Raw genomic sequence first — 288,358 nt, 5'->3', positions numbered from 1 at the left:
AAAAATACTACAAGGAATCCTAAAGCCAGAACATCAGAGGGACGAATAACAACGAAAGAAGGCAAGAAAAAAAAGTTATTAAAAGAATAAATAAAATCAAAAGAAAGACATACACAATGGCAAATACAGATGCTAACATATCAATATTAACCCTAAATGTAAATGGACTAAACTCTTCAATAAAAAGACATAGAGTTGCAGCCTGGATTAAAAAACAAAACCCAACCTTTTGCTGTCTCCAGGAAACACATTTAGCTACAAAACATAAAAATAGACTCAAAGTTAAAGGATGGAAAACAATCCTACAAGCAAATGGACCAAAAAAGAAAGCAGGAACAGCTATAATTTTTTCAGATAAAACAGATTTCAAACTCAAAAAAATAAAAAGAGACCCCAATGGTCACTACATTATGATCAAGGGGACAATACTTCAAGAAGAAATAACACACATTAACATATACTCACCAAACGAGGGAGCACCAAAATATATCAGACAACTGTTGTCATCTCTGAAAACAGACATCAGAGAAAACACATATGTAGTGGGAGACTTCAACAACCACTATCAACAATGGATAGATCAACAAGACAAAAAATAAGTAAAGAAACTAAAGCTCTAAATAAGAACCTAGAGCATTTGGGCTTAACAGATATCTATAGAACACTAAACCCCAAAAAAACGGAGTACACATTTTTCTCAAGCGCACTTGGACATTCTCCAGGTTCGACCACATACTGGGGCACAAGACAAACATCTACAGATACACCAAGATTGAAATCATACCAAACATCTTTTCTGACTATGAAGGTATCAAGCTAGAAATAAACCATAAAAAGGGCAAGGAACTTTGCTACCTCATGGAGACTAAAAACCACACTACTGGAAGCCACTGGACTAATGAGGAGATCAAAGAGGAAATAAAAAATTCTTTGAATTGAATGACAAGGAGGACACCAATATCCTAAATGTATGGGATGCGCAAAAGCAGTAATAAGAGGAAAATATATAGCAATAGAAGCTCACATCAAGAAACAAGAAAGAACTCAAAGAAACAACCTAATCTCGAAGCTCAAATATCTAGAAAAAGAACAACAAAAAAACCCCAAAACCAGTAGAAGAAAAGAAATAATAAAAACCAAAGCAGAAATAAATGAAATTGAAACTAAAAAAACAATCCAAAAGATTAATGAAACCAAGAGCCGGTTCTTCGAAAAAATCAACAAAATAGACAAACCGCTAGCCAGGCTCACAAAGGAAAAAAGGGAGAAAACACAAATAAACAGGATCATAAATGAAAGAGGAGAAATCACAACGGACACAGCAGAAATCAAAAGAATAATCAGTAACTACTATGAACAGTATTATTGAAACAAGTTCAACAATCTAGAGGAGATGGACAAATTCCTACAACTCTACAATCACCCAAAGCTAGATAAAGAAGAAATAGAACACCTAAACAGACCAATTACAAGCAGCGAAATTGAAATGGTAATCAAAAACCTCCCCAAAAACAAAAGCCCAGGACCTGATGGATTTACAAATGAATTCTACCAAACATTCAGAGATGAATTAGTGCCTATCCTTCACAAAATCTTCCAAAAAATTGAGAAGGAAGAGACAATACAAACATGTTCTATGAAGCCAACATTACACTAATACCAAAACCGAATAAGGACAACACAAAAAAGGAAAACTACAGGCCAATCTCCCTAATGAACACTGATGCAAAAATCCTCAACAAAATTTTAGCTATCAGAATCCAACAATGTATACATAAGATAATTCACCACGACCAAGTAGGATTCATTCCAGGGTCACAAGGATGGTTTAACATCCGAAAATCAATCAACGTTATCCAACACATCAACAAAAAGAAATATAAAAACCATATGATAATATCAATAGATGCTGAGAAAGCTTTCGACAAAGTGCAACACCCATTCATGATAAAAGCCCTTGAAATCCTTGGGATACAAGGAACATACCTCAACATCATAAAGGCCATCTATGACAAGCCAACAGCCAGTATCATTCTCAATGGTGAAAAGCTGAAAACAATTCCATTAAGATCTGGAACAAGACAAGATTGTCCACTCTCACCACTGCTTTTCAATATAATACTGGAAGTCCTAGCCAGAGCAATAAGAAAAGAGAAAGAAATACAAGGAATCCAAATAGGAAAAGAAGAAGTCAAACTATCACTATTTGCAGATGATATGATAATATACATAGAGAACCCCAAAAACTCCACAGAAAAACTAATTCAACTCATCAATCAGTTCAGTAAAGTGGCAGGATACAAAATCAACATGCAAAAGTCAGCAGCCTTCCTATACACAAACAATAAATCTGAAGAAGAAGAAATAAAAAAAAAGCATCCCTTTTATTATGGAAACAAAAAAAATCAAATATTTGGGCATAAATCTAGCAAAAGAGGTAAAGGACCTATACAAAGAAAACTATAAAACACTGTTAAAAGAAATAGAAGAAGACACAAAGAAATGGAAAGACATCCCCTGCTCATGGATTGGAAGAATAAACATTATTAAAATGGCCATCCTACCAAAAGCAATCTACAGATTCAATTCTATTCCAATCAAAATTTCAATGTCATTCTTCAAAGAAATAGAACAATTATTGATGAAATTCGTATGGAATCACAAAAAATCCTGAATAGCCAAAGCTCTCCTGAAAAAAAAAGAAGGGAATGGAGGCATCACACTCCCAGACTTCAAACTATACTACAAAGCCATAATCATCAAAACTGCATGGTATTGGAACAAGAACAGATATACAGACCAATGGAATCAAATAGAAAATCCAGAAATAAACCCACAGATTTATGGTCAACTAATCTTTGACAAAGGAGCAAAGAATATGCATCAGAGCAAAGAAAGTTTGTTCAATAAATGGTGCTGGGAAAACTGGGTCGCTACATGCAAAAGAATGAAGCTTGACCACTACCTCACACCATACACAAAAATCAACTCAAAATGGATTAAAGAACTAGACATAAGACCTGAAACCATAAAAAACATAGAAGGAAATATAGGCGAAATGCTACGTGATTTGCACATCAAAGACATCTTTACAGACACATCACCCAAAGCAGTGATAGTGAAGGCAAAGATAAACAGCTGGGACTACATCAAATTAAAGAGCTTCTGCACAGCAAAAGAGACAATAACAAAAACAAAGAGAAACCACACCAACTGGGAGAACATTTTTGTACACAACACTAATGATAAAGGACTGATCACAAAAATCTGCAAAGAGCTGATGAGATTTAACAACAACAAAGAAAATAATCCAGTCAAAAAATGGGCAGAAGAGCTAAAAAGAAATTTCTCTGAAGAGGAAATGCAAATGGCCAACAGGCATATGAAAAAATGTTCAACATCACTTGTAATCAGGGAAATGCAAATCAAAACTACCATGAGATACCATCTTACACCAGTGAGAATGGACATATTAAAAAAACTAGCAACAACAAATGTTGACGAGGTTGTGGAGAAAAAGGAACTCTTCTGCACTGTTGGTGGGAGTGCAAACTGGTCCAACTACTATGGAGAGCTGTGTGGAGATTTCTGGACCTACTAAACATAGAGCTTCCATATGATCCAGCAATTCCACTCCTAGGTATTTACCCAAAGGACACAGAAACATCCATTCCAAAGAGCACCTGCACCACCCATGTTTATAGCAGCACTATTTACAATAGCTAAGCTTTGGAAAGAGCTCAGATGCCCAAAAAAGATGACTGGATCAAGAAGATGTGGTACATATATACCATGGAATATTACTCAGCATTTAAAAAAGATAAACATATGCAATTTGCAGCAACATGGATAGCGCTGGAAGGGATCATGCTCAGCGAAATAAGCCAGAAAGAAAAAGAAAAATACCGGATGGTCTCACTCATAGCAGGAATCTAGAAAACTTAAATAAGGGACCAGGAAATTGAATAACTATAAGAAAGTGAAAATCAACAAAAATTATGAACCAGAGACACTTTTTGTGGGGTGGGGGGAGGGAAGGGAAGGATTGGGGTCAGATGGAGGGGTTGAAATTGTATGGGGAATATAAAAATAAAATTTATTATTAAAAAAAATCAATGCAGAGATAAATGAAATAGACATTTTAAAAAAAACCACTCCAAGAGATCAATGAATCCAAAAGTTTATTCTTTGAAAAAAATAAACAAAATAGACAAAACACTAGCCAGTCTCACAAAGAAAGAAATGGGAGAAAAACACATATAAATAGGATTATAAATGAAAGAAGAGAAATCACAACAGACTCAGTGGAAATCAAAAGAATAATCATAGATTACTATGAACATTTATATGCAAACAAATTCAGCTACATAGAAGAGATGGACAAATTCCTAGAATGATATAATCACCCAAAGTTGGATAAAGAAGACATAGAACACCTAAACAGACCAATTACAAGCAGCAAAATTGAGGCAGTAAGCAAAGCACTCCCCAAAAACAAAAACCCAGGCCCAGATGGCTTCACAAATGAATTCTACCAAATGTTCGGCAGTGAACTAGTGCCTATCCTATACAAACTCTTTCAAAAGATTGAAAAAGAAGGAGTACTGCCAAATACGTTCTATGAAGTCAACATTACACTAATACCAAAACCAAACGAAAACAGCACAAGAAAAAGAAAATCACAGGCCAATCTCCCTAATGAACACTGATGCAAAAATCCTCAACAAAATCCTTGCCAACAGAATCCAACAATGCATCAACGGGATAATACACCATGATCAAGTGGGATTCATCCAAGGAGCACAAGGATGGTTCAACATATGAAAATCAATCAGTATAATCCAATTCATCAGCAAAAAGAAAAATAAAAAACGTTTGATCATATCAATAGATGCTGAGAAAGCATTCTCAAAGTCTACAAAATCCATCATCTATTTATGATAAAGGCACTTGAAATTCTCAAGATAGAAGGAACATACCTTAACATGATAAAAGCTATACTGTAAAACCATAATAATTAAAACAGTTTGGTACTGGAACAAAAACAGACACACAGACCAATGGAACTGAATAGAGAGCCCAGATATAAAGCTACATTTATATGGACAACTAATCTTTGACAAAGGAGCAAAGAACATGCAATGGAACTTGGACAGTTTGTTCAATAAATGGTGCTTGGAAAACTGGACCTTCTCATGCAAAAGAAAGAAACCAGACCACTACCTCTCACCGCGTGGAAAAAATCAACTCAAAATGGATAAAAGACCTGGACATAAGACTTTAAACCATAAAATATATAGAAGAAAATATAGGTAAAACACTACAAAGCATCTCAGTAACATCTTTAAAGTCTCATCACCCAAAGCAAAGAAAGTCAAGGAAAAGATAAACACCTGGGATTACATCAAACTGAAAAGCTTCTGTACAGAAAAAGAGACATTAACCAAAACAGAGAGACACCCCACTTATTGGGAAAAAATGTTTGCACTCCATAAAACTGATAAGGGACTGGTCACAAAGATATACAAAGAACTCACATGACTCAACAAAAACAAAGTAAACAATCCAGTCAAGAAATGGGCAGAAGAACTTAAAAGAAATTTCTCCAAAGAGGAAATGCAAATGGACCAACAGGCATATGAAAAAATGTACAACATCCCTTATCATACAGGGAAATGCAAATCAAAACCACACTGAGATACCACCTTACACCAGTAAGAATGGCACATATCAAAAGAACAAGCAACAATAAATGTTGGCGAGGATATGGTGCCAAAGGAACTCTCCTGCATTGCTGGTCGGAGTGCAAACTGGCCCAACCACTATAGAAAGCTGTCTGGAGGCGCCGCAGTCTACTAAAAATGGAGCTTCCATATGATCCAGCAATTCCACTCCTAGGGATCTACCCAAAGGACACAAAAAAATTGATTTGAAACACCTGTACCCCTATGTATATTACAATAGGCAAAACCTGGAAACAACCCAAATGTCCCATAATAGATGACTAGATCAAGAAGATGTGGTACATATACACAATGGGATATTATTCAGCAATCAAAAAAGATAAACTCATGCCATTTGCAGCAATGTGAATGGAGCTAGAAGGAATTATTCTCAGTGAAATAAGACAGCAGGAAAAAGAAAAATATCATGTGATTTCACTTATAGTAGGAATATAGAGGAATCAAATAGGGCATCAGTGTAAAAAAATAGAAATGGCACAAAACATAACAAAGCAAAAACAGACAATTATAAATCAGAGACATCCTGCAGGGCAGCAGGAGGGAGAGGGATCCGAGGGAGGGAGGAGCACAGGGGACTGAGGTGATGGTGCACGGGTGCCTTGGGGAAGGAAACTCTATGGGAAGTACACCTGAGAGTGTGGGGGGAAGCAAATATTCTTTAACAATGAATGATGATGAAATATTTTTTAATTTAAAAAATATAAAAATAAATAAATAAAATGAATAACTCTGCTGACTTTCAAAAAAAAATAATAATCAACCAGCTTAGTAAACTAGCAGGATACAAAATCAGCACACAAAAATCAGTAGCCTTCCTATACACAAACAATCAATCTGAAGAAGAAGAAATCAAGATAAACATCCCTTTTATATTTGAAATAAAAAAGTCAAATACTTGGGAATAAACATAACAAAAAAGGTGAAGGACCTTTACAAAGAAAACTATGTAACATTGTTAAAAGAAATAAAAGAAGACACAAAAAAATGGAAAAGCATAACCTGCACATGGAATGGAAGAGTTAACATCAAAATGGCCATCCTCTGGCCTGTACCCTGGCTCTTGTATAAATGAAATAAATCATAAAAAAAAAAAAACAAGAAAAAAATCAAAATGGCCATCCTATCAAAAGCAATTTACAGACTCAACGCTATTCCAACAAAAATTTTAATGACATTCTTCAAAGAAATAGAAAAAATAGTGGGGAAATTCATATGGAGCCACAAAAAAAAAAAAAAAACCTGAGTAGCCAAAGCTCTTCTAAGAAGGAAAAGAACGGAGGTATCACACTCCCAGACTTTTAAACTAAACTACAAAGCCATAATAATGAGAACTGGCTGGGTTTTGAATAAATGTTTACTCTACAAATAAATAAGAATCAATAAAGCCTAATGGGGTAAATATAGGCCCTGGCAAATGTTTCATCAGTCCCTGAGAATTCCTGAAAGTTCTCATTTCCTGAGCACTTGGATGTGCACCAGGGATCATGATATGGATATCACGCACACCCACAGAGACCCCTTGACTTCAGTATAGTTGTTAACATTCCCATTCTTTAGCTGAGAAAATGGAAACTAAGAGCTGAAGAGACTCCCTCAAGACACCACTGAAGTAAAGAGGAAAACTGAGATGGAGCCAAAACACTCCAATTCTGGAGAACACTAAGCCCTGCTGTTGCCTGAGAAGAGAGGTCAGAAAACATAGACCTTGGTTTGGGAAGGAAACATGGATGTTTATAAAGACACATATTTTGGTGAATACTAATATGAGTGAGAATTTCAAACTATAGTCATATGACTCTCAAAAATGGTATACATTTTCAGAAAATGCATTGATAGGCAATTGTACAAATGCCTAAGGTATAATTATATAAACCTAGATGGTATAGCCTTCTGCACATAGGTTATATGTTGAAATAACTGTGATATTTGCAGTCCATTGTTAACCAAAAGATCATTGTAAGAAACCTGACTGTACATCCACAATCCTGAATGATGAGGAAAAACTCACTTAGAATTTTATTGACAGGTAACAGTGAGTTAGAATTCCAGCTCTGTCACTTGAGGGCTGTGTGACCCTGGGCATATCACTTAGCCTCTTTGAGCAAAAATTTGTTCTTTGAATACATGCTTCTTTGGAATTATGGAAATGAGGTATATCACTACATGTTTTGTCAAACTAAGAGAATCACAAAGTATGTGCTCAGAAATGATAAAAGTAATACTTTCATCCTTTAGGAAGCAGCTTGGGTGCAGGCCTTATGTGATGTTTTTTGGTGCTCTCTAAAACCCTTTCCTTGCAGAGATTCTCATTCCTTTCTTGGAGTCATGAAACATTTGGAAATAGCAGCAAGGCTCAGTAAGACATGGAAGAAATGACTCCTAGGTAACGACCATCTCAAAATATAAAAGGAAGAGAAAGACAATGTAGAAGAAATGTATGATGATCCTTCATTCAGCATTTATTGAGCATCTGATATGTGCTAGACATCGTCCCAAGCACTGAGGAAACAATGTTGAATACTGTATTGTCCCTGTCCTGGTGCAGTTAAATACTAGTGGAGAAAGACAAAGCAAGTCACCCATTAACATTCAGAGTAATACATGTGAAATCAGATGGGTGAGAGAATTCTGAGACAGAACTCTTCAGCTACTCCTTGGAAGACAGGCAAGTATTTGCCATGAAAAGGAAGACTAGAAGAGCCAATCTGAGTGACTTCCTCAGAGTGTAGGTGTGGAAAACCTGGCACTGTGGTTTTGCAATAAAAGACATAGAAACACGTGAAACAATGTAAACAAAAGAATAAATGTGAATTGCTTCCTAGTCAATTCCCTCTTAACATCATGATCATTCTATTTTTCCCCACATATTCATTAAGACACCATTCCACTCAAAACCCATTTTGAGATTTCAGTTACTTACAACTTAGATGTTAATGAAGGTGAGTTGTTCCTCACAGAGCAGAGGTTAGTATAGTCCAACCCATGGCTACAACTAAATGAAGAAATGTGATGATGAAAACTGTGAAGGCACTTTGTTTTGTTTGAGAGAGGGAAACACTTGGCGGAACACATTTTATTATCCCATATTATTATCAGAAGGAGAAAGTCTGCACCTTGGCTTTCTCTATAGCTTTTTCCACCACTGTTTTGTTGAGCAGCTTGCAATCAATCAGAGCGATGACACTCGAATTTTAGATGACCCATCTCTGTCTATCTCCCCTCTCTGCCCTGATGTGAAAACAAAAAAAAAAAAAAAAAAGTTTTGTATGACAGGGTCATTTATTAAGAGTAAGGTTTTAATACTCTATGTAATAAAGCAGCCATCATCAAATTTAGAACTATTCTTGGGCTCAAGATAGCCCACCTCTTCAAAGCTCAACAAAGATTTACATCAACAAAGCTATTTATCTTGAGGAGAAGAGCACTCCCAAAAGCCCCTCATATGGGTATCATCAATTTTCAATACCTGCTATTTTCTATACCTCCTTGATTTGGTATTTATCTTCCTAGTTCACAGATTTGCTCTCTCTATAACTAATACTACATGGATTCATTAGAATTTAATGATCTAAAATATATCTCTATGTTTTGCATTATCCTTTTCAAAAGCCTCTTAGTTATTATATTTCTTCATTTTTCAATGCATTTGAAATGCAAAACCCTTGAAAATCCCTCCTTTCTTGGAACTTTTTAGTAGTTTCTGATCTTGGATCCCTCTAAGTCTATGCCCAACCCATCTGTCCAATCTAGTGTATCAGTTACCTTTCACTATGTAAGTCAGTGGTAACAAGCAATTCCAGTATTAAGTGACTCAACAGATGTTACTTATCAGATTCAAGTTGGTCTTAGCTCTATCCTATGTGTCCTCTCCTTTTTTGGACCTAAAATAAATGAGAGCTATTTAGGATGTGCCATTTTGTGCAATTGGGAATGTAGCAAGAGACAGAACTATATGATGTCTCTTCACAATTCTGCTCAAGATAAATGAATTTTACTCACATTTTTTGACCAAAATAAATCACAAAGTCCAGCCTAATGCCAAGGACAAACAGTATAATCCTGTAAGGCAACAAACAATTATAAACTGTACTATAACCTACTATGCTGATAGTCACACTGAAGAATCCTTCCACTTTTCTAAGGTTATACTCCATTCTCCTTCTTGTGTGATCCTGCCCACATGTGCCCCCCCTCTTCAGAAGCACACACAGTGCTGTGTCTTTGTCTATTACCTTCCCTATGGAATTTAGGAGCGATAATCTAAAAATGCAATGAATGTTCACTACAACCTGCAAAGCTAAGTAAAAACACATATTATGGAAAGTTATTGGTTTGGAAAAGAAGGATAATATTCCTCAGAGTTTTATAGATCAAAGAAATTTGTAATGACCATGATTTAATTTTGTAAACTTATTTTTTAATCAAACCCTGAGGCCCAGAGAGATATATTTATCTGCCAAAGCTCACAAGATTAGAGAATGATAAAGACCATAAATCACTACCAAAGACATCCCCAATCTTCTACAGACAAACTTTGACAAAATCTCTGCCTTCATATCTCACAAGATGCTGTGAAGGAGACCAAATATACATAAGAAAGAACATTCAAGTAGAATTATAATTTGTTGAAAGAACACACACAAAGAGTGCTGATAAATGCATCCATACTCATCCTAAGGATATCTCCTGGAGTATACTATAGGGCTGTTCTCTAGGCCTTTTCTTAGCCACTATTTTCACTAACTACTATGTTAAAAACAATGATTTTGCTATGATAGTCACTGCATCTATTCATAAAATATCTCTAAACACATGATAGAATTGTAATTTCAGATCTACGTGAAGTATAAGGCAATAAAGCTAAATCAAGTGAGTGAACAAAACTAATGTGTGTTACTTCCAGGCTGAAGCAGTTAATTGCTCGTGTGAGACCTGTCAGAATCTTCTTCCATTTGCCATGATGACAACAACACTGGAGGTGGACACTTTTCTTAGTCTGGCTTCAAGTGTGAGGATACATGTAGTAGAGTCCCAGTAAATCCATGATGGATTGTAATGTAACCAAGAAACAAACTTTGGGATATTTTTTCTGACTGGAATTTACGGCTTATTTCCTTCAATATAACTGAACATATCATGACTGATTCTCATGTTAATAAAATCTACTAATATAAAATGAAGCTGAGCGAGATAATCACTATAACTATTGGCTAATTTAGAGTGAAAATGCATTTCAACAGTTTGTAATTAAAATTTAACTGTATCTAATAAGATAGACTTTTAGAGTACAAATGTATAAGTACAGGTGACATGATAATATATACAGAGAATCCCAATAAATCAGTTCAGGAAAGTGGTAGGTTACAAACTCAACACATAAAAATCAGTTGCCTTCTACATGCAAACATTGACAAAAAGCAAGAAATCAAGAAAAAGATGCCATTTACATTTGCATTAAAAATAAATAAACACTTAGGAATAAAAAGAATAAACTCAAAACCACAAAATGAAAGGAAATAATAAAAATTAGAGCATAAGTAAACAGAAATAAAAGAAGCAGAGGTCCTCCTTGGTAGTTAAGACTCAGAACTGTCACTGAACAGCCAACCACAAAGGCCTGAGTTCAAAACACACCCCTTCCCATTCAGCCACCCCCAGTCAGGGAGTTGACCCACATAAGGTGCAGAGACCTCTCCTGCTTCAAACGCTGCTCCCCTTAGCAGTGTATTTCATTAAATTTGTGTGTACAGCTCCTTACTCTGTCTCTGGTGAATTCTCTCACCACCCACCTCTGATCCCATTCTTCTACACAAAAATAAATGTAAAAAATCTTTTTTAAAAAAAGTACTTTAAAAAAATGAAAAAGCAGCCCCAAAGATTAATAAAACCAAAAGTTGTTTCTTTGAAAAAATACAGTCAGTCCTCACTGAGGCTCAGAGGGAAAGGGAGAAAAATCAAATAAATAGGATCAAAAATAAAAGAGGACATCTTACAACAGATCTCTAAACTCAAAGACTACAAGAGATTACCATGAACATTTGTATGCTAGTAAGTTGAATAACCTAGAAGAGATGGGTAAAATTTTGGAAAAGAATCCAATCACCTGAAACTGAATAAGGAATAAACAGAAAACCTGAACAATTGACAAGCAAGGGAATGGAAACAGTAATCAAAAGTCCCCCCCCCAAAAAAAAAAAACATATGGCTTCACATGTGAGTTCCACCAAATGAGCTAATACCTATCCTGCCCAAACTCTTCCCAAATAGGAAAGAAGGAATACTCCCAAACACATTTTTTTTTGTTTTGGGTTTTTTTTTTTTTAAAGATTCATTTTATTTATTTATGCTTAGAAGAGCTAGGGTGTAGGCCACAGGAGAGGGGAGGGGTGGTGAGAGGATTCACCAGAGACAGAGAGGGGAGCAAAACCTGCGGACTGACTAAAATACACTGCTGAGAGGAGTAGAAGTTGAGATAGGAGAGGTCTGCTACACCGTGTGGGTTAGCAACCCAGCCAGGGATTGAACTCATGCATGTTGCAGTGGATGCCAATAGCTTGACGGTGCTTAGACTTACCCCCTTGCACCAGAAGGGAGGCCTCCAAACACATTGTTGAATCCAAGATTACACTACTATAAACCAAACAAAGACAACACACACAAAAATCTACACACCAATTTCCCTAATGAACACAAATGCAAAATTCCTCAATAAAAAACTGACAAATTAAATACAACATGCATAAAAACAATTATACACAATGACTACATGTATATCTGGGACACGAGTGTGGCTTAATATCTGAAAATCAATCAACATAATTCAGCACATCAACAAAAAGGTGAAAACATATAACCATGTCCACATATGTCAAGAAAGCAGTGGATAACATTCAGCGTTCATTTATGATGACAACTTTTGAAAAACTGGGGATAAATGAAATTTACCTCAAAATAATGAAAATCACATATCATAAACCCATAGTTAACAAGATTCTCAACAGGAGAAAGAAACTGAAAAGCTTTTCCACTAAATTCTGGTACAAAACAAAGTTATCCACTCTTGCCACTAGTATTTACCATAATATTGAAAGCCCTTGCTAGAGCAATTAGGCAAGAAAAAGATATAAAATGTGTCCAAATTGGCAAAGAAGAAGTAAAACTATCATTATTTCTTGATAACTCCATTCAGAAAGTAGTTGAAATAATATATCAGTTCAGCAAAATAGCAGGTTATAAAGTGAATACACAAAAATCAATTGCCTTCATATATGCAAATAAATGAGCTAAGAGAGGAAGAAATTAAGAAACTTATCCCATTTACAATCATACCAAGGGCCTCCCCAGTGGCGCAGCGGTTGAGCGCTGGGTTGTGAAGCTGCCCGCGGCCTCTGCGGCGCCGGTTCGATTCCCGGCTGCTCCCCGGCCACCGGAGGAGGGTCCCACATGGCGCACAGACCTCTCCTGCCACCCGCTGCTCCCCTCAGCAGTGTACTTCGGTCCTTCTGCCTGCTCTGCTCCCCGCTCTGGCTCTGGTGAATTCTCTCACCCTCCCGCGCTTCTGACTGTACCCAGTGCATGTATAAACAAAACAAATAAACAAATAAATAAATAAATAACATGCCTCTATAAAAAAAAAAAATAAAAAAAATTTGAATACCTAGGAGTAAACCTAACAAAGGAGGTTAAGTACCTATATAAAGAAAAATGAGAGGCATTGTTAAAAGAAATAGAAGACATAAAGAAATGGAAAGATATTCTCTGTTCATAAATTTGAAGAATCAGCATTGTCAAAATGGTCATTCTACCCAAAGTGATATACAGATTCAATGCAATTCCTATCAAAATCCCAATGGCATTCTTCAAAGAATTAGAAGAAATATTACTTAAATGTATATAGAACCATAAAATACCCCAAATATTCAAAGCAATCCTGACAAAAAAGAGGAAGAATGGAGGTACCACACTTCCAAATATCAAACTATAATATAAAACCATAATAATTAAAACAGCATTGTACTTGAAAAAAAAAAATAGCCACACAGATAAATAGGATAGTATTGAAAGTCCAAAATCCACACCTATAGGGACAGTTAATCTAAGAAGAGAACATACTTTAAAGCAAGGAAATCCTTTTTGGTAAACATGTTGGGGAAAATGGACAGCCACATGCAAAACAATGAATCTAGATCACCTTCACACCATGCACAAAAGTTAACTCAAAATAGAGAAAAAGTATGGATGTGAGATCTGAAACCATAAAATACATAGAAGAAAATATATGCAAAACATTTTACAACATAAGCTTCAGTGATGTCTTTGTGGATTCATCTCAAGCAACCACAGAAGCAAGAGAATATGAATAATTGAGACAATATTAAACTAAAAAGATACTGCAACCAAAGAAAAGACATCCTAAAGAATGGGAGAAAAGTATTTGCACATCTTACTTCTGGCAAGGAACTGATATTAAAATGTACAAAGTGTCCATACACTCAACAGAAAGAAAACAAACAACCCAATAAAAATATGGGCAGGAGAGCTAAATATGCATTTCTTCAGGAAGACATACAATGGCCAACAGGTGCATGAAAAATATTCATCATCACTTATCATCAGGGAAATGCAAATCAAAACCAAAATGAAATAATACCTCATACCTGTGAGAATGAGTCATATTAAACAGACCAGAAACAAGTGCCGGCTAGGGTGAGGAGAAAAAGTTACACTCTGCCACTGTTGGTGGGGATGTAGACTTGTCCAGCCTCTATGGAAAACAGTATGAAGTTTTCTCAAAAGACTAAAAATTCATCTGCCATACAACCCAGCAATCCACTCCTGGGAATCTATCAAAAGGACACAAAAACACTAATTCGAAAGGAAACCTGCACTTATGTTTATTGCAGCATCATTTACTATATACAACCTATAGGAATGACCTTAGTGTCCAAAAATCAGTGAGTGGGTCAAGAAAATGTGGTATACTGGCTGTTGGCTTGTCATATATGGCCTTTATGATGTTGAGGTATGTTCCTTGTATCCCAAGAATTTCAAGGGCTTTTATCATGAAAGGGTGTTGCACTTTGTGGAAAGCTTTCTTGGCATCTATTGATATTATCATATGTTTTTTATATTTCTTTTTGTTGATGTGTTGGACAACGTTGATTGATTTTCAGATGTTGAACCATCCTTGTGTCCCTGGAACAAATCCTACTTGGTCGTGGTGAATTATCTTATGGATACATAAATGGCCAACAGGCATATGAAAAAATGTTCAGCATCACTTGTAATCAGGGAAATGCAAATCAAAACTACAATGAGGTACCATCTTGCACCAGTGAGAATGGCACATATTTAAAAAACTAGCAACAACAAATGTTGGCAAGGTTGTGGAGAAAAAGGAACTCTCCTGTTGGGAGTGCAAACTGGTCCAATCACTATGGAGAGCTGTGTGGAGATTTCTTGACCTACTAAATATAGAGCTTCCATATGACAAGCAATTCCACTCCTAGGTATTTACCCAAAGGACACAGAAACATCACTTCCAAAGAGCACCTGCACCCTTATGTTTATAGCAGCACTATTTACAATAGCTAAGCTTTGGAAACAACCCAAATGCCCAAAAATAGATGACTGGATCAAGAAGAAGATGTGGGACATACACCATGGAATATTACTCAGCATTCAAAAAAGATAAACACATGCAGTTTGCAGCAACATGGATGGAGCTGGAAGGGATCATGCTCAGCGAAATAAGCCAGAAAGAAAAAGAAAAATACCGAATGGTCTCACTCATAGCAGGAATCTAGAAAACTTAAATAAGGGACCAGAAAAAAGAATAACTATAAGAAAGAAAATATCAAAATCAACAAACAACTATGAACCAGAGACACTTTATGGCGGGTGGGGGCGGGGAAAGGAGGGCTTGGGGTCAAAATAAGGGGGTTGTAATTGTATGGGCATTACAAAAAATAAAATTTAAATTAAAAAAAGAAAAAAAAGAAAATGTGGTATACGCTTTGGTGATCTAAAGATTAACTCATGCCATTCAGGGCAACATGGATGGAACTGGAGGGGATTATGCCAACAGAATAGGCCTGGAGGAGAAAGACAAATCCTGGATTGTGTCACTTACATGTGAAATATAGCAGAAGCCAAACACAGGGTCAGATAAAATCAAACTTAAAAACTAGCCCTTGAAATCTGCAATAGATCAGCTTTCAATAGTTGCAGCCAAAGAGATAGGGACAGGGATGAGTACAAAATAGGAGAGAGCCCATGGATTATGGCCGTGGGTGAATGGGTGGCCAGGGCTTTGGTGGCAGTGTGCTCTAGTAACTACACCTGAAGGGGAAGACCCTATGCCTCCAAAATACTAAAAGTCATGTAAACCAAGGTCACTGCAATGAAATATTCAAACAAAAAAGTGCAAATGTAATTCCCTGCAATTGTTTCAGAAACTAACAGCAGTTCATAAGGTTTGTGAAGTATATGAAATATATTCTAAGGGAATATAAAACTCAATGGCAGTCATTTTTGATTAAAAATGTACTATATAGGGCCTCCCCTGGTGGTGCAGCAGTTGAGCACTGGGCTGTGAAGCTGCCCGAAGCCTCTGCAGTGCCGGTTGGATCCCCAGCCACCAGTGAGGGTCCCACATGGCACAACAGACCTCTCCTGCCACACCCACTGCTCCCCTCAGCAGTGTATTTCGTCAATCTGCCTGTTCTGCTCCCCGCTCTGTCTCTGGTGAATTCTCTCACCCTCCCTCGCTGCTGACTGTACCCAGTGCTTGTATAAATAAATAAATAAATCTTTAAAAAAAAGGTGATTGCCAGGAAAACACTGGCCTCTAAAAAAAAAAGTACTATATAGAAATCAAGGTACTTAGTCCTCTATAACCAAAAGCATCAATCTTTAATAAATTAAAATGTGACTGATGTACAAAGACTGAGGAGTTTTAAAGCCATGCCAAATAAGATGTTGTTAAAAGATCTGAGATATATATATCCCAGAGAAAAGGATACTTGGTAGGAATATCATGCCTTTATTTGAATATCCACATAACTGCAATGAATGAGAAAATTCTATTCATTTTACAGAAGGTTTACTCATAAACAGGTTTAATCTTTTCAAATGCTTTTTTTGATCTATTTAAATAATCATGTGATTTTTGCCCTTCCTTTATTGGTGTTGTGGGTAATGTTAATTGATTTGTATTTTATGAACCATCCTTGAATACCTGGAAAAAATCCAACTTGGTCATCATGTATGATTCTTTTAATGTATTGTTCTGAATTTGGTTTGCTCAGATCTTTTGTTGAGAATATTTGCCTCTATAGTCCATAATTTTATTTTTTGTGAATTTATTGTCTGGATTTGGAAAATTTCCCTCATTTTCAGTATGTTTTGGTTTCAATCTTTTTTATTTCATTTATTGTTTTTTTAATTATTTTTAATTTTTAAGCTGCTTTTTTTGACAATTCAGGTATATTCTTTATTTTTTATCTTTTTCAATAAATGCATTTATTTTTAATTATTTTATATTTTTACATCATTTTTCATTTTTGTACAATGTATGCATTTTCCTCTTGGTTATAGTCCCCATAAAATTCCCACCACCCATTCACCCGGGAACTAACACCATTTAGAAGGCTGCTGCGGGCCTCTGAAGGTGGAGGCCTCCAGCAGCCAACCTCAGAGAGGAAAAGTTCAGAGGCTTTGCAAGTAGCGGAGTGACTAAAACTGTTTCTGATTTTGCTGCTGTTACAGCCTGGCACAGAAGGTGGAGACCGGGAGCCGTGCATGTTGTTGAGATATGTGAGTGAGGCCATTTGTCTTGTCATTCAGCTACTGCAGCTGCTGTCTTGAGTGTTACTTGTATGATGATGTGCTGGGGCATCTCAGCAGCTCCAGGCACATCTCCTATTGAGTCTTCTGTTGTCTTCTTGAGATGGCCTATAGTCTGGCCGCTGCATGTTTGCAGTGACAGGAAGACACCCTCTTGGACACATGGCCTATTATTCAGGAGAGAAGCTCTGAGTCCTCAGTGATGGGAAGATGTCATTTTAACTGCTTTTGTTTAGGTCTGAAACACACTGGATACAGCTTTGAGTGAGGTAAACAGCCATTATGACCTCAGTAACTCTTTGTTTTTCCCTGGTTTGTTAAATAAATCCCTTTGTTATTGTTCTCTAGGCAGTCTTGCAATTGTGCATGCAGGTGAAGAATTCAGACAGTAACTAGTAAACCATTTGGGTACTGTGCTTGGCCAGTTTTAGTGCCCCTTGCTGTCCTGTATCAAAACCATCTGACATATCTTTCATTTATTTGACTTACTTCACTTAATAGAAACACCTCATTTCAAGGTCCATTCATTTTGCCATAAATGTCACCATTTCATCTTTTTCATAGCTGTGCAGTATTCCACTGAGTATATATTCCACAATTTCTTTATTCATTTATTTAAGGGCACTTTGTTTGTTCCATGACTAGGTGATTGTGGACAGCACTGCTGTGTACATAAGCATAGATAAATCTTTTTGTATTACAGTAAATACCTAATTGAGGCATTGCTGGATCACATAACATTTCCATTTTTATTTTCTTAAGAAAGCTCCATACCTATCTCCACAGGGCTGCAACAATTTGATGTTCCACTAATGGTGGATGTGAGTTCCTTTATCACCACAACCTCATCAACATTTGTGAATTCTATTATTTTTGTAAAGGCCATTCTCACATGGGTGATGGTATTTCATTTTAGTTTTGATTTGCATTTCCCTTATAATAAGTGATGTTGATCAATTTTTCATATGTTTGTTTACCACTGGTCATTTGCCCATTTTTTTCATTGGGTTCTTTGCTTTTTTTGTTGTTGGATCGTATAAGAACTTTGTAAATTTTGCAGATTAGTCCCTTGTCAGATATGTGATGTGCAAATATTTTTTCCCAAGCTATAGTTTTCCTTTTTGTTTTTGTAAAGGTTTCTTTTGAGGTACAAAAACTGTTTAGTTTGATATAGTCCCATTTATTTGTTTTTGCTTTGGGGGGTTGAATCCCTAAATACATCTTTGTGGCAGTTGTCCTCTAGTGTGTCCACTATGATTTCTTTCAAGTACTTTATGGTTTGTGTTGTTATATTCAGATTTGTAATCCATTTTAAGTTAATTTTTGTGTATGGAGTTAACTGTGAATTTTGGGTTTTGATTTTGTTTTGTTTTGTTTGCATGTGACTATCCATGTTTCCCATTACCATTTATTAAAGAAGCTATCTTTTCCCCATTGTATGGCCATAGCTCCTTTGTCAAAGATTGAATATTCATATTAGTGTGGGTTTATCTCTGAGCATTCTGTTCTATTTTTGGCCTGAGTTTCTGGTTTTATTCCAGTACCATACACTTTCAATTATTGTTGCTGTGTAATATAGTTTTAAGTCAGGAAATATACTACCTTCATTTTTCTTCTTTTCTCCAAGGATTGTTTTAGCTATTTGGTTTTGTGCTTTCATACAAATTGTATAATTGTTTGTTCCATTTCCTTGAAAAAAGTCATTGTCATTTTGATAAGTTGCACTGAACCTGTAAATTGCTTTAAGTAATATGACAATTTTCATTACATTAATTCTTCCAATCCCATGAGCACAGGGTATCTTTACATTTCTATGTCTCCTGTAACAGAGTATTATAATTTTCAACATATAGGTACTTCACCTACTTTGTTAAGTTTACTCCTAGGTATTTCATTCTTTGTGGTGTGATTGTAAGTGGGATTATAGTCCTTATTTACCTTTCTCCTGATACATTATTTGCATATAAAAATGCAATTGATTTTTGTGAACAGTTTTTGTATTCTGCCTCTTTCTTGTACTCATTTATTATTTCTGTTATCTTTTGATAGCATCTTTTGGTTTCTCTAAGTATATTAAAAAGTCATTTGCATATAGTGACAATTTCACTTCTTTTCCAATGGAACTCATTTTATGTTTTTTCTTGCCTACTTGCTTGAGATAGGATTTCCAATACTATGTTGAATAATAGTAGTGATAGTGGACAGCATTGATTTATTCCTGTTTTCAGCTTTTCACCGTTAAGATGATATTAGCTATGGGTTTATCATATAAGGTTTTTATAATGGTTAGAGGAATTCCATGTAACCCCATTTTATTGTTTTCATAATAAATGGATGTTGAATCTTTTCAGCATCAAGATGATCATGTGATTTTTGCCTTTGTAAATCTAGTGAATGACATTGATTTTTTGTGTATGTTGACCCAGTCTTGCCTCCCTAGGATAAAGCCTACTTGATCATGGTGAATGATGTTCTTACTACATTGCTTATATTTGGTTTTCTAGGATTTTGTTAAAGATATTTGCATCTATATTCATCAAAGAGATGATCTATAATTTTCTTCTTTTGTACTATTGTCATTTAATTTTGGGATCAGGGTAATATTGCCCTCATAGAATGTGTTGGAGAGTTATCCTCCTTCTTCAATTTTTTTTTTTTTGAAGAATTTGAGTACCATAGGTATTAGTTAGATCTTCTTTGAAGATTTAGTAGAACTCATTGGAGAAGACATCTGTCCTGGGCTTTTGTTCTTAGGATGTCTTTTTATCACTCTTGCAATTTCAGTATTTGTGATTGGACAATTTAAGTTGTCTGTTTCATATTGATTCAATCCTGGGAAGTTGTATGAGTCTAAAAATTTGTCCAGGGCCTCCCCAGTGGTGCGGCTGGTTGAGCATAGAGCCATGAAGCTGTCCGCAGCCTCTGCAGCATGGGGTCAATTCCCAGCTGGCTAGGAAGGTGCCCACATGATGCACCAGACCTCTCCTGTTACGCCCGCTGTGCTCCTCTCAGCAGTGTTTTGGGTTGTCTGCCTGTTCTGCTTCCCACTCTGTCTCTGGTGAATTCTTTCACCATCCCGTGCCTCTGGCCCCCAGTTCTTGTATAAAGAAATAAATCTTTATAAAAAAATAAAAATTTGTCCACTTTTTTCAAGTTTGTAATAAGTTCTTATGACCCTATGTATTTCTGTAGTACCTGTTTTAATTTTGCCTCTTTCATTTCTGATTCTATTAATTTGTTTTATTTTTCTTCACAAGCCTAGCTAATGGTGTATCAATTTTGTTGATTTTTTCAAAGAACCAACTATTGGTTTATCTGATCATTTTTTTGTTCTATTTTTAAAGATTTATTTATTTATGCATACAAGAACTGGGGTACAGGCCAAAGGTGTGGGAGGTGAGAGGATTCACCAGAGACAGAGTGGGGAACAGAACAGGCAGACTGACTGAAATACACTGCTGAGGAGAGCAGCGGGCGAGTCAGGAGAGGTCTGCTGCTCCATGTGTGTATCTCCCTGCCCGGGGATCAAACTTGTGCTGCAGTGGCTGCAAATAGCTTCATAGGTTGCATCTTAACCCCTTGAGAGGCCAGGGAGGCCCTATCTGACCTTTTGGATGATGTTTTTGGTTATCTATTTCACTTATTTCTGTTTGAATAATATTTCTTTCTTTCTACTGCTTTTTGGATGTTTGTGTTCTTCTTTCTCTAGTTTCTTCAGCAGCAATTAGATTATTAAATTAATATTTTCTTGTTGTTTTTTAATGTGGACCTGTATTGATATAAATTTCACACATACTACTGTTTTTAAAGCATCTGGGTCAGATAGCTTGTCTCTTCACTTTCATTAGTCTCTAGATAATTTTTGATCTTTCCTTTGATTTCCTAATTGACCCAGGAGTTGTTTAGAAGCATTTTGTTTAGTTTCCACATTTTGGTTTACTCCAGGATTCTTTTTATCCTGAAGATTCTTTTAACAGGTTAACTCTGTTTTATAGCATTATAGCCATGAAGATGCTTGATCTAATTTTGATTTTCATATAATTTCTGAAGCACGTGTTATGTCCTCGTATATCACCTGTTCTTGAAAATGTTCCATGTGCACTAGAGAAGAAAGTGTATTTATTTCTTTGGGTATGTAAAGCTCCATAAATGCACAATAAATCCATCTCTTCTAACACTTCATTTAAGGCTTTTATTCCTTCGTTGATTTTTTGGTCTGGATAATCTATCCTTTATGTTAGTGCTAAGTTAAAGTCTCTGATAATGATTGTATTTTTGTTAAGATGCTTTATATCTGTTAATCACTGCTTTATGTAACTAGATGATCTTGTATTAGGTGCATAAATATTAATAACTTATATATTCTTGGTGATTTTTTCCCTTGATCATTTTATAGTGCCCATTTTTGTCCCTAGTATATTTTTTAGCTGAAAGTCTAATTTATCTGATTTGACAATAGTAATTTCTCTTTTTCAGTTTGAATTTTTAGCATGTATGACTTTATTCAAACCTATTATTTTTAGTTTATTTTTGTCCTTTGTTTTTTTTAAGGTTTGTTTTTTAATTTTTTAAATTAAATTTAAATTAAAAAAATTTAAATTAAAAAATTTAAATTTTTTAAATACCTTTATTTTTTAATTTTATGCATTTTTTAAAAAATTCATTTATTTATGTATATGAGACCCAGGGTATAAGCCAGAGATGCAGGGAATGAGATGATTCACCAGAGGAAAAGGGGAGCACAAGAGGCAGATCCACTGAAACACACTGCTGAGGGGAGCAGCAGGGGAGAGGAAGGAGAGGTTTGCTGTGCCATGTGGGTTGCTCCCTGGCTGGCTGGGGATCGAACTAGCACCACAGTGGCTGGCGACAGCTTGAAAGCACTGTCCTTAACCCCTGTGCCACCAGGGAGGCCCAATTTAATGCTTTTGGGGTGTGTAGAAGAACTGGGGTGTAGACCAGAGGTGCAGGTGGTGAGAGGACTCAGCAGAGACAGAGTGTAGAGGAGAACAGGCGGATTTTACTGAAATACACTGCTGAGAGGAGCAGCAGGATATACAAGAGAGGTCTGCTGCACCATATGTGGGTCTGCTTCCTGGCCAAGGATTGAACTCAGGCTGGTGGGTTGTCGCCATGGCAGTACTTTGACTTAACCGCTAGACCACGAGGGAGGCCCCTTGTCCTTTGGTTTTAAATGGTGTCTTGTAAACAAAGCATCAGTGTCTAAAACATTTTCATCCAAAATGTTAGTCTATGTCTTTTTATTGGTAAATTCACACTATTCACATTTACAGCGATTGTTGATATGAACTGCTTACTATCAGTCACTTTGTTTTTTATTTGTCTTATTTTCTGTCATTTCTTTTTCCATTTGTTTCTCTCTAATCTTTCTGGATGGCTTTCCTTATTAGTTCTATCAATTTCTTTGTTTTTGTTATTGTTTTTGTTTTCGCTTTTGTCTGTGGGTCTCTGTTTTTGTTTTGTCTGTGGGTCTCTGTTCTGGATTTGTGGTTGGTAGCTTTTACTTTAATTTCTGTCTTATTCTTATGCCCTTTACTAGCTGGTTTCTGCTCTCTGACATTTAACAATACAGGTTCTTTGCATTTCTGCCACGTAGAGTTTCATTGTTGACTCATAATATTCTTGCTCATGCTTCTGGTTCTGTATTTCTATTACCATTTTGCTCAAAAATTTGTGTTTCATTTTTTTCTTCCCTCATAGAACTTGTATCAGCATTTCTTGATGGGCAGGTCTGTTGGTGGAAAATTCTGTTAGCTTATGTTTGTCTGGAATAACATATATTTCACCTTAATACTTGAATGGTAATTTTGCAGAATAGAGTATTCAAGCTATTTGCTCTTGTCTTTTAAAATTGTGAACACTTCCTGTAACAGGGTGGTCCCCAGGAAAGGGGGAGGTTCCCTGCCCCACCCAAGGGAGGGTGGAGCTGAGCAGGAAGAGAGAAGCTGCAGAAGAGACTGAGGAAGGAAGCAGGATGGAGCCAGGAGACCTGGAGGAGGCGCATGGAGCCTAGAGACACGTGAAGAAACTGCTCTTGTCTTTTGGTCGTTGGCTGGGTGACACAGATGTGGGTGAGACCCATGGGGAAGTGACAATGGCAGCTTTTATCTTAATGTTGATTTTGTTCTTTTCCTTCCGGGCTTGTCTGGTTGTTTCTGACCCTTTGCTGTGGGTCCCCACTGGAAGATGCTTTAGACTTGTGGCAGGCTTTGGGGCCTTGCTCTGGGCCGATCCCATATGGATGGACTTTTACCCACGAGGGGACGGGTAACTTTGGGTGCTTCATTTAGAAACTAGATTCTTTGCCTTACCTGTATTGTTTCCTAGTTTTATTAAAGTTCCTTCCCATTAAAGTCTCCTATGTTTTGTGTTGATGTGGCGGATGGGAGAACCCATTTAGAAGAGGCAGGTTTGCGGGGTTTGGGCTGCCCCTCTCCCTGTCCTATAACATTCCTTCTACCTTCTTCTTGCCCAGAGAGTGTATGGGCTGAAATCCTTAATTTGAGAGCCTTTGTAAGTCATTTTCTCCTTGCACCCTGAAAAATTTTACCTTTCATTTTTTTTAAAGATGCATTTATATATTTAAAAAAGAACCAGGGTACAGGCCAGATGCGTGGGAGGGTGAGAGGATTCACCAGAGACAAAGAGGGGATCAGAACAGTCAGACTGATGAAATACACTGCTGAAGGGAGCAACGGGCACGACAGGAGAGGTCTGCTGTGCCATGTGGGACCCTTGCTGGCCGACTGGGATTGAACCAGTGCTGCAGAGGCTGCGGACAGCTTCACAGAGCTGCATTCAACCACCTGCGCCACCATCAGAAGCCCACCTTTGATTTTTGATAGCATAACAATGATGTGTTTAGATGTAGGGCTTTTGCATTTATAAATAAATTTGGGTTTCTCTCTGCTTCTTGAACACGTCTTTTTAATTTATTCTTTAGGTTTGGGTAATTTTCAGTTATTATTCCTCTGAATAGTGTTTCTGCTCTCACTCTCTCTCTCTCTCGCTCTCTCTTCACCATCTGGGATTCCAATTATTCTTACATTTCCTCTTCTAATTGAGTGAAATATTTCCCATGGAATTTCCTCATTTTTCCATTGTCTTGATTTTCTCTTTTCCTAAAGATGATTAAAATGTAGTCAAAACACAAAAAACTGCATTACTAATCTAAATCCAGAAAGATAACTAAGAACTTATTCAAGAAAGGAAATTTGCTCTCAGTACTCATTTATTTCAGAAGTAAAAAACACTCCTTCTACAGTTGATCTGCTTCGCACAATTGCTGATGTTACTTAAGACCCTTGTCATTCTCCTCTTGAAAATACCTTGTAGGGGTATTGTGTGCAAAATTTTTCTCGCAATCAGAATGGTGTCTGATAAGGAACTGATCACAAAGATCTACAAAGAGCTTACATGTCTCAACAAAAACAAAGTTAACAATCCAGTCAACAAATGGGCAGAAGAGTGAAAAACACACTTCTTCAAAGAAGAAATGCAAATGGCCAACAGGCATATGACAAAAATGTTCAACATCCTTTATCATCAGGGAAATGCAAATCAAAATCACATTGAGATACCGCCTTACACGAGTGAGAATGGCACATATTAAAAAATCTAGCAACAAGAAATGTTGGCAAGGATGTGATAAAAAAAGAACTCTCCTGCATTGCTGGTGGGAGTGCAAACTGCTCCAACCACTATGGAAAGCTGTGTGGAGGTTCCTCAAACTATTAAAAAATGGAGCTACCAGATAACCCAGTTATTCCACTTCTAGGAATCTACCCAAAGGACACAAAAACATTAATCCAAAAGATACCTTTACCCCTATGTTTATAGCAGCATTGTTTACAATAGCTAAGCTTTGGAAACAACACAAATGCCCAAAAACAGATGACTGGATCAAGAAGATGTGGTGCATATACACCATGGAATATTACTCAGCATTCAAAAAAGATAAATTCATGCCATTTGAAGTAACATGGATGGAGCTGGAAGGGATCATGCTCAGTGAAATAAACCAGAAAGAAAAAGAAAAATTGGGTGGTTTCACTTATAGGAGAAATATAGAGGAACCAAATAAAAGATCAGGGGAAAAATAATAATAACAATAAATTAAAAAATTGGCAGGCAGCTACAAATCAGACATTCTGCAAGGGAGGGGAAAGCAAAGGAATCGAAACAGGGGAGGGAAGAGCACAAGGGACTATAATGATGGTTCATGGGTAAATTGGTGGTGGGGATTTTACACCAATCAGTGTGGTGTAAAATAAACCTGAGAGGAGAAAGTATACATTGTACAAAAATGAACAATGATGTAAATATATATATATATATGTGATATATATATGTATATAAATTTTAAGAAAAAGTAAGAAAAAAATACTTTACAGGCTCCTGTGTCTTTCAAGACTCTCAGTTTTACAAAGTTAAATAAACTCCCTCACTTTTCAATGATAAACTAAATACCAGAGAGTTGATATGACTTGCCCAAGTTTGTTGATCATGTCATGGATAAGTTTAAAAGAACCTGTATCCCTGTCTCCTAGTTTAACATTCCTTCCACCACCACTGGCTGAGAAGACAGAAACATACCTCCTGTGTTTACCTGAGGGTGATCTGTGTTGTGAAATCACCCACCATGTGGAATTCCCTATCAGAACATACACTCAATTCCAAGAGTTATTTGCTCTCACTCATCTAGCTGCTGCCCTTTGAAGACAGAGTAGAGGTTTGTTCCTTTGATGTCATTATGTTAAACCCAATGAAGACTTAAGGAACTAAGATAAGTTTCCACAAGATGCTTACTGACCCTGGATAGCCTTTGGTCAATCCCTGTGCATGTTATGTCAACTAGCCTCTGCATTCCAAGTGGAACAAGGCATGACATATAGGAAGTTTTAAGAAATGGGAACCAAGTTAAGGCACTGTTCTAATACCGGGTGTACAGCGGCAGCAACCTAACCCTGGCAAAAGTTGCAGTCAATGCACTAGTGAAAGTTCACAGAGTGACATGCAAATATGGAGTATGAGAACCTCTGTCTCCTTCTCCTTGTAAGACACCATATCATGACACTCTAGGTCTGATTTCATGTATTATTTACAGTAGAACAGGCTGCTGCCTGGGAGGCAGGGAGTTCACTATCATTGAATGTGTTCAAGTATAATTTGATTGATCACAGATAAAGTACTCTAAGATTTCTTCCCTTTTCCCACTTCCAAGGCTTGATAAAATCTTACTCTCCTCCACCAGGAGCATGTCCTGCCATCAGTCACATTTATCCTGATATATTCAGCAGTGTTTGTTAACCACACTCTGGACAATTACTGATTGATAGTCTGTTCACTACCATTTCCTACGAGCGTCTGGTGCATAGCTTTTTTGCTCATAAACCTCTCCCTTTCACTACAAAAAGGATTTTTTTATATCAACACCTGTCAGGTGCATTGTGGGTTTTTTCAACCTGTGTTTGATGAAAGAATGAACCCAAACTTCTAATATAAAGCCAGTATTACCCCTCTCTACTCTCCATTTGGACCCATTCAAACAATCTCCTCACATTTTCCAAAATATACCAAGATCAGTCTCACTTTCCAGTATCAGCCCATCCTATGACTCTTGCCTGGAAAGCCTCTGATTTCATTCAAATATTTTCTGGATGCCAAATGTGTACCAGCCACAATTTGCCAAGTACACCCAAAATGCATCTTCCTCTTAGATAGAGTGTATCATCTAGAGGGGAGGCAAGAAAGTTAGAAAAAACATTATAAATCACCATGCTGTGTTGTGATATAAGTAAGCAAAGGATCTGCGTATCCCAGAGGTACTTCCAGTCCCATCCCATTGAAACAGAAAACCTTTCCCATTGAAGCTGGTATTTTTCGTGAACCCGAAGGTGCAGTACAGGTTAGCCAGGGCAAGGCTGTGGAAAGAGAATTTGGGATGTATGACTTCTCATACTCTTCCCACCTTGTGATTCACCTCACCAGTCACTCTGGCCTTCATTTTCTCCATCATGCTCCTACATCTACATCATCTAAGACTGTAGTTCTGGTAAGTCTGACTGAACTGAAGAAAACAAAACAGAAAGGATTTCTTGGTCCCTCTCCACATATTCAAATTCAATAGAAATGTGTATTTTTTCAGATTCCTCAAGTGACTCTAATGTCCAGTCAAGTGTGAGATTCACGATTGTACATCATTTCTTTTACCATGTCCCACTAAGATATGTTTATTTTGTAAAGAAATTTTAGTGCTATTTTCTCACTTGCATTAGAATCTTTTTTATCTTGAAACTGACACAAATTTTCCGTCATTTCAACTGACACCCCTATTTATAGCATAACACTGTCATAAAATAGACATTCAATATATGATTATAAGCAAAGGAAGACTAGATACACAAAAGAAAAAAAGGTAGACATTTACTCTTCAAGACTTAAGTTTATAATATGTCATTGAATAATTCTGATAAATGAAATTTGTATAGGGTTTCACAATTTACAAATTGTCTTCACATTTGTTAATGCATTTGATCAAACCACCCCAAAAGATGGGTATCCTGAGCTGACATTTTTATTATTATTATTATTATTATTGGTATTATTATATCTATAATATTATATTTATATATTAATATATTATGATATTATTACAATCTATAGATTAGCAACCTGAGGCTCTGAGATGTCAACAGACTTTCCCAAATTCAAGAGAAAATCAAAAAAAAACCTTCTCACATTTCTCCCGCACTTCATCACCTTTTCAAATGATCTTTTTTTAAAAGGGAAATAAATGTGTTCTTTTGCTAGTTTAGATGGAAGCAAAAAATTATTGAAGGTGGAAATAAATCTTGTGTAAGGAATATATTTATCCATGAGATAGCCAGTGATGAATTTCTGGGTATCGGGAAATAATTCCAGTGTGGCCACAGTAAGATAAATGTCTGCATTTGTCAAGAAAAAAAGTTGATGATGGAAGATAAAGGCCCAAGAGTCTGCAAAAGATTCTGTCATTGCATTCTGTGACATGATATTTGCAGTGACTAATAGAAACTTCTTGCACAGTGGTATTAAATCTCTGAGTTTTGAAAGTTGAGTTTAGATACTCAAAGAGTGAAAACTGAAAATTATAAATATAGTATTGGTTTATAATAAAATCTCTTAGTAAAGTAAGGTTAGAGAGAACTTACCCCAAAATAATAAAGGTCACATACGATAAACCCACACTAACACCATACTTAATGGTGAGAAACTGAAAGAATTTCATCTAAGATCAGGTACATGACAAGGATGTCCACTACCACCACTACTGTTCAACATAGTATTGGAAATTCAAGCTAGAACAATTAGGCAACAGAAAGATGTCAAATGAATCCAAACTGGAAAAGAAGAAATTAAAACTATCACTATTAGCAGATGACATGATTTTATGTATTTATATATACAATGATCACATATATAGGAATATACATATCTGTACAGGAAAATAAATTATCAGTAAAATAAAGACATTCTACTGAATGGGAAAAACTATTTGCACACCATACATCTGACAAGGAGCTGATATCCAAGACTGACAAAGACAAAATGGGCAGAGGAGCTAAATAGATACATCAATATCACTTATTATCAAAATGCAAATGAAAACTACAATGAAATGCCACCTCACACCAGTGCGAATGGCACATATTCTCAAAAAGTGACCAGAAAAAAGTGCTGTTGAGAATGTGGAGAAACGGGAACCTTCCTACACTGCTGGTAGGAATATAAACAGGGCAGCCTCTATGGAAAAGAGTATGGAGGTTTCTCAAAAGGCTACAAATGGATCAGCCATCTGATCCAGCAATTTCACTATACACACACAAAGACAGTAATTTGAAAGGAAACCTAATTCCCACGTTTATAGCAGTGCTATTTACAATAGCCAAAATATAGAACCAACCAACCCAGAACAGACAAGTGGATCAAGATGTGGCATATATACACAATGGATTACTACTCATCAGTCATAAAAGATAATCTCATGCCATTTACAGTAACATTAATGGAGCTGGAAGGGATGATACTAAGTGAAATTAGCCAGAGGGGAAAGGTAAATACTGCAAGTTATCACTTATATGTGGAATATAGAAACATTAAACAAAGTGTCAAAGACAAACTTTAAAACCAACCCTTAAAAATTGACCATTGAGGGCCTCCCATGGTGGTACAGGAGCTTGAGCGCAGCGCTGTGAAGCTGCTCACAGCCTCTGTAGCACCAGTTCGATCGGACGGCCAGCGAGGGTCCCATATGGTGAAGCAGACCTCTCCTGTCTCACCTGCTGCTCCCCTCAGCAGTGTATTTCATCAGTTTGCCTGTTCTGTTCCCCGCTCCGTGTCTGGTGAATCCTCTCCCCCTCCCGCACATCTGGCCTGTACCCCGGTTCTTGTATAAATAAATAAATAAATAAATCTTTTAAAAAAATTGATCATTATTATTCAGCTTGGGGGAGGGAGGGAGAGGGGTGAAAACAAGGTGATGGGAGGGGAGATCACAATGGACTATGGTGGGGGACTATGGGTGTTTCCATGGTTAAAGGGCCATGGTGACTATACCAGTGGTAGAGGGTGTGGGGAATGGAGAGAATACTTCAATAACAATGAAAGAATGAATCAATCAAAGTTTCACAACAAAATGACCTAAGTTCACACCACTTCTCTGAATGATCATTTAAAACTCCTTTACGCCCTTACCCCATTGAAACACACCTTGGGACATCCCCCTTGGTCATGGGATTGCATCTTGCTTGGTTCTAACTCTAGAATAAACATTTGTCTGACTATATTATAGCCTAATTATTTCTTAGGTCAGCTCTCCAAAACCGACCTTCCCAGTCATTGCTGTGTTCCTTTCTCTGGTGTTCATATAGAATTCTGTTTATACTCTTATCTTGAAATATCACATTCTGCATGTGTCTTAGCTAAATATTTACATGGGCCTTTCCTTCTCCCAAGATCCTTGGGGATATGTGATATGTTTTCAACTGCTTTTCTAGCATTTAGCATTTTGTCTAATATAATAGGCAAGAAATACTTGTTAAATCAGTAATGGTGTAACTACATGAAATTTAACTGAAAAAAAATATTAACTGAACTAAATTCCCAAGACAAAAACCACAGTAATAGACACCCCTCTAGACAAAAGTGTTCCAATATGAGTAACAGTATTTCAACAACTCAGTTTGAAAATCCTGATCAACATTTGTCCAATCCATTCTTGTAACCTTTTCTAAAACTTTCCTACTACTAATTCTAATCTCTAAAACCCTATAGCAGCCTTCCTTATTCCCCTCAAGAAGGATTAATAATGAAACTCTTCTTAATCACAACCTCCACTCTCTTTTCTACTTATCCCTGATCTTCATGGTTATAGCTTCTTTTCTTTCCTTTACACTCAGACTACCTAAGTACGTAACCCTAAACACTATTGTCCACCTGGTCGGCTTTTGAACATTATATAAACACATCCTTACAGTCTGTAATCACTTTGTTTATTAACATGTGTTGAAAGCTCATCCATACTGTTGTGTAGTCATAGTTTGTTCATTCTCATTTCTGTATGGTAAGTACACCCTTTTACTCTAATGGACTTTTGGGCTGCTTCCTACCTATGTAATATTGCTATAAACATATATATTTTGGTACATGGGTCCATACCCTTCTTCCATATACATACTGTTAAAAAACAAGTCATTGAATAAATTTAGAGATCTAATTGTATTTATTGTATGATTCATGAATCAGGCTGCATCCTTTCTATCAAATACAAAGCTGCTTCAAAGAGTTGTACAAAATGGAAGTATTTTATAGTCAGAAAGAGGGTAAGACAAGAAATGAAAGACTTCAAGGAATTCACCTCCCCTTAGAGAAAGTTAAAGGACATTCTTATGCAACTCAACTCACTAGTGCTGACCAGGAGAGTCCAGATTGATTGATTCGAAATTTCACTTTGGGGAGAGGCTGAAACTACAATTAGATTAGGTATTAATTTGGGGATGGGGCTTGGCATAAATTACTCCATTTGGCACATGTTTGCTTTTTGTTTTTTTTTTTTAACAAATACTAGGGTGGACTAGCTAAATATTGGGAATAAATTGACAGATAATAAATATCCACTAATGAAGATACACGCTAATAAAAGAAGCTAACTTATGTCATGTATACCAAAACATTTTATGCAAGAGATCACAGAGGTCCAAAGGTGAGCAACAAATATTGGTCAGAATGGGACCCTCTCATCCAAAATTGTTGGTAGTATATATTGGCATACCACTTTGAAAACAGAGGTATAAATAAATTTTATATTATCTAATAGTGTTAAGAATATGTACATGTCCAGGACCCAGCAACTTACTCCACTTGGGGGTAGAACACAGCCATTTCTCAGTCTGCTTTGAAATTGGGGAGGAAACACATAACTGCATTCTGGCTTTCAGAGCACAAATAAGTAACAATCTTTTATTTCCAAAACTAGGAATGAAAACCTTACATGTATGATTCTCTATGCTATCAATATCAAGTGCTGATAAACGTAAGTGCATAAAAAAGTTAGAAAAAGGAAGATTTTAAATAATGTGTTTATATATATTCAGTGAATTTGAGAAATGCAAAGTAACAGCTTGGGTTGTTTTGAAATGACTTTTTGATTACTGGACTATGATTATCTGCTTTATTACAGTGGGATTGGACTATATGCATAATATTTTCAAAATGGTTATCAATTGGGCCTCCCCTGGTGGTGCAGCAATTGAGCGCTGGGTTGCAAAGCTGCCCACAGCCTCTGCAGCACTTGTTCAATCCCTGGCCGCTGGGGAGGGTCCCACATGGCACCTCTCCTGCCCCCTGCTGCTCGCCTCAGCAGTGTACTTTGTCAGTCTGCCTGTTCTGTTCCCCGCTCTGGCTCTGGTGAATTCTCTCAACCTCCCCTGATTTTGACTGTACCCAGTGCTTGTATAAATCAATAAATAAATCTTTAGGAAGAAAAAGATTACAAATCATTAAACAAACCATTAGTGAAAAACTATGTTAGGGACTAGGCTTGGTGCCGGGGAAACAAAACTGAATATGACAAAAGTCCTGACATAGAAATACACAAATACTAGTAAAATGGACAGAAAACTGGCGAACTAAATGCAATAGAAAGGTGTGCTCTTGTCGAAGTGGGTAAAGGGAGTGAGAGGGGAGGGTGGGGAGCAAGGCTACACCCATCTTGCAACACAGTCACCTCCACAGGGGAGGTTGGAAGGGTAAGAAGTACACAGGGGGGTCAACAAAAAGATTTAGTGAAAGTAATATTAAAGAGGCGAGAGGAATAGAGTAGAAGAAAAGACTCCCTTAAAGTAGCCATAGAAAGATAAGTACTGGACTGGAAAAAGGGGAGATGTAAAAAACAGATGAGTGGAGCCTTCTGACAAAGAGAATACATAAAAACCCATATCAAGGAAAAAGAGAATTCTGGAATATGCAAAGTGAAGCTCTTTTACAGACCTTTGCTTAACCCACTTCTGGTTTAACTGGCACACTCCATGTCCCTAGCAATATGCCCACGATGTCAATGGCACCCAGGAACCCGCCGCTAGCAGGTCACCCTGGCATGTGCCTGCTCACGCTGTGACCTCAGTTGAGCTGTGAAATACCAAGAATGAGTTTTATCCATGTCTTCATGTGTTCAATCAAGTTGTAATTGTCATTGTAATAAAATCATTTCGCTCCTAGATAAATATAAATGTCCACTGTGAAAAGAAAGACCTGTTGTTTCTATGGAAACTAAGTGAAATGCATTGGAAAAACTTAATAATAGTTTGGGAGAGACATCTAAGAAAGATACAAGAAGAAATCATAAAAATACAGAAGGATAATTACTTTAGGTTGATTGATTTTTCAAGCGTCCTTAGGCTTTCAGTCTAAAACAGTGCCAAGGAAGGGGACAGTGTTGTTTGTGAGTTCTTACCCATGTGCTCACAACGGCAAGATGCCACAAAGGTTTGGGAGCAGCAACAATGGTGTTTATTAACAAAAGGAAGATTTGGAAGAAAGAAAAACTTTCTAAGGCCACAAGTGGCTGGCTATCTCACCCCAGATAGTGTCTGCAGCGTCCAGTAGTCCAAAACAAGGTTGTTTTTTGCAAGATGGCACTGTCCCTTCAACGAAAGCCTGGCACTAGTGGCATATCATAAACAGTGGACCAGGATCCACCTCATGGTGGCAGCCAGAGTTGACATAGGTGGGACTGCTAAGGTGACACTATAGCAGCCCCCAGCAACATTCTAAAGGCCAGGCTGGACAGCACCAGGAGGCAGTACCAGATGATTGGAAGTGATGGACAGCTCTCAGAGGTGGCTGGACACAGTTCAGCAGTGCTGGTAAGGACGGTTCAGTAGCAGTAGCGCCAGTCAGCACCAGTCACCAGGAAGTGGCGCCAGAGACTCCAGCATTACAATTGCTTGTAAACTCTTGACATAAGACAACAGCAAAGAGGTATTTTTTAAGAGACACTGGGCCTCAGGCCGATGGTCTCTTTTCAAGCAGTGTCAGAGGTAGAGCCAGAGGCAGGTGCAGCTGCCAGTCCTCTGTGAAGGTCTGTAGAGGTGTTGAAATCCACAAATCTCTAAAAGGATCTGCAGAGGTCATCTGCTGAATCCTATTCTGAGGCAGTATGATGGATCCTCTTCTGAAGTTATCTACTTACTGAATTCAAGCTGGCTGCTGCCCAGCTTATATCCTCTTCAGAATCCCTACCTTACAAGCCTGATGGGAACATTTTCAGTTCTGTTTGTCTGGTGCCAGTTATGTAACAATTGGCTCATTCCATTCTTGATTCCTCAATGGATTCATAACATTAAATGGAACTGGAGAGGTCAAACTTGATTGGTCCATTGAGCTCGAACCTGACTGGTTGATTTATGATCCTGGCACCATATTCAACAAGCAAACTCCGGGAGTCTGCACAGACCCAACCTACACTGAAGTCAAGTCAGACTCATCTGCTGTTCCTCAGCATAGCCAGAGACAGAACTAGCCTCAGTGGGGCTAGAGGCTTGCTAGACCTGGCACCCTTCCACAGGGCCCTATGTAGCAATGCGGGGGACCTGCAGCCACTGGGAGCTGCCATATAGCATGCCAGAAGCCTCCCTCCTGTGGTCTCACCATGCCATGGCAAGTCTCTCTACTGCAGCCTCAGTGAGGCTGCTTGCACTGGGGCAGCAGGGCAGGGAAAACCATAGCCCCCACCACTGCCGCCATAGTACTAGGAATGACATAGAGGCTGATCACAAGCAGCACGTTGAGGTGGCAGGGTCAAGGAATCCACTGCTGCCTAATGAGGCTTTAAAATGGCAGGACCAGCCACAGGCTGCACACACTGGAGGCTGCCTTCAACCCTGGCCACTGAGGCAGACCCCAACAAAGCTGCCATTTCCTGAGGCCTGACACAACTTGGGCTTCTCACCCATAGCTATGGGTAAAATCCAATCATGGCTTTTACCTATAGCTTGTGGCTTGTGGCTTGTGGCTTGTGCTGTGGGGTCCTAGTTTCAAGGCTACTTTAAAATAATCAATACTAGAAATTATAGACAGTGTAGTATAGGTGTGGCTTATGCAAGAAAATATGTACCTACAACTAGTGGCACAATTTCAAAGAAAAGGAGACTCTGGAGCAAAGGGAGGGCAATCTCAAGAAGGCTGCCCAGCATCCCAGGAGCATCAGCATGACGCCAGCCAAGGTTCACCCCTAATAGCCTTCCTTTGCCCATATCCTCTCTGATCAAACGCTCATTCCTTGTGTCTAACATGTCCCCCACATCTTCTAGGCAAGGGCTGTCTATTTGCCTAGAACCTGGCTTTCGGGCATTGTGAGAAAGCCCTTGGGTTCCTACTCTCTCTGCCAGGTGCACTATTTTTAGTTACTTTCCATAGCGATCTTGTAAGGCAGGGCAGATAAGGAAATTAAAACTCAAATTAGATGATCTTTATACAAGTTTCCAACTGTAAATGCTCTATGTAAATGAACATTGAAGGTTCATTGCTCATTCTTAGGGAACCTTTGATGGCAACTTACTATAATGTTTGCTAAGGAATGTATTTAATAAATAATAATTATAAAAATTGTATTAAGTGCCTAAATGAATGCTAATATCTGCATAAGTTCACTTAATCTCATGATAATCCTCTGAGGAAGGTGTTATCATAACCCCTATTTTATAGATCAGAAAGTTGAATTGTCTCCATAACTAAGCTTCCAAGTTTTAAATAATAACTGCTTCTTCCTTGACTCCTCTCAAAAGCTGCAAATGGATACACTTTTAGGTCATATTGCAGCCATTGTCCATTCTTTGTTAGGGTTTTTCTCATGTTTTAATTAGGTCCTGAAACTTACCAAAAACCAAAGTGCTTTGTCATCATTCCTGTCTCACCTCCAGCATCCAGGGCTTCACCATCTGCCACCTAGCAAGGATGTCTAAAAGCACCCTCTCGCTTTAGGAGTCATTCTAAGGGGGTCTGCCTCAAAGAAACCTTGGAGAATATTCAGACCATACCATCATCCCTGACAACATCAGCTCCTCAGCATTTACCTGCCAGCACATGAGATCCTCTTGTTGACCTTGAAGCAGGCAGTGATGCAAGGTCTTCAAGATGCCAACACGCTTAAAGTGCGTCCCCTCCAATCCCAAAGGTTCATGAAGCCTATCAATTCAGTGTGAGAGTCACATCATCAAGGTCTTGGCAGAGAAGTTCCGTTAGACAGAATGATATTGCCAGGAAACTCAGAACAACAACAAAAGCATGCCCTCTGCTCTCCCTGAGACCCAAAGCTGTCACTGTCAGGATAAGATTTAAGACTAGAGAGGAAGGCATCATGAAATAAAATCAGAGGCTGTGGAAGCTTGATCATCATCAAATCCAACCCTGTTGTCTTATAGATAGGAGAGCTCTCACTTCCTATTACCCACTCAATATGAATCCTGTGTTCAGATCTCAGCTTCCTTCAAGAAACCCTCCCTGACTCTCTCCTCATTAGGATGGGTACACATGGTTCTTGCACTCTCTCTAATGCAATATTTATTTATTTACTTACTTAGTCTATGCACCCGTTCATTAGAGCAGAAGGTCATCCTGCTCTCAGCAGTAGCCCTCACACCTAGGACAGTACCAGTAAATACTTGTGTAGAGATGAGGTTGCAAATGACTCAATTCACCCAAGGAAGCAGGGACTCAGGATTCAGTAGGTGAGGTTCCACCCAAACTCAGCCCTCCTCACTCAATTCCCCACACAAAGGAAGTCCTCACAGGACCCTCTGTTTCCCTTGAGACTCCCAGGTGTCCCATCCAGGTCTCCCCTGGGGTCTTCGTCCCTCCCCGGGGTCTCTCTTCCTAGCCACTCTATCCCTGGACTGCGCCTGCCTGTATCTCATCGTGTCATCGAGAAATGAATCCTCAAAGGAGCCCAACAGCTCATAACAACAATGCTTTATTCCAGGAGCATTTCCAAGACAGAAAAGTTGTAGAGAGATAAATGATCCTTCCTCAGTCTCTAACAATGCTCCGTTTTTAGTCTACTGTCGCTTGCAAACTTAACCATTTTGAAATTCTTCTGTGGCATTTCCCTGAGGTCAGGTTCCCCGTGCCCCCTCGAGATTGCATGCAGATGTGCCTTTGCTGTAGAAGTGCTACAGACGATGTTCGTCCTTCTGAGTGGATCATCTCAGGAAACACGCAATGCTGGTGATCATGTAACTGTTTATTCACCATGGTGCACGTGTTTTCACTGGGGCACGATGATTAGCTTCATCTGATGGGCAGCTCCAATGCAGGGCTGTGGCCACCCAGGGCAAAGTCATGAGAATTTGGGCCTTGCCAGCACCAGATGGGCGAGGGCCATGACTGACCGGGACTGTCTGTCTCTGGAGCGTGGCACCAGCATCACTAACGTATTTTGAATTTATGCAGTCACAATAGGAAACTTGTGGGGTAGCTTATCCACATCCACCTTTCACACACAATACTTGAGCCAGCCACGGGCAGAGCCCTCCACTGAGTTCATGGGAGACAAGTAGAAAGCAGTGACAGATTTATTATCTTGACAAAGAGGGCAGCGTTTTGTGGGGAGATGCTTTTGAATTTCACTTCACATTCACCAAAATGTTTTTTCAAGGACTTTGTTCATCAACAAGGATAAGGGACCTGCCACATTATGTTATGAATAAGCCTTTAAGGAATAGGATTTTAGTGTACGATTTAATTAAAATGAGAAAATTTTGGGTGAGTTGCTAAGAAACAAGACCCTATCTGTGGCCATAGGAGCTCATGCCAATAACTTCTGGTTATAGATGGGTTTCCTTGGAAACAATTCCTGGGCAATCTTAAATATTAACACTGAGCAAGAACAAAATCTTTCCAACAGATGGAGATGAGGGCAGTAAAAAAGAATTACTAATTGAGCAAGTTTGCCAATGGTAAAGGTAAGATATGCCAGTAAAAAATGATACTCGAACACAATAACCTCTCAATCTGTTCTCTGTTTGGTTTAGTTCTTTTTTTTTTCCTTTGTATAAAAGTAGTATATGGTCATAGGGAAATATCTCAAATACTAAGGGAGAGGATGAAGTGAAAAGTAGAGATGTTTCCTCCCCCATCCCTTCAGTTCTTTCTCTGAATTACCACAGCCAATGGCTTATGTGTCTCAAGATATTTCATAATAATAATAATAATAATAATAGACATATATGTATATTTCCATGTATATATGTATACATATATGTATATACATACACATATAAAAACGTATTTCTCATTCATATACCTGTCAATATTTTCCCTCACAAGATATCACCACATCAGTTCTTAGAGATCTATTTTATTCTCCATGACACTTGCTCTCCAGTCTGGACAAGGTTGAAAGGAAACTTATTTCTCTAATATTTACACATAGTGTTTTCATAGTTTGACTATTACAAACAATGCCACAATGAATGCCATATCTTTATGATCTCATGTACATTTGACATTAAGGTCAATTCCTAGAAACAGAGTAAAATTTCACGGGCATATTTTTTATCATTACTGTGCAAATTATCCACCAAATGCATTGTATCCACCAACAACATAGAAAGTTTTTGATTTCTGGGCCCCCACCCCTGTCCCTAAACAATACTGTATATCAGGAATCTAAAGGTAACACTCTGTCCTGTAGGAGAAAATGATATATCGCTTTTTACATCTTGCATTTATCTTATTTTGAATGATATTATACATCTTCTCATGCTTGTTGTCTATTTACATTTCTCTCTCTATGAGTTATTTATTTGTGACCTTTTGTTCTCTTTTCTATGGAGTTATCTGTTTCTTACTGATGCCTAAGCGCCCTTGCTATGAAAACTAACCTTTTATGTTTTCAAATATTTGTTTGACTTTTTTAAAAAACAAAAATGTCATTTCTTAGCTTCATGGGGTTGTTCTAAGCCTCAGTTTAGATGGTAGCTATGAAAGTGATTTTACAAATGCAAAGTCCTAGCTAATATATATTGTTTTGGTTAATCTTGTTCTTGTTATCAAAGTAGAAGAGCCTGGGGGAAAAAAAAAGTACTCTTCATAATTTGAAATCCAGCTCATCCTGGTTCTATCAGTACTTGTTGAGATAGGCTGACTGGACTGATTAATGTCCTTAATTAGCGGCCACCTTCTCTTTGTGCGTGAGTCCTGTGACCTTCAGTCCCCTCCCACTTGGACTTTGTCTTCAGCTGTGTACCTTGCTTTTCAAGTAGCAAATATGAAACAGAGACTGATTAAATAAGTGCGCCCACCTTCCTTCTTCATCTGATACTTCTCCACCCTTGCAAAGAACATACTCAGTTATCCTAAGAAAATCCTGGGAATAGAACCGTGTCACAACCAAGTTTCCAGCCAATAGCAAAAAAGCCATTCAGAGACCTATATACATGAGCAGTAATAAGACACTGACGTGGGGAGGGAGAGATTTTGTTGTGCAGCAATGGCTGTCAATGTAATTAAACTCCCTGTAGATCAATTTTCAGTGTAGAAGTTGAAGGTAGCATCAACTTCATATCTATTGCATGAAATAGAGTCGTATTTAACCATAGTGATGATGATCCCAGATCCCAGTTCTTTTGTCTCCTGATGACAAAAGCATCCCCTGTTGAAAATCAATGCCCTAACTCACTGCTATCCCAGCTCCACCCCCAAAGGAAGATTTAATGCCCTCAGCTCTCCTGGACCTAATTCTATTCAAGCAATTATGACACTATGAGGTGTCATAGGGACTGAAACTGTGCCTTTGATTCCTACGTCATTAGTCTTTGCCCAATTTCTGTAACAGGAAAAATGTTAAATGAATATCTGTGAAATATATATGATATGGACTTATATAGAATAGCAATCTAGAAATAAAGGAGTAGGTTTCCTAAACATGATTGCATCTTGGAGGTATTGTTTTTAAATGTGCATTCCTAGGTATTAGCCCTGAATCCTGAATCACTCCCTCAGAGAGGGAGAACCCAGGAATGTTTACTGTTTAAACTCTGGGGTGATTCTGATGCAGCTGGTCTATGGGGACAGCTGATCCTGAAGACAAATAATGGTCACTAGGCTTTGCCATCTCTGCAGCCTACCTGACAATGTTTAGTTTCATGACTAGAAAAGTAAAATATTTCTCCAGAAAAATCTTACCCAAAAAGATAAATTGGATGTTTTATGAGTGAGTGCTGAAACTTCCAAAAATCTCCCAAAGAGGCTCTGAGGGATTTTTCGTACAGATGTAACCCAATTGGCAGCATTTATGAAAACACTCCCTTCAGAAGCATAGAAATTAATCTACTTTGATTTCCAGTCCCTTGGTCTCTCCATGGCCAGCAGAGCCCTGCAGTGGGCCACAGAACTCAGAGCAATGTTGGGTGGAGGATGTACAGACTCAGCTCTTCCCTGAAGAAGTCTATGAGGGCTGGGCTAAAACAATTCTGTTTTTAATAAAAGTATAAAGCAATGCTTAAAGAAATTTCAGATAAGTAGAGTTGTGTCTGGTGAAAATCTCCTTGTAAGTGGGCTGCAGAGGTCAGACCTGACAGAATAACTGATGGTCAGAAATCTACCAGGAGGCAGGACAGTGGGAGTGGAACTGGATTAGGAAGTTGACAGCCTTAAAAAGAACATGCTCATTCTCATTCCTAATGATGTGACAGGATGTTGAGTGAAAGTTATTAAGTAGGACACTGTTGACAATTGGAGCAGACACGAAGACCTCTCTAGCGTGTGTGCTGGGGAAGCCAACCAGCCCTGGAGTGTCTAATGATGTTATCACAGCCCCAAGAGTCATGGCTGTCAGAATGCTTTTTAGTCCCAGATGTCTGTATTCATTTATTAGGGTTTCTGTAGCAAAGTGCCATAGATTGGCTGGTGGAAACAACAAAAATTTATCATCTCACAGTTCTGGGCGCTGAAAATCCAAGATCAAGGTGTGGGCAGGTTGCTTCCTTGGGAGTGGGTGAGGGCCGGGTCTGCTCCATAGATTCCTCCTTGATTGGCAGATGGCCATCTTCTCCCGCTGCCTCTTCACATCGGCTTCCCTATATATGTGTTGTTTCCACATACCCCCTTTGAAAAAAATCATACTGGATTAGGGCCCAAGTTAATGACCCCATTTTAACTTGACTACCTCTGAAAAGACCCTGTCACCAAACAAAGTCACATTCTCAGTAATGCGAGTGGGACTTCAACATTTGCATTATGGGAGGGGGACATGTTCCCACCCACAACAAAACCAGACAAGTGTGTCTCCCCCCTGAGCGCGCCTGATTGCCTTTGACTTCTCCCCTGGAAGTCTAGAGATTAAAGTTGTTGGCAGTGTTGGTTACTTCGTCGGAACCCTCGACCAGTCCCTTCTTCACCCTTAACTTTTTCCATGTGGTGTGTCCTAAGAAAGCTTGGGAATCTGTGGCATCCCATCAAAAAAACTAATTGTGGTAAATGAGCAAGATAGTGTGGTCTTAGAGAAAACAGACTTAGGTTTATGTCTTTGTTCTAAGTTGTACTTGTGTGCCGAGGACAAGTTACTTACACCTCTCTCAGCCCCAGTTTTGTCATTTTATGTTAAAGAAGTACCTGGTGAATATGTACCACATCTTCTCAATCCAGTCATCTATTTTTGGGCATTTGGGTTGTTTCCAGAGCTTAGCTATTGTAAATAGTGCTGCTATAAACATAGGCATGCAGGTGCCCTTTGGAATTAATGTTTCTGTGTCATTTGGGTAAATACTTAGTAGTGGAATTGCTGGATCATATGGAAGCTCTATCTTTAGTAGATGTGGTACATATACACAATGGAATATTACTCAGCAATCAAAAAAGATAAACACATGCAGTTTGCAGCAACATGGATGGAGCTGGAAGGGATCATACTCAGCGAAATAAGCCAGAAAGAAAAAGAAAAATACCAGATGGTCTTACTCATAGCAGGAATTTAGAAAACCTAAATAAGGGACCAGGAAAAAGACTAATTAATACAAAGTAAAAATCAAAATCAACAAGCAACTATAAACCAGAGACACACTACGGGGAGAGGAGTGGTAGGATCAAAACAAGGGGCATGGGAATTTTATGAACAATATAACCAAGATGAAAATGTATACATTGTGCAAAAATGAAAAATGATGTAAGAATTATACAAAATAAAATATTAATTAAAAAAAAGAAATACCTGGTGAGACACATCTTTAAACCATTGCCAGTTATTTGTGTATCTGAAAGTGAAATCTGTTTCACGGGAGGGATCATCTTGAGCTTGCAAGTAGAAAGAGAGGAGACCTTGACTTCCCCAGGGGAGGAGAACAAGACCCTTCGTGACCTGCCCCAGTCAGGCCCTTCCCCCACATCACAGGGCACAGTCCTGTTATGTAGTTCCCCAGGGCCAGGAAAGATCCCTGCTATAAAGGGCTGGAGCCCACCTATTCCCTCCTTCCAGGTAGAAAACAGGACTCGAACTGCCATTAATATATGACTCTTTTCCGTCACAGACTCATGCTTTTTGGAAAACACACACACAACGTATTGTTAAAATAAATAAGTAATGCATAATGCGTAGTCCACTATTTCTTTAATATTAGATTCAGCAGGCATAAAAATAGCTGTACATTTGCTACACAGCAGTTCTAGATGCTTACTGTCAATTTCTATAGTCATTGTTTTGTCAGGCTAGCAACAAAATGTTCATGGTAGGTACCTATCCAAGCACCCACACTTTCACACCACTTTAAGGTGCCATGGAGAGTCTCCAGCCCCGTTACAGGCAGCCCTAGGCTTCACTCCGTATAGGTGGGGATGCCTAGGGCTATAATATTAAGAGTACAATATTAAGCTTCTAGCATTCAAAATATTTTTTTCTTATTCACAGCAAAAGAAAGTCAAGCTTTGTCAAGAATAGAGTAATGAAAGTTGGTTTTTTTACACCTTTAAAATATCAAAATGCAAGCATGGAAGTGCAGTTCTATTTTGCTTTATGCTAGAGCAAGGAGAAGGTAGTGCACCTTTCAGGAGGGTGCAAGCATAACACTGATATTTAATAACTGTTAATAGAGAGGACATTTTCCATATGCATAATGATTACATCTTTGAAGAATGTTTATGTCTCAGTGTCATATTTTTTTATGTTCATTTTACAGGCAAGAAAACTAAGATATGATTGGAAATAAGGCACTATCATTGGGCCTCCCTGGTGGTGCAAGGGGTTAATCACTGCACTGTGAAACAATCTACAGCCTCTGCAGCACAAGTTCGATCCCCGGCCCGCCAGGGAGAAACGCACATGGCACAGCAGACCTCTCCTGTTTTGTTTTTGCCCACTGCTCCCCTCAGCAGTGTATTTCAGTCAGTCTGCCTGTTCTGTTCCCCACCCTGTCTCTGGTGGATCCTCTCACCCCTCGCATCTCTGGCCTGTACCCCAGTTCTTGTATGCATACATTAAAAAAATTTTTTAAAAAGACACCATCATCTTTCCCAGAGTCCCAAAGGAAGGATACTTGTCCAGATCACACCTGAGGGTAGAGTAAAGCACTAAATGATACGAATAAAGGGAACCTCCCTCTTAGTCAAGAGTCATTGTTATCATCACCTTCGCCATAACCACTGATGTCATTATTTTGGTCCTATCAGCTGCCAGGCAGATAGAAGGAGTGGAGATAAGGCAATGTTCCGGCCTCAGAGACTTCACAACATGCCATGTGATTGGGGCAGGTCACTTAGTCTCATTTTCTCAACTGCAACCTGGAGTAATAAAATCATCAACGTAGGCTGCTGTTGTGAGGATTTAATGACAAATGCATCTAGAGTGCTTAGCACAGTGCAAGATGCCCAATAAATCTCCCCTAACTATTTGCAGAGATCTTATATGAAGTAGTCATGTATAGATGTATTTGCTAACTAGAGTGACTAAAAGGACATCCTACATTTAGTCATTTGCTACATGCTTCATTTCTCTTTAAAATACCTAAATTTTTACGGATTAAAAAAATCACTAGGGCCTCCCCTGGTGGTGCAGCAGTTGAGCGCTTGGCTGTGAAGCTGCCCGCAGCCTCTGCAGTGCCGGTTGGATCCCCGGTTGCTGGTGAGGGTCCCACATGGCACGCAGACCTCTCCTGCCACACCCGCTGCTCCCCTCAGCAGTATACTTCATCGGTCTGCCTGCTCTGTTCCCTGCTCTGGTTCTGGTGAATTCTCTCATCCTCCCGTGCTTCTGACTGTACCCAGTGCTTGTATAAATAAATAAATAAATCTTTTAAAAAATCATTAAATAAAGTAAGAATTTTATCAATTGCTAAAGTCAATAACCAAACATTAACTGAAGAGGACACTGGAGAAACAGACTCTTTCTACAGAGCATCTTGATTTTACATCTTTCCAGCAAGCACTCTCAGCAAGTTGAGAGCAATCTTTGTTTTCCATTCTGTTTGCAGGGACAAGACATTTTTATTATTATTATCATTATTATTATTATATCAACTTGTTTTATTATTGTTGTTGTTGTCATTGTTGTTGTCCTTATTAGTTTGTCAGTCATTTAGATGTCTCTTTAACTGTGGGGTTACATTTTCACCCTCCATGTGTACATTTTTACCTTTCCAAATGCTTCACTCACCCTCCACCAAACCTCCACTGCCAATGGCCTACCTCTTCCTTCCCCTACCCCTTCCTCCTCACCCCTGGTTTCCTCTGGTAGCCAGTACATTTCCCACAGAGTCTAAAAGTTGCTTTTGCTGTGCTGCATTGTCCTAGTGTATGTTTCTTGGTTATTTATAATCCACAGACAAAAAGACAGTATCTGCCTTTCACTTCCCAATGTATTTTACTTAGCATAATCACCTCGTGGTCCATACATTTTGTCCCAAAAGGCACCATTTCATCTTTTTCAATAGTTGAGTAGTGTTCCAAGGGATGTATCTCTCACAATTTCTTCATCCAGTCATCTGTCTTTGGGCACTTAGATTGTTTCTTGACGGCAACTGTGAACATAGGTGTGTGTAAATTTTTTTGTAATAGTGTTTTCAGAGTCTTCAGGTAAAAATCTAGCATATGGAATTTCCATTTTATTCTCCACAACTTAACTAGCAATTGTGGTTTCCGTTCTTTTTAATACATGCCATTCTCACCAGGGTGAGACGATATCTCACTGCGGTTTAGATTTCCATTGCCTTCATAATACTGTTCTTGAAAGCAAGAGGTAGCTGCTTCCCACTTGTCACCACCCCCACCATGGAGCCTGGGCCAGTCTGTGGGGGTCTGGGAGGCACTGGGGATAAGAGAATTTATGTCACAGTGACATTCCCATTAAAAAAAGCAAGCAGACAGAGCATCTAGGCTGAAGGGAAACCACACATATGCTGTGGAAAAGCAAACTCTGTGGGAACCCAGAGTCAAAGAGGAGAGTTACCAGGACTCTCCACAGGCAGGACTCTGGGCCAGGGAGCCAGGAGGCAACAGAAGACAACTCTACTGGCACAGCCCCGCTGGGCATCTGTGCACGGAATTGATTTTCCTGACCAGGAGGCCCTGTGTGAATTTCTCCTAACCTCCAGGCCCCTCTCGCATAATACATGATCCCCTTTATCTCACTGCTCTCACCTTCACACCTGGGCTGGGACAAGCCCCTGAAAGTGATTGAGCCGCTGAGATAATTCTTTTTTTTAAGATTTGTTTATTCATGCATACAAGAACCGGGGTACAGGCCAGATGTGCGGGAGGGTGAGAAGATTCACCAGAGAGAGAGCAGGGACAGAACAGGCAGACTGACGAAATTCACTGCTAAGGGGAGCAGCGGGCGAGACAGGAGAGGTCTGCCACGCCATGTGGGTATCTTGCTGGCTGATGGGGATCGAACCCAAGCTACAGAGGCTGCAGACAGCTTCACAGTGTTGCACTCAGCCACCTGCACTACCAGAGAAGGCCCTGAGATGATTCTAATACATCCCAAGATGATCCATCACTGCCCTTACTAAGAATCATTTGCAACATATTTTCAGTATAAACTGTCTGATCAGTCATTCAGATTCATTTGGGGCCACGGATAACAGAGTTAGCTCTGAGCAGTAGGGGAAGGTTGAAAGTTCTCATGGCATCACAGGAGGTGGCTTGATCCCCTCGACTTCCACTCTAGAGGCAGAATGGGTGGAAGTGCCCTTGGGCACACCCCCAAGCTTCCTCTCTTTTTGACCTGCCTCCTCTCCAAATATGTGTGTTATAACATAATCCCACCCTATTGAAGTAGGCTTGTCCTGCATTGAGAAAGAAGGCTGGTCAAGAAGAAAGATTTCCTTTTGAGCATCAGAAAACATGGATTCCAAATGTGAGTGTCTTTGGGCTGATCTTTTTCATTCCCTTGGATCAGAGCATTATAACCAGGGAGACTATAAGATCATCTAGTTTGACCCTGGCACAGAATAAGAGTGTGTGTGTGTGTGTGTGTGTGTGTGTAATTGTAGTGAAAACATTTAACAAATGTGTGAGTCTACCACAGGCACAACAGTTGTGTTTTTGACAGCCCATCCATGTGTGCATCCGCCTGGAAACCAGCAGTCCTGAGGAGCCGGGGGAGCACACACCCCACTGCCCGCCTCCCCCTGGTCACCACAGAATTCCTCCTGCCAGTGACTAAAAGTAAGAGATGCCCTGATGGGGACCCCTACATCTGGCTGCACTTCTACCACTAGGTGTCACTATCCCACCTTAAACGTCCCTCCTCACATTTTCAAGCAGATTAGCTGGAAATTCTCTAAAGAGCATTTTAAATTCTTGTTATTTGGCTCTAATTTGCATCTACCCTTCTACATCCTTGCTCCCTAGAGACTCAGCACAACTGTTTACACAGACTTTACCTCCTGCTTGCCTGGACTGGACCAGTGAAATGAAGTGTGTGATATTATAGCCACCTTTACTAATGGGCCCAGACCCTTTCCTTCATCCTCATTCAATCATGAATTCAGCGAGCACCTGCTATGTGCCAGGCGCCATACTGGGACGTGACAACTCACAGAAAGTGCATCCCCTGCCCTCACGAGCTCATAGCACATGGGTTACTAGAACCTGATGAGAACTCAGAAATGAAGGACCCTCCTTGCCATGAGCTACAGGACAAGCAACCCTTAGGCCTATATTGGGTAGGTGGGGAAACTTCACAAGGGTTGTCTCAGCTTTGGGGCTGAGATTGGAAAAATGCATAGTCTTTTTTTTTTTTTTAAAGATTTAGTTTTATTTATTTATACATGCACTGGGTACAGTCAGAAGCGCAGGAGGGTAAGAGAATTCACCAGAGCCAGAGCGGGTAGCAGAACAGACAGACTGCCGAAATACGCTGCTGAGGGGAGCAGCGGGTGTGGCAGGACAGGACTGCGTGCCATGTGGGACCCTTGACGGCTGGCTGGGGATCAAACTGGCACTGCAGAGGCTGCAGGCAGCTTCACAGCCCAGAGCTCAACCACTGCGCCACCAGGGAGGCCCAAAATGCATAGTCTTGTACAAACTCCTGGGACAGACAATTCCAGGCTGACCAGCATGGGCAAATAGACCAGCTATTTGGTCTTAAAGTAGACTTTGTTTATTTATGGACTAAACCATATTGAAACCAATATTTTTTTACTAATCATTAATTTGTACTAATTACCTTTCAGGGGAGAAAAGGCAGGAGCCCCATTCTCCATTTACATACAACCACAGCCTGTCTCATCCATGAGAGCAAAGATGTGACTTTTTGTTTTTTATATATGCAAAACTGACCTCTATGGAAGTGAACAGTATATTTTAATGAAAAATTCACTTTACCAGTTAAGCTAAACTAATACAAAGACCATTAGACTTTGATGAGATCATTTTCAGAGGTTTAGCCGTGTATGTCTCCTGGCTCCATGCATGTCGCAGCACTCTTTGAAGAATTTACACTAGTTCGTTCTCCTTCTCTGGCTAATTGATTCAGCAAACTGACCAAACCCAGAGAATATGCTGTATGTTGGGTTTTTTTTTTAAATATTTATTTATGCATGCAAGAGCTGCGGTACAGGCCAGAGGTGTGGGGGGTGAGAGGATTCACCAGAGACAGAGCGGGGAACAGAACAGGCAGACTGACGAAATACACTGCTGAGGGGAGCAGCAGGTGAGTCAGGAGAGGTCTGCTACACCACGTGGTTGCTCCCTGGCCGGCTGGGAGATCAAACTCATGCTGCAGTGGCTGCGGACAGCTTCATAGGTTGTGTCTTAACCTCTTGCGCCACCAGGGAGGCCCAGTTTGTTTTGTTTTGTTTTTATTTTCAGGGATTCTCCCTACTCTTCTTTTAAGAATACTATACTAGAACGAAGCAGAGGTGGGGGAAGGCAGGGTAAGGAACTTATAATATCATGAAAACTTGAAAGCAGGAGTACTCATCAAAGTTCTGAACTCATCAAAGACCAGAGATTGAGGTCGTCTATTTGCTAATATCACAGTCTAGACCTCTTGGTCGTTAGCAGACGTTGAACAGCTCAACAGTTTACTCTCTGAGGTGAGTTTTTTACTCCCCCGAAAGGATTATCAATTATTTATTTCTGCCAAAACTTATTAGGAGCTTGAAGAGTATTCACTAGAGGGAAGCTGTGGAGTGAAATGTGTAAGCGATAAGGAGAAAGAGATAAGGAGAAAGATGTGCAACAGATAAGGATGAAAAAGGGCCACAAGGATGATTCTGGCTCTTAGGGTGCTGCTCTGAACACTAGCTGTGGAAAGCTTGGCTGGAGATTTGAAAAGGAGGAAGTCAAAGTAGAGAGAAATAAATTCCAAGGACGCCTCTGCCAAAGTCCTTCCTCAGATAGTCTCATTTCCAATGGAATGAAGTCCAAACTTCTTAAGCAGCATGCATGGTCATTGTTGTCTAATTCTAACCTTTATTTTTAACCTCTGCTCACATCGCTTTCCACTTCTGGTCCACATGCCAGCCCAGTAGGCCCACTCACCCTCACCAAAGAACCCAGTTAGACCTGACTACCCTCCAGTTCAGTCCCTGGGATCTCCCCACATGTGCACTTCATCTCAAATCTCTCTTCTAGATGAAATGTTCTCTCAAACCCTATTTACTTCCCATCCTTTTTGGGCAATTTTCTATTTAACCTATTTAACTTTCCTTTTGAAAGCCTTTCATCGTCACCCCTAGTTGTACTTTAAGAAATTATCCTTGGTGCAAAAGCATGAGTTTATCTTTTTTGATTGCTGAGTAATATTCCATGGTATATATGTACCACATCTTCTTGATCCAGTCATCTATTTTTGGGCATTTGGGTTGTTTCCATAGCTTAGCTATTGTAAATAATGCTGCTATAAACATAGGGGTGAATGGACGGAGCTGGAAGGGATTATGCTCAGCAAAATAAGCCAGAAAGAAAAAGAACAATACCAGATGGTCTCACTCATAGCAGGAATCTAGTCTTTTTCCTAGTCAGAAAAAGACTAATTATAATAAAGTAAAAATCAAAATCAACAAGCAACTCTAAATCAGAGACACACCATGGGGCGGGGTGGGGGGAGGAGGGAATAGGATCAAAACGAGGGAGGTGGGAATTATACAGGGACTATAACCAAGATGAAAATGCATACATTGTGCAAAAATGAAAAATTATGTAAAAAATATTAAAATTTTTTTAAATAATTTTAAAAAACATAGATGCAAACAAACAAAAAAAGAAATTATCCTTGGTGCAGCAGACCTCTCCTGCCTTGCCCACTGTTCCCCTCAGCAGTGTACTTCAGTCAGTCTGTTCCGTTCCCCGCTCTGTCTGATGAATCCTCTCACCACCACCCCCCACACCTCTGGCCTGTACCCCAGTGCTTACATGCATGAATAAGTAAATCTTTTAAAAAAAAAAAAAAGAAATTATCTTGTATCTTGCCCACCTTAAACCTTGTACCTGCAGTTCTCATAGCTGTCATTACTCCATTGAGAAATTATTAGTTTATGTCAGTGAACTCTAAGCATGCTAATGATACAGATCATGTTTCTCACTGTCCCAGCACCAGTTCCAGCATAAATCTTTATACACAGTAGGGACTTGTATAGACACAGAAAGCTCCAGGGCAGAGACTAGAAGATGTTGTCTCTTTTAGCATCTAGATTAACCAACCCTTAAGCTGCTCTTTATCTTTGTGTCTCTAATCTCTGGACCATTGCTGTCATGGAGAAAGACTTTAATACATTTATTGAGTTAAATTGTGAAAGTGAAGGGATGGTGCAAAAATAAACATTTTTCAGTTAATTTCCAGTTTGTATTACAACCTGACTCCTTCATTCTGTAGGGTTTTCAAAAATAAAACACATGTTTTGTATCTGATCTTCACTATATCCAAGGTCCTAGCTACTTGTTGTTGAAAATACACATCATATATTTCTCAGTACAACCCCCAATTTCTGTCCAAATGTTCTATGGGAATGTTGCTTTTTTGTAGGAAGGGAGGGGTCTGTTAAGAGAAATTGATTCAACTGATGCTTACTTAGTGCCGGCTACATACCTGGCATTATGCTGCCACCTGAGGTAGGTAGTGAACAAGACAATTCCAGTCTTTGTGCTCATGGAGCACACAACCTGGAGAATATAGACTTAATCCGATACATGCAAGCATAAAAGGTATAAAAGATGAAGTAGTAGGAAATGAACAATAAAGCCTCGCCTAATTTTGAGGAATTAAGGGAGGACCTCCTAGAGAAAGAACATTTAATCCAGTACACAAAGATGAGTAAGCGTTAGCCAGGCTTAGAGAAAAAAAAAGGGACAAGGATTAAGAACTTAAAACAGACTCCTTAATTGGCTGCCCTTTCTGCCTCTGCTCCTCCAATTCCAATCCAATAATGACAGTTACTTTCTTGTGACCGAAACACATCACTTACCCCTATTAATCTATATTGAATATTTTGGGTCTAGTAGCAATTGAAAATTAGACTGAGAGCTGAAAAGAGGGTTAGACATGCACATGAAAAAAGTTATTATGGATGGGCAATGGACTCATTCCAAGACAAGCACTAAAAGCCCCAAGCCCTTGGAAATCCCTTAACCAGGGAAAACAAGCTGATTACCTTACAGAACAGCCACAACACACTGACAAGCTGGGTTAGTAGCAGCTCAGCACATAAATTCATGGTATTCACCCACTCATTCATTTACTTAGTCAACAAATATATACCCAAAGAGTTAGACACTGAAATTTAAGTAATTTATAAACATGTGGATATATTTTCTTATTTTGCTCAGTTGATTAAATAGAAGGCAGAGATAGCCAAAACATGAGTCTGTGCTTCTATGGGTCAGTCTTAGCAGAGTGAATAAAACTACCTCTCTAATAACTGGGCAGAAGATGATAAAGGATTTCATTTAAAGTTGCATTTCATTTGCTCCTGGGGCCTAGGGCCCTACTTTCAGTCCAAATAGTGATATACTGGGAAATTGATTTACCTATAAAGGAGGAACTGATAACTGTACTGATAGCTTGTGGTAGAATTTTTGGGAAAAGAAAATCAACACTTTGTAAGTTGAAAAGCACAAAGCAAATGTTAGCTCCTCAGCTTCGCCAGCCTGTGAGTTAATCACACTCATATTAACTTAGTTACAGACTCCTGATGGTAGGTCAGTTCTACTGCAGGAAATTAACATTTTTCCAAAATCCTACTACTCAAATATTTTTGAGAATTCCAGAGAATGGTATATAACTTATCTCTGTGAAAGTGGCCACTCCATGCAGCAACCATTCCTATCCCAGATCCTAATACTTCTAGAGCATTAAATCTCTGTCCTGAATGTCATTGCTGAAATGGGGAAAAGCCACTGCACTTTGAAGTCCGAAGGAAATAGCTCCTTCACTGTTTTGTGCAGATGACAAGGAGTGCTCCCACAACAAGACTCCTTAAGACCAGAGTTTTATAATCATTGGTGACCCAATGCTACATTTAAGAACTCATCCAAACCAACAGAGTGGCTGGAATAGAATAAATGCTGCCATCAGCTCCCTCTAGGCTTCCAAAACCAGTTCTCCTTTCTTGGGATCTGTTCATTATGATACTACTCTTCTCTTAGAGGACACTTGTTCTCAATGGGAGAGAATTTTGTGTCTCTTCCCCAGGGTACAATGAACCATGCTTGGAGGTATTTTGTCACAACTTGGAGTGAGGACCAGTAATAGAGTTATGTAGAGGTGCTGCAAAACATCCTATCATGCATTAAAAAGCCCTCCACATCAAGGAATTAGCCAGCCCAAAATGTCAATGGTGCCAATGTTGAAATATTCTGTCTTTTGGGTGATTTCTTCCTTAGGAATTCCTTCTTGACTTGACCTCTATGGAATCCATTTTTGTCTCTCAATCGTGTTTCTTTATATCTAGACTCCATGATGGATAGGGCTTAAGTCTTAGTTCCAGTCTATGGTCCTTATGTAAATTAGCAGACAAAAATAGTTACGCATCAAGACTCTTTCTTTTTTTTTTAAGATTTATTTATTTATTTATTTATACAAGAGCTGGGGTACAGGCCAGATACGTGGGAGGTTGAGGGGATTCACCAGAGAGAGAGAGGGGAGCAGAACAGGCAGACTGACTGAAATACACTGCTGAGGGGAGCAGTGGGCAAGACAGGAGAGGTCTGCTCACCATGTGGGTTGCTCTGAGACCAGCGGGGATAGAATCGTCACTACAGAGGCTGCGGACAGCTTCACAGCACTGCACTCAACTGCCTGCACCACCAGGGAGGCCCTCAAGACTCTTTCTTAACCTGTTTACTCATAGCAAATAAGCTCCAGTCCCTGTCCACTTACACTACTATATTGAAAATAGTTATTGCAGATTCCTTCAGTCAATACACAGTGATGATTACCTACTGTGTACCAGTCATGGTACTGGACACTAGATATACAACCATTAGCCAAAGAGACAGTGTCTTCAAGGAGCTTATAGTATGGTCAGAGGCAAAAAATGAATGAATATGTAATTTAAAAGTTTGATACAATTAATGAAGGAAAAGCAGAGTGTATGATAAGATAAAGTAATGGGAACAACAATATTTAGATAAGCATGGCTGTATCCCTAAATAAATTATGTTTGGGTCAAGGCCTAATGGGGACAAGGAGTGAAAGAAGTGAGCCCAGTGATGAGAGGGGGAGGAGAATATGTCCGAAAGGTTCTTGAGAAGTAGAATGAAAGAGGTGTTATGTGATCAGATTATACGTTTCTTTTTGAAAACATAATGTACTATATATGGGCATTGATTTATAATGCTGTACCCCTGAAACCTACATAATATTATAAAACGACATTATGTCAACTTTTTCTCTAATTTATATTTTTAAAGTTTGCTCTGGATGTCATTTGGCGACACATCGGAGGGTCGTGAGTGAGTGTGAAAACCAGTGAGGAGGAAACTGCTGTGATCTGGGAGGTAGACGTGCTGATCTGGTCAACAGTAATGAGAATGCCCATGGGTAGTGCTTACTTCTGAGGTGGGAGAATTCCAAGTCCAGGGATGGTCAGTGGCTAAAACATTTTAACAAACCAAATATCAGTCCCGGAACAATTTCTGAGAGCTGTGGTTTATCAGATAATCAGATATCAATACTCACCTTTCCAGCTCCACTTTTCTGTAGGAGGGGAACCACACACATCACAGATAGTTATATTTTCCTACACTGCACTTGAGTTTTCTTTTGTTTTTGGTTTTGGTTTTGCTGTTCATGTGCTTGAAATGCTCAGTGATTTTTATTTATTTGTGGCCATGAGGATTTAAGGGGGTGTGGGGGGAAACTAACTGTCACAAAACCCAACTCCCTATATTTTCAAGGCCCATCTTGGCTTTATACTATTTTTATCTTGAGTCAGGCTGACCAAAGACAGCATTTAGCCAGTATCTGGGAGGTGTTCTCCCTGAAAAGGCTTGCTATTGGCCTGGACAAGACTATTTGGGAATTCGGCATCCTTAACTTCAAGGCCCAATCTAAGCAATTAAGCCAAGACCCTCTTCTTCCAGTGAGATCTTGGTAAGTCCCTAGTGACAAGATGCAAACTATAACCAAAGAAATCGACTTGCCAGGAAAATCAGCTCAGCTTGGGTGGCATTCATCATCTTTTCAGACAGTCCCCATCAACATGTCAGGCCCACTGGTATCCAGGCCAGAAGGAATTAGCAATCATGGGCCTTGACTTGGGAGAGTGCAGAGAACATTGCCTACAGCAGGAATGACCTATCTGGAAATAATGAAGACCCTGAGGCAAAGTACAGAAGATGTGCCTAGAGATGATCAAAAGCACAGTTATTATTCTCAGGGACTGGCATTTAGCATAGGTGACAGGCAAGTAGATTAAAAGTACTCACATGATGAGTCTGTGATGGCAGTGAATATATAGTATTATGATAGGTGGGTGGAAAGAAAAGAAGAATCTCCCAACTCTGTCAGGGGAATCAGGAGACTTTAAGAAAGAGTTGATAATTCTATTCCTCAGACAGACCACTGGAATTACCATGGTTTAATCAATTGCACTTAGAAAAACAAATAGAAACATTAATGACACATTTTTAAGCCTATGTCTGCTACATCATTCATTTAAAAAGAATTACCTATGATATAAAAAATATTACACACTGATATTTTTTATTGAGGTAACATTGGTTAAGAATATTTTAATGTCAGTATTTAATATCATGTAAGTATGTTCTACATATGCTTTTATAATCTTTTCTTTAAAAAGTATTAAGTAATTCAATAAGTGACCCAATCATTGAACTAACAAGTTTTCATTAGTATCACTAAGTATTTAATATTTGATGTTCCTTCATGACTTTCCAAGATGAGTACAGAAAAATACTATGTTTTTCAACATTAAAAAAAGAGAGAGAATGATCTAGTGAAATTAATTTCCCTCATGGATTTTTTCCCTATAAAATTATCTCTGAGGGATGAGTTTTCAAACAAGAATGGAAATTTTTCAAAAAGTAAATCTACCTCTAGAGATAAATTATTTTAGATTTGGTATTTAAAGACAAGCTCCAAAAATGCCATGCTGTGCAGGAAAATTGACCTTGAGGTGTACTTGAAAAGATTTCAGGAACAGGATCCTTGGCATGAGGGAAACAGATAAAATATGGGATCAGCTACCCCTGGATTAATAAAGGGGAGGTTGAGATTGAGGATGGAAAGTTGTGGTAATGTCCTTTTTGCTCCTATGCCCCTTGCTGCAGCGAGAAACTCTTAAGTTCTGGTCAAACTATAAATTCTTGGATTATTTTTTCTGTAACGAAACTTCTAAAGAAAAATTCAAATGTTGCATACTTCATTCTGCTTTTTTTTTTAAATAATAAATTTTATTTTTATATTCCCCATACAATTGCAGCCCCCCCATTCTGACCCCTCCCCTCCCACCCCTCACCCCCCAAAAAGTGTCTCTGGTTCATAGTTTTTTGTTGATTTTGATTTTCACTTTCTTATAGTTATTCAATTTCCTGGTCCCTTATTTAAGTTTTCTAGATTCCTGCTATGAGTGAGACCATCCGGTATTTTTCTTTTTCTTTTTGGCTTATTTTGCTGAGCATGATCCCTTCCAGCGCCATCCATGTTGCTGCAAATTGCATGTGTTTATCTTTTTTGAATGCTGAGTAATATTCCATGGTATATATGTACCACATCTTCTTGATCCAGTCATCTATTTTTGGGCACTTGGGCTGTTTCCAAAGCTTAGCTATTGTAAATAGTGCTGCTATAAACATAGGGGTGCAGGTGTTCCTTGGAATGGATGTTTATGTGTCCTTTGGGTAAAGACCTAGGAGTGGAATTGCTGGATCATATGGAAGCTCTATGTTTAGTAGGTCCAGAAATCTCCACACAGCTCTCCATAGTGGTTGGACCAGTTTGCACTCCCACCAGCAGTACAGAAGAGTTCCTTTTTCTCCACACCCTCGCCAACATTTGTTGTTGCTAGTTTTTTTAATATGTGCCATTCTCACTGGTGTAAGATGGTATCTCATGGTAGTTTTGATTTGCATTTCCCTGATGACAAGTGATGTTGAACATTTTTTCATATGCCTGTTGGCCATTTGCATTTCCTCTTCAGAGAAATTTCTTTTTAGCTCTTCTGCCCATTTTTTGACTGGGTTATTTTCTTTGTTGTTGTTGAGTCTCATCAGCTCTTTGCAGATTTTTGTGATCAGTCCTTTATCATTAGTGTCGTGTGCAAAAATGTTCTCCCAGTTGGTGGGGTTTCTCTTTGTTTTTGTTATTGTCTCTTTTGCTGTACAGAAGCTCCTTAATTTGATGTAGTCCCAGCTGTTGATCTTTGCCTTCACTATCACTGCTTTGGGTGATGTGTCTGTAAAGATGTCTTTGATGTGCAAATCACGTAGTGTTTCGCCTATATCTCCTTCTATATATTTTATGGTTTCAGGTCTTATGTCTAGTTCTTTAATCCATTTTGAGTTGATTTTTGTGAATGGTGTGAGGTAGTGGTCAAGCTTCATTCTTTTGCATGTAGCGACCCAGTTTTCCCAGCACCATTTATTGAACAAACTTTCTTTGCTCCAATGCATAGTCTTTGCTCCTTTGTCAAAGATTAGTTGACCATAAATCTGTGGGTTTATTTCTGGATTTTCTATTCAATTCCATTGGTCTGTATGTCTGTTCTTGTTCCAATACCATGCAGTTTTGATGATTATGGCTTTGTAGTACAGTTTGAATTCTGGGTGTGTGATGCCTCCATTCCCTTCTCTTTTTTTCAGGAGAGCTTTGGCTATTCGGGGTTTTTGGTGATTCCATATGAATTTCATCAATAATTGTTCTATTTCTTTGAAGAATGACATTGAAATTTTGATTGGAATAGCATTGAATCTGTAGATTGCTTTTGGTAGGATGTCCATTTTAATAATATTTATTCTTCCAATCCATGAGCAGGGGATGTCTTTCCATTTCTTTGTGTCTTCTTCTATTTCTTTTAACAGTGTTTTATAGTTTTCTATGTATAGGTCCTTTACCTCTTTTGTTAGATTTATGCCCAAGTATTTGATTTTTTTTGTTTCAATAATAAAGGGATGGTTTTTTTGATTTCTTCTTCTTCAGATTTATTGTTTGTGTATAGGAAGGCTACTGACTTTTGCGTGTTGATTTTGTATCCTGCCACTTTACTGAACTGATTGATGAGTTGAATTAGTTTTTCTGTGGAGTTTTTGGGGTTCTCTACGTATATTATCATATCATCTGCAAATAGTGATAGTTTGACTTCTTCTTTTCCTATATGGATTCCTTGGATATCTTTCTCGTGTCTTATTGCTCTGGCTAGGACTTCCAGTATTATATTGAAGAGCAGTGGTGAGAGTGGACATCCTTGTCTTGTTCCAGATCTTAATGGAATTGCTTTTAGCTTTTCACCATTGAGAATGATACTGGCTGTTGGCTTGTCATAGATGGCCTTTATGATGTTGAGGTATGTTCCTTGTATCCCAAGAATTTCAAGGGCTTTTATCATGAATGGGTGTTGCACTTTGTCGAAAGCTTTCTCAGCATCTATTGATATTATCAAATGGTTTTTATATTTCGTTTTGTTGATGTGTTGGATAACGTTGATTGATTTTCGGATGTTGAACCATCCTTGTGTCCCTGGAGTGAATCCTACTTGGTCGTGTTGAATTATCTTATGGATACATTGTTGGATTCTGATAGCTAAAATTTATTGAGGATTTTTGCATCAGTGTTCATTAGGGAGATTGGCCTGTAGTTTTCCTTTTTTGTGTTGTCCTTGTTCGGTTTTGGTATTAGTGTAATGTTGGCTTCATAGAACGTGTTTGGTATTGTCCCTTCCTTCTCAATTTTTTGAAAGAGTTTGTGAAGGATAGGCACTAATTCATATCTGAATGTTTGGTAGAATTCATTTGGAAATCCATCAGGTCCTGGGCTTTTGTGTTTGGGGAGGTTTTTGATTACCATTTCAATTTCGCTAATTGTAATTGGTCTGTTTAGGTGTTCTATTTCTTCTTTATCTAGCTTTGGGTGATTGTAGAGTTGTAGGAATTTGTCCATCTCCTCTAGATTGTTGAACTTGTTTCCATAATACTGTTCATAGTAGTTACTGATTATTCTTTTGATTTCTACTGTGTCTGTTGTGATTTCTCCTCTTTCATTTGTGATCCTGTTTATTTGTGCTTTCTCCCTTTTTTCCTTTGTGAGCCTGGATAGGGGTTTGTCTATTTTATTTATTTTTTCAAAGAACCAGCTCTTGGTTTCATTGATCTTTTGGATTGTTTTTTTAATTTCAATTTCATTTATTTCTGCTTTGGTTTTTATTATTTCTTTTCTTCTACTGGTTTTGGGGTTTTTTTGTTGTTCTTTTTCTAGATCTTTGAGCTTCGAGATTAGGTTGTTTCTTTGAGTTCTTTCTTGTTTCTTGATGTGAGCTTCTATTGCTATATATTTTCCTCTTATTACTGCTTTTGCTGCATCCCATACATTTAGGATATTGGTGTCCTCCTGGTCATTCAATTCAAAGAATTTTTTAATTTCTTCTTTGATCTCCTCATTAGTCCAGTGGTCTTCCAGTAGTGTGGTTTTTAATCTCCATGAGGTAGGAAAGTTCCTTGCCTTCTTTTTATGGTTTATTTCTAGTTTGATGCCTTCATGGTCAGAAAAGATGGTTGATATGATTTCAATCTTGGTGTATCTGTTGAAGTTTGTCTTGTGCCCCAGTATGTGACCGATCCTGGAGAATGATCCGTGTGTGCTTGAGAAAAATGTGTACTCCGTTTTTTGGGGTTAGTGTTCTATAGATGTCTGTTAAGCCCAAATGCTCTAGGTCGTTATTTAGAGCTTTAGTTTCTTTACTTATTTTTTGTCTTGTTCATCTCTCCATTGTTGATAGTGGTGTGTTGAAGTCTCCCACTACATATGTGTTTTCTCTGATGTCTGTTTTCAGAGAGGACAACAGTTGTCTGATATATTTTGGTGCACCTTCGTTAGGTGAGTATATGTTAATGAGTGTTATTTCTTCTTGAAGTATTGTCCCCTTGATCATAATGTAGTGACCATTGGGGTTTCTTTTTATTTTTTTGAGTTTGAAGTCTGTTTTATGTGATATAAGTATAGCTGTTCCTGCTTTCTTTTTTGGTCCATTTGCTTGTAGGATTGTTTTCCATCCTTTAACTTTGAGCCTATTTTTATCTTTTGTAGTTAAATGTGTTTCCTGGAGACAGCAAAAGATTGGGTTTTGATTCTTAATCCAGGCTGCAACTCTGTGTCTTTTTATTGAAGAGTTTAGTCCATTTACATTTAGAGATAATATTGATATGTTAGCATTTGTATTTGCCATTGGGTTTGTCTTTCCTTTGATTTTATTTATTTATTCTTTTAATAACTTTTTTTTGGCCTTCTTTCGTTTTGATTCGTACCTCTGAGGTTCTTGCTTTAAGATTCCTTGTAGTATTTTTTGGAGTGGTGGTTTAGTCGTAATGAAATTCCAGAGTTTCTGTTTGTCTGGGAAGGTCCTTATTCTTTCTTCATAGAGGAAGGAGAGCTTTGCGGGATAGAGTATTCTTGGTTGGCATCTGTTTTCTTGGAGTCTGTTGACTATGTCCCTCCACTCTCTCCTTGCCCGTAGTGTTTCTTCAGAGAAGTCTGATGTCAGCCTGATTGGTTTTCCTTTGAATGTTATCTGTTTCTTCCCTCTTGCCAGCTTCATTATTTTTTCCTTGTCCTGGATTCTTGGGAGCTTTACTATTATGTGTCTTGCTGTATTTTTCCTTTCGTCGTGGAAGTTTGGTGTTCTTCTTGCTTCTTGTATATCAATTTTCAGCTCCTTCTTCGCGTTTGGAAAGTTCTCTTCAATTATCTCCTGGAATATTTTCTCTGTTCCTACATCTCTCTCTCTCTCCTTCTGGAATTCCTATAACTCTTATATTTCCTTTCCTCATGGAGTCAGATAGTTCCCGAAGTCTTTCTTTTTTTTTTTTTTATAGTTAAATCTTTTTTTTTTTTAAAGATTTATTTATTTATACAAGCACTGGGTACAGTCAGAAGTGCGGGAGGGTGAGAGAATTCACCAGAGCCAGAGCAGGGAGCAGAGCAGGCAGAAGGACCAAAGTACACTGCTGAGGGGAGCAGTGGGCGGCAGGAGAGGTCTGCGCGCCATGTGGGACCCTCCTCCGGTGGCCGGGGAGCAGCCGGGGATCGAACCGGCGTTGCAGAGGCTGCGGGCAGCTTCGCAACCCAGCGCTCAACCGCTGCGCCACCGGGGAGGCCCACCCCCGAAGTCTTTCTTCGTTCTTTTTCCTTCGTACTTCTCTTTCCTTTTCTGTTTTGGTTCTTTTTATTTCTGTGTCTTCAAGAGTACTTACTCGTTCTTCCATTTCATCTATTCTGCTTTCATTGCTTTTCCCAGAGTTCTTTAGTTCCTCCATTTATTCTTTGATCTCCTGCGTTTCTTTTGCTTCCCTCTTTAGGGACTCAATTTCCTTCTTCTGATCATTGTTTTCCTTTATGATTTCTGTCATTTTTTTAATAACGGCAATTTTAATTCTCTTTCTGGAAGGCTCAGAAGTTCTTCCAAGATACTGTCGTTGCAATCTGGGGGGTGGTTTTCTTTTTGTGGTGTGCTTTTTTCCTGAGGAGTTGTTAGGTTGCGTGTGGTTCTTCTACTCCCTACTGTCTGTTTTCTAATTTGTCGTATGCATTGGGACACTGTGTTGCTCGGACTGGCCGTCATCTTGGGTGAACTTCTCCGCTCCCCTCTGGCTCCTCCAGGAGCCATCTCTGGCTTCTGAGGGAGCTTTCTGCTGGTTTCAGGAAGTCTTTACTGAAGAAATGTCCCTGTTCTAAAATGGCAATGCGGGACTCAGTCTCTGAGCATCCGGTCTCAGGCACACTCTTCTGCGTGCCCGGTCTGCCCCGGACGTGGGTGCCTGTTCCCTCTGTGGGCTCAGACTGCTGGTCGGAAGGGGCCTGGCGTGGGCTAACTTCCCAGCTGGCCGCTGTCTCCTCCAGGAGCCTTCTGCCCTTTTCCAGCAGTCTTAAGAAATTTCCCTGTTCTATGGGGTGTTAGTGACTTTTTTTTCTGGTCGCTAGTTGGCGCCAGAGAGCTCTCCTATTGTCCTTGGGGGGCTGTTTTTCGCCCCCTCCCACCCCATGGGACAGGGAACAGAGCGGGAATGGTAGGGTAAACCTCAACGGCTTTGGGGTGCTGTGTCTGCCTTGTGCCCCACCGTCGTGGAGAACCCACGCCCCGAACTTCGTGCCCCAGGTCTCAGTTCCAAAGCCCTCAGGTCCAGGACGCGGGCTGTAGCCCAGTTAAGTGGGGCGGGAATGGTGCCTTTTGCACCCGCTCCCATGCCTGGGCACCTGGTTCCTGCTTCCTCAGTGAGGGACTTTCACCTCAGTGAGGGCCTCCGCGCGTCTCCCTGCAAGCCTAGGTCGCAGGCGCGGGGACCTGGGCAGCCGAGATCCCGATCCACATTTGCTTTTCAAGCGCGCCAAGCTCGCCGCTTTTCCACGCAAGCTTACCGGCCGGCCCGGGGCTGTGTGCAGGTCTCCTCCAGAGTCTCTTTGTTCTCTAATGACGCCCAGAGCTGTTTGCTCTCTGGCGCGGCGAATCCTGCAGGGTTCTCCACAGCTCCTGTTCACGGGGTGTGGTGGCTGAAATAGTTCCTTTCCACTCACAGTCCCGCTTGCTGCGTAGTTTGTTCTTGTTGGTCGTTTTAGTTTGTTGTTTTCCTCCTCTCTGCTGGTCGGAGAGTGCCGACTCTGTGGGTGGGGGAGGGGAGCAGGGTTCTGCGCTTTCCTCCCTTTTAGTCCTCTTTTATGGCAACTTTCTTCTTCGGGTAGTTTGCTGGAGTCGTCCGTTTATCTTCCCTGTCCCAGTTCTCACTGGGACCTGCCGCTTTTCCTCCCTATTAACTTTTTTTTAATGGGAGATCTTACTCACAGCGTCTCCTCGCCGCCATGTTGCTCCGCCCCCCATTCTGCTTTTTTATAGAAAAAAAATTCAAATTGATGATAACCCAAAAAAAAAAAAAAAAAAAGAGAGAGAGAGCTCAATACTCCATATCTGTTCTATTCCCCTCCCCCTACTTTTCAGAAAGGAAACCAATAAGTCAACTCAAAGAACTGTACCGGTAGAGATACCAGGCTCTGCAGAGCCGGGGGAGGAAAGGCTGGCAGAAGTAGGAAGTGGCATCAGACATTATATTAATTTATAACAACATAATATTTTGCCTTTTCCAATGCCTCCTCACTAACAACACTCCAGGCAATCTCTCCAAAAACTCCCTGAGGTAGGAAGCTCAAACAGATCACAGACTTATTAAAGAACTGAGAAAAGATTCAAATAAATTCATGAAACAAGTGAGCTATGAAATCAAGAAAAATTATGATGCCAAGATGCAATGGTAACAAAAAATAAAATTCAGATAACAAACAAACTTTCTAAGTGGCAAAACATTACATTCTTCTAACAAACAAATATAGCTAGTACTTAAAAGGAAAAGATAAATTCCCAAATAGAAATTTTAAATAAGCTCCTAGACTATTTGAATAGTTAGTTAATGAAGAAGAGGAATTTATGCAAATAAATTAGAGCATTTTTTGCTGATTAATAGACAATGACAACACAGGAAACTGAAGACAAAGTGGTTAAAGAATGTTGTGAATTCTGAATGTTTCATATAAGCACTATATAAAAATACTTGAAGTCTTATATGTGTGTGTATATACACATATACAGTTGATATATGTGTATATAGACTTATTCAGTATGTATTGTACAAACATATATGCTTGATAGAGGGTTTTCCAAAATTGGCATTCTAAAAGTTTACCCATTAACAAAGCTAAAAAATCCTCTAAATACATCTAGTAATAAGATAGAAATATTGTTCAGCATATAAGAGAAATGAATATAGTATCTTTCTATTCTCTATAGACAGATATTCCAAAATTATGTCCTATTAAGATGTAATCAAAGAGTAAAGAAAAAATATTATAGACATTGATCAGAAAGTTTAATAATAAAAAGGTATTAGTTTTCTAATTATATGTTTGTAGTTTTTTTTAATTTTATTTATTACTTTATTTTTTTATTGAGGTAAAATTGATTTACAGTTTTGATTGTGTTTTAGAAGTATAGCTCTCCCCCTTCAGTTATTGTTACAAAACCACACCTACCACCAAAGTACCCACAGTCCACCAGATTTCACTGTGCTCCTCCTCACTTTGCTCCTCTTCTACTCCTTTCCTTCCTCCTCTCATAACCTGATAACATCCCAGATTCCTAGGCTTTGTTATTGCTTTGGCTTTGTCTAACCCTCAGTTTGGTTTCTCTATATTCCTCATGTATGTGACATCACCTGGTATTTTCCTTTCTCCTTCTGACATGTTGCTTAGCATAATTCCCTCCAGTTCCATCCATTTTGTCACCAATGGCAAGAATTTATGATTTTTACTTAAAAACTTCTGTACAGCAAAAGAGATAAGTACCAAAATGAAGAGATACCCTACAGATTGGGGGGAAAATATTTGCACTGATAAGGTTCTTACATCAAAGATGTATAAAAAACATACACAACTCAACAAAAACAAAATAAACAATCTGGCCAAAAAAGTGGCAAGAAAAGCTGAAAAGACACTTCCACAAAGAGGAAATGCAGATGGTCAATTGATAGATGAAAAATATTCAATGTCACTTATAATCAGGAAATTCAAATCAAATCCTCAATAAGATACCACCTCACACCAGTAAGAATGACCCACATTAAAAAAAAAAAAACTGATAACAACAAATGCTGGCAAGGATGTAGAGAAAGGACCCTTTCACATTGCTGGTGGGAATGCAAACTGGTCCAATCATTATGGAAATCTACTGTATGACCCCAGCAATTCCACTCCTAGGACTCTACCAAAGGACAAGAAAAGATTAATGCACTCCTGTGTTTATTGGAGCACTATTTACAATAGCTAAGATATGAAACAACCTAAGTGCCCAAAAACAGATGTCTGCATCAAGAAGATGTGGTTATATATTTTATACACGATGGAATACTACTCAGCGAACTCATGCCATTCACAGCAACATGGATGGAGCTGGAAGGGATTACATTCAGTGAAATAAGTCAAAAAGAAAAAGAAAAACATCAGATCATTTCACTTATAGGTGGAATATAGGGAAACTGAACAAGGGGTCAGGAAAAAAAGAGAAAACTAGCAGGCACACTACAGAACTGAGATATACCACAGGGGAGAAGGGACAAAAGACGGGAAGGGAGAGCAAAAGAAACTATGATGATGGTTCACAGATGATGTGGTGATGGACTTTTTTTTCTAAAGATTTGTTTATGCATACAAGAACTGGGGTACAGGCCAGAGGTGCAGGGGGTGAAAGGATTCACCAGAGACAGAGTGGGGGCAGAACAGGCAGGTCTACTGAAATCCTCTGCTGAGGGGAGCAGCGGGCAATTCAGGAGAGGTCTGCCACACCATGTTGGTTGCTCCCTGGCCAGCCATCAATCTCATGCTGCAGAGGCTGCAGATAGCTTCATAGGTTGCATCTTAACCCCTTGCGCCACCAGGGAGGCCCAGGTGATGGGAATTTTTATGGGGATTACATCTGAGGGGAGAAATCAAACATTATACAAAAATGAAAAATGATATAAAAGATTAAATAAATATAATTACATTTTTAAAAAAGAATTTATGGTTTTTAATAGCTGAGTAGTATTCCATTGTGTATAGTAACCACATCATCCTAATCCATGCATCTCTTTGGGGGAATTTAGGTTGTCTCTATAGTTTGGCTATTGTAAACAGAACTTCAACAAGCATAGGAATACAGATTTCCCTTTCATTTAGTGTTTTTTGTATTCTTTGGGTAGATACTTAAGAGTGGAATTGCTGGGTAATATGGAAAATCCATTTTTGATATTGTGAGAAACACCCATACTATTTTCCATAGGGGCTGTGGGTTTATTACAGGTGTGGGTTTATTCCTAGGATCTCAATTCTATTCTACTGATCTGTATTTCTGTTTTTGTTCCAATGTTATCCTGTTTTTTATTATAGTTTTGTAGTGTAATTTGAAGTTTGGGAATGTGATACTGCCATTTATCCTTTTTTGTCAAACTTGCTTTGGCTATTTGGGGCTTTTTAATTTCATATGAGTTTCATTAATGTTTGTTCTAATTATTTGAAGAATGCCATGGAAATTCTGATTGGGATTGCATTGAATCTGTATATTGCTTTGGGTAAGATGGCCATTTTGACAACTAGTTCTTCTAATCCATGAGAAGAGAATATCTTTCCATTTATTTGTGTTGTCTTGTAGTTCTTTAACAATGTCTTATACTTTTCATTTTATAGGTCCTTCACCTCCTTGGTTTAATTTGCTCATCGGTATTTAATTATTTCTGATGCTATTGCAAATGGATCATTTTATTGATATCCTACCCTTCTAGGTTGTTGTTTACATATAGAAATGCAACTGATTTTTGTATATTGATTGTATAACTGGCACTTTGCCAGCTGATTTACTGTTTCACTTAAGTTTTTCAGTGGAGTCTTTAGGTTTTTCATGTTGTCTGCAAATGATAGTTTTACTTCTTCTTTCCCAGTTTGGATTACTTTAATATCCTCCTCTTGCCAATTACTCTAAGTGGAACTTCCAATACTACTTTCAATAGTAGTGGTGAAAGTGAACAGCCTTGTTTTGTACCAGATCTAAGTGGAAAAACTTTACATTTTTCATCACTGAGAATGATGTTCGCCATGGATTTGTCAAGTATAGCTTTTATTATATTGACGTTATGGTCCTTCTAGCTCCAATTTTTGGGATATTGCCATCATAAATAGATGTTGAATCTTTTCAATGCATTCTCAATATCTATCTTTCCTTTTATGAGTGGCAAATTGCATCAATTGATTTTAGGATGTTGAACCATCATAATGTCCCTACACTATATCCCACTTGATCATGTGTATGTTCCTATTAATGTGTTGATGCATTGTTGAATTTAGTTTGTTAAGATATTGTTGAGGATTTTTGTATTATATTAATCAGGGAAATTAGACTATAGGTTTTTGTTGTTTTTTGTATATGGTATCTTTGCCTGATTTTGGTGATGTTGGCCTCATATAATGTGTTTAAAAGTATTCCCTCTTGGGCCCCCCTGGCAGCACAAGGGGTTAAGCACCGCACTATGAAGCAATCTGCAGCCTCTGCAACATGAGTTCAATCCCCGGCTGGCCAGGGAGAAACCCACATGGCAAAGCAGACCTCTCCTATCTCGCCCGCTGCTCCCCTCAGCAGTGTGTTTCAGTCAGTCTGCCTGTTCTGTTCCCCACTCTGTCTCTGGGGAATCCTCTCACCCCCACACCTCTGGCCTGTACCCCAGCTCTTGTATGCATAAATAAATAAATCTTTAAAAAAAAAAAAGTATTCCCTCTTTCTTAAAATTTTGGAAGACTTTGATGAGTGTAGTTGTTAGCTCACATTTGAAGGTTTGGTGAAACTCACGACCATCTACTACTGGACTTTTGTTTTTTGGGAGACCTTGTGATCACTGTTTCAATTCTCTTGCTTGTAATGGTCCATACAGGTTTTCTATTTCTTCCATATTCAGTTTCTGATGGCTGTATATTTATAAGAATTTGTCTACCTCTTCTAGCTTATTCAACTTACAGGTATATAAGGGTTCGTAGTAATCTCTTATGATTCTCTGTATTTCTGAGATATCTTTTGTATCTTCTCCTCTTACATTTCTGATTAAATTTATTTGAGTTTTGGCCCTTTTTGTCTTAGTGAGTTTTACTACAGATTTGTCTATTTTGTTTGGTTTTTCAAAGAACTAGCTTTTGGTTTCATTAACTTTTGGACTATCTTTTGTATTTCTATTTTATTGATTTATGCTCTAATTTTATTACTTTCTTCCTTCTACTGGCTTTGGTTTTGATTTTTCGTAGTATGCTAGCTATTTACTTATTTTTTTTTTCTTGTTTCTTGATGTTGCCCAGTATTGCTATACACTTTCCTCTTTGTACTGCATTTGTTGTGTCCCATAAATTCTGGAAGGTTGTGTCCTCATTATCATTTGTCTCAAATATTTTTTGATTTGTTCTTTGGTCTCATCATTAACTTACTATTCATTCAATAGTGTATTATTCCATCTTCACATGTTAGAATTTTTTCCTAACTTGTTTGATTACTAGTTGATACCATCGTGATCATACAAGATACTTGGTATGATTTCAATCTTCATTAAGTTAATGATATTGCTTTGTGACCCAATATGTGGACAATACTGGAGATTGTCTCATGTGTATTTGAGAAAAATGTTTATTCACCTATGAAGAGTGCACTCCTCTATAAACGTCTATTAAGTCCATGTATCAATAGTTTAATTCTTTGTTTAAGGCTATAAATGCTTATTTATTTTCACCATCATTGGTGAAAGTGGGATGCTGAAATCCCAGTCACAAATGTGTTTTTCCCAATGTCTGTTCTCAGATTTGATAGTAATTTCATCGCTCCCTTACTTGGTGAATATATTGATTAGTATTATGTCTTCATGGAGTTTTGTGCCCTTAATCATAATATAGTGTACTCTGTGTCTCTTATTATCTTATCATTTTTAGCTGGAAATCTACTTTATCTGATGTAAGTATGGTTGTCCCTGCCTTCCTTAGCGTTCCATTTGCTTGTAGTGCGATTTTTCAATATTTTCATCTGAGCTTATATTAATCTTTAGAGCTCAGGTCCATTTCATGGAGAAATCAGAATGTTGGATTCTTTTTTCTATTCCAACCAATCACTATGTTCCTTGATATTGGTTATTTTAGTTCATTTACATTTAGACTGATTATTGATGTATGAAAGTATGCTGCTGCTACAGTTTTATCATTAAATATTTTATCATGTCATCCCATTATCTCCTCATCTGTAGTGTTTCTGCACAGAAGTCTGAAGTGTGCCTGACTGGATTTCCTGATAGGTTATCTGCTTACTCCCCCTAACCAGCTTCAATATTCTTTATCTTGAATTCTTTGTAGATGCACTACTATTTGTCTTTGTGTAGGTTTTAATACATTTAGGTAAGAATCAGTCATTTTAACTTCACGGATTTGTATGTTTACTTCATTCTCCAGGTTTAGGAAGTTTTCCTCTACCATTTCTTTAAATAATTTCTCTGTTGCCTTCCATTCTTTCTTTCCCTCTGGTATACCCATATTCATGCACTGCTTTTCCTTGTGCAGCCAGATAGTTCTTGAAGTTTTTCTTCATTTTTCCCCTTCATATTCCTTTTTATTTAGACTTGAGTTTTTATACATTATCATCTTCAAGGACACTAAATTGATATTCCATTTGTTTTATTTTACTTCCATAGCTTCTCCAGAATTTTTTATTTCCTTTATTCATCTTTTTACACCCTACATCTCTACTATTTTCTTATTTGAAGCATCTATTTCCATCTTCTGTTCATTGATTTTATTTCTTTGGACATTCACTTGTTTTTCTGAGTTTTCTTGTATGTCTTTTATCAGCTTTCTGTATTTTCTTCTATTTCTTTCAATTTCTTTTTTTAAAGATTTTTTTTTTTAATTTATACAAGCGCTGGGGTACAGGCCAGATGTGCGGGAGGGTAAGAGGATACACCAGAGACAGATCGGGGAACAAAACAGGCAGACTGACGAAATACACTGCTGAGGGGAGCATCGGGTGAGAGAGGAGAGGTCTGCTGCACCATGTGGGCATCTCCCTGGCCAGCTGGGAATCGAACCCGTGCTACATAGGCTGAGGACAGCTTCACAGCGCTGCACTCAAAACGCTGCGCCACCAGGGGAGGCCCTCTTTCAATTTCTTTTTACGACAATGTTGAATTATATATCTGATAGAAATAAATGATCTTCCATGTCTTTGTGATTGTGTTCTGGGGATTTGCTCTTTCTCTGTGGTGTAGTATTCCCCGACAACTCAAGTTGCCTTTTGTTGTGTTTTTCTGTCCATTTTGGCTGAGTATTGATGGTGAAGATCTAACATTTTTCCAGTAGGTGGCACTGGACATCATTTAGAACTTATCTGAGCAGACTTCCAGGGTGAGAGATTAGAGAGGGAGGGCTCACTGGTGAACATTGTGTGCATGGATGCTGCTAAGTCTAAGGTTCTACTGTTAATGTTATTTTCTGGATTTCAGACCCATAGCTCTGTAGTCTGTGGTCTGGGATTTCTTCAGTTTCCTTTCCTGACAGTTTTACTCCATTTTACTCTATCCATTCAATCCTTATATCTGCCTGATCCTGAGGAAAGAGGGTAAAGGTATCCCCATAGTTTGTCTTCCTAACTGGGAGTACATCAGTATTCTCACACACATCTTCCCATTGTTAGATCCACATCCTCCCTGAACATGGGTATGAACCATGGTTTCCACCCTGGCTGATAACTGCATACTCATCCTTTGGTGTCCAGAATTGAATTTTCTCAGGATCTCTTTTGTTGTGTGTTCTCAGCCTTCGTTCCCAATGTTCAAGAGGTGATTTGGCTTTTCCCCAAGACACAGGATCCTTTGAGTTCAGTGCCTGCCTGGGCAATACTAGTTTATTCTCCCAGGAGTGAAGCAAGTATGCTATCTTCCTTGGCAGCCTCTGACTTATTTTATTTATTTATTTGTTTATTTATTTATTTATTTATTTGCAGAGGAGGTGATAGTATTTATATTTTATCATATGGTATTTGTCTTTCCTTGACTGATTTATCTCGCTAAGCACAGCACCTTCTATCTCCATTCATGGTTTTGCAAATGTCAGGATTTCATGGTTTTTGTAGCGCTGAATAGTATTTCATTGTGTATATAAATTACATCATCTTTATTCATTCATGTGCTTTTGGGCACTGAGGTTATTTTCAACTCATGGTAATTGTAAGTGATGCTTCAATGAACATGGACATACATATAAATCATTTAATTACTGTTTTCATATTCATCAGATGGTAACAGAGAAGTGGGATTACTGGATCATCTGGTGGTTCTAGTCTTAATATTTTAATAATCTTCATACTGATTTCCATAGTGGTTACACTAATTTATATTCACAGCAGTAATGTATGAGTCCTTTTCTTCATATCCTTGTCAAAACTTGTTGCTTCTTGTGTTTTTGATAATAACCATCTTCATGGGCATAAGAGGAAATATCATTTTCATTTGGTTTGCATTTGCTTAATAATAAGAGAAGCTGAAGATCTTTTCAAGGGTCTGGTGGCCATATATATGTCTTCCTGGAAGTGCATATTCAAATCCTTTCTCCATTTAATTAGGTTGTTTTGTTTTGTGTTGTTGAATTTAATGAGTTTATTGTATTTTTTTTATATTAACCACTTGTCTGATAGATTATTTGCAAATATCTCCTCTGATTGTTTGTTCAGTGGTTTCTTCTTCACTATGCAGAAACTTGTTAGCAGATATAGTCCCACTTGTTCACTTCTGCTTTGCTTCCATTGGCTTTAGAGATGTATCTGCAAAGAGATTCATTAAGACCTATGGGGGTGGGGGGCGGGGAAAGGAGGGCTTGGGGTCAAAATAAGGGGGTTGTAATTGTATGGGGAATAGAAAAATAAAATTTAAATAAAATTTTAAAAAAAGAATATATAGATCTACACTGTTTACTGTTATGGAGAGGGTTGTGATTAAAACAACTACCAATTCACAGTACAGGTATAAAATGGTGTAGATGGGGGAAAATAGTTCAAAACAAAGAAGTAGCAAAGTGCACTCAATCCCCTGACATTATTCCACAGCACATTCCTGGTATTAATATTCTGTATCCGCCATCAATGGGTCCCTAGCAGAAAGGGACTTGGCTTTAAAAAAAAAAAAAAAAAAGACCAATGTTGAGGAGCTTGTCACCTGCTTTATTTTATGTATTTTATGGTTTGGGGCCTTATATTCAAATTTTTTAATCTGTTTTGAACTAATTTTGTGTGTGATTTTTAAATAATGGTTTGGTTTCCTTTTTTGCATATGACTGTCCAGTTTTCTAAAACTATCTATGGAAGTGGCCTGCCTTGTTCCGATGTATATGCTTGGTTCTTTCATCATAAATTAGTTTTCCATATTTGTGTGGTTTTTTTTCTGGGCTCGCAATTCTTTTTCTTTGACCCGTGTGTCTGTTTTTTGTTTTTTGTTTTTAAATTTCAATATCATGCTGTTTTGATTACTGCAGATTTATAGTATAATTTGAAGTCAGGGAATGTTGTATCTTTATTTTTTTCTCAGTATTATTTTGTGTATATAGGGTCTTCTGTATTTCCAAATATATTTTATAATTTTTATTCTACATATTCTAATTATATAAATAATTTTATTGGGATTTGGATAGGGACTGCTTTTATATGTATATTGCTTTAGGTAAAATGGACATTTTAACAATGTTAATTCTTCTAACACATGAGCTTAGAAGAACTTTCCATATTTTTTTGTATCATATTCAAATCCAGGTCTTCTAAGTCCCAGAGTCCATCTCCAGTTCTCCAGGAGTGTTTTTTCTACTAGAACAGGCAGATTATGGTGACAACACCAAGCATTCTTGCTTCTTGGCCCCTTGCAGTAAGATGGCTATGCTCTGCTGCCCGTCAAGGTGAGCAGGTGAAACAAATGCTCTTAATTTATATCTGGCACTGACTTTCCCATGAAATGTAGCAAGATTCCTCACAACCTTAATCAAGATTTGATCCATCTGCATAAGAGAGGAGGCACCAAATCACAGGGGGGAATCCCAGTATCCTCGAAGTCCCATTTTCCACAAATGGAATTTCTTTGTTCTTGCTACCACCTAGTACAAGACTGGGAGTCCAGACTTTCTTTAAAAGACTGGAGGCCACCAGTCTCCCACTATTTTTGAAATTCCCCAGGAATTCCAAAAGATAAGCCTAGCTTATCTTTTCTGCCTCTGGTCTTCTGTGCTGCTGAGGCCATATCTGTAAATGACTTGTGCCAGTGCCAAAATCCATACCCAGAGTCACCAGTACTTTCTCCTGAGAAAGTTTCCTCAGAAGTAGGAGTTGGTTCCTCCTACTCAACCTGGATATTCCTCCTGACACTGTTAGATTCCTTTCATTCCCTTTGCCCCATGATCTGATACACAGCAGGAATCAAATTACAGTGGCTATACTGATGACTCCCAGAATCATACCAATAGTCCAGGTTTCTAACCTTAATGGTTCATAGACATGTCAAATTCATTGTCCCACAGGCCTCTCAAGCTCAGTGTATCTAAAACTAAATTCATGTCTTCCCCATCATTCTGCTCCTCTTTTGGTATTACCTAGTCAACAAATGGCCCTCCATGTAGTTGCACCTTCCATGGATACGTGGATGGGATCTTTGACTCTTGTTACACCTCACCCCTACATTTAATTCACTGGCAAGTTCTACCACATCTACCTCCTCATTGTTTTTTAATTCACCCAATTGTCTTCACCCCCCATTTTGGTCTCTCCTTCCCCAGCCATTATCTCTGCTCTGTGCTCTGGAGCCCCTGTACTTCTCCAAGAAAAGCACTTAATCATATGATGTAATAAGTAATACCATGTTATCTTTGTTTTGGTTCATTATCCTGCAGAAACAGGATGGTTTATCTCTCATTCAGTATTGTGTCATAACTTCCTGAGACTGTGCCTGGCACAGCATAAGTTTTCAATTAGTATGATGAATGCGTGAAACCCACCTCCCTCCAGTTCCATTAGCACTTGACTTGGGCAAATGCCATCTCTCACCTTGAGTATTTCTCAAAATACCTAGTGGAAGGCTATTCATATCTTCACCCATTCTTTAGGGGATGATAAATTTCTCAGCCCAGAGATATGAGAATGTTGGCCAGCCTCTGTGCCAGTCACTGGGGTTATGTCAAATCTGTTCCTTTGCTGATTGAGTCATACATCAGTAATGATTTCCTATTGCAGTGATTCACTACTTTAAAATGCTTTTGATGGTATTTATTTCTTATTCCCTTTATAACCAATTGAAATAAAGATTCTGACCTCATTTTTAATTGATTGCTTGTTCCTTTTAGGTCTCACTCATGCTTTTCTTTGGTTACACATCTGGGTGAGCTGATAAGGAAGTCTTTGACCTTACCTCCTCCTTTGGCTCCAGTAGGAAATTTAAATCTTCCCCATGCAGGAAATTTTCCCCTGCCCTACTCTTTATATATCATGAAGTACAAAATCCACCCTTTCTGCTTTACTAGAGCTGATCTGGTCCAACTCATACCTGCATAGCCCTCTTGGAAGTTCCTTATATCAATAAAATACTTTCTCTCACCTCCTCTTGTTGTATAGACTATCATCAGCCTCAACATCCAAACCAAATGTTGGGTGGTATCCCTCCTACATCTACAGGAGGATTAAATAGCATCAATGATCAACATTAAACACACATAACCGTACACATATCTACTGAAATGTACCAGATGTCACATGGCCCACTGTCAAGTTGACTCAGGTCTCTTAATATTCTCATTTGTTGCATTAATATAACCAAGAATAGACTCCCATTAATTCCATATCTGCTAAAATGAAAATTGTGACAACAATAAATCTAGGGATGTCTAGAAGCTATTCCAAAGAGTAGGACAGTCACTGAAATCTGTCTATGATACTCTCCCATCTCACCTTTTAAGCACATTCTCTGAATAAGACAATAAACTTCAATAAACTTCAATAACTACTAAAATATAATGGATAAAATGAGCATATACTAAATGACAGGCATAGTGCTCAGCATTTTTAACATATTATTTCTTCTGTGCTCAATATTTTGCATAATTGAAACTTTATGCCCCCCAACTAGGTCCTGATAAATTAGCTTCTCCGGATCATCCCCTCCAGCCCCTGGCCACCAGTATTTGTTTTCTGATTTTCTGAATTTGACTATTTCAGATTCTACATGTAAGTGAGATCATGCAGTATTTGTCCTTATGTTGCTGGCTGATTTCACTTAGCATAAGTGATATTAAGTCAATCTATTGCTCAGAATCCTGTAGTTGCTCCTATTTCACTCCAGGGTAAGATCTTCAATACACTGCAGTGGCCCACTCTCTGTCATCTGTGCTCTCTGTGATATCATCTGCTACTTCTCTGGCCTATGCTCTCACCATCCCAGCATATTGGCATCTGTGTTATTCTACCACCCTGCTGGTGCTGCCCTCAATCAAAGCCATATTAGCTGGTCCTTTTGCCTGGAAACATCTTCTTCCAGATAAGTGCATACCTATTTCACATCCTCTAAAGATTTGCTTAGAAGTCCCATTTGTATGGAGTCCCAGCTTAATTATAAAGGTAACTGGTGGTCCCACCTCCACTTCCACATTCCTGATCTCCATTTAGGCATGTTTTTCCCCTTCTTAAATTACTTCCCATTGCACTTATCACCTCCTAATGTGAATGTCCATGAAGATGAGTTTTTTGTTTTGGGTTTTTTTTTTTTTTTTTGGTCTATATTATTTCCTGGTATACTTCAAGATCCCAGAAGAGTATCTATCACACAGTAGGTGCCAAATAAATAGTGAGTGAATAAAGGACAGTGTCTCAGATAAGAATTTGGCTTTGGAGTCAGCAAGACCTGGGTTCAGACCCCAGTTCTACTGCTTATAAACTGCCCGATCTTGAATAGAGGTCTTGAATTCTCTGAACTTCCATTTCCTCAAATGAAGGAAGATCTTACTTCATCCTGAGCATGAATCCATCACGTTTTCACTGACAGGAATGATTCTCAGAGAAGTACTGTAACCTGCACAGGGCTGGAAATGCACCATCTGGATTTGCCCCATGTTTCTAAAACAAGATACTGTTGTTCTCTCTTCCACAAGATAATGGAGTTATAAGCATGTAAAGACTCAATACCATGTAGACTTGTCAAGAATACGAATGAATAATAATTCACATTTGTGTGGAATTTTGTAGCTAGAGGCAGAAGTTCTCTCTGGGCAGAAGTTTGAGGTAGGTTTGGGTACATCAGAATTATCTGGGAAAATATTTTCCAAAACACTTATACCTATTTGTATCTCCACACTGCTAGGGAAACTGCCCATGATGGACATGTTCCAAAACTTCTTCAGTGATTCTTAAGCATTTCCCATATAAAAACCACTTTTTTCCATAACTAAGTTGGTCCTCAAAGCCAACTTATATCTTATAAGATATATAATAATTTTAGCCAAGTTCTAAGGGTCTGGTCAATAAGACTCAAAAACTGGGGGGGGGGGGGGACTTATATACAACCACACAGCTGGCAAGGAGAATGGTTAGAAAACCAACTCCACTCCTTTGTCTTGTTATTATGTTTCCTAGAAAGCACATGATCTGAAGTCAGTAGTTGTGAGTCCATGTCTTGCTTCTTCCCCTGAAAAATTAAGTGAGTATAGAACCTCATTTAACTTCTCATCATTCATTTGAAAGGAAGATGTATTTGATCTTTGAAGTAAACTGAGTGAGCAACAAATGGGATAATAATTATAAAATAATAGGCACACTTTATCAAATGCCAATCAAAGAAAATTCCCTGTATTATTACATTCAGTCTTCATAACTGTCTTGCAAAGTACTCTTATTACCATTTTGTCAAACAGAAAGGTAAACACAAGAAGCATGTGGTGAAAAGAGATTCAAATACATATCTTTCTCATTCCAAAACTCATGTGCTTTCCAAAAGGCCAATCAGGAGACCATAACTAATGGCAAAGGCATCTGACTTTGGACCAAAATGCCAACCAAATGCAAAGCCAGGAACTTAATGAGTGAGATAAACATTTAAAAAGTGTTGGCATATCTATATGTATATATCTATATTATACATATTCCTATAGATCTATATTTGCATTATATATAAGTAATCCAGCTTACATTGATAGGATCACTTGAACGATGATTTCTCTCTGTAAGTCATATCTTCATGAACACAAATGGTTGAGTGCTGGGCTGCAAATCTGCCCACAGCCTCTGCAGTGCCGGTTCCATCCCCAGCCGCCAGTGAGGGTCCCACATGGTGCACAGACCTCTCCTGCCGCCCGCTGCTCCCCTCAGCAGTGTATTTCGTCAGTCTGCCTGTTCTGTTCCCCACTCTGACTCTGGTGAATTCTCACACCCTCCTGCACTTCTGACTGTACCCAGTGCTTGTATAAATAAATAAATAAATCTTAAAAAAAAAAAAAAAGAAGAAGAACCTTTTACATACTGGGGTGGTCATAAGACTGCACAACACTTAAATCTTGCTTCAATTGACTGAGAGCATTTTCTCAAAATTACATGTATAGCACAAGTTCCCAATTCAGATTTATAATGTGCAACAGCATCTTTTTGTAGTTCTTTCTTTAGGGACAGTAAATGCAGGTTTGCTGATGTTAAGTATCTCCCTCCAGGGTACAGAGGCTAAGAGTAGAAGATAGTCTAATCCAAGGCTACCAAGTCTCATGTTTCAACAGATCCGCTAACCCTATTTTCTCTGACGCTATAGGATTCAGAAAAATGCTGACTTTGTTTCACATGAAGGATAAACCATAAAATCATTAGTGGAAGAACCATTAGTGGTGTAAGTAGCAAACATTTTTTTCTATTCTTTCTGATTTGTATTCAAAGTCTAAGCCAAACCCAATAGCAGGAATAGCATTCAAGGGGTTCCAGGAGCCAGATGTGTGTGAGAGGCCTTTATTAGGAGCTATCTCAGCCCACAACCAAGTGTCATAATCTGAGTTGTAGCAAGGCAAGCATCAGTATTTATGAGTATTGAGGATTAATTTCAAACAGAACAAAAAATATGAGTTTAGATCAGGAGCAGATTGGAGTGGGGTGTGGATGAAATGTTTCAGAAAGAAGCCTGTGAAAAAGTCAGAAGTCAACAGATTTCTGTTGATTTTTTGATGACCCACATGTTAAATACCATGTTTTAATGGGTAATAGGATGGAGAAATAAATAATACTGGCACACATGTGTCCCTTGGGTCAATAAAGTGGGACATCAGCAAGAGTGCTATAAATTGGCTTTTTGCTGACTCTAGTCACACACAGAGAAGATCACTTCAGGACAAAACAGTTGGAATATCTTATCTCAGAGAATTTTAAGACCAGAATCATGGAATGTTTTGCTCAGTTCATAAAAATTGACTATAACTTGATGGTCACTTTTCTTTGTTTTACCTAGTTCTTACTTGTTTGCTGGTCTTATTAATAATAAAAATCCCACTGGACACCATGACCTCACAACCATGGACTGGATTGAACTTCATGCAATAGTTTGGAGAGTTAGGGTTAGAGGTGTAGGAGACAACTGACTCAGACCTCCAAGTGTTTTCATTGACATTCAGCCCCTGAAACTCAGATAAGCAATGCCTACAGGGAGGCTCTGCTCCATAGGGGAACTGGAGAAAGGTCTGGGAGTCTTTCCAAGCCTGGAGGAACTTGGATTGGTTTAGAGGAGGATGAAAGGTCATTTCTTTCCAGGCCCAGTCCCAGCCCCATGGCAGCCTGGGAGCCAAGTTCAGGAAAGAAACAGATTGTCCCCTGACAGAAGCAAGCGGAGCCTAAGAAACTTTGGTTTACATAGTTTGTTTACAATCCAGGGTGACCATGAGCAGTCTTGTAGGACAAAAGGCCTGAACCTTGTTCTGATATCCCCAAACCACTTCTGGAGGAAAAAAAAATACCAAATTTATGGGAGGTATCTGAGGTGGACAAGAGAGAGCACTGCCTACGTGCTGGTGAGTCCGAATGCTGGTCACGTACAGTACTTTATGCCTCACTCACTCAGACTTTGTACCCGTGTCATTAGTGTATTCTGCTTTGCTCCAGGAAGGTAATATCAGTTCTTTTTCCAATTAAAAGCAGGCACTATTGCCACGGACCAGCACAGCAGTAGACGATGAGGCCGTCTCAGGGTTGAGAGAAACGTGCAGGGTGGTCAGGGCGTCGGTGAAAGAAATGACAAACAGACACACTTCAAGAGAGAGTGTAAATCTGAGTGTAATTTTCTTTGAGTTTGTGACCAGTATATATATGTTTTCCAAAAGCACAGGAACAATGAATATCAACGAAATCAGCTTGCTCATGGGCTCAGCCTATCACTGACAGGGCAGTGATCTACATCTGGACCCAGCCTCATTCCTAAGTAGATAGACCATTAGTTTTGTTTTTAAACTATATAATCACATTTTTACTAACTACTTTTTTACCTAAACTATATTTTAATTATTACAGGGTTTAGTAATGTTTCATTTGAGTCAGCCTTGTTTTAAGGATTTCATATGATTTTTTAATTAACAAGCAATGACCTTTATAGAAGAAAGAAGGAAGTTTAGAAAGACAATAAGGGATTAAAGTTTGTAGTTCTAGAAATACTGGATAAGGTTTTTTAGCATTCTTGTAGTGGTTCCTGGTGGTTGTTATCTTTTGATAAGCTTCTGTCTTTTCAGGGAACTTTGCTGTACTTCCCCTACTTCAGGGTGTTTTGCTGTTCTCCCCCTGCGTGCTGGTTCCTTGCCCAGCTGGACCTAGGGAGGGTGGCGAAAGCCATTAGCCCTAAAGGTCACTGCAGGGGGAGGTGCAGCACACCACTGATTAAAAAAAAAATTATCACCCAAATTCAGCAATGAAACTGATGACAATACCACAAGGTAGTATTTGTTATGGGTAAAAAATAACTGAAGAATGGTGCATCATTGGATATATTATAATATGTAAAAAGAAAACTTGAGGTGGAAAATCTCTTTAGAAGAAAATAATTTACACCAACAACAAAAATAAAATTGTCAAACACTAAAATTTCACTCAATGAAACTAGCAAAAGTATCAAATCTTGCAAAATTTACATCTAGAAATTTGTTTCTGGGTAAATTGAATATAATATTATAAAGATTAATTAAAGAAGAAACTATAATCAGTAAAATTTTTTGGTAACAAAACAAATGGTGATAACAAATGCTAATGACTACATCAAAGTTTCTTATATAACACATAGACCAAGAAGTAATCCAAGTCAACATCAGTAAAATTAATCAAGAACTAGTTTAAATAACACATTATAAAAATGTGATCAAGGAAGTAAGTTGAATGAGTGCAGAATTTCCAAAGGAAAAATGTTTTTTTCAGTAGATATTCATCACTGAGATATAATCCTGACCTAGATTTTTTTTTTTAATGGGGGTAAAATATGCTCAAGGTCAAAACAGCAAGAACAGAACAGCCGAACAGTCATGGAATCTGAAAAAGTCAGTGCAACAGGATCAAAATGTCTGGTATTCAACTCTAAAGATGGAATCTTGACTCTAAAACACATGGCTTTGATTCTAGTAAGCCATATGGCATGACATTGGGCAAGTTATTTAATGTATCTCAACCTCCAATTTCTCATCTGTAAAATAAACACACCAGTTCTTTTATAACTTTCTTCTGGGTGTTTATTCTAAATATCTAAGCAAAACCAGGAGAAACCTTGCACGTACTTTTCTTCTGAGAACTCCCATATCTCTAGGTTTCCATGCTTTGTGTCATAAAACTTTATGCTCTAATCAGAACTCTTGACCCAAAGATCTCTACATTGTGAATCAGAAGCCTGGTTCAAAAGCATTGCCCAACAAAGACACTTTAGACTCGGTGTAACTTACTACCTAATCCAATCCATTAGGTACCTCTTAGATAATTTTAATATCAGGTGTGGGGGTGGAAAAAAGTGAGCAGAGAGTACATTTGAAATAAGCAAAGAGAGATAAAAAGAAGAGGCAAAAGCCTTGTGGTAGGATGACTCATGAGTAAGTAAAAGCGATTGGTTAACTAAAAGTGTGAAGTTTGGAAAGAGAAGCAATTATTGGCAAGGATATGGAGGAAAAGCATTTCATAGATTGTTGGTGGGAATGTAAATCATTCAGCCCCTATGGAAAACAGTATGGAGGTTTCTCAAGAAATTCAAAGAAAGATACACCATATGATTCAGTAATTCCAGTCCTAAGGATCTACCCAAAGAATGGCCAAAAGAGTATAGGTAGATATGACTAGTTTTATAGAAGCTTTGAGTTATTTCAAATATTCACAGGTAGTCAACAAAGCAGTGAAAATCAGTTATGACCCATTATGCACCCTGTAGTTCTGAAATCTGGACTGAAAAATTACCTCTTCAGTGTTTTGTTTTCTCATGCAAATTTTCTTCTAGCATGTGATATTGAGTGAACCAAAACTATTTTCACTTTTTCTCAGTTAATATTTTGGTAGTCTACTTCAGAGTGGTGTTATCTGAGTTAAAGTAGTGCTGAATACATTCACTGTGGCTCTTCTACACCATTTCACCAAGAGCATATTGGGGGGAATGTGTTTTGGGGAAAACTCAATGTACTAGATCTCTAACTCAAAAAGGAACATTTCACAAATTTATTCATTCTACTTTATTTTCATTAAAAATTTTGTAGGTTAAATTTAAGCTTAGTTTTGAAAATTGAGAGATGATACTAATGCTGTAGAAACTGGTGATCTCGTCAAACCTTTGTACTGTAGTTTCCTGTTGGGTGTATTTTGCTAAGTGAAACTTGTTAAACTTTTTGCAAAGTTATTTTTTCTAAAATCAAAAAATTTTCATAATGAGAAAAAGAAATTATCAACCAAATACAAAGCATGTACCTTCTTTAAACGATGCTTTAAAAAACTGTGTGGATGGCGGGAGAATAAAGGGAGAGAGAAGAGACATCTGCAGGGGGTGAGAAGGGAGTAGGATCAAAACAGATGTGGGAAGAGCACAAAGGACTATGGTGATGCTACATGGGTGAATTGGTGGTAGGAATTTCACAGGGACTATAACTGAGATGAGAAAGGATACATTGTACAAAAAATGAAGAATGATGTAAAAAATATATAAATAAAAAAAGATTTATTTAAGACCAAAATACTAATGAATACTTGACTCCCAGACTCAGCCCTGAATCATTCCCTCAACAGCCCTTAGCATCACCATGTTTAGTGTTCCTTTTCCTACACAATAAATACCAGCTCATTGTCTCCCTCAAGTCTGACAAACTAGTCACTCTCCAATGTTACCCTCCTCTTCTCAAGAAAAATTGCTTTTCTTCAGCCAGATCGGGCTCTTCAGGACAGCCCTGGTCTGAGTCCTATGCCACGGATACCCCTGCAACCAGCTTCACCATGATATTCCACAGCGAAGTTGAGATGGTTTCAAAATGCCTCTTTCCTGTCTGTGCTTCCATCCTGGCCATGCCACCACCAAGCCTCGCTGGTATCAGGACTTTCAGGCCATCCCTTGGTGTCTCACTCCTTCTCTGCTGACAATTTGCTTCCATTTTGAAACATGCTTTGTCCAGATTTTACAAGAACCAGTGAATTTAGGATAACTAGTGCAATATTCTTGTAGCTTCCCTAAGGTTGATTCCACATTGCCATTGACCTAGTTATTGCATGTCACTGTTACAAGAAATCAACTGATTAGGCAATTTTGAAATGATTTTGCATCTATTTATTTTATTTTCACTAAGTACTGAGACCTCATAAGACTCAATAATTCCCAAAAGTAGGTTTAATAGCTGGCAAACTTAACACTTACATAATTTCCAAGAATGCTGGATTCCATATTCTCCTTGAAGTCAGTTATGCAAACCTTTAATTTTCCACCAATGCTTATTCCAGTTTGGCCAAAAAGGTAGGGTAATTTAGTGCACAAAAAAGGATGGAGTACTTATTTATTTATTTATTTATTTATTTAAAGAGATATTATATTCAGCACACACACACATATAGAGAAAGACTAGAATAGAAATGGAAAGAATAGAAAGACTAGCATTAAATCTTTAATTAAATCACATTGTCTAGACCTCAATTTCATCATCAGTAAAACGAGAATTTTTTCTTTTAACTTTTATCTGTTCCCTAAAATTCTGAGTCCTTTAAAGTCAAGAACCATATTGCATTTTCTCGGTCTCCAATGCCAAACACAGGTGTGTTAAATACAAGGCGTTAGAGTAATCCTGGGTAAATGCCCAAGGTTCTGTGAAATTGTGACTTCCTCATAACTATTCCAACCCCTGACATCGTCAACAGATCTGTATGTCAAAAACCATTGCAGGGCCTCCCCTGTGGCGCAGTGGTTGAGCGCTGGGCTGTGAAGCTGCCCGCAGCCTCTGCAGTGCCAGTTCAATCCCCGGCTGCCGGGCTAGGGTCCCACAGGGTGCAACAGACCTCTCCTGCCGTGCCCGCTGCTCCCCTCAGCAGTGTGCTTCGGTCCTTCTGCCTGTTCTGCTCCCCACTCTGGCTCTAGTGAATTCCTCACCTGCCCGCGCTTCTGACTGTATCCAGTGCTTGTATAAATAAATAAATCTTAAAAAAAAAAAATAGTTGTAGATTTATGATGAAAAGAGTTCTGGGCATAATAAAAGAATTGTCGAATTTGTGAGGTTCGGCTTTAGATAATGATCCTAGAGAAGTAATAGAGTGCAACAGAAAATAAGCCAGATTCTGCTTCAGCTCAAGGTAACACTTGAATCACGCTCTCCTGGGTAAACAGCCATATGAGGAAACCACACATTTTTGGATCAGAGGGGTCTGAACATGATTGAATTCCATCAGTCTCCCCCTTAAGAGATTTTGGTCATAAGGAACACCATTTTCTCGAACAATTTTAAGCAAAAGATGGAGGTTTTTTGGATAAAGAGACACATCAACTTGCACTCAGGCAGTGAGGACAGACAGGCTCCTGGAAACCCTGATGCCGGGAACCAAACATACGCCCTCTACACTAGCCACGGAACTACCACACTGAGTCCTTCTCTCTCCGCGGCCACGTGATCTCTCAAAGCCGCTTTCTTCTGCATAGCTCTGTGCAGAGCAGTTTTTCTTGTTTCACTTGTACATGGACTAACATGATTGCCAGATATTAATTTTCCTCAGTGCTCAGTTCAGGTACCCACAGACACTAACTAATTTATGGCTCTAAGGTTCATTTCTCATTTCCTCAGAGGAGTATGATTGCCTGCTCTCCCTGCACCAATGATCTCTGTGTACCTCTCAGCCGGGGATGTGGGAGTCTACTCTGTAAAGAGTGGTGATTTTAACAAGTGATATGAGATACTGAGTTTCCTATCTCATGGACTTCACCCTGGGAGAGTTACGAAGGTTCTCTAACGCCAAGATGTCAGTCCAGGGGGGTATTACATTAACTCTGAAAATAAATGGTGACAGCTTAAGCAAAATCAGAAAGTCAGGGAGATAGGAAGAAATGAATGTGATAAGAATGAAAACATTAGAATCACAAAATTAGATGTGAGGCTGAAAAGGGAAAAGGCTTCTGTTCTTGAGAGATAAGGATGTCGGAACTAGGAATTGGCCAATAGAACCAAGAAGGTTGTCAAGTGTGTCTGGGGCTGAGGGAAAGGAAAAGAATGGTAAAGGTATTATATTTTTTATAAGGAATGAGTGTAAAGATTAGGGAGAAATACCAAAGTAGGACAGGGAAATGAAGGCTTGCAGTGATCCATCACAAATATTTCTAGTCACATTATTGCCCTCACTAACAGCCCTCAGTGAAAGCCTTTCATTATATAGCTTCTGGCAACTTCTTTGTCCCAAATTTCAGCCTCAACAAGCAATAAAATCAGCTGAACTTCCATGAGTGTGATTCCTTCACAGGCCCCTGTGAATTTAGACATCCTACCATCTCTTCCTAGAAAGGCCTTTCTCCTTCATCTGCCTGATGGGTTTTGATTTGTCGTTCAAGAAACCTTTCCCATTTTAAGCTACCTCACACACTCTTTTCACTAGCTGTTCTCTTCACTCTTCCCTCCTGGCCCCTAGCAAACTGCTAAACTGCAATCTCTGATAATTGTGTTCATCTCCCACACTGTGAATCCATGAATTCGGGAAATGTGGCTTGTATTTCCGTTTCCCCAATGCCTGGCACATGCAACAATAAAATGTTTGTGAAATAGCTGGAGTGATGGGGACACCTCAACACAGATAGGCACACATAGTCCTTCTGGTCTTTGCCCCTGACAGTCCAAATCATCTCTCACTTGTATTTTTCTGTGGTGTTCCTGTTAAGGCACACGGGAAATTCTTCTAAATCAAGATAAAGGGAACGGATTTCTGCTTTGGCCTTTGTATCAAGTGGGTATCCCCAAATTCTTGGAATTAGAGTCATCAACCTACATAATTGTTCAAGGATAAAAAGTCAGATTAAAGTAAATTAAAATACATTTGAGGAGAAATTGAGCCTATGTGAGTTGCAAATAAATAAGATAAAATGATATTCTTTAAAATTCACCGCAGACTGAACAAAAAAACTCACAGATTCAAGGTTTAAGTTTGAAATGTGAATGGTAAACTGAAAATATTTCTTTTCTTTAATGCCAGATTATAATGATGAAAAGAATGGGAGGCAAAGAAGTAAAGAAAGTCCACTAAACAGGTACCAAGGATTAGGTACCAAGTCCACTAAACAGGTACCAAGGATTATGAGGTGCAAGTTTAGAGCAGACGAGGGTGAAGCTGGTGTGTGTGTGTGTGTGTGTGTGTGCGCGCGCGCTGAGGAAAGATAAGATTTGAGAATGTCTGTGGACTGAAAGAGAAGATAAAAAGGAAAGGAGAACTCAAAAGGCACATTGTTGGAGCAAGATGCTGGAGAAGGCTAATGGGGGTGAGGTCAGGAGCACAGGGGAGGGAAGACACTTCCTCCTGCAACATGATGGAGCCCCTACCAGTTTTTCCAGCTCCTCTCTCAATGTTGCCCCAGCACATCCTCTTTTGCCAACCCCTCTCCTTCTCTCCATCTACCACATTTTCGCAGCTTTGCAAATATGGTTCTCTACCTGTCACCCACTTGTCTCAGAATGAACTCTGATATTCCCTTTCAGATACAACTTACAGATCATTTCTCTGGGAAATTGTCCTGATTCTTCCATTTGAACAATGTAAATGCTCCTTCTGTGATATTGAAAAACTCATAAATTACACATTTGTTGGTATATTTATTCCTTCTGACTCCCCACCAGAGTGCGAGTTTCCTGTATCTATTTCAAACAGATTAAACAGTCAAGAATGCTCAACAAATGGATGAATGAATGAAGAAGGTAAAATTCATGTGGTGCTTTAGATGCTTTCAGATTGAGAAGAGAGGTATGCTGGATAGAGAAAGCTGGATAGGTTGGAACATGAAGCAAATACATAACAGAGAAATCTCTGTTAGGAATTCAGTGGAAAGTCAAATATGATGGATCTGGAGGCACAGTGAGATCCAGTGAAAGTTTGCATGGCAATGGCATAAACTAATAAACAGAATTCCACAAAATTGGAGTTCATGGCCTTCCTGTGTATTAAAAAGCAACTCTCCCACAGTCGATAGCTTTATCTGGGAAATAAATTAAGAATGATGAAATAAAATTTGTGAGACCTCAGAGGCAGTGTCTCAGTCAGCTAAGCTTTCCAAATGGCATAAAAACACCAACATTATGTCCAAATCCATGGTCAAGATTTTACCAGACTTATGAAGAGAAAACCCTCTTAATAGAATTCTAAAAATCTTTGATTCCTAATGTGTTATTGTGTAAAAATCTGAGTTTTGTTCACCAAATAAAGTATCGATTAGAATGTTTTTAAAACTTGTATTATAAGCACAAATTAGCATTACTAACTGATTTGTGCTGCTGATGATAAATCACCTGATATAAACACAATATAAACTTAAGAGGACTTGCTTCACCCCACTCCCCTTCCTGAAACTCTGCAATCCCAGAACATCCCAGAATGTTAGAGCTATTAAGAACCCTGAGGAACACTCAGGTCATTGGCTTTGTTTTATGAAAAGCCAGAGTGGAAAATGTGAATTTCTCAGGCTGAGAACTCCCAACTCATTAGTGGTGAAACTATGCTGGAAGTACTACTTTTTTCATCTTTCTATCAAATGATATTACCTTCATACCATGTCATGAAAATAAAGTTAAACTGTGTTCAGTGTTTTCTTTTCAATTATTCAGTGGATTAATCAGTATGGTTCAAGATTTTCCAGTCCAAAAGAATTAGGTTAAAGAATGTTTTCATGCCAAAAATAGAGAGCCCTCAGATGACCAGAAAATACTATTTTCTGGTACCCTTCAATTCCTCAGAGCCTCAGAAAGTTGTGGTTTTACTGTACAAACACTAGGTATTCTAAGTGTTCTGAAAAGAAAAGATTTAGGATTGATGTAGGAGATGGTAGATAGATGATAAAAGAAAAAATCATGAATAGAAATCCTGGAAAAATAGATTTGCTCCATGGGATCAGGAAAATAAATGTCATTCCTGACCAAGATAAAGAAAACTGTTTCATTGAAAGAGTCCAGAAAAACTGATTGTCAAATCTCCTTTGGAATTAATTTGTTTAGGAAACTGTTTCTCAGAACATATTTCATAGAACACTAGTTTTATCATTTGCACTATTAAAAAATAAAGAGGTTCAACTATGTGCTCAAACAAGACTGGAAATGCCATAAACCCTCTCCAACAGCTCCAGTGCTCATTAGCCTACCAAAGGTGCTAAGTCTTACTGCCATCAAGTTTCTTTATTGTTTGTACAAAAAGGTCACAAAAACCTTTCATGCTTTTTACATAATAATTATTAAACATCTGGGCCTCCCCTGGTGGCACAGGCGGTTGAGCACAGCGCTGTGAAGCTGTCCCCAGCCTCTGCAGTGATGGTTCAAACCCCGCGGGCTTTGGAGCAACCCTAGTGGTGAGCAGACCTCTCCAGTCTCTCCCACTGCTCCCCTCAGCAGTGTATTTTGCCAGTCTGCTTGTTCTATTCCCCATTCAGTCTCTGGTGAATCCCCTCACCCTCCCATGCATCTGGTCTTTGCCCGGGTTCTTGTATAAATAAATAAATAAATAAATAAATAAATAAATAAATAAATAAATAAATAAATAAATAAATCTTTTTTAAAAATCATAATTATTAAACATCTTATTAGTGCTTCTGGGTCTCCTGATTGTCTTCTAAAATGGAGATAATTTTGGGAAATACAGATCAGAAAAAGAGCTCTCAAACATTGATAATAATTGTTGACTGAAGACCTGGTGAAATGCAGATTCCTAAGTATGAAATCTGCAATTTCATCTGCCACTATAGGAGATTTTGATAAAGGTGGTCCAAAAATCACAATTTAAGGGAAAGCTAACAGTAATGGTAGAACAAGGTTAATGATGACCTTTGGGCTGAAGGTCAAGAGGTAGCCACATAGGAGAGAGAAGAAAGGGAACTAGAGCTCAGTTATTTTAGAGAAAAATTTCAAATCCTATTTAGGAGAAAATTACCATTTCCCTTAAATAATTAAATGGAAGAAGACTTCCATAAGAGGAGGGGTAGTCATAACCTCTATTACTCCCAAAGTCCCTATGCCCTTGGGGATGTGTCATGAACCAGCTCTGCTACCACCACCTGAAGACTAGTGGAGAATGGAGGGGGAGGGGCATCCCCTCTCAATAGCAGGCTTTATTCTCCAGAGTGGTAGCCTCCACCCCATATTAGCATCTATCCTGTTTCTATGGTGTGTGTGGCTTCTCTCCAGATGTGAGCTGGAGCCAGCTCAACTGTTCCTATCTCTTCCTAGCTCCCTGCTCTGTGTTGGTAGCTTGAAATTGGTCATTGTGGGGTTATTTAGATCACAGAAATTGGCAAAAATCAGAACATTTATTGATTTATATTTGAGAGATAGTTACTAAATATTTACCAACACCTCACTGTTTCAACCCCGCTACCCAGAATATGGATTAAAGAGCAGGCTGTATGTTAAAACAAACCTTGTTCTGAATCTCAACACCATTCCTTACTATAGTTATGACACTCTTAATTTCAGTCTCATCTATCCTTCTGTAAGATGGAGATAACTCCTTTCATTTTATTGTTTGGGATATCTAAAAAAGTAATATATAGTTTAGCCATACACCAACACATGGTAAGAATTGACAGATGAATCTAGACAGCTGAAGACCCTAAAGATAGAACTAAGCAAATCCCTGAGAGGTACCAGAGGTCTCTGTCTCTCCTGGCTAATGTTTTCCAAGGTTCCCTTCCCTGTGTGAGAACACTGCCTCTTCCCCAGGTGTTGGACTGTGAGAATATCTTCAGAGAGCTCTCTGTCTACATCTAAGACAATGCCAAAACAACCCGAAAGCACAGTGTCAAAGTTTGGGGGACAGGTCATTATCTATGGGTTCTCATCCATGTGTTAACAATTGCAAGACCACTCAGGGTCAGGGAACAATAACAATTGGGTTTCTTTAACAAAGAGGATATTGTGGAAAAAAGGAGTTTCGAAGGCTACAAGTGGCCACCTATCTCACCCCAGACAGTGTCCATCAGTCCCAAAAAATGTCCTTATGTATAAGACAATGCTGTCCTGTCAATAAGGATCTGGAGCTGGTGGCACACAGGATAGCAGTGCACCGGGATCTAACTCACTGTGGCAGCTGGAGGTGCTCACAGTTGGGGCCACTGAGAAGACATCACAGAAGCCCACAGCAACAGTCTAAAGGTTGAGCTGGACAGCACTGGGCATTTTGACTGGACAGAAGTGGAGGCAACAGCACTGGTAGGTGGTATTAATGGTCATTAGTGGACATCTCTCAAGGATCACCTTTGAGTGACAGTCACCTGTCAACAGTGTTGGTTAACACTTGTCAGCTGTGCTGGTCACCACCGGTCACCAGGAGGTAGTGTCAAATATACCGTGTTACAGCTCTCTGTAAGTTGTTGGTCTATACCACCAACAAACAGATTTTTGTGGGCTATTGGCATAAGCCCATGACTAGCATCTCCTTTTGAGATACTGGGCCAGGCCAGTGGTGCTGTTCCAGGCAGCATCAGAGGCAAGAAAGCAGGTGCAGCAGCCAGGTCTCGTCAAAAATCTATGGGGCTCTGTAGGTCTGCTGAGTCTCATGGAGGTAGTCTACTTTATGCCTCTTCTTTGGAAGCAGTCTGCTGAATCCTTCTCTTCAGGGGCCGGAAGCAGAATGAATCAAGCTGGCTCCCGCTCTGCTTTATGTCCTCTTCAGTGTCCTCCACCCCACAAGTCTGATTGGAACATTTTCATTCTTAAGTGTCTGATCGGTGCTGGCTATTACCAATCAGCTTGCTTCCATTTTTTCAATCTGAATAACTCACTACCATGAATGAAATTGAGATCAAACTTGATTTGGCCAATGAACTTGATCCCCCAACTGGTACATTTATGGTCTGGGCACCAAATACAAAAGGACAAAGTCAGGCACCTGCACAGACTCGACCTACCCTGAGGTCAGGGTAAGTTCATGGGTCCGTGGGCTCCAAGGAGCCAGCACTGGAGCCAGAGCTGGCCTCAGTAGACCTGAGTGCACACTAGACCCATTGCCTCTTCAGTGGTTCCAGGGAGCTGCACTGCTGGGGTTGCCCCAGTAGTTCCTCCAAGTAGTTCCAGTTCTTAAGCCTGGGGGCTGTGGTGTGCCTCCACTGCTGGAGCTCTTCCACAGGTACCTTGCTGCTGCAGGCCAATGGGGAGGCATGCCCTGGGGCAAAGTGGTGGGGGAATCATCAATATCTAGTGTAGCCTGGCCATTGCTGACCACCTGAGGTCCAGCAACTCTGCACACATTAGGGGTGGTGGGCAGTGCAGGGGTTTATTTTCATATAGCACTTCCAAACCCATAATTTCACCTTGTCTAGAACACTTTCCACACTCCTCATCAGGTACAGACTCACAGACAGACACTGGATCTGGGTACATTTTGTATAAACTGAATACCGATTTCTTGAATGACCAATATAGCAATCAGAGGGAAAGAATGTAAAATTTTTATGAGTCTTGACATAGATTTTACTTTCCTGTCTTATTCTGAATGCAATTAAGCCATTCCCAGGTGTCTGCGAATGTCTCTGGGTCCTTGTTAGCAACATTAGTGCTTCCCACCTACACTGCAGCCAGAGAAGAAAACTGTACTGAAATGGTTTTCTGGGGCATTAACCATGGAACAGCCCAGAGACCCTGATTGTTTAGACTAAATCCCTGAAATCCAATTTTTTTTTTTTTTTTTTTTGCTATTTTCTTCTCCTAAGGGCTAAGAAGATTCCCAGTGGATTATGAAGTGCATTTCTACAGTCCTTGCTGATTAAGGTCTCAAAACCTAGATCTTACTCATCTGCCTCTCCTTCAGACATGACTGGAAGAAAACAGAGTTACAAGACCAGCAGGCTCCCTCCCTATGTCCCTTCCAAGCTCCCAGTAAGTGCCTGTTGTCCTCCATGATTCTGTGAGTATTTCTCTAATAGGGGGGAGTTTTTTCCACAAGAATATAATTTATTTAGACCACACTTTAGTATGCAACATACTGTTCCAGACATGTGAACACTGAGACAGACCAACTTGTCACTTTTATTTCACTATCTCTAATTCAATTATAAGCAGAACTTCTCTCCAGTTGTGTGTGTTTCCTTCAGTATTTGATGTTCAAGTGTAAAAATATCTTCATTTGAATAGGGAAAAAATTTCACGAAGAACTTCTGGAAAATCAGATTTAAGAAATACAAGTGTTTGGAAGAAATAGCTTCCAACATATGTATAAATGAATCCTTAACTTCCAAACTTAATCAACAAATATATTCCTATGTGTAGGGTAAATGAAGATTGCTCAGGCTTTTGCACCATTGGCCTCTGTGGCTATCACCTATGGCCTTGAATGCAGGAGGTACTTGGGAGCATGGGCTTGGGGTATGAATGTCTGATGGTGGACACCTGGAGTATGGTGCCCACCATGGGTAACTGGGCAAACCTGAGCCTAGAGGCTGAGCATATGTAGTGCCAGGAAGGCCACAGAGCAGGTTTTCTATGATTGGAACAGACAGGTAAAGGAGAGTGTACAGCAACCAACCCATTCCGAGCAGGTTTATGAACGGTTCTAGCAGCCACATGCTCTTCGCAGTGGTTTGTAGTCGCCACACACCTCTGTACACTCCACTCTTTCACCCTCGACACCGCACTACCACCACACCGCACTCTGCTGCACCACCCTTATAAATCCGTCTCTTAGCTCAGGTGGACTCACTTCAGGTGCCCGCCATCAGGCATGCACCCAGGATCACAGGGCTCCCTCATCTATCCTGATGGCGGGAGGGCAGAAAAGCCTGATACCTTTTACCTTACCCTACAGAGAGTCCTGGAGTTCTCAGTTTTTCAGGGTTTTATTGGGATTTCACCAGGTACATAGCAGGCAGGGGTGCCAGAGAGGCCAGGAGACTGGCAGGCCTCCCAGCACCCAGCAAGTCTTCATTCTTTCCCCTTTCTGGGCTCTCCCGTGCTCTCTCTGGTCTTTCTTTCACTCTGTTAGCATTCCATGATGCTGCCCTTATAAGCCCAGTCTCTCAGTCCAGGTGTATCCATCTACACATGCCCGCACACTACTCCAGTTGCCCGCCATCAGGCATGCATTTAATCTAATGGCAGAGGGAGAAAGCTGATACTTTTTACTTACCCTACAACATACAAGGGCAGTGTCATAGGGGATGGTATGGCAGAGGGCTGCAGAGAGACGGCTGAATGGCAACAAGAGGCAGGACCGCAAGGCAACACCAGAGAGAGCCCAGGAGTAAGGATCCTCCCAGGCGCTGGGAGAACTGCCAGCCTCCTGTCCCCCGACCTGCCTGTCCTGCACCTGGTTGCCTCACTACAAATGGCTAGAAAGGTCATTAAAACCCTGAAAAAGCCACTGAGGCCTCCAGGATTCTCCTTTACCCGTCTGCCCAAATCCATAGAGAACCTGCCCTACTGCCTGTCTGCACCGCACTATGCTTCCCACAAGTCTGGGATGGTACTGGACGCTGGGGATGCAAGGCAAGGAGACCCCGCCCCATGAGAGCAGCACATGCCAATGAGGGACTGTAAAGCAGGAACGGGCACAGTGCAGGTTTTCTGATCCCATGCAGACCGAGTAAAGGGGTAGTCAGAGTACTTAGTGGTTTTTTGCAGTCTTTTATTGGGGTTTACCAGGCATATGGCAGGCAGGGGTGCTGGCTGGGGGGCTGGGAGGCTGGCAGGCCTCCCAGCCCCCAGCAAGTCTTTACTGTATCTGGGCTCTCTGCTTCTGTTGCTACTCTTTGGCTTCTTTCTCAGCTTCTGCTTCGGCTTCTACTGCTGCTGCTGGCGTCCCCGTGACGCCGCCCTTAAAAGCACAGTCTTAGCTCAGCTGAATCCCATCTACCTATGCCCACACCCTCTTCCAGGTGCCCGCCATCAGGCATGCATTCAGGACAAGGATCCATCATCTATCCTGATGGCGGAAGGGCAGAAAAGCCTGACATTTTCTTTACCCTACAGGGACCATCGCTGAGATGCGGCTGACACTCAGATGTGATCATAAATGGCAGCACCATGAAGGAGAAGAACAAGAGCTACCAGAGGAGGTAGTGTGATTCTCTCTGCAGAAGTTAGAGCTGGTTCTCTGAGGAAGGGACATTTAAGTCAGGATTCAAATGATGAGACACTAGCACGGCACCTCCAGGGAACACGTAGTGACAGGTTTTTTCTCACCTTCCCACCACTAGCCTCTATGGCGGACACCTGGGGCCTTATTTCCACCCAGGTCTCATTGACCACGTGTGATATGTTATTGCAAAATTCTCTTGGGAGCGTGAGCATGGGGCATGCATAACTATAATTACAGACACCTGGGCCGAGAAGCCAGGTGCATGGGGTGCACACACCTACAAGTGCGGGTGCTGGGGAGAGATCTTTACAAGAAGGGGAAGAGAGGATCCAGAGAGAAGTTGGAAAGAGAGCACGGATATCACAGGGGCTGGGAGGCTTGGTTGCTGCCTGCCCCCTGTGCTCCTGTCCCCCAACCCCTACCCCCCCCCCAGCCCACTGGTCTGTCTATATACCTAGTCCCCCGCTTTAGCATTAAAGGCCTGTCAAATCCATCAGGGCCTGTAGGGGCAGGAACAGGGCACAGAGCAGGTGTTCTGATCCAGCAGCCGGGGTAAAGGAGGAGTCAGGGTCCTCAGTGGCTTTTCAGGTCTTTTATTGAGATTTACCAGGTACACAGCAGGCAGGGCTGCTGGGGGGCTGGCAGGCCTCCCGGGCCCCCAGCATGTCCTCACTCTATCTGGGCTCTCTCTGGTGTTCTCTCTGCTTCTCTTCTTCTCTCGGCTTCTGTTCGTTTTTGGCTCCTGCTGGCGACCCCGCGACACCACCCTTAAAAGCCAAGTCTCAGCCCAGGTGAATCCCATCTACCTATGCCCACACCCTATTCCAGGTGCCCGCCATCAGGCATGCATTCAGGACAAGGATCCATCATCTATCCTGATAGCGGGAGGGCAGAAAAGCCTGATATTTTTCCTCACCCTACAAGGCCCCCAACGTTTTTAATCCATTTGCCCAAATCGGGCAGGAAACTGCCGAGTCTGGGAAGCTTGCCCCTACAGCATCACACAGAAAATATTTCAGAACAAGGGACCACTGTGGCGGCAGGAAGGGCAGGAGCAGATCTCTATGAGACTGTGCAGGTGGCTAAAGGAGGGCCCTGGAGCCCTCGGTGGCTTTTTTAGGCTTTTACTGGGATCTTACCAGGTACACAGCAGGCGGGGCGCTGGCCCCCAGCAAATCCTCACTCTTCCTGGGATCCCCGGTGTTCTCTCATGGTCTCCTCTCTCTTCTGCTTCTCTGTCATTCTGGTTCTGTTCCCCGTGATGCCACCCTTACAAGCCCAGTCTCAGCCCAGGTGGACCCACCTACGCACACCCGCACCCCACTCCAGGTGCTGCCATCAGGCCTGCATGCAGGACCGCAGGTGGCGAGAGGGCAGAAAAACCTGGCAGTCACGTACCCTGCAACTGCCATGAGCAAAAGATCCTAGGTAGAGTAGAACAAACCAAGAAACCAAAAGGTCAATATGGCTGCGGCACAGAGCGGGGCGGGCCGATGCGGTGGGCAAGTGTAAGGGCAGGACTGGCCACAGTGCAGGTTCTCTGATCCCATGCAGATCAGGTAAAGGAGGAGTCAGAGTCCTTAGTGGGTTTTTGCAGGTCTTTTATTGGGGTTCACCAGGTATATGGCAGGCAGGGGTGCTGGGGGGCCAGGAAGCTGGCAGGCCTCCCAGCCCCCAGCAGGTCTTCACTCTGGGCTCTCCGGCCTTCTCTTGGCTTCTGCTTCTCTTGCTTCTCTCTCGGCTTCTGCTCGGCTTCTGCTGCTGCTTTCTCGGCTTCTTATGTCCCTGTAACGCCACCCTTAAAAGCACAGTCTTAGCGCAGGTGTACCCACTTCAGGTGCCCGCCATCAGGCATGCATTCAGGATCACAGGGTTCCTTCATCTATCCTGATGGCGGGAGGGCAGAAAAGCCTGATACCTTTTACCTTACCCTACAGCAAGCAAAGGGTCTGTCACAGTCCCGAGACCAGGGCTCTCACGGTGTGACTTCTGTCTCCTGTAAAGGATCACTCTGTCTGCTGTGCTGTGAATGGGCTGCCAAGAGGCATGGCTGTAATCAAGGAGAGTCAGTAACTGTTCCCAAGCATCAGGATGCAGCTTACGCAGGGGGATTCTATTTCCCTAAACTAGTTTCTAGAGCTCCTCAGGAAACAGGGGAGCCCTCCGTCAGGCCAGACACAAGAGTCTCATTGACAGAGGTCTTTGGAGAGTGGGGCTCAGTGTCCATAGAGACCCTGGAGGAGCCTGAATGATGTGACAGACTGCTGACTGTCTGTGGGGTAAATGATGGTCAGGCTTTTCTGCCCTCCCGCCATCAGCATTAATGATGGATCCCTGCGGTCCTGAATGCATGCCTGATGGCGGAGACCTGAGTGAGGTGTGGGCATGCGTAGGTGGGTTCACCTGAGCTGAAACGGGGCTTATAAGGCCAGCGTCATGGAATGGAAGAGAGAAAGAGAAGCATAAGAGAGAGAACAAGACCACGCGAGAACACCAGAGAGCCCAGAGAGAGTAAAGACTCGCCAGGGGCTGGGGGCCTGCCAGTCTTCTTCTGGCCCCTGGCACCCCTGCCTGCTGCGTACCTGCTAAACTCAATAAAAGCCTGAAAAAAGGCACCGAGGGCTCCAGGACTCTCCTTTACCAGTCTGCTCAGATCATAGAGAGGCTGCTCTGTGCCTTCCTGCCACTGCACTGTCCCACATTTTTCCAGTGTTCCGCTAGGCCTCACCAAGGTACGTCACTTTGGAATGTGGATTATTTCGAGCTGAGATCAACCAAGTGACTGTAGTTCCAGGAGAAACTTTTTATTGCTCCCTTAACACCAAGAAGAATGACATCTGGGGATACTACCTAGGTTGGGGTTATCTCCGTAAATGACCTTCCCGTCAGAGAAACCTATCCACACGGCAAGAGAAACGTCTAGTTACAGAACATCTGGCTTTTATCAGGTGAGTCCCCTCTCCTCGGCATTGGGTCCCCTCCTCTCTGCCTGAAGTCCCAGGCCTCTAGCCCATTCCCCCACTCAGGATTAAATGCTCTGCTTATTTTTTAATCCCATGTACTCTAGAATTCACATCCAGGTAGACTTTCCATACATATACATTGCCTCTATCTTTTTCTCCCTCTAACCTACCTAATATTAAGCTTGTTGCTCAACCAGTGGAGGAAGAATCCAAAATTATAGGAATTTCGCTCTCCAACCCTCCACCTGAATGCAGCAGTTATATCTTCCTATCTGGGTGGTCCCATGAATATTAGGGAATTTCAACCTAGAGTCCTATTTGGACCCCACCGCTACCATTTAGCCTGTGTGACTTTTTTGGCAAATGAATCCAGTTCTCTGGGTCTCATTTCCTCATCTGTTAAAAATGTAAGTGATAGGGCCTCCCCGGTGGCGCAGCAGTTGAGCACTGGGTTGTGAAGCTGCCCGCAGCCTCTGCAGCGCCAGTTCGATCCCTGGCTGCCAGGCGAGGGTCCCACATGGCGCAACAGACCTCTCCTGCTGCCCGCTGCTCCCCTCAGCGGTGTGCTTCGTCCGTCTGCCTGTTCTGTTCCCCGCTCTGGCTCTAGTGAATTCTCTCACCCTCCCGTGCTTCTGACTGTACCCAGTGCTTGTATAAATAAATGAATAAGTTTTTTTTAAAAAAAATGTAAGTGATAAACCCTATCTCAAAAAGTGGTCATGAGATTAAATGAGATAATGCTCCTCAGCTTTATTTTCATCTCTGCTTCCTCATAGGAAGGAGCACCAGCCTTTTCTCAATGCAAGAGGACCAGCTGCAGAGGCAGAGGGTGAAGGGAATTGAATGAGACAAGATGAAGTGCAGATCAGAGGATGTCAGAGTCATCCGGGTAACACCTCAGCCATGCCTGCGTCTCTGCACAGGTGATGACAATTACTCAGAGCAAGACTGCCAGATACCTTTCCCTGTGGAGAGACTAATTTGCATTTAAAGGGGAGCTAGGAACGGATATCCTGATGAGGTAAAACCCTTCAGCTTGTAACTATGGGCACTTAAAAAAAAAGTGCATCCTGCTCCCTAGGAAACAAAGGGACCCACCCCAAATTGATTTCCTAATTTTCAGTTGAGGGATGATAGCCTATGTGTGTTCTGCCAGCTCCAGAATTGTCCAAGTAAAGCAAGCTTGCTCCAGGTGGTGTATATTTATTGCCTTATTCAACAAAGTCTCACATCCCTGATTGGTTCCAGGCACCTGCTGTGTCTGAGGGACATGTGATATGTCCTCCAGGAATTCAGCCCATGGGGTAAGGGCAGCAGCATGTCATGGTGTAGTCAAAACTACCCTGGGGCCAGCACACTGGGCCGCAGCAGCCCGGACACAGTTAGAGGAGACTTCTCCAGGAGGGGAATAGCTGAGCAATAGTGTGTACCATGAGTAGGAGAAGGGAAAGCAGAATGGACTGAGCTCCGTGCTGCACAGACATCTTGAGCTGGAAGGAAATCTAGTGCAAGTAAAGGAAAGACACAGCAAAGGCAGGGAAGTGGGGACTGATCTCAAGCCCTGAGCGAGCCACAAAGCATCCGCAAGAAAAGCCAGCCTGGCCAATCAGAGTGGGAGGAGTAGAATGACAGTTCTTCATACAAAGGAAGGTTAGAAATCTGATCAATTCGAAGAGCAGCAGAGCTAGAGAGGTCCATAAAAGTCCATAAACTCTCTCAAGTGAGGAAAAACTGGGAGTTACGTGAAGCAACACTTTTATTGCTTCATTCTCTGAGGGTTTGCTTTTTTCACCTAATGCAGCAAATCTGAGATACATGTCAGCCAAACGGGTAGGTCCAAAATGTGTCTACAACTCAAGATATAAGCCAAGAGACGTCAATTAGCAAGTGGCGCCAGGGTACTGAATCATCCGTACTGAACGTCACTGTCGGTGCGGGGCACACAGGTGAAAAAGCAGGGGATTCATATCCAAACGCAGGGGAGACTGTTGAGGGAAACCCAGTCAATATGACTCAGAAGCAGTCATTAAAGTGTAGAAATTAGGAAAGTTTATACCAGATGAGGGAGGAAGCATGAAGAAGAGGAATTGCTCAACAGGGCCAAATGTCACAAGTGAGGAGTCACCTCACAGGAAAGCTGGACATACATGTGGTTGCAAACTGGAGTGAAGGAATTGCCGTAAAAGTAGGGGTTGGAGGGGAGCTCAAAGTATAAATGAAGGTCAAAGGCCAGATTCCAGAGCATTTCTATTTTCACGTAACTTGACTTGAACACTGTCACCAGGTTGCTGAGCCCTCCTTGAATCTTCTTTCTCCTGGCTTCAGGGCTGCTGCTCGCTCCTCCTCTCCCAGGCTCCTCATCCCTAACTTCTCCGCATCCTTCCGTGAATTCTCTTTGTGGAATCAACACTTAACCTCTCAGTGTGTCTTGAGGATCTGAGACCCTCTTCTCTTCTTACTACATTCTCCTTGGACCATGTCGTTCACCTACTGGCCCTGCAGCAGCCCATGTCTGCTAACCCCTGAAGTGATACAACAGTCTTCCAACCCACGCCCACAGTTCTAAGGTTGTTTGGTCCTGGAAGCACATCCACGCTGCACATATTTCAGACACGTCCAGGAGACTTATGAAGAGAGAATTACCCTGGGAAAGCTCGGCCAGGGGCTGCCAGCACCACTTCCTACAGATGTGCATTCTGAACACTGCACAAAACATCCCGGTGAAACCCGGCTGAGGAGCTGAAACGTGGAAACATACAAGTGTTCTTTGCTCCATAAGGCTATATGGACGCAACACACCAGCTCTTTAATGTTAAGCACAGTTATTTATGACACTCTTTCTTTTCATCTTTGATTCTTAGTAACTAAATCTAATTCCTACAAACTCACTATAAATACACAGGAAATCCCCAAATTTATTTATCTAGAGATCTTTCCTATTATCTCCAAAAGTGCCCACTAGCTAGATGAGTCAGCTGTCCAAAATTCACCATTTTCAAAATAAAAATTATCACTGTGTCAAACCTCACCTTCCCCACCCTCCATTGAGTCTATTGCTCAGCTGAGGTCTGGGGAAATGAGCTGAAGAGCTGATGGGCAATGAGCACAGGCCCGCAGGGAGACGGATACGTACCAGGACTGGTTATCCAAGAATTAAGCGGAAAGGCTCCTAGCCACACCTTGAGAGCCCTTCCTGGAGTAATATCTCATGGGAACTGATCATGGGCTTGGCTTGTTTCAGACCAGGAGTCTAAGGGTATAGAAACATCCACCATGAACTGGGGAGTCAAGAATGAAAGCCCATTCTCAGGAGATCAAGGTGGTTTTCATAACAGTAGAAAAAGTATGGCCAAATTACTGCTGGAAATGTCTAGTAATCTTTTATCCTTAAACTACCCTGGAGGAAATATTGGAAAACCTACCCATCATCTAATGTAGGTGACAGATAGCAAATGGCCACACTTGTAGGTTGTTGGTAGTAAGTGAGAGTGATGGGTAGTGTGTGTAAATGTATGTCATGACATGTGTGCCATGGCCCTGGATGCACGTGTGTTAGGGCTGTGTGTGTGGACACAGTGTGAACATGTACATAGGTGTATATAGCCAGGTCTCTGCCGTGTGCAATTTGCAGAGTGCTGAGCAGAACAGTGGAGCCGGCTGGTGCCGCCTATCCTTGGGGAGTGTCTAATTTTGTGAGAGTTTACAATTTACCTCACACCTTGTCTGCCCATTTGGGCTCTACAAAAGCTTATGAGGTAAAGATTAATATTGCTCCTATTTTTCAAGTGAGATGACTGGGTTACAAAGAGGTAGGATCCCCTAGAAAGAATTTCCTGGAGTGAGTTGTCACAAAGTCAAGCTTTCCTCATGAGAACTGCGTAATGTAGCTTCCCTCACAGAGACAGGTGGCAGCACACACCTCATAAGAGTTTAGCTTCCATTAATCAGTCAGAGGCTCTTGTCTACAGTCACACACTTGCCCCTTTTATTCTCTCTGCACTTGCTCAGTCGCAAGCATGAGTCCCTGCCCTCCTGGGTGCCAAGATGCTGTCCCTGGCTATGTGTGGAAGAGACCAGGTGAGACACCTGGTGCCCACGGCCCTAATGTGCTAAAAGTGGCACAGGTGGGAAGTGAGCAAAGGAAGCAGGATTGAGGAGAGTGGGAAGAATTTAATTGTGAATACAGTCCAAGAATTATTTTCTTTCCATCTAGGTGAAATCTACCCGATAGAATATCAGAATCCTACAGTTTATGTCCAAAAGGACTTTTAAAATGAGCATGCACAGTCTTTGGTTTCCGCACAACTTTGGCTATTTATCTCTGCGCTGCATCCACCCGGTTCTGCACTGCCTGCGATGCCGAGGAGGGAGCCTGGTTCTAATCTCAGCTCGATCAGGAGAGAGCTGGGTGGCTCTGGAAAAAGGAGTCACCTTTCTGACCTCCATTCATTCCAAGTGGAATTAGCAGGACCCTGGGGGTGCTTTCTCAGGGATGCGGAGGCAGGGAAGCAGAAGCACCTCGTGATGTGTCACACACGCACATGATGGTACCGTTGTTGGCAAGGCCCTTGAGTGTTGGACCCTATACCCACGGTTCCTTGACTTTCGACATTCCAGATGCTTTCACTTCTGTTTCATTAGATCCCTATATCTTCCTCTGAAGACAATTCCTCTTCCGGTCTAAGAAAAATAGAATTCCAGAGAGGATTATAGACATGCCAGAAGTTTCAGGGTCGGTCAGTGGAGAAGCTAGAAGTCATATCAAAGACCCTTCAACATGCTCCTTCTTTCCGCATTTATTGCATATTTTCAGGAAACTGGGCACAGGGTTGCTGCCTGCGGCCAGGGAGGTGCACAGGAGAGGCAAGTGAGTTGTGACGACACAGCATTGTGACTGGGTTCTAGCCAGCGGCAGGAATGCAGAAGAGGGCCCCTTCACCTCATCCTGCCAAGGGAGACTGGGGTCCCTGCATGCTTGCCCCGTATGCATCCTAGGGGGGAAGAGCAGAACAGTAATCAGCCGGCCCCAGGAGGGTCCAAGCCAGGGGTCTCACCCCTGCCTCCTGATTCAAGTTCTCACTTTGTCCGTCATGTCCCCAGATATCCACGTGAGTCCTGACTCGAAGAGCCTGTGCTGGTGGGGCTAAGAATTCAGAAGGCGGACCTCCCTGGTGGGGCAGGCGGTTGAGCGCACACTGTGAAGCTGACCGCAGCCTCTGCAGCACCGGATCCATCCCGGCTGGCCGGCAAGGGTCCCACATGGCGCAGCAGACCCTCCTGTCTCGCCCGCTGCTCCCCTCAGCAGTGTATTTCAGTCAATCTGTGCCTGGTTTTTTTTTTTTTTAAGATTTATTTATTTATTTATTTATACAAGCACTGGGTACAGTCAGAAGTGCGGGAGGGTGAGAGGATTCACCAGAGCCAGAGCGGGGAGCAGAGCAGGCAGATGGACCGAAATACACTGCTGAGGGGAGCAGTGGGCAGCAGGAGAGGTCTGCGCACCATGTGGGACCCTCCCCCGGCGGCCAGGGATGGAACCAGCACTGCAGAGGCTGCGGGCAGCTTCACAGCCCAGCGCTCAACCGCTCCGCCACGGGGGAGGCCCCCAGTCTGCCTGTTCTGTTCCCTGCTCTGTCTCTGCTGAATCCTCTCACCCTCCCGCACATTTGGCCTGTACCCCAGTTCTTGTATAAATAAATAAATAAATCTTAAAAAAAAAAAAAGAATTCAGAAGGCTTCTCACCACTAGGTCCCGGGGGGTTGCGAGGTTGCACTGAGAAGGTGCAGGCTTGCTTTCCTCTTACTGTTAGCTTCTAGTAGAGTTGCTGGGATTCCAAGAGAATTTTATCTTCTCTCTGTCCTTTCTACTAATTTATTTTTCAGCAAAACACATAGATTATTTTTTCCAGCTCAAATCTCTTCCCAACATCAAAATCGTTAAAAACCTTTTTGGACTAGGTTATGGTAAAAGGCAGAAGGTGAAATGTTGTCATCTCAACAACTGGCCCCAGAGTTCCTCTGGGGCTTTTGTTTGGGGAAATAATCTGAGAAGCATCTAGGGGAGAAGGTGGGACAGGAACTCAGTTACTGAGCAACTGGCAAAGTGAATTCATGAGAGGAAGGGAGGTGTGCTTTGTCCTGGAGATGGAGCTATAAGGCAACTTATAAGCCAAAGAGAAAATTCACTTGACGCTAGATCTATCCAGTGAGATTCACCCAGAGCAGAGTGGGTCAAACTTGATCTTGATAAGCGCTGGGAAGGGGGAGGAAATCAGGTGAGTCTCTAAGCTGGCGTAGTAGGAATCTGCACACACATATTGCTTATGGCCTGTCTGCTCTGAGTTAATTTTCCAGCCCAAGGACACGTCTGGAGGCGCGCAGGGAGGCAGTGCCATCTGCAGACCAGCCGCCGCACGGTGGGATGAGCCTGGGGAGGGTAATAAGGAGCTCGGGGACTGGACATCACAGTCTCCTGGCAGCAGCGAGGGCCTGATCACTGTTGAGCTGTCTTGTTCAACTCACTATAAAAAAGGCAGCTGGAACTGAAATGTTAAGGTGGTTTCTTTAGGGTGTCGACCCCCCGACTTCCAGATTGCCAGCTCTGATTAAAGCACATTTTAAAGATTCAGTTCCTGTCTCTACTTCATTGGCGCTCGGTGGTGACGGGGGGCCGAACTCTGGTCTTCCGGTTACAATCTCAAACTTGGTAAAGAGCCAGGAAACGGTAAGAAGAGGAATACTCGATGTTCAATTTGCAAGTGTCTCACCGCTTTGGTATAAACCCATCTGTATTCCCCCCAGAACGCCAGCAAACTCCACCAGAGTCAGACAGACTGTGATTAGTGAGATTTTTGTCCTCCAATAACTTAATGAAGGAGCTGAGTTTCTTCTCTTGATCAATGTCATGGATTCAGAACCCTTATTGCTTGCAAAAATCTCTGGTCCAACTTTGGGTTTCTGCAAAAGAAGAGTAGCTTGGGCCTCCCCTGGTGGCACAGCAGTTGAGCGCTGGGCTGCGAAGCTGCCCACAGCCTCTGCAGCGCCGGTTTGTTCCCCGGCCACAGGCGAGGGTCCCACCAAAAAAAAAAAAAAAAAAAAAAAAGAGTAGCTTGAGGAGTCCAGTTGACATGGGAATTCAAATAAAAGCCAAGCAATTAACTAAACAAAGCGACTGAGGGTGCTGGGACCAGGATCTGATTGGATACAACCTGGAGGAGCAATATCAGCGCTCCCCACGCTCAGCAGTGTTTTCTTCTCAAGCCTTGCACCTGACCTCGCACTTCCCTCAGGAGGTGCCTCAGGAGGAGAGGCCAGTGCCAGCTAAGGCCGCTTTACAGACCTTTCCAGCCTGAAATATCCGTGGAGACAGCCCTCTCCCTGGTGGCTCACCAGGGTGGGAACCAGGCTGCTTGCTGGGCTGTGGACAGTGCCAAACCTGGTATAGGGGCATCATGAGAGGGGACAGTCATGTATGGGGTGGATAAATTGTCAAAAGTGCTTTCTTCTGCTTGGAGTTTGAAAAGAAACAACGTGTGCGGTGTTTCTGTTGTTTCCCAGGTGGCATTTTGGTGTGGAGTTCCCCTGGCTCAAAGGGTGATGGGTGAGCTCTGCTGTCAGCCCCCTGCCCCTCCCTCCTCACTGTGGCCTCGAAGCCCCGGCAGCTCCCATTTTCCCTCAGGCTCAGCTGAGGGCCAGCAGCCTGTCCTAGGACCTGTGGGGAGCTTTTCCAGGAGGTGTGCTCTCTGGCGAGGCCTCCAGGTTCAAGGCCGGGACTCTGAGCACTGACGCAACTCTACTTCTCTCCCGCTCTAAGCCTCAAGGCGCCTCTCAGATTTATTCTCATCCTGTGAGTTTTCTTTAGCAAGGGAGAAAGTATTTTAAGATTTTTGCGGGGAGAGGAGTATTTCCTGGCTGTGATCTAGGCACTAAATGGTTCTCTTTACCCTCCCGTCTCTCCAGTTGCTCCCTCCCTGCTTCCACACACCAGACCCAAGAGCAGAGCCTTCCTGGCTGGGGGAGGGCCCGGGGACAAAGCTCCATGCTCTGCCCTACAGACCACCTAACGCCTGCAAAGCACACTCCCAGGCACACGCACAGGGATGGGGTTGGTGACACAAAAACATGGACCCGCCCCTATGCCCCTGAGCACAGACGGCCCATGTCAGCACCTCTGCTTCTGTGAGCTCATGTTCTCAAAAGTAAAGGTCCGGTGCCAAGTGACAGCTGACAGCTAACAAGCCCTACAGCCTCCCGCCGGGAAGCAACAGCCCAGAGAGCTGGTGCTCACAGCGTGGCACCTGCCGCCAGGTGAAGGACAGGCTCTAGGTGCCCACGGGGCCCAGACCCAGGAGGAGAGAGACCTCCGCTGGGAGAACTGAGACACAGCTCTGGGGAGATGCCACCGGCCAGGCCTGGTGCCTCAAGGGCACGACCCCTGGGCCCCGCACCCCAGGCCTGCGAACAGCCTCCCAGCCTCTTCTGAGGAGGCTGCCCTGAATTTCCACCCAGCCTGCTGTGACGCCCGTTTCTTGCAAGTCCAGTCTGCTACCCAGAGAAGCCAGGCGGTGACACGACAAATAACAGAGCCGGGCAGATGCAGGCATTTCTGGGGGGCAGGGGGTGCATGCAGAGAGCCCGACGCACGTCTGGTTCCGGGCGCAAGGCAGGCTCCCGACCGCAGCTGGGGCCCCTCGCCCGCCCCCTGCCCCCAGCCCTCCCCGCATCCTGTCCTCCCTGCGCTGAGCCCGACCTCCCCGGCCCCTCCTGCCGGCCTTCCCGGGGCGCGCGGCCGGGGACGGGCAGCGGGGCTGGGGCTGGGGGCGCAGACCCCGCGGGGGAGGCCGCGCGCAGGAGCCGCGGAGCGCGTGGGACGTGCGAGCCTCGGCGCCCGGGTGGGCGGCGGGGGGCCCCGCGGGCAGGTGGGACGGTAGCCGGCGCGGCCCTGGCCTACCCGGTGGAACCCGAGTGACCCCTGGCGGCCGGACCCGCACCGCCGCCCGCGCGGCGGAGGGGGGCCAGCACGCGCGCCCCAGCAGCGGCCGCGAGAGGCGGCGTCTCCCCAGCCCACGCGCTCCTCCGGCCGGCCCTGCGGGTCCGCACAGGGGCACGCTCCCGGCGCAGGGCGAGCCCAAGCCAGAAGAAGGTTCTCCGCCCGCGGGTGTCTGGCCACTTGCTGCAGCCACGCGTGGTCCGGGCACAGGGGAGGAAACATCGCCCCAGCATGAGCCCCTCCCTGTGACAGGTGTTTACAGTCAAACAAAACGTAAGACACAGAGGATCAAAAGATACTCGATAAGCATTGAGGGGCGAGGGGAGAACAGAGGTGGGCGCTGACAGGAGGCCTCCTGGAGCTGTGAGGACCGGGAAGGTTGCTCAGGTGACAGGGGAGGACGTGCAGGCAGAGGCCCTGGCCAGGCAAAGGTAAAACCAGCAAAAACACGCAGGAAGTGCAGGACACAGCAGTGCGGCTGCAGGATTTTGTGAGATGGAGCGATGCAGGAAGAGGGGAAATTTGAAGGGGAAAAGTATCCACTCAAAATGTGCTTTCTACCCCAGACCCTGGTTGGAACATTTCTCCTAAGGGCTAAGGTGAGTTGCTTAAAGGATTGAAGCAAAGGAATAATTTTTAAAGATTCGTTTAAGAAGTAAGCATGCAGGGAGACTGGTTAGGGGACGTGGTGGCAGCATTCCAGGAACCGTTCATTCTGCGTTCAGGAGACATGACATGCCTGTGACGCGCAAGGCGCTACTCAGGCGAAGAGCCCGTCCCTCTTGAAACGCCCATTCTGGAGCACAATGAGGCAGTGGGCAAGAGGATGGAGACAAAGAAATGGATGCAAGATAACGCAGAATTTGAATCTCCAGGAATCAGTGGCCTGAGGAGGAGGAGGGAGAAGTAGGAAGGAAGTAGCCAGGGTGGCAGGGTGACGAGAGGCCACTCCGGGCTACACACAGTAAAAGGAACAAATGCCTCTAAAGGAAAGGCCTGAGCCCACAAAATCATTACTTTATAACAAAAATAAAATAAACAAAAATTCTGATTGGGGCCTCCCCTGGTGGCGCAAGCGGCTGAGCGCAGGTCTGTGAAGTTGTCCACAGCCTCTGCAGCGCGGGTTCGATCCCGGCCGGCCAGCGAAGGTCCAATATGGTGCCGCAGACCTCTCCTGTCTCGCCGGTTCCTCCCCTCAGCAGTGTATTTCGTCAGTCTGCTTGTTCTGTTTCCCGCTTGTTCTCTGCCTCTGTTTTCCTGCTTGTTCTCTGCCTCTGGTGAATCCTCTCACCCTCCCACGAATCTGGCCTGTACCCTGGTTCTTGTATAAATGAAAAATAAATCTTAAAAAAAATCTGATTGGATTTCCTAGAGACTCTCCTGGCATTAGAAGTCAAATGTATATCGAGTCAACTTAGATAAAAGGAGTGCCCTCAGGTAAAAATTGTCCAAGTTCCAAAGAGGAATGATGACTGTCTAGAGGACAGATTAGAGGGTCCTTGAAAAAACTCTCTAGTTCCTCCCTATATAGACACAGAAGCCCTTCCTCAGCTGCCATTCACACCTCTTTCTTTGTCTGGATGACTCCTGCTTTTAAAAAATCTAGATGTTCGTGAACTCACAAAAAATAGAGACACTTAGATGGTGTTTCTGTGCTCAGGTGCATAGGGGCATGCCCACAGCTTGTATATCACACTAACCCCACCTCCGGGGGCGTCTGTTAGTGATTTGGAGGCGTTATGTGGTCTGTATGACAGAGCACGCAGGTGCACAGTCCCCTGACCCCTTTCCTAGCCATGTCACACAAGAGCAGCCAGGCCAGGAAGGCTCTGCTCTGGAGTCGTGTGTAGAAGCAGGGAGGGAGCAACCGGAGAGAAGGGAGGGTAAAGGGAACCATTTAGTGCTTAGACCACAGCCAGGAAATACTCCTCTCCCGGCAAAATCTTAAAATACCTTTTCCCTTGCTGGACCTCCAAGAATCCTTGTCTGAACACACCTTCCTTCCACCCCACTCTCTATGTAACCTGGCTGTAGAGCTTCGCTCTGATCCCAGAAGTGGCCCATACTGGCCTTTGCATAGATCCTGTAACACTGGACTGTAGCGCTTGCCCATGTAGCAGCCAATATATTCCTTATTCTTTTAAAATGTCCTTAAGTTCATTTATACCCCATTAAGAGAAGGAATCTATCTCCTCTCCCTTGAATCTAGGCAGGTGTGTGGCCGCTTCAATGACCAGGATATAGTAGAAGCGACTGAGACTTTGGAGGCTAGAACCACCCAACAGCATCAATCTTGATCTTGGAATATTGGCTGTCCAGAGCACCCTCTTGGGACCGCCCCTCTCTGAACCTAGCGTCAGTCATAAAATCCCACGTTGCAGAGAAAGGCCATGTGTGGATTTCTTGTTGAGCCTTGTTGAATTAAGAGTCTTGGTCATGCAGCCTAGGCACTAGCCCTGTAAGTAGAAAAGCCATCTTAGAAGGAATCCTTCAGTCCCTCCTGTTTGGTTCTGTGACTATCTTGCCAGCTATGACCTAATGGAGCATAAAAGATCAACTTATGCTATGGACTTTCTGAATTTACATTTCAAAAAACCCCATGATCCTGATCAAATGACTCTGCACTAAATTTGGGGGTAATTTGATGCAGAGCATTGGTCATCAGGAGGATCTACCTCACCTACTAGACTTATTCTGATTGAGGAACAACTTTCATCTGGTGTCTCCCTGTAAATCCTACAAAGTGCTAAGACATGCTTCCATGCTGAAGGAGGAAGTGAGGGAATGTAAATTGGTGTATTTGATGGCCTGTAGTGTCCCTTTTCTAGTTCTTCTCATCTGTAATTTGTGTTCTGCCAGCACTGTGCAGTCCATAAAATGTCACTCCAATTCCTTTGAACTCAGAGCAGTATTATCTCACAGGATTTTTGTGAATATTTAACAAGCTAATCAATGGGAAATCATTTGCACAGTGCTTAAAAATCTCAACATGTTTGTTAAATGTCTGCTGAACCATCATATGGGAAGTGAGCATTGCTAACATTTACTGAGTACTTAGTGTGATTGAAGCATTGTTCTCCATGCTTTCTCCAATTGCCTGATCAAGTCTCAAAATTACTTTGGGCGTTCTGCATTAGGCTCAGGTCACACAATTAGCAAGGGACAGGACCAGCCAGTAACTGCATGGTCACAAGCACCCCAAGAGGAAGTTCTGGATCTTCTACCCTCTCCTAAGGAAGAGCTGCTGGCAATGGACACCTCTCGGCCTGGTGTCATATCTAGTCATACTTCTTATTAGAAGAGGCTTCAGGCCCCTTTCTATCTGCTACTGGTTTAGGAAGGTACATGATCAGAAAGTTGGGAGAAGCAGACCTAAAAGAAAGAAAAAGGTAGTGGGCCTTCCCTGGTGGCGCAGGCAGTTGAGCGCAGTGCTGTGAAACTATCCAGTCTCTGCAGCACTGGTCCGATCCTGGCCAGCCAGCAAGGGTCCCACATGGCGAGCAGACCTCTCCTGTCTTGCCCGCTGCTCCCGTCAGCAGTGTATTTCATCAGTCTGCCTGTTCTGTTCCCCACTCTCTGGTTAATCCTCTCACCCTCCCGCATCAGGCCTGTGCCCGGTTCTTGTATAAATAAATAAATAAATCTTTTAAAAAAAAAAGGTAGAAAGAAAATGGTAGCACTCTTGGTCACATTCCAGGGAAAAGGAGATACAGTTGTTCTTCCTCTTGAGGAACATGAAAAAAGATAATGTGATTTCGGTGGTAATGTGAAGCTTAAGATCGGACAGCAGGAGTAACTAGTTACTTCTAGAGGGTCAGACTTTCAAGTATGCAGGGTGCCACACTGCACCACCACACCCATGCGCAGCTCATTTAAGGAGAAGGCAGCCCTTTGAGTAAAGGAGCCCATCCAAGGAAGGTTCGGGGCCCTTCTGGGCCTCTTTCGTCCTATCTCAGACGTGAGAAACTTTAATTTCTTTTCCAAATAGGTTGCTCCGTTTTACTTTCTCATTAGTGATACATGAGCAATCTGCTCCATATCATTGCCAACACTTAGTAGAGTTGTTCTCTTTTTTAAGTCAGTCTTTCTAATTATAGTTATTTTATTGAATGTGTAGTGGTGTCTCATTTTGGTTTTAATTTGTAAGAATGTTGAACATTTTTTCAACTGTTTGCCATACATGTGTCTTGTTTTGCACGGTGTGTCTTGCTCATTTATAAAATTGAATTTTTTGTGCTTCCCTTTTAAGTATTACATCATTTTCCCTTTACCCCGTAATTCTTTCCAGATTTTTAATCAATTTATATTTTTACGTGTTTATTAATTTTTGAATAGTTTCTGATTTCTCCCCTCAGGTGTACTCCCTGCAGTTGTCCCCCACCACCACCATAGCACCCTTGATCCAACTCCTCCGTCCCAAATGCTATTCCCTATGCTGCTTAGACCCTTCACCTTACCCCTCCCCTGCTTTGTGCTTCAGATCTATTGTCAACTTATAAGTTTTGTCTTTTTCCTAACCTTTTACACCCTTTTTCTACATTCCACATATAAGTGAAACAATCTGATATTTATCTTTATCCTCCTGACTTCCTTCACTGACCATGGTCCCTTCCAGCGCCATCCATGTTGCTACAAATGGCATGAGTTTATCTTTTTTGATCACTGAGTAGTATTCCATTTGTGTGTGTGTGTTGTGTGTGTATATACCATATTTTCTTTATGTATTCACCTGGATTGGGGCATTTAGGTTGTTTACATCTCTCAGATATTGTAAATAGTGCTGCAACAAACATAGGAGTGCAGGGTTCCTTTGAATTAGTGTTTTTGTGTCCTTTGGGTAGATTCCTAGGAGTGGAATCGCTGAATCATATGGTAAGTCATTTTCAGTGTTTTGAGGAACCTTCACACAGCATAGTGCTGGCCCAGTTTGCACTCCCACCAGCCGTGTAGGAGGGTTTGTTTTTCACCACATCTTCCCCACATTTATTGTTACTAGTTTGCTGGATTTATTTTTTTTAATATGGACCATCCTCACTGGTGTGAGGTGGTATCTCATTGTGGTTTTGATTTGCATTTCCCTGATAATAAGTGATGTTGAACATTTTTTTCATATACCTGTTGGCCATTGGCATTTCTGGGAGAAGTGTCTTTTAAGCTCTTGTGCCCATTTTTTTGACTGGGTTGTTTGCTTTGTTTTTGTTGTGTTACACAACAAGCTTGCCTATAAGGACAATCAGCCCCTTCTCATGAGACGTGCAAATATTCTCTCCTTCTCAGTGGGTATCTCTTCCTTTCAGGTACTGTCTAGTCTAGTGTACAGAAGCTTTTTAGTTTGATGGAGTCTCAGTGTTTATCTTTGTTTTCCTTGCTTCTGGAGATGAGGTGAGTCCTTACAGACGTTTCTGAACTTTATGTCATGGAGTGTTTTGCCTGTGTTTTCTCCTGTATATATATATTTTTGGTTTTAGGTCTTACATTCAAGTCCTTAATCCATTTTGAGTTGACTTTTGTGTATGGTGTGAGATAGTAAACTAGTTTCATTGAAGAGGTTTTTCTTGCTCCAATGTATATTCTTTGTTCCTTTGTCAGACTTTAGTTTACCATATATGCATGGTTTTATTTCTGGGCTTTTAATCCTGTTCCATGAGTCTGTATGTCTGTTTTTATTCCAGTACCATGCTGTTTCTATTATTATGGCTTTGTAGTAGTTTGAAGTCTGGGAGTGCAATTCATACTCTCTGTTCAATCCCCTTTTAGTCAGGAGAGCTTTGGCAATTTGGGGGGTTTGAGATCCCATATGAATTTCAGCAACATTTGTTTCATTTCTTTGAAGAACGCCTTTGAAATTTTTATTAGAATTGCATTGAATCTGTAAGCATTGGTAGGATGCAATTTTGATAATGTTAATTCTTCCAATCAATGAGCAGGGAATCTTTCCATTTCTTTGTTTTCTATTTCTTTTAACAGTGCTTTGTAATTTTCCTTGTGTAGGCTTTTTCCCTCCTTTGTTAGTTTTATTACCAAGTATTCAATTTTTTGTACTATTGTAAATTGGATGGTTTTCTTAATTTCTTCCTCTTCAGACTGATTGTTTGTATATAGGGAGGCTATTGATTTTTGTGTATTGATTTTGTAACCTGCTACTGCACTCAATTGGCTTATTGTTTTAGTTTTTCCATGGAATTTTAGGATTCTCTATATTTATTATCATCTATAGTGATAGTTTACTTCTATCCCATTTTGGATGCTTTTTATGTTTTTCTCTTACTTTATATCTTTCTCTCATTGCTCTAGCTTGTACTTCTAGTAATTATATTGAAAAGGGAACAAGATCATTTTCTTATTCCAGATCTTAATGGGAAGGCTTTCAGTTTTTCACTGTTGAAAATGATGTAGTGTTGGGCCACCTTGGTGGCATAAGGGGTTAAGTCTCAGCACGATGAAGCTGTCAGTAGCCACTGCACCACAAGTTCAAACATGGCACAGCAGACTCTCCTGTCTCACCCGCTGCTCCCCTCAGCAGTGTATTTCAATATATCCACCTGTTCTGCTTCCCACTCTGTCTCTGGTGAATCCTCTCACCCCCTGCAGCTCTGGCCTATACCCCAGCTCTTATATGCATAAATAAAATAAATCTTAAATAAAAGAAGAAAATGATGTTGTAAATTTATAGCTATTATTATGTTAATACATGTTCACTTTATTCCAAGTTTTTTGAAGGTCTTCATCATAAATTGATGTTGAAATTAATCAAATATTTTCTCAGCATCTATTGTTATAATTATGCTTTTTAGTTTTCTTTTTGTTGATGTGAAGTATTGTCTCAATTGATTTTCAGATGTTGAAACATCCAGTGTCACTGGAATAAATCTCACCTACTCATGGTGTATAATCATTTTGATACATTGTTGGATTCTTTTGCTAAGATTTTATTGAGGATTTTAGTATCCATGTTCATTAGGTAGATTGCCCTGTGGCTGTGTGTATGCGTGTGTGTATGTGATCTTTGTTTGGGTTTGTGTAATGTTGGTTTCATAAAATGTATTTTGTAGTATTATTTCTTTCTCAATTTTTTGAAAGAATTCTTGCAGGGCAGCCAATAGTTCATCTTTTAATGTTTGGTAGAAATCATTTGTGAAACAATCCTGTCTTGGGCTTTTGTCTTTTGGGAGAGTTTTCATTACTATTTCCATTTCACTGCTTGTAATTGACTTAAATTTTCTATTTCCTCCTTTTTCAGGTTTGGGTGATTGTACAATTCTAAGAATTTTTCCATCTCATCTAGATTATTAACTTGTTTGTATGTGTATGTGGTCATAATAATCTCTATTTTCTGGATTTTGGCTGTATCAGTTGTAATTTCTCCTCTTTGATTTAAGATTCTATTTCTTTGCATTTTCTCCCCCCCTCCTTTTTTTGTTTTTTTGTGAGCCTAACTAAAGGTTTGTCTATTTTGTTTATTTTTTTGGAAGAACTAGATTTTGGTTTCATTGGTCTTTGGAGTTTTTTTTTTTTAATTTATGTTTCAGTTATTTCTGCTTTAACCTTTTATTACTTCCTTTCTTCTAACTTTGTGGGGTTTTTGTTGTTGTTGTTGTTCTGTTTCTAGTTTCTTGGGATGGAAGATTAGGTTGTATCTTTGGGTCTTTCTTGCTTCTTGACGTGGGCCTGTGATGCTCTGGACTTTTCCTTTTAATGCTGCTTTGTTGTCTCCACCTGTTCTGGAAAGTTGTGTCCTCATGGTCATTGTCATTTCTCTCATGGCATTTTGTGAATTTCTCTTTTGCTTTCCTGATTAACCCTGTGGTCTTTCAGGAGTGTGCTATTCAGAGCCCAGATACTGTGGGGTCTCCTTGCTTTCTCTTCAAAATTGTGTTCTAATTGGTTGCTTTTATTGTCAGAGAAGATACTTGGCATGATTTTGAACTTCATGTATTTGTTGTTTGTCTTGTGGCCCACACGTGGCCAATCCTGGAGAATGATCTGCATACACTTGAGAAAAATGTGCATTCAGGTTTCTTGGGGTGCAGTGCCCTGTAGATATTTGTTAGGCCCATGTTGTCTAGACCTAATTTACTTAGGGCTATTGTGTCCTTTTTTATTTCTGTCTCATTGATCTGTCCATTGGTGAAAGAGGGGTAGTGAAGTCTCCTACCTTGTACGTATTTTCTCCAATGTCTGTTTTCACAGGTGCTCTTGTACATGGCCAATAATAAGCTAAGCTGGGGACCACAGCCGGTGTAACAAAGAATGGTAATACTGCATGCACACAACAGCAAGCATGCCGAATGGGTTTACTTAAAGACACTGGTAAGCTCCTGAGAGCAAAGCCACAAAGGTTAAAGTAACAGGCTAATTCCTGCCTGGAGAAAGCAGCTCAGAGATTTATGCAAGGACAGATTAGCAGCAAAATAGTTCCCACGCTGGGGTCCTGAGAGGGTTGCTGCTGGTGAAGGAGGGGAGAGGCTATAGTTATGCTCATGTTTTGTTTTTTATCCTCATGTTTGGGGTCTAGGGGATGAGCCACAGTGACCTGCAGCATCAACCTTGGCTGATGTCCTAACATAGATTCACTGGTGATGGTTTCTTGTTAATGACTTTCCCTCCTGTTACATCTCCCAGGGCCCCAGCCCCTAATTTTTTGTCAATGTCTAACTCCTCAATAGTAACTATCTGACATATTTCGGGGATCCCTCATTTGGTGAGTATGTGTTTGATGAGCTGTTATATCTTCCTAAAGTATTAGCCCTTTGATCATTGTACATTCTCCATCCATGTCTTTTGTCACCTTTTTTAGCTGGAAGTCTTTTTTATCTGCTATAAGTATGGCTTTCCCTGCCTTCTTTGGGGGTCATTTGCTTAAGAATTGTTTTCCAACTTTTACTTTCTATTTTAATTTTTTGGGACTTGGGTGTGTTTCTTAGAAGTACCAGGATGGATTCTGTTTTCTAATTCAACATTCTGCTCCATGTCTTTTTTATTGGTGTTTAGTTAATTAACATTTATTGTAATTATTGATATATGGAAATCTATTATTCCCATTTTTTTTCATCATGTTGTGGTTCTATTCAACACCTTGTCCAGTTCTTCATGTCCATTCCTCTGTTGGTTTAGATGCTAAGGCTTCTTGTACTATTTGAGCTGGGGTTTAATAGAAGTGAATTTCTGGAGGTTTTGTTTGTCTCAGAAGTTCCTTATTCTTCCCATACAGAGGAAGGTGAGCTCAGCAGGATAAAGTATTCTTGTCTGACATTTTTTTTTTTTTGAGTTCTTGAATATTTCACTCCATTCTCTTCTTGTCCATAGTGTTTCTTCAGCGAGGTAATTGATGTTAGCCTCACCGGCTTGCCTTTATAGGTTATGTTTCTTCCTGCTCATCAACTTCATTATTTTTTCATTTGTCATGACCTCTTGGAAGCTTTACTACTATGTGTCTTGCTGAAGCTTTCCTTTCTTTAGGATAGTTTGGCCGCATTCTAGCTCCTTACATGACTATTTTCATTTCCTTCTTCAAATTTGGGATGTTTTCTCCAATTATTTCCTTGAATAGTTTTTTTTTTTAATAGATTTATTTATTTATTTATTTATTTATTTATTTATTTATTTATTTATTTATTTATACAGGCACTGGGTACAGTCAGAAGCGCGGGAGGGTGAGAGGATTCACCAGAGATAGAGCGGGGAACAGAACAGGCAGACAGATGAAGTACACTGCTGAGGGAAGCAGAGGGCGACAGGAGAGGTCTGTTGTGCCATGTGGGACCCTTGCTGGTGGCTGGGGATCGAACCGGCGCTGCAGAGGCTGCGGGCAGCTTTGCAGCCCAGCGCTCAACTGCTATGCCACCAGGGGAGGCCCTCCTTGAATAGTTTGTCAGCTCTCTTGTCCCTCTCTTTTCCTTCTGGGATTCCTATGCTACTTATATTTCCTTTCCTCATAGTGACAGTTAATTCTTAAAGTATTTCTTCATTCTTTTTTCTTTGTCTCTCTTTCCTTTTCTTTCTTGGTACTTTTATATCTGTGTCTTTGAAAATACTGCTCTGTTCTTCCATATTGTGTATTCTATTTTCATAGCCTTTTATTTATTTTATATATTTTTACAACATTTTTCATCTTTGTACAACGTATGCATTTTCATCTTATAGTCCCTGTAAAAAATCCCACCACCCACCAGTGAATTATCACCATGGTCCTTTGTACACTTCCCACCCATGTTTTGATCCTACTGCCTTCTCCCCCTTGTAGTATGGACAACTGCACCCCAATGATTATGGCAGAACTATTTACAACAGGTAAGCTATGGAAACAACCCAAATGCCTAAAAATATATGACTGGATCAAGAAGATGTGGTACCTACACACAATGGAATATTACTCAGCAATCAAAAAAGATAAACTCATGCCATTTGCAGCAACATGGATGGAGCTGAAGGGATCATGCTCAGCAAAATAAGCCAGAAAGAAAAAGAAAAATAGGAATGTAGAGACTCCAAATAAGGGATCAGGGGAAAAAAACTAATTTAATAAAATAAAAATCAACAGGCAACTATGTTTATAGCCTTTTTCCAGAATATTTTTACCTCCTCCAATGATCTTTGTACATCCTGCAGTTTATTTTCTTAAAGTTTCAATCTTGATCTTCTGCTTGTTAATTATGTTTTTCAGCATTGTTTTCTGTATTTTCTTGTATATTTCTGATCTGTTTTTCTCAATTTTCTTTGTGTAGTTTGAGTTCTTTGATTTTCTTAATTATGGCAAGTTTGATTCCTTTGACAGGAATAAGAAATCTTCCGTGTCAATGTTGTTTGGTTCTGGAGTTGGATTTTCTCTCTGTGGTGTATTGTTCTCATGGCTTCCTTAGCTATTTTTATTTTCCCTTCTCCCCATTGTTTTGGGTTTGCTCTATTGTAGTTGGGGCTTTTTATTGTTTGATTCCCTCTCCCCCACTGTTCTAGGTGTTTACTTGATGGTGGCTATAGTTACTTGAGTCTTGTAGGACCTGGGGTGGTGTTAGAACGTCCCCAAAGAACTCGCAGGCTTTGTTCTGGTGGTTGGGAGGTCAGGGGTGACGCTGAGTCAGAAGGCTGAGTTGTTGGGAACCTGCCTCACCCAGAAGCATTGGCTCAGGGCCTACTTCTGGTGGTCAGGAGTGCAGAGGGTTGCTGAATATGCCTGATATCAGAGACCCTATGCGTCTGAGTGGACCAATGTACCACTTGGGGCAGGCTGTGGATCAACGTACCACTTGGGGCAGGCTGTGAACAGTTAGGTTCTGCAAGGCTGTGACTCAGGCCTTTGTCAACTCTTGAGAAGAGGCTTGCCCTGGATTCAGGGGTGCCAACTGAGCTGTTGCTAAGGGTCTCTGATGCAGAGCAAAGCCCTGTGAAGCCAGGACGGGGCCCTAGTATGCTGGGAAGTGCCAGCAGGCTTAGTAGGGTGCACTTTACCATTGTGACTGGGGGTCCATGAAGGGTTAGTGGGTGCTGCTGCAAGGTTGCGATTCTAGCCTCTTAATTATTGTTTTTTAAAGATTTAACTTATGCATAACAGAACAGGGGAACAGGCCAGAGGTGTGGGGGGTGAGAGGATTCACCAGAGACAGAGTAGGGAACAGAACAGGCAGACTGACTGAAATCCACTGCTGAGGGGAGCAGCGGGCGAGACAGGAGAGGTCTGCTGCACCATGTGGATAAATCCCTGGCTGGGGATCAAACTCGTCCTGCAGTGGCTATGGACAGCTTCATAGTGGTGAGGCTTTACTCCCTGTGCCAACAGGGAGGACCCACAGCTCATATTCTTAGTATTCCTTTGTCTTTATATTTTTTTCAAATCTGGCTAGAAGTTTATCAGTTGTATTAAGTTTGTTCAAAATTTGTATTACTTTTGGGCCTCCCCAGTGGCGCAGCGGTTGAGCACTGGGTTGCAAAGCTGCCCGCAGCCTCTGCAGTGCTGGTTCCATCCCCTGCTGCTGGGCGAGGGTCCCACATGGTGCACAGACCTCTCCTGCCACCCGCTGCTCCCCTCAGCAACATACTTCATCAGTCTGCCTGCTCTGCTCTCCGCTCTGGCTCTGGTGAATTCTCTCACCCTCCCACGTTTCTGACTGTACCCAGTGCTTGTATAAATAAATAAATAAATCTTAAAAAAAATTGTATTACTTTTCCTTTTTTTGTTTCACTGATTTCTGGCTGCATCCTTGTAATTCCTTTTTCTGCTTATTTTCAGTTTACTTGTTTTTCCAGCTTCTTAAAATGGACATTGAGATTATTGATCTGGGAATTTTATTCCAACATAGGTCTTTTTAACAAACTTTCATTAGAATCACATTGTATAGTTTCCAAAATTTTAAGGTTTTTTCACATAGCCACTATTTTTTAATTTTTCTTTTAACACTTGCCAGAGAATATAGTTTGTATGATTCAAACCTTTATTATGATTCCTTTTGTGGACCAGAATATATTCCCTATCAAAAGTGAATATTGAAAAGAATGTGTATTGTGCTGTTGTTTGCTGAAATGCTTTCTAAAAGTCAAGATAGTTGATGATGTTTTATGAATTAGTGAAGGTGTTGAAATATCCAACTTATTTCTTTGTAGTTCTATCAGCCATTTTCTCCTGTATTTAGAAGTTCTATTATTAATACTTAGGATTATAATTTCCTCTCGCTGAACTGAGCTCTTTATCATCAATGACCATTTGATTTTTAATAATGGTAATAATCTCAAGTTCTGAAATCCAATTTACTTTTACAGCACAGCTGCTTTTTTAAAATACATATTGCATATTCTTTATATATAAATATATATTGCATTTCCTTACACTTTTACTTTAAATCTAGTTTTGTCTTCAGACTTAACTGAATCATGTCTAAGTAACACATACTGTATATCACCCTCTTTTAGTCAGTGTGACAATCTGTGTCTTTTTTTATTAAACACTGGGCCATCTAGACCAGTGAATGTGCTTACTGACATGGTTACACTTAATATTTATCATCCTGCTGTTTTCCTTTCCTCTTTGTTCTTTCCCCCTCCTTTTTGATTAACCAAATACCTATTTGTGATTCTACTGTATTTCTTCTGTTGGCTTAATAAAGTATAAATCTTGGCAGGGAGGGGTACTTTAGATTTTATGTTATATATCTTTAATAACTCGCTGTTTTCCTTCAAGTATAGAATGTTATAATAGTATACTTCCATTTACTCCTTCCTAAATTTAATTGCTATTTTATAAATTCCACAAGTTATTAATTTTGCTTTCAGTAGTCAATTATCTTTCAATGAGATTTAAAACAAAAGGGCTTTTGCATTTATGCACCTATTTACCATTTTTTTCTTTACTTGATAGATATGTTTCAAAGATTTTTTTGCATTATTATTTTATTTTATATACTTTTTACATCATTTTTCAAGTTCCCACAATGCATGCATTTTCATCTTGGTTATATTCCCCATACAATTCCCACCCACCTTATTTAGACTCTAATCCTGCCACTCCTCCCTCCCCCACAGTGTGTCTCTGGTTTATAGTTGCTTGTTGATTTTGATTATAATTAGTCTTTTTCCTGGTCCCTTATTTAGGTTTTCTAGATTCCTGCTATGAGTGAGACCATCCGGTATTTTTCTTTTTCTTTCTGACTTATTTCACTGAGCATGATCCCTCCCAGCTCCATCCATGTTGCTGCAAATTGCATGAGTTTATCTTTTCTGATTGCTGAGTAATATTCCATCGTGTTTATGTATGCTTCAAAGATTTAAAAAAATATATATTCTAATGCATGTCTTCCATGTTTTAATGTTAAAAATCATTTTGCCTGTTCATAGTTTCACCACATATAGAATTATATGAAAAATTGACCTTTTTCATTCTCTTACCTCTCACTTATTAAAGATGCCATTCCACTGTCTTCTGGTTTTCATTGTTCTCAGTAAGTGTCCTGTCTTGAGCGCGTCTATATGCAATATGTATCACACACACTCCCTGATCCCCCATGCTAGCAAGACTTTTTATCATTGGTTTAAAGCAACCTGATTAAGATGTGCCTTAGTGTGATTCTCTTCATGTTTCTTGGAGTTCAATGAGTTTCTTGGATATGTGGGTTTATAATTCAAATATGAAAAAGCGTTGGCCAGTCTTCAAACATACTGTACACCTCTCCTCACACTTGCCTCATATCCTTTGAGGACTGCCATTATATAAATATATGGCTTCCTGAAGGGGACTTAGCAGTCACATTCTACTTCAAATAGTTTGGGAAAATTACTATTGCTGTATCTTTGCAATCTACAATTGTCACCTTGTGGGGCAGCAACGTTGGGAGTGGTGCAGGGTGGAGGAAAGACAATTCAAAGTCCAAGTAGAGAGAGACCTTGAGGGGCTCAAGGGAGTGCAGTGCGTATTTCTAGGGCAGTCACATTTATTAGGTGTCAGGTTTAGGATGGTGGACAAGTACATGGAGGAATGTGTGGAGGAATGTGCAAGGTGGGTATGTGGGTTGAGTAAGCACGATAGTCTGTGTGTGGTGGGGATGTGGTTTGGGGATGCATAAATGTCCGGCACAAGCTAGGGGGAAGAGAATAGGGGCTGTTGCCTGGAGAGGCAGGGGTGGGGTAGAGGGGTGAAGGTGGTAGTGTTCCATTGTCTCTGCCGATCAAAACATCCTATGTCTAGTTCCTATTGACACTTAACTTTCTGACAAGGTAGTCTAATAGGTCATGGGAATCTGGCCATAATGTCTGCCTGCTGTTTTAAGCAGATACTGGTTTTCCTGTATGTTCTTCATATCAAGACTTTTGTCCTGCTGAGAGGGCCCCTGCCTGACTCCACATTTTAGCTTGACCAGCAGGAACTCAGGGTACCAAGATAGTATCCTGAGAACAAGGGGGGCTGGGGAATCCACATATAATGTTTTCTTTTGCTGTTTAATCCCTCCCAGTGTTACTTTTTTAACCTGAGATGTTTTATTTTTCATCACTTCTAAGATATGTTCTAGTCCTTTTTATATCTTCTATGTCTCTAACTAATATGCTCCATCTTGCATCTATTTCTTGTGGGCTACATTCTTGACAATATGACATATTTTATATAATTCTTACATTTTTCATTTTTGCATAAGGTATGCATTTTCATTTTGGTTATATTCCCCATACAATTCCCACCCCCTTTCTCTGACCCTAATCCCTCTTCTCCTCCCCCTCACCCTGCACTGTAGTGTGTCTCTGGTCTATAGTTGCTTTTTGATTTTGATTTTTACTTTACTGCAATTAGTCTTTTTCCTGGTCCCTTATTTAGGTTTTCTAAATTCCTGCTATGAGTGAGACCATCCGGTATTTTTCTTCTTTCTGGCTTATTTCACTGAGCATGATCCCTTCCAACTCCATATAGCAGCACTATTTACAGTAGCTAAGCTACTGGATCAAGAAGATGTGTACATATACACCATGGAGTATTACTAAGCAATCAAAAAAGATAAACTCATGCAATTTATGACATATACTTTTAATGCCCCTTTGTACAAATTCTATTATGCATCACTTATGGATTGTATTTGTTGGCTTTCTGCATGACTCTTTTTTTAATTGGATTCCCAACATTTTGCATTTTACCTTACTGCATACTCAATATATTTGTATCCCTATATTCCTGTATTTTGTTTTAGAAGCCAGTTACTAAGAAATTGTTTTGATGCTTTGGAGCAGCTTGCAGTCCAGGGTTAGTTTTGGTCTCCAACTGACGCATATTTTTCTGACTCTAATCCAGAGTTCCTTCAATTATAACTTTCTGCTTTGGTTCACAGGAATACAAACTATTCATCGCTTTGTGTGTAATCAATGATTGCTCCCTCTGAAGTTCTCTGCCCAGTCTTGGCAGTTCCCTCCCATGCACATACTCAGCCCTCAGCTTAAGTCTCAGTGGGAACCATCTTTAGATTTCTGTGCTTTCCTTCCATGAAGCTCCCTTGTCTCTTGCACTGTGCCCTGTGAACTTTATCCACCTTGGTTTCTGTGGACATCCAGGTTTATTTCTTCACCTCAGGAGACCTCTGGGCTCTGCTGTGGTTCTTACTCCCTGAGACACAATATGAAAAATCTAAAACCCCTCTTTAGGTAACAGCTGGGGCCATCATAGGACTCATTGGCTGTTCTCTCAGAGATCACTGTTTTAAACCATTTGATGTCCAGTGTCTTAAAAACTGTTATTTTACATATATTATAGGTTTTTCAGTTGTTTCAGGTGAGAAGGTAATTCCAGTTCCTATCCTTTTATTTGAGCTGAAAGTAAACATCAAAACCATTTTTAGAGGCAAGATTTTTATTATAACATTATAATATTACATTTAAGAGAGAAGAATAAGATGCTACTTCTTCTGCAGTACTATTATGTTCTCAGGAAAAAAAGGAAAACTTTTAACTCTTGACGATCTATGATCAAAATTTAGTATTAATTACCATGTGGATCAAATCACTAGACTCTGACACCTAGTTCTCTCCTTGGAAAAGAAGAACTAATAATATCTATGTCAAAAAAAATAATATCTATGTCATAGGTTGTGAGGATTGAATGTGATATAAACAATCTACCACATATCAAAGGCACATCATATATTTCATTTTCTTCTTTCCCCCCTAAAAATTGACTATCAGAAGGAGCTACTCGAGAGGGGCCTGCCTGTGCTGATAAGAGTGTTTCCAAGCCTTCCTCCATCTAGTATTTAAAATCACCTTTGTGACAGGGAAGAAAAAGTAATCGTAATACAGTATTAAGAAGTCGGAAACAAAGTGTAATTCTGGGAAAACTGCCTATGAATTTTTACCCTGTGAAACTGAGTGGGAAGGAAGGTCTTGTGTCCTGCCCTGTCTACTTCTCATTTGGGCTTGTTTTTAAAGTTTTTTTTTTAGGTGGGAAACAATCCAGAATTCTAGCTCTGTCAGGAAAAAGCAAACAAATGAAACAGATGACAAATCACTTTTCTAAGACCTACAGCCAAACTGGCTCCAATAGCTGCTGGAATAGTAGGAGAAGCCAATTTCCTAGAATGTTTACAAAATCATTTGTAAGGATAATATTTTCCAGACTCTTATAGGGAGGCCTAAGGGTAGATTTTTTTTTTTTTTGTCTGTAGACTCCACAAAGTTCGTGTGCACTCAAGAGCAGCTGCTCAGACCACTATCCTCCTCACCCTCATAAAAGCTGATTAAGCTACTGAGACAGGGCAGGAAGGGGTGAAGGGTCGACTATGGATTTTGCCCTTCAAAACATACCACAATGTAGGAGCAACGGGTTAGTACAAAACTAAGCAGAACCAAATGGAATATACTTTATGGGTACTAGCAAAGTACTAAAGGAAGATAGATATAAAAGATCAAGAAAACCTTTAGAGAGAGATGACTGAACATTTCCTGATACAGGCAGAAGTGGGGAGGGAAGGATAAGAAACAATTCTAAATCAAGGAAGGGAAGGACAGAGTGTAAAATGAATCAGAGTCCTGATGTATAACAGGACTGGAATGTGTCAATTAGAAATGTTTTTAGCTGAAGGTAACAGAATCCTTGACTAACAAACCTTAAGAGATTGTCTAAGAAACACTCAGAGGTATATGGTTACTATTATGTATATATTCAGTGGCTCAAGAATGTCATCCGGAAGACACGTTCTTCCCATTTTTCTGCTCTGACTTTTTTTTTTCTTTATACTTTTTACCTTATCTATGGAACACCATTTCACAGATCTAGATACTAATAACTAGAGTTCTCAAGAACGCAAGGGAAAAAATAAAAAGGAGGGCTCTGATAAGAATTTTCCTTTAATCAAGGAGAAAAAAATTCCCTGAGTGTCCCAGATTTTCTATTCTATCTTATTGGCTCAAACTGGGTCACATGAACACCTTCAGTAGAAAGGCTGGAAAATATCAGAAAAAGAAGAAAGGAATAACATGAAAAGACTAGAAAAATTACAATTATTTCCCTGGAACTAGTCATACTGTTTGCTTAAACATCATCAGTGTTCTGTCAGCAAGGAAGAGGACCCAACAGTGATTAGGTGAGTAACTCACAATGACTACAATCGCATTTTGTTAACTTTAATCCAAGTAACAAGAAGAGTTCTAGTGTGAAAAAAAAGACTTCTCAAATGACTCAATGGAACTTCTAGATTATTGCAGACTTATTTACCTTCCCCTTTTAGGCCTTAAGTGAATCTACTGCTATTCCTGAGAATGGCAAACTTGCAAAAACTATACTCTGCTTCTTCCTATGGCTTTGCAGATTTTGCCTTATATTACAAATTAAATTTCAAAAGGAAGGTAAAAATTTCATTTGCATAAAACACTCTTAATATTACTACATTGGACAGATTTGAAACTTAAGTGAGGAAATCACTGCCATCCTTTCTTAGCCCTCACAAGGCCAATCATTCATTCCACAAATAACAAATACTTTGACAAAGTGAGTACCATCATCCAATACCTGCTTTGACCAGTGGCTGCTACTCTACCAGTGGTTTATATTTATAAAGATGCTTGTAGACATGGTTCCTACTTTAATAATTCTGAGGAAAATTGCTGCTGCTCCCCACCCCCATAGAGGGTTTCTTTTCACTGGGCTAAGTTTGGTTAAGTGTATACCTGTCACACATGTCACTGGGACAAATGTAAACAGTTCCACTCTGAATCTCTGGCTGACTTCTGAGAGGAGAAAGAAAAAAAGAAAAATTCTTTTTTTTTTTTTTTTTTTTTTTAACAAACCCAACAGAGCATCCCTTCAGGCTCTTACCTGACCACTTTCAACTTGCCCTGAATGAACAGGGGGAAAAAATTCCTTTAAGAACTAAAGCTAAAGAAATAAATAAAAAAAAAATAGAATAAAAGGCACAGGCTTGGGAGGTTTAAAAAAAAAAAAAAAGAGAGGTAGGAGGAAAGAGAGAAACTTGCAATGAGCTCACAGTCTCCTCTTGCCATCTCTTTTGGCACCCGCATTGTGCATAATGAGCAGCACTGCTTCATGCTTTAAATCTTTTTAGCCTTCGACACCAAATCTTCTCACAATTCCTTGCTAATAAGATCCTCCTGTGTGACTGAGAATAATCTGAAAGGGAAGTTCATTTAAGAGGTTGATTAATGACAGAAAAGTTTAATAGATTTGGGAAATCGGTCTCAGAAATTACTTGGTCTGAATCAAGGGATGGAGGAAAATAATATTCCTGAGTGGCTTCAGCCAATCGTGGAAGCCTGCACTTCCCTGGCCACAGAAGGATGCTGAGGCTCAGCAAGGCAGGTTAAAGCACATTTTGTGCCAAGTCAGGGCACATCTTACCATCTGAAGTTGAGGGCTTTCTAACACCATTAGAATGTTTTGCTTGAGCAGTGGAAGGGGCACAAAACTGACAGAAAAGTTGCAGTGTTGTGTGCCAGAGAAAAGGTACAAAGCACGCATGTCCTGACAGCTCCGGCATGGACTAGATCTGTATAACTACTGAAATTTTCAGGTCTGTAGGCACAAAGGATAAAACCCAACATTTTATTTCACAGATGACACATTTGAAGGAGAGGTGGGAAGAAAATGGAGAAAGCAATAAGCAGTGAAAGATGAGTTCCCACCCTCCAGGTAGCCACAGCAGTCAGATGATGTCACGGGACTACTCAGGAGAGACTGACTTTCCTGAATTAAAGAGGCCAGGTTCAAAGAAACACCTCTCTTCACATCTGCACAACTATCCTCCAAACTTTTCTGCCTAAGACAAGCAAAAGTGTCCCTTGAGATGTTTATTGAATTCTTAAGACCCTCTGAGAGCACCTCCTGGCCAGCTCCAGCAACAGGCAACACGGGCTCGCAGTCAAGGGGCACAGTTAGAAGGAAACACCAGCCAACATGTGAAAAGCAGCAGGCACAGGTATGCAGAGCAGGGAGGGGCAACAAGACTGGACTAGACATAAGGACCCCAAAGCTAGGAAGGAGGAGAGAGCCGAGGACCGAGACAAGTGATGACAAGAAAGCCACATTTCAATGTCTAAGACAGCGGACACCAGGCATCGAATTCTTTCCTCCAGTCCTTCAGTGTGACACAAGCACACATTCTCACTCAACACATCTGTAAGCACTGGGGTGCAGACTGCCTTACTGTACTACCAGGACAGCTGCTACCTCTTGGCCAAGTTCTGCCCCTCTACTGCTTCCAGAAACTACACACTGATACTAGTCTCATTTCTTTTCATAATTATAAAGCTATTACAAAGCCTGATGCTACAGCAGGAAATTCTACAGGCTGAACCCCAAGATCTCCACATCTCAGCTTGAAGAAAGTACCACCAGAATCCGAGCCCATGGCCATGATCTCACAATCAGCTCAGGCCTTACCACTAGCTAAGTAACCGAGAGGTAAGTGTTATACAGAGAGAGGTACAAACTTGAGACAAATTAAGAACAGATTCCTGGGCAGCCACAATTCAGCTAACCTTAAATTAGGGGATTTTTCATCATAGTCTCAGACCAGCTTTATAGAAAATATTTACCTTTTATGTTTTTTTTCCTTGGACATTCAATTACACTTACCTAAATTATCTGGTTATCTAAGAATGGATGGATAGGTTACCTTTACCTAAGACTGGATAGCAAGCATCAAGAGGCCAAGGTGTCAGGAGAGATAAAGTTCATCAGCTATCTTAGCAAGGTCACAATTCAGAAATAAAGACTTTTGCCTTTATGAACCAAAAAAACACATCCATTGAAAAATGACTTTATTGCTCTGTCAAACTACTTTCTACTTATACAAAAATAAATAATAAATAAATTCCAGGGAGAATTCGAGAAGTCTTGGGCTTGGAAGTTTATTTGGTAAGAGCACCGGAGACACTGCTCTCAGCGGGCATGTCCAGCCCCTATGGCCTGGCTGAGAAGCTTCCTCACCACTACCACAGAGGAGGGAGTGACAGGAACAAGCAGATGAGAATAAAAACACATTGCATCTCACTAACAGTGGTTTGGATTTAGAAACTAAGGGATGTGATAAAGTATGAACATTAACCATTCTGTTGGCACTGATAATTAAGTCAGATGTTAGCTTAGCTACAACCACAAGGAAATGAATAATAAAATACTGTGTGAGAGTTGATCGATTTGGGTTTCATCATAAAGATACATTCAATCTAGAAAAAAGTAAATTATAAATTTTGAGAGCAAAGAACAAAAGATAAAATTCTAAATTAAATAACTGACTGACTAAAAAAAAAAGGCAAAAAAAAACTAGATGTCAATTCAGTGACAATGTTTATAGGTAAATGAAAAAGTTACAGAAGGAACCACAGAACTGATGAAAAAAGATGAACAACAAAACAGACTAAAACCATTTGGCAAAAAAAGAAGTAAGAGGCTGATAGATTTGAAATAGTGTATTATCTTGTCACCTAAGTCTTTACTTGATCGGTACTAGCTCCTGAATTTCATTAATACAGGAAATAGTGATAAAACACCATAACACTAATGCTCCAACCCACTGTCTCTCAGGCTGCATAAAGATGTAGGAAATACTAAGGAGGCATATCAATGTCACTGCTTTCAGTTTGGGTGGAAACTTACCCTATTTCTTCAGCATATAAATAGACCAAAAACCATGTTTTGGAATGGAGACATTGATTTGATTTTACTCAAGATGCCAAGTTGTGATCAATACTTGGTTAGTTAGAGGTAGAGAGATAATTCATTTTGATTGCCTTCTGGCCCACAAACACAATTTCTCTGTGTTTGTTCAAACAACTATACTTTGAGGCCTGTTTGGATAAAATCAAATTAGACATCTCTATTCACCACTGCAAATGAGCTAACTAGCCATTCAAGCTATATATTCATTTTGTATTCTGCTTCATCATGGTTATTTCATTTTACATTTTTAATGAAATAAAAGATGACAGTAGTTTGTTTTAAAAAGTAAATCATAGAAATGCAGTTTGATCAGTAAAATTTTACTAAAAAAATCTCATCAAATATTAGTAGAGTTTGTCTTTCAATACCATAGTCTTTTAATGCCAATGAAAATAATAATTTATGGATTAAAATGTTTTTCTTCTAACCCTACAGGAAAATATTATCAATATAAATTTCTGTAGAGAAATTATGAGCTGCAGGTAGCAGCGCTTTCTTCAGCCTTAACACTTCCTTTAAAAAGTAAACACAGCACCAATCATCATGTTAATTCCAGTGAATAAAACCTTAAAACTTAATTTATTAATTTTGAAATATGAGACCAAAACCATCCTTTAACAGTATTGCCTAGTAGACAAGTCAATTCTAAAAAGTTAGTCACAATGCAAAATTTTAACCAAATTAAAGTGGCTCTGAATTTTGACCAAATTAAAATGGTTACCATGGTACCAGAGTCTGTCTATTTTGCTGGGTGTCAATTTGCCATAACAACCAAGGACAGAATTACATATAAATAGAAGTACACAAGGCTTGAAATTGAATATGAAGGACTAAGTATTTTAAAAGTCTACGTTATAATTCTTGTTGCAACACAAGTTCTAGTGCATAATTCACAACAGCTTAAAACTTTTCAGCAACAAAATTATATTAAAAAAATATACCATAATTCCCTATATGCTACATTAACTATATCACAATCACTTCAGCCTTTTATTAAACTTAGAAAAGTATAACTTTTCCCTGAAAAACTCCTCAGAGTGATCATATTTCAATCACAGCTGTACTGAACTATCTTTCACAATTGGCAGTGACTACGTTTTTGTCAGTTCTTCATTTTAAGAGTAAATATGGTGACAACTTTTTGAAAAGACTGGGGAACCTGAATTTAACTATTGATGAAATGAAATTTTTAACCACCACTGATTTTTTGGTTGTCGTTGTTTGCAGTTGTGAAACATCTGTTTTTATATGTAAAACAGTCGAAGGGGAATAAACACTCAGATTTGCCAAAAATTTTTGTTCCATAGGATATTGATCCCCTCTGAATCAACAATGGCATACAAATCAGCTATGAACTCAAACCTCATAAATGAAAACAAATAAATAAACCTTCAGGAGGTTTAAAGGTAGCTTCATTTGTTTTCAAATATTCAAGTTAATGCTTCTTTAAAATTTAAAGCATACATTTGAACTTTATGTCAATTTCTACTCGCTCCTCACTTGACATTAGTACATATTATAATCCAACAGATCTTGGAGAGAGATGAAGTTATCAGTGGAAGGAGAACATGGATACCACGGCATTGACCCAAACAGTATGAGACCTGTTTTGTATCCCTGAAGTCAGAATGGCCACTTTGCACAATTCAATTGCTCTATACTAAAGCAGCACTGTCTGTGAAGAGTTACTTCATATCCATAACATTTCACTACTATAGTTACCAATTCAATAGTTAAAAAAAATACAGATCAAATTCATGTACCCGTGATCCTTTGTATTCTACAATGAAGAAATACTCTTAGTTTTAAGCAAGAATTATATTGGAATGAACTAAAAACATCTTTTAAAGTAATTTTAAGTATATTCTTAGTTGTCACTACATTTCTATATAGATTCTTTAATATTGTTGTGGACATAATTTAATCAATAATATATCATAATGTCAATCACTACAGTGATCCCGAATCAGATTCTGGCTACCGGGGAGCTTAATTATTAAGCAACATCTTCCTAAAAAGCTTCTGCATTTCTGATTGGTAAGAAAAACGAACGAAGAAAAAAAAAAAAGAGCATCTCTTACTGAAATAACACTGAAGTTCAAGCTCAGGCCCCCTTTCCTGTGTTCCACCTAATTAACTTTTCAGGATAAAAGAATGAACCATTAAGTCACATTAATAAATCACAATTCTCCTCAAGAAAGTTCCACGGGCAGCTCTGGTGTTACAGTCGTGTATCTTGGATCCAACCTGGGGACGAAATCCTGAAAGTGTTTAGATGCACTAGTACCGAAAACATCAAGAACTTTGCGGTTCATGACAGCAAATCTGTAAAACAGAGGACACAGTGAATAGCATTTAATAAAGTTTACCAAAAAAATGACTCGTCTATTGGATTTTTCTTTCATGGGGTGGGGAACAGGAAAGACTGATGTGACCAATGCCCCAAGCGCTACTCTTTTTCAACATTCACTGTCGCATGTTTTATTCAAAGAGAGAATCCCCACACCTGAAACCCCAGGGATTACAGCATCATTTCAAACCTACCAGAGTCCTTTCCACGAGAGTGTGTCAAATGGAAAGACAGACTCTTGATAATTTTTCTGGTGAAATCACAGAAAACCAACTAAAAAAATGAATTAGCTAATATTTACCAATGAGACAAAGACATTAAATGCTCATAACTGACATCTTAATGTCTTACAATCAACAAGGAAAACACCTCCAAATGGGCAAATGTTTAATGATTAGAAGGCAAATTAATTCACATGAGGAAAAGTAAATGACAAAGAAACACATGACTAAATGACAGTGATATAATGGATACATAGTGCCATGGTTAGGAGGAAGAATTCTGAAACCAGATCATGCCAGCTCCATCACTTACTAGTTGTGTCACTCTGACAAGCTCTCTAACCTCTCTGTGAGTATCAGTTTCCTCACGTGTAAAACTGGGGTAAGAACAGTACCTATCTCAGAGAGCTAGTTTAAGGATCAAACACATATCATGCATGCATATGTTGGTACATATATGATATCTTAAAACCATAACTAGAACATGGTAAACACTGTTAATACTTGCTATTACTATTTTTAAAAAGATTTATTTATTTATACAAGAACAGGGTACAGACCAGATGCAAGGGAGGGTGAGAGGATTCACCAGAGACAGAGCAGGGAACAGAACAGGCAGACTGACTGAAAAACACTGCTGAGGGGAGTAGCGGGAGAGACAGGAGAGGTGTGTGTGCCATGTGTGTTTCTCCCTGGATGGCCAGGGATCGAACTTGTGCTGCAGAGGCTGTGGACAGCTTCACAGCGCTGTGCTTAACCCCTTGCAACAGCAGGGAGGCCCTATTATTACTATTAATGATGGTAAAATTAATAGCAGCTACAATTCATTAAGTGCCTATGAAATGCTTACTGTTACCATGAACATCTCATTCCCCCCCACTCGCCCCAACTATACAGAGTATGAATTACTGTTTCATTGCAAGAGATAAAGAAATTGAGTCTCATGTGGGCAAAGAACTCAGCACAGCAACAAAGCTAAAGGAACCTGAGCTGGAAGCAAAAGGAAGGCTGTCTGACTGCAAAGCCTATGCTCTTTCTAGAAGGTTAAGCTGCCTCCCGAAGAACTGGATTAAGATCAGGAAATGGTAAAACAAAAGAATATGCTAGTAAAAGCAAAAGAACATATGCATTATAAGATCAGACAACAGATACAATTATTTTTCCAAAATGGCAATGAGTCAATTACTGAGGCAGAATCTCTAAGTAATTTAATATTTTTACTCAAAAAAGTTAAAGATTTTAAAAGTAAGACTTAAGTATGTTATGTAGCAACTCATTAACAGTTAAAATCAACATTTTAGTAGCATGAACACTTAAAATATCTAAAATATTACAGAGAATATTCAAAATAAAAGAATTCCTCATGCTATTTTTAATGCATTTTTCAGACTTATTTATTTCTGGATACCTACTTTATCAATAAAAGATATTCCCTCGTGACAAAAAGATTCAAAATCATTTTTGCAGAAATTGCTGTTTTCTACAATCAGATAAAATAATCACAGACACTTACTTGCCCTTGGTGAGCCTTAAAAGAAACTTCCAGTAAGATGGTCGCAAAGTCTGAACTTCCATGACAGCCTAAGATTATTCAATTTGAGACATCTTTCAATAAATAGCAAATATTATAGCAAGAAAGCAGTTTATCCCTTCATTGCTGACTGCATTTTTAAAATGACAGAGATATGACAATAACAAAAATATGTATTTATGTTTAAGTTGATAGCTATTAAGCATCTTTGTAAATGTGCCTTCCAATATTGCTTATGAAATAATAATTGATTTGTCATTATTTAGTAAGAATCTACCAAATACCATTAGTTAGCTGGTACTTTACTAGTTACACTAAGTTTATCAACTAGGCAGCATTACTGTGATAAATAACAAATAAAAGCAGTCTCCAAAACTTTGTAACAATCCTAAAACTATCAACAGCAATATGATGATTACAGAATTTAAATAAATTGGATACTGCTTCTATTAAACTACATTCTTTCCCCATCCTCATTGACTAATAATATTGGGGTGATATAATTTATGACTGTGGTATCTTTTTCTAGATGGAGGACAATTAAATTGGGGCACTCTAGCCAAAGTACTAGAGTAATAATTTGCCTGTTAAAATAATGCACTCTATTTAAACCTAAAAATCAGCATATGCATTAAACGTGATCCGGCCCATTAAGTTAACATGTGCAAGCTAGATTGCTTTAAAATATATATATACATATATATACAATGTAATAAATAGAAATGTTCTAGGCCTTTATTTCTCCCCCATTTGTTTAATGTACATTAGAAACATAATTAATTCTATTTTTCATTTCAAAAAGCTATACTTACTGCCTGGAAGCAAATTGCTGTAGAGATGGAATAGATGATGGTATCTGCATGGGGAAAATAGGGAACCTTTCCTGTTTCAATGCCTTTGAAATACATTGTCTGCAAAATAAGTATAACAAAAGATTGAGTTAAGCAATATGTTCTCTATCTACAATTATTTTCTCTACTTTTCAAAATTCTAATAAGCTTTCTGGAGCTCAAATTATAGCCCCCGCTTCCAGGACAATGCTAAGCGCTAGCCTGTACCCTTCCCTCATTCTCTCACCCCCAGCCCCAGATGCCAAATCCAACAGCACTTCATTGCCCTCTCTTCTGTGCCCTTTATTCTTTAATGCCTTTTGGACAATGCTCAGGTCTTCCTTTCCCTGTTAGATTTATTCATTCAGGAAATATTTAATGGCATTAACTATATGCTGCATCCTGTGCCAGGAGTTAGGGATTTAAAAATGAATAAAATATGATCAATTCATAGCCGAGATATCTAGTGTATTCTAATGAGTTTATAAGACAGACAGATGGCAGAGGTATATAGATACAGATATATAGTCAGAGACACAGTATTGTTTAGGGGTCCCCCAAAGGGGGGAGCTACTCTTCCTAGGACAAAGGACCAAAGAGAATCAAAAATTTCAGAAATTACTACAGTCAAGTAGTGTTTCTCAAACCATCTGTAATAAAGAACTACCTTAAAAAAATCCAATTTCATGATTTAATATTCTCATAATGCAATAAAAATGAACTAGCAGAAAATAAATTTAAAAGCCAGAACACTGAAGCAAATTTTTACAAGCACATTCAAAAGACAAATTACTGTCAAACTGTAATAAAAGTTCCAAATGCTCACTCTCAATTTCTAAAGATTGATTGATTGATTGATTGATACAAGCACTGGGCACAGTCAGAAGCACAGGAGGGTGAGAGAATTCACCAGAGCCAGAGTGGGGAACAGAACAGGCAGACTGACGAAATACACTGCTGAGGGAAGCAGCGGGTGCAGCAGGAGAGGTCCGTGCGCCATGTGGGATCCTCGCCCAGTGGCAGGGGATCGAACCTGTGCTGCAGAGGCTGCGGGCAGCTTCGCAACCCAATGCTCAACCGCTGTGCTCACTCTCAATTTCTATACTTATCCTGTCATTGACTGGTGAGAGACAGGTCGTGAACTAGCATCAGTATGTTGCTCACATTTTCCACAGTTTTGTATAAGAAGCATAGGATCAACAACAAGGTAAGAGGACAAGAAGCAGTGAGTAGAATGCAAGTGGATGATATATATGGGGTTCTGTAGGCAAATTTATAGTAGAACACTGGGTAATTCAGGGAACTAAGTTTTCACAGGACAGGTAAAGTAAAAAAAGCAAGAAAAGTGCAAAGTAGACCAAGTGAGTTACAACAGGGTAGAGGGAAATGCAAGGAGTATGAGAACTAAGATGAAGTCACTGACAGATGGCAACAACCTTCTTGTCTGATGGTCCACACCTATCTTAGACTGTGTGGTACTTAAATATTTGCTGAGTAAATATACTGAGTTTTCACAAAAGTCATGTTGCTTGAAAAACAGAGAAAAAATACATTATGACTTTCCAACAACCCAATAGTTTTAGTAATATCTCAACTGATTTGCCATGAAAAAAATCCTGAGTGCTCAATACAAGCTTCCCTGATTACAGGGAGAGCAACAAAAGGAGACAGTGAGGGGACTTACATATGAATGGAGCAAAGAGTATGTAATGTGAAACAAATATATGTTAAATGATTAGGGGTTGGCTATATAAACACTGCAAGATAGACAGTTACAATCTACTTGGGAAACAAGGTAAGTGATCACATGGACCATTATTTTGCAAACAACATTGTATTACAAGATACAGATACATTGTAGTGTATTCATCTTGAAAAACAATTAAATTCAGATGTGCTAGAATAAGCGCAATAGAAATGTGATATATGGAATAATTGTGTTCCCCATTTTTCCCATTTGTTTTTATTAAAATAACATAATAAAATTTTTCTACTGAATCAGATTCTGAGTTAGGCACCAGCAGGGACCATATCCTCTACTTTTATGTTTACCAGCAGCTAGCACAGTAATATATACACAGTATATATACACACAGCTAGCACAGTTAATATATACTCAGTAATTATATTTTAGAAATGACTTTTCTGAGGAAAAGAATTGCCAATGCAACTTATTTTTACTTCATATTATCAGACAATAAAATACATTATCAGACAATAAAAAAATTTAAATGATTATCCATTAAACCAAAATCATCACTTCAACAAAAGACACTAAAAGTTTATATTTCTAATTCCCTATATTAAAAAAAAAAGTTCTCGCCAGCACAGTTTATATGCCAGTTTATTTTGCCAAGGTCAGATACGGTTATATGGCATGAGAAACAGAGGCGTATGGTTGGCTGGCTTAAGAAACTCTGGCTATATAGGGAAGCAGCTGCAAAATATTTCTCTCACAAACTAGACCTCAAAATTACATTTCTCCTGTGTTAAAGAATATGTTTTTGCTAGCTAGAGGTTATTTTCTTCTGCTCACTCCCCTTTTCTTCTCCATTAGCAAGTCTTGTTCATTCTCTTATAAATACGTACCAAATCTGTACACTCAGCTCCATTTCTGCTTTACTGTATCACTTTGTCCTGCCTGGGACTAACTGCTCTCCCAGCTGCCTGTCATGCCTCTCCGTAATCCATCCTCCATAGCATAGCAAGAATGCGCTTCTGTTTTTATTATTCTTTTTTATTAAGGCAATATTAGTTCACAATATTGTGTATGATTTAGAGGTATAAGAGCTCCCCTTTCAGGTGCTATTGCCATACCACACAGCCAACGTGAATTAAGTCATTTCTACCACGCTTAAAACCCTCCAATGGCTGGTAAATAAAGGGAAGTGATCATTTTGTCATGGCCACGTGAACAATATAGTCCCAAGTGACCAAACAGTTAAAAGGGAAACGTTTTATTTAGAATTGCCTCTAATAAGGGCAGAAAAAAAAATACTAGCTCATTACCATTTTAGAGCCCTCAGGGAAATAACAGCATCTTAGTAATGATCATTAATGACTGCGAAAACTGCTGGGTGAAAGGCTAACAGGGAACCTTACTTTGGCTGTAACAATACTGAGCCCATTGACCAAACTTAGCATCATAAAAAGAAGACAACCAAGCATTTTTGGGCCTCTTAATGTGATACAGTAGGAATTCACATACACAATAAATCTAAGTTATTTCTGCCACACATATAAACCAAAAATAGAACCCAGAATGTGAGAAATTCCAAATAAGTAATCACCTAGATCTCCAACAGATAATAGAGAGGAAAAGGAAATAAAAAGGTGAGAGGGGGAATTATTATAAACAAAAAGTATTTTGGATCCCAATTTAAACCCAGGGATTGCATCAAGACATCTGTGGGACAATCAGTAAAAATGCAAGCTCTAATTAGATATCTGATAATACAGGTTTTTTTTAAAGTATGATAATTGTATTATGGTTACTCTTCAATAGTAATACTAATTTGTTTGCTTTTAATGAGTTTTTATCCTGAATTGTTTAAGAATGAAGTGGTATGATGTCTGGGATCTGCTCTGAAATAAATCAGCAGGTGGAGGACAGGACAGTACAGGTGAAGCTAAACTGGCCAAATGCTGAAACCATTGAACTGTATGACAGATATATCAGGGTTAAGTGCACTATTCCTTTCACAATTGTGTATATTCACACACACAAAAAAGGGAAAAATAGGAAAACTAGCTTTGTGAGACATTTTATAGGGTTAGAATTTGCTTTGGTAATTGGGTATATGTTTGCAGCTTAAGCAACTAAGGCAGCTCTAACATAGCTTTTGCTAACTGCACATGCATAAAAATGTTTGCTTACCTCTACCAACTTGGAAGCTAAATACATGGAAATTGTTGTGCTTTTATAAAACATCATTGATACACCTGCCAAAAATCCTGAAACAACAAAAACTTATCAGATCTCAAAGTATTTCATTGTTATTAATGTCATTAGAAAATGCTCATTCACTTAAACGGGAAGAATTTATTTGTAGCAATAAAATTTGTTACAATAAAATCAAGGACAATAATACATTTGATGACATTAAATGGAGTGACTTCTTAGCATATTAATTTTAAATTGATTTTCATAATGAATTTCACAAGCTTATATTGTCATTTCTCATCTTAAGAGGAAATATTTATTCATGTATTTTTCTATTGCCTTCATTCTGCAAGTGGTAAACCAAGCTGGGAGAGGGAGGTCTGACATTCTATAACAGAAACATTACTAATAAATATCTGAAAAATTGCATGCTTAAGTACTACATATATTGTACATATAGAAAAGTCTTTAGTTTTTATTTTTATTAATTGGTTAAGCTTCTAAGAATAAAAAGTTATTATTAAAATACATTGCTTGTCAGTGATAAAATAGATTGTTTTAAGATATTTGTGATTCTATTAACTATTTATTGGTAAATATTTTAAGTCTTTACATTTTTTTACGACACATTCCCTAGGATTCTGCCTATAGCAGGGCAGATACCCAAGTCATTACATTGGCAATAGCAAACTCAAAACACTAGATGGCAAGAGTGCCTTGATGTTAAATTTTGCAAATATAAAATGTCTGGACTAGTGCCTTAGTAGTTATTCTGTCACAGAGAATGGAAGATATATAGAAATCAGATTAATTTGGAAACTATTTCTGGCTCATTTCTACCATTGATACAATAATAATTCATTATATATCAGTGTTTTACCAGCTATAATTGCATGCAGCTCATCATCCAGGTTTCTGACCCAGCGCAGGAAGCAACTAGTACCCTGTATTAAGGAGAAAATACAATGATTTCAGTTGTTTCACTTCTAGAAAAAAGAATGCATGTAACATCTGTAACATATGAGTCACAGGCTAAGTTGGAAACAAATTGGTGATCTTATTTAAATTAAGTTGAATACATGATTGAGAAAATCATGAACAATAATCCACTATGAAGCTATTGCTTTGGACAGGCGATTAAGAAATTATGCATACTATTTTTATGGTAATGATTTTTCAAATTGAATCCATAAATTCTACTTTTGCCTACTTGTAGAAACTGGGAAGTGTACTCTCACTCTAACAAGGAGAAAAAAGGTGGATAAGCTGTACAAATATTTCAAGTGAGAATTCTATACCCAAAGAAAATATTATTCAATACTGACAGTGAAATATTTTCTCAGATAGATAGAAACTGAGAAAAATCCATCACCTGCAGACCTGCAGTAACAAAAATGTGAAACGTAGCTCTCTGCAAGCAGAAAGAATATATCAGATAAAAATGTAGACCTACAGAAAGAATTAAGAGTTGTGGAAATGGTAAAATAAAGTCAAATTTAGAAGATTTTTTTTTTAAAGATTTTTTTTTTTAAAGATCTATTCATTCATGCACACGAGACCTGGGGTACAGGCCGGAGATGCAGGGGGTGAGAGGATTCACCAGAGACAGAGTGGGGAACAGAACAGGCAGACTGACTGAAATATACTGCTGAGGGGAGCAGCGGCGAGACAGGAGAGGTCTGCTGCACCACGTGGGGAGCCCTGGCCGGCCGGGGATCGAACTCATGCTGTAGAGGCTGGGGATTGTTTCAGAGTAAGGTGCTTAACTCCTTGCACTACCAGGGAGGTCCAAGATATGCTTTTTTAATTGCTCTAAAAATGAATGAAGCATCTAAAGCAGTGATCAAAAAACTACGAAACAAAAACCACATCTGGCCTGTGACTTGCTTTTGGCTCATGAGCTAAGAATGTTTTTTACAGTTCTAAAGGGATGAAAATCAATAAAAACAAGAATATCTTGTGACATGTGAAAAGTATATGAATTCTAATTACAGTGTGATAAGTTTTATCAGAACATAGTCATGCACAAATAGGTCAACCTTTCTTTAACATATTCTACATGTATATTTTGCACACATTTAACACACATTTAGCTATCTATATTCAGATTTAGCATTACTTAGATATTGATTTAGATATTTCATAAAATATACCAGTGAAATGATTTATATAATATTGGTATCCATTAAATAGATAGCCATAACTTGATATTGCAGAATACTGTGTCATCAATGATTACCACATATGATATGAACTTAATGTATGGGTGGGCACATTTTAGGAATATGCAGAAAGGAATGGAAAATGTTAACTCTGGTTATTTAAGAGAGTGTAGTAAGAATAGTGAGTGGGTAGCAGAGGGGAAAAAAGTAATTGTTTATATAAATTACAACAGAGAATTCTTTTGTTTGATATCAGCTAAAAGGGTCAGAAATATGTTTAAATTAATAATCTAGCAGTAACATGATTACAGAAAACAAAGATACCAGGTATGTTATTATCACCACTGATATTAAAATATCAGAAAATTCAGGGCCTCCCCGGTGGCACAGTGGATTAAGCGCAGCGCTTTGAAGCCATCTGCGGCCTCTGCAGCGTGGGTTCGATCCTGGCTGGCCAGGGAGCTACCTACATGACGCAGCAGACCTCTCTTGTCTCGCCCACTGCTCCCCTCAGCAGTGGATTTCATCAGTCTGCCTGTTCTGTTCCCCACTCTTGTCTCTGGTGAATCCTCTCACCCTCCTGCGTCTCTGACCTGTACCCTGGTTCTTGTATAAATAAAAAATTAAACTTTAAAATAAAACAAAATAAAATATCAGAAGTCATATTTTCTCAGGTTCTACAGAGTGAAAAAAGGATTAAAAATCTTTACTATTACACATAAATGCAAATATGTCTACCTACTCAAGGATATTAAATAACATTTTTAAACAAAAATTTCAACTTCAGTTCCTAATATTGATATATTGTGTATACTTGGTGATGTTAATTATGAACACAATGGGAAAAAAACTTACAAAAGTCACAGATGAGTTAAGGCCATATCTCATTCTATGAGCAGCCACATTATTTATTCTCCATTTTTCTTTCCTCTTCTGGAAACCTTACCTTGTATATACTAACAAAAGAACCTAGAAAAGCGCCAAGCTGGAAGTTTTCTTTATTGTAAAACAGAGAGAGCAGCCGGGATGGCTGTGTAAACAGATGCCTAAATGCAGAGGGGATTCGGAGACAGCACTGGATCAAGTATCCCACGCTAAACATTCTGACGAAACCCTAGAGAAAAGTGGGAGGAAATTCCAATTTACAATTTTTTTCAAGTCTGATAAATATGAATTTTATTGTCTCTATTAAAACAGGTCTTAAAAAACTTAATACAAGTTTATGACACACCATTTTCAAAATTCTTAACAAAAACAAATCCTAGAACTAGGCTCCGAGAGTGGCATGGCGGGGGTTGGGTGGGGGAGGGCCGAGCGTGGAGGACTGTGAGTGCATGATGGTGGGTGTGCTGTGGTAACACACATCTGAGGAAGTGTAAACCTGTAACTCTGAATCATAATACAGTGTTGTAAAGCAATGTTACCTCAAAAAAAAAAAAATTAAAGTATAAAATTATGGCACGCAGACCTCTCCTTGCGCCTGCTGCTCCCCTCAGCAGTGTACTTGTCAGTCTGCCTGTTCTGCTCCCTGCTCTGGCTCTGGTGAATTCTCTCACCCTCCCGCGTTTCTGACTGTACCCAGTGCTTGTATAAAATAAATAAATCTTAAAAAAAAAGCATAAAATTAAATATAAAACCCTCAAACAATACTTTTTTTTTTTTTTAAAGATTGATTTATTTATTTTACAAGCACTGGGTACAGTCAGAAGCGCAGTAGGGTGAGGGAATTCACCAGAGCCAGAGCAGGGAGCAGAGCAGGCAGAAGGACCGAAGTACACTGCTGAGGGGAGGAGCGGGTGGCAGGAGAGGTCTGCACACCATGTGGGACCCTCCTCTGGTGGCCGGGGAGCAGCCGGAGATAGAACTGGCGCTGCAGAGGCTGCAGGCAGCTTCGCAACCCAGCGGTCACCCTCTGTGCCACCAGGGAGGCCCTCAAACAATACTTTTTAAATAATTACTTAAAAGTAAGGTGAAATATTTTAAATTTATATTTTATTGAGGTAACACTGGCTTCCAACAATGGTGTGATTTAGAGGTTTATGTTAACAGCTGATAACACACCCACCACCAAGGCATCTATAGTCTCCACCATGGCCCACTGCACCCCCTCCGCACCCCCACTTTGTTATCCCCCCTCTCTCCCTAACCTTCTGGTAGTCTCAGTTCTATAGTCAGATCTTGCAGTAAATATATTTCTTTGATTCCTAAGAACTTGAAAAGTCTCATAAGCACTGGCTAAGCTTATCAATGCCCCCAAATTCCATCTCTTGACATTTTGTTGACAATAGCCAGAATTTATAATTCCTAAACCACGCTTAGGAACAAAAGCACTGAAATATTAAAGGAAGAAAAAAGTAGTTAACAAAATCAAATGCTTTTGGTATTTTTAACAGAAAACTGCACTTAATCACCAGGATAGAATAATCACTATCTAGCTGAAACTTTAGAAAAAGTTGCATTACTATGGAGAAACATTCACTTAGCTTAACCCAAACTACCTAATACTTGGCTAAAACATGGAAATTAAATTGTTCATTTAGTATGAATTACCATGCATTTGTTTAACTGAAACTGCCTAGGATTTGCTGAAGGCAAGAGATGTACACTTTTCTAAGGTTAATTTCAGGATCAAGGATCACACACGTTCGATCTTTTCACGATGATTTTCCCCCGCCATCTAGGCAGGAGGTGTTCCCTGAATGCCTCTTATAGCCCCGAGTGGGGAGAGTGGTCAAGGGCACAAAGCTGTTTTAACAGATCTCCAAACTCATCAGAGGAATAGAAAATCAGTAAACAAATAAATATAAAATAATTACAGATTACAGTTAAGTGTTGTGACAGAAATAATCAGGACATTATGAGGAAAATTAGATGGAGTGGTAAAGGGAGGCCATGGAAAAGGTGACTTTTAAATATGCACAAAAGAGAAGTTAGTTAGCAGGAGAAAAACATTTCAAAAAGCTAGGGCAGAGGGCACAAAGTCAGAAAAAAAAAGAGCTGCGCATGTACAAGAAACCAAGGAAAAGTCCGTGTGCCTGGAACACTGCGAGCAGAGGGGAGTGAGACTGATGTGAACATTTATTCAGGGATTTCATCCTAGGGCTTTGTCCATGGGACAGTGAGGTGCTGGTTCACTATACTGGTGGTATAAATTCCTCACCCACAGATCTCCAAGTAATTTCATATTCATAGACGTAACATTTCAATTTATACATAAATTGCCAAGTTTATAGTACTGATAAACATTTGAAAGAATAACTAGACTTTTTTTACTGTTCAGTATCACCATCTTTCTCATACAATTTTTTTTTCCTTATCACCTCTCCCCAGAATTTCTCATATGCCTCCAATTTAGTCAGAGTACTTGTTTTAGTTTCCAGAGACTCCCAGAATTTCTTCTTGGACTAGAATTCTGTCCACTGAAGGAAGTGATAACTCTTTAGGAGCCCACCTATTCTGACAGTCAGCAACTGTACTGCACTTGCTTTTGTTTGCCACTTTAAAAATGGGGCAGGACTCAGCGAAATAAGCCAGAAAGAAAAAGAAAAATACCAGATGGTCTCACTTATAGCAGGAATCTAGAAAACCTAAATAAGGGACCAGAAAAAAGAATAACTATAAGAAAGAAAAAAATCAAAATCAACAAACAACTATGAACCAGAGACACACTTGGGGGTAGGGGGGTTGCGAGGAAAGGAGGGACAGGGGTCAAAATCAGGGGGTTGCAATTGTATAGGGAATATAAAAATAAAAAAAAAATTAAAAAATTAAAAAAAGATAATAAAATAAAAATGGGGCAAGAAATCAAAATGTGGAAGGAGAGTATCAGAAAATCACCGCATGACTGAAAAAAAATACTCTCCTGCTTTTAACTCTGTTTATACTCATGGGGGTTCTGAGGGTAAATGTTGGCTTGGGCAAACCACCATCAGCACTGGCCATGGTCACTCAAACTCATAAGCACTACAGTGACACAATCCTTCTCTTCCCAGTGGCTGTCAGGAAGCTGTCTCTGGAGGGTATACAACTCCGCTCTTCTCATCAACTGAGCAGGGATCAGACGTTCCAAGAAAGAATTCAGACTTTAATGCATTAGAATTGCTAGAGGACCATCCAAAACTCAAGAACTTGTGGCAGGTGGTGCCACCTGTGCCGGACTAAATGTAAAGAAAATCACCTCCTTCTCAGAGGTGGTGGCTCCAGAGAATGGGCAGAGGATAAGCGGGTGGCGGGTGAGCAGGAGAGATCTACTAGTATACTATTGTATCAGGAAGTGAGGCATTTATGCTGGTAGGCATAGCTAATTCTCTTAATGTAGAACAATCATGGGTATGTTCAGAACACTCATGGGTCTGTTCCAGTTACCTCAATGCCTTAAAAAATGTAACAGCTTTACAAACCCAAACGCCACTGTACAAAGTGTGCACAGGGTATGTGCAGGGCCAGCTAGCTTATACAGCACAGTCTAGGGGCCTTGTTCTAGGATGTAGCCAAATGAGGATATAGTACAATGTACACATTTTAATGACAATTTTTCTGGGGTTTTTTTTGTTGTTAATATTACTTTATCTTCCCTTGTACCCCGTAAGTTTTATACTAATTGTTAGAAAAGTTAATTTTAAAGTTGTCTAAGAACCTGGTCAGAGAATATTAAAAGTTAAATTTTTCTTTTTCTTTCTGGTTTATTTCGCTGAGTATAGAAAACCTAAATAAGGGACTAGGAAAAAGACTAATTATAATAAAGAAAAAATCAAAATCAACAAGCAACTATAAACCAGACACACATTACGGTGGGGGGAGGAGGAGAAAAGGGATTAGAGTCAAAATAAGGGGGGATTGGAATTGTATGGGGAATATAACCAAAATGAAAATGCATACATTGTGCAAAAATGAAAAATGATGTAAGAATTATATAAAATAAAAAATATTTTTAAAAAGTTGAATTTTTAACCTGTGTCTCACAAATTTCTTAAAGTCAAAATGCAAAGAATGATAACCTATATTGTCAACTTTTTCATTTACTTTAAAATTATTTTTAATAAGTTATTTCTATATATATTCCCCATAGTTAATAAAATATACTATTGCATACTTACTTTAATGCAGTAAGAGATACAATTATCTTCATAGTGTTTGCAACATCTATGCCTTGGTCCATGTTTACATCTGAAATCAAACCAAAAACTCTAAAATAATTGTGAATGGATGGATGTGTGTGTGGGTAAATTTGTTGAAAACTCTGTAACCAAAAAAGGAAATCACAGTGCACAAAACATGTTTCTAAATGTGTGCACCTTCTGATTTCTTAGGACACAGGAAGCAAAGATAACATGTACTTGCTTTTCCTTTGCTGTTCACTGTTTGACAAACCATATTAATAAATATTTGTGACTAAATATGAAAACAATGCATATACATTCTCTACATTCTGCCAATCTTTTGGAACCTTTCAATTACTTATTGTAGAGTAGAGAGCTCATAAATCATCCATGAATTCAGTGCCTGAGCGAAATTCATAATGAGAATGTGCTCAGATTACAGGAATTTATACTTAATTATATTTGAGAGAAAACATCTGGAAAAGAAACATGATATAGTATTAGAATGCATAATTCAGTTTTTTAAATAAATATAGAAATAGATCTTGTGGGAACTCAAAAGTAGGTTGTGATTTTAACTGTAAACCACTTAGTCCTCTAGTGTTTAATAAACATTTCTTCTAGGAGAACTACTATTCAAGACACTTTTTTTAATCATCTGGTATACCACCTTCAGAACTATTTATTCACTCTAGGCATAAAAAAAGTAAGTACTATATACTAACATGGGTTTAGCTCTTTCCCATTCTCTTTTGAAAGGTTCGTGTGCAAAATGAGTAGTCTTTATAACCCTTTCAGACTACAGTTAATTAATTATCTTCAGAGTTGGAGCACAAGAACACCATGTTTATCATGGTAACTTGTAGAATGATATTTTGGTCCCACATTCACAAATCTTATTCCATTCACAAATCAATTACAACGCCTTTTTCCGAAATCCAATTCTTCACTGCAGCTAGAGTACACAAGCAGCCCTTCCCAAGCAGAGCTGGCAGCAACAGTTTACACTGATCACAGCCCTTACGTCATTAGAATGATATGACATATCTGGTCATGTGAAGCTGTTGAGTGATTACAGCTGGGGCCTGAAGAGGCAAGTCCCAGGACTGCCTTATGCTTATTACTTTTTGCAACTCTACGTATCCTTGTGTAAGTATTTCTCAGTCATTGCTACCAGAACTATACAGAAATTGTTAAAATCTCTTTGCAATGGCAGTTAAATTCTGGTATCAACTATGCCATCACTGAACATCTCCTTTATCTTTCATTAAAATAGCTTCTGAATCCTGGACTGGCTACTTTGTTACCTGCTGTGCTCTGTATCATCCTGCATCTGCTCTCACACCAGAGGACTAAATCAGACTACTTTGACAAACTCTGCCACGACCAGATGAGTTCCGATATTGGAGGCATCATTCACATTCATGATACATTCTCTGTAACCCCCTGATGCTTGCTGACATTATTGCCATTAACGGGGACTTTCTCTCCCTCTTCCCAACCAAGGCAACCATAACTATTTTGAACTTGCTTTACTTATTATCACAATGACTCCTGTCATCCAGTATTTCTTTCCTCTCTCTTACCTTTTATATGGGGTATATGCTAAGAGGAACACAAAGTCCTTAAATTCAGTAAAAGTACTGATTACTTACTCTTCACTCAAGTATGGGAGGCAACTCATGTTATATCATTTAACAAACAAAATACTTCTTAATAGAGAATGTTAAACTCAGTTCACTAATGAGGGCTTTGTTATGCAGCATAACATCACTTGCCCAAAGTCACAAAGTTGGCAGGAGCAACATGTGATTCAAAGGTCTTATAGTTTCTTTAAGGGCTGTTTCCCATAACTGATCCCTGAACTTTCTATAATCCCTACTCACTCCACACTCTAAAATATCACAACTAAGATTATTTTATATTATTTTATTAATTTGAAACCATGAAGTTTATTTTCTTAAGTAGATACATCTGAAATGTAAATGAAGATTTATTTGTATGAAATAGAGACTTCTTTGCATAATGTACAAATAAATATTTCTTACTTTATTTCCAAAGCCCTAAAAATTTCCACTCTTGCAAGACACCCTTTCCTTAATGTTTGCTCCTTATTATTCTGGTATCTTCTTAAATATCTCTCAGAACTTGCCTCTCTCCTCTTCAGCTGGCACATTCAAATAGCACATAGTAATGTTTACTGAAATTCCCTATTTTTGCCTCTACAATTCTGCCTACTTTAACATTAAAAGTATTTCAATTTAATTAAAATCTTCCTTTAAAGATATATGATGGCAAAAACTGTGCCAGAAATAATAATTCACTTGCTATTATGTGCCTTTTTATAAAACTGTAAGCATAGTTCACAATTTTGAAAAAATTACCATTACCTGAAAAGAAAATAAAGACAGCTTGGCACAGTGCAAATATATAAAACAGCAATAAAGTGTGCTAAAATATCAAGAGAAAGAACTCACATTGAATCCACAAGTTTCCTGATTAGAGCAATTAGATTCATTCTTCTTGGTTTTTCATCATGTTTCTCTGTCTTTTGTTCCACTTTTGCATATGCTGCCTCTGGTGAATAAGAATGTGTGGGAATTTCTTCCTTCCCGACAATAAACCTAAATAAAAGATAATGTGAGGCATTTTTCACCATAAATAATTCAGGGAGAGGAAAAAAAAAATCAGAATTTGTTTATATACAAATACATTCTGGAGAGTACCTTATCATTTGAAATATTTTTCACAATCTATATAAAAACTAATCATTCTTTTAAAAACTAAGTTTTTTAAATATGAATACTCAGAAAATGGTAATGGTCATTTGTCTGATAATGCAGGTATTTTAATATCAAATCAGTCAAGTGAAATACAGCATAGCACTTTTTTGAAGCATCCTTTTTAAAATCTTAGGCTACCACTTTTTGGAGGTACTGTATAAAATTTTTCAAACAAAGAAGCAGATAAACTATTAACTTGGATCTACCAGTTTGACAAAAATTCCTTTTTTTCTCTAAAATCTAATAGCTACAATTGAATGTACCTCATTTTTTACTCTAAATTCATTTCTAATGTGACTCTGAGTCATAAAACAGCTGCAGTGCATTAGAAGGTCATCTATACACACAAAGGGAAATGAAGAATGAGAATCCAAAAAGGGTCACAATTCCACGTCTCCTCGTATTCCAATCTACATATTTCTCTTGGGAAAAATTTAATATCCAGGTGAAGACATTATTTCTATCTCATGAAAACTGTATAATCAGTTTCCTTTATCAGAGTTCTCATTTTTGCTATTTTCTCCTTCAATGTAGGAATCTGCTCTCATAAACTTGTAACTAAGCTTTCTTACAACTAAGCTTTCCTATGGGAACTCCCAACTACTGAATGTTCAGAAAATACCATAAAATACAGAAAAAACAAGGGTTCAATAACACTACTAAAATTCTAGAATAGGGCACCTATGAAAAACAATAAGAAAATTTAACCACTTATAAAAGAAAGAAAATGCTGTTAATTACCTATGACTACAACCTATTCAGACAAACTCAGTAAATCATCTAGTAGTTTGTCAAATCCTAAGCGGTGTACAATGAGACTGTCACCAGATGGGCAGCTGTGCATCCTTGGTAACAGCTAGTCTAAAAGCATTGGGTTCTTAAACGTGGTGCACAAAGAGAGTTTAAGATCGGACTATTGCTCTTTATACATAGTAAGTTAGAGCAGATATAATAACATCTCTCACATTTTTATAATACTGCTACTATTTTGGCCAAGACTAACCATCTCAAATTAGAGGTCACTTCCCTGGAGAAAGTGCTGCTGCTTCTGCCACAAACTGGAGTGTAGTTGGCAATCCTTCCAGGAGAACTCCCCCTTCCCCACTACCAAGTACTGGAAGTACATTTTGAATAGTTTATATCCTCTACTAAATTGCGCGATCTGTGAGACTATGTATATTTCCTTTGCTATTATATCCCAGTGCCTAACTTAGTAACTGGTACATAATAATTATTTAACTGAGACACAATGAATGAGTGAATAGAGAAATAACATGCACTTGTTGAATGTTTTCTACACGACAAGTACAGTACCAAGCTTTTTACAAATAGTAAACCATTTCATCCTTACTGCAACACTACTGAAGTAGGTACATAATTCCCATACGAGCATGAAAAAGCATCTAGTCTATAGTCAATAGTCTCAGTAATTATTTGAATTCAAGCCTGGGTTCTTAAGCACCAAGCTATGCATGCTTCTAAGTTTTAAACTAAGATGAATCAGACTTTGTAAACCTTCAGACTCCTGCACTGACTCTTTTCCCAAAGCTCTGTCCTTGACTCTCTCTTTTCCCATAACCTAAACTATTATCTCTATAGATTACAAAGCTTAATAACCATTTTCCCAGAGTATTTTCTTATAATACAGAGAAAATTTTAAGTGCAAATAGTCCAAACTAGCCTTTTATTGTAAGTGGATCTGAAGAAAAGCCACAAGGAATCTCACACATTTTGAGTCTTTGCAAGGATTCTGGAGTCTATGGAGAGATATATAGGATAAAAGGCAGAGTTTTCTCTTTAGGAAAACTGACTTCTGGTTTTGTTGCCAACTTTCAGTTTAACAGAATCCCTTATAGCCAACGCCAAAAGGAACAAAAACTTACTTTCTAATACATGATCTTTCAATGAAAAGTATAGTATGAAGAAATTAAAGTCTTTTATGCCAAAAAAAAGATAGTAACTGAAGGGAGCACCTGCCTTTCAGTTTTTTAAAAAATTACAGTTGTGTTAGAGTCAGATACATGTAATTTTAAAATACTGATATACACCGATTCATCAAGTATTTACTGAGTACCAGTTCTTTCCCAAAGACTAGAGAATTTGGGGAAATAGACAAACTACAGTAAATGCCATTAAGAGAGAATATGATATAGAAACACATAATTTTTTAGGGCAAAATATTAAGTATCTAATTGCTTAATCAGATTGGCATGAAATCCCCCTTCTTTGTATACTTTTATCGGTATCTGTTCTTTATATTTGTTGCAGGTATTTTTCTTTTTATAATTTTTAATTTTATGTATTTTTAAATCATTTTTCATTTTTGCACAATGTATTCATTTTCATCTTGGTTATAGTCCCCATACAATTCCCACAGTGTATAAAAACACTAAGCCTTCAACTTTTAACAAACTATAAAAAGAACAAAAGAAAAATCTATACATGTGGATGGAATAAAGATAAAAGGTAAAATGAAAAATAAATATAATATGAAGAAATTACTGTTCTGTATCATGACTTAGTTATTGTTATCCTAGAGTTTTCACAACCAAAGATATTCTTAATCAATCTGCTCTTTGCAAACCTTTTGATTTTCTCTTAACAGCATCCTTTTTCAGGCACTTGGGATTTTACGTACTACTTAGCTAGGATTGAAGAATAGATTAGAAAAGAACGAACAAAACTATCACTCATTACGTTTTCATTTTCTTCCATTGCAACTTTCAATTTTGCCTCATCCTCTTTAATCCTTAACTATCACCCAAGCCCAGTCCTTATTTCATCTTTGTCTTTCTGATTCTGTTTTTTTCAATGTCTTAAATGTGTAGCAGGACTAGTCTTTCTGAAACACTGTCAATGACCCTGATCAAAAAACCTTAAAGTGGCTCCCTCCCTACTGCCCATGTTACCAAATTCAAATTTTTCACAATTTTTTCCATAGGTCTTCATATTTTATATCCTACTTATCATTGAAAAAAAATCATTAAATTTCCTAAATATGAACTTTCCATAACAATTAAGTGGGTTTTTTGACTCTTAAAATATACTTCATGTGTATGATTGTCAAGCTTTTGCTAACATTATTGATCTCCATTCAGAAAGTTCTCCTGTTCCCTTAACAGTTATCTGAAAGTATTCTTCACATAATAACGTGGCATAGTCAGCATTTCCTGAACACACTGTGTTTTGTTACACATAATTCCAAGCAAGTTTCATGCATTAATTCATTTGATTCTCAAAATTGTATAAATCAAATAAAAGCTGTCCTTAGTGTCAAAACCAAAAAAAATTTTTCCTGCCTGTACTTGCAGTAAACGTGACACTTCTACTCTTCACTACACATCTACCAACCAAATGCATGTACTCTAGAGAATAAAACTGGCAACATTTATGACATAAAATGGAAGAATGTTGGAATAGTCACTGTGTGATGTTAATCAAACATTCCAAATCTTGGTTTTTCATCAAGTTATATGGGCATTAAAAAAACTATCTCACAGAACTGCTGTGAATTTTAACTTTGTAAAAATACTTGAATTCTTAAAAAAAAAAAAAAGGTAACGCTGCCCATGTAGATTTCTACAGTATCTACCATATACCAATCATTGTGGTAAGAAATGGATTCTGAGGTTAAAAGACTATGTGTTTTTTCATTTTCAAAGAATTATTTATTTACTTATTTATTTATTTATGCAAGCACTGGGTACAGTCAGAAGCACAGGGAGGGTGAAAGAATTCACCAGAGCCAGAGCGGAGAGCAGAACAGGCAGAGAGATCTAAGTATACTGCTGGGGGGAGCAGCAGGTGGCAGGAGAGGTCCTGCGCCCCATGTAGGACACTCCCTGGTGGCCGGGGATCGAACCAGCGCTGCAGAGGCTACAGGCAGCTTTGCAACCCAGTGCTCAACTGCTGCGCCACCGGGGAGGCCCAAAAGACTGTGTGTTTGACAATGTTCTGCCCATTAGTCCATAAAGCCCACAATCTGGTACCACATATTTGAGTACTTAAATTTTGAGTGATTGTTCATGTGGAGGTTTTGGTTGTTTTTTCAAGCTTCTTGGAGAGTTGTTATGATTTTTTTGTGAACACCCATAGTATAAGCACACAAAAGGCTCCCAAAATGGTTGTTGACTGACTGACATTTTGGGGAGTTGGGTGAAATCAAATAAATCACCCTTTTAATGAAGTATCCATAGTCACTTTTGTGACTTCCAAAATTACTTTCAGTTTAAAAACTGAGTCACTATTTATTGTAATTACATATAATACTACCTTTTAAGAACTTAACTTGTAAATTCTCTCAAATAAAAGTAAATAAAATACGTAACTTACCTAAGCGCAGAAAATGCAAATCCTTTCAAACCATCTTTGCACCTTAAAACAATAAAAATCTTTCATTATAACATGTTTTGAGATATAAGGTAGCGTATTACACCGTTTTTTTTTTTCTGAAAATGAGTTTTTTTAAAAGGTGAAAAACTTCTACAACAATGACCCCAGTATTACAAATGATCAAATAAGAAAGTAATTTTACACAAAATGATTAAAATGACATTGCTAAGCATATTAACATAATTTAAGGCTCAACTCTCAGATTTGCAGTTTGAAGAGAGATTTAAGGAAATCTTCTAAAGGTTCCATGTGAACTGAAAACGAAGGTTGGGAGTGGCGTATTCTTCATTCTATCCAACCCTGGGGAAGCAATTTGTTGTGATGAAAAAAGCCACACACACCTGCTGGGTATTGTGTATAGATCAATTCAAGGTCCTGACTTCTCCCTACTTATCAAGGCAATGAATGCAGAGCAATGTAGAGTTTGCAGACCACAAAAAAAAAGGTGTGGGGGGGGCGCTTCCAATTTGGCTCAAAGGTTTTAACTTCTGTAAACCCAATCAGATGGGATAATATAGCAAGGGGAACTCAGTGGAGCTGGCAGCCTGGAGAGAGGGAGAGCACACAGACAGGACTCCAAATAAGATTTATTGTGTGCTTAGTATTGCTGAGCATTGTCGGGGTCCATTTACATGTGTCGTCTCATTTAATTGTATCACAATTCTACCAGTAAGTATTTTCTCCATTCCACATGGGTGCAGAGAACCAAAAAATGCAGCACTTCCTAGAAATCACAAAATAAGGGGCGGGGTGGATAGTTTTCTTATACCTCTCTTCTAAAACTATGTAGCCTTTCAATTGGTGAAGACTCAAAACAATGGCTGGAAAAAAAACAGATACTCAGACCTATGATAAAACATTTAAAGATTTTTAAATAGGGTCATTACTATATTGGTCTTACTGGCTTACTTTGTAGGTATGATCACCTTGCTAAAAAAATCCTCGGGTATCTGGTATCAAAATCCCTTGGAGGAAACAATAAAGATTTGTGATACAACTATGCTTTCATGTGTGTTAATTTTAAACACTATTAAATATACTTGGATAAAAAGTAAAATCTCAAATTTAATTGGGTAATTCTTCCTGTATGGCTTATAAGGTCACAAGAGAAATGCACAAAAATATAAGAAAACTATTAATTTTAAACATATAGATCTTCACTGGAGGACATATAGAACCTCAGGAAAGAATTTAATACATGTTCACAGTAATGTTTTAAAATATTTAAGAATTCATTTCAATTAAGCAATATGGTCTACTTTGTGGTCATGTTAATAGTGAGAAGTGTAACCACAGAATTTAGCTTACAAACTACATAATTATTTACTTCACACAGAATGAGGATAAAAGCAAAATAATTCATGTTAAGCTAAAACGTGGATGAGAAAATTACAGCATTAAAATTCTTAAACTTATCTTTTTCCATCTAAAGAAAGTATTTCTCAGTAATTTAAAACCCATAATTGGATAATTTCTAGATAGGTGGGGTTGTGAGTAGGTAGACTAGGAGTCTATTAACTGGAAAACATGAAACAGTAGATAAATCAAAAGATTATACACATCTGGGGACGAATTTGACCTTGGTATGTTATTGTTTAAAGATCACAATTTATGTTTAATGCTGAATAAAGGATTCTGACAACTTGGTTTAGTCCAGATTGTGCATTTGAGACTTTGAACAATTAATTTAATTGCAGACAAAACATCAAGAAGCAGATTTCAAATATAAAAGGGCATATACACATGAATTTACAATTTCATTATGATGGGGGGTTTTGTTCTGTCAGAAAAACTCTGTGGGAAGCACTTCATATTGATAAAGTCTTCCCATGGATTCTAAAGGGGTCATTCTTTCCATTCATGTGTTTAAAGTCTGTTAACATAATTGAGGGTCAGATGTCTCTGTCAAAAGAACAAAAAGTAATTATTCCCATAAAAGGAATGTTCAAAACAGTAATACTGTCCTGAACTTTGACATCAAGAGTATTGTCTATGCTCAAATCTAACCATGAAACACTATTTTAATCTGTGTTAAATGTAGAAAAGTGATAAAACATAAAGATTTCCACAAAGCAAAACCCCTCCTGCCTTAGAAGGTGCCTCATTATTAATTAAATTTGGTTATTATACTGTAAACAAATCATATTTTACATTCACACACTAAGGCTCATTGACTTTTTCAACAAACATTGACTGAGTGCCAACTATGTATAAGTACTGGGTTAGGCACTAAGGATGTGGCCACGGGTAATACAGAATCCTGCTTTCATACAGCTGACTTTTTAGGTCAAGAAAACATTCAATAAAAAAAAAAACAAAACACTAAATATCGCATATGGTGATAACTGTCATGATAAAAATCAAAACAGGATAAGGGGGAAACAGTGATGGAGCTGGGTCTTATTTAACATAGTGTGGTCAAGCTCTGAGAAAGTGACATATCTAATTATATTTCTTTTTTTCAAAGATTTATTTATTTATGCATACAAGAACTGGAGTACAGGCCAGAGGTGCGGGGGTGAGAGGATTCACCAGAGACAGAGTGGGGAGCAGAACAGGCAGATCTACTGAAATACCCTGCTGAGGGGAGCAGCAGGGAGACAGGAGAGGTTTGATATGCCACATATCCCTGGCCAGCGATTGAACTTGCGCTGCAGCAGCTGCAGACAGCTTCTTAGGTTGAGTCTTAACCCATTGTGCCCCCAGGGAGGCCCTCTAATTAAATTTCAAAATCAGCATTGGCAAATTTCCTAGATAGTTTGAGTGCAGGGTACAAGAATAAATTGTTAAAAAATATTTGGTTCTGGGCCTCCCTAGTGGCGCAAGGGGTTAAGTCGCAACCTATGAAGCTGTCCGCAGCCACAGAAGCAGTTCTATCCCTGCCCAGGGAGATACCCACATAGCGCAGCAGACCTCTCCTGTCTCGCCTGCTGCTCCCCTCAGCAGTGGATTTCAGTCAGTCTGCCTGTTCTGTTCCCCGCTCTGTCTCTGGTGAATCCTCTCACCTCCCACGCCTATGGCCTGTACCCCAGTTCTTTTATACATAAATAAATAAATCTTTTTAAAAAAATGGTAGAATATAACATTCATTTTCTAAAATAAGGAAGACTACAGGAAGAACAAGTTTGTGGAAAAACAAAATAAGTCTTGTTTTGGACACGCTAAATTTGAGAGGCACATCAGCTCATGAAATGGAAATGTTACGGAAGCAAGCAGCCAGCTGCACAGGTCTGGATTCAAAGAAGTGTGATGTATGTAGTGTAGTGCTTAAATCTGTCAACCTAGAAACAATCATCTACGAAATAAGTATAGAGAAAATATCCAACAACCAAATATATTTTATTCCTCCATAATTTATAATGCAAAAAATCTCTATAGAATAAAAATGAAAATTTCTCCTTCCATAGTTATTGTCCAATATAAAGTCTCATTTTAACTTAAGAGAGTGTATAAAGATAACACACTAAACTCATGTATACATAAACTTATTAATTATTCTATACAAATGACATGAAATAATGACTCAAATCATAATTCTGCATCTTTATATCTGCAAAATTCTGTGCTAAAGTATTACATAAAGAAAAGTCAGGAGTGACAAAGAGGAAAAAAAATTTGTAGCATTATATCAGACAACATAGCTAACACACACCAAATTATAGAGGTTTATATCGGAATTATTTATGGTAAAATATAAGTTTAGTATTATTGTTATTTTAATAACAAATGCCAGTGGACTGAAAGAACCTCAAAAAGACAAAAAAATTTTTTTCAATTAGAACTGCAACTGACAGTACAAGAAACAATTTTGTCCACATTCATTGTTTCATGGCTTTATTTCCATGAAATTACTAAGAGATACTGTCATCTTTACCACAACATTGGACCAGCAGATGTCACCAATAAACAGTTTTTGGAAGAATGTGCTGGTTTTTAATGTGATTTCATTATCAAGCATTTTCTTGAATGATTTCTCTTAAAAACACACAAAATGCTATAATTTAGGTAAACTACATTAAATTCCCCAAGTAAATATTATACATTTTTCGACAATGTTTTTTTTTAAGGATTTATTTATTTTTTTATACAAGAACCAGGGTACAGGCCAGATGTGCTGGAGGGTGAGAGGATTCACCAGAGACAAAGCAGGAAGCAGAACAGGCAGACTGACGAAATACACTGCTGAGGGGAGCAGCGGGTGAGACAGGAGAGGTCTGCTGAGCCATGTTGGGATCTCCCTGGTTGGGCGGAAATCAAACTGGCACTGCAGAGGCTGCGAACAGTTTCACAGCCCTGCGCTCAACCCACAGTGCCACCAGGGAGGCCCAAATATTATATTAGCATTTATTTGATGAGTGATGTTCCTGTTTTCTATCATCTACTATTCTATAGTTATAAAATCCTTTTAAACACTCTACCTTGTGTCATAAACAAAATTTTATAATGTAAACAGGCTGCTTCAATATGTTTGCCAACAAACTGAACAATGAGATCTACTTTGATAACTAATATTTTTTGTTAACTCAGATTTCAGTCATTGGGTAAATATAATGAATAAAAATAGATAAAAAAGACTTACTCTATAAATGACCAGACCATGAAAATATTTTATCAAGGCAGTGCCAAATGTAGTTAAAAGACTCTTGCTATGCAGGGCCCCTCTGGTGGCACAGCTACTGCAGCATGAGTTCTATCCCTATCCAGGGAACTAACCCACACGGCACAGCAGACCTCTCCTGCCTCGCCCGCTGCTCCCCTCAGCAATGTATTTCGTCAGTCTGCCTGTTCTGCTCCCTGTTCTGTCTTTGGTGAAGCCTCTTACCCACCTGCACATCTGGCCTGTACCACAGTTCTTGCATAAATAAATCTTAAAAAAAAAATTTAAAAATCCAAAAGGTAGGATTGGGATGTTGCTATATGCATATTTGTCACTTTAGTAAAAATTACAACTGAGTAAACGAGGTAAGACCATAAAGGATATAGATTGTGGTATTGTTCACATTCATTCGTTATCCGTCCACACATTCATACAGTTTATTAGTTTCCAAATGTTTATTACAAGTCGACTCTGTACCAGGCAGGATGCTAAGTGATGGACACAGCCATCAGTCATCGTCCATGTTCCCTCAGAGATCAATACCTAGTGGTGAATCCATACAAGTGAAAGCACTACACTGTAGGGAGTATTTCAATAAACATACACAATGCTAACGGGACACACAGGAGGGATATCTGATGCTGATTTGTCATGGAAAGTTATCCAGGAAAAAAGGAGTGAAGGAAGCCAGCAAGCAGGGACAAATAAACAGGAATTAGATAAAAGAAGTACTGGGTGTTATGGGAGGCAAAGAGATTTAATATAACTGGCACCTAAGAAGCAGAGTGGAGAAAGACTGGTGCAGGTCAGACCATGCCAGAAGTTAGTATGAATTTCACCTGTAAAGTTTCCAAACCTCAGAAGAAATCCATGACCGGTTTTACATTTAACAAAAATATTACAGATATAGCTCTCAATACCTACTAATGAATCCCATCTTATTGCTTGTTTTTTAAACCATATTTTCACTTAGCGATATTTGTTTAAACTTCTTAAAATATCAACTTTACAATTTTGTCAAAAGCAACAGATATTAAAGTCATCTAAAAACTTTTGTTGTTCTTTTTTTTGTTTGTTTTAAGACAATATATTAAACCACACACAAACTTTATGGCAGATATTAATAACTTTTTGATTAAGAAATTAGTTTTAAAAATATCTCCTTTTAAAATCACAACTGAAAAAAGATATACATATAAAATACCAAACCTAATAATGTTATAAAATGCAGATAATTAAAACTATCTGTTGTGAAAAAGAAGGCAACAAAACTCAGTGCTTTGGCTTAATACAGTGCTATTTCCTGCTTGTCACTTTTCAATCAGGCATTCACAGAGGTTGTCTCTGCCATAGAGGGGCATCTCCTCAGGCAATCATAATGCAGTTCTAGATAAAAAACTGACTTGAAGGCCTCCATGGTGGCACAGGGGGTTAAGCGCAGCGCTGTGAAGCTGTCCACAGCCTCTGCAGTAGGAGTTCAATCCCAGCCGGCCAGGGAGCTACCCACATGGCGCAGCAGACCTCTCCTGTCTCGCCCGCTGCTCACCTCTGCAGTGTATTTCAGTAGATTGGCCTATTCTATTCCCACTCTGTCTCCAGCAAATCCTCTTACCTCCTGTGCCTCTGGCCTGTACCCCAGTTCTTGTATGCATAAATAAATAAATCTTTAAAAAAACTGACTTGAACTAGAAATAAGTTCATTGACATGAGAATACATAAACTGTGGCATAAAAAGGAATATTACTCAGTAATAAAAAAGAACTGCTGATATACTCAGCGAAATGGCTGAATCTCAAAAAAATATATAAGTCAGACACAAAAGTTCACACTTTGATTCCACTTATAAGAAATTCTAGGAAAAAATATATAATCAATAGTGACAGAAATCAGATCATGAGGTATGCTTTCTGTATGAGGTATAAGCTATGGGGTAGAGGTATGAACTTGTTACGAAAAGCAGGAGTAATGGAGGAAACATTCTATATCCAGAGAAGAGTGGTGATAACACTGCATTTCTCAAAACTCATACAGTTGTATTCTCAAAATGTGTGCATTTTATTGTATGTGAAATATAACACAATAAAATTGAATTTAAAAGAATGAAAAGTCGCCTCAATCAATAGTGAAAATTAAATAGACAAAATTATAATTATGAGATTATAAATGCAAATTTATAAAATGCAAAGGATAAACAGTTTAAAAATGAAGAATCAAAGATGGAAAAAAAGGTATTATTTTGGCAGACTTTGAATGTCAAGAAATAGCACAGAATGGATTCTCAGGACTAGCCAAGCCCAGCGGAAAGTTTGAGTGATACCACCATAGCTTGATTTAAGAGAATTCTAAAAAGGTAGAACAGGGCTTGAAGACATTGGATCAAGTTAAGAAGACTGTCCTGAAAGTAGCGGGAAACCATTTCTGAACAGAATGATACGATCATTTATACAGGCTTTACAGAGCTAAGTAGACATATTTTATATCTTCCATAGAGCTAATAGAGAATGACTGACTATATGAAGTCATTCAGACACAAGTTTAGGTAGATATGGGGAAGATAATGAAAAGTCTTCCTCATTTATAAAATAAAAAACCTTTAAGAGTTATTGAGTACTTGCTCTCCGAGTATAGCAAATAAGATTCAACCTTGCAGTTTTACATTGAAAAAAAATATTTTTTACGTAATTTTACTAACTTTGCTAGGTAAGAAAGTTTACGTAGCAATACATATTGAAACCTTGAATAATTACTAATGCTAAAAATTTAGCATTAAAATTGTGTGACTTATTCATGCTGTTAAGTCTGTTTTCTGTGTGTGTGACAAGAAAACAGTTAGGATTTTCAGGAACTTGGCTGTTTTCCTAAAATATTTCCTTCCCTTACTCCAAATTTCTATGAATATTAAAATTATAAAAATCATAAAACAAAGAAGCTTTGTGCAACTTAACATGTAATCATATGGGTTCTATTAAATGGGATCCTCTTTCTCTCTAAATATATATTTTTATCTCTCTAGATACAGATGATAAGTGATAGATATACCCAGTTACTCTGATATATTTTATGCATATAAAAGAATTTTTAGTTCTAGTGTACTAGAGAACTGAATTGGTTAATAGTCAAAGATAAAAGCAATTGAGGAAGGAGAGCTGGATCTAAGTTCTGATGCTCTCAGTAGTCAAATTCTAATGCAGTTAGAACTCAGGTTCTAGACACTTCGGTTAAATTACTTGACCTTATAGAGCTTCAGTTTACACAAATGTAAAATTATATGACAGTACTAACTACAAAGAGGCTGTTGGGAAAATTAAGGACATAATACATACAGTTTAAAAAGAGATGATGCTTTAATATATGGTTCTTGCCTTGAGGTTTTGCTGGTTTTCTTCTAGAAGGAGGAAGAAAAGTGAGCAGGGTTGGCCATTATAACATACAGCTATCTAATCACGGGATTAAATGTTTGCAATGAGTTATAAAAATCTCGAAAGCACTCACTAAATAGGATTAAAAAACTTTTGGCATTACAGATTTAGGGTGACAAAATTGGCAAGTCAGCTCCAGCATGGGAACAAATGATAAAGATGCTGAGAAAAGAACACTAGAAAAGATTCATGGGAGGGAGCCAGTGGAGGAGCCTTAATCTTTTCTGGAAGGGTCTCATGGGAGATCTTGAGTTTGGCGACACTTATCAGTCTTCCAGCTCCACTTTTGTGGATCTACTTTTGGAAGAGTAAAAGGAAGGCGATCTGGTTATAGGAATATGCTAATAATTTGGGGGAAACTTTAGAAAAGATGTCTTATTTTTCTCTAAGTTTTATCAAAAATGAAATTCTACAACAGGCATTCAACTAAAATTAAAAGGCTTTAATTCACAAAATTATCTGGATAAACTAAAACATCCCTGAATACACAGATAAACTGTGAATGGCTTTATATAGCATGCTTATCTTTAAGAAGAAAAAACAAACAAATATCGCACCACCCTAAGTGAGGAATAAGGAATAAGGAGAAATTAAATGTAAAACTAAGGCCCATATTCTTTCACGGATGGACATCCATTAACATGCCAACAGAGAGTTCAATAAACAAAAATAAAGCCATCTAGAAAGTATTTTTATTTATTTTAAGATTTTATTTTATTCATTTATGCAAAGAAGATCTGGGGTGTAGGCCAGAGGTGCAGAGAATGAGAGTATTACACCAGAGACAGAGTGGGGAGCAGAACAGGCAGACTGACTGAAATACACTGCTGAGGGGAGCAGTGGACGAGATAGGAGAGGTCTGCTGCGCCATGTGGGTAGCTCCCAGGCCAGGATGGAACTCAGTCTGTAGCGGTGATAGCATTAGACTTAAGCCCTAGACCACAGGAGGGGCCCTGGAAGGTATTTCTAAGATACAAGTCATGTGTTGATAATTTAGAAATGAAAAAGAAGACAAGACAGCTATTCGGCTATTCATACTTGAGCAATGTTTCATTTACCCCATCAGGGCCAATAATATTAAAGACCTAGAATGGTCTTCCTTAAAGTCATCATGAATTTCAACAGAGACAATCACTCATCTACATACAGGTCAATAGATGTGTAAGACCTGACATCTGAGAGGTTAATTTTTTTCCTTCCAATGAACATTCTTTTCGCAGTTTAGATTCTAAAATTGATAATGAAGTGATAGCCTAAGAATCTCATCTTTTTTTTTTTTAAGATTTATTTATTTATATTACAGAGCAAGGGTGGGTTCGGGGGGTAGTATTTGAGGATTCACCAGAGACAGAGTGGGGAGCAGAATAGGCAGCTGTGCTGAAATACACTGCTGAAGGGAGCACAGGGTGAGACAGGAGAGGTCTGTGCACCCTGTGGGTTGCTCCCTGGCCAGCTGGGGATTGAACTTGTGCTGCAGTGGCTGGTGATAAAGCTTGATAGCTGTGGCTTTAACCCCTGAGCCACCAGGAGGCTCTGCACCTTTTTAATAATGGCTCTTTTACGAAGTAATTTCAACATTCTAAAAAGAAATATTTCTGAGTCTTTGTCTCTCCCAATATGAAATGAAAGGACTAAGTTTAATTGGCCATAAAACTCCTTATAACTTAAAAATTCTGATACAAAATTTTCATGATTTCCTCTAACTTGGTACATGCCCAATCTGATTGTAGGTGTTAAATTGAAATACTATAATTAAATTAAATTAAATGCAATTAAGAGTACTACAATTGAACTTAAAAAATTAAATTTACATGGGAGGGATTTAAACATTCAATTTTAGGAACCACTTAAAGCAGTTCCTTATATATTCTAAGCAGAAAAAAAGTATTATATCTATCCAAAGTAAAAAACTTCAAATATAAGCAAATAAACTAAATACTGTGTTCTAAATTATATTTTACCTTTAAAGTAGCTTATCTATTTTTCTATTAGTCTATAATACTTATGTATTTAGAAATTATCTGAGTTCTGTTGAACGAGAGCAAATAACTATAGTGTTTATAGCATCATCTATATTTGTTATGAGCTGTTCTGCAACATGTTTCTGTTTTATCAGCTTTGAAAAGTGGAACCTACACATGCATTATTTTACAAAATGTATCCTAAACCATTTAACGTACATATGATTTAACATTGAACCAAAAAAATCTAAGAACATTTAATGAACCTACATTAAGAAATGTTTAAAAATATATGAAGAAACGAAGAAAAAATATATATATACACACACACACAAACATAAACACACACATTTAGGATTCCCTATTCTTTTAAAAGATGGGTAAAACTGGTGTATGGGCACATTCTAAGTAGTTCTAGTACATCTTAATTTCCTACTTAAATACCATCCTAGATGGTTTCCATTCCTTGTAATTTCATAGTTTCCTTTGCATATGTAAATTGAAATACTGCTGAGTCAAAAGCAATATTATTATTTTAAAATGTAGAAAACACACTTTAATTAGGCGTCCCTGTGGAGCTTCATAACAGGGGAAAATAGGAAGGAAACTAAACCCAAACTAGCCTGACTCGAAATGGGTGGAAAATGTATTTTGTATTCTAAAAATTTATGTTTGAGCTATATTTTAAATTTTCAGTATCCTACCAGACAAATACTTAATACACAGAGTGATTTTTTTTTTTCATTTTTGGCATTAAAACTCAAGATTCTTAAGAGTAAGTCCAGTGCTTTTTCCCAAAACACCCAACAGCCAAGCTGATAGGCAGGTTTGGGTCTTAAAGAGCTTGCAATGGTTGCTAGCTCTTACAAGCAGGAATTTACTTTTGACTTCAAGCCATGTCTTGTTCTGCACCTCATTTTTGTAGGAAAAAAGGAAGTGAATTCAAGCATCAGAGACAAAAATTCCAAGAGGCTAAAGAAGAGGGGAGGAGGGAGTTACGTGAAAACACAAAAAACAACCATACAGCTGGACAGAAGATAATAACATCCTCAAATTTAGCTTAAAATAAAACTACCAATATAATAGTAACAGTCACATTTTTTTAAAATAGGAAAACTACAGGAGTCCTTTGTTTTTTTTAAATAGGAAAATGGAGACAAGAGCTTTTCAAATATTCATTCATTTAAATGAAACAAAAGATGAAGTAAAGGCTAAAGGTTATTTGCCCTAGAAATACAACAGAAACCTCTTAGAATTCCTTCAGAGAAAAAAAGACTCTTTTAGAAACCAGTATACTTAACAAACATATTTTATAACTAACTGTCTTGTCTCGTCTTACTATGAAGACATGGAGTTGAAAATAAGCTTTTTATTTCTCGAGTTCATTCATTCCTGCCACTAATATTACACTTGAATCTGTATACAGTAGTTGCCACAAGACCACTGAGACAGCCAAATATTTAGTATATTGTCACCTTTCTTAAACAAAGTTAAGTCCAAATGTCAGAAGTTAGGGGTATCCTGGTGGGACCTGAGTCAGACAAGCATAGCGGAAAGCACTAGGGAGCTAAGAGCAGAAAGGTGTATACAGAGGAAAGCTTTGAGGAAAGTGGAAGAGACTGTTAAAAGGCACATTTATGAAGACATTTGAAATAAGTGTATTAAGCCCTGAGAGTCACAGCACATTCACAATTACCATATTTAGATTTGCCTGCCAGTAAAGGGAGTAGCTGGCAGAATAGAGTCTGGCCCTAAGGGAAAAAGAATCAGACATTGAGAAGGGTTCATATTTCTAGCTTGGGAAGCAAAGGGCGACTGAACTGTTGCTAGCGCCCCTTCAACCCACTCTAAAGGCTGGTTTAGAGATGTTTCCCTAGACAATACAAAATAAGTTTCTTCAATTTCATTCATATCTATTGATATGAATATTGGTGCTGGAACATTTTTACTGAATTTATGGTCTCAGTTTTGAAATATCTGTATGCAACTTCCAAGTGATGATTTCCATTTTGTGAGGATTAGGTTTGTTCTATTTTCCTGTCTGTTAGAATGATTAAAGATTAATAGAATCACAAATTATCAGTGGATAAGAGAAAAAGAGCATCTAAAACATCAAAAATAAACAGCAAGGAATAACGAATACTAGGAAAGTATAGTATCCTTGAAGTCAATTACTTGTAGTAAGAAAATTGAAAAGACCTCTGAATAAGAAATGGCTGGGTAATAATATGTGTATGGTGCTTTGATTCCAATGACATCCATTTTATATAAAAAATTATTGATGTTCAGGAAAACAAGTATCTTCACAAGGACTGTTCAGCTAATAAGAAGAACCAGAACCAGAATCTAAGTCTTCTGAGCCTAAGTTGTATATTCTTTCTACTTACATTCTTTTTTCTAGTGAAGACAGAACCCTGACTACAAAAGGCAAAAAGCTTTATAGAATAAATGGAATCACTAAGATATCAATAAATGTGAGCTTATAACACTGAAAAGATAAAGACAGGATTAATAGTTGCGACAGGAAGTTCCAACCTCAGAAATGAAAAGATGTAATAAGCATAATGAAAGTTTAAAGGTTAAGTTCTTTCACTGGTTAATGCCCTGAGAACAGAGAGGATTTTCCAAGAGCTCTATATTCCAAACAGCACACTGTAAAAATCCAGAACAGAACCCTCAACATCATAGCAATAAAAACTAATTAATAGTTACAGAATCATCACAATGCTAGGGACATCAAGAGCATCACTACTTTCATATTTTCTAGAACAGCACAGTTAAAGAGCAATGTAAAGCAAGTTATCCATATAATTTTAAGTATTTTAGTAGCCACACAGTAAAAGGTAAAAAAGATGCAAAATTAATTTTAATACATTTTACTTATCCAAATATATCCTATATATATATATTTTAAAGATTTATTTATCTATACAAGCACTGGGTACAGTCAGAAGCGTGAGAGGGTGAGAGAATTCACCAGAGCCAAAGCGGGGAACATAACAGGCAGGCTGACGAAATACACTGCTGAGGGAGCAGTGGGCGCGGCAGGAGAGGTCTTCCTCGCGGGCAGCTGGGGATCGAACAGGCGCTGCAGAGGCTGTGGGCAGCTTCGCAGCCCAGTTCTCAAACGCTGCGCCACCAGGGGAGGCCCTATATCCAATATATTATCATGAGCTCCCCAGCCCTCTATGTTCTGGGGATACTGTCTTGGTACCCAGAGTCCTGCTGTCAGCCAGGCGCGGGGTTATACAGGGTCTCTAGCCAAGGACAAGAGTCCTGGTATGAGGAACTGCAGGTAAGTGATTCTCAGGCTTTGCTGCCCTCCTCCATTAGGATTGCCCTGTCTGCTGGGGCACCTGCAGTTGTTACATTGTTGTGTTGTTTACTTCTGCGGGCCACTGGTGCAGTGAAGCAGAGGCAGGAGAGAGAAGGGTTCGAGAAAGAAGGCCAGAGAGAGGCCCAGAGTGAAGACTTGCTGGGGGCTTGGGGTCCTGCCGGCCTCCTGGCCCCCTGGCCTGCTGGGCACCTGGTTGCTGCACTACATGTAAAGCTCAATAAAAGCCTGAGAAAGCCACTGAGGGCTCCAGGACTGTCCTTTACATGCCCAGTCTGCTTGGATCATAGAAAACCTGCTCAGTGGGCTCATCCTGGCACTACAGGAACATGCTGGGAAATCAAGATGTGTTGAAAACAGCAGGCAGATATTAGCATACAGATAATATGCATTGACTAGCAGGAAGAATGGAGCCCCCAGGCAATAACAGTCCCTGGTCACTCCACCTTAGCTTACCACCCCAATGACTGCTCCCCCCATGCTTGTACACTCCCTACTTACCTACTTGTACCTTTGCCCTCAATGTTAATAAATATAAGACTACCTTTGAATGAGGGATGCACATTGTTTCCAGCGCAGCCCCTCTAGGCTGCTCATTTCTCCACATGGACTCTGAGTGATCTTTCCCTCATCCTGCCCAGCTTCTTACACTGCAGACCCTTGAGGCAACACATGTCAACAAATAATCCACGTAAAATAATTAAGATATTTGCATCTTTTACTCTACTAAGTCTTCAAAATCTGGTGTTTGTTTTATACTTATAGCATATTAAAATTGGGCAAGTCATACATTTCAAATGTTCAATACCTCTATGTAATTGCTGGCAATCACACTAGAAAATGCAATTCTAGAAATCACAAATTAATTGTAGCCCGCAAATGTTGACTTTTTAATGTAAAATTTTATTGATTTACCATTGGGTTACAATTATATGTATTATATATGTCTATATCTCACCTACATACCACAAAGTTCTAGTGCAGCCCCACTATAAAATTAACACTTCTACCCATTTCTCCCACCTGCTTCCCCGTCCCCTTTCCCTTTGATTATCACCATGTACTTCTCAGAAATTAAAAGATATATTTTCTGGGTTTTGTTGTTGTTAGTTTGCTTGCTTCCTTTCTTTAGATTCTACAAATGAGTGAAACCATCAGTAATTTACTTTCACATTCTCACTTATTTCACTGGCATAATCACCTCAACTTTCATCATGCTGTGTAAAAGGCAAGATTTCCCTTTTTTTTTTAAGAGTTGAGGATTATTCCATTGGTTACAATACATGAAATCATTAATAGAGAGATGAAAACATAGGCAATACATTCTTTGAGATCAATCTGAGATGTGTTTGGGAAACAAAGCAAAAATAAATGGGACCATGACAAACTTTATACATCGGGAGGAAACCACCACAAAAATGAAAAAGGCAGTTCACTAACTGGGAGAACATATATGTACAGCATCTATCTTACAAAGGGTTAATAGCCAAAACATATAAAGAACTCATACAACTCAACAACAAACAATAATCCAATCAACAATGGGCAAAAAAGTTGAATAGACACTTCTCCAAAGAAGACATAGGGATGGCCAACAAACACATGAAAAAAGCATTCAACATGATTTATTATTATGGAAATACAAATCAAAACCACAATGAAAAACTACTTCATACTTGTGAGAATGGCCTATATCAGAAATACTGGTAACAAGAAGTGTTGGAAAGGGTGTGAAGAAAAGAGAAGCTCTATACACGGTGGGTATATACATTGATGCAGTCTCTATGAAAAGCAGAAATCCCCTATGATCTAGCAGTTCTACTACTATATATTTATCCAAACAACATATCCAAACACTGACCCAAAAGGAAATATGCACCTTTATGTTCACAGAACTATTCACAATGGCCAAAACATGGAAACAGCTTAAATGTCCATCAGCAGATGACTGGTTAAGTGACTTCCTAAAGATTAAAGTTCAGGGCAGTAATAAGGTGTGTGATAAAGATTTCTCTTCTCTTCATGGATACTGGAATCATGAAATCCTCACAGAAATCTGCAGAAAGTAAATATGACCAGACTGAGGCTCTAGGGAGCTGGCAACTACTTTTGCACTCAGTAAGACTATGCTTACAATCAGGTGTTTGTTTTTTGTTTTTTTTTAAGTGGTGATATAAAATTTTCAAGGAGATGCTTTTCTTCTAAAGATTATAATCAACAAAATGGGCCTCCCCAGTGGCGCAGCAGTTGAGCGCTGGTTGTGAAGCTGCCCGCAGCCTGTGCAGTGCCAGTTTGATCCCTGGCTACTACCCGGCCACCGGAGGAGGGTCCTGCATGGCGTGCAGACCTCTCCTGCTGCGCCCGCTGCTCCCCTCGCAGTGTATTTTGTTGGTCTGCCTGTTCTGCTCCCCGCTCTGGCTCTGGTGAATTCTCTCACCCTCCCACACTTCTGACTGTACCCAGTGCTTGTATAAATAAATAAATCTTAAAAAAAAAGATTATAGTCAACAAGGAAGCAATCACAAAGGACTTTTCTAAAAGTAAACTGGTAAGTAACATGATACAGCAAGTTTCATGATAAGTATATTAAAATGAGAGTTCACCTAAGAGAAACAGAGCTGTAAAACTTTTATATATGTCCCTTCTATGATTTGAATATAAGGAAAATAAGGAAAAAATGAGATTCTCTTAAAAAAAAAAAAAGTTTCTTGTTAATCACCAAAAATCTGTAGCCTAAGAATAATGATGGCTGATATCTTACTAGAAAATGTTGTTTCATGGATTTTTTTCAATTTTATGATGAAGCCTATGAAACTATAAGAACTTGGTTAGTCAAGTCATGTATATCACAAAATACATCCTCACATTTTATGGCTTACAATTTGGTGAGTAAAATAAAAATGAATTCATGGAAAGATGTAGGCTATCATAAATCATAAGGTATGTATGAACAGAGGTTTGTCTAGTCACATTAATAGAGGTTGTAACCTCTAAATCAGAAGCACTAGGAGAACATTTGGACTGAGAGACAGTGAAATTCTACTGACTTAGGCTAACTGCAATTAGAAAAGTTAAAATTAGAAAAATCGGAATAACTTTTAACACATAGAGGATCCCTTAAAATTAGTCTTTAAAAATAAATTTGGGGATATATACTCCTTATCAATATAACAAACTGAAGCATAAAAAGTGACTCTTAACATGAAAATCTAAGAAGAAATTTTTAGAAACAGAAAAAGACTTCAAACTGCTTAAGAACATTAAGACAAACATCTTAAGCAGATTGTCTTTTTTAACATAGATGCTATCTAAAACCTAGAGTAGGAGCTCTGATCAAAAGCTCTGATCAGGTTTCCACAAACAACAAAATAAATAAAGAACAGTAACAAAACTAGTAAAATGGGTTTACCAATTGTGCAGCAAGAACTGTCTTCTGATTTCTATTTGCACAATTTTCCTTCCTTCCCTACTCTCTAACAGACAGTAGCTAAAGGTAAGAACATGGGTTAAGTTGTTTACATTGAGAATACAGACACAAGAACCTATAACCAATCTTTGAAAAATTCTGAAATTTAAAGGCTGAGCAGAGAATAAAGCTTCCCATATAACTGCAAATGTTGTACTATGAATGAATTAGTCACATTCTGTGTGTACGAGGTATAGATACATTCTGGGTGTATCCACCTACTTGTATCAATAGATACATGCATAACCACATATATACACATACACCCATACATTTTTATATAAGAAACTGACATATTTTATGTATATTTGAAAGCAAAACAACACTAATGTTTTCCAACAATATTAAACATTAGTCCTTTAACAGATGAAATTTAGTAATGTTATCATTAGTGAGGTCCAAAGGAATCTTTTCCCCTGTGGAAATGAAATAATCTACTTGACAGAATTTTACTAGCCAAGGGTCAGGGGAGAAACATGAAATTATTATTATTACATTGTAGACATAAATTTTTCTAGTTGGAACAAAGATAGTTCTCGCTCATCAAGAGCATATGTAGTTTAAGATCTTTAACTATAAACAGTAGGCTTCAAGTGTGGGTGGTCTGTGTTACGTCCAATAATATATAAATTGGCTTATCCTCAAAATAAATATTTCTTTTTTCATTACACTGAGTCATCATGGAAAAGATTCAATCTTTGCTCAAAAACAGAAAGGCTTTCAATAAAAACTTTTAACTCTAAGTCTACATATTCAATAATTTAGGATTAATGCATATAAAAGATCTTAAATGATTTTCTAGTAACTCAAGGAACACCTTGAATAAACTGGGAAAATACCCAAGGAGAAATATATCCCCTCTATGTCTATAATAACCACTGCTATGTTTTGCATAATGTTTAATAATGAGCTATGACACAGGATGAAATGAACTACAAAATACCTTGTTCTCCTGTTTTTAATCACAGATAATCTATAATAGACTACTTGGCACATTATATAAATGACCTAAAATTATTTTTTTAAGGTTGAGAATGTCTTTAATTTTCTTTAAGTATTATATCAAAATGAAAGCTGAGTAGGTTAGATGTGTTTTTAAGGAATGTCTTAATATTTTATAAGCTATGCATAACACAAGAAGTCTTCAGGTCCTTATCAAAATTTGGCCTAAGTATAATGAAAGTATCATTCAAATGAAAGGAAACAGATTTCCTGTTTACGGAAGATGAGGAGAGGAGAAAACATATAAGAGTAATACATTCCATTTATATAACACGACCAAATGGATCCATGAAACCATTCAAAGAATTGTTTTCCTCTTTCAGGAAGAAAAGAATCCAGTATTCTTCATGCATGATAGAAACTTGGTCTGATTCAAGATTTGTTTCCATACCTGCTCAATGAGTCGGCCAAAAAATACTCTAAAGTCATAACAAAGACATCTCATCGGAGTGTAAAGATTCCAAAATCATCATGACCAGATGTGTAAGACTACAAATCTTGGCTTCTGGCTGAGTTTCTCACTAATGGTCTATAAAACAAGCAGTAAATATTATCTGTGCTAGCTCTAAATTTCCTCCTTCTAAAAAAAGCTGATATAAGTATAAAGCACTCTTTCTATAGAAAGTTAATGAACATTATGAGGAAATGTTTTAGTTGTAAATGGCTGTTTTCCAGATAGCACATATGGACTCAGATGTTCACCCAACTCATATGTAGTTTGAATCTCAGTTCTTGTATAGAGATAACTTGTTGTCCCTATCCAATTAATATGATGCTACATATTATTAATATTCAGGTAGATAAGATTGAGTTTGAATCTAAACATTGTTACTGTTACTAAATACTTGAAGTCCAAATAAATAATTCTAATATGCAAGAGGGGAAAATGCTCATTTCTTATTTAGTTTTTTAAAAGATTTATTTTTATTTATTTATGCATATAAGAACTGGGATATAAGCCAGAGATGTCGGGAGTAAGAGGATTCACCAGAGACAGAGCGAGGAGCAGAACAGGCGGATCTAATGAAACACAATGCTAAGGGGAGCAGCGGGGAGACAGGAGAGGTCTGCTGCACCACGTGGGTTAGCTCCCTGGCCGGGGATGGAACTCATGCTGCAATGGCTACTTCATACTGCTAAGACTTAACCCCTTGCGGGAGGCCCCCGGAAAAAATTCGCATTTTAAGAGAAAATTATAAAATCATTTAAATTATAAAATCTTTATTCTCATTAAAATGTAAAAACCACAGGGCCTCCCTGGTGATGAAAGGGGTTAAGACACAACATATGAAGCTGTCCGCAGCCACTGTGGCACGAGTTTGATTCCCGGCTGGCCAGGGAGCAACCCACATGGAGCAGCAGACCTCTCCTGACTCACCCGCTGCTCCCCTCACCATCATATTTCCGTCAACCTTCCTGTTCTGTTCCCCACTCTGTCTCTGGTGAATCCTCTCACCCCCCACACCTCTGGCCTGTACCCCAGTTCTTGTATACATAAATAGAGAGATCTTTAAAAAAAAAAGTATTAAAAACACAGTGTTTTCTTCTCTTACCCATTGTAAGACATTACTACCAGAATAATGCCTGGTATTATATAATGAGCATGCCATCCAAGAAACTGCATGTGTAAATACAGTACACCTTATAAATTCAAAGTTATAAAACAACAGCAAGTACTTCATTAAACAAATATGTCTTTGGCCTGAGAGTTGTTCATTTTGGAAGAACATCTTCCATTAAATATTTCTTAAAAGATGACACTCTTAAGATTTATACCACGCATACATTAAGATTTATACCATGCATACATTACTCTGTTTATTGTTACAAAATCCTGGTGATTATTATACCATTAAAATAATAACCCCATATTTATAATGCTACCACAGAACAATGGATAATTTCCTGGGTAATGTAGCGACATTTTATATGCTAATCTAGGGAATTAACTGCTTAAGAACTTAAAGTTCCAATTATAAGAATGTCTGACACATTCACAAGAAGAAATTCATAAGAAATATTACAGGGGTACTCTAACATAAAGCAAGCTTATTTCTAAGATTAAACTAGAGGGGGTTTTAAACATTTTTATATTGACATTTGTCACCCAATATGTTTCAACCAATGTATTATTAAATCTATAAATGTTGTCACTGCCATAGAATCAATAATGTATACAATGTCTCCAACAGATTAGAATAAATTTAAATTGTGGGTTTTTCTTAAGCTCTTCTGCAATTTCAGCTGATAGTGCCTCTTCTCTCATGGGGCAACAATATTCAGGGAATCTTAAATAAGGAAACAAGAATTTATAATATTACATATGCAGAGTTCATATGTATAAGTACAAGCATGGTCACTATATGTTGGATAATTAAAGAAGAAATTTAATTCAATCTACTGTATATTGAGGACCTACACTACAGAAGGCAATAAAGACATGATTTAATAGGGCGCTCTGATAAGCCATGGAAATTAAGTTAATGCTTTTCAAGAAACTCATGATCCAGTGAGTTTTATGTGCTATTAAGGAAAACAAAAAGGACTTTATAAAGAATATTGTTCACAAGAAAAGAACAGTGTTACTCCTTTTTAAAATTACACAGATGAAAGAAGTTCTTGATAATGCAATAATACCACCTTTCTGAACAAATACAGTTAACAAAAGGGTGATAGGAACATTAATATTTCTAGCAACTTCTAAGTCAAAAACACATATATAATGTCAAGAATTTTTAGTGTTAGAATACCTAATATTTAATGTGCTACCTCATATACATTATCTTCATCAAGTAAGCATTATTATGCCCATTTTAAAGTAAGAAAACAAAGCCATGAGTATTTAAGCACTTGCTCAAGATTAAGCAGCTAGCAAATGGTGCACATTTGCACAACTGTAGTCAAAACTATTCAAATCAACTAAGCTTTAGTCTCTCCCAACCCCAAAAGCAGGCAAAGCTGGTGCTCAGATTGAGCAACAACTAGCCATTTAGTATGCAATACCATTCATCTTAATTTATAGTTTCTAACCTTCCTCTCAGAATCTATGGTGTGCTGTTCAATGATGATAAATAGCAATTCTTGCTATTGGTATTATCAGACCTGGGGTGCTCTACTCATAATGAAGCCAAAAGGTTTACTCCCACAGTCCTCTACAAGCATTCTCATTCAGCAATCAAAAAAGATAAACTCATGCCATTCGCAGCAACATGGATGGAGCTAGAAGAAACCAGTGAAATAAGCCAGAAGGAGAAAGAAAAACATCGGATGGTTTCACTTATAGCAGGAATACAGGGGAACCAAATAAGACATCAGTGTAAGAAAATAATAACAGTACAAAACACAACACGACAAAACAAAAACAAACAGACAATTATAAACCAGAGACATCCTGCAGGGCAGGAGGAGGGAGAGGGATCAGAGGGAGGGAGGGAGGAGCACAGGGGACTGAGGTGATGGTGCATGGGCGCATCAGGGAAGGAATCTCTATGGGGACTACACCTGAGGGGGTGGGGGGAAGCAAATATTGTTTAAAAATGAGCAATGATGTAAAAAATTTTTAAAATAATAAAAAAAAGAATTTAACTTTCAAATTGCAACTAACCTTTTACCTACAACATTCTTATAAAATGTATCTCAAAGCACTCAAGATTAACTGTGAGTAATAGAAGGAGCATAAACACTTTGTGTTTTCTAAAAGGTCAAAGTTTCTTTTATGAAAGGTAAAGACTTTGTTTAGTCACATAAATATCACAATTTTCAGGTAGTTCTACACTACTTGATATGGGTTTGGAGATACGGGTTTGGAGCATAAGGAACAAACCCCTACCTAAATCAAAGTGCATATTACAAGTTGATTTCTAATAAACTAATACTGCAAGTTCAGCAGGAGAGCTCTGCGCTTCGCTGTTCACTGCAGTCACTCAGGAGCCTAGGCTGACATGCAGCTCCTCAGCCAGTAAGCGAGCAACCTGGGGTACAGCATCTGATTCAAGGGTCTTAAAACATGGGCCCAGAAGTGACACACACCACTTTTAAGGGCCAGTGAATTGCAATCCTACCACGTGATCCAAGGTGGTGATGGGCAAAGGGGTGCAGTCTGTAAATATTTGGGGATTAACGTTAATGACTCCCACAAGATTGAACATATTTTCTCACAAAAGAAATAAAACATCTTTCTTAATAGAAGTGGCACAATCCCCACAGTTTACGGAGTATTTACTGAGTTTAAGGCACTGAAAGGGGCCTCAAACCAGACTGGCTTGACGAGTCTCTAATCCTCAACACAATCCGCAAAGGAGAAATTATTGGCATTATATGAATAAAGAAAAAAGCTTCAAAAGACTAAATAAATTACTTGAGGTTACACAACTGTTAACTGATGAAAGTGCAATCTAAGTCCAGATTAGTCTAATTCTAAAGCTGTGCTCATTTCACTACAAAATTGCTAAATTTATGTTCAAGATGTATTAAAAAAAAGTTAAGGTACATTTTTCCCACTCATAATTCAAGCTAAAAATGTCAGAAAGTATACACAAAAAATTACTTATACAGATATAAATAGTGGAAAAAAGATATTAACCCAATGTTCAACACTTTTACTTCCAAAATATTATTAAAAGCCAGTGGAGGCTCACAAGTAAGCTGAAATACAAATATACTAACTAATATAAATAAATGTAAGAACAATCATCAAAGAAACCAGGTTTCCTTTGTCTGGTATTAGTGACAAGTACTAAGTCAAATTTCCTTGAAAAAGCTCACTTAACTTGTGAATTATGTTGTCTGTATATTGGAAGTTTAGAACATATTTTATCATCTCCTTATCAAAGAAATAAAAAGAACAAGAGATTATACATTTTGAAAATTTAAATTTTCCATAGTTTTGACCTGTGAAGACAAACTACTATAAAAAGCATCAAGATTAAAGATTTAAAAAAAAAAAAGAATACAAAATAAACTGTGCAAATGGTATGACTGATGTCAAATTAAAATTGAGATGACTGGTAATAATCTTTTCCAGTGAAATTATCAGGGTAATTACTATAGAGGTAGCAACAAAAGCCCATCCATCCTCACATGAGATTCTAATCTGTTTGGTTTTCAAAATAAAATCCTTGATGTTAACACTATATAAAGCCTGTCACAAATTAAATAAAAACCCATTATAATAAGCATTCCAAATCTTCAAAGAAGAGTTCCATGCCCAATGTTCTACTACCAATGAAATGTGCTAAGCTTATAGAGTCAGATTTAATCAGTTCTGATCAGAACTTCTTTTTTAAAAGATGTATTTATTTATACATACAAGAACTGGGGTACAGGCCAGAGGTGCGGGGGGTGAGAGGATTCACCAGACACAGAGTGGGGAGCAGGACAGACACAATGACTGAAACACACTGCTGGGGGGAGCAGCGGGGGAGGCAGGAGAGGTCTTCTGCGCCGTGGGGGTTAGTCCCTTGCTGGGACTGAACTCAAACTCATGCAGAGGCTAGCTTCATAGGTTGCGTCTTAACCCCTTGCACCACCAGGGAGGCCCTGATCAGAACTTCTAAACTGTCAATAGACATAAGTTCTTTTTTTACATCTGCAAAATTACAAAAGCCATTAAATAGACATTTAACACAAGCTTTTTTTAATATAATTCAGAATGTCACTTAAAAAGAAAATGCCTGAGGTAACACAATACCACTTGTAAAATGTCCTTTGTTTTTCAATTGAACATTGACTATTATACTTGCAGAATATATTTTTTAAAGGTTTATATATTTATGCATACAAAAGCTGGGGTACAGGCCAGAGATGGGGGGGTTGCTGGGGTGGGGGGGCGGTGAGAGGAGTCACCAGAGACAGAGTGGGGAACAGAACAGGCAGAATGACTGAAATCCACTGCTGAGGGGAGCCGTGGGCGAGACAGGAGAGGTCTGCTGCGCCATGTGGGTTTCTCCCTGGCTGGCCAGGGATGGAACTGGTGCTGCAGAGGCTGCGGCTTGCTTCATAGTGTGATGCTTAACCCCTTGTGCCACCAGGGAGGCCCCTGTCAAATACATTTTTACAATCAAAGAACTGAGACAGAAGGAAGACAACTTATGTAAGATCACGTATTACTAAGTAATATTCAAATTCAAACAACAATTTCTGTATACTGATCACCTGAAAGAGACCAGACTTTTAAAACGCCTCAGATTACAAATGATCAAAGTCAAGGAGTTTAGATTTTACTATGAGGGAAAGTAATTCACTGAATGGCTTTAAACTGGAAGCACAGGATCAGACTGCTGTCTCTCATTCAAGCTGGGAAATGAGTAGGTCAGGAGAGAGTAAAGAGGGAAGACTCATCAGAAGGAAGTCGTGGTAGCTGAGGCGATGGTACCTTGATCACTGTAGTAGAGCACCAGAAGGGGGAATGGAGAAGAGTCTCAGGGTTTCAAAATATTTCACAAAGGTAAAATGCTCTTGGCGATTGAATAGTTTGGTAATTGAAAAGAAAAGATTGGAATGATGGCCAAACTTCCAACTGGAGCATTACCCACAGAGAAAATAAAGAGAAAGAAAAGCTAAAGTCCTAGAAAAGAATATTGAATATGTGAACATTCAAGGGATGGGATGAGAAAGACAAGATGAGGGAATGAATAGACAGGAGAAGTATCCCAACAGCATGATTCTAGGGAGACGAAGGAAAGAGTATTTCAAGAGAGGAGAAGCAGTAAAAAGTGCCATAAAGTTGGGGGACTTTGTCATGAAGATTAAGGTAATAATTAGACTTCGTTACAGGGTATGTGATGCTCTCAGTGAGAAATCAGTAGACATCACATTACCACAGCAGATAAGAAAGCCAACATTAAACATGAACACTTCATTTGAGAATTTGACTGGAAAGAGGAAAAAGTAATGAGGGAATGACTGGAAGAAACCACAGGCAAGAAAAGGTTCTCTCTCCTCCTCCCCCCTTTTTTTTGTGGGACCCTCGCCAGCAGCAGGGGAACAAACCCGTGCTGCAGAGGCTGAGGGCAGCCTCCCAGCCCAGCACTCAACCGCTGCGCCACCAGGGGAGGCCCCCTGCCATTTTCTTTTTAACACATAAACATAGTTCTTTAGCTTCCTAACCTCTTAAGTCTTTCCTTATACCGTTGCTCTGCCTGCATTATTGAACTCATCACCAATGTTGTGACCTCTTGTGTTTAAATTCTATTAATCTTCCAAGGTTTGGATAAGATGCTACTATTTTAGGGAACCATTTACTACATATGTAAAAACAATCAATTTGTGAACTCTTGTTCATCACATTTTGTCACACCACTATGTTATCACACCTGACATGCCACATGAAAGTAATCTAAGTACAAATACCTTGGTTCATTCTGTCTACTAGAACAAAATAATACAGACTGGGTAGCTTATAAATAACAGATATTTATTTCTCATTGTCTGGAGACTGAGAAATCCAAGATCAAAGCACCAGGAGATTTGGTGTCTGGTGAGAGTCCATGTTCCGGTTCACAGATGTTGCCTTTCTGCTGTGTCCTCTCATGGAAGAAGGAACAAGGAACGCCCTGGGACCTCTTCTATTAGGGTACTAATCTGTTTCAGAGTTCTACCCATATAACCTAATCACCATCTCTCAATATCATCAGGTTAGGATTTCCACATATGAACTTGAGGACTTGAGAGGGAGGAGCCACACATCCCGACTCCATAGCAACAAAGAGCATGTCCTCTTGCAGATGGTGAGGCTTGTTAACTGCCAAAGCACAGAGCATTCCACATAGCAAATACTTAATAAATCTTTCCTGAATGAACAAAAACTCAACTATCAATTGTATGTCTTTATACTATAACATAGAAAAAATAGAAAGAATGAGGAAATAACAGAACTGAGAACATATCACCAATCCAAACTCTCACGACCTCCCTGTGATTAGGAAGGCTGGAGGCTCTGTGCTCTTCTGAAAAGGGAGAGTTACCTCTCACCTCTCATCGTCTAGGGAGACACTGTAGTGTAGAACAGTTTCCCAACTGGTCTAACTGCCACAAATGGCTGAATAATACAATTTAGATATTAATTTCTTTCTAACCTGGGGGGAGAACTCTAGAGTACCCAGAGCCTCCAGATCAGTGGTTTGCAGCCATAAGAAGCCTCCGTCATTTTCTCCAACTATGTTAGAAAAGGACACACTAACATTTCCTATGTAGGATGTAATATTAAAATGATTGAGAAGTGCTGCACAACAAAGTAGACTAAGTGAAGAAGAAAATAGGCTCTGATAGAAAGACCCAAATTCAAATTCAAGCTCTGTGTCTTTCTATTAATAGTTACACAATCCTCAGAAAGCTATTTCACCTCTGAAAGTCGCAATGTCCACACCAATAAAATGGAGGAAATATCAGTATCTATGATAGTGGGTAGTAGTAAGAATTAACTCGATATTCTTAATAATGCATTTAATACAATGCTTGGCACATAGTAAACACTAGATAAATATTAGGTAGCTATTATTATTTCACTTTTCACCTAAGTGTCACCACCACCCATAGAACTCACCAGCTGCAAGAAAGAGACAAAGTCACTCTAAAGATAGACTAATTTGATGGATTCATATGTGCTCATATGCTATAGATATATAAAGTTCCTATTAACAATATCTTACTTTCAAAGCTAATAAAATTTAGACATACAATTTTTCTGTATTTATTATATACATCTTCCTCCCAAGCAGGTTGTTAGTTCTTCCTGTAAGAATTTAAAACTCGGGCCTCCCCAGTGGTGCAGCGGGTTAAGTGCCACTCTGTGAAGCTGTCTGCAGCCTCTGTAGCTCTGGGTTGATTCCTGGTCAGCCAGGAAGCTACCCACGTGGCGCAGCAGACCTCTCCTGTCTCGCCCGCTGCTCCCCTCAGCAGTGTATTTCAGTCAGTCTGCCTGTTCTGCTCCCCACTCTGTCTCTGGTGAATCCTCTCTCTCCCGCGCATCTGGCCTACACCCAAGTTCTTGTATAAATAAATATTTAAAAAAAAGACATTAAAAAAAAGAATTTAAGAATTTAAAACTCTTTCCACTTAAGTTAGACACATAGACTTTCTGCACTATTTTCTATTACAAAAAAAAAAATGTCACAAATGGATGAGAATACAAACAAGTTCTACTTAGGGTAAATAGGGCGCTGAAAGAAAGTATGTTGTGTTAAATATTGTGGCCCATGTAATTACTCCCATCTTGTAGAATACCACTTACAGAAAAGACATAACTGACAGGTGGGGAAGAAAATGGAAAGAGGATACGAAAAATTAAGAGACATGCCACATTAAAATAAATAAATAAACAGCCAAGAATGGGAAACCTACTTAAATTTGTGGGTTTAGCAATAAAGCAAGGGGTCAAGATTTGAAGCAGACAATAGTTACTAGTCAGCAAAAAAGTTTAATTAAAAGGAATTTTCATTTGGAAAAAACATTTTTAGACAAAACAGAACCTTACACAAAGGTATATGTGATCAGTCTAGTATTTATTTAATTCACAAATGGAAAAAGAGAAACAATTAATTGCTACAGTGAGATGAAGAAGAGTATAATTAGCAACAAATTCAGTAAGACAAAAAGGGGTATTCATGAGAAGATGTTTTAGAGACACAATAAAATTCTGGTCAATCTCTTTTATGCTAACAGTTGTTCATAAAATTCCAATTTCTTCTTTATGTCAAACTTCAAATTTCAGTTGCAACTTATCTGATAATCAGATCTGAAAAATAAGAATGTAAAACCTATACTCCACAACATGGTTCATACCCATGAAATTTCAAGTACTTCATAGTTATAAAAATTAATAATCTCTTTGTGTAAATGTCTTTGGATATCTTATTAAATATATTTCAACAAAATGGACTTTAGTATTAGAAATAACCACCTTAAAGGCATAAATATAGAAATCTGAAGAAGAAATAAAAAAAATTCCCTTTTATTATCAAAACAAAAAAATCAAACACTTGGGAATAAATCTAACAAAAGAGGTAAAGGACCTATACAAAGAAAACTATAAAACAATGTTAAAAGAAATAGAAGAAGACACAAAGAAATGGAAAGACATCCCCTGCTCATGGATTGGAAGAATTAACATTATTAAAATGGCCATCCTACCAAAAGCAATATACAGATTCAATGCTATTCCAATAAAAATTTCAATGTCACTCTTCAAAGAAATAGAACAATTATTGATGAAATAAATATGGAATCACCAAAAACCCTGAATTGCCAAAGCTCTTCTGAAAAAAAAAAAAAAAAAAAGAAGGGAATGGAGGCATCACACTCCCAGACTTCAAACTATACTACAAAGCCATAATCATCAAAACTGCATGGTATTGGAACAAGAACAGACACACAGACCAATGGAATAGGATAGAAAATCCAGAAATAAACCCAAAGATATTATGGTCAACTAATCTTTGACAAAGGAGCACAGAATATACATTGGAGCAAAGAAAGTTTGTTCAATAAATGGTGCTGGGAAAACTGGGTCGCTACATGCAAAAGAATGAAGCTTGACTACTACCCAAAACCGTGCACAAAAACCGACTCAAAATGGATTAAAGAAGTAGACATAAGACCTGAAACCATAAAAGGAAATATAGATGAAACATTCCATGATATGCACATCAAAGACATCTTTAAAGATACATCACCCAAAGCAGTGATAGTGAAGGCAAAGATCAACAGCTGGGACTACACCAAATTAAAGAGCTTCTGCACAGCAAAAGAGACAATAACCAAAACAAAGAGAAACCCCACCGACTGGGAGAACATTTTTGCACACAACACTGATGATAAAGGACTGATCACAAAAATCTGCAAAGAGCTGATGAGACTCAACAACAACAAAGAAAATAATCCAGTCAAAAAATGGGCAGAAGAGCTAAAAAGAAACTTCTCTGAAGAGGAAATGCAAATGGCCAACAGGCATATGAAAAAATGTTCAACATCATTTTTAATCAGGGAAATGCAAATTAAAACTACAATGAGATACCATCTCACACCAGTGAGAATGGCACATATTAAAAAAACTAGCAACAACAAATGTTGGCGAGGTTGTGGAGAAAAAGAAACTCTCCTACACTGTTGGTGGGAGTGCAAACTGGTCCAACCACTATGGAGAGCTGTGTGGAGATTTCTGGACCTACTAAACATAGAGCTTCCATATGATCCAGCAATTCCACTCCTAGGTATTTACCCAAAGGACACAGAAACATCCATTCCAAAGAACACCTGCACCCCTATGTTTATAGCAGCACTATTTATAATAGCTAAGCTTTGGAAACAGCCCAAATGCCCAAAAATAGATGACTGGATCAAGAAGATGTGGTACATATATACCATGGAATATTACTCAGCATTCAAAAAAGATAAACACATGCAATTTGCTGCAACATGGATGGCACTGGAAGGGATCATGCTCAGCGAAATAAGAGAGAAAGAAAAAGAAAAATACCGGATGGTCTCACTCATAGCAGGAATCTAGAAAACTTAAATAAGGGACCAGGAAAAAGAATAACTATAAGAAAGAAAATATCAAAATCAACAAACAACTATGAACCAGAGACAACTCTATGGGGGGTGGGGGCGCGGAAAGGAGGGACTGGGGTCAAAATAAGGGGGTTGTAACTGTATGGGGAATATAAAAAAAATAAATTAAAAAAAGGTATAGATATAGAATTAATTTTAAAATGTTCCTGATCCCCTGGATAAAATTAAATTAAATTAAATTTAAATTGAGAAGACTAATTTTAAGCTCAAGAGAACATTTGAATATATCCAGTGACCTAAAAGGCTGGTGAAACAACAGAAAATCTTAAAATATCGAACTGCTTTTAGAATAAATCTTTGCTACAAAGCTATTTATTTTTCATCAAAACATATGATTGATTCATAATAAAAAATAGAAACTTATAAATATATGCTACTAATAGTTTCTTCCTCTTAAAATTATTCATAATACACATGGAAATAGTAACCAACTTTCTAAAATGCCAGTCATATACACATTTGTGACATTTAAATGACATAATCGCTATGCCATGGTACACTATTAATGATTCCCTTAACATTACACATTAAGGCAAAAAAGCAAGGAAAAAAAAAACAACACAAAAAGATAGAGTGAAGAACTGAGAGAGAGGAAAGGAAGAGAGAAGAACTGAAAAAATTGAAATACAGAACAGTTTTCATGGTTGTCTGACTACAAAGTAACTTTAATACCTTCTGGTTTAAAAATCTAGTCATAAGAAAGGATTTCAAAGATTTCTAATGGCAGTAATCAGAAATATTTATAATTCAAATAGAAATGGAATAATCAAAGAGATGGTATTTTGATAGCTAAAAGTATTTCCTACACACAACCTAAAATAAGAATTAAGTAAATATGACGAAACTTCTAGCGTACATTTCTAGATCTATTTAATCTTTCCTCTCAGAAAGGAGTTTTCATCATATGGCAGTATTTGAGTATAAAAATAATTTCAGAGAAACAGAACAAGCAATCCTAAAATTTACCTGGGAGCTAAAAAGACCCCAAATAGCAAACAAAGTCATAAAAAAAGAACTAAGCTTAAGACAACATGGTCATTGACTTCAAACTCCATTACAAAACTGTAATAATCAAAACAGCATGGTATTGTCATAAAAACAGAAACATGGATCAATGGACTATATCTGAAAGTCCAGAAACAAACCCACACATATATGGTCAATTAATTTACATCAAAGAAGCCAAGAATATACAAAGGGGAAAGGACCATTTCTCCAGTAAGTGGTGTTGGGAAAACTGGACAGCAACATCTAAAAGAATGAAACTCAACTCTACATTATACCATAAAAATAATTCAAAATGAATTAAAGATTTGAATATAAGACCTAAAGTTATAAAGCTCCTAGTAGAAAATATAGGAAGCAAGCTCCTTGGTATCGGTAGTGGCAAAGATGTTTTGGAACTGACATCAAAGGTAAAAATCAACCAGTGCAACTATTAATCAAACCAAGAAGCTTTTGCGTAGTAAAAAAGTAAATAAATAGAATATAACCATTACCAAAATTAAAGGAAACCTAAATAATGGAAGAAAGTATTTGCAAATCAAATATCTCACAAGGAGTTGACATATAAAATGTATAAAGAACTCATACATCTGAATAACAAAAATATCTGATTAAAACTGAAAATCCATAAGATCTAGACTGATACTTTTTCAGAGAATACATACAGATGACCAACAGGGACTTGGAAAGATGCTCAGCATCACTATCATCAGAGAAATGTAAGAAAAAACAACAGTGAGTTAACACCTCACATCTATTAGAATGGCTCCTATATAAAAGACAAGACATGTTAAGTGTGGGAAAGGGTATGCAGAAAAGAGAACCCTTGCACACTGTCAGAAATATAAATTAGTGCAGCCACTACGGAAAACAGCAGAGGTTTCTAAAAAGTTAAAGATAGAATTATTTTATGATCCAGCAATTCCACTTGTGCATACATAAGAAAATGAGAATACTAACTTGAAAGATAGAAGCACCCCATGTTCATAACTGCATTATTTACAATAGTCAAAATAGGGAAACAACCAAACCATTCATCAGTGAATGAACACGATAAAGAAAAATACAATGCACAATGCATATACACAGTGGACTACTGCTCAGCCATAAATAAAGGAAATGCCGTTATTTGCAACAATATCAATGAACCTAAGAATATTACCCCAGTTAATTAAATTAAAGATAAATTCCATATGATCTCATTTATATATGAGAAGAAAAAAGAAGAGAAGAGAAGAGAAGAGAAGAGAAGAGAAGAGAAGAGAAGAGAAGAGAAGAGAAGAGAAGAGAAGAGAAGAGAAGAGAAGAGAAGAGAAGAGAAGAGAAGAGAAGAGAAGAGAAAGAAAAAAGAAAAGAAAAGAAAAGAAAAGAAAAGAAAAGAAAAGAAAAGAAAAGAAAAGAAAAGAAAAGAAAAGAAAAGAAAAGAAAAGAAAAGAAAAAGCAAAAAAGAAAAGAAAGGAAAAGAGAAAAGAAAAGAAACCGAGCTCATAGATAAAGAGAACAGATTAATCATTGTCAGAGGCAGTAAGTGGTAAGGTAAGAAGAGTGAAAGGGGTAAAAAAAAAAAAAATGTAAGTTCCAGTTATAAAATAAGTAAGTTCTTGGGTTGTACTGTAGAGCATTTTGATTGCAGTTAACCTTACTTTACTACATATTTAGACATTGCTAAAGAAATTGTACCTATGGTTTCAAATGTTAATTAGACTTACTATAACTACTATTCAGTAGTTTTGAAATAACAAGTAGTAGTTTAAAATAAATTACTCAGGATTCTATTTACACTTTTGCCTCTACAGCAATATGAGTTAAAACATGTCACAAAATCCTCGGAGATTCAATTTCTTCATGATAAAAGTAACAATGATGTTATTATATAATCTCTAATTGGCTTCAAACTCTAAAACTCTATGATCCCCTGAAATATTAAGTATTACTATCATACCCTTTAAAGGAAAACACCCTTGTTTATGAAATTTTACAACATATCAAGTGAACATAATAAAATGACACTGAGCATGTAGTCCATAAATTTTTAAACTTCCGTTATTTTTAGGCTAGAATAAATAACCATCAGCACCCATGTCAAATACATAAACTACAGTGAAAGCATGACACTGAAGTTTGGCTCCCTAAGTACCAAGCCAAAAAAAAAAAAAAAAAGTACAAGTTGAGTTTTCAACTTTAAAGCATGGAACAAACCCTAAAAAAAGAGAAGAGAGGATAAATGTATGCTGTTCACTAAAATTCTCTTATCCAATCTCCATGTAAGGGACTGCATTTAATAAGAGAAATTGAATTTCCCTATTTTCTTCCTATAAAACATTATGTTTACACCCATTGCTCTAAGATTAAAAAAAAATTACTCCCATATATAAATGTTAATACCAGTTAAACTGCATGCTTACTAGAGTCAGCTGATCTTGTTCCCAAGTGTTTATCATTTGCATCTCTTAATGCTATTATGTAACTGACCTCCATTTACATAAACCAAAAGGAAGAAAAGTTTTCCCTGCATAGAAACTGGGCTCAATGCTTCGGGAAGACAGTATTTTGTAGGTATGGTCTATATAACAAAAACAACTAAGAACTCCAGCTAGGAGACTCATACTCAAAGAAAATGCTTTTGTAAGAAAGTAGATATTTATACACTAGAGGTGGTTCAAATAAAGTACTTAACGCATACACATATGGACATCATGGAGAATATGCTAGTGAAAATAACCCTCACGCCATCGCCAAAGGACACATTTCCTGCATCACTTTCATGCCCTTAGGCTGGTGTGGGAATGACCACGGGGAGGGGGTATCTGCCCCAACCGATGAGGGTGACTGTGACTGTGACACAGGCAGGACTGGCCTAGCCAACGTGCCCATCACAGGGTGCTGAGATTGCACGGTCGTTGCTTGCACAACACCTGAAAGTGGGGATCCTACACCTCTAAAACCCCAAAAAGTTGTAAATCAAGAAAAAGTAAGAAAGAAAAGGAAATGAAGGGAGTGGGGTGTGGGGAGAGAGGCTGGTTTCACCTACTGAAGAACATACATTACCTGAAGTTAAAACTGAGGTAATAAAGAAAAAAATATATGGAAATACTAAAGGAAGTTGATGTTGAGAAGAAAATAAAAGACGGGGGTGGGAGGAGACCGAATAATCTAAAACAATTATATGAATATGTGTTTTCTGTTTCAAGTGAGAAATTTAGTGTAAGCTTGCTCCATATTCTTACAAAGCTATTTGGAGAATATGTCCTGACTATGTTATGAACAACTGGAACAGGCTCTTAAGAGTAGTAGTAGTAATTTCTCTGTATTTTTTATTACAGATTATATGAAATATTTTATAATTTATTTCTCACTCAGAGTGCTATTCTAGGACCAGCAGCACTGGCATCACTGGGAACTTGTTGGAAATGCAAAGGCTTGAATTCCACCCCAGACACATTGAATCAAAATCTGAATTTTGAATCAAAATCTAAATTTTGATAAAGATCCCTAAGTAATTTGCATGCACCTTAAATTAAATTTAAATTAATAACAGTTCATTTTATACCTATTTATTTTTTAAGATTTGTTTGTTTATGCATATAAGAGTTGGGGTATAGGCCAGAGGTGTGGGAGGGTGTGAGAGTATTCACCAAAGACAGAGTAGGAAGCAGAACAGGTGGATCTACTTAAATACACTGCTGAGGGGAGCAGCGGGGACACAGGAGAGGTCTGCTGCACCATGTGAGTAGCTCCCTGGTTGACTGGGAATGGAACTCTGGGAATCAAACTCGTGCTGCAGTGGCTGGCAATAGTTTGATAGCGCTGTCTTTAACTGCGGTGCCCCCCCATTTTATACTTCTTTAAAATTAATATGTACTTAGAAATCAATAAAACTAACTTCTTTGATAATGAACAAATTTTTATGTTTCATCTCTGGTGTCCTAGGGGTTATGTCTCAGTGCAATCACCACTATAGCCTGAGTTTGATCCCTGGCCAGGGAGCAACCCACATGGCACAGCAGACCTCTCCTGTCTCCCGGCTGTTCCCCTCAGCAGTGTGTTTCAGTAAATCTGCCTGTCCTGTTCCCCACTCTGTCTCTGGTAAATCCTCTCACCCTCTCCACCCTTACCCCCGCCCCATATCTCTGGTCTATATTTCAGTTCTTCTAGGCACACACAAAAAGTTTTTTGTCTGCTTTTCCAAAAATAGTAAAAAAAAAAAACCCACTATTTTATTAGGTCAATATTTTCTAAGATAAACATTACATCAGTTCAACTTATACCAATTCACAGCTCCTTCTAATCATGAAAATGTAATAGAAAATTATAAGGAATTTAGGCTAAAATCCCAAAGAAACAGACAATAATAACTTTATGAAAGTGATCACATACATTAATGATTATAAAATTTTTGGTTGAGTAATGCCAATAAGGTTGGCTTGCATAATAAATCTCCTCATACATTTCATACCAGAAGTTGCTGGTAATTTTTAAAAGGTGCGGTGAGGAGAGTCTTCTTTCTTAAGAATCCCAGAAGACATATTAAAATAACTCCCTGCATGTAAAGTTTAACTGAAATATTAGAACTGGGAATATCTAAGTTAAAAAACGTATTTTAGTAAATATGAAAGAAATGACTAAAATTGTGCACTTAACATTAGAGCTTTATGATTTTGTGACAGAAAAAAAATAAAATCTGATAAGCTTAATTGCTTTCCATCATCTAACTGTTTATATTATTCTTGTTCTGAATATGCCCAAGGAGCTCAAAGTCATAAGAAAGACATACTCCATTTCAGAGAACAAATCACTTCAGAGTCCTCCAGGGCAGCATGATTCAGAGGTCCCGGGTTGCTACAGCAACTCATTCATTCTCTGAGGACTAGGAATCCAAAGCTATGTTCTCCTCCTCCTTTTATTTTTCATTTTAGGATGACAGAAACATGACAAACAGCCAGCACTCAGTCACCATCAAGACCCCACTAGTACAATGAGGCTTTGTGATTGACAAGAGAATACAAAAAAAGGGAGGAGACCCACGTTTTCCTTCCTCTCAGGAAGACTGGCTGAAATTTTAGAACTTAAAAGCTTTCCCCATTTTGAGCAGCTCACCTTCCAGGTAAACACTACCTGGTTCAGTGACTCAGTCACACTTGAAAAGCAAAATCTGTGCTGAGCATGGATAATGGTAGCAAAGTATACTGTTTTACTGTGAATTTCAGCTCAGCACAGTTCTAAGGGATACAGTTCCTCTCAGGCAGCCCCGTCACTGAACCTATACAGCAAAAACCTCCATATATGGGTATTTTATTTGAAGATTTAAGAATACACATTGGAATAAATCTAAAACTTGTTATCTGTGATATTTTGAAAAACGATAGAAGAAAAAACATGATAGATATAAATTTTAAAACAATTTCCTTCCATGCGTTTCAGTTAAATAACTTTCTGTGACAATGATTCTGAAATATCTGCAAACAGAAAATATAGTAAAATTCTTCTTCAAAATAGAACCAATATCAAAATATAATCAAACATAATCTAAGAAATAGATACTCAAACTATAATCATGCTAAGAACTTGTTATTTATACTTCCCAAAACTGTAAATTTAATTCTACTGAAACTAAATTGAAATGCTTTAACAAGGGACTTCACACATATTTAAAGTGCACTCCAGTGATCAGTCTTTAACTGGTCACCTGTGACTTTTCCTTTCTCTCAGCAAATGCATTAGATTTCTATTTGCGAATATATTCACTAAAAGTCTAGATGTTTCATACAAATAAATTTATCTTGACACCAAAACCTTGTTTTCTTGCAATTAATACATTTATATCATATCATAGTAATATATTTATCAAATTAGACTTCACTGAAAATCCTATAAAATTTTCATTACATGGTATTTTTAAGATGTCACTACCAAAAATATGTCACTACCAAGTTAAAAAATTCTAATTCATAAATATCAGAAAAAAATTTTAGTCTTATCAGGACAATACTATGATAACATAATCTCATATATTCTTGTGACCTTTATTGTGCCTTTTTTCTATTACTTCCCTTCTAACTCTAAAGTTTAAAATCTCAAAACTAAGAGCATACATATTCTAAAATGCAGTTCTCACAGTTCTGGAGAGATAACAAGCCTTGCAATGCACTTACATAATCTCCTGTCATTCTACAACAGAACATTCCTTCTTAAAATACACCTCAGGAGAAACAAAACAAGTTTCCTGATGTTCTTTTTCAAAATATCCCTATATGCTCACAAAAAAATGGTAACATCCCTAAGATGTAGCATCCAAGGGAATGTGTAATGGTTTAACACTGAAACACCATACCACTGTGCAACAAAGGTCTGTTTCCAGGTCAGCTGTTTCTGGTAAACACCTTAATTATACATTCACATATTACACAAACTCACTACTTAGAGTATATCACTCAATGTTTTTAGTATATTCACAGACATATGTAGCCATGATAATTACTTTGGGAACATTTTCATCATCATTTAAAAAAACCCACATCCTTTAGCAGTAACTCTCCGTTCCTCCCCCAAGTCCCACAGTCACAAGCAACACTAATCCACTATCATGATGTACCTGTCTATCATAGACATGTCATATAAATGGAACCACGCAATATGTGATCATTTTAGACAGATTTGGGTAATAAAAACAGGTAACATATATTGAGTGTTTACAATGTGACATACACTTAATATTCCAATAACCCCATCAGGTAAATGGTAAATGCCATTATTACTTTCATTATTACGAGCCCCAAGAGAAACCTGAGGCATAAAGAGGCTAAATGATTTACCCAAGATCACAAAACAAGTTACAGAATGATGATCTGAACCTACACAATATAGCTCCAGACCTCATGTACCTAGCAAGCTGCAGTGTACCTTGGTTACCTCTCAAAGAACTCAAGCAGAAGACAGCAGAACAATAAGTGGGACATGGCGGGGGGGACATATTAAATTATAGCATTCCTCTTAATTAACAAAGCAAACATTTAACTACTTCAAATTTGAACACATGTAGCAGTTCATTTTAAGAACTTTCAGTGATTAGTAACAATTGTCCTTCAAAAGGAAGCATACCTCTCAGTACACATAAGAGGATTCCCAGAACTTGAAGTAGATGCTGCTATCATTATTATAGTAACATTCACATTGCTAAAATTTATCACCAGTTTATTAATGAAGAATTGAAGATTTGACTAAGAATCCTTTGCATGGTTTATAAAAATTAGTTGTGTGTTCGGGTGTGCACATGTGTGTATATGTGTATAAATCAAACAGCAGGCTTTGTGATTCAGACTATCTATGTTGGGTTGCCTGCTTCCTACTTCATAGCACTTATTGCTAATCACAGAAAGTTCTCAGACTTCCCTAATGCAAATGTGCCATACAATCTAACTGCTATAAGCTCACATCTATTATATATGTGGAATATATATATACACACACACGGACTGAGGGAGCAAGAGACAAAGGAGGAAGAAAAGGAGCAAGGAAAGAGGGATAAGGTGACAAGGAAGGGGTGGGGTTGGTGTGTGGAAGGCAGATGAGAAGGAGAGACAGAGAGAGACAAAGACATAGAAATGGCCCAAAAGAAACACAAAGGTGCAAAGAGATTATGAGTGGTGGTGGCAGTGATGGATGGTGATAAAGATGATGACAACTTTCTGTAATGTTACTTTCCTACAAGTAAAAAAAAAAAAATTACCAAAAAATCCACATTACTTTGCGGTCACTTACCCGCTAATGTGTTGTACAAAGCTGTTTTTCTAATTCACAAAGTATAATGTACCATTATAGAGTTTAGTCATCATTTTATTGTCATCACAAATTCTTAAATTTAAAAATCTATCTAGGGTATTGTGTGTGTGTGTGTGTGTGTGTGTATCCCTCGTGTACACACACGTAATATAATTCAAATAAAGCCAAAACATGATTCTTAAAGTATCTACAAGTACTTCATCATCATTTCATAGGCAGCTTCCAACATCTATATTTGTCTTTTACAAATTAAATCAATCCCAAAGGACTTTAATCTCATTTATTCAAAAAGATTTTTATCTCAAGCCCAAATGAACAGCTGTAACGAAGATTGGGATGTGTAAGTGTGTAAATTTATATATTTGAAATCTTTGGTTTTGTTTAATACAATACATCTAATACTATTTAGCCATACAAACACTAAATTAAACTCAAAGTTTATGCTTTCAGACTTCATTGTAAAAGATCCCCATTAAAAGAATATTCTTTAAGAGAAAGGAAGCTTGCCTGGAGACAGTAGTTGGCCTACACGTTGGGATAGCAAAAGGTTTTCAGCTTTATTTTTATAATAGACACCTGAAACTTAATGAAATTTCATTAGAAAGATGAAAAATCTTTCCCAGTTGACTTAGTACATCTTGGCTATTGAGAATAATGTCACTATTAACACAATACATCCCTCTAAATTAGTGTTTTCCTATTCTTTGAACAGATATTTAGAAATGGAACTTCTGGACCCGTGGTATTTCCATTTTTAGCTTTTGAAGGAATCGCCATACTTCTCTCCACAGAAGCTACACCAATATATAGTCCCACCAATAGTGAACAAGAGTTCCTTCGTCCCTGTACTCTGACCAACACAAGTAGTTTCCAGTCTTTTTATATCGGCCTTGATCACAGTTGTCAGTTGATATCCAATTGTTGTTTTGGTTTGCATTTCCCTAATAATATGTGATGTTAGCATTTCTTCACATGCCTATTGACTATCTGCACATCTTTTGAGAAGTGTCTACACAAACCTTCTGCCCAGTTATTGATTGGGTTGTTTGTTTTGTTGTTGTTGAGTTTATATGAGTTCTTTATAGACTTTTGGATATTAACATCTTTTCAGATGAATGATGTACAACTGTCTTCTCCAGGAGACTGTCAGTCCTCGCTCCTATTTATGTGTGACCTGCCCTCATGAACACACCCCCACCCCTCCATCTTCTATCATCATTACTCTGAGGGATAGGATTTCAACATAAGAATTATAGGGGACAAAAACATTAAGAACATAGCTGGTGATAGTTTTATAATTTACCAAGATGATATACTAATAAATTCTGGAAAAATACTGCCTTGTAACTATAATGAATATACACAAAAATGAATGTAGATTCCTAAAATAAAAATGGCCGCTCTGGCCAAACGTAGCTATGGCCTCCTTTTATCCCACTGTTTATGGCAATTGTTTCCCTTTCATATACCTTCTCTTCTCTGTTGCTTTCCACCCCTACAGGCAAGAGATAAGTCAGAAGCAGCTGCAAGGAAACAGGGTTAAGTGCTTGGCAGATACTGTTTAAAACATCCTGTGGCTTTGTAAATTGAGTTATGATAACATGATGCACTATGATTCCTAGGGAGATTTGCAACACGCAGAGAAAAAACTCTGGTTCTATTCCTTATCCATTTTAAGTGTTTTAGATTTCTGTACGCAGTTTAATGGACAGTCTAACAACCAGTTGAAAATAGGCAGGGAACGAAGAGACATAAGGCCAAATCTTGCTATTTGGGGAATTCAGAACAATCTGCATCTTCCCTACTCACTTTTCTCTCCTTATGCCAAACATGCACCTCCCCACACAGTGTCTATCCACTCTCTACTGCTGAGACACCTACTTCTCTAGTCTTCCCATTTGCTATTCTGCCCTAATATCCGTCGTCAAAAAGGCAACATAGAGAGGAAGAGATGGAGAAGTTAAAAAAGGAAAAAGAGTCGAAGAAAAGATCTAGTTTAACTCAGAATCTCAATCCCGTGGCTCTTTAATATGCAGTGTTAACCTTATCATTAGTTTTATTTTTAACCATTCTCACCCTAAGACCGAATTCTGTTCTTCTATTCCCCAGCTTCGCATTCTCCATGCTCTGAGTGCTTGCTCCAAACAAGGGATTCTGTGCAGCAGCTCAGAACTGGGTAACTCTCAGTCCCTCTCCTTTAGCTCTAATATAATGAACATCAATGTATATTCCCAAAGAAATAATGCCATAAACATTATTTGTGATATAATATCATTAATATTATTTCTATAGTTCCACAAGTACATTTTATGGATTCATACACAGGTTCAATAAATTTTAAGGACTGTCTTGGAAATATAAACATTATTTTAAAAAATAATTTTCTTCTAGGATTTCTAAGTTTTCATAGCCACAGAGATAAATTTACAGATGAAAAATTTAAGATGAAAGAGACCAAGTAACTTGCTAAAGGACACAATTAGTAAGTGGTAGAGCCAAAACCTAAAGAGAGGTCTGTTCTGTGTGTCATAAAAGACTGTTCAATTTCTATCAGATCCTGGAACCTCCTAAAACACATCTAGATTTTCATTTCATTAAGTCAATGAAAATTATGAAAACATAATTTTTTTACTTCAAGTCATTAAATGGTTTAATTTTAGTGACATTCATTCAAGCACTTCCTGGACATTCTCTTACTCAAAACACCATTAATATATCAGTACCAATATTAATAAACCATCGTTGACATCACAGGGGGTAGGAGTATGTGCAATGTACTTAAATTAAGGATTCAACACAACTGTTAGAAATTTACCATTATTGGGCCTCCCTGGTGGCTCAAGGGGTTAAGACGCAACCTATAAAGCTATCCGCAGTCACTGCAACACAAGTTTGATCCCCGGCCAGGGAGCTACCCACATGGTGCAGCAGACCTCTCCTGCCTCGCCTGCTGCTCCCCTCAGCAGTGCATTTCAGTCAGTCTGTCCTGTTCCCTGCTCTGTCTCTGGTGAATCCTCTCGCCCCCCCACACCTCTGGACTGTACCCCAGTTCTTGTATACATAAACAAATAAATCTTTTAAAAAAAGAAATTTACCATTATTTATTATTTCTCTTACCTATGAAAATTTGATTGCTAAGACTTCTGCAAAGGTTACATTTCTATAAGCAAGAGGAATTTCTTGTTAATCAAATCAAATGCTTCATTGAAATATGCTTTGTTAAACATCTGTGAACTGTCATTTTCATAACAAAAATATTTTTACTTCTCATAACTACTACAGAGTAAACTGAATTTAGAAGAGGAATTCTGTCAATACAATAACTACAATTTGTAAAACTTGGAACAAATTCTTTTTCATGATACACCTATTATTACTATTAAATTCTAACTAAATTGTAATTTACAAATTAACAATGCTAGCAAAGGTTAAAATGTATAGGGTCAGAAGTACACACAATGCAATCAGTTTTAAAAAAGAAACATGATCACGATTTATATTTTATTTTAACTGCAAACCAACATGATCCATAAAGATGCTCCAATAGCCAGTGAGTGGAATGACAGAACAACTACAGGCAAAATAAGCTTCCTACAATGAATGATAAGAGTGTATACTTAGTGCCATCAGCAAAATTAAGACATTTACATTTAGAAATTGCCATTTCTATTCATGAAAATAAACTTGTACCAAGTTTTTGAAATACAGTTAGCCACTTTTGACATGATTGTGTCCCACTAAGTTCGCACTTTAGGAGTTGCACTTTAAGGTCATACTACTTCTCCATATACTATTTCTGTCTTCTACTGAAATCAAAAAAACACTTACATCTGTTAAAAAAGTGTTTGAGCAATTCCTTTATCTAGGTACAAATATCTTAACAGTTGACAACCAAAAATTGAAGACAGATTTGTCACATCCAGAATAATACATTCACCAAATGGGCAGACTAATCTCAAAGGTAAGAGCAGACTTGTAAGACTTGATATTAAGTATTCATTCTCAGAGGAAGTGATTTACAACATCTGTGAACCTATATTTCCTCACCTTTTCCATTTACGATGAAAAAAGCAACAATCTTATCAATTTCTGTCCTCTTTTTTGTACAAATGTTGCATGTTTTATAAATCACTGCTTTTATAAATCACTGGTTTATAAATTACTGGTGATAATTATGGAAGTGCCTTATTTCACCTGCACATACCTTCTTAAAAAACTGGTTTCACATCTCCATGTTTATTTTTTTTTATAACAGGCTTATTTATCTTTTAAGTATGACAATGAATTTAGGAAGCAAAAGATATTAGATTTTTCTATTTCCTGCATCTTTCAGTTAAACCATATGTCCATGGCTTTCAAACAAAGCCCAATTTCTTCCTAATCATCATGATCTCTTGCACTAAGTGGGTTTAATAATCTACCCGTGTATATGAGATCACATTGTAGACAATTCTCTTCCTTTCTCATTTTCTAACATGTTAATATTTGCTGCTTGTGAAACCTTCTCTTATTCACTTAAACTTTGCCATAATCTAGTCTATCTCGTCTAAAAATAAATTAAAAAGTAAGAGTAAATGCAAAAGAAAAACCTTTACTCTTCCAACGATTTGCCCTCACTTCCCTCAAGCTTCATGATTTTACTATATTGATTCTCCATCCTCATGGAATATTTGTTTGTTTTCACTGCATTTTATTTTTCATTTTCTGCCAAACTTTATTGAGGAATAATTGACAAATATAATTGTATGTATTTTAAATGTGCAACATGTCATATTTATTAATCCATTATCCCAACTAAATTACATAAATTTCTCTAGCAAGTTACCTTACTAAAATATATCTTACTAAATATATCTACAGCATTAACAGTAAAAAATAATGTCCTATTCTTGAAATGCTCTATTCTTTTTTAGTCTATAAAGCAAGCACTACTCTAAATTATTTTTGCTAAGATAACAATCACTCAATCACTGTGCTTGGTGCCCACAGGCATTAGTTCAGTTTTTACTCATACCCCAGTTGTTACCCATTAGTAAGTCAAATAAATAAAATAGAATAAATAGGTAAAATAGAATAGAAAATAGAAAACATTCAAATACATGTAATAAAGTTAAGTATTATTCTGGGAAATGTGTGGGTATATCCTCAACATAAACCAAAATAAAATATAATTCTTATTTTCAGTCACATTCAAAAAGTATGAGAGACTGTGATTTATTCAATCCCTACAGACCTATGAGGTACGTTTTATAAAACAATTTACATTTTTTAATCATGAAGACATTGAGAAGTTAATGTAATTTGTCCACAATGAAACAACTAGTTTATAGTCAAGAAAAGCCCCTATTTACCTTCTGAATTTCAGATACCCAAGCCATATACATATTTCTCCATGTGTATGTTCTAAATGCACCCTCACATTCAGTATTTGTAAAACCTGTCCTTAGTTTCTGTACATTTTCTAATCATCTCACTTTCTACTTTTTTGTCTAAGCAGCAATTCTTAGGTAAATTCACTCTTTGCCATATTATTACCATAACCATCTCACTTGTAGGTAACTACAACAGTGTCCTCCCATTTGGAGGAGGTCAATATGCCCTCTCCAACTCCCCCGTTCACTCTGCACCGCTGCTAGTAATAGCTTCAAAATAAACATCTAATTACTGATGGTAAATTTTACTAACCTTGAAATAAAATTTTTAGCCTCCAAATGCCATGTGAAGTTTTAATCAAGAGAGTGAATTTCTGTGTACTTTTAGGGAATACTTTAAAATATAGAACATAACTGATATTTAAAGAATTCTCATTAAAATCAGGAAATGGTTGAAAGACCCAGATCAAAAGTTGTTTACTTGCTGTTAAAGTTATTTCATACATACTAAGTTAAATATCTGTAAAGAAATTCAAGTACAATCACAAGCATCTTTCACCCAAGAATTGTAGCTTATGCAGCCAACAAAAATCATTTTTGTAAAGTTAAAATTACTTCTACACCTTAAGACTAATTAAATGCTTTATAATTTGTCCCTTCAAGAGAGAGCTGACTAGAATTCTGATACTGTTTCTAATATGTTTAAACACAATAGTAAATTTAATTTTCACTGGTTTCTAACTAAAAATGCAACACTTCCTAAGCTTACATCAGATTACTGAAGATATGCTTATTGTGAGTCTGTCCTAGAGATTAGCCACTGTGTCTGTACACACAGCAGTCTGTAGATTAGCTGCTATGAGAAGTCTGAGTCTTTCAACCTACATGTTTAAACTAACTTTTGGATTTGTTATTACCTTTGCAAAGTCAGGTGGCAAGAATTTCCAACTAGGAACTCACTAGAATGGGATTAAATTTGTCATAATATACTTCATGACACTATTTTAAATTAAATTATTTTTAAGATATTATGCTGAATTCAGTTTTCCCAATTTTTAGTATTTTCATCATACACAGATACTTAATGTTGAATGAATAAAACCACCAAAAGAATGCTTGAAAGTGTCACCTTTCATTGCTTTTGTGAGTAGATTAAGTTTAACATTTCTAGCATGGTGTTTGTGTTGAGAAAACGGGCAGATAATGCCCTAAAAATAACTATGACTATAGCCTACAAAATGATAAAATGACTGAAGAAGGCAGAGGCTCATGAATAATGCCCACTAGGGTTACACAAAGAATCTTCCTTCAAAAACATCTCCCATATACTGTACCACAATTCCTAACAGAATGTATGTGTTGGTATCAAAAGACAGACAGGTGGGTGGCAGGCAAACTAGACAAAACCAGAACTCTCTCTTCACATATTACCTCAAGTCAAGATCCTGGACTGTTCCAGGATTCCATTTAAACAAGTCTTATTTCTAGTGTGCAGACTGAAAACCAAGATCACCAAGTATGAGAGAATGTATGTAAAACTTTTTAAATTGCCTATAAAAATTATTATAGGTAGATATTTTCATTACATATTTTAGTAACCATAGTTTCAATACTAAAAACATGGTGCTAATTTTTAAGTAAATTCATAATATACATTACATACTATGTCAAAATACTTCCATATCCAGAACGCCTAGAAAATTCTTATGGAACTACTTCCTCCAATTCTTTAAAAAAAAAAAAAAGAAAACTGCCACATTGTTTCTCTTATGTGTTAGGACTGGAAACACAAATTGACTCATTTCTAACATAAAATATTTCCATTACACTGTTCTCAAAGGAGGTAACCATAAATGGAGTACTGGGGACGATATCATTTAATATTACCCATTTTTATTCCATTAGAATTAAAATAATTGTCAATAAATGCGAACTCATATAGTTAAAATAAAATTGAATTTTAATAATAAGACATTCTAATGTAATTAGATGTGCTAACTGCTATGTAGAACATTGCTTGTTCATTCCAAACACATGTTGGAGTTCAGATAAACATATAACATTGTTTTCTTTGCTTGTAGTATTTATAAATGGTTGTATTTTACAATTTACCAAACCTCTTTTGTTCAGTTACTCAAACTAGCTTCTGCCAAGAACACTAGGCATTTGGCAATAGTACTTCTTCTGGGAGAAAAACAACCCCTTTTCCTCAGAAAATTGAAAATGTTTGTCTTGGCACGAAAACCTTGTATTGAGACCTCTGGAAAGTATTTTAAATTGTTGTTTTTAACCTAGACTTTGTGACTGAAACAGGAAAAAGTTCCATAGCTCTGCAACAAAATACAAATTTATAGGGTTGAGTTTCATTCTTACTAGGATGATGGCAGGAGTTCTGAAAATATAATTTCCTAGGATCATGCTAAAAATTTGGCATTAATATTCAAGAATTTGTTTTTATAAAACCTCAAAAACTCCTGATGACTAAGAAATGCCAAACGTTGTTTAAATACACTGTCTTTAAATACCATATTGGAAAGGATTGCTTCATTTTGATATTCTTTTGGATGTTGACAAAAATAAATTTACTTGATAGCATACTGTACTCCTGTATATGTCAACAAAAGATGTATTCCTAAGTTTTTATCTACAGAGCTACAGTTATATAGATGTAAACCTCTATGCCCTTAAAATATTTGCAAATACCAAAAACCAGCTTTACCTCAATAAACATAATTGAAAAAGGAGAGAAATGATGGGAGTAATAAGGTGTTTATGAAGATATATTAAAAATCATAGTTGAATCAATTCACAAAGACAACTAGATAAAAGCAACAATTTTTCAGTCACTAATAATTGACAATAAATACCAAACATTCTACTGCCAATTCTTTGCAGATCAAGTCCTATCTACCTTGAGTCTTACCCATATTTTTCCCTTCTAACCACCTGACATAAGAACAGTGACAGCAACATGTTATAACATGTAACATTTCTGGCAAAGTCAAAATAAATTAAAACTATATCATTGTGCTTGTCATTTATTAGGATGTCTGACACAACGTTAGTGGTTTAGAAATTCTGGTCTGGCTGGTCTGTATTTGTTGTTTTGTTTTTTTCTAAATACAGATATCTACTAAGTACATCTTATGCATTTTATATGCCTATACATTATGTATGCATATATGTATGTAGATTAAAAATTCATAATTGCCTTTTTTAATTAAGTACACATTTTGATTTTTAAAACTTGGCCCTTCCTGCTATGATTGAATTCTACTTTTATTTAGAAAAATCAAGAAAGATTCTATTCAAATGACTGAAATAATAGCAAAATAAATGAAAATTACTGTTAATACTGAGGCTAAAGATAATGAAGGAGTGGACTCTTCCTAATCAATTATCTTTTTCTTCCACTGCTGTGGTTTTACAATTACAGACAAAAATCATTCCCATAGGCATTGAAATCTTGAATCATCCTAACACTTTCCCATATTCCTCAGTCTCAGTGCCAATGTAAAGTACAAATCTGACATTATAAACTAATTTAGTATTTTGCAATGGTTAGTGCAGGAGGTTACCTTAACAGAAAACTTTTGTTAAGCAACCTCACCACCCTTTTCCAATTTAAAAATATAATGTTGATTCTTTTAAAGGAAGAGTGAAGAATAATTAAAACAAGGTTCACAAGAATTTCTTTATCAGAATTTGTCAAAATAGACATATAAGTAGAATGTAAAGGAAAAAACTTCCTTCTGAAGTTCTTTCTCTTCTCTCTATTCATTAAAGAACAGTGCTTTGCTTCTGACCATTCCAGGAGGGGAAAATCCTCAGGCCACTTAGGGTACATAATTATTTGGGCAACACTTTAAACATGATTAATAATAAAATTACAATGAAATAGTTTTTTCTATTAAAACAAATAGGAATAATAAAACATACCTGAAAAAGAACATGTACATGGCAGCTGTGATGCAGAATAAAAGGACCTACAACAAGGAGAAAATACATTACTTGTAAAAGAACAATGACATCATCATTTGTGTCTTATAAAAACAAAATACAATTAAATCATGTGCCTGAGACAATTTAAGGAAATGCGAAACCAGTCAAACACATTTATCATTCCGTATTTTCCAAACCAACCATATTAGGTTAATAATAAGCCTGTAATAATCTTACTTTTACACATATATGTATATATACGCACACACACATTACTACAATATGCATACAGATTTGCTAGAAGGCTAACCGAGTTGTAAAGGGAACAGTTAATTTTTTTAAGTGTCTTTAAGAATATGTATGGTAATGACGTAACTTCAGAACATTCAATTTTGTATAATCATCAGCAAGCAAATCTAAATTTATTCACTATAATATCAAGACCACATATTTTTAATGTAAAATACAGTTCAGTTGTCAACTAATTCTAATCAACAAGAAAGATGCTAAAAACAGAATCATCTTTCATGGGAAAGCTATACAATAGCTATTTAATAGCTACATAATAGCTATTAAATTCTTTGAAAAGCAGACAGAAGCACATAGTAAGTCAGGAGCAAAGAAACTCCCTCTGCAGCAGCACTGTATAACACAATATACTGGGAGGGTACATGGGAAGAACTCAGGAACCAAGTCCTAACCAAAGCTAAGTTATGCCACCAAAGAGAATCTCCATAAAGTTGTTTTAAATCACCTAAAACAAACAAACAAAATCACCTAAAACAGGAGTTGTGAATACATTCTTATGCTAACCACAACATAAACTGACTATAAGGATTGTCAACTTAGACAATCAACAGACAATTTTAACTGTGTAAGACTGACCAAGAACAAAAATGAAAATGGTACAAAATAGTGTTCTGTTATTTCCAATACAAATAATTTATTTAAAAATTGTATGATAGTTTCATTATCAGTCAAACTTGAAAATTTTGCCACCTAGGTTTTTTTTTTTTTTTTTTTTTTTTAATTTAAAGACTTATTTATTTATTTATATAAGCACTGGATTCAGTCAGAAGCGCAGGAGGGTGAGAGGATTCAACAGAGCCAGAGCGGGGAACAGAACAGGCAGACTGACGAAATACACTGCTAAGGGGAGCAGCGGGTGCGGCAGGAAAGGTCTGTGTGCCATGTGGGATTCTCGCCAGCAGCCAGCACTGCAGAGGCTGTGGGCAATTTCACAGCCCAGCGCTCAACCACTGTGCCACCAGAGTTTAAGAGAAGCTTTATAATCATAACCTGAATGACTTAGAAATATGTAAATCTATCAATCAAAAGAAGATAGGTACCAATTAACACAAAACAAATATTTTTATTATTTATTACATATTATACATACATACACCCTCTTCTCTCTACCTCATCCCCTCCCCCCCACCTCATACTGCTCTTTTCTGTTGCCTTTAAAACTACCCTATCGTGATATCTAAGGTAAATGTCACTGTTTTAGAAAATGTAACACAAATCAAAGCCTATGGAATAACTTTCAGTTATTGATTAATCAACATAAGTTAAAATTCAAATGAGTTTGTTTACTGGTTATAACCTGTCATCTAATGATACAGATCACAAAACTCAATTTTTTATTACCGTCATTCTATCCTGTTACTTCCAGTCAACTAAGATATTAAAAGAAACTAATGTGTCACACAATTGTAGGAGCTTTGGAGAAAAATAAAGGATAAAAAAACAGAAAGGTAGTGGAGTAGAGGTTATGATTTTAGACAAAGTAAAGAAAGTGGACATATTAGTGGAAATATAAGATGAAAGATAGGCCAGGGAAACATATCCAATGAACCAATGGAAAAGGTGTGAATTTTACTAAGGGAGTTGTTTAGTTTTGTGTTAATTAAAGTTGCTAAGGAGAATTTTATTTTAAACAACATAATTTTTTCAAAATTTTAAAATTAACTGTGCTAACTTAATAATTATTGTAGCTTTAACAAAGTGCTTTTCTTTCCAAGTAAATGTAAATCTGCAATTAATGAAGACTTTTTTGTATATTTAAAATTACAGAATTTTAGAGACAAAAAGAACTTCAAAATACCCTATTTTCTCAAAATAAGAAAACTAAAACCTGGGAAGGCAAGTGATGTATCCATGCTTACCCTGCTAGATATATCTTGAATTTCTTTCATTAAACAACCATTAGTCAAGTGTTTATTTTGCATCTTCTATTAACATAGAATATTTAAGTGCATTTCCAACCTTGAAGGAGTTTACAGCTCCACAGTCCAATTCTGTAGCTACTGTTCACATGTGGCTATTGAATTTTTCGATAGCTTTATTGAGGAATAATTGACATAATTTAAAGTCTACAATTTTTAAGTATTTATATAATGATACATGCCTGTAAAATTAACATCATAATGAAGAAAATTAATATATCCATCAAACCCAAAAAGTTACTAATGGTATTCCCTTATCATTTTACAAACCTTAGCAAAATAAATACAACAATCCAACAATGCCTTAAAAAGCTTATATCTATGACCAAGTGGGCTATATACCAGGGGACAACAGTGCTTCAACAAGTGAAAATCAATCAATGTAATTCACCATATCAACAAAAAGAAAGATGAAAACCATATATGCATATCAATAGATGCCAAGAACGCATTTGATAAGATTCAGAATTCATTTATGTTGAATCCTCAAAAAAAAAGGGGGATACACTGAATTTATCTTGACATAATAAAAGCCATAAGACAAATCGATAGATAACATGATCCTCAATGGGGAAAAAAGTGAAAATCATTCCACTATCTGGTACAAGGCAAGGAAGTCCATTCTCATCACTATTATTCACATAGTATTGGAAGACTTGGCTAGAACAATTAGGCAAGAGAAGGGTATAAAAGAAATACAAATTGGAAAAGAAGAAATACAATTATCATTACTTGTTGATGACATGATAATATACATAAAAAATTCAAAGGCTCCAATGAAAAACTAGTTGAAACAATGAATTCGTTCAGCAAAGTGGCAAGGTATAAATAATCAATACACAAAAATCAATTGTCTTCCTATCTGCAAACAATCAGCCGGAAAGGAAGTAACTAATGACCCCACTTACAATCACAACATTAAAAAAAAAAAACATACTTAGGAGTAAACCTAACAAAGGAGGTGAAGGACCTATACAAAGAAAACTATGACACATTGTTAAAAGATATAGAAGACATACACACGCAAACAATGGAAAGATATTCCTTGCTCATGGATTGGAAGAATTAACATTGTCAAAGTGACCATCCTACCCAAAGTGATTTATAGATTCAACATAATTCCTATCAAAACTCAATGGCATTCTTCAAAGAAACAGAACCAACATTACTGAAATTCATATGGCACCACAAAAAAAACCCAAATAGCCAAAGCAATCCTGACAAAAATAGAAGAACAGCAATATCACACTTGCAGACATCAAACTATACTATAAAGCCATAATGACTAAAACAGCATGGTACTGGAACAAAATCAGACACACAGATCACTGGAATATAACTGAGGCTCCAGAAATAAAGCCCCACCTATATGGACAGTTTTCTATGACAAAGGAGCCAATAATATACATTGGAGCAAGAAAAGTCCCTTTAATAAACAGTGTTGGCAAAACTGGACAGCCATATGCAAAAGAATGAAACTGACTCATTATCTCACGCTACACACAAAGATCAACTCAAAATACATAAAGCATTTGGATATAAGACCTGACACCATAAAATACACAGAATACACAGAATAAAAAAAATCACAACATAAACTTCAATAATGTCTTCTTCATGGATACATCTCCAACAGCAAGGAAAACAACAGAGAACATAAGCAATTGGAACTACATCAAGCTGAAATGTTTCTACACAATGAATAAACCACAGCTAAAATGAAGACAACAGACTGAATGGGAGGAAATATTTGCACACCAAGTATCTGACAAGGGGCTATCAAAGATATACAAAGAAGGGCCTCCCTGGTGGGGCAGGAGGTTGAGTGCTGCAGTGTGAAGCTGTCTGCAGCCTCTGCAACGCTGGTTCAATCCCAGCTGGCCGGCGAGAATCCCACATGGCGCAGCAGACCTCTCCTGTCTCGCCCGCTGCTCCCCTCTGATGTATTGCATCAGTCAGCCTGCTCTGTTCCCAGCCCTGTCTCTAGTGAATCTTCTCACCCTCCCACGCATCTGGCCTGTACCCTGGTTCTTGTATAAAAATAAGTAAATCTTAAAAAAAAAAAAAAAGCTATACAAAAACTTATACAACTCCCCCCCAAAAGAAAACAAATAACCCCAAAACACATGGGCACAAAAGCTAAATAGGCACTTCTACAAAGACATACAGATGGCCAAAAGTGGGGAAATCTTTAATAAGATTTCAGTATATTAATAATTAAAATAGTATAACAACATCAACTGCTGATGTGATCAAATGTTCACTTAATACATGCTCTATTAAGTGCTTGACATGCATCACCTTACATAATCCTCAGAGTAACCCAGCAATGTGTGAGTTATTATCACTCTTCAGAGAAGAGGTTTAAAGACACAAATAGTTATGGGATTGAGTCAGAGAGAGGAACCAAAGGACGTGATCTGTCATGTATTTCTCTGACTCCTTTTTAAACTCTCATTAAAGAATTACAGCTTTTACAAATTTTATGCCATTTAATTTAAGAACTATCTCTTATTTTCATACACAGCAGATAAAAATGTAAGATAGTGTCTCTGTGTCAAAGAGCTCACTATTACATAAGGGACCAGATTTAAGAAAAGCAAAGAACATTCCCTATTCCTTAAAATTGATAGGCAATATTCTAGTAAAGATCACTGATGTAAAAAATATACTATTTAAACTACCAAAATAAGTAATCCCAATATTAAGATTAAAAACTTTACATGTTTACATATTAAGTTAGATGAGATCTAACTTAATTGCATAATTAATTGCATAATCCAGTTTTTTTTTTCTGATTTGTCATAAAATAGCAGAAAAGCAATCTTTATTTTTAGTACAATGTAATTACCAAAAGGTAAACAGGTTTGTAGTGTCATTCAGTTCTTTTATTGCCACCTTTTTTTTATTTCTTTAAGTCAAATAAAACAGTAGCTTTTCCTGTTGCTTTCAAGACTAAACATTTCAAAATTCCATCCATCTCTCACATTATAATCACGCTTAGGACAATCATTCCTGATGTTGAAAGCATTCCATTTCATTTTCTTTGGATAAAGTTAATATTAGTTCCCCTGACAATGTTGTCAGATAATCTGCTTTTTTCAAGTATGCATTTTCCCAGTCTACACTTGTCCTCTGGCAGGCCATCTTGTTCATTCTGCATTGAGTGCTTGTAACTTTTTGTTTTTTGTTTTTTGTTTTTAAATAATAAATTTCATTTTTATATTCCCCCATACAATTGCAAAACCCCCATTCTGACCCCAATCCCTCTCCTCCCGCCCCCCACGAAGTGTCTCTGGTTCATAGTTTTTTTTTTGTTGATTTTGATTTTCACTTTCTTATACTTGTTCATTTTCCTGGTCCCTTATTTAAGTTTTCTAGATTCCTGCTATGAGTGAGACCATCCGGTATTTTTCTTTTTTCTTTTTGGCTTATTTCGCTGAGCATGATCCCTTCTAGCACCATCCATGTTGCTGCAAATTGCATGTGTTTATCTTTTTTTAAATGCTGAGTAATATTCCATGGTATATATGTACCACATCTTCTTGATTCAGTCATCTATTTTTGGGCATTTGGGCTGTTTCCAAAGCTTAGCTATTGTAAATAGTGCTGCTATAAACATAGGGGTGCAGGTGTTCTTTGGAATGGATGTTTCTGTGTCCTTTGGGTAAATACCTAGGAGTGGAATTGCTGGATCATATGGAAGCTCTATGTTTAGTAGGTCCAGAAATCTCCACACAGCTCTCCATAGTGGTTGGACCAGTTTGCACTCCCACCAACAGTGTAGAAGAGTTCCTTTTTCTCCACACCCTCGCCAACATTTGCTGTTGCTAGTTTTTTTTAATATGTGCCATTCTCACTGGTGTAAGATGGTATCTCATGGTAGTTTTGATTTGCATTTCCCTGATTACAAGTGATGTTGAACATTTTTTCATATGTCTGTTGGCCATTTGCATTTCCTCTTCAGAGAAGTTTCTTTTTAGCTCTTCTGCCCATTTTTTGACTGGATTACATAATCCAGTTTTCTTATCTTACACTGTAAGCAATCAGTCTTTATTCTAATGCCACCAAACAAGTTACTTTCACAATTTGGAAGAAAATAAAACAAAAAGTCCTCACTGGTCATTCAACCCAAGGTGGAGAAAGGAGGTTTTATGTGAATCCAGAACAAAGCAAAAGCTAAAAAAATACTGTGCTTTTGGCAGGGCAAAGTAAACAGGTCACCCAAATGAAACCTCATTATTATAATTTGTAATTAATTAGTTATTTTTATCCAAAAGGTGGTATTTCCATTAACTGCAAATAAGAATCAGGTTTAGGGTAACATTATGTTGTTCCCTCACAAAAAATACAAAAATAAATAAGAACTTCCAATTACTTAGGTAGGTCACAGGAGGGTAGCACACAACAGTATACGCCTGTATAGCAATTCAGATTGCTATTTGAGAAAAGTCATTAAGACCAGTAGAATTAGGGTTATCATTGTAATCCCAACTAAGGTGGCCATAAATACAGCACTCATTCACTGCTTCACCAAACCACACTGTGCAGTGGACAAAAGGCCAACAGCTGCCCTCCAGCTGAGTCCTACATGTATTAGGTGTCCAAGGAGAACTAAATCCCAATAAATCCATACAAACAAAAAAGTCATAAATATATATAGGATAAATAAAATCTCTTAACCATTATTCTTCATTTATGTTGTGGAATAACATAAAGTAACTCAGTTCTCCCAAATGGCATGCCCTCTACCCACACTCAAGCCAGTAATTTGAATATACGCTCATTCCAGATTTCATGAGAAAATCCTTCCTTGATTAGGCATGGCATTGTTATATATGTCTTGGTTCTCACTATTTCTTTCCAGCTGCAAATTCCTCTCTACATACTCATTTCCCACTAACTACCATTTCTTCAGGCAGGAAAGATCATGTACTGTTTTTGCTTTTCCCCCCATTAAATATTTTTAAAGTCATAAAGCACAATGAAAGTGTACATTGCCTCTACAAAAAGAAAGTATGATGATGATGTGTGACTGAACTTTGGATCAGATGAAGTATAAAAGACTTTCTAATCTTTCAAACTTAATCCACACGGATTTTTCCTCTAGAGCTTACCAGGCTTATTACATCAAGGAAATACAATAGATCAAGGTCTTTCAACTGGGTTGGGTAACCTCAAGAAACCTTAATTTTCTGTTTTTTTTTTTTTCCTTCTCAATAAGCAACACAGATTCAGTATCTAACCTATCATTAAGAGACATAATAGGGCTTCCCCAGTGGCGCAGCGGTTGAGCGCTGGGTTGCGAAGCTGCCCGCAGCCTCTGCGGTGCCGGTTTGATCCCCGGCTGCTCCCCGGCCACCGGAGGAGGATCCCACATGGCGCGCAGACCTCTCCTGCCGCCTACTGCTGCCCTCAGCAGTGTACTTCGGTCCTTCTGCCTGCTCTGCTCCCTGCTCTGGCTCTGGTGAATTCTCTCACCCTCCCGCGCTTCTGACTATACCCAGTGCATGTATAAACAAACAAACAAACAAACAAATAAATAAATAAAACATGCCTCTATTTAAAAAAAATAAAAAAAGACATAATAATAATATTGAAATATACAGTGTTTCAGGGCTCCCCTGGTGGCGCAGGGGTTAAAGACAGCATTGTCAAGCTATCTCCAGCTTCTGCTTTATGTGTTAATCCTCGGGCTGGCCAGGGAGCCACCCACATGGTGCAGCAGACCTCTCCTGACTCACCCACTGCTCCCCTCAGATTGTATTTCAGAAGATCTGACTGTTCTGTTTCCCACTGTCTCTGGTGAATCCTCTCACCTACACCCTCGCACCTCTGGCTTACACTCCAGTTATTGTATGCATAAATAAATAAATATATTTTAAAAAAGAAATACACAGTTTTTCAAAATACCTAAGAAAAAAAAAATAAGAGTGGTAAAAGAGTTTAAAAACCTTTACTGATATATTTCAAATTTCAGTCAACTTTGTTCAATATATAAAGGATGTAGGGTGTTAAGAAACGTAAATACTTATCTAGTAAAAATAAATTAAGAATAAACTGAGAGATAAGAACGTAGTCAACTGTAAAATCAGGTTTATCCAGGATTAATTATTAGTTATGGATTCCAAACTGATTAAAGCAAAGAGATTTATAGACCAGAGATTACTCCTGTCATGCAAATCTCTCTTCTGCTTTGCATTGTTGTCAATATCTTGTATGAAAAAATAGGTATAGGGCCTCCCCGGTGGCGCAGCGGGTTGAGCACAGTGCTGTGAAGCTGTCTGCAGCCTCTGCAGCGCAGATTCCTGGCTGGCCAGGGAGCTACCCATATGGTGCAGCAGACCTCTCCTGTCTCACCCACTGCTCCCCTCAGCAGTGTATTTCAGTCAGTCTGCCTATTCTGTTCCCCACTCTGTCTCTGGTGAATCCTCTTACCCTCCCGCGCATCTGGACTGTACCCCAGTTCTTGTATAAATAAAAAATCTTTTTTTTTAAAGATTTGTTTTATTTATTTATTTATTTATTTATTTATACAAGCACTGGGTACAGTCAGAAGCGCGGGAGGGTGAGAGAATTCAACAGAGCCAGAGCAGGGAGCAGAGAAGGCAGAAGGACCGAAGTACACTGCTGAGGGGAGCAGTGGGAGGCAGGAGAGGTCTATGCACCATGTGGGACCCTCCTCTGGTGGCTGGGGAGCAGCCGGGGATCAAACTAGTGCTGCAGAGGCTGCGGGCAGCTTCACAACCCAGCGCTCCACCGCTGCGTCACCGGGGAGGCCCTAAAAAATAAATCTTAAAAAAAAAGAAAAGAAAAGAAAAGGTATAATCAGTTTTGAGGCTGGATCTATCTAAAATGCTGGCAGGAGTCTGCCTTTATCTATAAGTGAAAAAAAATCACTATTTTAGGTACTACTATCTAGGAATGTTTAAACAAACTTTTTACTCTAAAAAGCACATTGCTGTTCCATCACTGATGTTAACATTTTGAATTAATCGATGATGGACAGACAGGTTGGTTTTGATTTTTATGCACAACTCATCTTTGCAACCATCTTCAAGGGAAATACTCCCTACACTTTCCAAATAAACCCAACATATTGTACCTGCTTGTTTTTTATCTTTGCTCACTTGTTTTCATAATGCCCAGACTGAAGCATAAGAGGAGGCTTCAGAGGTGTGCTCCTCACAGGGTATGTTCGCACCTCCATTGTGTTCTTAACCTGATAACAATCTATTCCTATAGAAACTGTCAGAAAAGGAAAAAACAAGTTTTGCTTTTTTCTGATTTTTTTTTTTCCTTCAGAAGTTGTCATTAATAGGCATAGGAAGAAATGAGCAAAGATTTTCTTAAACTTTCTCACAATAACATTTTTCATGTTCCCATAGCCTTTTTAGTACCAAGAAGTACAGCTGCAGAGTTACCAATTACTTCTTATATTGTTCAATCAATATATCCATAGTAATTTTCACTTAAAAATACAAACAACATGAATGTTTGCTCTTACTGTAAGTTCTATTCCAAAGTGGCACTTTGAAAAGGCAGGTTATTGGACATACATACCCATGACACAGATTCATGGTTAAGAACAAAAGTAACATTTGTGTTCAACCATTTAAATAATAGACTTATTTATCTCATCCAACACTCAGGTTTTTTCAAGTGGCTATATTTTTAAAGATATCTTACAGTTGAGAAAGTTAAAGCCTTCTTAAAACAAAGCTCTATAAATCATAGCACATAAAGAGTAGCTTGAGCTATTTCTAAAACATGATGTCTAAATATTACTAAGTTTCTCTGCCCGCAAAGTTAGAAAGAGATGAATGAGTATTATCTCAGCAGAGGAGAAAAAGTCAATATTGCTACTCTGGGAGGATGATTAGGAACGAAACTGAGTAAATCCACAAAAATAAGTCCTCACAACATCCAAAGTACTTTGAAACTGACATGACTGTCCACTCAGTCTTCAAATTTAATTAGCAACAAAAGCAAGAGGTGGAAACTGCAAAGTTCTGAAAATTACTTCTAAAAATAGTTTTCTTAGTTTATTAAACATAAGACATAGCAAAAATTAGGTATGTGAGTTAGCCAAAATATTTCGCATGGAAATTCTATCTATAGCAACAAATAGTCTGATTAATATTTTTATAGAAAAAACCCCTAAGGAAAGCAGGTGGTTCCTGGTATACAGAGAGTCTCAGTGTCTGGGCTATCCTAGGTACACTTTCCTTCATCTCAGGCAAACTAGAAGCCAACGTACAAACTGTTATTTGTGGAAGAATGACTTCATTTTTAGAAAAGTAAAAAGGGTTAAAATGAGCAGCTTTTAATGAAAACTAAACACTAGAATATTGGTAATTACTCTGTTTCAAAAATTTCATTAGAAGTAGACTTTTACATAGATTGAGAATAAAAAAGTAGGAAGTACAGCATGAATGGCATATAAAAACCTTTCCCATTATACATAAAAATATGGAGACATTTGAATTTCATTTTGAAATGCCTTACTACCAAACTACAAATCAGAGCAGTTTCTTTACACCAACTAAATTTCAGCACAAAACTATTTCATATTTTTTTCATTTCTTTATGCACATGTAAATTACACTGATGGTCAGTTAACCCTGAAAAATTAATTAATTTCTACTCAAGTAACTAGAGAGAATTCTTAGTATTAATAACTTCCAGTACTCAAAATACTTCCACTAATATTTTAATATACTTCTGAGCTGTTACTTTTAATTAGCTTCATATAAACATTACTTATAATTAGCTTCATCAATATTATCTCTGAATTTTTATATAAGTAACTTCTAGATTTTTCATATGCAATCTTTGTGAATGACAACTTGTAAATTTTATAGCTCTGTGGGAAGACAACTGGTCATCTTGGAACGTTCCAGCAGAATCACCATGAATAAATGAGGATGAAAAAGAGATTCCAGCATTATCACCAACCATGGAAAGAGTAACAAGTCACTATCAATGGGGATGTCAACTGTCCAGATTATTTAGGTAAGAGCAAGGAGATGTTGAAGAAACAAAGCCCAAGGGGGCTAAATCTGATGTGATTAGAAATTCTTAGAAGACAACAGACCCAGAAAAGTGGCATAGAAGCATACCCAACAGAGTATGAAAGCAATGGAATTGAGGATGTGATGGGTATGGAGGGAAGTTGTTGAAAATGAACGTTTACTAGTTCACATCTTTGCTAAGGCCATCTGACCTACTCATATCAGGCCCAAATTAATCTCTAAGATAAAACAGATGGTCGTCTAAATCAGCTGAATGCCTAGAACAGAATTTCTCATTCTCAACAGTGGAGACATCTGAGTGCTGATAATGCTTCACTGTTGAGGGTGGAGAGTTGGTAGGTTGTCTTATACATTGTTCATATTTAGCAGTATTCTCTGGCCTTTACACACTAAATGACAGTGACAAATCCCTAAACAGTGAAAGCAATCAAAAATGTCTCCAAACATTGCCAAAGTCTCTTGGAAGGTGTATAAAATTACACCCAGCTGGAACTACTTATCTAGAGGTAACCTAGAAATTCTTCATTTAGAACACCCATATAATCTTAGGCATTGGCACAATCTGGAGAACTATCTAATCTAGACCTCTCTACTACATGAAACCCTTCTACAATGACGACAATATATCACTGTATAACTTTTGTTTCAACAACTCCTAGAATAGGAAACTCTGAACTTTAAAGGCACCAAAAATATTTTTTAGAGTTGTATTCATAAGGCCTTCTTCATTACTGCACTGAAATATGCCATTCTCTAAATTAGCATGCTGAAGGAGATGTATTCCAAAGAAGTAAGGAAGGCTCAACATTTAATAATTAAGCAATGTAACTCATACATTAACAAAAGGAAAGATAAAAATCATATGATCATATCAATAGCTACAGAGAAAGCATTTCACAAGATCCAGCATCCACTTATAAAAACTGAAAAAAAAAATGGAGATAAAAGGAAAACAATTCAACATAATAAAGGTCTATCTGACAAACCCATAACTAACATTATTCCTATGGAGAGAAACTGAAAGTTTTTCTTCTAAAATCGGATACATGACAAGGAGGATCACTTTTACCATTACCACTGGAAGTCCTAGCTAGAAAAATTAAGCCAAAAATAGATATAAAAGAAATCCAAATTGGAAAAGAAGTAGTAAAACTATCACTATTTGCAGATGGCATGAAACTCTACAGGGAAAACCCTAAACACTTCACTCAAAAGCTATTAGAAATAATAAATCAACACAGTGGAATGGCAGGCTACAAAATCAATTTACAAACACCAATTGTATTCCTATACATTATACAAACAACGAATAAGAAGCTGAAATAAATAAACAAGAAAATTTTCCAATTTATGGTGGAATAAAAAACTTTTACACACTGAGAAAAAGCTTTTTTTAACCCACCCTCTTCCCCTCAAAGAATAAACTTAATGAAAGAGGTAAAGGGACCTGTGCAAGAAAAACTGTAAGGCATTGTAAAAACAAATAAAAAGATATAAAGAAATGGAAGGATATTCTTTACCCATGAATGTGAGGAATTAACAGTGATAAAATGGCCATCTTAACCAAAGCAATATACAGATTCAGCGCAATCCCCATCAAAATTGCAATGGCATTCATTAAAGAGATAGAAGAAACATTACTGAATTTTAAGGAACCACAAAATACCCCAAATAACCAAAGCAATTCTCACAAATGAGAAAGAATTGAGGTATCACATTCCAGACTTCAAATCATACTACAAAGCTATACTAATCAAAACAGTATGTAACTGAAAAAAACAGATACATACACAGGGCCTCCCTGGTGGCGTAAGGGGTTAAGATGCAACCTATGAAGCTGTCCACAGCCTCTGCGGCATGAGTCCGATCCCTGGCCAGGGAGCAACTCACATGGCGCAGCAGACCTCTCCTGTCTCACCCACTGCTCCCCTCAGCAGTGTATTTCAGTAGATCTGCCTGTTCTGCTTCCCGCTTTGTCTCTGATGAATCCTCTCACCCCCTGCACCTCTGGTCTATACCCCATGCATAAATAAATAAATCTTAAAAAAAAAAAGTAAAACTTTCATCTCCTCAAAAATACACCCATAAGTTATGAAAAAACTTTTCTATTTATTTCCTTTTCATTTAAATAAGCAATTTCTGTTTAAGAATAATTTGTTAATTTTTTATCAACAGACTAAATGTTAAACATCTCAATACACTGAAAGTCTCTTAATTTTGCTGTTACACTATATTAACTGTTTCCTTAGCTGTAAGTAAGCCCTTATTTTATACCATCTTATTTTTCATGTGCAATTGATGCTCTGAATTTGGGATTGCTAAATTCTAGGCTATGTATTTAAAATATGTGATAAAATCAAAACATATAATTTCTCATTTGGAAAATATACATTGGAAATGGCTTAAGGCAAAAATATTTTTATGAGACCTTAAATCATTTGTGTTTTAATTATATAATTAATCTCATATAGCTGAATCTTAGCTAGCCAACTACCTATAATACTGGTTTCATTCTTTAAGCAAAGAAAAATCTTTGTTTCAACAAAATCAAAACTGCAAAAACCTTAGGTAAAATAAATAAATGCAGAAATGTTCTCCTGGATGTAAGCAGGATGTCCTATAATCATCTTTGTCTCCCACACCATGACACACAATAATATCTGCAAGGCACTAGTAAATGCAGAAAATATGTGAAAAAAAAATCTTAGGAAACACTATATTGGCACATAGTTTAAAAGTTTTACAAAGGAAAGGTGGATGGAATCTAAGTTAGCCACAGCATCCTTCCCCCAAATAAACAAAAATGCTCAGGGACTAGCAAGAGATGCCACAAACACTATGGACTTGTTTTGTAACAGAGTCTCTCATCTACTCTCTGAAAGTTAAGTTGGTTCTTAGTTATTTATCGTTCTAACAAAACGGCTTTCAGGGGAAAGGAAGAGGGGCGGTGTCAGAGGGAGGTATAAAAATAATAATGAATAGTAGAAGGAAAATCCAAACAGAAAAATTGAAAAGAATTTTTCAATTTGTTTGCAAAGTTGGCCATAACATTTGCGCCATCCCATGGTACATACCCCATTGCAATTTGATGCTGTTGCTCTGTTCTGGAGAGATGCAGAGACTTGCTCACCTACACCCCAGGCTACTTCTCTGCCTAGCTCAGAACTAACAGGATGTGACAAAAGGGACACAATGAATCACCAGCCTCGCCCCACTCCTACGTCTTTGGACCACTGTTGACAGAAGGCTGAAGTAGCAACTGAAAGATGAGAGACCAGAAAGAGAGAAAAGTCAACAGTCAGCTCAGCATCATCTAAGGCCATGAAGCCCAAATCAAGGTATGAGAAAAATAGAGCTGAGTGAGTCCAAAAGAGATGAGTAAAAGAATTGCACAGCTAAATCAGGGTAAACTGTGAAATCCAGAGTCACAAGTAAATAAAATTGCCTTGTTTAAAGCCCTCAAATTTTGGATATTTAATTATACAGTGATATTGAGTAAGCTAACCTCAGAATAAATAGTCAACTGGAAATTATTTAGCTAGAATAAAGAGCTCTAGCTAATCTGATAGGTGCAAAATTTATAAATATTAAGGCATTATATAATACTCCATATTACTAATTGAAATAAAAGACTTGACCTGTTTGATGTATTCCAGTTAAAAAGGAGAAATAGGGGCCTCCCCAGTGGCACAGTGGTTGAGCGCTGGTTCAATCCCTAGCTGCCACCAGGTGAGGGTCCCACATGGTGCACAGACCTCTCCTGCCGCCCGCTGCTCCCCTCAGCAGTGTACTTCGTCAGTCTGCCTGCTCTGCTCTCCGCTCTGACTCTGGTGAATTCTCTCACCCTCCCGCGCTTCTGACTGTACCCAGTGCTCGTATAAATAAATAAATCTTAAAAAAAAAAAATTACATTTAAAAAAAAAAGGAGAAATAGGTGGTATCTTTCAGAAACAATTTAAGATGATGTAAAACAGTTTAATGAGTCCAGAGTTTACAGAAAACTTGGATTTTTTACATTATCAAATAATAATGAATTCTATTGGTTTTTAGACATACAACAGAAACTATAATAGTAATACAATGAAACTATTGAGCACCTTTATTTCCATATTAATTTCATTAGTGTTGAGTAGGTCAATATGAATATATAAAACAGTGAAAAAAACTTTAATGACCTATTAATGATGTATATTTTTGGCTACTAACACATCTTTTTGCAATGCCCTTTTCAAAATTTTGGCTGAAAAAGATCTTGCAATTAATAGTTGTTCTAGCAGTAGAAACTCTCTATAAGTGAAACATAGCTTCAGTCTTTCCTTACCATAACATTCCATTGTGATGTAATATAGGAAGGAAATTTTAAAATACTTCTTTAAAAAACACCATTAAACTAAGCAAATGCTGTAATGATTGGCATGTATATTTTTACTTCATATCCAGATGATATAGCAAAAAAAAAAAAAAGTGTTGTACAATATGATCTATGTAGGTCAAATGCTTTTCTTAAGATAATTCTAATTCATTTGATGACCCACAGCATAACCTACAAAGAAGTAACCTCCCGATACAGATGTTCTGTGTAAGAATTTAGCATACCTATCACCAATCCTATTGAGTACAAGACATTTGAAAACATGGTTTTAAACTGGCAGAATACCTGGGGAAGATCACCTGGGGGCCCCACAGGACTACATTGCATGAGGATTCCCTACAGTCTAGGAGAGAAGTTCTCAATTATTTTGTAATCTTAGGGCACTTAGGAGTTAAAATTCAGAATTTTAAGTCCAGTAAAGGTTAAAATTTTAATCACTGCATCTTTATAATGTTATTTAAAAGTATGTTCTAGACTAAAGTATACCAAGTAAATTCTCTGATTACAAAGACATCAATCTAGAAAGCAAACACACTCAAAAATGGGTGGGCTGAGGAGGAGGGGACATGAAATACATGGAGACTAAACAACATGCTACTGAATAACTACTGGCTTAATGAGAAAATCAAAGTAGAAATAAAGAAAAAATGAGAACCTGTGAGACACAACAAAAGGTCTGTATCAAGAAACAGGATCACAAATAAATAATCTGACACTTTCAGGAACTAGGAAAATAAGTACAAACGAAACCAAAAGCAAGTAGAAGGAAGAAAATAATAAAAATTAGAGTGAGATAAGTGAAACAGAAATAAGACAGTACACAAAAGACCAATGAACCAAAAGCTGGTTCTTTGAAAACTTAAACAAAATAGACAAACATCTAGCTAGTTCACTAAGAAAAAAGGGAGAAAACGCTAATAAATAAACAGATTTAGGAAAAAAGGAGAAGGTACAACAGATACCACACAAATACAGAGGATCAGGAGCTACTTTGAACATCTTTATGCCATCAAATTGGAAAATCTAGAAGAAATGAACAAATTATTTGAATATACAACCTCCCAAAACTAAGTCAAAAAGAAATAGAAAATTTGAAGAGTAGTTACAAAGCAAAGAATTGAAACAGTAATCAAAAGGGAAGCCAAAACCAAAAGTCCAGGATCAGATGATTTCACTACAGTTCTACAAAACCCTCAAAGAGGAACTGATCATTATCCTCAAATTCTTCCCAAAAATCTGAAGAGAAAGTGCTTCCAAATACATTTAATGAGGCCAACATTACCATGATACTAAATGCAGACAAAAATATCACACAAAAAAAGAAAACTACAGGGCATCCCCGGTGGCACAGCGGTCAGCACTGGGTTGCAAAGCTGCACGTTCCATCCCCGGCCCCCCGCGAGGATCCCACATGGCGCTCAGACCTCTCCTGCCATGCCCGCTGCTCCCCTCAGCAGTGTATTTCATCAGTCTGTCTGTTCTGTTCCCCGCTCTGGCTCTCGTTAATCCTCTCACCCTCCCGCGCCTCTGACTGTACCCAGTGCTTGTATAAATAAATAAATCTTTAAAAAAAAAAAAAAAAACTAGAGACTAATATCCCTAATAAACACAGATAAAAATTCCTCAACAAAATCTTAGCAAACCAAATTCAAGAAAACAATAAATGGGGGCCTCCCTGATGGTACACGGGGCTCAGCATCAGCACTATGAGGTCGGGCAGCCACTGCAGCATGAGTTCAATCCCCAGCCAGGGAGCTACCCACATGGCATGGCAGACCTCTCCTGTCTCCCCTCTGCTCCCCTCAGCAGTGTATTTCAATGAATCTGCCTGTTTTGCTCTCCACCATCTCTGGTGAGTCCTCTCACCCCCACACCTCTGGCCTGTACCCCAGTTCTTGTATACATAAATAAATGAATCTTTAAAAAAAAACAATAAATGGATTATACACGAAGACCAAGTCTGATTTTATTCCAGAGATGCAACATTAATTCAATATATATACAATTCAATTAATGTAATTTACCACATCAACCAAAGGAAAGATAAAAATTATATTATCCTATCTATATATGCAGAGAGAGCATTTCACAAGATCCGACATCCATTTATGATAAAAATTCTCAGTGGCATAGAAGGAAAATATATCAGTATAACAAAAGCTATATATAACAAGCCCAGAGTTAACATCATCCTCAAAAGTGAAAAACTGAACACTTTTCCTCTAAGATCAGGATGCACACTCATCACCATTATTTTTGTATGGATTTATTTATTTATGCATACAGGAGCTGGGGTGCAGGCTAGAGATGTGGGGGGGGGGTTGAGAGGATTCACCAGACAGAGCGGGGAACAGAACAGGCAGACTGACGAAATACACTGCTGAGAGGAGCAGTGGGGGAGACAGGAGAGGTCTGCTGTGCCATGTGGGTAGCTCCCTGGCTGGAGATCAAATTCATGTTGCAGTGGCTACAGATAGCTTCATAGTGCTGCATTTTAACACCTTGCACCACCAGGGAGGCCCCTCTACTCTCACCATTATTATTTCACATAGTATTTTAAGTTCTAGCTAGAGCAATTAGGCAAAAGAAAAATATAAAAGGATTCCATATTGATAAACAAGAAGCAAAACTATGACTATTGGTAGATAACATGATAATATACATGGAAAACCCTAAGGAGTCCATGGAAAAGAACTATTACAAACAATAAATTAGTATAGCAAGGTGTCAGGTTACAAATTTAATATACAAAAGTCTGTTTTGTTCTTATGTGCAAAGAACAAACTAGAAGAAAGTGATCAAGAAAACTATCCTATTTACCATTGCAACAAAAATAATCAAATACCTAAAAATTAACTTAAAGTGATTAAAAAAACCTATATAATGCAAAATATAAGATTGTTAAATAAAAGCAGACATGGGAAATGGAAAGATATTCCTTGCTCATAGATTGGAAAAATAAATATTTTTAAAATGATCTTCTTAACCAAAGCAATATACAGATTCAATGCAATCCCTATCAAAGTTGCAAAGGCAATCTTCAAAGAAATAGAACAAATATTACTGAATTTACACGGGGACACAAGACTCCAAAAAGCCAAAGCAATCTTCAAAAAATAAAATAAACAGAGACATTAGACTCTCCAATTTTAAACTACACTGTAAGTGACAGTAACTAAGAGACTACGATATTGGAACAGAAATAGACATACAAATTAATGGAAAAGAACTGAGAGCCTAGAATTAAACCCACATTTAAATCAACAGTTAATTTATGACAAAGGAGTCAAGCACATACAATGGAGAAAAGAACGTCTACTCAACACAGGGTATCAGGAGACCTGGACTGCCACAAGCAGAGAATGAGCCCATCTCGTCACACACAAAAATGATCTCAGAACGGATTCAGGATTTGGATTTATTCTCTCTGCAATACTGTTGCTATTGAACTTCGATAGGTAACTCCTGGCTCTCCCTTTCTTGCATGACCAAAACTTTCTGTAACTTGCAAAGTTCTCCCTCAGAATTGTTGTAATATCCATTGGCATTTCAGTCAAATTTTTTTCATTTGGGAACCATTCTGACTCTTTAGATTAATTACATCTGTCTGGTTTACTCCATTTTGTGACTCTCATAATTGGAACAGGAGGTATTAAGTTATCAGTTACTGGTAGGAAAAAAAAATGCAGAAGAGCTCATTTGGGTAGTGTTAGCCTAATTAAAGAAGAAAGTGCTAGATGTGTGGTGCTGATGTCTTGGCAGCCTTCATAAGCAAACCAAAACCTATGCCAGAAAAAATTTCTGTAAATGCCTTAAGGTTAAAAAATCAAAACCTAAGAAAAGGCAGACACAAAAGTCAACTAACTAAGCTTTCCCAAATAAGGTAAATGTTTAAGCTATATCCGTGAAATAATTGTCTTGCATTGTTCCAAATCTGTCTGCTCTTTAAAAGCTTTCCCTACCTCCTGTCCATAGAATGTTCCTAACTAGTTTCAGTTTAACATTAACCAGTCATAAGTGATGCTTGCTCAACATAATCTTGTAAATACAAATTAACTCAGTTTATCTTTAAACAGTTCATAACTATAAATTTTATTTGAAAACCAATGGCTTTTATGAAGATTAATTATATTATCAGATAATATTCACTACCAGTTATATATATCAAGACCTACCCTTTACGAACAGATATATAAAATCTGATTCTAGTCTCTTAATCCTATGAATAGTATCACTCCCATTTTACATGAGAAAATCTACTCAAAAAAGTTAATATACCCCAAATCTCACACCTATAAAGTCAAAGAGCCTTTTGCTTGTGAATTGACTATGCTTCTGTACAGTCTCAAGAGAATTTCAAGTACTTTAAGCCTAGCAACCTTTACTCACAAAGGTGTAGTAGGAAGAAATGGTTTTAAAACAGATCTCTTTAGTTGTTCTCTCTCTTAGCAATGTTCCCCTCCTAATCAGCTAAATGATATTTTAAAAAATAAAAAGAAAATGCACACAGCTCCTAAGAGTAAATGGGTAGAAATTACCAAAGGGGGCCTCCCTGGTGGTGCAAGGTGTTAAGCAAATCACTTTGAGCTATCTGCAGCCTCTGCAATAAGAGTTAGACCCCAGCCAGGGAGCTACTCACACAGTGCAGCAGACCTCTCCTGTCTTGCCTGCTGCTCCCCTCAGCAATGCATTTCAGTCAATCTGTCTGTTCTGTTCCCCACTCTGTCTCTGGTGAATCTTCTCATCCCCCACACCTCTGGCGTATATCCCAATCCTTGTATGCATAAATAAATAAATCTTAAAAAAAAAAAACAATGAAAGAATTTTACCAAATGATGTAATGGTTCTGTAACCCCCTCTATTCTACCGGATCTCCCACTTTCTGTGTGCTTTTCCTATTCTCTTCAATATACTTTCATTCTGTGGATCTCACTTAAGTCCTTGATAATTGATGTCTAGGAATATAAGATGAAAAATATAGAACTTTGCAACAGCAATGATACCTCTGCTTTAAAATATTCAATAAACTAGGGATATATGAAAAGTATGTAGCTATGCAACAGTAATAAACAGCATATTTACATCAAACTCAACTTCATTTAAAATTTCATAGTGCAAAGGACTGTGTGTAATTCTAGACAAGGCTAAGGCATTTGGAACCCTTACTGTGTACAATTGGGCAAATTAAACAGGCTATCTAAACCCCAGCTTTATATTTATAAAACAGGACTAAGAATGCACATCTTTAGACAGTTTTGAAGACTTAATGAAATAACAAATACAAGTAAAAGTTTTAACACTTTACTTGGCAAAATGATAAGTTTCAATAAATAGTAATTTTTGTTTACTATAGCTTAGAAAGTGTATGTGTTCAGTTCAATTAAGTAAACAATACTATCAAATAAGTAATCATTAAAGTAAAAACATGTGGTCCATGAAGTCCAAAGGGAAATCTAAGGATGGACATCTGGATGGTCTGCTGAACCTATTTCAGGTACAGCAGAGATCACAGAAATCAGAAAACAAGAGGAATAATAGGGAAGGACCCCAGCAGAACTTCCACAGGCAATAAAAAAGCAGAATTATTAATTTTGCCAAACATTTCACTAGGTATTATTTTGTAAGCAACGTTTATCCATGGTGCTGCTTTCACCAGAGTTCAGTCCAAGAACTCAAAATCCCAAAGCAAATAATCCAAGGCTACAAACTAAAACATATGTGAGCTACATGTTCTAAAGTTTCCTACCTCACTCCCTCCCACATAGCATCCCGTTCTCTACTGATTATCACTTTAATCAGAAAAATCCTTGCTCAGAGCGGCAGCTAGCTACTACTTTGGTAGCTATCCTGCCTCCTCATGTCTTGCCTGGATAAAACGCATGCCTTCGTGATTGTCAGTATCACAGGAGACCATGTGGAATTTTTATCAATCTTACCAGTAAGTGGGCTATTCTGTCCCACACAGGTTCTACCGTGAATACTAAAATAAAAATACATGTTAAAATATAAAGAATCCAGACATGGAGACAAATTCAAGTTTCAATAACCATCCATTGCAAATGTACTGCATATGCAGGATGTAAGCTGGGAAAATGAGGATGAAATTGCCAAGTAATAGTAGCTGCTATAATAGTAGTTTTAAAACTATTATTATCCCATCAAAATACCTTTAATATTAAATTTTTGTAGACTAAACTTTTTGTTCTGGTTAACTACTGTATGTATGTAATAAATATAATTAAAGTAATATTAAATGTAAACATTACTAACATGTTTCTGATTTAGGCTACATTATGGATACTTTATTGAAATTTGCCCTCACTGTGAGATTTGTTTTTATAATGCTTCATTAACTAAATCGCCATCTCTGAACAATTAATAGAATCAGTCCGGACCATCAGATAGGAAGAAAAGAACATAACATTTAAAAATTGCTGAATGAGTTACATACACTATCATCTGCTTTTCTATAATCTTAGATTAATCTGAGAAGAGCTGTAACTCATTTTCACAATTTTCCATTTTTATCCACTACATACCAACATGTGTTACTAGCATTATAGAACACTAATCATAGAATTTCACAAATTACTACATATCACCATCAGATGCGGTTTCTGAAGTTTTGCCAACCATGTGGAACAGACTGAACTCTTCAAAGCTGATTCACATCATTTTCTCACTTTATGAAATGTTACTACAAAGTTATTTTTCAATAAAAGTATCATAAAGTGAATAGCAATTTAAATGACTAGAACAGTACTCCACAGTCACTAGTACAAATGAAAGTGACCAGCTAGACGCAGTGATAAAAGGAAAATGAAGATGCATTACAATTAGTAAGAAAGTGAATCTCCATGTCCATCCTAACAAGCCTAACTGCCAGGGAGGTTATTTTACAACCTGAGGAAGGACAGTCACCAAGGTACTCGTTATTTTTCCTAATTGCCCAATTTCCTATCCTGTGACCAGCAGCACACTGAGAACACTGAGAAGCATGTGGTATGGATTCGGTAAAAGGAAGGAACACAGAGCAAACACAAAATCTAATTTAAGTTATTATGGTCACCCAAATTTTATGTTAGGTAGGAAAAAAAATATGGCATTGTATCTTATTCATCTATTTATCTCCAGAGCCTATCTTAGCATCACAAATGTTAAATATTTAAATGATATTTCCTTAAAATTTGTTTATAATGTCTTATATGTCACAGAGTAACATGTCATATTTTCAGAGAATATCCAAGTTTCACATAAACTGTGATGTCTAATTATAGCTCTCAGAAATGGCAATCCCTCTAGCCTCTGATCTCTCCCAAATATCAATATTAGTTTTGACACTGAGAGTATATATATTACCCATCAATATCTAGATAATTCTAAACATGTTCTGTTTCTCAGTATTTAATTTTCCTGATTTATGGTAAACTGACAGAAAAGTCTTCCTAATGCACCATTTTCATCATATCATTGTTACTTAAATATCTAGGGTAGGTCCTTATTTTCTCTTGAAACTCCACAGCTGAAACTATATATATATATATATATATATATATATATCTCCAATCTCACCTCACAATACACTTATGTTTCAACCATGGCCCCATATCTTCCTTACAACTATTTCCACACCTATTTTCTTTCTCTCTGTGAAGCTTCTTTCTCTCTGTGAAGCTTCTCCTGAAGCTTCCAGTCACCGCTTCTTTCAGCAGCACATATACAAAGAATATAGATGACACACTTTCAAATTTTGGCCAAAGGCAAAAACTAGCAAAAATTATTTTAATTCAGGAATCATTAGCAATAAAAATAAATATTGATTAAAAATATACCAAGAGATCACAGAAAGTATTTTCAGTGTTATCTGAGAGTTTCATGGGAAGGTAAAAATTAGAAAGGAACTATGAGAGGCATTTCATTGACTATAACCATGAAAAAATAGGTATGAAAACAAGTACATAGTAATCTGTAGAGAGCAATATGAAAAGAAGTTAAATAAAAAAAGAAACAAATTATAGATATACTTAAATACAAGCCCACAAGGGTTTGTATGATGAATCATTTAAATAAATCATTTAAATAAATATGAAATCCATTCATTCATTGAGCAAGAGACTGGCAAAGTAAACCTATTGCAGATTTAAAAGGGACTCTCAGAAAGGATTTTAGCCAAACAGAATGAATGAGGAGAAAAGTGTAAAGGAAAAGACTTCCTATACTATCTGCAGAAATGGAGTCAAAAGAGGATCAGGATACATATATGTGAAATTTGAGAGAAAAGGAAAATTCTAATAATGATTTGAATGACTGAGAAGAATCTAATAAAGACTCCAAAGAGGAAAAAAGGAAAAAATCAAAGCAAACATATTTTACTCAGAGAGACAGTATAACAAAGACCGAAGAGATTCACTCTGGAGTAATTCTACCAACATATCATTAAGGGAAAATTCTGCACAGATATATTCCATGTGCCTTCATGTCTTTCACGAGGCACTCATTTTCTGTTTCAGACTATTTTTCAAGTATGTTTAAAAAAGATAACATATAAGATGCAGTCTTTAGAAGTCCTAGCTGAAACAAGTCTGCAAGATAAAGACATTAATAAAAAGGAATCCAAATTGGAAAAAAAGTGAAACTGTCACTATTCACAGATGACATGCTAAATTTACTTAGAGAAACCAAAAGTTTCTACAAAAAACTTCCAGAAATAAATGAATGCAATATGGTGGCAGGATACAAAATCAATTAACAAAAATTAGTAGCATTTCTCTATGCCAACAATATCAGAAGAAAGGGAAATGAGAATATAGTTCTATTTACAATCATGCCAAAAAGAATGAAATACGTGGGGATAAACTTAACAAAGGAGGTGGAGGACATGTTCAATGAAAACTATAAAACTTTGTTAAAGGAAAAATTAAAGACACAAGAAATGGAAAGATAGCCTATGCTTGTGGGTAGGATGAATTAACATAATTAAAACAGCTATATTACCCAAAGCAATTTACAGATTTAGTGCAATACCTATTAAAATATCAATTACTTTAAGGAAACAAAACAATTATCTAATTTATATGGTACAACAAAAGGGCCCAAATAGCTAGAGTAATCTTGAGAGAAAAGAACTAAAGGCACCACACTTCCGGACCTCAAGCAATATTACACAACAACAGTCATCCTTGAAGTGTGGTATAGGAACAAAAGCAGAAACTAAGACTAATGGAACAGAAGTGAAAGCCCAGAGACAAAGCCACATAAATATGGACAGTTATTTTTCAATAAAGGAATTATGGCCATACAATGGAGAAAAGATAGCCTTTTTAATAAATGGTGATGGGGAAAATTGATAGCCATGTGCAAAAAAATAAAGCAAGACTCATATTTAAATTCACTAAAATGGACTAAAGATTTGAACATAAAAACTGAAACCATAAAGTACTTGAAAAAAATATAGGAGACATGCTACAGGACACCTACCACAAAGATGTATTTGGAAATACAACCCTAGTAGCAAGGGAAACAAGTGCAAAAATAAACAAGTAGCACTACATCAAACTTAAAAGCTTTTGTGCCTCAAAAGAAACCATCACAAAAAGCAAAAAGGCAACCTACAGAGTAGGAAAAATATTTGCACCTCATACATCTGACAAGGAGTTAATCTCCAAAATTTATGAAGTACATACACAATCCAACAACAAAGAAATACGTACACAATCCAACGACCCAACTGAAAATATGGGCAAAGGACCTCAATAGACAATTCTCTAAAGAAGACATTGAGATGGCCTATAGACATGAAAAAAAGTGTTCAACATCACTTATAAGAGAAACGCAAATTAAAAGCCACACTGAGATACCACGCACCCCTGTGAGAATGGCCCATACTAAAAAAAAAAAAAAGAAGAAGAAATTAACAAATCTTGGTGCGGTTGGGGAGAAAGAGGAACTCTCATTTACTGTTGGTGGGAATGCAAGCTGATACCGTCCTGTGGAAATGGGTATGGAGATTTCTCAAGAAAATAAAGCTGCAAATTCCCTATGACTCAGCAATACTGTTACTAGTTATTTATTCAAATAACATGAAAAATCTAACATGGGAAGATCTATCTACACCTATGTAGGTATCAGTACTGTTGACAATTGCCCAATCATGAAAGCAACCCACGTGCCCTTCAGCAGATGAGTGGCTAGAGAAAATGGGGAGCACATGTCCCATGACTGCTACACATGGGAAGATGAAATAGTGGCATCTGGGACAAAATGGATGGGCCTGGGGTGACTGTTGAGTGGAATCAGGCAACAAGTGAAAGACGGTCCCACTCATCCATGTAACAGAACTACCCAAATGGTAAATACGTGCAAACCACAGAAGAAATAAACATTTGAGCAGCAAAAAGGAGATAATAATTACCAGAGGAGACAGGGCAAGGCTTGAGGCCATGGGGCATGGGCATGGGCGGTTTGGTGGAGGGACTAAAATAAAAACAGCTAGCAGATAAGGAACAGCACATTGTTGACTGAGAAACATTGCTGCAAGACAAAATAATTATATAACCCAAAGAGCAAAATATTTTAAGATTCTATTAACATCTTTCCAAGATTAGGTTTACTTTCTAGCACTAGACTGAAGCAAATTTACTGAGTGAATATTTTTTTATCATAATGATCATATTAGCATATTAATACCACAATAAACATGGAGTCAAATCATACATTTTATAAACTAAGCATTTTAAAATTCTTAAAATGAGTTTCATAAACCCCTAAAAAAATGCAAGATTTTGGCTCTGGACCAAAGAGGCATGTTTACTTCCCATTATAAAAGATTTGGGATTCCCAGATTTAGAGTTCTGATCCTGTCATGCAATCTGCTATTTGCAGGTATCACTCGCCTTTTTTCAATTCACCCTACAAGAACTGGTGTTCAAGGAACTATAACAGGATAATTGAGGTCATGTGGCCTTTAATTAATTTCAATTAATAGTTTTATGCAAAATAAAAATAATAATAGCACCTACTCCAAAAGATTTCAATTTTGAACTAAATAAGAAAATCCATATAAATAAATTAGTCCAGTGCTTGACAATGTATCTCGATCATTAGTACTTATATGTAATATATTATACACACAAATATATACAATATGAAAGTATATTTTACACACATATACATATGACTAACCACTTGTCCCTCGATAGTTATACAGGTCAATAAAACTGCAAAATACTAGAGTGGAAATTACAGAAGTGAATTTTCTTTAAAAGGAAAACAAAAAGGATATGCATTTATGTATGTTTGAGTGTGTTTTTAAATCTTATTATGTCTAAAAATTGGTAATCATATGTCATTACAGATATCTTTACATGGAATACCTCTTTAATGTTGGTAAAGTTGCTAGATGGCTTAATATATTCAGCATTAATACATTTTAACAGATTTTTTTCAATATACTAATTATAAATGTAATATTTTCAGTATGTTTGTGGAAAATGAGGGTTAAAAACACAGCTTAAATGTGAATCTAAATCACTTCTCACATTTCTAAAAGTAGGAACTTTTATAATATACGACTGACCTAAGATGTTATCTTATTATAACATTAACTCCTCCAAGTAGCAGGCACTGTACAATGATCTTAACGCTTACTATATATTATTAGCAGCAGCAAGAAATGTATACGATTCATAAGATTATGAAAGATGGAAGCCAAGCAGCAGCACTTTGTATGGAATAAAATCCTAAAGTTAGTGAAATTTAAACTGCAACTACCAAGACACTAGTTAAAACCTCAGTAAAAAGGACATACACACACACACAAACACACACACAGAGCATACATACACAGATTTATTACATTTTCCTTTTCAAAAACAGTTCACTTATTTTCCATACAAGAAACAAATATATCTTTCACGCTAATGGAACACAACAGATGTAGAAAAACAGTAGTTTTAGTAAAACTTAAGTTGCACTTAAAATTATAACATATGAACGCTTACATATGTTACATATTCCTTCTCCAAAACTAGATAATGTAATAGGAGCAACATCCTCTAGGATTAATTTTCTGGATTTATGAATACCAGCAATGAAATGTGGGATGTTTACAGAACAGCTCTGTACCCAAGTTCCTCATAAGCAAATAGGATTAATTGTACTTAGTAAGAATGAAAACAAAGATCAAAATTTTAAATAAATTGTGAGCCTTCAACCCTTTTTAAAAGCTAAAAAAAATGGTGGATTATCATCAGTACTAAAAAGAAACTGAAACAAATTTACCACTCTAGCAGGGATGCTGATAATGAGGAAGGCTGGGAGAAGGAAGGTATGTAATAATCTCCATATTTTCAGATCAACTTTATTCTGAACCTAAAATGCTCTAGAATGTAGCCTATTAAAAAAAAAAAAGACTAAACAGATCATTAAAAATGCCATATACAAGAAAAATTATAGAATTTTTAATAAATCTTGAATTCTAAAATTACCAAACTCTAACAAGATAATTCAGGTTACTTTTACAGATAACATTGTTGGATATATGTAGACAAAGTCTAAAGTTCTATGAATGCTCATGCTAATTACAAATACTCTGTTGAAAAAGCTGTGTTCTATTAAAAGTAAAAATTAATGATTATCTCAATTTAGAAATACTATTTTATTTCTGAAAGATGATTCAGGAATTACTAATTATTACATATTTTAATGAGGGATTTAAAAAAATTAATGAAACTTAGAAAAGAAAATAAGAAATTTTGAGGATTAAAGTGAAATTCCATTATAAACAAACAGGCTCAAGAAAAAAACTTAAAAGCTAATAATGGTAAATTTGTCTCAAGGCTTTAAAACGTGAAATTCTCTTATACCCTCTTGTTATTTACTCAGGCCACTCTAGTTTCTTCAAATGCCTCAACCAGAAATCTGTGTCTGTCTCATGCCCTACAAGCTCAGTAATTGCTGAATAACAGTACTGTATGCTCAATTGAGTAAATTATTGTTCATTCAAGTTCATAGCCAGTAGTTCCAAAGTGAATGCCTGTACATAAAACAGAGCTCTCAGTAGAGGTCACAGTTTTCTATGTTTATAGCTTCCCCACACAATTAATCTTGCAGCTGTACTTGATTAGTTTTTGACATGAATGCACTGTCTCAGACAGGTCAATACAAGGAGTTTTCCATCGTCTTGACAGTCCCTCAAAACTACACTACTCAGGCACATTAAACCACTTATAATAGCATTGTACAAGGAGTGCCCAGTGTCTAGATCAAAAGAAAGTCCTCTATCTTCAGTGCTACAATCTGCAAGCTGTGAAAGGTAGTCTGAACATGTCCCCTTCTTAATGAATAGCTCATTAAAATGTCATTACCAAGCAAAAGCCCAAATTTCCAATGATGATGCCTACCATTTCAGCAAAAAGAGAGCTGAAAGAATAAGCATAACCATTGCAAACCCAGAATTTGAGGCTAAATTACTTGCCCTAAAAATATGAATTGTCTTCATTAAAACAGACATCATGACAAAAGTTGACTCAAAACAACAATTACGTTAATACATGGATGAGAATGGGGAAAATGATGCGTGAATATAAAGTCATCCAATAACTGAATTTTATAAATTAATTTATCAAAAAGGTAGGGTTATAATTAATATTCATAATTTTTCCAAATATGTAACCAAAAAAGCACACTTCATACTTTCACAAACTGATATTTTATCCAAATAAAACTATTGACAGAAAAGTAATACACAACTGAGTAAGAACTAAAATAAGGAATGAATGTAAAATAAAAATTGTATACCTACATATACACATAAACACAATTACACAGAGAAAACAAACATTATGTATGCCTATTGCTCTAATAAAATTAGCTTGTTTATAAAGAGTCATAACTGCAAACTTCTAGGTAAAATACACCTAATTACAGAGAAAAGCTGGTTTCTATAATTAAAAGTACAATAGTTCAAAAACATTTCAGCAGTTAAAAAAACTAACAAAAAACATTAATTTTAAAAAGTAAAAAATAACATTTTTATGACTAAGCCACCATCTCTGTTTTCAAATACATCACGACTATTAATTAGTGTTGTACTTCTAAGTGCCCTTAGTTCAATATGCAAAAATTGCCATAGGCCCTTCACTCCACTGGTGTAGGCATTCAGTGGAAATGTAATAGGTTAGTGGAAGATGAGTACTGTATAGACTTACTAAATTTTAAAAACTATTACTACTCGGGCTAATAAGGTTATAAGAACTTTTTTCTTATTAGCCCTTCATTTTATATATGAATTTTCTTTTCCACTGTTTTCAATTATTTTTTAACTGGGTTAACATTATTATTATTGGTATTTTGGAAGCATAGGGTCCCCAATCTCTGCTCCAGCCACTGCGGTGCACCCACCACACCATCCACCACCAGAGTCCATTTTTCTTCCTCCCTTCCTGCCCTCACCCCCACAGCCCTTCCTCCCCTGCATTCTTCAGTTCTGTAGGCAACTTTTTCAAGGGCTAGTTCCTTACCTTGTCTTTTTCTGACCTTTAATTTTGGCTTCTCTATAATCCACAAAGAAGTGAAACCATATGGTATTATCTATCGCCTTCCAACGCAGTTACTAAGTTCAAAAACTGATTTTGGGGATGTTTGATGATGTGCAAAAAAATAAATAAATAACAAAAGAAGTCTGTTTAGAAGGCACAAGGTACATAGACCTACTTTAAAACCTAGACGATAAAACACCTTGCAAATGCCAAAACAAATATTAGAAATCTCAAGAGGAACATATACTTAGAAATGTTCTTAGACAATTTTAGTTTGCAGTCAATGAGTAGAATCTATATGTAATTAAAGAGCTTCTATACAGCAAAGAGACATTAACCACAACAAAGAGATACCTGATTGGGAGAGGGTAGGAGATGAGTGGAGGAGACAGGAGGGAGAGGGAGGGGGTGAAGGAGGGAAGGGGAGGGCAGGAGGGGAGTTAATGGAGGAGATGGTGCTGACACCCAGCATCACACAGAATTACAATCTTTTTTGGTATTTACACTAATAAGATTTCCTGTGGTGAGGTTTCACAATAAACGCAAACACTGAGCCATGCTCTGACACCATGCACTGAATCTAATATAACGTTATATGTCAGCTGTTATCTCATTAAAAGAAAACGGTGAGGAACAAGAGGGCGGAAGGGCTGACCAAACACACCAGGCCCTGGTTTCGACCTGGAAAGCAATGGTGTAGCTTCTGCTGTTGCCCTTTGGTTCTGTTCTGTGCTGTTTTTCTTCAGAATGCTTTAGGAGTTCTCAAGTGTTTGCAAGGTTCCTGCTCCAGGATGCCAACTTTTAAATTTAGATCAAAAGACGTCTCCTCATAAAAACGGGCTGTGAAATGGAATTCTGTGCTCCAGCAATTGTTTTACAAATAAATAAAATGTCAATTTTCTTCAATGCCACATAAAGTTGTTTTGTAACTTTCTTGTTCTAATTAGCATTTAATTTATGACACCCTGATATATGGACTTGAAAGAAATACTTTCATTAAATAGGAAGTTAAAATTTAAGCTGACTCCTACCAACCTACATAACACATTTTGCCAAACTGCACATAAATTCAGTGTACCCAAAAAACAAAAATAATAAAAACTACTAATTTTAACAGAAATTTTAAAATTTCTCAAGTTTCAGATGCAGATACTAACTGAATCTCAAAATAAGATATAGTTTTCATAAGGTTTAACTTTAAAAGATTGGCAAATAACCTCTTGTCACACACAAGCAACATTTTGTGTAAATAAATAAATGTAAAGGAATGTGACTTCATTTATTTTACCACAATAAGAAGTTATGGAAACAGCATCATGACTAGACATTTCCTTTAGAGTCTGCTGAAAAAGGCTCCCATCTTTGAATCCAAAGTTGTGAAATATTGTAAGATTTGCAACAGGTGAGGCACTGCAACCACCAAGCCAGCGGCGGCACTGCGTACAGGCAAGAGCAGGACTCACACCCACACAGGGCGTCCTGGTCACTCGGCTGCGGTCACCAACAAGGCCCCTTCTGACTGAGCTCCCAGAGGCTGGTTTGAGGCCCATGGCAGCTGAGGTCAAGACCTGAAAGGTTTCCAAAGCCCATGGGAGGGTTACATTGAGTTCAACAGGATCCCGATTTGACAGTTCCCAACCAACCACAGTACTTCCTGACAGACATTAACTACTTCTCCATTCCTTGTCTTCATCTCATGTGAGCACATTCATCAGAATCTGCCTCAGGTGTCCCACTTAGTCAGCTTAGTGCACATGCCTGTCCTGCCTGGCCCCTCTAAATTATTGCTCTTTACCTCGGACATTTTCTGTAAGGTACTTCTATGTAACCTCTGGCATATGAATCCAAGAAAGATCTCTGTAGGAAAGAAACTGCAAGAGTTCCATTAATGAGCTCTTACTTGTTTTGAGAAAGCTCCCCTTGAGACGCAAGCTAAGCACTGACATTTCTAAACATTTAATCTTAAAGTCAGCAAATGTTTGAAAACCTAATAGGATAAGATACTCATTATATATGCATTTGGAGAAACTATTGCTTTGACTAAAATTCATTCAATTATGAACTATGAAATAAAGTATACTACTAGTCATATACTATCTATCACATTTTTTAGTACATTATCTTTAAACTTTTTTTATCCTTTCTTTCTCCCTGCCTTGTTTATTTTTTTTAAAGATTTATTTTTTATTCATACAAGAGCTGGGGTACAGGCCAAAGGTGTGGGGGGTGAGAGGACACATCAGAGACACAGTGGGGAGAACAGGCAGATACCTGTCTTCTTTATAAATAACTTTCTGTTCACTCCTACACCAATTTTATATCTAAAAGCAGCATATTTTTCATTTGTGGACCATAAAGTTATGCAAATTACTGAGTATCACAATGTTTCACAAACAAAAGAAAATCGTAACTTTTATAAATCTGTTATCCTACTTATACAATGGAAATAACTTTATAAATATATTCATTACTCAAAATGAATATTCTGAAGTTAATCATTCAAATCTTCCACCACAAAAATGTAATCATCTTTAAAGATGAACTTTATCATAAATAAAAGAAATTCCTAGGAGGGGGGAGAATAAACTCCAGAAGTCTAACATACAGTAGACAACTATAAAAATTATCTACTCATACATCCCCTCCTCCAATCACAACTGTCTGAAAGTTAAATCAAATTTTAATTCATGGGCAAGAGGTTATTTTAAAAGAAAGAAATACATTATAGGGGCCTCCCCGGTGGCGCAGCAGGTTGAGCGCCGCGCTGTAAAGCTGTCTGCAGCCTCTGCAGTGCATGTTCAATTCTCGGCTGGCCAGGGAGCTACCCACATGGCGCAGCATACCTCTCCTGTCTCCCCGCTGCTCCCCTCAGCAGTGTATTTCAGTCAGTCTACCTGTTCTGCTCCCCACTCTGTCTCGGGTAAATTCTCTCACCCTCTCGCGCGTCTGACTGTACCCCAGTTCTTGTATAAATAAATCTTTAAAAAAAACAAGAATAAATGGGCCTCCCCAGGTGGCACGGCGGTTGAGCGCTGGGTTGCGAAGCTGCCCGCAGCCTCTGCAGCGCCGATTCGATCCCCGGCTGCTCTCCGGCCACTGGAGGAGGGTCCCACATGGCGCGCAGACCTCTCCTGCCGCCCGCTGCTGCCCTCAGCAGTGTACTTCGGTCCTTCTGCCTGCTCTGCTCACCGCTCTGGCTCTGGTGAATCCTCTCACCCTCCCGCGCTTCTGACTGTACCCAGTGCTTGTATAAATAAATCTTTTTTTTAAAAAAAAAGGTAAAATAAAAAAATTTAAAAAAGAATGAAATGCATTATAAATTTTTTAATCCTTCTATAAATCATAATTGCTTGGAGAAATAGCTAACTCCCTGCAAATGTGTACATCTTAACAGAACACTACTATTATGGTTAGAGCAATAGGATAAGGAGTCAACTTGTAGCGATTTATACAGGTCAAAGAGGAAATAATGTGACCATCAAGAAGGATAACTACAATGGATTAAAATACATAAAATATGCTGAAAGTTGGCACTTTAAAAATAATAATTTTTAAAAACTCATTACTCATTTTTTAAGCTGATTTCTAGGAAATCACAGAGATGGGGAGAGAGCCAACCAATTAAAGCAAATTTAAGATGCATTAACCAGAAAAATACTATCTGTATAATCATTTTAACAAACGATAAAGAGGTGACAGGAAATATGAACACTTATTAAATATATGGTGTGCATAAGGAAAAAAAATTGAGTTAAATGATGGGTTTGTCTTTTTAAAGGGGGAGTTGGTTTTTCATGATGCTAAATACTGAAATATTTAGAAGCTGAATAATAGAATGTCTAAAATTAACAAAGGGAAGTAAAGGAAAGTGGAAGGAGCTATGCATAAAAGATCCCAGCAACTAGTGAATAATAATTAAAACATTTTTATTTTAGGGAAGATTAAAACAGGAACATGAGGAATCACTATCCTGTTCATTTTTGTGTAAGTTTGAAATTTTCCAAAAAAAAAAAAAATTATTAGAAAAGGCCTTCAGTAATATAATACTAAATTGTTTCCTTAGAAAAGAAGTTGTATGCCTACTGTATTTTCATCAAGAGAAGCAAATGATAATGCCTCAATATTTCTATATTGAATGTTTTTAAATCTTACAAATCAATAATTAGAAGGATACAAGAATGCTTAACAGCATCAAACTTTTATTAAGCATATACCATATTCTAGCCAATGGACTAGAAGTCACAGGCATTTGATATAGAAAGCAGATTAGAGATAATGCAGATTAGCGATAAAGTCACTCTATGTGTAAAACTGCCTACATAACACAAGAATAGTTAAGGAAAAATAAAGGAAGCATGTAATTAAACTATGAAATATTCTTTCTCTTTTTCAATTATGTATAAAAAATTCTTATGACAAAAAAAGATGTCATATCTATAGTTTCTGAAACATACTTTTTAGCAATAGAAACGCCATCATTTCTATATGTATGAGTTAAAATGTAACTTTTTAAAATTGAGTTCTGGGCCCCCTGGTGGTGCAGCCAGTTAAGCGCAGCACTGTGAAGCTGTCCGGAGCAACCCACATGGCGCAGCAGACCTCTCCTGTCTCCCTGCTGCTCCCCTCAGCAGTTTGTTTCAGCGGCTCTGTCTGTTCTGCTCCCCACTTTGTCTCTGGTAAATCCTCTCACCCTCCCATGCCTCTGATCCGTACCCCAGTTCTTGTATAAATAAAAATAAATTTCAAAAATAAATAAAAAATAAAATAAGAGTTCTATTGGTTTACAACACTGTACGTGATTCAGAGGCACAGGATCACATCTCCACAGATGCCGATCACCACACCACACTCAACGCCAAGGCACACAAGGTTCTCCACCACAGCAGTGGAGTCCACTGAGTCCCCTCTCCCATTTTGTTTTCCCCATTATCCCGCCCGCTCTGGTAGATAGAATTCTAAGTCAGAACTCTAGGTTAGGTGGATCTGACTCTGTTTTTTATTTTTCTCTATATTCCACATGTAAGAGAAATCATCCAGTATCTGTTTTCCTCATTGTGACTTATTTCAATTAGCATTTCCCCCCCAGTTCCACCCATGTAGTTACAAATAAAAAGAGCTGAGTAGTATTTCACTTTATTTATTTATATACATAAACATCCATGTCTTACTGATGCACTCCTCTATCCTTGGGCACCTAGGTTGTTTCCATAACTTAACTACTGTAAATAGTGCGGCAATGAACACAGAAGGGCATATATTACTTCATATTAGTGTTTTTGCACTTTGTGGGTAGATGCCTATGAGTGGAATTGCTGAATAATACTCTAGAACTATTTTTAATATTTTGAGAAACCTCCAAACCATTTTCCATAGGGAGCAGGCCAATCTAAATGCCCGCCAACACTGTATGAAGGTTCCTTTTTCTGCACAATCTCACCACAACTGTTGTTTCTAAATTTTTTGATATGGGCCATTTTCACAGGTATGAGATGGTATCTCACGTGGTTTTGATTTGTATTTTCCTTATTATAAGTTATAAACATTTTCTCATGTACCTATTGTTCATCTGTTTATCTCCTTTGGAGAAGTGTCTCTTTAGTTCTTCTGCTCATTTTGTGATTGGGTTATTTTCTCACTTTGAGTTCTGTAGTATGAATTCTTTGTAGCTCCTGGATATCAGCCCCTTGTCAGATGTATGAGGTGCAAATATTTTATCCCGTTCAGTAGGTTATCCTTTTGTTTAAGTGGAAGTTCCTTTGCTGTGCAGAAGCATTTTAGCTTGATGAAGCCCCATTTGTTTATATTTTTTTTGTTTGTTTTTCTTTGTTAGAAATACATACAAGCACATCACTGAAGCCAATTTTATAGCAGTTTTCCCTAAGCTTTATTCAATGTAATTTACAGTTTCAGGCCTCATCCATGTCTATAATCCACTTTGAGTTAATTTCTGTGTGAAGTGTTTGATGGTGATCTACATTCATTCTTTTGTATGCACTGTGAGTTTTCCCAACATGATTTGTTAAAGAAACTTCTTTCTTCAATGTATACTTTTGAAATTATGCTTTTTAAAAGTACAGATATTAGTTCATTGGTGAAGGTTTGGTAAACTAAATAGTGAAATCATCTGTGTCCTGCCTTCTTTTTCTTGGAGACTTGATTACTATCTCCTTGCTTGTGCCTGATCTGTTTCAGATGGTTGTGGATGTCTATGAATTAGTCCATTTCATCTAGATTATTTGATTTGTTGGCATATTGATGCTTGTAATAATCTCTTATGACCCTGTGTATTTCTGAACTATCTGTTTAACTTCCTTCTTTTTTAAAAAAGATCTTATTTATTTGTGCATACAAGAACTGGGGTTAAGCCAGAGATTCAGGGAGATGAGAGCATTCACTAGAGAAAGACTGGGGAGCAGAACAGACAGATCTATTGAAATACACTGCTGAAGGGAGCAGTGGGCAAGACAAGAGGGGTCTGCTGCACCATGAGGGTTAGATCAATGGCCAGGGATTAAACTCATGCTGCAGTGGCTGTGGATAGCTTCATAGTGCTGCATCTTAACACCTTGTGCCACCAGGGAGGGGGAAGGCTGGAGAGATAGCTTGATAGAGCTGTCTTTAACCCTTTCACCATCCTGTTTTAACTTCTTTCATTTCTTGCTTTATTTACTAGTGTCTTCAACCCTTTTTTATTCTAGGTAGAAGTTCATCTTTCTGTTATTTTTTTTCAAAGAACCAGCTTTTAGCTTCACTGATCCTTTGGAATATCTTATTTTATTTCTACTTCATTAATTTCCGCTTTAATTTTTCTACTTCCTTCTAATTGAAATGATGTAAAGCTGGGGGTTATCATGGCTTGTGGGTCTTCATCTGTGCACTTAAAATTGTAAAACATGACTCAATCTTCAGGTACAAAAATCCAGAGTTTATTTACAAAGGGGAAATTTGTAAATAGGAAAGAGTTCTCTAAAGGCACAAATGGCCAGCTGTCTACCTCAAATAGTGTCTGTAGTGTCCAGCTGCCCAAAACTGTGCAAGATGGTGGTGTCCCTTCAATGAGAGCCTGGAGCTAGAGGCACACCAGTAGTGGTGGACCAGTACCAAACTCATGAGAGCAGCTGGAGGTATTCACAGGTGGTGCTGCTAGGGTAGCTGTGCAGTAGAAATTTGAAGGCCAAGCTGGATAGTGCCAGACACTACAGCAACAGGTGGTGGTGCCGGATATGCTTGAGGCAGGGGCAGCAGTCAGATGGTGGTACAGAAGAGCAGAAGCTATGGAAAACTCTTAGAAGTGGCCAGACACAGTGACACATCACAGAGCCAGTCAGCACTGGTTAGCCTGGATCAGGTACCAGTTTTACAGCTCTTAAGTGATGCTGGGCCTAGGAAAGCAACAGAGAGGTAGCGCCAGGGACCAGGCACCAGTGTACAGCTCTTTCAGAGGCACCAACCACAGATCAACAGTGCTAGTCAGAGGCAGAGCTAGAGGCAGCAGTCAGATAGCAGTTTGATGCAGACAATAAGATGAGAGGGTCTCAATACATATAGCTCATCTGAGTCGGACAAGAGTAAAATGTCTGACACAAAGGTCTCAGAGGTCTGTGTCCCAAAGCAAAGGTCATAAAGGTCAAAGACATTTCTGGGAGATGAGTAGCCAAAACTCTCCTGAAAAAAAAAAAAAATAGAAGGGAATGGAGGTATCACAGACCCAGACTTCAAACTATACTATAAAGCCATAATCATCAACAAGAACAGACACACTGACCAATGGAACAGAATAGAAAATCCAGAAATAAACACATATTAGTGTTTTTGCATTCTGTGGGTAGATGCCTATGAGTGGAATTGCTGAATAATACTCTAGAACTATTTTTAATAGTTTAATTTTAGCACTCATTTGACAAAGGAGCAAAGAATATGCAATGGAGCAAAGAAAGTTTATTCAATAAATGGTGCTGGGAAAACTGGGTTGCTATATGCAAAAGAATGAAGCTTGACTACTACCTCACACCATGCACAAAAACCAACTCAAAATGGATTAAAGAACTAGGCATAAGACCTGAAACCATAAAATATATAGAAGGAAATATAGGCAAAAAACTACATGACATGCACCTCAAAGACATCTTTACAGACACATCACCCAAAGCAGTGATAGTGAAGGCAAAGACAAACAGCTGGGACTACACCAAATTAAAGAGCTTCTGCACGGCAAAAGAGACAATAACCAAAACAAAGAGAAACCCTACCAAGTGGGAGAAAATTTTGGCACACAACTCTAATGATAAAGGACTGATCACAAAAATCTACAAAGAGCTGATGAGACTCAACAAAAACAAAGAAAATAATCCAGTCAAAAAATGGGCAAAGAGCTAAAAAGAAACTTCCTCCAAAGAGGAAATGGAAATGGCCAACAGGCATTTGAAAAAATATTCAACATCACTTGTAATTAGGGAAATGCAAATCAAAACTACAATGAGATACCACCTCACACCAGTGAGAATGGCACATATTAAAAAAACTAGCAACAACAAATGTTGGCGAGGATGTGGAGAAAAAGGAACTCTCCTGCACTGTTGGTGGGAGTGCAAACTGGTCCAACCACTATGGAAAGCTGTGTGGAGATCCTCAACCTGCTAAAGATGGAGCTTCCATATGATCCAGCAATTCCACTCCTAGGTATTTACCCAAAGGACACAGAAACATCCATTCCAAAGAACACCTGCACCCCTATGTTTATAGCAGCACTATTCACAATAGCTAAGCTTTGGAAACAACCCAAATGCCCAAAAATAGATGACTGGATCAAGAAGATGTGGTATATATACACAATGGAATATTACTCAGCAATCAAAAAAGATAAACTCATGCAATTTGCAGCAACATGGATGGAGCTGGAAGGGATCATGCTCAGCGAAATAAGCCAGAAAGAAAAAGAAAAATACTGGATGGTCTCACTCATAGCAGGAATTTCAAAAATCTAAATAAGGGACCAGGAAAAAGACTAATTATAATAAAGTAAAAATCAAAATCAACAAGCAACTATAAACCAGAGACACACTACGGGGGGAGGAGGGAGTAGGATCAAAACAAGGGGGGTGGGAATTGTATGGGGACTATAACAAAGATGAAAATGCACACATTGTGCAAAAATGGGAAATGATATAAAAAATATATAAAATAAAAAAAAGATATTTCTGGTAGTCCATATTAGTTTGTAAAGCCATCTGAAACCCGACTTATGTCCCCTTCAGGGAGCCCAACTTCCAAGCATGATAATCTGTTTACCAAACTGGCTCTGTTACTAAAACTTGCCTGGAATGTGAGAGTGCAAACCTGATTGAGCTGGTCTGACCCTACTGGTTTCAAAACTAAAATCCTACCAGGATATCTGACCAGCCCTGCTCTGGTGTTACAATCTTGCACCAAGTGGAGAGCACAAGGGGCAGGAGGGAATCAGGATACTTGCTACATGCCCAGTTGCTAGAGGGGGTAGCAGTGCAGCCAATCACACTCTGTTGCATCCCCAATCCAGGAGCTGTGGAGTTGGGGCACTGCTCTTACATTACGATGTTTGGTTTTGCTGGCTCTTGTTGCTCTAATTCTTAAATGTGAGAGATAAGGTTACTTAATTTTAGCACTTTCTTGTCTCTGAATGTGTTAACTACTCCTTATCCCAACACCATTCTATCAGGTAAAACTAATATATTAATTCTTCACAGTGCACAATGCACCAAGTAAAATTTAAAGGCATACTCCTTTATTATTGAAAACGTAAAACTTTGGCTGAATTGACAAATACATAACATAATTATGGAAAAGAGACTAAATAGAAAGACTGTAAAATTAAACTTTCTACATAATATATACATGATATTACTGTAACTGTTCTTCAATTACTTTTACTCATGAGTATTTTTCTCATATAATTTGTAAGTACAGAGAGAAAATATTTTTACTTCTCCTAAATATTACAAAATAATAACTGACAAATACTTTTGGACATAATTTTTTTAAGAGTTATTTATTTAGGCCTTCACCTGGTGGCACAGGCAGTTGAACGCAGCACTGTGAAGCTGTCCGCAGGGCTGGTTTGATCCTGGCCAGCCAGGGAGATACCCACATGGCACGGTAGACCTCTCCTTGTCTCACCTGCTGCTACCCTCAGCAGTGATTTCAGTCAGTCTGCCTATTCTGTTCCCCACTCTGCCTCTGGTGAATCTTCTCACCCCCTGCACCTCTGGCCTGTACCCCAGCTCTTGTATGCATAAATAAATCTTTAAAAAAAATTATTTATTTATACAAGAACTGGGGTACAGATCAGAGGCGTGGGAGGGGGCGAGACTTCACCATAGACAGAGCGGGGAGCAGAACAGGCAGAAGGACCAAAGACACTGCTGAGAGGAGCAGCGGGTGAGACAGGAGAGGTCTGCTGGCCATGTGGGAATCTCCCTGGCCGGCTGGGATTGAACCTGCGCATCAGAGGCTACAGACAGCTTCACAGTGCTGCTCTCAACCACATGCACCATCAGGTGAGGCCCGATTTAAAAAAAATTTAATCTTTGAACATATATTGCAAAATTTTTCTACTTAGTGTATGTTCACTAAACACACAAAAGATTAAGATTAATCTAACTTAGCTGGAATTAACAACAATAATAGAGAAACAATAAACACAAAATATGTTATTTGCACATTTCAGTGTCACTAACACTTCAATTATCTTATGATATCTATATATTAAGAAGTTTAAGCTTATCAGATGATTTATCTGCAATACCATTTTATTTTAAAAAAAAGTGCTTCAGGAATTAACATTAAGAGCTAAATTTTACTTGCCTTTAACTTGACTATAAAACATGCAGATTTTAATTGTTAGTGAACCATGCCAATTGAAAATAAACACCATTCATTTGGACAACTGAAATTGGAAGTTCAGTTTCAAGCAATAGCTTTCTTTCCTTGCCCTTCCTTAACTTCAACTCTTACAGCTATGTTCTATTAGGATTAGAAGTAATTAAACACTAGTAAGTCAATGTTAAAACCAATATTAATTTTACTTATATTCTATATGAAAATAAACATTTAACAATCACATTTAATATACTGAACATTAAACTTTCAATAGAAAAATTAGAAGAAACAGAAATGAAACAGTACCTTTAAAAGTGTGATTTATGCTAGTAAGGTCCATGTCTCATTTATCATTATGTTCTCCCCTGTGTCTAGAACATAGTTTAAAAACTTAATAGCATGGTTTAAAAACTAAAGAGAAAATGCTTCCTAAAACAAATCTGATCTTCATTAAGTAAAATCAGTAAGTAGGAAATGACAGAAAGTATGTACAGACAATACCACCACATTAACAAAAAAGCAATTGTGTTAATAATCAAAAACTGGAAAAGCAGAACTGCAAAACAATTTTTATCTGTCATAAGCCCCTAGGTATTAGATATTTAAGGAGACTCAAAAATCTGCCCACAGACATGTATTTCTCATCACCTGCAACTTGCAGCATGCTGATAAAGATTCCACCATTTTAATCATTTTATTCTAACAGGTATACACAATAACTAGAGGCTATGTTGAAAAACCTTCCACCCACTATCACAAGTCCAGTGAACAAGAAACTGTAAATAAATATACACACAAAAAAATCTGTCATTTTTAGTCTCTTAATTTACTGTCAACTTAACTTCCATTAACTCACTGAACATAAACTGAGTTTATGTACCAAATGCTATCCAGAATGCAAAGGTAAATCATACCAAAAAATCACCCCTCACAGGTTAGTAGGAAACATAAAGCCACTAAGTAAATAACACATATAAATTCAGGAAATAATGAAGGTTTTAAGAGGATAAAAACAGTATGCTGTGACATTTCTGAGAAAGGAAATGACTTTCAGCTGAGAAATCACAATTTGTTTCAGAGAGAAGGTAACAAATACATATAAGCAACGAGTAGGATTTGAATACATAAATTGGAAAAAAATGGGAAAAGGAACACTGTTTTCAACATTTTTCTTTTCCAACTTTCAGTATCTCTTAGCATGATGTACCAAGCTACTTCTACTTAACAATGAGGGAAAGATAGCATACAATGGTTTAAAAGAAATACTAGCTTGAATGGACTAAATAATCTTGACAAAACCCATGCAAAGCAAAGCTAAAGATGACCCTTAACTTAAGACAGCAGACTGAAACAGGAGACCCTCAGTCCCAGTGTAAGCCTCAGGGCATGATTAGCTTTGCTCTTGCTTGAGCAGCCTTTACTTTGGACTAATAGAAACTGAGGACACTCTCTGGAATAGGACAGCTGCGCAAGTGTGGCCTAAGAAACTCTTTCCTTTCCGCCAGTATCTCCTTTATTAATAATTCCTTTTGCTGTTGCAGCCTGCACCTGAGTGAACAGGTCAGTGCACAGGTAAGAAGCCATAAACAGTGATCTGTCCCTCACCTTTACCTCTGTTTCAGAATCCGTATTTCTAAAGCACAGATAAACAATACTTTCAAAGAACTGTCCGAGCTGGAGGACCTGGATAAATTTCCCACTTACTGGGATCTATTTTGTGTCTGTAGCCGTCCAACTAATCCACCTTGTTTTTAATTTTGTCAATGCCCCTACCCAATAACATAACTCAGAGCAAAAAGCAATAAACTGCAACTTAAAGAAACACACATACATGAAAATCACTTTGAATTATTTTCTTCCTCCTAATTTGAATACAGACTTTGAAACAAAAATATAATAGCACAAAGGTTATACATGTGCATAGCCTATACCTACCACTAATGGGAAATATAAAACATACATACATTTCATTTTGGCATGTAAATTTACAAGGTTTGCATGGGAAGACAATAAAAGACTTCACTCACAGCTACCAAGTATCATTATTACATATTAAAAATTTCCATTTTGAATTTTTGTTTTTGGTCAATGCTTTTCATAATCTTCCTTAAGCTCTATTAAAGATATGAAGGTTCATTACACCCATTTGAAATACATTCCATGTTAGCTTAGCATCCCTCTCTTTAACAACAACAAAAAATATTGGCACCTTCCTTCAAAAGGACAGGAATACTTCAGCATCTTATGAAATACAGAGTACAAGAATTCAATTATCCTGAATCTAGGGGTTTCCCATTTCCAAGTCTATATTGGCCTTAGAATTTCCAACTCCAAACTAAGATCAAGTAAAAAAAAAAAAAAAAAGAATAAAATGAAAAACCAGGGCCTCCCCGGTTTTTCACAGAATGCCGCATTGTGAAGCTGTCTGCAGCCTCTGCAGTGCGGGTTCGATCCCGGCTGGCCAGGGACAATCCCAAATGGCTCAGCAGACCTCTCCTGTCTCACCCGCTGCTCCCCTCAGCAGTGATTTCAGTTGGTCTGCCTGTTCTGCTCCCTGCTCTGTCTCTGGTGAATCCTCTCACCCTCCCACAAATCTGGCTTGTACTCCGGTTCTTGTATAAATAAACCAATCTTTAAAAAAAGAAAAACCAATGTCTCTCCATTGATCCATGAGAGAGGTGAGTACACAGGGTAAATCAATGCACCCATGGGAGAGACAGACAAGCACAGGGAGTTACAGCTTACTTCAGCAAAGCTCACAGAGGAAACCATAGGTACCAACGCAGAAACTGGAAATCCAAACTGTGATTGATGCATAGCAACAGTGGAAAAGTCTGAGAGTTAAAAATCTCCAGGAGTACCACCCAGTCAGAGTGGACCCATAACACTTTTTTGAGTTTCAACCTCCAGGACTTTGACCAGGACCTCAAAGTGAAAAGGAAAAACCCTCTTTGCTTCCAAGCAGTAAGGACAAAGAAACAACTTTGAAATAAGCCAGAACGCACTGTTCTTAACAAGGTCTGCCTTCAAGGGGAAACTAGTTGGCAAGAGCCTAACTTTCTGAGGTATATTCAAAAACTAACAGACATAGGAAAAGGTATATAGTCAACTCAGTATAATTCTAAATATCCTGTGACACCTGAGGGTATTTGGGAAAAAAAAAAAAGAAAGAAAGAAACAGTTGTTAAGTGCATAGTCCAGCTACACATGCCCATCAAAGACTGTAACCTAATCACAGAACTACAGAATGCTTATTCTCCTACCACACATTATCGCCACACTGTTAAAGACTTTAATTTACAGTTCCTCTCATGCAGTATAGTATGCTAATCAGTCAAGAAAAATTACAAAGCATAACAGAAGTGTGAGGAGACAGCGTAGGTATCAGAAACAGACATGGGGCTTCTCCATTAGCCTAGGGTTAAAGCTCAGCACTATCACTGCTGAAGCCTGGGCTCAACCCTGGCAAGGGAGCTGACACACATGGGGTAGCAGACCTCACCTGTCTCACCCACTGCTCCCTTCGGCAGTGTATTTCAGTAAATCTGCCTGTTTTGCTTCCCACTCTGCCTCTGGGGAATCCTCTCACACCCTGCCAGCCACCACCCCATCTCTAAACTATACCCCAGTTCTTCTATGCAAAAAGATAAACAAACAAACAAATAAATAAAGCAACTATGATTAAAATGGCAAGTGCTCTATTGGATAAAGTAGACATGTCAAAAAGCAGCAAGCAAAAATAAATGGGCAATGTAGGCAGAGATACGGAATACCTAAGAAAGAACAATGATTGAACAAGCACAGGGTTGGAGCCATGCCCACTGAAGCCTCTCTCTGAATTCAGCCTGGTACACAAAAGCTCCCTAAATCAGTGCAAGAGCAAACTCAACCTGCAGTAATCAACACAACCTCTGGGAAACTATGTAAGAGGCCTGTGTAGAAAACCACAATGGTAGGCACCCAACAGACATGAACTCCCACCACCACTGGGACCAGCTACAGATTAATACTCCTTTATATACAGTGCCATCAGCTGGAAAAGTAGAAGCTCTGAATCCCTTAATTTTTAGAAAGCAAATAATAAGAATATGAAAAATACAACAGGCGTGCAGACCTCTCCTGCTGCGCCCACTGCTTCTCTCAGCAGTGTACTTCGTCTGTCTGCCTGTTCTGCTCTCCGCTCTGGTGAATTCTCTCACCCTCCCGCACTTCTGTCTGTACCCAGTTCTTGTATAAATAAATAAATCTTTAAAAAAAAAAAAAAGAAAAATACAACAAATGACAACCTGAGTCCTCAAGAGAATACTACATGACAGAGCAAGAACAAATCTCCAGAAACTAACCACAAAAACATGGAAGAACTTTCCTTCCTATCAGATATAGAGTTCAAGATTGCTATGACAAAGAATTTCAAAGAGATACAAGAAAACTCAGGCCAAAATATGAACATCCTGATAAATAAAATTAATGAGAAGATCAAAATGGAAGCTTAAAGAAAATTAACAGAAATATGTAATGTAAAAGAATCAAAGAGGGAATAAATGCTAGAGAATGCTATGCAACTAGAATAAAGCAATAAGAAGACTGAATCAGTGATGTTGAAGGTAATAATACAAAAAGAATACAAGTTGAAGAAGAAATAGATATAAAAAGACAAAAATGTTGAGAAACATTTTGAGGATTATTCCACTGTGATGAAAGGCAAAGTGAGAATAATGGCTACCCCAGAGAGGGAAGAAGAGAAGGGAAAAGAAAACTTCCTTATAAAAATATTAGAGGAGAACATCCCAAACTGGAGAAGGATGTGTTTGTAAGTGTTAGACCTCCTATCCAAAATATTATAAAATGGGATCTCATATCCAAGCCAAAGAGAGAATGTCCAGAAAGAACAGAACAAGGAAACAGCTAGAACCTCAAATTAAGGCTGAGAAAGAAGTAGCAGACTTTTATATATGAAACTTACTCTAAATAACACACTAATTAATAGGAACAGAGAGGCTTCTTAGAACAGAAAACAGAATCAAACTTTCTGCTGTCTCCTAGAAATACACTTGAGCTCCAAAGATAAACAAATGCTCAGAGTAAAACAATCCTACAAGAATACCCAAAGGAAGGCAGAGACAGCCATACTTATGTCAGATAAAATAGATTTCCAGCTAAGAGGGGCAACAAGAGACAGGGATGGACACTATATAATGACTAAGAGATCGATATATCAGGTAAATGAACAGCAGAGAGTGTCGCCTGCATGTGGAACACAGTGACTCAGAACACAGGGTCTGACAAAGCCAAACCAAGAACCAACCCTAGAAAGTTGAGTGGAGTAGGGGCTGGCACAATGGGGAGGGAGCATGACAGACTGTGGTGATGGACAATGGGTGTTTTCTAGTAGGTGCTGTGTGACATGGGAGATCCTACATTTCTCAGATACAGTGACAGGAACTGACATGACCTCCATGAAAATGAAAAAAGGGGGGGGAGAGGAGAGAAGGAAGGAAAAAATGGTAGCAATAAAAACTGCAGCAGAAAAGAATTCCTTTTTTAAAGATTTATTTATGCATATAAGAACTGGGGTACAGGCCAGAGGTGCGGAGCGTGAGAGGATTCGCCAGAGACAGAGTGGGGAGCAGAACAGGCAGACTGATTGAGATACACTGCTAAGGGGAGCAGCGGGGAGACAGGAGAGGTCTGCCGTGCCATGTGGGTAGTGGCTGTGGACAGCTTCATAGTGATGCAACTTAACCCCTTGCACCACCAGGGAGGCCCAAGAACACCTTTAGTAGACTAGAAATGTCTAACTAAAGATCATCTAAACTAGGGGTGAAAAAAAAGAAAAAAAATGTAAAGACTATAGGACAATAACAAAAAATATATATTTATATATATATATATAAAAAACTGTGTGAGTATATGCCAACAAAATTCATAAATATATATACATGTATACACATACACATACCCCAAAAAGACAAAAAAGAAAGGAACCAAAGAAATGTTAAAAACAATAATAGCTGAGAATTTTCCACAACATAATACCAGACAATAGAACCAGCAAGAATAAGTACCAAAAAAAGGGGGGGGGGCCCTCCATGGTGGCGCAAGGGGTTAAGACGCAGCACTATGAAGCTTTTGGCGGCAGCCACTGCAACGCAAGTTTGATCCCTGGCCAGGGAAGTGACCCACACGGTGCAGTAGACTCTCCTGTCTCACTTGCTGCTCCCCTCAGCAGTGTTTTCAATCTGTCTGTTCTGCTCCCAGCTCTGTCTCTAGTGAATCCTCTCAGCCCCCCACGCCTCTGGCCTGTACCCCAGTTCTTGTATGCATAAATCAATAATTCTTTTAAAAAAAACCCTCAAAGAGGCTAAAGAAAAAATATTTTTAGAATTGGCCTCCTTAACCATGCCTCTCAATTTTCAGGTATACTGGAAAATTTACAAGAAGCCAGAGGCAGCCCCTCACTGGTATTGTTTTTCGAAACACTTTTTTCTACTTTAGCCTTTAAGTACAATAAAATTTATTCTTTATGGTGCAGAATACTATAGGATTTGAAAAATGCACAGAGCTGTATATCCACCACCAGTATCATGATACAGTTTAGATTCATCAGCAAAAATATTCCCTTCTCTTGCTTCTTTGCAATCAAATCCTCTTTTCCACCTCCAATACGGCAACTACTGACCACATTCCTATAGTTTCAACTTCTGCAGAAACATAAATATAAATGAAATCAGACAATATTTCACTGAGCTTTCTCAAGTGGGAACGTATGTCTTTTATCAAATTTACAACTTTTCAGCTATTTTTTTCTTCAGGTTTTTCAGCACCAATCTTTCTCCTCTCTTAAGCAATACTTACAACACATATTTAGATATTTGCTATGCTTAGATCCCTAAGCTATTCTTGTTTCTTTCTATCTTTTTCTCTTTATTATTCACACTGCAAAATTACCATTTAGCTTTCATCAACTTCATTTTTGTTTCATTTGTCTTCTCCACTCTGCTATTGACTGAATTCATTTAGTGAACTGTCAGTAATTTTAGTACTTAAAATAATACTAGAGGCATTTTAATTTTCTGATCCAGAATTTCAATTTGGTTATTTTTATGGTTTCTGGTTCTTGCCAAGTTCAGTCTTTCCATTCATTTCAAAAGTGCTTCTCAAGAAAAATAAAAATGGAAATTCCATATGGCCCGGCAATAACTCTATTATTTATCCAAATAATATGAAAATTCTAATATAAAAAGATTTATCTACACCTACGTACATACTGACACTGATCACAACTACCAGGTCATGGAACCAACCGAAGTGAACAGATAGAAAACTCCTGGAACGTACACTCATCAGAGGATCATGTAGCTGTGAAGAAGGATGAACTGGTGGCTTACAGGATCAAATGGATGGATGGCCCTTGACGTAATTGTGTTGAGTGAAACCGTCACTAAGTCAAAGACAATCATCGGATGGTTTCACGCATCTTTGGAATATAAATATACAAAATGCATTTATACACAAAAAAGGAGAAGAATGAAAGGCCTGAACTCTGCAGAAAGAAGACAACAGTTACCGAGGGAACAGGAAAAGGACAGAGGATTAATGGGAGAGGAGAAGGTGGTGTCTGGTCACAGGTGATCCGAATAAAAAAACAGTAAAATTTTTTAAATAGCTCCTTAAAGAATAAATTTTAAAAATTAAAATGTTTACCTTGCTTTCCTGGAGCAGAGTTCTAATAGCTGCTCTGGGAATTTATTATAATTCCAACCTTGAGGCTGTCTCAGAGTTAGCACCTGTTGATTGCTCTTTTCCCTACAAATGATTATGATTTCCCTGATTCCCTTTATATAATAAATACTTTTGGACTCTAGAGATCTTAAATATTGTTGTAAGACCCTCTGGGTCTTGTACAAAACTCTTGGTCCTCTGGAGAACTGACTTGCTGTTGTTGCTATTTTGCTGTTGGAGGGAATCGCCCTGTTAGATTTAAGCCACAAATTCCAACTCACCTTTTGCAGGCTGTGGTTTCAACATCAGTTTCAGTTTCCCAAACTGTTTTAGTGATATTTAGGGTAAACCCATATGCACCATCTAAGGGTTGTGATCTATGCATAGTTCAATTCTCAAAGCCTTTATTATACTTCCTCAAGTAGGTTCTATTCATGCTCTGTGCAGGGGTGATTTTCAGGCTTCACAAACAGAGTAAGGTCTTTTTTTCTCTACCTCCTATCTCTCCATGATCGTTCCCACTTCCTCTCCTTTCCTCAATCCTCTGCCTTTCCTGCAGCTACAACTGCCTCAGGGGCGAAGTAGTTAGAAAAAGAAAAAAGCAAAAAATGCTAGACAGGGCCTCCCAGGTGGCGGTGGCGCAGAGGTTGAGCGCTGGGTTACGGTTACGCTGCCCTCGGCCTCTGAGGCGCCGGTTCAATCCCCGGCTGCTCCCCGGCCACCGGAGGAGGATCCCACATGGCGCGCAGACCTCTCCTACAGCCCGCTACTCCCCTCAGGAGTGTACTTCGGTCCTTCTGCCTGCTCTGCTCCCCACTCTGGCTCTGGTGAATTCTCTCACCCTCCCGCGCTTCTGACTGTACCCAGTGCATGTATAAACAAAACAAACAAACAAACAAAATAAATAAATAAATAAAACATGCCTCTATTAAAAAAAATTAATTAAAAAAAAAAAAAAAGCTAGACATTCTCCCCAAACTCTACAGACCACAGGGACAACTTTTTCCAGTGTCTCTGGTCAAAGAGAAAAATCTTTTAGAGTTTTAGTGTCTGCATAGCTGCCACTGCCACTGCCATCATTGCTACAGGACAGGATCATGATTGGGGTCTGCATACAAACCCCACATAAAAATAAAACCAAAATACAAACACAAAAAGAAAATGTTGATTTTCTGCACAGTTTCCAGGCCCTCCTTTTCAGGAGAGGGAAAGAAAGGATTTCTCTTAGAACATTTTCTGACTAGAACACTGTGCAGATCAAGAATAGGGCAAGCTCTAAAATCCAAGTTAGGAGATAAAATACAGGGGGAGGGTCAAGAGCTAGAAAACTCACTGGCATCAGTCACCGTTTCAAGTTTGGCCTCTTCCCAAAACCTTTTGCTATTATTCTTTATGAGCTATCAGATAGTGACTTTGTATATTTTGTCCAGGGTTTTAAATTGTAATCAATGGAAACAACAGACTGTGTTTCCTCATCTAAGCAGAACCAGAACCACAAAATTACCAGAAATAAACCCTAACATTTATGGTCACTTATTTTTGACAAAGGTAGCAAGACAATTCAGTAAGCAAGGGAGAATATTTTCAACAAATGCACTGGGACACCAAAATATCCATATGCAAAAAAGCATTATCTACGAACTTCTTTTTCCCATACCATATGCAAAAGTCAAATCAAAACAGACCACAAACTGAAATGCAAAGTCAAAAATGATAAAACTGAAAAAAAACACAGGAGAAAATCTTTGTGACCCTTGGATAAGGAATGATTTCTTAGATATGATAGCACACATAAAAAATAATGAACTGGGGCCTCCCCAGTGGTACAGCAGTTGAACGCTGGGCTGCAAAGCTGCCTGCAACCTCTGCAGTGCCGGTTCGATCCCTGGCCACTGGTGAGGGTCCCACATGGCGCAGCAGACCTCTCCTGCCGCCCGCTGCTCCCCTCAGCAGTGTACTTCGTCAGTCTGCCTGTTTTGTTCCCCGCTCTGGCTCTGGTGAATTCTCTCACCCTCCAGCGCTTCTGACTGTACCCAGCACTTGTATAAATAAATAAATTAAAAAAAAAAATAAAATAAAGTGACATATATATTTAAAAAAAAATAATGAACTGAACTTGATCAATATTTAGAACTTTTTCTCTTCAAAAAGCAATATTTAGAAAATGAAAGAGAAGCTACTGACTGGGAAAACATACTTTCAAATCACATACTTAATAAAAAATTTGATTCTAGAATTTTTTATTAATTCTTTTTTTTTTTTAAGATTTATTTTTATTTATTTATACAAGCACTAGGTACAGTCAGAAGCGCGGGAGGGTGAGAGAATTCACCAGAGCCAGAGCAGGGAGCAGAGCAGGCAGAAGGACCGAAGTACACTGCTGAGGGGAGCAGCGGGCAGCAGGAGAGGTCTGCGCGCCATGTGGGATCCTCCTCCGGTGGCCGGGGAGCAGCCGGGGATCGAACTGGAGCCGGGGATCAAACCGGCGCTGCAGAGGCTGCGGGCAGCTTCGCAACCCAGCGCTCAACCGCTGCGCCACCAGGGAGGCCCTCTAGAATTTTTTTTTTTTTAAAATCACATCCTGCAACTCTATAACAAGAAACAAATCCAATTAAAAAATGGGCAAAATGTTTAAATATAGAATTCATCAAAGATACACAAATGATTAATAATTACTTGCTCAACATCATCATTTATTAGAGAAAATCAAATAACCACAATGGATACCACTAAACACTTCTAAAATGGCTATAATCGAAGAGTTAATAATAACAAATGTTGGCAAAGATATTGACAGCGAGAATGTAAAATATTATAGCTACTTTTTTCTTTAAAAAGTTATTCATGACCTAGCAATTCCACACTTACCAAGCCAAGAAATATTAAAACATGTTAACACAAAAACATCTATGCAAATATATTCCTAATAACCGAAAACTGGAGCAATCCAAATGTTCATTAACCGATTAATAGATAAACAAAGTATTACCCACACCGAAATACTATTCAGTCATAAAATGGAAAACTAATCTGAAAGGACCGCAAAAGCATTACAATAAATGAAGTCAGACAGAAAAGCATATACATGGTTTAATTCCATGGATATGAAATTTTCAGGAAAAGCTAATCTATAGCTTGTACTATAATAAAGGATATATCTGGTCTTTTTTTCTAGGTCCTGGCACACAACTTCAAAATTCCTTGGAACTACCTGAGTAACAGTAATGTTTATTATGCTAATGAGAGGATTCATGGTGGCAGTTTTAAGATGAGCACTGGTCATCAGAAAGACCAACCACATGAATTTTGGGTCAGCAGAACCTCTAGAAAGAAGATGGGGCTGGAAGCTGACATGAATCATGTGGTCAGTGACTTAATCAATCATGTCTGTATAGTAAAATTCAAATTATTTTTTTTTTAAGATTTATTTATTTATTTATACAGGCACTGGGTAGTCAGAAGCACGGGAGGATGAGAGGATTCACCAGAGCCTGAGCAGGGAGCAGAACAGGCAGACTGCCTGAAATACACTGCTGAGGGGAGCAGCGGGGAGACCGGAGAGGACTGTCATGCCATGTGGGATCCTCGCCTGTGGCCGGGGATCGAACTGGTGCTGCAGAGGCCGTGGGCAGCTTCACAGCACAGTGCTCAACTGCTGTGCCACCAGGGGAGGCCCTCAAATAATTCTTAACAATGAGGTTCAAAATAGCCTCCTCGTTAGTAAGTATACAGATGTGCAGGGAAGACAATGTACTCTGACTCCATGGTAAGAGGTATCAAAGCTCTGCATCTAGGACCATTCCGGACCTTGTCCTATGTGTATCCTTTATAATAAAATATAATGGTAGTAGTATAATACTGAGTTCTGAGAATCATTCTAACAAATTACTGAAACTGAGGGGGAGTGGCAACCCCCAAATTCACAGTCAGTTAGTAAGGAGTGTGAGTGGGCCCTGAGTCTTGTGGTTAGCCACTGACGTGAGGATAGACGTCTGCAGGATAGAGCCCTTAAGCCTGTGTAGTCACACACCAAGTATATGTAGTTAGTCCCAGGCCTATAAAGCAATATACCCATTGAAAAAAGAATAAGAACCTATAAAAGATAAATAGTTGCCTCAGGCTGGGCAGAGCAGTGGACACTGTAGCAAACGGCATTTTTCAAGGTAAGAGAAATATCCTCAAACTGGATTCTGATGATGTACAATTCTAGAAACGTATTTTAAAAATCATAAGTGTATTTTATTTTTTTCTTTTTTTTTTTCATAAGTGTATTTTAAAAACCACTTTCAGTGAATGCAATTTATGTTATTTAAGCTATACCTCAATTAAGCTCTTTAAAGAAAAAGAAATCAAATCTAATCAGTAAGTTTCTAATATTACAACAGATGTTTTAAAAGTCATAATAATAAACAGGTATCATCCGTATGCTCATGATGACAAATAAATGCCACAAGTACTCAAAGAACAATGACATGAAGGTTCACATGAGCACTGCATTAGTTCTACAGAGGAACTGTAGTCAAGGTTAGCCATGCTCTATCAGACTGGGGATTACACACAAACAGGATGAACTACATTTACATTTTGTTTTGTTTTGGGTTTTTACTTAACTGTATTTCATTATATCAGCTCCCAGCACCGTAAGGGAAGAAAAGAAAGGGATTCATTTTATGCAATCCTGTGCATCCCCTCTTGCTATTATTCTTTATTTCTCCTCATAAAGGGAACTCCTAGAAAGAGAGTATGTGAAAACCCACTCTTCCCTACTGCCCATCCATTCATTCTTGGCCCAGCTAGAATCTGACATTGCTTCCAACCATTAGACTAAAACTGCTGTAGCAAATGTTACTAAACCAGAGTTTTTCAAATCACATCACTCTTCAAGCTACCTAAACAATCTTTCCCAAGGATTTCAATTCTCTTCAGTTCTAGGGTATGTGTAATTTCAATCTCTTATTTGAAATTGATGCCATCTCTTCATCATTTAATGCAAATTCTCTCTTTTCTGCTCCTTATTGGGCTACGACAAGCAATACTAATCACTACCTAGCAAACTCATCTATTGGGAACAGCCATCTGTCAAGAAAGAAAGAAAGAAGTACAAAGAAACTGTAAGAATTATATTTAAACACTTGTGTGTATAAAATTACATTTTATGCTAATTTTAAAAGCATAAATTACTTGCTGCTGTATCCATCCTAATATTATACACAAAAATTCCTCTGTTATGCTGTATACAAAGTAAAATTTTCTGTATGTCCAATGATTTTAATTTTAAATAAAGCCTGTATCTTCTACTGCATTTAACCACATTTAGCTATATAACCAAGGCAGGTAAGTTTAAGTTCAGTGGGAAGTTGGTAGAAGGGCTGTAGTTAGGACTGGCCTTACCCATCTGGAAATAATTGCTTTCCTGGCCTAAAGTTCTTCCTATTAGGATCAAAACAAACTGATGTTATCTTAAGAACCCTTCCAGTTTTTGAAAAGTAAAACCTAAGTATTCCATAGTTAGGCAGACATTGCCCAGATATTGTTTGTTTTGTTTAAGGACAAAATTATGGCACATTATTTTTGTATTTAAATCAAAAGCAGAGTTACTGTTTAAACAAACTAAGAGCATTTCAAAAGATAATTCTCTCGGTACAGAAAGGTACATGCAGAGTTAGTAGAGACAAGGCCAGCAAGCTGAAACATCAGATATTTTTAAAAACTTAGTCTGGCCCTTGCCTTTCTTTGCCTGCACCAGAAATCTCCAAATCAACTCTATTCACCAGGAGTATAATGCCATGCATATAACATGGTTGATCATTTAAAGCAGATTTAGTGACAAGGATAAAATATTTCTGTTAGGATAACTGAAGCTCAGAGTTTTAGAATGCAATTCTGCCTGGATTCTAAATTTTCTAAGCACCTGCCAAAATAGAACATTGTTTTGATTCATGGAATTGGAAAACTGAAAAAACACAATAATATAATACTAGAAACAGTCTCCTGCTTCTGGCAGTCCAATCTCTCTACCATCAAGAGTGATAGCTACTAAGAAATACAACTTTCTTAAAGTTGTAGTATATTTACACAATGGAATATTACTCAGCTATCAAAATAGAATATTCGTGTCATTTGCTGCAACATGGATAGAGTTGGAAATGGTGATGCTAGCAGAAGTCAGTCAGAAGGAAAAAGACAAATATCAGATGGTTTCACTTATAAGCAGAACACAGAGAAACCAAAAAAAGGATTAAGAAAAAGAGAAAACTTGCAAGCTGACCATTTATATGAGGCGCACAGCAAGGGATCTGGGAAGGAGGGGGGTCAAAACAGGAGGGAAAAACACCAAGGAATATGGTGATGGTTCTTGAGTGATATGGTGGTAGGAGAACTATGGGGACTACAATGATGGAAAAAGATAATTTCTTTTTTAATTTTATATATTTTTTACATCATTTTTCATTTTTTGCAGAGAAGATAAAAATTTTTAAAAATACATTTCCAATTGAGCAAGATAGCAATCCCCAACTTCTTTGTGTTATGAAACATCTCTCAACATTTCATCAAGCCTGAAGTGATGACCAGCAGCTCCAGTTATCTCAAACTTTCTGTTCTGCAGCCAAAATCCATTTCTTCCCACCATGTTAGAGATAGATTTGAGACTACCTTGTATATAGCATGCTTGTTATAAATACTCCCCTGGTCTTAACAATTCTCTCTAGATACTTTCCAACACTTATTTTTCTCTCCTTTTTTGAATGCTATCCATTTTCCCCATGTGTCTTTTTGTTTGTTTGTTTGTTTGTTTGTTTTAATCCATATGCGGACTGTTGTTTGAAAGGAAACTATAACAACTTTTCTAGACTTAGACTAATGAAAATACATTATTTATAGAGACTACCAACGTAAATATAATTTGGAAATCATTCCCAGAACAAAAATATAATAAGCTTCAAAAATTATTAGGGACTAGTCTAGAATGTCAGAATTCCACTCCCCCACCCCATGATATGGGAATATGAGAGGAAGTTAATCTAATTAACAAAGATGATATTTCAATGGCAATAGACGGTTGTAAACTATCTAGTCTGTATTTCTGGGAGACCAGGGTTTCCCCATTCTCAGTGCAACATTTGCCCAACTAAGACTTGAAATTGTCAAAAGAGCTAAGTTTTCACTTGTAATGACTTTTCCCTGCAGGGACCTTTTGTTGCACATGACACTTTACCCACCACTGTACTTCCCCTACTATATAGATCAGCAGAATTTGGTTACAGAGCACTTTGCAGATTTTTTAAGTAAATATATATTCTGTGTATATACTGAGATATTGTCACTAGACAGCAGAGGGCACTCATAATTATGAGCTGACCTATACATCTCCAGTCTCATAGGTTAGAAACGATAATTTTAAAGAATACTGTAATCAATTTAGTTATGGATTCAAAATATCGAAAATCTGCCTTCAATATCAACTCTCAGTTCACATAGTTAGAAATAAACACAATCCGTTAAATAAAAAATGGTTATCCTTTAATATAGGCTAAGATCTAATAGGTTTATTACTGTGTCCGGGATCTTTGTCCTCACAGCTTTATGTACATTATGTAAGTGGATACTTTTATCCCTGCTCACAGAAGATAATGAATGGCAAGACCCTAGTGATGACAGTCTTAGCTGTTAGATTACAAAGTTTGCTAAGAGTAGAAACCACATTAATCTTACTTACAGTTAAACCCAGTGTCTGGGATAGCACCTGGCACAGGTGCTAATTAGTATTTAGTGAAAGACACCAGACCTGATTCCACCGTCATGTGTCACATTTGCTTAAAGATGCTATCACTAAGCGCTTAATCACTTCGATTAGATTTTACAACTACAAGTTATGGCATTCTAGCAGGCACCAGGCCTCAGAGATATTCCTATTTGAAATAGTAACACTCTGCTTATTAAAAGCTAACATATACCCCAAAATGGTATTAGATGAGAACTAATAAAAAGAAAATTAACAAAACACTTACTAGGAAAAAATACATATAATTTTAAAAATGTAAGTGTATGAAGGTTACTTCTAAGTTTCCTTAAATAAAAAATTCATGAGGAAAGTTTCTTTAAATATTAAATTGAACACAAATTTTCAACATAATTTCAACATTGTTGGAAATGTGTATTAATATCTAATTAATCAAGTAACTATTAAAAAGTATGAATATCAAATATATTAATTTTAATTTCAAATATTAATTCATGAAAAAACTTGCTATAAAAATATATTTTATAATAATCTTCATGATTTTGAAACATGATTACACTAATATTTATACTTATATACATATAAATCTATAAATATACTTTTGGCTATATTTATCTAAATTGAGAGTTACTAAATCAAATCAGACATATACTGAAGTGCTGAGTGGTAAGCAGGTGCTAAATCTGAAGAAACAGAAATCCATAACAAGGAGCACCTACCCTCACTACGGCAATCACACTAAACCTAAATATTCTAAGTCATTTCAAAAATGCGCCAGTAAAGCAAAAAAGGTTTCCATTCTAATAAAACTTACAGAATACCTAATTAGCAATGTCTTTTTACTTTTTTTCCTTCAATAATTCTCATAAATTTCTTCAAGGCTCACTTTAAGATGTGTCTCCAAATAAATTTTCTGAACTTAATTCTACTGCAATTACTTGTTTCTACCTTCATTACTTAAATTGCTTGTACTTTTAAACCTTTATACTGATTACACCTTCTTTTGAAGTTTTGTAGTTGTATTTACTCCCTAGTAGCTTTGTATTCTTTTTTTCCCTTAATTAGAGCACAAGTTATTAATGGACTAGACTATAAGCTACCCAAAGGCAAAGATATTTGTCTTTTCTGTTCACTGATGGATTACAGCCACCTAAAACAATGCCAAGAACACAGAGGGTGCTGAATAAATACTTGCTGAATGAAGAGGCACAGACTGTTTCTCCTTACTTTCATGAAACTCTCCAAACTGTAAATATAATGCTAAAGACACATATATGAAAATTTCAACTTTCTGGAAAATGAAATTAAATGTGCCTGATCATTTTTAGAAATTCACAAATCAATCAATAAAAGAGCTATCACTGACCAACTGAATATTAGAAGTCATTTACCTTCTTCATTACACTTTCAGTGTAATGATTGCTAATCGATATTATAAGAAGTGGAGCGATGGTGTCAGCTGATCGACAAAGAGCACAGATTTTAATTAAAACTGTTCTTTTGAAATTGTGAATTAAGAATAATAAAGTGAAAAACACTAATGAAAATGAAAAATACTAATTTGTCTCAAGTTATGTAAAAGAACAACAGATAATTTTATAAATACATAAACTAAGAGATTAACTTTGTATTTTAGGGGCCTCCCCGGTGGCGCAGTGGTTGAGCGCTGGGTTGCGAAGCTGCCCGCGGCCTCTGCAGCGCCGGTTCGATCCCCGGCTGCTCCCCGGCCACCAGAGGAGGGTCCCACATGGTGCGCAGACCTCTCCTGCCGCCCGCTGCTCCCCTCAGCAGTGTACTTCGGTCCTTCTGCCTGCTCTGCTCCCCGCTCTGGCTCTGGTGAATTCTCTCACCCTCCCGCGCTTCTGACTGTACCCAGTGCATGTATAAACAAAACAAACAAATAAATAAATAAAACATGCCTCTATTTAAAAAAAAAAAAAAAAAAACTTTGTATTTTAACAAAAATACTTATTTCATACTACACATAAACATCCTGGAAAGATGAAGACAGGATCATACATTTCCTGAAGAAATTATAAAGGTAGAATATTTAAGTCAAGCATATCCAATAACTATTCATTGATAGCTATTATTTTAAAAGCCTTCCAGCCTCCCCCAAAATGAACCCATTCTTTCAAATTCTACCCAAAAAAAAATATATCTTCTTTCTAGTGTCTGTAATTTAATCAAGACACAAGAATACAGGTAATCCATTTACAAGACTTTACAAAGAACACATAAAAATAGGTGTTCAGTAACAAAACAAAATTGTGAAAGGTCAGTATTGTTTTCCTAGTTATTTTAAGCTAAGTATTTCTCTACCAATATGAAAAAATAACAGATATTCAGAATCCATACAAACAAAGGCCGATAGCCACAGAGGTCTTAGCTACTATGCTATTTTTCAATTGCCAAACTTATAGGTCTAGTGAATGACCCGTGAACTCTAGTTTACATTGAGGAAGATATTTATTGTACAGTGGAATCAATGAACTTTGGAGTCAGACCAGCTCAAATTTGAGCTAAATCATTTTCTAGCTGTTTGATCAAAGGCAAAAAAGCAAAATGTTTAATTCTGAGACTTGGTTTCATCCATGAAATGAACATGATTTCTCCCTAGCAGAGCTGTGACAAGGATTAAAACAATATGTAACCTCTCTGCTTAAATCCACCAATGATGCATATAACTATAAATTAAATTTCAAAGTCCTTCAAAAACTATCTGCTTACTTTCAGAGTGGGGAACCAGGTTTTCTAATCTTAACATTTCTTAAGACATCTAAGCAGGGGCCTCCCCTGGTGGTGCAGCTATTGAGCGCTGGGTTGCGAAGCTGCCCGCAGCCTCTGCAGCGCCGGTTCAATCCCCGGCCACTGGGTGAGGGTCCCACATAGCGGGACAGACCTCTCCTGCCGCTCCCACTGCTCCTCTCAGCAGTGTATTTCAGTCAGTCTGCCTGTTCTGTTCCCCGCTCTGGCTCTGGTGAATTCTCTCACCCTCCCGCGCTTCTGACTTACCCAGTGCTTATATAAATAAATAAATAAATCTTAAAAAAAAAAAAAAAAAGAAATCTAAGCAAAAAAGTAGTCCAATAAGTAGGCAAAACACAGGCTTTTAGTTGGAATACAGATAGACAAGCCAAGATCAGTATCACCATACACTCAAACAACAAATTTACTCAAAGCTGGATATTTTTGTAATTTGGATATACCTGTCTTCTTTCTTTCTACCTGATATCATTGCATTGGGATATATTTGTAGTAATAATCAAATTTTTTAATGTCTCAGGATAAATAAACTCTTTCCCACTCTCCTACCTTAGCTTATCATAAGTTTTCTAATATGATATTCATGTGATTTCAAGCTTCTGTTTTAAATAATCCAATAAATTGTTAACCTTTTAGTTTATCTTCTACTCCCAAATAATTATTATTGCCTTGATAACAAAATGTAGCACATTCCAAGGAAGATGTAGATTCTAGTATTTACATTCAGACTCAACTTAAACTAAGCATTCTACTCTCTCCAGGATGTTTTCCCCCCAAGTATTTAAGCAATTGTTTTCTCCCCAAGAGAGGAAGCACCTTGGCGATAATCGTACAGTATCACCTAGTTTCATAGCACTTTAGGCTACCATCTCCAAAATACTATATCACTTCTATATACACATATTCAACGATATTTTTGTTTTGTTTATCCTAAGTATCTACTTTCCAAAGTTAAATAAATATATTAAAACTAATGTATGGCCTATCCCAGCTACCTAATTTACTGGATACTTACATGTCATGCAGTAATTTTTGTAACTAAAAATACCACCATATTTTTTTTTTTTATAGAGGCATGTTTTATTTATTTATTTGTTTGTTTGTTTTGTATATACATGCACTGGGAACAGTCAGAAGCACGGGAGGGTGAGAGAATTCACCAGAGCCAGAGCGGGGAGCAGAGCAGGCAGAAGGACCGAAGTACACTGCTGAGGGGAGCAGCGGGTGGCAGGAGAGGTCTGTGCACCATGTGGAACCCTCCTCCGGTGGCCCGGGAGCAGCCGGGGATCGAACTGGCACCGCAGCGGCCGCAGGCAGTTTTGCAACCCAGCGCTCAACCGCTGCGCCACCGGGGAGGCCCCCACCATATTTTCTTAACTCTATAATTTACATTTATATAAAGATTCTCACAAATAATGGTTTAAAATGTGAAAAATCAATGAAATTAATTAATGCCATTAATTAGTACCATTAATAAATAGACACATTTCATTCTCCAAGATCTTATGTAACAGAAACAATTGATTTAAGAGATCTTATATACACCTTAAGGTTTTAACCTCATCTAAAAACAAAAAGTCAAAGAGTGCTTAAACACTTTATTCAACATTAATACCTGTTAGCCAGTTTAGTCACCTGGAGTAATCCACAATAACTGGGGGAAAGTGGATCAAAAGTTTCTTCAACTAATTCCTCTACATTAAGTGAAATAACATACATACATACATACATATCTCCAATGTGCGCTGATATGCTCAGATTATTTATAAAAAACCACCCTGTATATATTCCCCCAACCTTCTTATAACTGAAGATAAAGTTCAAAAGTGCATCGTGCCCTCCATGAAAAAATACATAGTAAATACTAAAACCTGAAATTCACTTTGACATATTCTAGAAAGATAAATATGTCTGACCTTATTAAAATGTTTTCTTTTCTCAAAATGACACTATATACTGCAGTTCATTAAGAATACAAAGGGTTCAATTACGTATTTTTCATAGACAAAAATAATATTTTATATTAATACCAAGGTGATTTGACTCTCTCTATATATGTATATAAACATGTAAGAGTATGTAATTTCAAAATGACTGCACATTTTAATCTAATGAGCAAATATATTAACTGATAAATTTTACACAATTATATAATAGTTATACAGTAATACGATTTCAGTTAGCTCCTTAAATATTCAGTAATTCCTATTATTAAATATTTAGGTTACTGACTTACAAATATTGCATTAAATTATATAGAACTTAATTCCAAAATAAGAAATACTATATTAGTTTTCTTTAAGTATAGTAAAATAGAAAAGGAAACACAGCAATGTGACATAATATTCAACTTGAACCTAAGTATGTCTTGGTGAGGGAATAAATAAAGAGAAGACAGAATGGCAATTAGATTGGTAATAATTTTAGAGTACAAATTTCTTTCAGGTGGTAGATTTTTTGTTTTTTAATAATTTGTAAGAGCATTTAGAAAAGTCAAAACTTAGAATTCATAACTTCAACTGCAAGAAAGAACAGACTAAATTTCACTGCTCCTCCCCCCCTGTAACTTTCAACATTTCTAATTACTTTATCCTCAAAAAGAAGAATCAGATCTACAGAACACAGAATAGGAAGGAAGGGAAAAGTATTAGGTTAATTTTATTAAGTATATATATTTAAGTATATATATTTGCATAAGTTATTATTAAATACAATGTTATTTTCTTTTAAGAGTAAAAACAATAGATGACCAAAGGTTAAAAGGTCCCACAATTTATTTTAAACCCAAAATCTGGTTCAATATGACTAAGCTAAAACAGATTTGTAGGCCAGATTCACTCAGCATTATGGATATCAGGTATTCCTCAATTTGCTATGTCAAGTATTATAGAATTCACCATGTTATATATTTTTAAAAATATACTGCGAATTAAGAACTAATTATCATATCAAATTCCCATCTTACTTCTCCATTTCTTATTGTGGTGATGATTCCTCTTGCGACACACATTCTAAATAGGGTTTCTGTGGCCTGTGAATTAAAAAAAAGAGGAATATATATATATCAACTATAATCTTATTTAATCTTATACTACTGAAATGTAAAAGCATTCAAAATTATTACAATTCCATCAACTTTCAGAGAAGTATCAATAAGGCACAATAAGGTCAATAAGTTCTAAATTACTCTCCAGAAATATTGTAAGAATGAAAAGGTTATGAAGAGTTCAAACTCAGTTGTACCGAAGATAATTCCAAATTGCTGATATTCTTTCAGTCTATAGTTTTAAATTAGTGCAGTTATATAAACAAATATAAACCTTAGGTTGTTTAACAAAGATTAAATTAAAACACAGTAAAGTGATTCAATTCAGAAATGATAATGTATTATTAGTTCTTTACTATTTTTAGTTTCCATTTGAATTCAGTTCAAATCATCTGACTACTGCTGAATACTGATAGCTGATGTAATGCAGTGATGTCATATATTAATGTCTAAAAAAATGCTATTGTTTTCATATACTAACAATGAACAATATTAAAAGGAAAGTAAGAATGCGGTTTAAAAAAGCATTGAGGGACTTCCTGGTGGTACAAGGGGTTAAGCACTGTGAAGCCATCCACAGCCTCTGCAGCAGGAGTTTGATCCCCAGCTGGCCAGGAAGCTACTCACAAGGTGTAGCAGACCTCTCCTGTCTCGCCCGCTTCTCCCCTCAGCAGTGTGTTTCAGTCAGTCTGCCTGTTCTGTTCCCCACTCTGTCTCAGGTGAATCCTCTTACCTCCCGCAACCCTGGCCTGTACCCCAGTTCTTGTATGCATAAATAAATCTTAAAAAAAAAATGAAATAGCATTGAATAAAAAAATAAAGCAAAATAACTTAAAAACAAGCAGCCAAAGAAGCAAAAACTTGTATACTGAAAACCATAAAGCACTACAGAAAAGAAATTAAAGTACATATAAATAAATGGAAAGACACACTATGCTCATAAACTAGAGGACTTAATTTGTTAAGATGTCAATAATACTCAAAATGATTCAGAAACAATGGGATTTCTATAGCAGCCAAAATTCACTAGAAATCAAACAACCCTAAATAGCCAAAACAGTCTTTAAAAGGAGAAACATGGAGGACTCACACGACCTAATTTCAAAAATTAAATCAAAGCTACAGTAATCCAATGTGGATCTGCCAAAAGGAAAAGATAACAACACCAACAGAATAGAATACAAAGCCAAAATACAAGAACGTAATATCCATAGAAAGGGGAGGTTTCAGGTTCCCTGCTCTACACAAGGAAGATGGGGCTGAGCAGCAAGAAAAAGACTGGGAGAAGAAGGAAGAAACGAGATATCTGGAAGATGTGGAGGAGTGTGGTTAAAGCAGAGAAGACATGAAAAGCAGCGGCCAAGCATGCTCCTCGACCTTGAACTCGTGCCAGGGACTTGGGGGACAGGAAGCAGGTACTGGAAAGAGACAAGGACGTGCTGAGACACCCGTGCTGAGATACCCGTGCGAGGCTGGCAATGGCAGTCTTTGTCTTGACTTGCACCCCCTTTGATTTTACCCTTTTCCTTCCAAACTTGCCTGGCCCCTTCTACGCCGTCTCTATGGTTCCCCACCAGAGGGTGCCTTAGACTCATACCAAGGTTTTGAGCCTCAGCTGCCCAACTGTGGACCAATCCTGTCTGGCTGGGCATTTACCCACCAGGAGATGGGTAATGACGGGGATTTAATGGGGTAACTATTTTAATTATATTCTTTCTCTCTATGCACACTAACTGCGTTTAAGTTCTTTGCTACTCAAGCTTTTATTCTCTAAGAGTATGCTGTCTTTATTCAGCAGACGGCAGAATCCATCAGTCTGCCTGCAAACAAAAATGCATCCTTGTATATAGATTAATGATATTCAGTAAGGTGCCAAGATCATTCAATGGGGAAAAAAATCGTTTAACAAATGGCAGAGAGGGAGGAGTGGGAATATCCATATGCAAAACAATGAACATAGCCCATTACATTATAAACAAAAATTCACTCAAAGGGGATCAAAGACCTAAATGTAACAGCTAAAATTTTTAAAATCTTCTAAGAAAACAAAATGAAAGCTTGATGATTAGGTATCCAATGAAGGCCTAGCTTCCGTTTTACACATGGATGTCTTCTTATATCTTCACATACAGAGAAGAGAAAAGCAGCTCTCTATGTACTCTTAGAAGGAATTAATCTCACTCAGGAGGGTAGAGCTCCCATTATTTCATTTACTCCTAATTATTTCCCACAGGCCCATCTAAAATCATAACATTGGGGAGGGAGATCTTTCACCGTATGAATTTAAAGATATCACAGGCTGTTTCAGCCAGAAGGGGCAAGAAGTACAACAGTCAAGGACCAGTGAGGTTGAAAATGAAAGACTTCATGAGAGTATCATTGAGTTAAGAGAGGACGCAAATTTATCTATTCACTATGTGTTTCTTTTTTCATCTGGCATTTAAGAGGAACGCATTTACACCCTTCAATAATCAAAAATATAACTCAAAGGATACTCTACTAAACATAATTTAAATGAACCAAAAAAGAAGCTTAAATGAAAAACTGAATCTACATCTAAAGAAATCCAAAGGACAAGAGGCATAAAAAACAGGTTGAAACTATTGCATGTTATTGCATACAAAATTAGTGCAGTATAAATAGCAACGTAAATGTGTTCATTTAGGTACAAGGAAGAAGAAAAAAGGAGCCCTAAGTAACTGCCTCTGGGTTGAGAGATCAGGCAATGGAAGAGGTAAGAAAGAATACTACTGTTTCTCTAATAACTTTGGAGCATACTAGTCGGCTGTTTAAATTACATTAATACTTGACAAAAAAAATTAACTTTTAAGGGAATAAGTTGTCAACAGTGTATGATTTTGTATTGCAAAGAAGCCAAATTAAAATTTTAACAAGGAGCCTCCCTGGTGGCACAAAGGGTTCAGTCTCAGCACTATGAAGCTATCTGCAGCCACTGCAGCATGAGTTCCATCCTTGGCCAGGGAGCTGACCCACAAGGCCCAGCAGATCTCTCCTGTCTAGCCTGCCGCTCCCTGCAGCCTGTTCTGCTCCCCACTCTGTTTCTGGTGAATCCTCTTACCTCCCCTCCCCCTCCCCCCCCCCCCCCCCCCCCCGCCTCTGGCCTGCACCCTAGCTCTTATATGCATAAATAAATATTTTAAAAATTTTAAATAAAAATAAAATTTTAATAGGGTGGCATTTACAAGAATATAGTTGAGTACTGAGTAAGAGGATATAATCAGTGTTAAGTAAACTCTCAACCCAATGAAGGTAAGGAATTCCTTGACATTGAGTTGTTGCTAAAAAGCAGAGTTGAGAGAAAATCGATAACAGCACACATAGCAATGTTAGCTATGGTAAAAGGGAAAAAATACAGATAAATCCTCTCTCTGCATCTCTCTGTCCCTCACCTCATCTCTCCCCCTTTCTTTCTCTCCCTCCCACCACTTGCTTCTCCTCCCACTCTCAGAATTAGGAGACAGGATAATCTTTTAAGACTGACAAAGGCACTACTTAAGAACAGGGGAGTAAGTGTGAAATACATGAAAAGTAAGTGTGAAAAGAAAAACTTAGGATAGATCATAGAACTTCCAAGCAATACTAAAAGACCAACTAAGCCTGAAAATCACAAATCTTTATTATTACAAGTACACATTGTTATGGGATTAGAAAGCTAAACTGATTCAATGATTAGAGGTAACAAATCCTTTCAATTCAACTATACTGATAAAAATACAGCATGCAATTTTTAAATAAAAACAGTTTTCTAACAGTCTTTACAGAGGGGCAACAAACTTTAAAACATTCCCACATATATATACTCATAAAAGTGGGGAAGGGGTATGTAAATGCTAAATGAAAAAAAAAAAAACTTAAGGCAAATTTTTGTGAATGCAGCACAATAGGAATTTAATTCTAATACATAATTTGGCGAAAGTTAACATTAATGAGGAGGGATTCACAAACCAAAAAATAATCAAATTATAAATGGATGAATTTGTTACAACAGAACTTTACTGAAACATATAAAACTGATGTTGAAAGTACTAGTTATAGAAATGTATTAAAAGAAAATAAAATCTCACCAACGATGTACTTGTATTTTCTTCTATTCTTGATGATCTATAATTACAACTTTCCGTTTTTTCCCGATTTAATCTACTGATAGGATTGTTAACACATAAGTGTGCAATCACTTCTCTAAAACAGATTAAATTATTTATTTTTTATGTCCCCAAAACTGAGACATTTTAAAGATCTCATTCTTTTTCTGTACTTTATCTAGTAGAATACTAAATTTAATATTTTCTTTCCAAATAGAAAGACTTATTTGACTAATTTCATCAGTTTTTTCCACCCACATCTTCAAGGATATACTGTTCTAATAGCATTTTGTCAATTCAATTGAGCTTCCTTTGATTCTACAGGGGAACAATGGAGTAAAAGACCTTTTTTTTTTAACCTCTACCAAAGAGATTGCTTTTCACTGACCCTTACCCAAACAACTACTCACAAATGTCAAAAATAGTGATATAGGACTAATTATCAGCAATGGTAAATTTATCTCCAGCAACTTCTTGATTAAAATTTCCCTCTTCTTAACTTTTGAAAACAACTAAGATGATTAATACTAAATGTCTGCATTCAACAAATTTCTGGCAGGTGCAGGGAGAAAAAAAATCTGTATGTCCTTGTTTAAAAATAGGTTATCAAGAAAGATAGGCATTAAGAAAAGTATTAGACAAGACTTAAGAGACATGAAATCCAGATGTCAAAAATGCAAATTTCTGAATTGGATCCTTGTGTTCATGTGTATATATGTGTAAATCAAAAAAGACCTAGAAGGATGATTTAATAACAGAACACTATGAATGTTTTTCTATCTTTATTTTCTAACATTCTACCATGCACATATATTACTTGGCAACAACAAAAAATAAAGTAAAAATTTACATAAAAGTAACAATTTTGGTTACATTCAAACATAAATAGGTTTAAAATAGAATACTCTGAGTAACTTTGAAACTCTTGCAATCTAGTACTTTGTGTGTATTTTTTTAAAGCTTTATTTATTTATTTATTTATTTATTTATTTATTTATGCAGGCACTGGGTACAGTCAGAAGGGTGGGAGGGTGAGAGGATTCACCAGAGACAGAGTGGGGAACAGAACAGGCAGATGAAGTACACTTATGAGGGGAGTGGCAGGCGCAGCAGGAGAGATCTGCGCGCCACGTGGGACCTTGCCTGTGGCCAGGGATCGAACCAGCACTGCAGAGGCTGTGGACGGCTTCGCAGCCCAGCGCTCAACCACTGCACCACTGGGGAGGCCCTGTGTGTATGTTTTTAATTGAAATAACATTGGTTTAGAACATTACATAGGTTTCAGGGGTATACAGCCTATAAATCAACAACTGTACATACAGTCTAATACTCCTTAATTCATTTTTCAAAAAGCACAAAATAACTAAATTTAATATGTAAAATAACTTTAGTATATTTAAACCTTGAAAAGCAGAATAATCATAACTTTTAAAGTATCCTAATACAAAAAAATTTCAGTGGGTTATTTTAACCTGCAGCTAGTAAATATATTCATCAATGTCATAGTCAGCAGATATTTATTGCCTATTGTCAAGCAACTGGATTTTTAGTGATTTTACTTCCACTTTCTACTGTATAGATAACTTTAGGCAGGGCCTCAAACACTCTAAGCTCTAACTTCTGTAAAAAGGTGACAGCTAATATCAACCTGCCTTCCTGTGATGGTTAATACAGAAATTGACATATGTATAAAGAGCAAGATAAATGTAAAATAATGAACAAAGTAAAAGTTTTATTTTTACTTTAATCTATAACACTTGAGATAAGAAGATACTTGAGAAATACTAATTTTGATTTTTCAAATGTAAAAATGTGGACTGGATTAATGAAAACCCAAAAATGAATAAGGCTAGTCATAGTTCTAAATATGAAAAGCAAAAATTAACATCAAAGAGTCACAACACTTATTACTGTTCTATGACTATTTCCTTATTGTTCTGGCTCACCAAGTAAACAGTGAGATTCTGGAGGGGAAAAATACATTTAATATTTATGTATTCTAGCACCTTCCCCAATATGTAACGATATAAGCACAAAGATTAAGAAAGCAGGTTTTTCACTGGCAATACATTCTATGAAATCAACAATAAAAATATTTTTGGTGACTCAACCTCTATGACAAAAGAATTAAAACCAAAAATAAACAACTGGGATTAACCTCAAGTTAAAAAGCATATACATAGAAAAAAAAAAATCTATATGATTAGATAACCTATAGAATGGGAGAAAATTCACACAATATATAACTAACGAGGGATTAACATCCAAAATATGTAAAAACATCATACAATTCAAAGTATAAAAACAAATAACCCAATTAATATAGGCACATGATATGAATAGACAATACACCAAAGAGGCTATCCAGAAGCCAAAAGATATAAGAAAAAAGGTTCTTCATTTCTAACAAGAGATGCAGATTAAAACTACAATGAGATAGCATATCACATCCATGAGGACAGCACCGATTAAAAAAGATACCCCCCCCAACAAGTAGTATTGGAGAGGATGCTGAGAAAAAAGAATCCAATTACTTTTTTGGTAATGAACTATTGGGAAAATTATAGAAATCAATCTGGGTTTAGCTTAAAAAACTAAAAATAAAAATACCATCAGACCCATCAATCCAACTCTTGGGCATTTACCCATAGACTATAAAACCATGGACATAAAAACCTCTTCCACAATATTCATAGCAACATTCTTGATAATAGCTAAGACATGGAAGCAGCCTAATGTACACTGAAAGATAACTGGATCAAGAAGATGTGGTATATATTTGCCATAGAGTTACAAGAAAGAACGAAATGTGGCCATTTTCAACAAAATGAAAGAACCTAAGATCAGCAAAGTAAGTCAAACAGATATTAAAAAAAAAAAAAAAAAAAACGGGCCTCCCCAGTGGCGCAGCGGTTTGAGCTCAGGGCTGTGAGGCTGTCTGCACCCTCTGCAGTGATGGTTCGATCCCTGCCAGCCGCGGAGCAACACATATGGCTCAGCAGACCTCTCCTGCCTCGCCCGCTGCTCCCCTCAGCAGTGCCTTTGGTCCATCTGCCTGTTCTGCTCCCTGTTCTGTCTCTGGTGGATCCTCTCACCCTCCCGTGCATCTGGCCTGTACCCCAGTTATTGTATAAATAAAATATAAATCTTTAAAGAAAAAAAGTGATAAAAAAACAAATATGGACAATAACAGAACAAGTCAATATCACAGAATATTTTTAAAACTAGTGGGCATTAATAAACATCCTGAGGGCTCAGTACATATGGGACACAGCAAAAGAAGTACTAAGAGAAAAGTACATAGAAGTACAGACCCACATCAAGAAACAAGAACTCAAATAGACAACCATAATCTCACCTCAAGACATTAGATAAAAATAACAAATAAAATCAAAAGCCATCAAACGAAGGAAATAATAAAAAAGAAAGCAGAAATAAATGAAATCAAATCAAAATGAAAACAAATCAAAATGACAGTCCCAAAGGATCAATGAGGCAAAAAGCTGGTTCTTCACAGACCAAAAAAATAAAATAAAAATAAAAATAAACCCCTCTGGTTAGACTCATTAATAAAAAAAAAAATTAATAAATAGAATAAAAAATGAACGAGGAGAAATTACAATGATATTTTAGAAATAAAGAGGATCATAAGAGATTACTATGAACACCTATATAAATGAACATCAACAAAATGAATAAGCTAGATAAAATGGAGAAATTCTTAGTTGCACATAATCCTCCAACACTGAACCCGGAAAGATTCAGGAAACCTAAACAAATCAATTACAAGCAAGAAAACTGAAACAGTAATTGAAAGCCTCACATTAAAAAAAGTCCAGTCACAATTGGTTACAATAACAAGTTTTACCAAACCTTCAAAGATGAATAACTATCCTACTCAAAATCTTCAAAAACACGCAGAGAGAGAGAAGGCTTCCAACTTCATATTATGAGACCAAAATCACTCTGATACCAAAACCTAACAAACACATCACCAAAAACAGAATTACAAACCAATTTCTCTGATGAACATGGAAACAAAAATGACAAGTTCTTAGCAAACAAAATCCATCAATGTATCAAAAGGATTATATGTGATGACCAAGCTGCGTCTACGCTATGGATACTGGGTTAGCGTAACATCTAAATGTAATTCATCGTATTAAGAAAAGGAAGGTGAAAAAACATGATTATATCAATAGATGCAGAGAAAGCATCTGATAAGATTCAACATGCATTTCTGATAAAAAGCCTCAAAAAAACAAGGCATAGATGGGAATACTCTTCAATATAATAAAGGCCACATACAACAGATCCACGGGCACCATCACAGTCAGTGGTAAAAAGCTTTTTCTCTCAGATCTGGCTCAAGACAAGAGTGTCCATTTCTACCTCTACTCTTCCACATGGGACAGGACATCCAAGTTGGAGCAAATCAGGTGAAAGAGAAATATAAAAGGAATCCAAACTGGGAAAGAATAACTAAAATGTCTGTGATTTGCAGACATGATGATAAACCTGGAAAAGGATAAAGACACATTAAATCACTAAATTCAATAAAGCAGCAGGGTAGAAAATCAAGGAGCAAAAGTCAGTTGTATTCAACATGCAAATAATAATCTAGAAGTGGAAGAAATCAGGAACATGATTCCATTCACAACTACACAAAAAAATAAATACCTAAGAGTGACTGTAACAAAGGAGGCAAAGGACCTATACAAGGAAAACTGTAAGACGCCTTTGAAAGAAATAAAATAGGACACACAGAAATGAGAAGATACTCCCTTCTCATGCACTGGCACAAAGTTTGTTGAAATGGCTATACTACCCAAAGAAATGTGCAGATCAATGCAATCCCTATCAAGGCTTCAATGGCAATTCTTCAAAGAAACAAAACAATCAATACTGAAATTCATAGGGAACCACAAAAGACTCCAAATAGTCAAGGCGATCCTGACAAAAATGAGGAAGGATGGTGGCCTCACACTTCCAGCCTTCAAGCTATACCACAAATCTATAATTCTAAAAACACTAAGCTACTGGAACAAAAACAGACACACAAAGAAATGGAACAGAATTGAGACCCTAGAAATAATCCCACACATCTATCAACAGTGACTCTTAACAAAAGAGCCAAAAGTAAACACTGGAGAAAGGAGAGTCTCTTCAGCAAATAGTGTTGGGAAAACTGGATAGCCGCAATCAAATGAATGCAACTAGATTCACCACTAATGGAAGCTGAGAGTAGAAAAATTTAGGATGGAATGTCTCACAAGGACAAACATCAGAGGTGCGGGTAGAGAAGATTAATGAATTTTCAACTAAATCTGGCTGTGCAAGTTTCCAGAAATGCGAGGTGAGGTCAGAAAGATTATCAGCTAGAGGTGGGGGCAGAGAGGATTATCAATCATAGAAAACCATCCCAATCTGACCCCAAGGTGATAATTCCCCACAGTAATTTCATCAAAAAACACTATAAAGGAACACCCCTTGCTTTAGCAAAACACAGTTCTTGTCTTTTAAGACTTCCCTCCTGTACCTATGTATGCATTTCCTTTCTTGAATTTATGCCTTTCAAAAATGCAGCACTTCTACTGGCCTGTGTCTATGCAAGTGTTTCTTTTCCCTTTTTCTCTTTTCTTTAATAAACTCGTCATGTTCTGATGAATAGGAACATAGGCTGAATCATTTCTGATAGAGACCCAAGAACCCCACACACCGAACCATCTCAGAGTGTAAAGAAAAAATAATTCAAAATTGGTTAAAGACATAGATATAAGATGCAAAACTATAAAATACATTGACAAATTAATAGGTGAAACACTCCACAGCATTGGTTTCAGTAACTTCTTTGGAGATTCATTCCAACAGTAAGAGAGGAAAAAACAAATATGAACAAGTGGGATTAACATTCTGCCCAATGAAAGAAACTATCAATAAAACAAAAAGACACCCTGCTGAATGGGAGAAAATATCTGCACATAATACATGTGATAAAGGGCTGACATTCAAAATATAAAAATAATTCATGCAACTCAACAAAAACAATTGACCCAATCACAAATGAGCAGAAAAGCTAAATAAACACTTCTCCACAAAGACATGCAGATGGCCAAAAGGCAAATGAAAAACTCCTCATCATCACTTATTACCAGGGAAATACAAAGCAAAGCCACCATGCTACTCTGCCTCACACCCCTGAGAATGGGCCACATCAAACAGATCAGAGGCAACACGCTTTGGCGAGGATGTAGGAACAAGGAATCAACGCACACTGTTGGTGTCTATCTAAAGAATAAAAAAACACTAATTGGAAGGGATATATCGCACACCTGTGTTCACTGCAGCCCGAGTTAAAGTAGCTATGTTATGGAAATAGTCTAAATTCCCAAGGACAGAGGAATTGATCAGAAAAATGTGCTATGTAAACATACATACTGATCAGCAATAAAAAAGATGAACCCCTGCCACATGCAACAATAGGGATGAAACTGGAGAGGACAACACTAAGCAAAATAAGTTAGAAGAAGAAAATACCGGATGGTCTCCATTATACGTGGAATATAGAGAAACACAGAGAAGGTTCAGTCAAAAGCAAATGAATAATAAATTGTTAACATCTGACAATAAAACTGAGGCAACCAGAGGGGAGGGAAGTAGGTGAGTGGCGGGGGGGCGGGGGGAAGGACTTACTGGAACATGGTGGAGGGCTGTTTGGGCGCTAGTAGCGGGTAGGGTAGGGTACGAAAGTACCCATTTGTCGAGTTTTCAGCCTCCAGAGCAGATGAAATGATATAAACCTACTTTCCTCAATAAACATAATGTGAACAAAAAGGTAAAATTTTTTAATAAATGTAACATCTTTTTTACCTTCTCTTCCCCCAAGGAATACAAGAGGAACAAAGATACAAAAGAGGTGACAAACAGAAAACAAATGAGATGGTGAACATATTTAAAGCAACCTAAATAGTTAATTTATATATAAAAATATATGTATATTATCTAAACCAGGGGTCAGCAAACTTTACTGCCAGGGGTCAAATAATAAATATTTTAGGCTTTTCAGACTATACCACACCCATTATAACGACTCCACCCTGCCATCAAAGCATGAAAGCACCCATAGACCATACATCAGTCAGTGAATGGACATGACTCCAATTAAACTTTATTTATAAAAACAGACATTAGGTTATAGTTTGCTGATCCCTAATCTAAAATATCAATTTAAACATAGATTTTGTCAGATCATATTTAAATACATAACTTCATTATTTTAGAATTCCTCTTTAATCCCTACTTATCCCTTTAAGGTAAAGAATAAATGTGCCTATTAAATATAAATATTTCTACAATAGCATACACCACAGATCTATTTTGTTTCCTATGCCACATTCACTTCTGAAACAAAATTTTGATTTTACTCACATTCCATTCACCTCAATCAATGTTTTGAACATAAGATGGAATGGCCATATTTTACTTCACTTTAATTCCCTATTATGTGACGTGAAAATTAAAAAAAAAAAAAAAGAATCTCGTATCAACTGTTGGTCAAACTTCTAATAGCATATCTATTCACCATAGTGCATATATACATACTACATAGTATATAGGTGTAGTGCACACACAGCAGATGAACATATTTTGGACCTGCTTTGTAAAGAAGTTGGAATTGCCACTGTCTTTAACTTATAATCTAGTAGAAAATTTAAAAATATAATAAACTTTATATCTCCCTCTATGTTACACTAAAATTAATTTTCAAACTGCCACAATATCACCTACTAGAGACAATTAAAGACACCTGGTAGAATAATAATAAGAATAATCACTTACAGAGGTAAAAACATTAGGGTTACAATCTGATTCAGTATACAGGAAATATACAGTACATATTGAGACAATGGACCTCTGCACTGGTTTTAAAGAAATGAAGAATATTACTTCTGTTTATAGCTGTGGTTTAGTAAGTTACCCAAGAATTTAAACAATAAGCAGATGGTTTATTTCCAAATTGAGAGCAGTCATCTGGTTCTAAAGAAGGGTGTACATTTGTAAATATAGGTTCTGTCATGTTCTATTCAATGTGACAAGATGGTATAACTATTATGTTATGTTCTGCTTTTCCTCTTGAACATAAACCTTAAGTATGGAGGGTTTTATTTTTTTTTTCCTACAATATTATCTTCACAGACTTAGAGTCAAAACAAACTAAAAAAGGATAACATGCAAAAAAAAGAACAAATACTGAGATTTAGAGTTAAACTTCAATTCCACTTCTATTCCATTTCTTTTTTTTTTTGCATTCTTTTCTTTTTTATTTCATTTTATTTATTTTATTTTAAGATTTATTTATTTATTTATACAAGCACTGGGTACAGTCAGAAGCGCGGGAGGGTGAGAGAATTCACCAGAGCCAGAGCGGGGAACAGAACAGGCAGACCAACGAAGAAATACACTGCTGAGGGGAGCAGCGGGCGGCAGGAGAGGTCTGTGCGCCATGTGGGACCCTCGCCAGTGGCCGGGGATCGAACTGGCACTGCAAAGGCTGTGGGCAGCTTCACAACCCAGCGCTCAACCGCTGCGCCACCAGGAGAGGCCCTCAATTCCATTTCTAAACAAAATAACATCTATGTAACCTATTCAGAGAATCACGGGTCTAGACACAGTAAAGCCAACAGAGAGTCTAGGTCCAGCACGATCAGGCAGCCAGAGCACTTGTTCACTATTTGTATTTAAGCTATGTTGAAAATCCCTATCACCTCCAAAGCAGATCTTCATTTCCTCCCATAGTCTGAAATTACTTTTGCATTATAGCATTCTACTGGACATTAAGAATTTTGTTCATTCATTGACAAATATTTGCATTAAGCTGCAAATATCTATGGACTCAGGAAATTTATGAAAAACTAGATGACAACAATAGGGACCTGAAGAAAAACAAAGATAGAAACAGATGCTCAAAAAGAAAATGGGAGAAGACCAAGTAAAATTTGCCTACTTCACATTTTACCATCATCTGGCAGTAGTAACATCAGTAGGAAGAAACATTACAGTCACCTTTCATTCAATGAAATTTGGTCTACTGAACCAATCCTGAATGTGCATAAGACTTGTGTTTGGGCATAAGACTTGTATTCGTTAATTATTGTAACTTTCTAGTATATTCTACTAAATTATACTCATTACTAGTAACATTAGAGAATCACATATATCCAATTCCATACAGACCTTAAAATGGGAAGAAAAAAAAGTCTGAGACGCTCATAAAAAGAAAAAGTGATATTTTAGATACTTAAATGCCAGTACCACAAAACCCAGAGGCAATGAGTCTTCATTAGCCCCCAGAAAAGCCTATTTATGGAGACACGGTGGCTGGTACCCATGGAGCAAGTAACTTGAAATGAATGGGGTCCTTAGCATTTTGAATTAAACTGAAGTGAGACATTTAAAAATCTGGTGCTTCAAGTAGTCAGTTCAAACTAATTGAGTACAATGCTAAACATTATCCTCAAACACTAAACTAAACTATATAACAGCCTATAAACAGTACCTCAATATTGAATTGTCTTATTTAACCAGAAAGGAATCAGGTTACCTTGTTACAGTTTTAACAAAGTAAACAGGAATTGGAAAATATCCAAAACTGCTAAGTCAACGGTGCTTTCTACAAGGGTGAGGGTGTTAACAAATACATCATTAATGAATTTAGCGGTAATGAACTACACTTGTATGTGTATTCTTAAAAAGAAAGCAGTAGATCCCAATTCTTAATCATCCCCTCATTCTATAATTTCTCCCCATTTCCTGTACAATCTTGCTACTTTGGGTGACTTTTATTTCCATCATAAATTACTTTAATAAGAATTCAGATTCCAAACATAAATTTTATAAACACATACAGTACATATGCTTACTTAGTAATTAAAAACAGCCTTCTCTAAAGACAATGCTTCTTTTCAGTATATAAAACATGCTTGGGCTGTACTCCATAGGGACTAATTTTAGTGACAAGTTTTAACACCAAAAAAATGTCTTTTAAAAAACATTGACTTCAGTAGCAAATGCTAACTGAAGCAAAAGACACCTTAATGATCTCTTTAACAATCTTGAGAAAAGATGACATCCAAGGACGTGACATGCTTTGATCCAAGGAGAAAACAGTCAGAGAAGCCTAGGCAGAAGTGGAGGCAGAGGGTCCTCTGACAGGTAGAGAACCTGAAGTGCCCGGGAGGTGGGGGGGACATGAGAACAAATGCTGGCCAAGCGCCCTAAAGATTCGTGGAATAAATTTACTGTGGGCAACGAAAGGGTGGATGGGGGGAGAGGCGTTAGACGGGATATAGGCCGTAGCTCATCCTGACACCTGGAGAGGGCAAAACTGACTGCAGTACATCCAACCTTCAGAGAGTAGGGCCAGAAGCCGAGGGGTATCAGGCAGACAAGGCCGTCAGAACAGGAGGATAAATCTTATTAGAAAGGGGCAATTTCATCCACCATTTTCCGAGGGGAAGTGGACCCCAGGAGCCAGTGGGTATGGTGAAGCTACGCGGGAGTGCGTGGGAGCGGTGGACGCTGTCCATAAGCAACAGATAGACAGGACAGAAACCCAGAGAGGAAAAGTGGCCGCAGAGTGGGCCAGGACCACCACTTTCACCACAATGGGACTCCTCAGGGACCCTCCCTCACTCAGCTATGACCGAGCTATAGATTAGTCTCCCTAATATACAGAGCATCTACTATAGAGGTAGAAGATTTGCACCCTTATTACTCAGAAGCAAATACGGACACACACACACACACTCACTCACTCTTCTCCCCCCTCCACCCCAAACAGCCAAGTCCTCAGAGAATATTACACAACAGAGAATATATTTCCAGAAACCAACCACAAAGGCAGGTAAGAACTTCTCTTGCTGTCACATACAGAATTCAAAACTGACATGATACCTATGCCATGACACACAATATAAAACATCAATAGCTCAAGACAGAAAGAATATTGAAGTTCACTAGGGGAAGAAGCAGATGCCCTGTAAAGGAGCCCCGACGAAGACTGCATGTGGCTTCCCTGAAGAGACACTATGGGAAAGAAGTGAACGGGATGGCCTGTGCAAAATATGTAAAGATAAAACTGCAAGCCCATTCTGCAGAGCTCTCCTTTAGAGCAGAGGGCGGAATAGAGGTCTTTTCAAATGAACAGAAGCCCAAGGAGTTTGTGACCAAGAAATGTCACAAGGAGCTCTCATATCTAAACCAAACATACACACACACACACACAAAAAAAAAAAAAAAAAAAAACCCACTAAAAAAAAAGGAAATGGAAAAGCAAAGTTAAGACCAAAAGAGGAGTAGCAGACTTTCCTGTTTCAGTATCATTCTAAATGAAAACAGACCAAATTTACCAGTTAAAAGGCACAAAGTGCCTAGGAGGGTTAGAAAACAGAATCCTCTTTACAGAAAATGCACCTGAGCTCAAAAGGTAAATATAAGCTCAGAGTAAAGGGTTGGAAAACAAACCTACAAGCAAAGGGGACCCAAAGGAAGGCATGGATAGTAATATCAGATGAAATAAATTTCCAGCTAAAAGAGGTAATAAGAGAAAGGGACAAACAATATATAATAATTAATGGAATAACTTATCAGGAAGACAGAACATTCATCATTATATATGTATCAAAAGAGATACAAACTATATAAAGAAATTGCTCTGCAGTGTGAAAACAAAAAATGGGAAAAACACATTAGTGACTGGAACTTCAACAACATTCACCAACAAAAGTCCAGGAACAGATCATTTCATAAGTGAATTTTACCAAACCTTCAAAGACAAACTAGTATCAATACTTCTCAAAATATTCCAAAAATTGAGAAAGAAGAAGCACTTCCAAGTGCATTTTAATGAGGCAAATATCATCCTAATACCAATACCAGGCAAAGACACCACAAACAAACAAAATTATAGATCAATATCCTTAATGAATATAGATTCAAAAACAGGGCCTCCCGGTGGCACAGCAGTTGAGCGGTGGGTTGTGAAGCTGCCTGCAGCCTCTGCAGCGCCGGTTCGATCCCCAGGGCCAGGTGAGGGTCCCACATGGCGTGCAGACCTCTCCTGCCACCCGCTGCTCCCCTCAGCAGTGTACTTCATCAGTCTGTCTGTTCTTTTCGCCACTCTGTATCTGGTGACTCCTCTCACCCTCCCGCGCATCTGGCCTGTACCCCGATTCTTGTCTAAATAAATAAAACAAACCTTAAAATAAATAAATAAATAAATAAATAAATAAATAAATAAATAAATAAATAAATAGCAACCAATGTAATTCCACATCAATAAAAGGAAAAGTGAAAAATCTTAACATCTTATCAATGGATGGCACAAAAGCATCTGAAAAGATTCAAAATCCAATTATGACAAAACCCTGAAAAAATCATGGATAGATGGAATTTAACATAATAAAGATCATTTATGACAAATACATCATTTTCAATGGTGGAAAATCGAGATTCTTACCACTATGATCTGGTATAAGACAAGGATGAACTACTAGTCAACCAGTCTCAGAAGTCTTTATCAATTAGGCAAGAGGAAAATAAAAGAAATTCAAATTGGGAAAGAAGTAAGGCTATCATTTATTGCAGGAGATATTAACGTATGCATAGAGAATACTGAAGATTCCACAGAAAAACTAATTAAAAGAATAAATCAATTCAGCAAAGTGGTAAATCAACAAGCAAAAATCAGTTGTCATTATATATGCAAACAATGCGCTCAAAGAGTAAATAAATCAAGAAAACTATACCAAATATCAAAAAGAATGAAATACCCAAAAGTAAACTAAACAAGGCGGTGAAGGATCTACACAAAGAAAATATTAAACATTGTGAAAAGAAATAGAGTAAGATGCACAGAAATGGAAAGCTATTTCCTGCTCAAGGACTAGAAGAATAGACATTGTCAAAATGGCCACCTTACCCAAAGGAATACCCAGATTCAATGCAACACCTATCAAAGTTTCAATGGCATTCTTCAAATAAATAGAAAAAAGAAATACTGAAATTCACATGGAACCAGAAAAAGACCCTGAATATCCAAAGTAATCCAGACAAAAAGGAAGAATGATGGTGTCGCACTCCTGACTTCTGACTATACTGCAAGGTTATAATAATCAAAACAGTATGATACTGGAACAAAAACAGACACACTGGCCAATGAAAGAGAACTGAGAGCCAGGAAATAAACTCACACTTATATGGATAGTTAATCTATAACAAAGGAGCCAAGTATACACACTTGAACAAGGAAAGTCTCTTCATAAAAAGGTACTGGGAAAATTGAGTGAGCAGCCATATGCAAAAGAATGAAACTAGACCACTATCTCACACCATATACAAAAATCAACCGAGTAAATAAAAGACCAAAATGGGTAAGAACTAAAACCATAAAATACTTAGAAGAAAACATAGAAAGTGTGCTTAATAACATAGACTTTGGAGATCTCTTTGAAGATTTTTCTCCAACTACAAGAAATATAAGTTGGATTACATTAAACAAGAGACTATAAATTGTATTAAACAAAAAAGCTTCTGCATAGTAAATAAACTATCACTAAAACAAAATGAGACTCTACAGATCAGAGGAAATATTTCACACTATCTATCTGACAAGGAGCTGATATTAAAGAACTCATAGAACTCAATTAAAAAAGAAAAAAAATAACAAATCAAATATGGGCAGAAGAGTAAACAAGCACTTTTCCAAAGAAGACATATGGATGGCGCATGAAAAAATGTACATCATGAATCTGGGAAATACAAATCATAACCTCTATGAGATACCACCTCATACTGGTGAGAATGGCCCATAACAAAAAAAAAAAAAAAGAACAGGAAAAAAAACAACTGCTACAGAGGGTATGGAGAAAAAGGAACCCTCTTACATGGTTGGTGGTAATGCCTATGGAAAACAGAATGAAGGCTTGTCAAAATACTACAAATGGATCTACCACACAACCCAGCAATTGCATTCCTAAGTATATCTACCTGCTGAACAGAAAAACACTAATTAGAACACACATAAACACTCCTATGATCATTGCAGCACTATTTACAACAGTCAAGTTATAGAACAACCTAGGTACCCAGAAACAGAGGAGTGGATATGAAAGATGTGCCATATATATGCAATGAAATACTACTCTGATATTTAAAAAGATGAATGCTTGCCGTTGTCAAGAACATGGATGGAACTGGAGCAGATTATGCTGAGTAAACAACACAGAAGGAGAATGACAAGTACCGGGTGCTGTTACTTATATATGGAATATAGAGAAACAAAAGAAAGGGTCAGAAAAAACCAAGCCAGTAACCGATCAACCCTTGAAATCTGACTGCAGAACTAGGTTACCACAGGGGGAGTACTGCATGAGAAGCAAAGCAGGAAGGAGGACCAATGATTGATAGGGAAGGGTTATGGGTGCTCTGGTGGTGGGCGTGGCATGGTGATACATATCTGCCCTAAATCAAACACAGTGTTGTAAAACCAGAGCTACCTCGATTTAAAAAATACTACCAAATAAATTCTAAAATATTTACTATGATCAGCAATGTGCCATGAATCTATCCTTTGCTTATCTTTCCGACCTCATTCCCTACCATTCTGCCCATCCATAACAGTCTTCTTGGTACAAATTAAATACACTGTTTGCTCCCATCTAGGGGTCTATTTACACTCTCCCTGAACACACTCACAATATCTTCTTTAGATCTGACTCATTAGAATACAGATATCACTGAAAATAAATCTCTGCTCTGGAAGACCTTCCACTGCCAGTTGAAGTGGAAGAGGACGGCAAGAAGAGAAAAGGAAAAACAGGCAAGGGAGGAAAACTCCTACCACAGTCAGCAATGTCAGGACAACAGAGAACAGAACTTCCTCTACTGAGAAAATATCAACATGGAGATCTGTAACTATATTGGATATACCACCAGGAAATAATGACACATGCATTAAATGGAGATTATTCCAGCTGACCCTCTGTAGCACACAGGAGCTCTATGAATATGCCTAAGACAAAGGATGTACACGATAAACTCAGGTTCACGAAGTTTCTCATGAAAACGACCCTATACATGAATACTACAGAGGTGATGACTGAGCTGTGCCCCCTTCCCTTGCTGCTACCATACTTGATCCTGCTACCATACTTGATCCAGGATCAGATATGCCAAACCCAAACTAGGCCAAATTCTCCCTCTGAAGGACTTGAAATCTGAGGGCAACCGCAAAACAGGAGAGGGGAGAGCTGCTGGGACTCAGACATGCTAATGACAGTGTCACAGAAAATCCTGCTGCTGAATCACCTGCTACTGCCCTGGTCGCAGTCTTTCCTGAGGCATGTTCAGTGCTTCGGTGCTGTGAGCCGTGTGCATGCATTCCCTTAACCCTATTTGTCTGAAACTAACCAAATTAATAAATATGAAATGCTGAGAATGAGAAAGCATCCTAGGAAACAACTAAAACAGCAATTATGGAGCTATTCTAAGAGAAGTGTGAAGTCATTACACATAAAAAATGTTTTAAGTCTGGTTCCTGAGCTGCTAATGACATTCAATCTAGGTTCCAGTGTTGTTTGAAGATTTAATAAGATGAAAGATGACAAAACACCAAGCAAAATGTCTGAAAGATAGTAGCAAATCAACAGTGTTAATTCTCACTTTGTTTCTCAATAAAATGTTTAATCAGAGAATAAATTAAAAGCCAACCCTGGTGAGAGCAGGGATTCAAAGATATAAACTATAATCAAGTCATTTTACACATTCAAAGGTGAAGCTTTGTCTTTTGTCGATACGTACATTCATACATTTACAGAGATATGTACGCAGATACACATATGCTATAAATCTAAATATATATTAGTCATTAATTTATACAAATCCCATTAGGACAGTTCAACTTAAGTGCATCCAAAATAAATGTCATAACTTAGCTGTAATTTTCTAATATCTGGAATCAATTAAGTTTCAAGAAGGCCACCCAGTAATAAACACAAAATAAATTGTGTCTGCTGTCCTGTTAGTGATAATTTTTTATTGCTACCTCAGTTTCAGATGCCAGAGTAATGACTTCCATATTCTGATTAAAATGCAAATTGAAGCCATATGTTAGAAAAGCCTCGGCTTTCAATATCACTATGTTCTGAGTTTAAGCACAATAAAAATATGTTTATAAAGACAAACAATCATCCAGATGAACTGTCAATTCTACATCAAAAAAATACAGAATTTTATATTTAAAACTGTCAATACATGCATTTGTAGCACTTCAATAAAAACTACTGTCATTAGCCAGGAAATGAAAACTACAATAGAATCAATCTTGATTTTCTTCAAATGTGGAAATTGAAAAGTGATTTTATAAAACTATTTTTAATCTTTAAATTTGCCGAAGAAACTAGTTATCTTTACATTCTTAGAAAAATGAAAACAAAATACACTGGTATTTTACTAATTTGCAATGTTTTAAAAGCAAATTCTATAAAAATCAATTTAATATTTAATGAATTTCTAAGACTATGCTACAAGATTCCCCAAAATCTTCTTAGATTTACAATCAAAAATGAGTAGGCCAATAATGAACTTAAATGTTGCATGCTCTTTTTCTTTTATTTTTATTTCGTTTTCATTTATCAACTAAAATTGCTACATATATAAATCTTTTGTTTGAAAGAGGAAAATTTTAACTCATAACAAAACTTTTCATATTAAAAAACACTCCTAAAAAGTTTGAATCATGAATATTCTAGTCAAAAGTGACTATTTCTAATTTTAAAGATTACATGTCAGCTAGATGCAAAAATAAGAAAAGTCAAGGCCAACTAAGTCATTAAGTTACATAATGTAGGGCCTCCCTGGTGGTGCAACTGGTTAAGACACAACCTATGAAGTTGTTCACAGCCACTGAAGCACGAGTTCGATACCCCGCTAGGGAGCTACCCACATGGTGCAGCAGACCTCTCCTGACTCGCCCGATGCTCCCCTCAGCAGTGTATTTCAGTCAGTCTGCCTGTTCTGCTCCCCACTCCATCTCCAGTGAGTCCTCTCACCCCCACACCTCTGGCTTGTACCCCAGTTCTTGCATGTATATTTAAAAAAAAAAACACATAATGAATACACCTCAAGGGCAGTAAGTTTGATGTAAATATAGTACAGTTTCATAGATGTAAAAGGAAAGGTAACCTTAAATATGTCTAGTAAAATAAAGAGGGACTGGAGTTAAGGCTGTCCTGAGAGTAAAGGTTTATTTGTATCCAAATGAAATCACTTAATTTTACCTTAAAAGATATTCCACTTGAATTATAAGAGCAGAATTCTTTAAAAGATTAAGTTAAAGTCCTTTGCAATGCTGAGGTAAAAAAAACAACAAAACAAAAACAAAACATGAACTAAACTAGTCTAGAATACAGATTTACTTTTACAAAGTCCAACATTCAATGTGCTTTCTTAATTTTTTGCATTTATATGCTGCTTTAGTTTGGAGGCAAAGATAATAAATGATGTGGATTATCAGAATATCAGTTTTATTTTAGACTTCTTTTTTTCTAGCTATTTGCAAGACTAGGTAGTTGGTCAAAGCTTTTGTTGTAAAAGCAGCATGCTTTTACATGCTTTTACATGTACCGCATCCTCACTGACCATTACTGCATAATTACCTCAAAGTCGTAGAAAAATATGTTCCTTGGTTTGTAGCCAGCACCAGTGCTATTTATTTTGCCACTCTTATTTACCCTGGTTTGTAACACATCACAAGCCAAATGTAATACGGCAGTTTCATACTCACAACTCATGGACATTTCTTTCGGGGAAGATTTGTGATTACTGATTCAATCGCCTTACTCATTTTGATTGGCAAGATTTTATGTTTCTTCATGATTGTCATGGTAAGTTGAATATTTCTATGGATTCATATAAGCCTCCCAGGTTATCCTATTTGTTGAAATGTAACTTTCCATAGTAGTCTGTTACAATCTTCATATTTCTGTTATCAGTTCATTACAATGTCTCTTTTTCTTACTGATTTTATAGTCTTCTTTTATTTTTTTCGTTTGGGTAAATACTTATAAATATTATCTTCTCAAAAACAAACTCTTCGTTTCATTGTTCTTTTCTCTGATCCTTTTTATTTCCTTCTTTCTGCTAAGTTTAGGATTAATCTGTTCTTTTTGTAGTCCCTTCATGTATAAAGTTAGATTGAGATCCCTTTTTTCTTTATGTAGACATTATAAACTTCCATCTTAGAAGCACTTTCACTGCATCTCATACATTTCTGCAAGTTGTGTTTCCATTTTTATTTAAATAGTTTTTTAATCCTCTTTGACTTCATCTTATATCCATTGTTGTTCAGGACTGAGTACTTTACACATATTTATGAATTTTCCAGTTTTCCTCCTTACTAATTATTGGATGCATACCACTGCGACAGCAAAAATACTTCATAAAATTTTAACCTTCTTAAATCTGCTATGACTTCTTAAGACCCAACATATGGCCTACCTGGGGAATGTCCCATGTAACTTGAGACAAAACTGTATTATGCTGTTATTATCAAGTGCATTTTGTCCACAAAATGTTTTTTCCTCCTTAGTGATTTTTTATCTAAACAATTTCTCCATTAATGAAGTGGGGCACTGAAGCCCTGTACTATTATTATAATGCTAACTATTTCTCCCCCCAGTCTGTATTAGTTAGATATATTTATGTGCTCCAATGTTGGGTACATATCAATTTGTAACTGTTACAACCTCTTGATGCACTGAACACTATTTTTTTTTAATTTTATTTTTATATTCCCCATACAATTACAACCCCCTCATTTTGACCCCAATCCCTCTTTTCCCCACCCCCCACTCCCCCAGAGTATGTCTGGTTCATAGTTGTTTGTTGATTTTGATATTTTCTTTGATATAGTTATTCTCTTTCCTGGTCCCTTATTTAAGTTTTCTAGATTCCTGCTATGGGTGAGACCATCCGGTATTTTTCTTTTTCTTTCTGGCTTATTTTGCTGAGCATGATCCCTTCCAGCGCCATCCATGTTGCTGCAAATTGCATCAGTTTATCTTTTTTGAATGCTGACTAATATTCCATGGTGTATATGTACCACATCTTCTTGATCCAGTCATCTATTTTGGGCATTTGGGTTGTTTCCAAAGGTTAGCTATTGTAAATAGAGCTACTATAAACATAGGGGTGCAGGCGCCCTTTTGAATTGATGTATCTGTGTCCTTTGGATAAATAACTAGGAGTGGAATTGCTGGATCATATGGAAGCTCTATGTTTAGTAGGTCAAGAAATCTCCACACAGCTATCCATAGTGGCTGGACCAGTTTGCACTCCCACCAACAGTGCGGGAGAGTTCCTTTTTCTCCACAACCTCGCCAACATTTTTTGTTGCTAGTTTTTTTTTTTTAAATTTTATTTTTATATTCCCCATACAATTGCAATCCCCCCATTCTAACCCCAATCCCTCCCCTCCCGCCCCCCACCCCCCAAAAAGTGTCTCTGATTCATAGTTTCTGTTGATTTTGATTTTCACTTTCTTATAGTTATTCATTTTCCTGGTCCCTTATTTAAGTTTTCTAGATTCCTGCTATGAGTGAGACCATCCGGTATTTTTCTTTTTCTTTTTGGCTTATTTCACTGAGCATGATCCCTTCCAGGGCCATCCATGTTGCTGCAAATTGCATGTGTTTATCTTTTTTGAATGCTGAGTAATATTCCATGGTATATATTTACCACATCTTCTTGATCCAGTCATCTATTTTTGGGCATTTGGGCTGTTTCCAAAGCTTAGCTATTGTGAATAGTGCTGCTATAAACATAGGTGTGCAGGTGTTCTTTGGAATTGATGTTTCTGTGTCCTTTGGGTAAATACCTAGGAGTGGAATTGCTGGATCCTGTGGAAGCTCTATGTTTAGTAGGTCCAGAAATCTCCACACAGCTCTCCATAGTGGTTGGACTATTTTGCACTCCCACCAACAGTGCAGAAGAGTTCCTTTTTCTCCACAACCTCGACAACATTTGTTGTTGCTAGTTTTTTTAATATGTGCCATTCTCACTGGTGTAAGATGTTATCTCATGGTAGTTTTGATTTGCATTTCCCTGATTACAAGTGATGCTGAACATTTTTTCATATGCCTGTTGGCCATTCGCATTTCCTCTTCAGAGAAGTTTCTTTTTAGCTCCTCTGTCCATTTTTTGACTGGATTATTTTCTTTGTTGTTGTTGAGTCTCATCAGCTCTTTGCAGATTTTTGTGATCAGTCCTTTATCATTAGTGTTGTGTGCAAAAATTTCCTCCCAGTTGGTGGGGTTTCTCTTTGTTTTTGTTATTGTCTCTTTTTGCTGTGCAGAAGCTCTTTAATTTGATGTAGTCCCAGCTGTTGATCTTTGCCTTCACTATCACTGCTTTGGGTGATGTGTCTGTAAAGATGTCTTTGATATGCAAATCACATAGTGTTTCGCCTATATTTCCTTCTATGTATTTTATGGTTTCAGGTCTTATGTCTAGTTCTTTAATCCATTTTGAGTTGACTTTTGTATATGGTGTGAGGTAGTGGTCAAGCTTCATTCTTTTGCATGTAGCGACCCAGTTTTCCCAGCACCATTTATTGAACAAACTTTCTTTGCTCCAATGCATAGTCTTTGCTCCTTTGTCAAAGATTAGTTGACCATAAATCTGTGGGTTTATTTCTGGATTTTCTATTCGATTCCATTGGTCTGTATGTCTGTTCTTGTTCCAATACCATGCAGTTTTGATGATTATGGCTTTGTAGTAGAGTTTGAAGTCTGGGAGTGTGATGCCTCCATTCCCTTCTTTTTTTTTCAGGAGAGCTTTGGCTATTCGGGGTTTTTTGTGATTCCATATGAATTTCATCAATAATTGTTCTATTTCTTTGAAGAATGACATTGAAATTTTGATTGGAATAGCATTGAATCTGTAGATTGCTTTTGGTAGGATGTCCATTTTAATAATGTTTATTCTCCCAATCCATGAGCAGGGGATGTTTTTCCATTTCTTTGTGTCTTCTTCTATTTCTTTTAACAGTGTTTTATAGTTTTCTTTGTATAGGTCCTTTACCTCTTTTGTTAGATTTATTCCCAAATATTTGATTTTTTTTTGTTCAATAATAAAAGTGATGGTTTTTTTGATTTCTTCTTCAGATTTATTGTTTGTATATAGGAAGGCTACTGACTTTTGCGTGTTGATTTTGTATCCTGCCACTTTACTGAACTGATTGATGAGTTGAATTAGTTTTTCTGTGGCGTTTTTGGGGTTCTCTATGTATATTATCATATCATCTGCAAATAGTGATAGTTTGACTTCTTCTTTTCCTATGTGGATTCCTTGGATGTCTTTCTCTTGTCTTATTGCTCTGGCTAGGACTTCCAGTATTATATTGAAAAGCAGTGGTAAAAGTGGACATCCTTGTCTTGTTCCAGATCTTAATGGAATTGCTTTCAGCTTTTCACCATTGAGAATGATACTGGCTGTTGGCTTGTCATATATGGCCTTTATGATGTTGAGGTACGTTCCTTGTATCCCAAGAATTTCAAGGGCTTTTATCATGAATGGGTGTTGCACTTTGTCGAAAGCTTTCTCAGCATCTATTGATATTATCAAATGGTTTTTATATTTCGTTTTGTTGATGTGTTGGATAACATTGATTGATTTTCGGATGTTAAACCATCCTTGTGTCCCTGGAATGAATCCTACTTGGTCGTGGTGAATTACCTTATGGATACACTGTTGGATTCTGATAGCTAAAATTTTATTGAGGATTTTTGCATCAGTGTTCATTAGGGAGATTGGCCTATAGTTTTCTTTTTTTGTGTTGTCCTTGTTCGGTTTTGGTAATAGTGTAATGTTGGCTTCATAGAACGTGTAAGGTATTATACCTTCCTTCTCAATTTTTTGGAAGAGTTTGTGAAGGATAGGCACCAATTCATCTCTGAATGTTTGGTAGAATTCATTTGTAAATCCATCAGGTCCTGGACTTTTGTTTTTGGGGAGGTTTTTGATTACCATTTCAATTTCGCTAATTGTAATTGGTCTGTTTAGGTGTTCTATTTCTTCTTTATCTAGCTTTGGGTGATTGTAGAGTTGTAGGAATTTGTCCATCTCCTCTAGATTGTTGAACTTGTTTCCATATAACTGTTCATAGTGGTTATTAATTATTCTTTTGATTTCTGCTGTGTTCGTTGTGATTTCTCCTCTTTCATTTATTATCCTATTTATTTGTGCTTTCCCCCTTTTTGCCCTTGTGAGCCTGGCTAGGGGTTTATCTATTTTATTTATTTTTTCGAAGAACCAGCTCTTGGTTTCATTATTCTTTTGGATTGTTTTTTTAGTTTTGATTTCATTTATTTCTGCTTTGGTATTTATTATTTCTTTTCTTCTACTGGTTTTGGGGATTTTTTGTTGTTCTTTTTCTAGATCTTTGAGCTTCGAGATTAGGTTGTTTCTTTGAGTTCTTTCTTGTTTCTTGATGTGAGCATCTTTTTTTTTTTTTAAAGATATTCTTTTGTTTTTTTTTAAGATTTATTTATTTATTCATACAAGCACTGGGTACAGTCAGAAGCACAGGAGGGTGAGAGAATTCACCAGAGCCAGAGAGGGGAACAGACTGACGAAGTACACTGCTGAGGGGAGCAGTGGGCGGCAGGAGAGGTCTGTGCGCCATGTGGGACCCTCACACCCTGCAGCCGGGGATCGAACTGGCGCTGCAGAGGCTGCAGGCAGCTTCACAACCCAGCGCTTAACCGCTGCACCACCAGGGGAGGCCCTGTTGCTAGTTTTTTTAATATGTGCCATTCTCACTGGTGTGAGATGGTATATCTCATTGTAGTTTTGATTTGCGTTTCCCTGATTACAAGTGATGTTGAACATTTTTTTCAAATGCCTGTTGGCCATATGCATTTCCTCTTCAGAGAAGTTTCTTTTTAGCTCTTTTGCCCATTTTTTGACTTAATTATTTTGTTTTTGTTGAGTCTCATCAGCTGTTTGTAGATTTTTGTGATCAGTCCTTTATCATCAGTGTTGTGTGCAAAAATGTTCTCCCTGTCGGTGAGGTTTCTCTTGTTTGGTTATTGTCTCTTTTGCTGTGCAGAAGCTCCTTAATTTGATGTAGTCCCAGCTGTTGATCTTTGCCTTCACTATAACTGCTTTGGGTGATGTGTCTGTAAAGATGTCTTTGAGGTGCATGTCATGTAGTTTTTCACCTATATTTCCTTCTATGTATTTTATGGTTTCAGGTCTTATGTCTAGTTCTTTAATCCATTTTGAGTTGACTTTTGTATATGGTGTGAGGTAGTGGTCAAGCTTCATTCTTTTGCATGTAGCGACCCAGTTTTCCCAGCACCATTTATTGAACAAACTTTCTTTGCTCCAATGCATATTCTTTGTTCCTTTGTCAAAGATTAGTTGACCATAAATCTGTGGGTTTATTTTTGGATTTTCTATCCGATTCCATTGGTCTATGTGTCTGTTCTTGAACCAGTACCACGTAGTTTTGATGATTATGGCTTTGTAGTATAGTTTGAAGTCTGGGAGTGTGATGCCTCCATTCCATTCTTTTTTTTTTTTTTTTTTTTTTTTTTTTTTTTCCAGGAGAGCTTTGGCTGTTTGGGGGTTTTGGTGATTCCTTTTGAATTTCATCAATAATTGTTCTATTTCTTTGAAGAATGACACTGAAATTTTTATTGGAATAGCATTGAATCTGTAGATTGCTTTTGGTAGGATGGCCATTTTAATAATGTTAATTCTTCCAATCCATGAGCAGGGGATGTCTTTCCATTTCTTTGTGTCTTCGTCTATTTCTTTTAACAGTGTTTTATAGTTTTCTTTGTATAGGTCCTTGACCTCTTTGTTAGCTTTATTCCCAAGTATTTGATTTTTTTTGGTTTTGATAATAAAAGGGATTGTTTTATTTCTTCTTCAGATTTATTGTTTGTGTTTAGGAAGGCTGCTGATTTTTGCATGTTGATTTTGTATCCTGCCAATTTTTAATTTCTTCTTTGATCTCCTCATTAGTCCAGTGGTCTTCCAGTAGTGTGGGTTTGAATCTCCATGAGGTAGGAGAGTTCTCTGCCTTCTTTTTATGGTTTATTTCTAGTTTGATGCCTTCATGGGCAGAAAAGAAGCTTGGTATGATTTCAATCTTGGTGTATCTGTTCATGTTTGGGAAGTTGTCTTCAATTATTTCCTTGAATATTTTCTCTGTTCCTAGGTCTCGCTCCTCTCCTTCTGGCATTCCTATAACTCTTATATTTTCTTTCCTCATGGAGTCAGATAGTTCCCGAAGTCTTTCTTCAGTCTTACTCATTCGTACTTCTCTTTCCTTTTCTGTTTTGGTTCTTTTTATTTCTGAGTCTTTGAGAGTGCTTATTCGTTCTTCCATTTCCTCTAGTCTGTTATCACTGCTTTTCCCAGAGTTCTTTAGCTCTTCTGTCAATCCTTTGATCTCCTGTATTTCCCTCATTTCCTTCTTTAGGGACTCAATTTCATTCTTCTGACTGTTGTTTTCCTGAATGACTTCCATCAGTTTTTTCATCACGGCAATTTTAAGTTCTTTTTCTGGAAGGCTCAGAAGTTCTTCCAAGTCACCGCAGTTGCAAGCTGGTGGGTGGTTTTTTTTTTGTTTTTGTTTTTGTTTTTATTTTTGTAGTGTGTCTTTTTTGTGAGGCATTGCTACTTTGCTTGTAGTTTTTCTTTTCCCTGCTGCCTGTCTTCTAATTTGCCTTATGCGTTGGGATACTGTGCCACTGGTACTGGCTGGCATCTTTTTGGTGTGTTTGTGAGTTTCAGAAACTGGCAATTCAAACGAGTCAAAAACTGTTATGCCACAAGTCTAGTGAGACAGTGGTATTTTGAGTATGTTAATGGTCACTGTCACAGAATCTCTCCTCCTTCTGTGTTTAGTTACAAAGGTGCGTCTTGAAGTCCCACAGACTTCCCTGGAGGTGGGGCAGCTGGATTGCACTCTGGGTTCCAAATCTCTGGATCCTCCTCTGGGC

General features: G+C 37.8%; 1 protein-coding gene across 1 annotated transcript; it reads right to left on the bottom strand.

The window, feature by feature from the left end:
- Positions 1–128,377: 128,377 nt before the first annotated feature.
- On the bottom strand, positions 128,378–259,146 carry TMEM135 (transmembrane protein 135; the record flags this gene model as incomplete). Its single annotated transcript, XM_084229062.1, has 11 exons — positions 128,378–128,510; positions 130,270–130,337; positions 131,100–131,198; positions 134,995–135,071; positions 135,881–135,944; positions 138,109–138,276; positions 142,259–142,328; positions 144,739–144,885; positions 149,377–149,418; positions 196,879–196,925; positions 259,102–259,146. 11 exons carry the CDS (start codon positions 259,144–259,146, stop codon positions 128,378–128,380), a joined length of 960 nt encoding a protein of 319 aa, XP_084085188.1.
- Between the last annotated feature and the right edge of the window lie 29,212 nt (positions 259,147–288,358).

The sequence above is a fragment of the Talpa europaea genome (assembly GCF_964194135.1).
Source record: "Talpa europaea genome assembly, chromosome: 1".
NCBI lineage: Eukaryota > Metazoa > Chordata > Mammalia > Eulipotyphla > Talpidae > Talpa > Talpa europaea.
This window is presented reverse-complemented; position numbering and strand designations above follow the sequence as displayed.